Genomic DNA, 283,359 nt, shown 5'->3' with positions numbered 1-283,359 from the left:
ACCGCTGTTTTGGTTGGTACTCTTTTTATTTTGGGCTATCGTATAAAATGTGTTTCCATTTATCTCGTACCCTTGGTATGTTAAGATATTCCAAGATGGTCCCCTAGCCAATAAGAACAGTTGTTCACTCATATCCATGTTATGCATTAGATGCTTCCGAAACCAGCTGTAGAAAGTGTTCATGTGCTCACGTGTAATCCATGCCTCAGACTTTTCCGTGAAATTGGAGAGCAGAATTTTCTTGTGTTCCTCGATATATGGGTCAACCAAGGATGATTGTTGAAGAAACGTATAATGCGCTTTCTTGAATGAGAAATCATCTGTGCAGACATAAGATTTTTTTTCCTAATGAACCCTTTCCAGTTAGTCTCCCCTCATATCGTGATTCAGGGACTCTAATCGGTTTAAGGTCATCAATAAAGTCAACACAAAAGTCAATGACCTCCTCAGTTCCGTAGGCACTGGCGATGCTTCTTTCTGGACGATCTCAATTACGAACACATTTCTTGAGTACCCACATGAACCTTTCGAATGGGAACATGTTGTGTAGAAATACTGATCCGAGGATATCAATCTGTTAACAAGGTGCACTAGAAGATGTGTCATGATATTGAAGAAATATGGTGGAAATATCAGCTCAAAGCCAACAAGACATTGCACCACATCGTTTTGCAGCTTTATCAAATTCTCCGGGTCAATTATCTTCTGAGAAATTACGTTGAGGAAGGCACATAGCTTCATGATGGTTAACCGGACGTTATCAGACAGAATCCCCCGCAGCACAACCGGAAGAAGTTCGGTCATAAGCACATGGCAGTCATGGGACTTGAGATTTGTAAATTTCTTCTCAGCCAAATTTAAGATTCCTTTTATATTGGATGAGTATCCAGATGGAACCTTTATACTGCTCAAGCAGTCAAACATGGTTTCTTTCTCTTCCTTGCTAAGAGTATAGCTGGCAGGACTTAAGTATTGTCGTCCATTATCTCACTGTTATGGATGTAAGGCATCTCGTTCTTTCATACGTTGCAATTCTTGACGTGCTTCTACTGTATCTTTTGTCTTTCCGTACACTCCAAAGAATGCTATCAGGTTGATGCAAAAATTCTTCGTGAGGTGCATCACATCAATTGCAGGACGAACATCTAAGACTTCCCAATATAGTAGCTCCCAAAATTTAGATTTCTTATTCCACATGGGCGCCATTCCGTTTTCGTTCGAAACAGGTTGGCTACCAGATCCCTTTCCAAAAATAACTTCTAGATCTTTTACCATGTTGAAGACATCTTTACCACTATGGTGCATCGGTTTTGTTCGGTGGTCTGCTTGGCCTTTGAAATGCTTGCCCTTCTTTCGTACTGCATGCCTGATGGGAAGAAACCGACGATGACCCATGTATACAACCTTCTTACAGTGAGTCAACCATATATTATCTGTATCATCTAAACAGTGTGTGCATGCTTTGTATCCCTTGTTCGAATGTCCTGACAAGTTACTAAGAGCAGGCCAGTCATTGATCGTTACGAACTGCAATGCTCGTAGGTTGAAGTTTTCCTGTTTGTACTCATCCCACATCCGTACACCTTTATCGCCCCAGAGCAATAAGAGTTCTTCGACCAATGGTCTTAGGTACACATCAATGTCATTTCTGGACTGCTTTGGACCCGGGATAAGCACTGGCATCATGATGAACTTTCGTTTCATGAAGAGCCATGGTGGAAGATTGTACATACAAAGAGTCACAGGCCAAGTGCTATGACCACTGCTCATCTCACCAAAAGGATTCATGCCATCCATACTCAAACCGAACCTTATGTTTCTCGCATCCAAATCAAATTCAGGGTACGTTTAATCTATTTTTCTCCACTGCGACCCATCAGTGGGGTGTCTCAACATCGAGCCTTTCTTGCGTTCCTCTTTGTGCCATCGCATCAACTTAGTATTATCTTTATTTCTAAACAGATGCTTCAAACGTGGTATTATAGGAGAATACCACATGACCTTCGCATGAACTCTCTTCCGGGGAGGATCCCCCTCGACATCTCCAGTATCATCTTTTCTAATCTTGTAATGCAATGCACTGCATACGGGACATGCATCCAAATTCTCGTACTCGCCTCGATAGAGGATGCAGTCGTTGGGGCATGCATGTATCTTTTGCACTTCCAATCCTAAAGGGCAAACAAGTTGTTTGGCTTCATACGTTGTGGTAGGCAATTCGTTGTTCTTAGGAAGCATTTTTTTAACAAGTTTGAGTAATTCACCAAATCCCTTGTCGGATACACCATTTGTCGCCTTCCATTGCAGCAACTCCAAGGTGGTGCCAAGTTTCTTCAATCCATTTTGACAATCTGGGTACAATAACTTACGGTGGTCCTCTAACAACTTCTGGAACTTCAACCTCTCCGTTTCACTCTCACAGTCTGCCTGCACATTGTGCAATGCCTTCCCCAGATCGTCGCTGGGATTATTTTCTGCTACATCTACTTTGGGCTCTTCCATGGGAATATCGTCATCGAATGCACCGATTCCAGCATTCCCGGGAAAGTGGTCGTCAAAATCTTCATCTTCATTGTCTTCCATGGTAACCCCCTGTTCTCCGTGCTTCGTCCAACAAACATACTTCTCCATGAAACCATTTGCGAAATGTGGCTGTGTAGGATTCTTGAAGATGAGTAATCCTTGTTATTGTTGCAATGAACACACGGGCAGCACATAAAACCATTCTGCTTGTTTGCCTCAGTCACAGACAAAAAATAATGCAGGTCATCAATGAATTTTTTCGAACGTCGGTCAGCATTGTACATCCATTGCCGGTCCATCTGCATTTTAAATAAATCGATTTGAATTCTTTACATGTATCGAATAAATAAAATATATCAAATCTAAATTAAACTAAATGTAACCTAACATGAATAACTAAAAGATCTGCAATATCCATCATACATCTTGATTAATTAAAAGGAGTACTTAATCCATTACAGAACTTAACAAAGGAGTACTATACATGAAACTTAAAAATTCGGACAACAACATAGGTTTTCAACCGTCCTTGCGTTGGAACGCAGAATGCTCTAACGGATTTCTTGCTGGCGCAGAAGAAGATGGCGGAGGTGAAACCTCCGAGTTTGGTGGTGACGAACCGTAACGCCGCAATAAATCCTCAAGATCAAACGGAGGTTCCTCACCCTTTGCCATGCATTCTCTATATTCTTTTTCCAAATAACGGAGCGCTGCCCTATGAAAAGCACTAGGTTTTTTGGACCGACGACCTACTCGAGTTGTGTCCTTCTCTCCAGAAGGACAACGATCACCCCCATCGGCGCCACTCCATCAAGCTGCTGAAGCCATATTTTACTGAAAAATACCTTTATTTTCCACAAAATTATAAATTCTTACCATTACAATGCAAATATTATTTACTATTACAATTACAATGATCAGATTAATAACTCTTGCAAATAACAATGAAATCATATAAAAAAGATGAAATGTATCATTAATTGAAAGAAATCTCTAATTAATTGAAAGAAATCTCTATAACTTCTAATTACTTTGACACCCTTCAGTTCCAGGAGTACACTCTTTTCAATATCCAGAAACCCTCTAGAAGAAAAAACCTTTATTTCTGAAAATGTATATGTCAGTAACCTCAACCCTGCGGTGATGACACTGACTTTCGGGGGGACACGGTGCGGTACAAGGATGTCACCAATCGGACAGTCGCAGCACCAACATTTACGATTAATAGGCACAGCACTTGGCACAGGCAGCATTTTCGTTGATATGCTCTCAGTACAATAACGGACATGCTGACTGCGTCAAATGCTGTCTTCTTATCAATCGGAAGTGCTGGTGATGCGACCAACCGATTCGCGACGTCCTTATAGCGCATCGTATATCCCCGAAAGGTAGTGCCATCACCATTGGATGGAGATTAACGACGTATACATGTTTCGAAATAAAGTTTTTTTTAGCTTCTAGATGGTTTCAATATGAGTCTGAATAAATACATCACTAGAGTGTCAAAATAATCCATTCATAATACAAAAAATTGTAATATACTCATTTCATTAATTCATTCATGAATACAAAAAATCAACTATCCACAATATGGTCATATATACAAGTACATCACATGAAGTGTCTACACTCATTCTAAAAATTTCTACTATCCACAATATGGTCATATATACAAGTTACCCACGAAAGTCTTGACCAGGTCAGACCAGTCGTGGATCTGGTTGGCAGGAAGATGCTCAAGCCAGGTACGTGCGGAATCCGCAAGGTGCAGAGGAAGGTTACGGATGATGACGACCTCATCAGTCGCGCCGCCCAGCTGGCACGCTAGGCAGTAGTCGTTGAGCCAGAGCCCGGGATCCGTCTCTCCCGAGTACTTGGTGAGTGTGGTGGGCTGCCGAAAGCGTGGGGGGAATGGAGCAGCGCAGATTTTCCGATAGAACACACGGGAGCCCGGAGACTCCGGCGATGGACTCCTTTCCTCCTTGTGATCGTAGCGTCCTCCATGTCGAGGGTGGTAGCTGTGAGCGGCACCATCTTTCCTCTTCTGGTTCAGGATGTTACGGGTGTCGCCGTCGTGGGCGTTGCCGCGCGTGTCCCGAAGTCGATCCTTCACAGGGGTCTGCTTGACATGATCGTGTATCGAGGGTGCCTTTGCCCTATTCGCCAGTGGGGTGTGCACTGAGGCCTCACGGTCCTGCTGTGCCACCCCATCAGCTCTTGCCGAGGCCACTGAGCGCATTTGAGACGCAGAACTTTCGGCTTGCTGCACTGCAGCATCCTCGAGGAGCGCCTGTGCCTCTTTGCGCAGGTTGCGACCCTCGGGCGTGGATGGATCAGGCATTGCACGGATCAGGAGCGCTGCAGCGGTGATCTTTTGACTGGCCCTGGGTAACGCCAGGGGGCTTTCTTCGCGTCCTTCTGCCAGGATCCGATCCTGGGCCACGCATCCTGCTTCTCGAGCTCCTGTATCGTGGCCGATACGTCCTTGCTTGAGTGCAGGGCGTAGCTTCTGCATTTGCCGACGCTCCTCGTCGAGCTTGGCTTCAAGCTCCCGGAGTTGCGCCAGCTGTGCCTGCTGTTCTGCCGCGTTCGCCGGTGCGGATGGTCCAGCTGCTGCAGTTGCTTCTACCGCGGTTGTCGCGGCGTGAGCCGCACCTGCCGCGGTGTCATCGTTGATGTCGCTGTTGTGCTCTCCCAGCACAGCGACGAAGCATTCCCGAGTTGGGTCGTAATCCCCCTCGCTGGAGTCGTCAGAACAGGTGAGGCGGTAGTCTGCCGCAGCCTGAAATGACAAGAATGCTACGAGATCACGGATCCCAGAGTACTCCCACTCCAGGTTTACGCGATCCTGCGCAGGGATAGACCCCTCGTCCGCAGAGTCGAGGTATGAGCTGTCAGGTGTTGACACAATGAGATTGCGAGCCGAGAGCAAATGATGCCCGGGCAAGTCCTCATACGGGCTCATGTTGGTGCTTTCAGATGACGCGTAGGTCATGGCAGAGGACCGCATCCCATAAGGGTAGAGCGGCGGCCTAGACGCGCCTTCCCCTGTTAGCGTTGCAGTTGGTTTTGGTGATGAAGTGGTGGTGCTCCCCATCGTGGTGTCCATTTGTGGCATGCTAGCTTCAACCCATGCGAGGAGGCTAGGGCGCGCCACTCTGCGTCGTTCAATGCGCGCTCGCCGCGCACGCTGGCCCGAGCGCCTCTGGCGCCGTGGCTGCGGCGCTGGGATGTCGGGGTTGCTTCTGGGCGAGAGAAGCTCCATGAGGTAACCGTTTCCGGTTGCCCTGAACTCAAGACTCCCAAACCAGATCACTGTTCCTGCTGGGAACGGGTCTGATATGCCCATCGGGAATCATCTTGACATGTCCTACACAAACCAGATCACGCAGCAGCCCCTACCTGGCGCGCCAACTGTCGGTGTCCGGACCTCACGGTCTAGCACCAACTAGTAATAATGCTGCATCTCCCTGTCCCTAGATGATTGATGCAAGAAGAAACACAGCGACTCCAGGGTTATCCTGGTTCCGGCTGATGAGGCCGTACGTCCAGCAGAGGGGGCGGTATTGTATTATCTTGCACCGGAGTGCTTGTAGTATGGGGTACAAGCTTGTGCGAGAGAGGGAGGGAAGCTCCCAAGTCCCTGGGTGTGCTAGGGTTTGATTGAGGCAAGTGCCGATATCAAGAGAGATGAGTGTGCGGGTGTTCGTGTGTGCTTGACTTGTCCTCCCCTCCCCCTTTTATAGGCTCAACGAGGAAGGGTTACATGCATGGGGGACTAGTGAGGTCGTCTACTTCTCCCCCCGAACCGGGGAAGAACAGTGGGCGGTCCCTACCACCGAGCACTGTGGAGCATGGCGCCGGGCGTGTCCTTGCTCTGTGGCTCCAGTCGATGGCGTGGCGATGACTGCTGAGTGCACAGTGCCTTGCGTCGGATGAGGTGGGGCGTCGAGAGTGTTGAAGACACCGGTCTTGCCCCGGTCAAAGGTCGTACTGTGTCCGAGGGTCGTCGCCCATGCCCTCCGAGGGTCCTGCAGGGGAGAAAAGTACAAGGGTAGGGGACACAGTGGCGGGTGGTGTCAGGCAAGTCCGCACTGGGCGCCGTAGACCTGCCTCACGCCGGGAATAGCGGCACAGTGGCGGGCGCAGGTTGAGGAGACGCCAGTCACATCCGCTGTGTGGCATGGTGGCCGACGCTCGCTGACGCCGCCTGACACCATCTGACTCCCGCCACATGCTGTGGAGTGGTTGGCGAGTAAATGCACCCCGTCCCGTCGGGTGGTTGGTCCGCCGCCCCAATCTGCCGAGAGTGGTCTCGAGCGAGGCGGAGGCCCCCCCCCCCTCCCCCCCGTGTCGAGGCCCCCCGGGGGGCTCGGCTAAAGGCGCCTCGAGCGAGCTGGAGATTGCCTGCGCTTCGAGGGGTCTCGGAGGGGGACCCTCGAGCGAGACGGAGATGGCTCAACGGCTAGCGAGGCCTCGGAGGGGCCGTACCGTGGTGCTGGGCCGAGCGTGACTTAGGCTTCCCGTACCTAAAGAGGCTTCAGGCATTCGAGTTTGGACCTCGACGCTGCTTTAGGGAAGGATTCGGCCCAGGTGCCTAATCCTGTTTTGCGTGTTTGAGGGTGTTTTAGCCCTAGGTTAGGGTGCCCCATAATTATGGTACCCGACAGATGTAACTCCATTATTACCCGTAAGAGTATTTTTTAAATTTTGATTTCATAAAGCGTTACATCTTATATACTACTAACTCAATCCCACTGTTAATAATATCATTTAAATATTTTGGGTTTCTATTATCATGCTCCTAAAATCTCTTTAGCATTTCCTTATCTAGCCACTGTTAATAATATCACTGACAAAAACAATTATAGCCTTGCAGGCTTTCAGCACTAATTGCACTGTTTTTAAAAATTGTTTGCAGGTACCTTATTGTAATTGATGATATATGGGACAAAAAACCATGGGAGACAATAAAACTTGTATTAGTAAAAAATCAGGAGAGCAGAGTAATCACGACAACACGTAGCACTGCTGTTGCATCTTGTTTTTCTTCCAAAGGCGGTAATGTTTACCAAATGAAATCTCTCAGTTTTGAGGACTCCAAAAGGTTGCTTTTGAAAAGAGCATTTGGTTCTGAAAACTCCAGCTGTACTCACTTGGGTAGTGTTCCAGATGCGATATTAAGAAAATGTGATGGTTTGCCACTGGCTATTATTACTATATCTAGCCTGTTAGCTGATGAGCATGCAAAATGTGAATGGGACAGGGTGTTACATGATATTGGATCCACACTTGCAAAAAATACTGGTGCCGAGAAGATGACAGCTATATTATCTATGAGTTACTTTGATATTCCTCGTCATTTACGAACTTGTTTGTTGTACTTGAGTGTGTTCCCAGAAGATTATGAGATCGAGAAACAATGTTTGATCAATAGATGGATTGCAGAAGGGTTCATTCATGAGGTAGAAGGGCCAACGAAATATGAAATTGGTGAGGATTATTTTAATGATCTCATAATAGAAGCATGATCCAACCTGTTGGGGTAAAGTACGGGCAGGCAAAGGCATGCCGAGTTCATGACATCATTCTCGACTACATCAAGTGCAAGGCTGTTGAAGAGAATTTTGTAACTCTATACAATGGTGAAGAGCATGTATACACATCATCAGATTACAAGGTTCGTAGGCTTCGCGTCAGCAACTACACTGAAGAAAATGTTACCATATGGGAAGACCCGATGTTATCTCACGTTCGATCAGTTACTATATTTGGGCAGCCCGAGAAAACCACTTTGTTGCATTACACTGCTCTTCGTGTGTTGGATCTTGGAGGTTGCAGGGGCATACATGACCATCATCTTGCAAGTATTGAAACTCTGTTTCATCTAAAGTACTTGCATCTCTCAGGTTCAATAACTAAGCTGCCAGAGAAAATAGGAGAACTGCAATATCTGCAAACCCTGGATATACGGGGTACCTGCATTAGAGAGCTTCCATCCACTATTACCAAACTACAACGACTGACACATTTATATGTTGATTGGGATATTAGATTTCCGGATGGAGTGATCGGGCAGATGCACAGCTTAGAAGAGATGCGGGAGTATGGAGTCGAATTCTATGAACAAGGAATGTCTCTGCAAGAATTCAGTAAGCTAACCAAGCTGAGGACATTAATAATTAAATTGGATTTTGATTCACTCGAAGGCTCGGAAGGACAAATACAAGCTGAGGGCTGTCACAGTTATGTGGGAACCTTATTATCGTCATGCAACCTTCATAATCTATATATCACGGACTACTCAGTGGACATGTACCCAATGTCGCTGGATTCATGGCACCCTGCTATTCCCTGTAGCCTCCGAAAGCTCCGCATGGAAGGATGTCCCATCTATAAGGTGCCACATTGGATGGCATCGCTTGGAAATCTCGTAGTACTAAAACTGCATGCTATCATCTGTTTCAGACCAGAAGATGTGGATATCCTTGGAGCAATACCCAGTTTACTTTTTCTCAAACTAGGAACTATTGGGAGGCACCAACGGAAGGATCGTTGTCCATGGCAGAAACGGATTCATAAGTCTGAAATATTTCTCCCTAAATATTATAGGTTGCGGGACTGCACTGGAGTTTCAAGTGGGATCAATGCCAAAGCTTGAGCACGTGAAGCTCATGTTCCGTGCTCATAAGAGGGAGTGCTTGAATGGTGCTTCTGATTTGGGCATCCAGCACCTCTCCGCTCTCAGCAAGGTTGAGGTTGAAATTTGGGGCGACTGTGTGGCTGACAGCAACTACGATCCAACAGAAGATGAGAATGATGGCGCTGTCAGATGGGTTGCAAGCGCCATTAATGATGCCAGCATGATACATCCCAACCGTCCCACTATCAGATTCAGAACAAAGCGCGACGAGTGTGAACAGTTCGAATGTGTAAGTTCCCTTCTGTTAACTGCCGGCATTGATACTTCCGCCAACCTCTTAGTTGCTGCTACAGTCACATATTTCTTTGTTCTATTTATTAGCAAATGCTTGGTTGTTCAGTTACGTAATCCCTTACTTCTGACACCCTCTTGGTTGCATTTTGTTTTGACTTGTCTTCTAGATTTTGAGGAAATTCAATCAACGGACTGGGGGTCTATTGACTGAGTGGCTCAAAATTTAGCAAATTGAAGAGGAGCAGGCAAAGCAGGAACAGACGGACAGACTGAACAAGAGGTATCAAAGTTCACAGTTCACACTAGAGGGTGCCAATCAGACGTCCATTGTCAGATCATTTTTCTCATCAACCTCCTCTCCCTCATATAGTCATATTCATTTCTCTTATGATTTTTCAAACAGGATGACAAATGACGAGGGGCAGGCTAGTGCAGAGGAAGGAGAGGAAGAAAGTGATAATAAAGAGGAAAAAGATTTTTTTTTAGAAAAAAGAAACTTTATTAATTTCAAATTTGATACATTGAGGTGATACATCACCTTGAAATGTTCCCGGCCTCTATCCTAATGACACACAATCCTACAAAAAAGTTTTTGATAGAAGCCAAGCACATTAATAGCTGTCAATCCTAAGACTAGACTGCCACCCATGCACCCGGGCAAAAAAGTCCTTAGCCACCTGGGCAAAAAAATGCGACGCCGCCACAAGGGTGTCCTGCGAAGAGGGCCATTGTAGGATAGCCCATATTCGTAACCAATGTGTAGTCGCGAAGATAACCTGCAAGAAAAAATATTTTTTTGTTATCAAATACCACTGCTGCATTTCTGCAGCGCCAAACAGACCATCAAAGGGTTGCAGCACCTACAGGGACAAGTGGTTTGTAATCTTTTGGTATACCATTCAATCAGTTTCCAAACATATTGGATACACTACTTGGTTTAGGCAAACCCCAAGCTGTGTAGACCGAGGCCCATACCAGCCATGTAATGCGACAATCAAAGAAAAGATGTTGTATTGTCTCATTTTCATGACAAAAGCAACATTGTTGGCTCCCTTGTCAATTACGTCTTGCCAGGTTGTCTTTTGTAAGTATGACTCCCCGTTTTAGGTACCATAGAAAGATCTTGATCTTGAGTGGGATTTTAAGTTTCCAAATATTTTTGTTTGTATTTGGGATATCCTAATGTATTAGTCCGAGGTAATGTGATTTTACTATAAAAACACCTGCCTAGTCTAGATTCCATTTGAAATCATCCCGATCGTATTTAAGTGTAATGTTAGCTAGCCGTGCAGCAAGGTTATTTCACATTACTAATTTGCTACAAATTAGATCTCTTCGCCAAGATAGATTGGGGGTACCTGAACTGAGTACCTCAGCCACCGTATTCTGTATTTTGCGAACTATGTTATAAAGTTGTGGATATTGTTCGCGAAGGGATCTATTACCTAACTATGCATCTTTCTAAAATCTTATCTGAGACCTATCCTTAATGATGAAGGTGCCAAATTTTAAGAAGTTTGCTTTGACCTTCAATAGGCTTGCCCAGAAATGTGAATCCCCACTCTTCTATTGGACTTGTACTAAAGGTTTATTCCCTAAGTATTTATTGCGTAGGATTTGCTGCCACGTACCGTCTGTTGTTGGAAGACGATATAGCCACTTACTGAGCAGAGCAATGTTTTTAAGCTCTAGGTTATGTATTCCAGTCCACCCTGATCCTTAGGTTGGCACAGAATACTCCAATTGCCAAACGGTATTTTCTTTTGTTCTCATCACTTTGCCAGAAGAATCTAGACCGAAAGTAATCTAGCTTTTTATGAACCCTTTTTTGGATTTCAAAGAAGGACATCATGTACGTGGGAAGGGTACTAAGGACCGAATTGATGAGTGTCAATCTGCCTCCAGTTGAAAGGTTTTTTTTCCAACTACTGAGACGTTGCTCAAATCGTTCTTGGATCCTAACCCAATCATTATTAGAATGCTTCCTATAGTGGATCGGAATGCCAAAGTATCTGATTGGGAAGTTGACTGAGTTGCAACCAAACAGTTCCATGTAATGGTTTTCGTAGTTCTTAGCTTCGCCAAAGCAGAAAATTTCACTTTTGTGAAAATTGATTTTAAGACCAGATAACTGCTCAAAAGCGCAAAGGATGTTCTTCATGTTTTGAGCTTGTTCGAAATTGTGGTCCATGAATAGTATTGTGTCATCAGCGTACTATAGGATAGAAAGCCCACCATCTATTAGGTGTGGCACCACTCCATGTACCTGATCATTGCCTTTGGCTATATTGATGAGGAGTGTGAGCATATCTGCTACTATATTGAATAGGATGGGTGAAAGCGGATCTCCCTGTCTCGGCCCATTCTTCGTTTGAAAGTAGGGACCAATCTCATCATTGACGTTAATCGCCACGTTGTCGCCTGAGATGAATGACTTAATCCACTCAATCCATTTGGGTGAAAAGCCTTTCAACCGAAGCGTTTAAAATAAGAAGTTCCACTTCACTTTATCGTAGGACTTTTTGAAATCTATTTTGAAGATAACCCCACTCAAATTCTTTTGATGTAACTCATGTATGGTTTCATGTAGAACTACGACTCCCTCTAAAATGTTCCGGCCACGCATAAAAGTTATTTGTGTAGGGCTGATAAGGTGGCCTGACATTGAATTAATACGGCTTGTGGCCACTTTTGTGAAGATCTTAAATCTGACATTCAGCAGGCAGATGGTTCTGTATTGTTGGATTTTATTTACTTATCGGGTTTTAGGCAATAAGGTTATGACACCAAAATTGAGACTGAATAAAGGCAGGTCACCAGAGTGCAGATCATGGAACATGTTCATCAGGTCACCTTTGATGACTTCCCAAAAATACTGGTAGAACTCAGCAGGGAAGCCATCTGGGCCTGGTGCTTTGTTGTGTTCCATGTTAAAAATCGCTTTCCGAATATCCTTTTCAGTTAATGGAGCCGTGAGAAACTCGTTTTCTGGTTGACTGACTTGAGGAATATCATCCCTCCTATTATTCAGGCTGAAGTGGTAGTCCTCCGGTGGTCCAAACAGTTCTTTATAGAACTTGGTGATATACTCTTTGAGGTTTTGTTGACCCTCTATCCCCCCCCCCTCATGTTCCAGGGAGAAGATGTGCTTCTTTCGATGTTTGCCATTAGCAATCATCTGGAAGTATCTAGTATTGTTATCCCCCAGAAGAACATCAGTTGCTTTGGCTCATTGATAAAAGCTAAGTTCTTCTTCCAGTAGAAGTTTTATTAGGTCATCACTAGCAGTCTCCAACTGGTCTCTCTCCTTGAGATAGATTTCTTATCTCAGCTTGAGTGTCTAGGTTAGTCACAACCTTTTGTAGGTTTTTCTTTTAGGCTTTATACACCCCATGGGATGGCGTGCCCATCCCCGCTGGTGCTTTCTTAGTGCCCCTATTTTTCTATTCCAACGTTGAACCGAATTTTGCCCCACAACCGGTTGAATCAAGATTTCTTTTTCTTGAAAGTCCTAATAAGACAACCAATTTAGTTCCATCTTGAACTATTTAGGATGTCCCGAAAAAGCTGGATCACCAGTCTCTAAAAGCAGCGGAGCATGATTTGATACCCCTCTGTCTAAAGCGTGTACCGTTACCAGTGGATATTTGAGTTCCCATTCAGTTGTCATCAAAACCCTGTCGAGTTTTTTATAGGTAGGATCTGAGAGGAGAGAGAGAGGAAGAAGATATGAAGAGGAAGGAGAGGAGCAAACTGATGAAGAGAAGAAACTGGAGCAATGAGGGCAACTAGAACCCCGCAAGAGTTTGTTGTGGCCTTGTGGGTGCTACCTGCATGGGCGACCTACCCTAGCCAAGGTGATATGTTGCTTCTCAGTGGAAAGAGACCCGATGGCAAGAGACATGATGCTTCCTACTGGTATGCTGCACGCTCCGTTGGTGGTTTACTACTTGCACAATTTAGTGAGAGTCACTGTTATGTTCATCTCTCTAGATTATTTCTTATCCTTGTGCATGCGTGCTGTCAGTTTTGAACTTGGATGTAGAAATGTAAATGGACTGATACCGTATTTGTTTTCATATTTGCGTTCGAATATGGAGTCGGATACAGATATTGTTAGTTTTCGCCGGATAGGATTGTAATGGATATCGACATCATAAAAATATAACTTTTGAGCATTCGGATACGGATCGGTTACGGATATTCAATACTCGAAATCAGATACGGATACGGATGGATAAAAACCCTTTCACACCGGATCGAATTCGAATATGGTGTTGGATCCAAATCTTGAAACGGGATCCCTATATTCAGTGCCTAGACGCTACAGGTACCCTGAAATTTACATCTACCAGACTTCCAATGCAGGAGGGGGCATAACAAAACTGGTGACTGGCCTAAAGACGAATGGATCCCGCAAGTTGGAACCAAATCACTTCCTGCCTGTTGCAATCCGCGGCTTTCCTTTGACCTCAGAATCCTATTCAAAAAAGGGAAGTTGAGAGCCAAAAATAATAAGATAAACATTGCAGGGATGAATCTCAATATCATGAAAGCTGTAAACAGAGCTTACCTGTGGACTGTGGAGGTAGATGGATGTCTTTGCAGCTGCAGGATTGTGGTTTTCAGCCCCACGGCTCCAATCATAGCAGACCTGTTTTGCAATAGTGATGGTTACTCCATTGAGGATCGGATGATGTAATACAGATAATGGAAATGCGTAGGCAAATGCAAGCATTGGTAGCCACCGAAATACGTTGCATCACTACTTTCTACTAAATAGAAAAGAATTGTTAATACACACTAATATCCCAGTTTGGCTATTGATAACTTTTCTCTATTTAATTTTGGAGTATTTATCTTGGTTACAGTAGCATCTTAGTCCTACATCCAAAAAAATGGAAGAAGGGCAAACAGCACTTCATTCCTTTGATTCGAGTACAATAAGATAAAATTTCTCGCGAAACCAAACTAGTGCAGAAGTCAATCCAAAGAGTCAATTTGATCGTGCAACTTAATTTTGAAACTTTATACACGATACGCTATTAACTTTATAACAAAATGCCAAAATTAGCATCATGGTAGATTTGTAAACTACAAGGCATAAATATATGCATTTTATCAGTCTCTAGCATCTTTTAGAATCATACTGGTTCTACACATCTACAGCAGTAAGGGTCTCTTGCCAAATAAACTGCTACGTGATCTGTACTTCGACAGAAAATTTGTACAACTCTTCCTACTTTCCTCATTTTATGTTTGGGCCATGTAAAATCCCACTTGGAACAGAAGCTAAAACTATGATCAGAGAATGCATTTTAAATAGCAATTAAACTGGAATATTTATTCAGTCAAACCCAAATGAACTTGGTACTAAAAGGCCATTAATTGATTTGTGCGTATTTGACATGCATATCAAGTTATTTAAATCAAAAGTTAGATACATTTTAAAGCTCAACTGATCAAAAACACAGTGTATGTAGGAGGGAACCTTAGTTCGTACAGATATCTACTCATCCATAATTTGCCTAGTTGACTTACCGCGTAAGCAAATATGGAACCATCACTGTTAAAGGTGCTGCAAGAAATGGGAAGAGGGCATCTACTAAAAGCCTGTACAGAAATGATGTAATAAGTATTAAATGAATGAATGTCTTCTAGAAAATAAGGAAATGGTATGAGAAACTGAGCATAAAAAACCAAATCTGATGCACCAACAAAACAGGCAGAACATTCACACGACAATGGATACACGCCACTAGGTGAAAATGTAACTTGCATTCATAAAAAATAAAGTAATAATAGATCTACTAAGAACAGGGAAAAACAGTGTCATTACAAGATTGGACAAATGGGTAGTGTGAACCCTACATAACTGTACCAATAAATGCTACTGCTCAAGATTTCATTGTTATGCTCACGAGCTGACCAAACAACAAAATATGGTAAGATCTTAAAAGGTACAAATCAAAGTCACCAGAAAACTCAGGTTGAGCGGGTCAATGAACAGTGTGCCCTGGGACATGGGTTCTGGGTGGGAGTTGGGTACTGTCCTTCAGGATGCTAGTTCAGGACTCTGGACAAATCTGAGTTGAGGAATCCAGGTCAATGGATCAACTACAAATACTTATTCTTAAAGTTCGATAACTATGTTCATATAATCAAAGTATATATGAGTAAAAAAGAAAGAATACAAAAGAAGAAAGCAGGGAAGATGAAGAAGTAAGCCTGGCCCACTCTGCACCAATCTGTTTCTTTCCCCTATCTTCTGCTATCTCCCAAGCCCTTGACAACTCAACTGTAACTCTTAACCACAACAATGCCCCTACATCAACCCAAGCACCTTCACTCTCACCACTATCCCTCAATTTCCATCCCATCCTCCCTTCTACCCCAACCAGTCACGAAAGTGGTGGATTCGGCAAGCAACCACAGCATCGATGGCCACAAGGAAAAGCAACAGTACAGTTGAGGTTGGTTTTTTTATCCCCATGTTCTCCCTCATCACCACCACTCTGTCATCCCTCAGCCCATTGATTTATGAGCCATCGTATATGGCATCGAAGCTGCTTACCAAGATCGCATAACCTTGATCAAGGATGTAGATCCAAGGTCATGGATCACACGGGCAACCTGCTACCCCAGTTACTAATAATGTACAAATACTCCACAGAAACAAGCCGCAAACCACCATCAAATCAAGAGCAATCAAGGTAACAGAAGTCGACTGCTATCCAACAAAAGTGAAAGTCGATAGCAAGAGCCATGGAAAATTGTTATACCTTCAGCCTCTGCTTGCTGTCCTTATCCCAGAAGTTGAAAGCACCATCAGATCCAGCAGTTGCAAATGTGTGATGGACCTGCAGCAAGTTGTAAAAAGTATAAATTCACAAATTCAACATCACCAACTACTATGTCCAAGATTAGAACCAACTGCTATTCCCAAACTTGGAAATTCTCATAAGCAAGTGGGCAATGCTTGTTTCAATGAAATGCCTACGAGCACAACCAACTCAATTGGTACACAATATCATTAATCAGCCATACCAATCCAATGGTCAAGTAGCAAAAAAGAACATAGCCAAGCAATCCACACTGTTCTAGATGTACATTAAACTGGTGTGGACAAAATTAGCCAACTAAACTAATAATCTGTTGAAATTGTTTTCAGCAGTCCATATTAATCTGTATGGACATGAGTACTGAATACTTTTGCATCATTCATATGCCTATGGTTGCACCCAGATAACACACACACTTGGTAAAGGACGGAGGTCAGCTTGACCAAGGGCCGCTTGATTAAAACTGAAACTGAATTCTCAGGTTACAGAAATCCTGGGGGTTGCTGTGCTTATATGGGCAGCAGCTCACCCACTAAAGTGCTAAAGCAAAAGTAGGCCAATGACCTTCAACTTGGAGGCCAAGGCAAGTTCTAAAGCAAAACTGAAATTGCATAAGTAAGATACAAGGAATAGGCTTATTTAGCTATCACAGTGTATTGTTGTAGATAACTTAAAGTGCACTATAACATTGTTTTAAGCTCAAGACATTTTATGGAAGAGAAAGTTGAGCTTATGTTATTCAACAAATCAACTGAGAATGGAGATGAGGTACTAAAAACCAGCATGTCTCTATTGCATCTGTACACTTCTAACAACAAATGTTAAGCAATAAAAATAGAACCATAAGCCCCACATATAATTAATAAATGAATACAGAGAAATAAATCTTACAGGGTGGAAGTTCAGTGAATTGACAGAGAATATATCATTTCCTTCCCTGTGACATTTGAAGGTGAAATTCTTGCTTTGTTGTGAATCATCGATATGGTGAACACCAACTCTTCCTTCTATGGAGCCAACCTTTAAATGCGAACAATGGGTCAGTCACATGGAAATCTAATTGTTCCGAAAGTCATATGGAAAGTATTTAAAGAAAATAGAAAAAAATGTATCGCCAGGTACCAACCATTTTATCCAAGATATTAACACCCAATGTAAAATAAAGTAAATATCAGGTACCAGGAAAACATTAATTGGCACAAACCAACATGAAAACAACCACCACCTAAACACCCCGCCACTAGGCAGGTAAAGAATCGAATGTTGGCACAGCCACTTGAAAAAAAAATGAAGCCACGGAGGGGGCTTGACTCTTTTCCCTGCAGCATTATTTTATATCTAGATTGACTCTTAACAGAAACAATCTAAGACACCTTCTACTGATCAATATCGAGTCCAAAAATAGCCAGTTTCCAGGTATGGTCAAGAGTAAGCAATATACACTTTCATGCAACTATCTCAATTAGAATAAAGCATGTCTGTCGTGTAATTGTATGCAGCGTGACCATGTACATTTGATATGTTTTAGTCAGGAGTTTAGTTTTTTAAAAAGTTCAGTTTGGAGTTTGGTTCTGATCTGGTTCTAGGAATGACTTAAGAGCACGAACGATAGGCAAGTTGGTTAGTGGGTAAGTTTACATATGGTTTGCTGTCCATGGAAGACTAGGAGAAGAATCCAGGCCCTCTGGTTAGTCATCCAATCAATTCAAAACACAAGAGCATCAGTAACATTGATACATGATTTATACTTCAAGTAGTTAGAAAGTTCGCATGCAGATTTCTGAAATATACAGCACTATTAGGCCAGGACACAGCACAGTGAAACTGATACTGGATCAAAAATCACAAACCCACCCATACCAAGCGCTGATTTGAGTAAGGTATAGGTTGTGTAGAAGAATTTAAGTGAATAAACTCAAGGACTAGACGAAGACAAATCAAATGAATACATATTTGTCTTTGGTAAAATACAGGTTGTGATGCCACAAAAGTTAAATAAATAATTTATTGGTCAAGAATGGTAAAAATAGGCATATTTAATTCAATTAGAGGTATCAGAGTAAAGGACACGCAAATAATTAAGCATTACCAGAAATCCTTGCTGATCAGGGAATGCAGCAAGACACCGTGTCTGGTATTTTAGTGGTGATTGAATACGCTTGAACTCCGTCTAATGATCCAAACATATAACACATGAAATAAGTCAGTTCAAGAGCACATATCATCAATGCCCAACTGAAATTAAACAAATTGATAAATGCATAGCTAGTAATGACAACATAATCACCTGAGGATTCTGCAAGTTGAAGACTACAAGATTACGATCAGCAGTTCCCACAATCATAAGGGGATAATTCACTGTGAGAGCATAGCAACGCTCTGGAAGTTGCTGGATATGCACAGGATTTGCTTGCCTTGTGTCCCAGTACCTATAATGAGCATAATGATCAGCATTGAAGGTAGATAAGAGTAAATCAGTCGTCATAATTAGAGGTATAATGTCTTAGTGATCAGAATTTAATATTAGCCATGATGGGATGAACAAAAAACACAACAGAAGTATATTGGGAAGAAAAGAAGGTACGATAAAGTCAAACAGGCACATAGTCAAAGTGCGCATTTCCACAATGTATGCATGCCAAATTGCCAATCAAAATATGCATCCAGATATGGAATTTCAATTAATGTTTCCTAAACCAAATATGGAACACATGATGTAACCTATGGCCACTGATGCTAAAGACTCTGAAAGAATATTCATTACAGCAATCACATTACGTAGATTTCATATTAACATTAGCTACTACATCAATGACTAGAAAATGATCATATGTACCAATGCAGCTGTTAGCATAACATGTGATAGGATCATAGAAAATGATCATGATGGTAGGAAACCATTAGTTTTGCAGAGGGCATAAAGACTAGAATGGAGAGATAAAAAGGATGGAATACATAAATCTTTTGCACTATTTGATATAGGGAATGTTGGTTCTCAACTGTCAAAAACACGTTAACAAACGTAGGCAACATACTAATCCTTTTAAAGAACATGCTATAATAATAAGCAGCCATTGGTAACAGCATAAGAGAACATCAATTGACAATATGTATTCAACTTCCAAGTGAAAAAGGTGAAGATTTAGAACAACAGACTGTGCGTGCACACCTCAGAGTCTTATCCCAGCTTCCAGAGACAAGAAGATTCATCTGAGGAATCCACGCGACCTCCTTGACAGGCGCATCATGCATCGCAACCGTCTGAGGCTGCCCGCCTGACAGCAGAGGCCACATTTTGACCTGCTTGTCACAGCCTCCAGAGAAGACAGTTGTTCCATCATCCTTCCAAGCTGAGCAGAGGACCTAAAACAGGAAAAAAGAATCAATTGGCACACCAGAAACTAACTACGTGGAAATCAATTACTACAAGATCAAGGAAAGCACTGAGATCGTACCGGTTGATCATGCGATATGGACACCTTGGGCTGACTGTTCCCGCCAACAATCTCCCAGCACCTCACCTGCACAACACGCAAAAGCCAGCCAATCCAAGCAAAATACATTATGCATCACACTAACAAACACCAGCTACTAGTAACAGCATAAGCAAAGAAAGCTACCTGGTTATCCCAGGAGGTTGCCACCAGCAGATTGCTCTTGGGGCTGAAGCTGAGGCTCGAGACGGAGTCGCCGGGGTTGGGCTGGATCTGCATCCCACAAGCAAGCGTCAACGATTCAAGATCCTACAGTAGAAAGGCACTCTTCGCAGTACTGCTCTGCTCCTGCATCGAAATTCATAAAACGGCGCACCTCGAATGACTTGTTCGGGTTAGGGTTCGCGGTGAGGCCGGTCAGACTCGCCATCCCTTACGCCTCGATCCTGCAAGCACCGACGAGCATCACAACCAAAACCCAAATCGGCGGCGAACTGGGCGGCAGATCGGCGCACCCACCGCGCGCACCCCGGGAGGGAACGAGGATCCGGGATCGGATTCGAGCGGTCGCCGCGAGTACGACCCCCCCCCCCCCCCCCCCCCCGCGGGCTCGAGACTATCCGCCCGCCGCCCAAACCAAGCAACCTAGGGTACGGCTGGGCGTCCTTACCGAGTCGACGGGCGGCGCCGCGCGGGTGCGTGCGTCGGCGGGGAGGGGAGGGTGCGGAGCGGAGCGGAGGGAGGCCCCGTCGGCGAGGCGGAGGGGAAGGGGAATGGGGGAGGTTCTCGAGGCTGCCGGAAGGGACAGCAACGGCTGCGTGGGGATGGTGGAGGGGGGCGGTGTTGGTACTTGGTAGTAGCTAGGGCTTTGAAGGAGTTGTGCTTGGGCTCCCGCGTAGGGCGCGTTTGGTTGTGCGTTTTTTTATTTTTATATTTTTTTAAATCATTTTTTACAGAAATATTTTTCGGTTTCATAATTTACAGATTTATACCACTACCGCCCGGCTGAGGGGCGGTCGGCCCCTGCCGCCCTCCTGCCGGGCGGTAGGGACCTTAATATAAATAAAATTTATTTTTAATCGCATTTTGGTTCCTGGGGGAGGCTGCCGCACGGCAGCCAGGCGACAGGTACCCGCCGCCCGGTGGCGGGGCGGTAGGCCTACCCGCCGCCCGGTGGCGGGGCGGTAGGCCTACCCGCCGCCCGGCAGGGAGGCGGCAGGCCCCTCCCGCAGGTTAAACCTTGACCGTCAGTGCGGCAGTGCGGCATTAGATGTGGTTTTCAATATTTTGGATAGAAATAAAAACCGTTAGTAAAGTAGATGAATATGAAAAGTATAACTTAGCAATTCATACACATACGCAACTGAGAACGAAATAAGTGATGCATGAGAATGAAATAAGTATAACATGACGACATGTCCATAACAAAAATACAGAAACAACTAGAAGCACTTCCTAACCACCCCGGCCATGTCGACCTCTTTTACACTGTGCGTGGACGTGGTATGTAGGGTAGGTGTGTCAGTCTGGAGGCCCTACGTCTCTACCTGGACGTCCGGTGGCCACAGATGTCTGGAAGGTAGGATCGGCCTGCTGGTTAGGTATAGAAAATAACCGACTCCAGTCTTCGAAGCTCGCCTCAAAGGTATCCTGTGTGGCCCCTATACAGTAGCAATTAAGATATCTTAATCATCGTCTTATAAGTAGAACGTATACGAAACAAACGTATTCTCAGAAACATAATCCGACGACATATCACCTGGGCACCCATCGTGGGTCAACAGGAATCCACTCCGCTGGTGGACGTGGACGCAGCACGTTAAGTTTCACGCGCTGAACCACTGCAAGGAATGACCGGTGCGACAAGTCTATGACTCGGTCAAGTAGAGCTGGCGTATCTTCGGCCATACCTAACACAAAAAATATAGTTTTTCTGCATTTTCTACAATTTATCTGAAATTTTCATAAACTTTTCTAGTATTTTCTAGAATTTTCTACAATTTTTGTTCAATAAAATTTTATAAATAATTTTTTTCTAACATTTTCTACAATTTATCTGAATTTTCCTGCCGGGCGGCTGCCTGGCCTAACACCCCGCCACCGGGCGGCGGGTACCTGCCGCCCGGCTGCCGGGCGGCAGCCTCCCCCAGGGGCCAAAATGTGATTAAAATTAAATTTTATTTACATTAAAGTCCCTACCGCCCGGCAGAAGGGCAGTAGGGGGCCGGCCGCCCCGCCGCCGGGCGGTAGGGGTATAAATCTGTAAATTATGAAACCGAAAATATATTTCTGTAAAAAACAATTTTGAAAAAATATAAAGATAAAAAAAAGGCTTGGTTGCCTGTGTAAGGGCCAACCAGGCCCCATGAGGCCACCCTCGCTCCTTTTGGTTACCTCGACTAAGGAGATAGCCTGGGCCGAGATATGCAATTTAGGCCTCCTAGCCAGGCTTGGCCGCGTTTTTTCTATTTTTATATTTTTTAAAAATGTTTTTTACAAAAATATATTTTTGATTTCACAATTTACAGTTATGTATCCCTGCCGCCCCCCTACCGGGTGGTAGGGACCTATATGTAATTAAAATTTGAGTTCTATCGCATGGAGGCACCTACCGCCCGGTGGAGGGGCGGCAGGCAGGCCGACCGCCCGGCAGGGGAGCGGCAGGCTCCCCCCAATATAAAAGCTGAGGTCCCCCCCCACACACCTGCATTTGCAGCAAACAACATCCATAGAGGGAAAAAGGAGAGATATTGTGTGAGGGAGGGAGTTGCAACAATGAAGTCCTGCCGGATTCCGCACTTGTGATCTGCAGGTAAGTTACATATGAATCCATTAATATTGTAAAGCAATTTAATTTAATTAATGCTATAGTATTATAAATTAAAATAGAATTAAGTTTTGGATAGTGAAATATAGTATTAAACTTGTTTCTAAATATTGCAGCATAAGGCAATGGCTGCCTCCAATTTTGGTGGATTTTCGTGGACCGAAGAAAAATCTAGTATAATACTTGAGATCATAACACATCTTGTAATCAGTAAGAAGTTGGATGTATTAGCGGATGGTACGATAGAGATGGTGTTGTCAAAATTAGTTGAATTTAAAGATTTCACATTATTTCGAGGTATTACAACGCAAGATGTAAAGGAACACCTGTTAGAACGTCGGAAGATATACATGAGGGTATGTGAACTAGCGAATCATCCTAATGTTATTGGATTCTTACAAAATACTTGTAAGATATGGATGCGGTCAAAGGTGTATGAGATGCACATTAAGGTAACTCTTATTCAGTTCTAATCCCGTCCGTCATTTGTAATCCATATTTATGAAATAGTAAAATTATTGTGTAATTATATGCTAGGATTACCCCGAGGACACGGAGTTCATTAACAAATCGATACCAAATTTTCGTAAATTGGTATGTATCTTCGATGGACTTATGCCGCAAACTAGACGAAGGATGTGGAGAAGATCTTCGGGTGATAGTTCTTGGCCTCCGCAAGAACAGATGACTGGAGGTTCGTCAAGTCATGCTGCACCACCTCAAGCACCAACTTGTGTTAACTGGGATGACGATATTGACTTCATGCCCCCCAAACCATGGCCTCCAACACATGATATTCCTCCCCCTTACACGAACCTAGAACCAGAAAAGAGAGAAAGGGAAAGGCAAGAGGTTCGTCGAGTAATGCTGCACCACCTCAAGCACCAATTTGTGTTAACTGGGATGACGATATGGATGACTTCATGCCCCCAAAACCATGGCCTCCAACACATGATGTTTGTCCCCCTGTACATGAACCTAGAACCAGAAAAGAGAGAAAGGGAAAATCGAGAGGTTCGTCAAGTCACGCTACACCACCTGCAGCACCACCATCTGTCAACTGGGATGACAACCTAGATGATTTCATGACATGATCTATAACATATGATGTTCATCGGTTTTAGATTGTGATGTAAATTGTGACGGGACGGCAGACCTCCTGTACCTTTAATTGCAATACTTATATGTTTGCTATGTTTGATTGCAATGATTATATTTATTTGTGAATCTTGAACCTCGTGTGGCTCTATGATACAATACCACATAAGATACAATGAACAAAATATAAATAGAACGTTAAACAAAATACCACATAACATATTACATTGAAGGTTTCATTCGTTACAACCAAATTCGAGAGAAATACGCACTGCCAACTAATTAAACAAGACATCTAAACATAGTATATATAATATACTTAGTTTCGTACACACAAATACATTGCAAACTGTTGCGTGCACAATTAGATGCGGCGAATTCTTGTAGGTCGAGCCGATCCATCCGTCGGATTCCCGGAAGGTCCAGCATCGGTAGCAGCAGTGGGTACTGAAAGCTGTGTGCACTTCTTGTAAGTGTGACCGTCTGCTCCACACAAGTTGCAACGTTTTTTCTTCTTTCCAACCTCGGACTCGTCCATTCCGTTCTGGATACGACGCGCCTGCCGTCGGCCTATGCCCCTCTTCATAGCTGGATCTGGGATGAGCATTGGATGGGAATTTTGTTGAGTGAATGGTCCTAGAATACCGATGCCGTATATCTTATGACAAGTCTGTGCAGCGGCTTCCTTTGTGAAATAGTGAGAAACATATGACACAGCATCTAACCCAGATACAGAACAAGTTGTGATGACATGGGAGCATGGTAAGTGATGCACCTTTGGCTTCTAGCATCTGCAGAACACCCTCCCGTCAATGGTTATCAAAATTTCTTGAACTACCCTTTGTCTGCGGGCACCCTGTCCGGTCCTGTCCCTGCATGATACCTCAAACCTTTGCTCTTTTGTGCCCATCGATATAATTGAGTGAAATCGAGCCTTTTCCATCTTTTTTTCCATGTACTCATTGACCCTTTCGCAAAAACACAGTCCTGGATCATGAAGTAAGGAAGCGGCTGATGCGTACCGCTCCCTAAAATACCTTACACATCCATACATGATGAACTCAACAATGCCAACAAGAGGAAATCCACGAACACGACGCATTACCATATTGTAACACTCAGCATGGTCGGTCGTCTCGATCCCGTAACGCCTCCCATCTATGTCATACAGAAGTGACCACTTCTCTTTAGGTGCACCATCAATCCACTGTGTAAATAGTTTAGCAGCTCGAACTAATGAATCTGTAGAACGTCTCCTGCTGGATGATGAGGTCTGGCTCTTAAGCAATTCGACGCTCATGTCATCAATTATACCCCACAAAGCATCGAACTTCCTTTGCTGATTCTGAGTGCACAATCGCTTGAACAAATTCATCAGATTCTTATTCTTGAACCGCTCATAAAAATTAGCAGCCACATGCCCCACACACCACCTACTGACAACATCTGGTCATATAGGAGGTGAAAATGGACTACCTTCTTGGAGCTGCCTTATAGCTGCAAGGAGACCTGCATGCCTATCACTGATAAGGCAAACATTAGGCCTTCTAGCAACAACGTGATTCTTCAGACGTTCAAGAAACCAGTACCAGCTTTCTGTGTTCTCATTCTCAACAAAGGCAAAGGCGATGGGAACTATCTGCTTGTTGCAATCAATTCCGATCGCCGTCAATATTGTTCCCTTATATTTTCCTGTCAGGAAAGTGCCGTCAATACACAGAACATGAAGGGAGTAAATGAATGCCCTCACACATGCACCAATGCAGAAGAAAGCTCGCAGCAAAATGCTTGGCCCCCCTGACAAGCTCGGTACACTGTATGTATCAAAAGCACTTCCAGGATTTCTGTGCACAATTACTTCAAGCATACGAGGTAGGTTATCATATGAAGCCTCATAAGGGCAAAACCGCATCTCAAACACTTTTTGTTTAGCCCGCCAAGCCTTTGCATAGCTTATCACATACTAGAAATTCTGTTCAATGTCCCTAATTATCAATGTAGGCTCGTAATCCATTTTGTCAAGAATCACCCCATACATCTTCTTGGCCACGAAAGTAGATGTGATATTACGGTGATGTCCCACAACACCTGTCAATCTACAAGTACGTGGCGTAATAATTGAACATTCCCAGTGTGTTTTGAACTTCCCCTTGTAGGCATGCACTCGCCATGTACAGTCTCTATCTGCACACCTCACCTCGTATTCTTTACTGCTAGACTTCAACACTATGAATTCCTTCCTCAGAGATATAGCCCAGACCTTCACAGCATCCTTAACATCTTCAATGGTACGATACTTTGCCTCTTGTATGACCTCATTCACTCTGTATTCAAACTCCGGACATCTAATATCTTGTACCACTGGATTCCCAAAACCCTCTTCACGCCATTCACCTAGCACTGGGAAGCGCTCATCGTCCTCATTGTCCGATGAGTCCACACATTGCCCCATTATTTGTGCATCCTGGTCTTCTTTCTCCATGTCCTCATAATTCTAGGTATCCGCTCGCCTTCATCTTCTAAACCTTGTGGTTCTGGTTCTGGTTCTGGAGCTTGTACGTTCTTTTCTTCTTTATCCTCTTCCAACTCTTCATTCCAGTCATATGTTGTGTGTGTTGATCCTTCACCTAAATCACCGACCTTCTGGTGAATCTGAATTACCATTGCAAGAGGCCACCCTCTTTGAAGAGCTGCGTGCATGTAATGTTTATATTCTTCCGTACTACTTATAAGCGCCAACTCCCAGAAATCCCCATTTGTTTCCCAGGAAGTCACGGTATGAACCGTAAGCAAATGGGTCTTTGGATTCACATTGAACTTCCCGTGAAGCCATTTGCGTATGGAACCAAAACTCCTCTCTAGGGGTTTATCTAGACTGCACCGTCTTCGTTCCAATGCTGATAGATTTACTCCATAGGAATCACGAGTAATTCTATAGAAATCACCGTAATGAACTTGAAACGCCACCTTGCTCAACATATCTGGCCATTCAAAGACTTAATTTTAATTAAACCAGTTTCTAAAACCATGGTACACCTTCAATTATAACCACTAATCCAAACCCTAAGCGGTTACAATTATAAAAAACACTAATCACATAATTAAAAATACAAAAAAATTAGAATGACAAAGTTGAGAAATATTGATTACCTGCGGTTCGGATCTAAAATCCGGCAGGGCTTCGCTGTTGCAACTCCCTCCCTCACCCCACGTCTCTCCTTTTTCCCTCTATAGATGTTGTTTGCTGCAAATGCAGGTGGGGGGGACCTCAGCTTTTTATATTGGGGAGGAGCCTGCCGCCCCCTGCCGTGCGGTCGGCCAGCCTGCCGCCTCTCCACCGGGCCGTAGGGGCCTCCATGCGATAAAACTTAAATTTTAATTACATATAGGCCGCCCCCCTGGCCGGCCGCCCAGCAGACGGGCGGTAGGCCCCCTGCCGCCTCCCTGCCGGGCGGTAGGGGTATAAAAATGTAAATTGTGAAACCAAAAATATATTTCTATAAAAAACATTTTTTAAAAATAGAAAAATAGAAAAAATGCGGCTTGGCGTGAACGACCGAATCGGTCGCATTCGCGGAGCCTGGCTCCATCCTGCTGACGCGCAAGCGGGTGGTGGCTCCGCGGGTGCAGGCGGGAGGCCTCCTGTAGCCGTCGTATATAACCGGGAATCCCCGCTAGGGTTACCGCCCTGCGCACTGTTCCGCTCTCTCGGTCGCCGCTGCTTCACTTTTCTATCGCTCTCCCCCACGCCCTCCTCCGAGGCCCAGCTCGCGGGGTCGTTTGGTGGGAGGTCTCCGGCGGTAAGGTTGAGATCCTCTGCCCCCCCCCGGCCTCCACGTCTTCCTCTAGCCCCTTGATTTGTGTGTTTTCTTTTCCTTCCTCCACTCATCCCGCCGATTTTTATGGATGGAAGGAAGCTATTTCCGTAGATCTAGCACATAAATGCTACAACAGTATTACTCCCTAGTGTGAAAAATCAATCACTGACTACTTACACAGTCCAACACAACCTAATCCGGCACGGCTGCTGGCCTGCTGGTACCAGACATCATATCAAGTAATCAAACAGGAACAAGCTAAACCCTTACCCCTACTGCAATACCGCGAATCTGATAAAAAAATGGGAACCACTAAACCCTAGTGCTTCCCCGCTAGCTGCGACCACAAATCAACAAACAAAGCAGACCAACCGATAGCCTCCGGTTACAACACGAGTCGTCCAGACGTGCACGGAAGTAACTCCGTTAAACGTGCAGATCCGATTGCTCCTACGCCAAAACAAAATCGCGCGAAACGCAGCTAGCCCTCCAACGCGGGAGGGAAGGAAGCTACACGCGCTGCCGTCGCTGCTGCACAGGACCGGGGGTGGAGGGTAGCTCACCTTGGCTCGGGTGAGGAAGGGAAGCCGCGGCGGCGGCGGCGGCGGCGGCTACTGCGGCGGCGGCGCGGGTGAGGGGGAGGAGAGGATAGGAGTGGGGGTGGGGAGACCCGGGGGAGGGGAAAAGGATAGGGCTCGGGGGGCTTGGCTGGCTGCCACTGCAAGCCCCTTCCTAGCTTATTGTTTTAACCTCGAGGGGGACCGGGATCGTCCGATTCGTGATGGACGGGAGCCGCGGGTTCTGCCGCGTGCGGGAGCGGGGAGCGGAGGGCGGCTCGCGCTCTGCCTTCGTTCTCCCAGTCTCACGTCTCCGTCCGGTCGCTGGTCACTTTGGGCTAGCAAGCTGTGGGCTGTGGCCCCGGTAAACTTGTCCCGATTTCTAGAAGTTTGGTTTTCGAATCAGGAAAGGACAGTCAAATTCGACTGCAGATCTTTTGGATTAATTTATCTAGATAGTGTTTATCTGAATGTATAGTAAAAATTATGAAGGCAAAAAGTGTTTCTACCTCTTTTTTATAGTGAAATGGTGTTTTTGCTCTTATTTTTAAAACTTTATTATTTTACCTCTGCGATTTAAAAACGAAGACAGATTTTACCATCAATCTGTTAAGTCACTAACAGTGTTAAGCTTTGGAAAAATGGACAACTTTGCCCTCTGTTCTTTCATGGTGGTTGAGAGGGGGCTGCCGAGCGGATAAGCAGAGGAGGCGGGCAGAAGAGGAGGCTCGGAGGGGGCGACGCCGGGCTCTGCGCCATGCCAGGCGGGGCGTGCTCCCAGTGCCGCCGCCAACGCCGGGCCACGAGGGCCGCCAGAGGGGCGATCGTTCGTCACCGCCGCCGGGTGCGTCGCCAACACTGGGCCGCGAGGGGCCGCCGGAGGGTAGGGGTGGGGGTGGGGAGGCATAACGGGGAGAGGGCAGCCAGTCATCGCCGCCGCCGGGTGGGCGCGCACCGGTGCCGCCGCCTAAGCCAGGCTGCGAGGGGACGCTGAAGGGTGGGGGCGCGATGGAGAGGGATGCCGGTCGGTGCCGCCGCCGGTCGCTGCCTCCCTCCAAACCAAGCAAACCGCTGGTTGCAGCGATTGTCTCTGAGATCAAAGGCCAGGGGCATTATTGATTTTTTCTCTTGGCATTTTTTCTTTTTCAATTTTTCCTTCTATTTAATCCCAGCAAAGCAAACAATGTTGCATAGTAGGGGGAAATGGCAGCTTCGTTTCAAAATAACAAGGGCAAAATCATAAAGTCTAAAAAAAGGGGTAAAATCATAATTGAGCTTTGAAGTAGGGGCATAAACACTTTTTTCCCAAAATTATATATCTTTATATTTATCAAAAGAATAGTATACAATTTGAAATGGAAGGAGTACGTCGCAGGGTAACAAATTGTGACATCCTGAAAAATTTACCAAAATAAATCACACGTTAAAAATAAATTTTCAAATCTCTGTCATCGTTGAGCTCTGACTTTTCCCGCCCGATCTCCCGAAAAACCGGTCCCGACATCTGAATCCATCGCTGTCCTATCTCCCTGTTCGCCCTCGTCCCGCGCGTCACGCCCGACCGGCGCGCGTGCGCATCCGGCCGCGGTCGCTGCCGCAAATTTCCGCCGTCTCTCTCTCTCTCTCTCTTTTTCTCTCTCTCCTTATCTTTTTCTTTTTCTTTTTTCTTTTTCCATTTTCCTTCTTTTTCTTTTTTTCCTCCTCCTCCCTTCCTTCCCTCTCTCCTCTCCCGCGCGCTGCAGAGCAACTCGCTCACCACGCCGCCCTACTCCCCGCACGCACACGTGTGCGCGCCCATGCGCACCACGCGGACGCGCCGCTCGCCGCCCCGCTCGCCGACCCGTCCAGTCCCCTGGCCACCTCGCCGCGCCGCCCGCCGAGCTGCAAAGCATGCACAGCGCCCCGCCTCGACGCTCGCGCCTACACAGCTCGATGCCGATCTCCACAGCCTGCCACCCCCACGTGCCCGCTGCCCGAGACGTCGCGTCGCCGCCGCGAATCGCGCCGCCGACACTCGCAAGCGGCCGAGCGCCATTAATGGCACCCCGTCGAGCTCGCCGGCCGCCACCACCACCGCGCTCCTCCTCCACCGCCTTACTCCGCCTATAAATAGGCCTCCCATTACGCTCCCCACCACCGCAAACCCTTCCGCCGCCGGTAGCCCCTCCCTTCGCCTTGCAGCACCGCCGCCAGGGCCACCTCCGCCCGCCGCCGTCGGCCTTCATGGCCAGGCCGCCCCGCTCCATTCCAGCCCGAGATAGGTAGGGCATCCGAACCCCCTCATCCCTCTCTCCATTTTCCCCCGCTTCCTGGCCGCCGCCGCGCTCCACTGCGCCGCCGCCCGTCAGCCTCCGTGGCGCCGCCGCCTCACCGTATTCCGACCCAAATCGAGGTGGGGGACGGGATCCCCTCGTCACCCTCCCCCTTTTCCCCCTGCTCCCGCTTGCCGCCGTGCCCCAGGGCCGCCGGCCCAGGCACCGCCGGCGCCCTGCTCCCCCTCCTCTACTTCACAGGAGGGAGGAGGAAGAAGAAAGGCAAAATTGCCTTGAGCCCCCTCCCTTTTCCCCCAATTTCATTAAGAGCCCTTTTCCCTTTATGATCTTTTTACAAATAAACCCTCCCTGTTCTCCCTATTTAAAAACTAACCTCTCCACCATACAAAAACAATTACACATAGGTCCCTACCCCTTTCCAGATTAGCTAGAACATTTTTAAATATTATAATCAAGTCCTTTCACTCTAAAAATTAATTACAAATAAGCCCCTAGATCCTTATTTAGCCCTAAACCCCTCTCTGACCTATCATTTCATGCGCCAAAAATCTTCCGATCGACCTGAAACTTTACCACGCCATTTCTATTATAATTTTGGCCATGCCATTAGAAAACCACCCAAAAATATTACTCCTATCTCCATATCTTAATTGTTTCCGATTTGAGCTCAACGATAAAACTTTTATTTCATTTTCTTAATTATGTTCTTGTTTGTGTACGTCGTAGATCATGGTGTGAACGAGGGAGAGCCTGTCGGTGAGCAGTACTGCGAGCAAGCGAACAAGGACCAGTTCCGCGACCCCGAACCCGAAGGACAGTACCTCGATCAGGACTTCCCGGAAGGCTTTGAGAACGGCAAGTTCAATCTCATCCTTTGATGCATGTTTTGTCCCAGTTTTTATAAACACAACCTATTAGCCTATTTTATAAAATTGCATATATTTTTGCCTGCTGAAAACATGATTGGATAGCCACTCCTTGATTTGTTATAACCATTCCTTGACCACCTAGATTAATGTCTGAATGTGATTTGTTTGGACGTTAATCGCTGCTAGAACGCTTAGGACTTTAAACACAATACAACTTGTTTTATAAAAGGAAAAATGTGTGAGTGTGTGGGAAGGGAAAAATATGGAATTTCGAAAGATGAGATTAGACGAGATGGATGGCACTTCTGTGTGAATTGCCGAATGGTGTGCTCGTGCCTGTGTGGCAGAGCAAGGAAGGGAGATATCCATCTTGTCACAACTAAGGAAGCTTAAAGAGGAGGGATGAGAGGAAGCAAACTCTCGACACGAGGATTTATCCTGTGGTTTGGATTGCCATAAAGGCGTCCCTACATCTACGTTGTTGAAGCACTCACGAAGAGTATCGCTTCCCGGCAATCAAGTCTCTTCCGTGAGCACAATCACGGTCACCTCGATCCGGATTTCCACTAAGGGAGATTGCCCACGAAGGAGGGGTCTCCGTCCCCCACACAATGTTGTCGACGCCGCTCCACACCAAGTCGGAGGGTTGTTGACGTGCAGGCGAGACACCAATGCTCCAAGGAGGCCGGCACACTGAGATACAAGTTTGGTTCACTCTAGAACCATAGCACAAGGATCTAAACCTTGCTTGATCACTCACTCAAGAGCTAATCTAGCACTAACACTCACAAAGCTTGTACTAAGGACTAAGGATTTTATTTATATGCTCTTGGATGGCTTGGAGGTGTTCTTGAATGTGTGTGTGATGTCTTGGGACTCCAGCTAACTTCAAATGGCCGGGGGAACTCATATATATAGGCCACACACTTGAACTAGCCGTTAGGAGCCGTTGGGCACTTTTCTGCGTAGGCATTGGAACTTCCGGTGCTAGGGCATTGGTTCTTCCGGTCACACTGCGCGCTGAAGTAGATGTTGGCTTCTCTGACACAGTTGCAGCGACTCTAGGAACCATCGGTTAAACCGATGCTTGGGCGTCGGTTCTTCCGGTGACACTTGATCTTCACGTAGCCGTTGCACTCTTCCTTTCTTGCTGACGTCATTGCACCGACGCGATGCTCCGATGCACCGTCGGTTCAACCGGAGCTGAAGACTTGGCCTTCTGCGCGCTTGACATCGTCTCTGGACAATAGTACATTGAATGCACCGATGCCTCTGAGTGACCCGTCGGTTCAACCGGTGCTACTGAGTTTTCCTCACTTGGCTCAGTAAGCACGTCCAATTACACTGATACCTGGGGCGTCGGTTTTTTCGACAACCATCGGATGTTCCGATGGCGTCTCGACGATAGATTGGACATTGCGTCTCGACGATGAATTAGACGTGTTGACTCATATCCATGGGACCTAATAACTCCTACAAGTGTGATATCGCAAACTCATAAGTCCCATTGATTATGTTGTCACTCAATCACTAAAATCACAAACAATGGCCTAGATGGGCCATGTTCCTTACAGTTAGGATTAGGAAAAAAATTAAGTTGAAGATTTTATTTTTGTCAAATCCTTGTTGCAACAAAAATCACACCTCAGCTTAACGTTCAATACCTTTCAGTTTAATACTATCCATAAAATACCTCTGAGTTTAGAGCTAGGTTGACATGACATGAATATTCACAAAACATGCTTGCACATTATTGAGGGAAGAGTCATGTGGGTTCTTATGTACAAGATTCCATGCATGACGAAATCCAATTAAAAATCATGGAAGGGGTAACTAGATTCATTCACCTACTTATTTGATGTGTGATGGAGCATCCGTTTCTCTGGATTGTCCCCCCTAGACCCAAAAGAGGAAGTACTTACACGTTTGCACACATGTTTAATTTGCTTTATCAATGGCGTTGTGAAGTTAATAATGTTACATATTAACAGTGTAGATAGTGGTAGAATTTTTTTTACCTAACTCTTTGAGGCTTCTAATCATGAGAACTATGAAATATTCAACTTGTGGTGAGACATTTGCAAGGAAAGAATTGAAGGAACGGTCTTTTAGAAAAAGAAGTATTTGAAGGAATTTTACAGTAGAACTTGTGTGACAAAACAGATTACCATCATTTTGTACTATGTACTAATTAAGTACAAAAAACATCTCAAGAGTAGTGAAGCCTCGAAAAAATGTGATAGAGATCTGCTATCTAGTTACCTGCATAGTGTTGTTGGAGCATTACTTGGTGGATGGCATGCAACAAAGCCTTCTCTTTTCCTCCGAAGGCCCCAAAGAAGATGAGAACCTTTAATGACCTAATTGAAGCATATACTCAGAGATAAAGTAGGCAAAAGGATTAACCAAATTATTAGAAAGGACTATTATGTTAATTAAGCTTTCTATATAAAATCAAATTATGCAATCTTGTACTGTCTCAGTTCTCAATTTTGCTGGATTATCTAAAGTGCTTCATACATCACATTAAGCAGTATCTTTATTATCTTTTGATGAGAAGTGATTTATTTCTTTGAAAATCAACAATTTCTTTTGCTTCGATTGTTCCTTGGAGGAGTCTTATTTTCCTTAAGTTTGCAATGTACCTTTTTATGGGTAGACTTAAAGTTATTTAGATTCGAGCAGGTTTTCTCTGCCAAGGTTTGCGACATCTAAACTTCGCACATTACTACAACTATCCAACTATTAATATTGACTCTTTTCGGAGAACTATATATGTTTGAAAATTTTGTATGGCATCCCATATGTTGCATTATCCTCCAATGTTTGCTTAGGATCCCCTATCGCTAATTGAGAGAAACTGGTATTGAATTAAAAAAAATGAGAAAAGCTTCAGCCACTAACAGACCATTACTATTTTTATTGTCGAACCACATGCCGATTTAGGCAACTATATAAGCGCCCAAGAAAATAAAAGTGTGTGCTTGATTTGACACAAAGGAGCTCCGCCACCTTGTCAGTATGACGTTTACAAAAGGGGAAAAAATGCATGGGACCAAGGGAAAAGTAGTAAGCAAGAACGTCTTGAGGCACCGTTTCTCAAGGGCAAGCTTCTAGAGTTTCTTTTGTTTTTTTCCAACCATGAATCTTGCTAGAGTTTAGAAGTTGAGATCCCCATCGCCCAAGGTTCCATTTGGAATGCAGCAATTCTTCCTATATAATGTAGCAATAGAAGCTCCTTCTGCAATTTATGATATCTTGTGTAACTTGTTTGGAATCTAGAGATTTTGTAGGAAACCATGTAGGTTTGATACTTCAACTTGAATCCTTGTGGTCATAGGAATTCAATTGTGAATGTTCAAGACCGGATTTTCCCCTTAATCTAAAAAAAACTTGAATCCTTGTGCAATCGAAATAACAGCACTATATATATTTGAGGTCACGATCATTAAACCTGAAAAAAAAGATAAAATCATTTCAATTTGAAAGACATAGTCAAATTTCGACTCATATATGGAGAAGCTATCAACAATCAAGACTAGTGTTTCCTTCTGTGATGAAAAACAAGAGATTATTTGTTCTGCGAAAGAAAAAAAAAGGAGATTTTACTTTGTAAAATTTAAACCAAGTGAAGTTTGGTGAGTCACTCTTGGGACCCTCAAATTCTCCTTTTGCATTTGTTAAAAAAAATTATTAGTCGCTTTGTCTCAATCTACTACTACTTAAAAAGTAATAAATGGTCAGATGTGTCTGCCAACTTCGGATCTGAACCGTCCGATCAATATCAGTTTCCATCTCTGCCGCACAATCATCCCCGCACAGCCTCCCACGGTCCCACCCCGCGCCTCCCCGCCCGATGCCCTCTCTCTCTGGCTCTCTCCCCCACTCTCTCCCCCGCGCCTCCACCTCCGGCGGTTCGACGACCGACGCCCTCCGACGCCCTCTCCTCCTCGCCTGCCCCGCCCTCTCCTCCAGCCTCCCCCGTCACCTCTCCTCCGCGCCTCCCACGCCCTCTCCTCCCGCCTCCTCCGCATTCTCCTCCATGCGCCCGGATCGACGGGCCGCTGAGCCGCCGCGTGCCGCCGCGCGCGACGGCCCGCGCCGGAACTCCGGCTCTCCGCCCCCGCATCCTTCCCCTACGACGAGCCGCTGTCCTCGCCTTGCAGAACCTCAGCCAGCCGGCCGTTGACGCCGCCCCGCGCATCCATCCCGAGCGTCGGCCGGCGGCCTCTCCACCGCGCGCAGATCAACCAGGCCGCCTCACATCAACTCCTCACATCACATCCATCCCGTCGTGCCTGAGCCGCCGCCGCATCGTCGAACCGCCCGCTGCCCTCTCCGATCTGCTCCACCAATTCGAGGGGTGGCCACATGACCGGCAGCGACTTCCTCCACCACCACCTCCCAGTCCGCCCCTTGCGTTCCTGTAAGCCACCAGGTCGCCGCCCAACACCATCCTTTATGCCAAGCAGTGTTGGTCCTCGAGACCTCGACGACCTCCGGCGACGGTGCGCGCTTCCGCTTCGTCCTCTACTCCCCTCCGCCGCACATCACTGAGCTTCGCTTATTCCCCTCCGCAGTGTGGCCGGCCTGCCTGCTCAGGGCCATGCGCCCGTGCCCACCAAGCACGCCCCACGCTGCAGCCCTCCGATTCACTCCCCTCCACCACTGCCTGTTACGACGCCTCTCCCTCCCTGGGGCCAGCCAGCCTGGTGCTTCTTTTCTCCAAGGAAAATGCATGAAAGGTATGGATTAATATATGAAGGCACAAATGCCATTGTAGGAGCATTTTAGTTATCTTCTGAACTATTTCACATGCCAAACTTTTTATATGCCTTTAGAATCTTTATGTTTGACGAAACGTATAATATAGCCTCAGTTAGAATATTCCCATTTTTTTTGGAATATGAGTGATATTGTGAGATATAACTGCAAATTTCAAATGATTTATAGTTTAACTCAACTCTGGTTACAGTTCGCCCAGGGCATCATCGAGCTCTGCATGTACTCAATTCTTGTTAGAAATCTAGGCAATTTTCGGTATATTTTAATTCCAAAATTAGATGTATAAACTAGCAATATTTCTATGACTTTAAGGAGTAAAAGTAAACATGTGAACATGTTTATACTTATCACACATATAAGCATAAACAATATAAATAACCAAAGTTTTAGGGAGTACCTTAAAGCGGGGCCGTTGCCGGAGGCATTGGCTGCGCTGTTACCAACTGGAGTAGACATCTACTCGGTTGGCCTCAGTCGAAGTAGTCGAACTAAATCGGTGCAGGAAGATGTTCGCAGTGCAGTCCCACGAACGGTCACCAAAATGTAGTCGACGTAGTCGTTCGGCCACCAGAATGTAGTCGACGTAGTTGTTCGGCTCGTCCACCAGGAAGTAGTCGTACAATCGGGCAAAGCCTTAGTATTTTTGAGCAGTCACGCTAAAGCGTTACCCAAAAACCTGATTGCCCGCCTATCCCGTGCAGGATCTCAAGGCGAGCAAGGTTTCGGAGGCCTGCTCACGCTAATTCTGTGCGCGCAGAGATTAGCGTTGGGGAACTCAGTTGTTGCAACTGGAGAGGGAGAAGAGAGGAGCCGAGTTGCCTCAGTGCTCTGGTGCAAGATGGATGAGGGGCATGGCACTCCTTATATAGTGACTCAGGTGCTCAGGTTCGTTGAACCTGGACACCATCAGAGTCATTTAGGTGATGCGGTTATGGCCATTAATTACAGATTTAATTGCACGTTTAATCGCACGATTAATTGCTGTCAACGGCAAAATAGCCATCACATCACACCGCGCCGCGCCGCGCCGCGCCGCGCCGCACGTCCGGCCGGCCGCGCCGCGCCTCGGCCTCGGCCTCGGCCTCGGCCTCGGCCACGGCCACGGCCACGGCCACGGCCACGGCCCGGCCCGGCCCGGCCCGGCCCGGCCCGGCCCGGCTCGGCGAGGCGAGCGAGCGCGCGCGCGCGTGTGGTTCACCGTCCTCCTCTTACCGGCTTCACAAGTGGTGTACAAGAAGTCCACCTTTTAAGTCGGTTGAGATCCTCCTCAATTCCCGGTACGGAATTAAACATTGATTCCCTAGCATTAATAGTGGGCTTTAAATTCTTTTATTGCTTTAGAATAAATGGGCCAAGCCCATTACTCCAACAATCCCCACCAAGAAATTCAAGCCACACTAGAAATACCCTCATTCTCTCTTTGATATACCAGTATTCGACAGAGACTGTTAAGTTGAACTTCCATCTAGGACAAAGGCTACACTTATTCACAACTGTGCAATGGACTATGCCTTGAATTGCCAGTTTTGTGCAAACAAGTTTGACCAGAGCCCTACACTGGTACTAGGCTGCAAAAGCATCCCCGCGGTTTGGAGCTTATAAGTCATACTCCAGGCCCTTCATGAGTTTCTAGAGAATACCCAATTCTCATAGACCATGACCAGTGGTCAAACTCATATAGGTGTGTTCCTTTCAGATGTTCTGTAGGACAACATCTTTTGTTTCAAGAAAACAACTCATTTGTTTAAAAGAAACCACCTGGCACACATTAAGGTATAGACCAACCTGCCATACAGATTAGAAGAGAAATGCACCTTATACACGGAATGAGCCCTTTTCACAAAGGTTCTCTTCTCACAGTCAGACTTTAGTTTTGTTTCACCATCCTAATTCACGGGATCTCCGATCACATAGGACAGGTTTCCACTATAGAATGACTCACGTGGGTCTCAAGCCCAATTCCATAGATGCATTGTCTATCACATTTCGTGAAAGACCCTTTGTAAACTGATCTGCCAGATTTTTAGCCGTCTGAACATAGTCCAGGGCTATAACTCCGGAGTTTCTCAATTTTCTGACAGATTTCAACCGCCTTTTCACATGTCTAGATGACTTCATGTTATCCTTTGAACTATTCACCTTGACAATTACCGTTTGATTGTCACAGTTCATTAGGATTGCCGGTAACGGTTTTTCAACTATCGGCAAGTCCATAAGGAGCTCACGAAGCCACTCAGCCTCAACAGTGGCGGTATCTAATGCTGTGAGTTCTGCTTCCATAGTTGACCTCGTTAAGATGGTCTGCTTGCAAGACTTCCAGGAAACAGCTCCACCACCAAGTGTAAACACATATCCACTTGTGGCCTTTATCTCATCAGCATCAGAAATCCAATTTGAATCATTATACCCTTCTAGTACCCTTGGGTACCCGGTGTAGTGAATTCCATAGTTCATTGTCCCCTTCAGATAGCGCATTACTCTTTCAAGACCCTTCCAATGATCATCTCCCGGGTTTGAAACAAACCGGCTCAGTTTGCTTACAGCAAACGAGATATCAGGTCTTGTAGCGCTCGCTAAATACATTAATGAACCAATGATCTGAGAATATCTCAGCTGATCTCGCATTATCCTTTTGTTCTTTCTAAGAATTAAACTGGCATCATATGGTGTTGAGACAGGTTTATAGTCACTATAACCAAAGCGACTTAACACCTTCTCCACATAGTGAGACTGTGTAAGAATCACCCCACCATTGATCTCTTTTACCAGCTTTATATTAAGGATAACATCAGCTTCTCCCAGATCCTTCATCTCAAAATTTTGAGATAAAAACTCTTTGACTTCCTTAATCACATTAAGGCTAGTGCCAAAGATCAGTATGTCATCCACATACAAGCACAAAATCACTCCTTCAGCCCCACCATAGCGATAGTACACACATCTGTCAGCTTCGTTCACAACAAAGCCGGCAGAGGTCAAAGTTCTATCAAACTTTTCATGCCACTGCTTAGGCGCTTGCTTGAGACCATATAAAGATTTTAACAACTTACAAACCATTCCTTCTTGACCCTTTGATACAAACCCATCCGGCTGATCCATATAGATCTCCTCTTCTAACTCTCCATTGAGGAAAGCCGTCTTAACGTCCATCTGATGAACGAGAAGACCATAAGAGGCTGCCAAGGAAAGTAACACTCGAATTGTGGTCAATCGGGCAACTGGTGAATAAGTGTCAAAGAAATCTTCTCCTTCTTTTTGTGTATAACCCTTGGCCACAAGCCTAGCCTTGTACTTTTCAATAGTACCATCTGGCCTAAGCTTTTTCTTGAACACCCACTTGCATCCAACCGGTTTACATCCATAAGGACGTTCAACGACCTCCCAGGTTCCATTAGACATAATAGAATCCATCTCACTCCTTACTGCTTCCTTCCAATAGTCAGCATCAGGAGATGAATATGCCTCTTCAATGGTTCTGGGTGTATCATCTATGAGGTATACAATGAAATCATCACCAAAAGACTTTACAGTCCTTTGTCTCTTGCTCTTTCTCGGAGCATCATTGTTATCCTCCTCAGAATTTTCTACAAGTGTATGTTCATTGTGTTCTATCGGCTCAGCAGAGCCATCATCCTTGATGAACTCTTGCCTAGATGAACTTGTTTCATCTCTCATGGGAAAAATGTTTTCAAAAAATGTAGCATCTCTGGACTCCATTATAGTACCAACATGCATGTCAGGTACTCCAGATTTCACTATTAAAAATCTATATCCAACGCTGTGAATAGCATAACCTAGAAAGATACAATCCACAGTTTTAGGTCCAAGCTTACGTTTCTTGGTTATTGGCACACTCACTTTTGCCAAACAACCCCATGTACGTAAATATGACAGTGTTGGCCTTTTCTTCTCCCATTCCTCGAAAGGAGTTATCTCTTTATTCTTTGTAGGAACACGGTTTAGAACATGACATGCAGTCAATATAGCCTCACCCCACCATTCCTTGGAAAGTCCCGCTGTATCTAACATGGCGTTAACCAAATCCGTTAGAGTGCGGTTCTTTCTTTCGGCAACCCCATTTGACTGAGGTGAATAGGGAGGCGTCCTCTCATGAATAATACCATGTTCCTCGCAAAATAAAGTGAATAAATTTGAGAAATACTCGCCACCACGATCTGACCTAACTCTTTTGATCTTTCTCTCAAGTTGGTTTTCTACTTCAGCTTTATAGATTTTAAAGTAGTGTAAAGCTTCATCTTTTGACTTCAACAAATAGATGTAACAAAATCTAGTACTATCATCAATCAAAGTCATGAAATATTTTTTACCACCTTTTGTCAACACTCCATTCATTTCGCACAAATCGGAATGAATTAATTCTAAGGGTGCCAAGCTCCTTGCCTCCGCGGTCTTATGAGGCTTACGAGTTTGTTTTGATTCAACACATACATGACACTTAGAATTTTTGACAAAAGTGAACTTTGGAATTAAGCTCAAATTAGCTAAGCGCATCATACAACCAAAATTAACGTGACAAAGCCTCGAATGCCAAACATTTGTTTCATCAACGTTAATAACATTGTATGCAATTTTATTACAAACATCTGACAAAGAAAGACGGAACAAACCTCCGCTTTCATAACCTTTTCCAACAAAAGTACCAAACTTAGACAAGATACATTTATTGGACTCAAAGACTAATTTGAAACCATCTCTACACAGTAGAGAGCCGCTGACTAAATTCTTCTTGATGGTGGGGACATGCTGCACGTTCTTCAGCTGCACGGTCTTCCCCGAAGTAAACTTCAGATTTACCGTACCAACACCAAGAACACGCGCATGTGATCCGTTCCCCATCAGCAAGGAGGAAGTCCCGCCGGTCTGGTAAGAAGAGAACAAAGAAGCATCAGCACAAACATGAATATTAGCACCAGTATCAACCCACCACTCGGGTGAACCAAAGACTGAAAGAACAGTAGGTAATAAATTACCGTACCCCGAAGTTCCTCCAGGCTCGCTAATAACCATGTTGGCGGAGTTGTTGCCTTTGCGGTTCGGACACTTTGCAGCAAAGTGATCCGTACTAGCGCACACATAGCAAGCTCCCGTCTTCTTCTTCTTCTTAAAAGTGGTTGTCTTCTTAGTCTTTGGTTGGTTCTGCGGTGGCTTTTTCTTGTTCTTGTTGAAGTTGTTCTTCTGAACAAGATTGGCACTTGAAGCACCAACAACTCCTTTCCCACGTATGTCCTTTGCTCTCGCCTTCTCCTCAACATCAAGAGTCCTTATGAGTCCATCTATTGTGAACTCCTGTCTCTTATGTTTTAGAGAAGTAGCAAAGTCCCTCCAAGAAGGTGGCAGCTTAGAGATTATACCTCCAGCCACAAACTTATTGGGTAACACACATGGTGACTCTTTGTTGCAATTTTTGAGATCTTTTGCCAGAGTATGTATTTCATGAGCCTGTTCCACTACAGAACGGTCTTCGACCATCCTGTACTCAAGGAACTGCTCCATGATATACAACTCACTCCCGGCGTCAGATACTCCATATTGAGCCTCAAGAGCATCCCACAAAGCTTTGCCAGTTGGCAGCCGGATATAAGAATCCACCAGGTTATCACCGAGAACACTAATGATCAAGCCTCGAAAGAGGATATCAGCCTCATCGAACGCACTCCCTTCCTCTGGAGAGAATTGTTCAGGCTTACCCTCTTTCACATGGATCACTCTCGATAATGTTAACCACAGTATAAGCCGCTCTTGCCAACGTTTGTAATTTGAACCATCAAAAGGTGATGGTTTGATTGATGCAGCAAAGCTAGATACCGAAAGCCTATTAACATAATCAGGTTTTTGGATTGTTAGAAATCTAGGCAATTTTCGGTATATTTTAATTCCAAAATTAGATGTATAAACTAGCAATATTTCTATGACTTTAAGGAGTAAAAGTAAACATGTGAACATGTTTATACTTATCACACATATAAGCATAAACAATATAAATAACCAAAGTTTTAGGGAGTACCTTAAAGCGGGGCCGTTGCCGGAGGCATTGGCTGCGCTGTTACCAACTGGAGTAGACATCTACTCGGTTGGCCTCAGTCGAAGTAGTCGAACTAAATCGGTGCAGGAAGATGTTCGCAGTGCAGTCCCACGAACGGTCACCAAAATGTAGTCGACGTAGTCGTTCGGCCACCAGAATGTAGTCGACGTAGTTGTTCGGCTCGTCCACCAGGAAGTAGTCGTACAATCGGGCAAAGCCTTAGTATTTTTGAGCAGTCACGCTAAAGCGTTACCCAAAAACCTGATTGCCCGCCTATCCCGTGCAGGATCTCAAGGCGAGCAAGGTTTCGGAGGCCTGCTCACGCTAATTCTGTGCGCGCAGAGATTAGCGTTGGGGAACTCAGTTGTTGCAACTGGAGAGGGAGAAGAGAGGAGCCGAGTTGCCTCAGTGCTCTGGTGCAAGATGGATGAGGGGCATGGCACTCCTTATATAGTGACTCAGGTGCTCAGGTTCGTTGAACCTGGACACCATCAGAGTCATTTAGGTGATGCGGTTATGGCCATTAATTACAGATTTAATTGCACGTTTAATCGCACGATTAATTGCTGTCAACGGCAAAATAGCCATCACACCGCGCGGCGCCGCGCCGCGCCCGGCCGCGCCTCGGCCTCGGCCTCGGCCTCGGCCTCGGCCACGGCCACGGCCACGGCCCGGCTCGGCGAGGCGAGCGAGCGCGCGCGCGCGTGTGGTTCACCGTCCTCCTCTTACCGGCTTCACAAGTGGTGTACAAGAAGTCCACCTTTTAAGTCGGTTGAGATCCTCCTCAATTCCCGGTACGGAATTAAACATTGATTCCCTAGCATTAATAGTGGGCTTTAAATTCTTTTATTGCTTTAGAATAAATGGGCCAAGCCCATTACTCCAACAATTCTAATCCATTTGGTTAAGAAAGAACACGCCATTTGTTCTAAAAAGAAGTTATTGTACCATTGCAAAAAGTTTTACGCACCTAATGCCATAAGAAAGGTTGGATGACGAAAGGGCATCACAGCTCAGTTATTGAAGTTATATGTCAACTTGCTGTACATAGGTTAATTGTTTTCATTTCTGCTGTCCTCTAATTGGAACAGGTCCTGCAGGAGGTGGGGGGGGGGGCGTATAAATGCATTATTCATCTGGAAGGATCTTGGGGAAATCTTGATCCACTTGGCATTGCTTTCCCACTAGAACAAGGAGTGAGGAACTTCAAAATAGGAATGATTTCAAATGCTATAGAAGGGCAGAAAAAGATCCCAGAGGCTTGATGCTTGATCCATCTGAAAATAATTCTTCTAATTATGAGAACATGTTCAAAGTTCAGATCATAGAATTTTCATGTGGTTCGAAAGAAGCTAGAGTTCATAATCAGAGCATAAAATCTCTCAACTGTTCTTCAGTTCATAGGTCAGAGCTATGTTTGCACAAGTTATGTACTCTGCGCAGCTTAGGAACTGAATATGTTATGTACTTTGCGCAGCTTAGGAGCGTATTTCTTCTCCCATTCGTTTTGCTTAATGCTGCTCATGCTATACTTTTAGAGTTTCGTTTAAACTTCCTGAGGAATAAATTTGTGCAATGGTACTGATGCAGGCAATTGAAATCGAAAGAGTTGGAGAGATACAACAGCCAAGCAGTTCTAGATAGACTTGACGGATGGAGGTTCTGTTTGCAATGGTTCATTTTAATTGGAATGCTTTAACTCACACACACAGCTGTTTCTGCATAATCCTGAATGAAATCTTTTTTGTGTGGCTGCAGCATCTGTGATCACGAGTGACGGTTCCGACATGACCATGCTCCCGGAGAGGGGTTGTCTATATCAAGAATGTAGTTAGAGACAAGTGGCAACTGTAAAGAGTGAGGTTGCAGGGCTGTAGCATCAGGGTTGGGGATGCTGCTGGTTAGGAAGCGAGAGATGGGGAATTGCATTGCCGTTTTAAGTTGGAGCTGGCTGCTTCAGAGGTCTGTGTTCCCCATTGATTTCTTAGACGGGATTCTTTTCTTGAGTTGTAGATGTTGATTGGTGATCATCGATGTCTGTATTTGATTGAAGCACTTCCTTTCATCTCCCTTGATGTCAATTGCAATTTGGAAATGAGGAAGAGAAGAGGAAACACAGCTCTTATTCTTTTTTATTTATGCAATGGATAATTAATTGTTTTGTTTCTTTCAATAATTTATTGATGCGCTTTGTGAATGTTGTTGGGTTCATTTTTTTTAGCTCCACATTTTGCTGCTTAATGTCTCAATTTGAATGTGAGGAAAAAAAATCATATTATTCGTATAGCGAATGTCGCAAACATTGTCTTGGACTCATTTAGGGAAGTTTTTCATACTTAGAGTTCTCTTTATATCAAAACCGAGTAGAGACAGAAGGGCAACATTGTGTTTTCTTTTGAGAGGTCTTTCATGCCTTTTCTATTTTTTAGATGGGTATTGCGCCCGGTTCTATAGCCACCCAACAACCAAGTACAACAAAACAAGTTGAGCGTTAATCTAAAAAAACAAGTTGAGCGTTAAAAAAACAAGTTGAGAAACCACCCCAATTAGTATGGGCCCCTGATTAAAATAAAAAAATATATCATTAAGCGCTTGATTTTTTTAGCTTCCGTAGCAACGCACGGGCATTTAACTAGTTAGGATCAAAAGTACTATGCCACGAGTGCAGTGTGCATGATAATACGTGCTCTACCTTCTAATCAAAAGAGGGCAAGAACAAGTTATAGTTAAGCATATCATTAGGTCTTAGGATAATGCTGGATATCTCATTTGCAAGCGCACAGCGATCGATGAGAGCATGACTAGATGCAGCATAAACCCATTGCCTCTTGGTTGCTCGGTTAATGGGTGACGATTCCATTCCATGTGCTCCTTGGACAGGTGCCGCGACGAATAATGGAATCTGCCTATTGGCTGCTCCATGGGTCGATTCCTGGTATGCCCAAGAGGCCACCTTGCATAGATGACATCTTCCAAAGTTCCCAAGTGACTTGTCTCGCTCCTTTCAATTTTTACTTTTCCCCTTCACAGAAACCTTTAAACCTAATTTCATTCATAGAACAAATTTTGTAATAAATTCCATAGGAAGAAGAAACACAGTTCAATCTCATGTTCTAAACTATAAACATCACCATTAATTCGTTATAAACACAGTTCATCATTGTTCCGATTTGCCAATAGCACAAGAGGTGGTCATGCTGCAGTGTACTGATCCGAAGAGGCATCAGATTTCAAGAGGGACACGCAGGTTCTGGATAGCCTCATCATCAGTGCCATGCATGTGCATACACAGTACTTTATCCTTTGCAAAAGCTCTGCCTTTGTTAGTTAAGAAGAATGATCCTTACAGAGAAGACATTTCATGCACAACTCAAGCTTATGCAAGGCCAAACTTTTGATTGCTCGGAAGAACACTGACACCGTTTGTTTAACATCACAAATCAAATCAACCCGGATGTGTTCTCTTAATGGAATGCATATAAAGGTATGAAGGCTACATCTGGGACAGATATGCATGCGAGGCCAAGCTAGCAGGATCAAAGATTTCCCCCCCTACACAGTTTGCCAGTGGAATGAGCATTGATCCGCTTTTGGCCAGCGATCATCGCTCTAGACCATAATGACAGAGAGTTTGGAGAGCACTCTATTTGTTCCAAAAAACAGGTTTAATTTGACGGCATGCTCTCAGCTGGGGATAGGTTGTCTTTTGCCTACTGATATTACACAGCATTCTTCTGCCAGGGATACATCAGTCAGGGAATTGAAATTCTTTCCTGAAAAAATTGCGCCGAAATTCTAGAAGCCCTAGAACTAATGAATTCAGTCTTCTGCAAATCAAGATCATGTAAGACTGTAGATAAAAAAAAGAAGATCCTGCTGTAAGATTGTAACTAGCTTGCAATAGAAAAGAAAGCTTAAACAGTGCATGCCCTCCTGTAGCCACACAGGAAAATCCTTTTCTCCCACTCACAAGGCAATAATTTGGCCAAAGAAAGTAGAGGCAGCAAATGCAGCAGCCACTGTCAATGTGCATGCAGGTCACCTCTGCCCCTGCCTTTCCCCTTTCCTTCTTGCATGGACCGGGCATATACTGGCTGCCACTTTGTGCTACCCACAAATGGAGGAGGGACCAACACACAAAGGCACATTGCTTTCAGAAGCTAGAAGCAAGGGGCCTAAGGTTTTGAAGAATATATAACTGAATAACGCTGATAGCTGATTTGACGGCCTGAAGTTCTGAAGAATATGTATAACTGAATGACACTGATAACTGATTTGCCGGCATAAAGTTCTGAAGAGCATACAACAGGATAACGCTGATGACGGACAGATTTGCTGGCCTTTAGTTCCTCATGGAGCTAGAAGGTGTGAAGAGCTTGTAGCTAATAAAGCCTAAAGGAGGGATTGCAATGTCACTCACTCCCCGAAGTGATAGAATGCGTCCACATTCACTATGCATGTTCTGCACCTTTCAGTAGTTGACCGGCTTAGCTGTGGCATGGAGGACCCAATGCAAAGGCGCATTGCTTCCAGTGATTTGCAACAGGGTAGGGGCCTAAAGTAGCGCAGAATATGTAGCTGAATAGCAGAGATTTGCCACACTGGTAAAGTATATACGGACTCCAATCGCTCGAGCAAGCAAACACGTACGTGTAGATGAGCTTGTAGGTAAAGAATGATGAAACTGAACAAAATGTGGCGTATTGATGACCGATAGGTGTAGAAAGTTAAAATAAGCCACTTTGATCCTTCAACTTTACTCTAAGGATCAAGTTGGTCTTTCAACTTTTAAAAAGATTAATTTGGTCCCTTAACTTTTATTTTTAGATCAAATGTGTCCCTGTACTGATGTAATGCTCCACGATACCATGAGACTAATGCTAAAATGTCATCTTTACCCTTGGCTATTTTCTCTCCTTACAATTTGCATATTTAAAAGTGGTGCAACAAGTTAATCAAACATGTGCATAATATTCTTATATGATCTAGACTAAATTAAATACGAAAGGGCTTTTCAACAATTTCGAGAGACATACTATAAAAAACATTTACCGAGGCGGGCAAAAAGCATTATCCGAGGCGGTTTTTGCAAACGCCTCAAAGCTAAACTCACAGTTAATCAAGCATTAGCCAAGTTGGTTGGATTGCCCACCTCGGTTAATCAAATAAAAAACAAAAAAATAGGAAGCCCGTGGATAGGCCCACCAAGCCCATCCAGGGCCCGCCGAGCCTATCCACGGGAAAGGCCGCCGCCGCTGCACCGCCGCTCACGCCGCCGCTGGGGGAGGCCGGATCCGGTCCCTGCTCGCTGGATCCAGCGGACCCGCGCCCCTGCTCGAGCCGGAGGCCCGCGCCGCCGCTCGAACCAAAGACCCGCGCTGGCCTCGTCTGCACCGGCCTCGCTGAGCCACGGGCCCGCGCGCCACTGGGATGAGCACCTCCGTCTCCCGCCGCGGATCCGATGGAGGGAGGGGGCACGGCCGGCGTGGCGCACCGCCCGTCGCGGATCCGGTGGAGGGAGGGGGCACAACCGGCGTGGAGGGCTCCCGCGCGAGGATCCGGGGGAGGGCTCCCGGCGTGGAGGGTGCGCCCGCTGCGGATCCGGCGGAGGGCTCCCGGCGTGTAGGGTGCGCCCGCTGTGGATCCGGTGGAGGGCTCCCGGCGTGGAAGAGGGGCACGACGCCGGTGGATGATGAGCTGGCCGTCCCCCTGCGCGACGTTGATGGAGGAGAGGTGGAGGAGGAGGGACAGGAGGGAGGGCGGGGGAGGGAGGGAGGGAGTGCCGTGGCAGGCTCGCTGAGCAGCCGCCTGGCGCTGGGGAGGGAGGGAGGAATGAGTGGCTAACTAACCCTAACTTCAGTATATATATGAAGACAGTTAACGGGCCTTATATGGGCTCATATGGGCTTCGTATGGACTTGGACCATTAACCGAGGCGGAGCATTATAAGGCGTCCGCCTCCGAAAATAGACTATTAACCGAGACGGACCTTTATAAGGTGTCCACCTCGATTAATCGATTTCGTGAGGCGGTTTTTTATAACCGCCTCGGTTAATAAAAAATGACCGCCTCGGTTAATGCTGACCATTAACCGATGAGGTTTTTTTTTCCTACCCGCCTCCGAGCCGATTTTCAAGTGCCTCGCAAAATAGAATTTTGTAGTAGTGCAAACCAACACACAGAATAATAGATCTACCATTCTATTGTGATCTATTATTGACTAATTGCAACTATACAATAATGGAAATTGAGTATGAGAAGAAGCAAATGGCAAAAATAACTTTCCACATCTATCTCATGGTATTGTGAAGCATCACATCAGTATAGGGACAAATTTAACTTAAAAACAAAAGTTGAGGGACCAAATTGGTCTTTTTAAAAGTTGAGAGACCAACTTGACCCTTGAAATAAAATTGAAGGACTAAAGTGGCTATTTTGCCGTGTAGAAATAAATGTGCATATGTCCTTGTCATGAGTGCACCTTCAGTACATATAGATGCCTAGTTTTATTTTGCAAAACAAAAAAAAATTCTATGTGTTTGCGTAAACCGTTTTGTAGCTGCTCGCTGATGTTATTTATCAATAGAACTGGAATAATCATGTTCTTAAAAAAATATTGTTGAATTGAGTGTTGATAGATTTTTCCTTTTTCAGTTGGTAAGTTGGATCAGACCAATAGAGCACTGGGCCGGGCCGGGAGACAAGGCCTCAACGGCGAGCGAATGGGATGGCCGGCCATGCATGGTGGTAGCGGAGCAAGTGCAAGAGAGGCGGCACAGGACAGCTCGAGTAGGATGTTGCTCATTTACAGTGAAATATTTTTTTTCCAAAATCTACAAGGATATGATTTCTTTTCCTATTACGAATAACTTTAACATAAAACGAACACCAGTAGAGCCATCCGGTTTACTAGCTCAGCATCAAACGGAAACATGTACAAGACCTCTTGAATGCTAATTTGTTTTCAAGACAAATGCTAATGTTACAATTGACAGAATTGTTTTTCAAACTATTACAAACCCTACTAGCTACCTACAAATACATACACTACTCGCAACACCAAATGCCGTCATATTTGCTTGAGAAACGACTTGAAATACAATACGATCGAAATACATACATAGATGCTACTTAATTACAAATCATGAATTCATGATGCAGCCAATTAATGAACACAAACTCCTCACACTGCTTATTTCTTCCCTGACGGCCCTGAGTCTCCGGAGACCGGGAGGATGCGTTTGCTTATGCTGAGAACGCCGCACCTCATCACCGCTTTCTTTTCCTCCACCTGCTTCGGCCGGCCATGGCTCCTCGCGCCGCCCTTCTCTCCTCCATGGCGCAGATGGTCACGCAGAGCAACGGCCGCAGCTGCCTCGTACGCCATTGCCGCAGCTAATTAAGCTAGTAGACACCTGACGACAGAACACAGAGACTAGCTAGCTAGTTTATCTACCTTAAACTGCTGTGGCCGCCGAATTAATTAAGGACGTTTCAGGTTGCTAACAATGTTGCTCGCTTGCTTCTGATGCAGAGCCGATGCCTGATGGGGAGCTATTTGTAGGGCAGATCAGGCAGGCAGGAGCGATCGAGGAAGATTCATGTGCTAGCCTGCTAGGCAGCTTGGCTGCCAAGAAATGAAACTGGGAGATGTCTGACTTGAATCATATACACAGAGTCAGAGGTCAAAGTGTGATGACAACTGACAGCGACTGAGAATTTCTAGCTCCTGGCAGCGCACGTTTCAAACGAGTGGCGATATTGTGCGCGTTTCTTTTATTAAAGAATCCCAATCCACAGCTCACAGTTTCAAGGACATACATAGACCTCTGATGATTTATGTGACCTGTTCTGAGAAAGATGTAATGTAACTCACAAAATAAAAAGGTTAAAAACCGTAACTGACTGCTCGAAGTTAACTGAAGGCTCTGATCTCTGTGAGATGCCCGTGGGGCTAGGACCTTGTGATGAGTGATTGAACAACACAGTGTGCGTGTGACGTTTCTTTTGGTTGGTGTCGTTGCAGGTGATAGGTGGAGACTGAACATGCGGCGACGTGTGAAGAATGAAGATATGATGCCACGCCGATGGACTGAGAGCGGTGAAGGGTGGATCAAGACTTGCGTTCGAGGTATTTGAGATCGTGCGGTGTATGTCTACTGTACCTGACGACACAGCGAGAGAACGTTGGTGGACGGTTTCTTGGTTAAGCCACAAAACCAAGATCCCGGACGTTCGTTGCGGCGGACGTGGCCGAAGACGGGGACAATTGTCGATCGCGAGAAGATTCCGGATCGTCATGCGGCGAGATCACGGGACGCCATGGTGCTAGATGGAAGGATTGCGGACATCGAGATTGTTTGCCGTGGAGGATGATATTGTGTGATACGCGCCGATTACGTTAATTTGATTTACGTAATGGCAAACTTGTAATTTAGGTAGTGCCACCCTATGGGTTATAAATATGTGGCACCTAGGATTGAGGGGTATGCGTTTTTAGGGTTTTGAGGGCGTTGCTACAGTAGCCGCCGTGAACAGTTCCGCGCTACAATAGCCGCCTCCCTGAAGATCTTCTTGCGTGCACTCCTCTCTCCAGTCTAGCCTAGGGTTTAATTCCTAGTGAGGGATTTTTGTTGATCTCTCTAATCAAGAGAGGGAGGACGATCGGGCGGAGACTAGATGCAATTTTGTAAGAACAAGTACTTGGTTTAATACTTTATCATTAAGTATTGTTCTTCGTTTCATTGCATCGTGCTTATTTGTTCTTCGTCAGGTTTATCGTCAGTTTCAATCTAGGTTTTCTTGATCCGCATTTTATACTTAATTTCCTTGCATAATATTTTGAGAATAGATTTCTAGTGATCTTGTGAACCTATGTTTCGAGTTTCCTCGCGTTTGGATCTAATTTGCTAAAGTTCTTGAAATTTGGGAGTTTGATCTGTTTGCTTCCGTGCGAAATTATTTTGAGTTGCTCCCATTCACCCCCCTCTGGTCGCATTTTCCGGTCCTACACTCTGAACTTCTGATGATTATTCAGCAAATCAGCAGGATCCCAAGCGAGGGATCTTAAGCCCATACATACCAGGTCGAGCATTGCTGCGCCATGCTTTTCGGACCCATCTCTGCCAGCTGCTGTTGCCATGGTGGGCCATTGGGGGCTCCCTGTCCCCTTCCGGAAGATGGATAACAAATATATCTATAAAGCCCAATTACAAAGGTGTCACGCGGCTGACGCATCAGAGGCTCACATCCGGCCGCCTGTTTGCCCAGTAGCAGTGCGCCGCGCGCTGGTGCTGCGCAAGCAAGCATGTGCCGATGTGCAGCTTGCATGTCGTGCAGGTGGTGCTAGGGGTCCTTTTTTTCTCTCTCTCTTCAAGCTGCATCAATAATTAACACTTTCACTAAACTACTACAGTCAATATTTTAAAATACAATATTCAGCATTCACTCAAACTTAATACAACATTTCTTATAAACTAGTTAAACATTTTATATGAAAATGTTGAAAGTGTATGTCCAAAATGTTGAATATGTATACTCAGATGTTGCAATAGTATACTTTGAATGTTGATTTTTTTAGAAAAAATAAAACTAATTAAAATATATGCATATGTGATCTTGTTTTGTTGCATAAATTCCAAATAACATCATGGTTCAAACGGAATCCAAAACGTATTTACGGTTTGGAAGAAAAATGGAATCAAAGTTTTGAATTTACATGGAATCTCCACGTCCACCCACCAACATCCATGCACACTCCCAAGGCGGACATGCCCACTGCGCTATACTCCATTGCTCGAATATTATCCGCTCGATTGTACCGCACGAATCTCAAACACTAGAAGTTCAATGATCTTCCTATCTTTCGGAAGATGTATAGGATTCCTGGGGCCATTGGGCTCCTCTAGATGGATCTTTGGCCGGTACAATTTTAGGGTCTGCTGCGGATACAGGTCAAGGGCCCATGGAGGCCCACGAGGCTCCTCGGCCCACACCGCCTCTCTTCCTGCTCCGAGCTGCCCTATTTTTGAACGGCTGTAATGTAGGCAAGCACACGGTGTTGAGAATACGTATCTACAAAGTAACTGTATACTCCTATATTGGTATCATCCATGAGTTTTTGGTCCAAAACTAATTAAATGTAGCCTCAATTAAAATATTTTCAGGAAGTTTAGTTCCAGGCCGCCATGGTGGCACGGGTAGGCCCCTCTATTGGCCTTGCCTAGTAAAAAAATAATTGGTTTGTTCGTTTCAACTTTATACAAAAAAAAAACACTCCCTCTTTTTTCCCAATATACCAAAGGTTTGAAATGTTATGTTACTCTCCCCCCTCGCGCTCTCTTGGAGGTGACCTAGCCATGGCGGCGGCTGCTTGCTCCGGGCATCCGAAGCTAGATCCGGACTGGGGCTCTCAGCATCCGCCACCTTGGGCACCGAATCTGCCTCACTGGGCTCTCGGCTTGACGGGGTCTTGCGGCGGCGGCGGCTGTTCTGCGGTGGCGTCCGGCTGTTGCGCGGCCTGGTGGCGGCGGTGCCCGTGCGAGACGGGGCGTGGCGGAGGAGACACCATGGCCAGCGACGGGGTGGCGGCCGCGTGCAGGGGCTTGGCCGGGCGCGGGCGGGCTGCGGGCCCTGGCCTCTGGGCAAGTTGCGGCGGCGGCGCTAGTGGCCGCGAGGCGGCAGATGGCTGCACGCGCCTTGTGGGCTGCTGGCGGCGGGTGCCGGAGCCGGCATTGATGGTATTTTACAGACTCGACGTACAGCGGTGTTACGCATGCGGCGGAGTGAGGCCCAGCTCTACGGGTTGTGTGATCAGAGGGGTGACGGCCGACGCAGCTATGCGGCTGCTGCGTGCAGCCGACGCGTCGATGCCCTTCTGAAGAGCTCCTACAGAGTGGCGGGACAACGACGACGGTGGTGTTGGTTGGGTGGTGGCCCAACTTCTTGGCCGACGACCATCTGTGACGACCATCTGTGACGTGTGCTGTTGTTCTCTACCTTGACGGATTGCTTATTCATGTGTGATTCGACAATTTTGTTATTACCTTATAATTTGAGACGTGTGCTGTTGTTCTCTGCCTTGATTAAGCTCCCGCTGGTTATGTTGATGTTTCCAGGGAAACTGCCAATGCAGAGAAGGTCATAGAGGCACACAAGAGGATGATCACGGTCGCCAATCATCATCCGGATGCAGGTGGAAGCCGTTACCTTGCTTCAAATATTAACGAGGCAAACGATGTATTGAGGGGGCAACATCCATCGCGTTCCTAATCTCTGCGAGTCTCTGCCTACAATCAACTACCTTGGGGATACCCATACGCTCATCCCAAGCTCCTTGATCATGGGGACGGCAGTTGGCTTTGCGGCTGAGGTGGGCAGCGGCGACCAGCTCGAGGCCGCACGGAGGGGACCGGAGGCACCCCGCCCCGAGGCTGGCTGCTTGGGCTGCGGCGCATCGGGAGAGAGTGTGTGTCAGACCCGGGCAGCAGGATTGTTTATAGACGTTGAATATTCTAGAGTAAAGGATAACACATGTATATACCTTACCATACTGTAACCACTCGTACTATCGTAGGACTAGTTGATGTACAAGAAAACTACCCGAACTCGTTGGAGTAGGACTCTAATAGTATTCGGTTAGGACTTTTCATGTAACCCTGTCTCCCAAGACTATATAAGGACGGACAGTGACTTCCTCCAAAAGCTCAATCACCTAAGGGAATACAAACCTCCACTCAGGACGTAGGGTATTATGCTCCGGCGGCCCGAACCTGTCTAATATTTGTGTTTCTTGCACCATCGCATTCTGATATCGGCGAGTCCCTGCCTACAAACAATATCCTTAGGGTATCCCTCAGAGATCTTGGCGGCTAAACACCGACAGTGTGGGAGAGGCTGCCACGACGACGACGGGAGTCAGCAGGGGCGGCGCCAGGCATTGCGGAACAAGGCGAGGGCGGTGCGCGGAGAGGATAGGTTTGGCGCAGGCAGAGGGCAGAAGTGGGAGTGGGGCGGCGCAACTCGCTGGAGCTTGAGAAGGAGGCTTCGCATGGAGGGTCTGCGGGAAGGACGTAAGGAAAGGGAGATGGAGCAGAGGGTGCCGAAGTAGAGTGGGAGGCAGCGGGAAGAGAGAGAGGTGGAGGGCCCGGGAGGAAGAAACCTTTCCCGTAGAATTGATGTTGTGGGGTCATTTTTTATTTTTTTAATAGAAATGGGGTACTCTTTGAAATTGATTTTTTTTTGCTTTACCATACTTATTTGGGGAGTTGTCAAACATCAAAAATTGGAGAGAAAAAATTGGTAATAGTTGGAGATGCTCTTACACCCTTTGCACCAGTCACATTACGCTATCTTCATGACTGAGCTTTATAGGAGGGGTCTCCTTGTCCTCCGAACACGATCGTCATCCCCATTCCACTCCAAGCCAGAGGGTCAAAGATTTGCCGATGAGCCACAGAGACTACTAAGAGACTGGCACACCATGATTAGGATCACTCTAGAACTAAGCACAAAGCAGCTACATCCTTGCTCTCTCTCACTTTTTCTTGGCCTACACTAACACTGTGCCAACTGCCAAAATGTTACGCGGCTGTGCCTACCACGCAGAACACGTGGACTATTCGGCTATAATAGCACAGCTCAGTCAGTCGGTCCTCCTCGTACCCACACACAAAGCCTGAAACGTATAGCAAATCACCTATCTATTCGGCTATTCCACGGCCTCTGAGAAAGACAACTAGCTAGCTAGTCTGGTGCCATGGCGGGCGGTGGAGAAGGCGGCGGCGCCGGCAGCGACGTTGTCCACGTCGTCATGTTCCCCTTTCTCGCCTTCGGCCACATAAGCCCGTTCGTGCAGCTGGCGCGCAGGCTGGTCTCCGACGAGGCCGCCGGGGTCCGCGTCACGTTCCTCACGGCCGCCGGGATCGCGCCGCGCGTCGAGGCCATGCTGGAGTCCGCCGCCGGCGCGGTGAGGGTCCTGCCCCTGAACCTGCCCGAGGTCCCCGGCCTGCCCGCGGGGGCCGCGAGCACCGCGGACGTCTCCGGCGACGGCGCCGAGCTGCTGAAGCTCGCCCTCGACGGCACCCGGCCCGAGGTGCGCGCGCTGCTCGCCGAGCTCCGCCCGGACGCCGTGCTGGTCGAGTTCGCCACCTCCTGGGTCTGCGACGTCGCCGCTCCTCTCGGCGCCAAGGTGCTCTACTTCAGCGTCTTCTCCGCCGTCTCCTTCGCCTACTTCACCGTCCCCGCCCGCCTCGCCGGCGGGCAGCCGCCGGCCGCCCTGACCGCCCGCGACCTCATGGTGGCGCCTGCCGGGTACCCTGCGGCCTCGCCGCTCACCTCCGCGCCGCCCCAGCTGCAGGGACCGGCCCTGGTGTACCCGTACACCAGCTTCCACGGCATGCCGTGCGTGTACGACCGCGTAGTCGCCGGCGTCGAGGGCAGCGCCGGCATCGTCATGAAAACCTGCCGGGAGATGGAGGGCCCCTACATCGATTACATCTCCTCCCAGTTCGGCAAGCCCGTGCTCCTCGCCGGGCCCGTCGTGCCGGAGCCGCCGCAGGGCGAGCTCGAGGAGCGGTGGGCCAGCTGGCTCTCCTCCTTCCCGGACGACGCCGTCGTGTTCGCGTCGTTCGGGAGCGAGACGTTCCTGCCCGTCGCCGCCGCGACGGAGCTCCTCCTCGGGCTGGAGGCCACCGGCCGGCCGTTCCTCGCCGTGCTCAACTTCCCCAAGGGCCCGGACGCGGCGGCGGAGCTCGAGGCGCGCATCCCGCCGGGCTTCGAGGAGCGGGTGAGGGGGAGAGGGCTGGTGCGCACGGGCTGGGTGCCGCAGCAGCACATCCTGCGGCACCGGAGCGTCGGCTGCTTCGTCAACCACGCCGGGTTCAGCTCCGTCGTGGAGGGGCTCGTCGCCGGCTGCCGCCTGGTGCTGCTGCCGATGAAGGGCGACCAGTACTTCAACGCCGCGCTGTTCGCGCGCGAGCTCGGCGTCGGGGTGGAGGTGGCGCAGCGGGATGACGGGTGGTTTGGGCGCGGGGACGTGGCAGACGCTGTCGCCGCTGCGGTGGCGGCGGGAGGTGACGGAGATGCGAAGTGGAGGGACTTCTTTACTAACGAGGCCGTGCAAAATAAGTTCCAGGTTGACTTCATCAGGGAGCTGAAGAAGGTCGTGAGGGCGTAAGTGCAGATGATACCAGTGGCAGATCTAAGAATTTAAGGATTTTATTATTTCTCTTCTTCTTCATCCATACTCTTAATTCTTTTTTGGGAGACTTTGGGAGGCTCCATGGGATGTATGAGACTATGGGTAGAGGGGCTCCAGCCTCCAGAGCCTGCCCCCACGCTCCCCACGCTCCTCGCTCACGCTGGATCCGCCTCTAAATGATGTGTGTATTAATTCACAAAATAAACAAATTTTATAAGATGGAAAAGATCTACGATGGTGGAGCGTAGACGTGCAAGAAGCACAAAACAAATTGCGGTGGTGGGAGCAGGTATATATGATCATCTTCAATGGTAGATTGTAATCACAAACGTTGCATTATATCTTCAATGGTTTCCATAGCTACCATATCAGCAAGACACATGATTTATTTATTTTTGAGTAAAGTATATGAGTGGTCTCTAAACTTGTTCCGGTGTGTCATCTACGTCCATAAACTCTTAAAATGCATTTTAAGATCCCTGAACTTGTTTCAAGATGTCACATAGATCACTAATCCATCAAAATGCATTTTCAGATTCATAAACTTGTCCCGCGGTGTTATGCAGGTCCCTAAACTCTCAAGATGCTATTTTAAGTTAATGAAAACTTCTTTTACTACTCTAAATTTAATAAAATTACTATTTTCTTTTTTATTGAGAATGGACACAAATTATCTTAATAAATTTATACAAAGCGGATGTAATAGTTAGTAGGAAATATTCAAGATTAACATTGATATCTCCATGTTAAACGTGAAAACTATAATATCCACCGTTGATTTCAAATGATCAAGATTAACCCATGATGATGTATGATTAATGAGCAGCTAATTCATAGTTAAAATGGTCTTAGTGGTAACATTTCTAAATGAATGGGTTGGAAAAATAGTTTAATAAACAGTTTATTATAAATACAATTAATTATTAATCGTAATTTTTTGGGATATACAAATTCAGCTTGAGAGTTCAGGGACTGAAAATGCCACATTGAGACAAGTTTAGGGACTTGAAGATGTATCTTGAGAGTTTAGGAACCCGAATGATACCTTTGGACAAGTTTATGCATTTTAAGAGTTTAGAGACCTAGATGACAACTCGAAACAAATTTGAGGACTGTCCATATATTTTTAATCTTTATTTTCTTTATCGAATATGCAGAAGAGCTGCGAATCTTTGCATTAAGAAGAAGAATAGAATTTTTCATACAACGCGAGCTGACTCGCCACACAAGCGCTTATATAACACGCTTGAAACAACAACAAAAAAACTAGTGCTGAGGTGTAATTTGCGTAACAAACAAACAACCTAACTTAGGTGCACCAGCGTCGATCCAGTATAAGTCTCCCTGTCTGATCATATGAATGACCAGGCTGACACCAGCTGGGGCGCCTCTGAACACCGGACATTCCGCTCCTTCGAGAAATGCCAGGTAATTAGCGCGAAATGGGTGTGGAACCCCTTCCTCTTGGAGCCTGGTAGTTTCTCTCGCTGATGACAGGCCACCGGTCTGCAAGGGACAGCCAACCCACAGGTGCGACACACGATTTATTAGAAACGACAGCATCCAACGCATCAAATCTTTATGGCAGCGAGCGCTCGCAAGCACTCGGATTCAAAGCTAGAGCACCTCGGAGCATTGGATAGGTGGAGAAAGGGACAAGATGAGATGGATGGGCATGTAGCAGGGATTGCGGTGCTTGAACAAAGCGGATGAGGTGGATGTTTCATCTGCTACTAATTGCGGGGGGGCCGCTAGTGGGCGATCGTTTCCCGCGGGCTGTCGCGACGAACGAGCATCACCGGTTGCTAGCGGCGCGCGTGCATACGTACAAGGTAGCAACGAATAGGTTTTATTTGGTTCCCAGCTGGTGATTTAGGCCCTGTTTGGCACCGCGAGCACCAGCTGCGCGTCGCTTATCCGCGAACGCAGCTCGGACGCCGTTTCTCCGCTTTTCCCTCGCGCAGTACAAAATTTCGCTTTTTTTTGCTGCAGGCGTTGGTCAGACGCGCGTCTAACGCGAAGCGTTTGGTGGGATTTTTCGCTTAGCGCCACCGCCGCCGCAGAAATCGCGGTCCCAAACACGCCCTTAGTTAGTCTCCAGATTCTAGTCAGGCTTCTATTAGTGTGGGCTTTCTCGTGCTCTGCTGCTCGTAATTTTTCTATCGGGATATAGAGTGAGAGGGTCAATGAACGGGGGTGCCGGTGTGGCAGAACCGTCCGAATTAATCCGGCTCAAGTGCGCTAATCATCTCTAACAAAACAATACAGGTTAACACGCACTTCAAACAGAGTAATCCGGCAGCGCTGTCGGATATAGTCTCAATAAAACCACCTACGCTTTGATCGAACCCAAAGCTTGCAGAACACTCACATGTAGGCGAGTCCAGAGATTACAACATTTCACAATTTCTTACATCACAGATTACATCATAAATTTATTACAAACTGAGTTTAAAATCAGAAAATGCTTTTGCATCATAAAAGATATCATCAGAGTTCTTGATTTCAGCAGAAAACAAACGATAGTCTATCGACGAAACATGACGTCACGATGAAACCCGTCAACGGATATAACTTAGTCCACTTAACTAGACATACAAGACTTTTTGGCTGGAGGGATTTGTTTTGCCGAAAAGAAACTAATAGTAGATCCTTACTTTCAGATTTTAGCTTTCATAATTCTAGTTCAATTAACCATTCTAAGTAAGCATCTATCTCTAATCAAGCATGTTCGAAAAAGCATTCAAAATACATCCATATTATCATCATCATCTTCCACTTGTTACTCTATGTAGTAGAAGTGTTAAGCAATCTCATTAACCGTGAGCGGCGGCCGATTTGAATCGAGTTTTTAACCTTGCAAGGCAAACCTAACAACCACGCATGGGAAGCGAAGTCACCCACACAACATTTTTCCTTTCTTTCCCTTCCATGGATCAGGGTCACCCACATCGACTACAGAGTACGGGTACTCTGCACCCGCATGTTGGCCGCATGAGAACAATGTGCAATGTTCAAAGATGGTGAAAGTAAAGTCCACTCTCAGGTCCAATCAGGTACTCTGCTTACCGATTACCATATTTCTCGGCATGTGGCTAGTACATTCAAACGCTTAACAACCACTACCACGCACTGCGGCCTTAGTACATTTTCACTAAACCGACGAGGTCTCAACCACAAATATCATCCCATAACCCCGCCCATAAACCTTATAATTGCAGTATGTGGTAAACTAGTCAAACCTATAATCTCGCGAGAGGCAGGAAACCACTCGACTTTTACCGGTCCTAATTAGCAGAGCATCTAGTCGAGCTTAACCTCTAGTATTCAAAACATGGGTACCTAGGATCATGCATCTATGGTTTCAATCAACTCCTAAAAACTTAAATGCACAGATAAATAAATTACAACATAGATTGCATATAATGGAAAATAATAGGCATTAGATGCACTGGGGCCTGCCTTCCTAGGCAAATATTTAGCCTTGAGCTCTTTCGAACATTGATTCGGGTCTTCGGCAACTTAGTTTGATTAGCTTGAGCTGCACGTAGTTCGTTCTCGGACTCCGGCACCAACTCGTTCATTCTATCGATGAGAGTTGTCGCGTCTATATGAATGCAAAATTTCATGTTACGTAAATGACAACAATTTACATTTCTTTCCTTCACTATAGAGTTGTAGCACAAGTTTTATTATGAAGTTTCTTAATTACATTTTCTTGGGCAATCGTTTATAGAGTAGTAATTAACTTGACTTAAACTCATTCAGCAAGTTGGGTTTGTGATATTTTTCATTTGTCATTTTTCACATAGAAACTTAGTCTATTTACTATTATCACTAAAAAGTGTTTCTGGTATTAGAATTTTTATGCAAGAAACAAAACTTAACTACAAGACTACTATAAAATTTTCAGGAATTTTCATGAAGCAGATTAATTATGATAAATAAAATAAATAGACACTACTAGAAGCAAAACCTATTTATACAGAACAAGGTATATAAGTTCTGGTGTTCAAAGTTTTTCTGATTATTTCTAATATGGTGTAAAGCATGATGTGAATTTTTCATATTTTTCTAGTTAACATAACTATTTATCATGAAATAGCACTATTAAACATAAATTAAATCCCATATATAGCTATATAGATAAAAAATTAACCAAACTTGGACAGTAGTGTTTACCTAGCATTCTAAGAACATGGAAAAAAGTTTCATGCACATATCTATACAGAACATTCAGAATTAAATAACATGTCATTATGCTAGATCTAACAAAGACTAGGATTTCATCTAGTTATTTTAGTTTTCTGGTGCTGAAAAATTTACGTGCGCCTATACTCAGTGATGTGAGACTACCATCCAAAAATTATCCTTAGTTCATGTGTGGAACTCCTAGAACAATTAAGTCTCATTTTATCTAGTTTTAAATTCAGAGGAAAAAATATTTAGAATCTGCCCATGGCGATGTTGACAAAGTTATATATTTCATTTCAAGGATTCCAGAAAAGTTGAGTTTGCATTTTTAAGATTTTTCTACGAATTGTTATGAATTTTTAAAGTTCACGGCTAAGTGTTCATGTAACTTTTGCCGTTTACCCCCTGGAATCATGTTTTTAAATTACGAATAGGCCCTTGGCCGGAATTGCAGAGCAGGGGCGGCGGGTTTCGGCCGGATTCCGGTGAGGAAGCTCGCCGGCGGCGAGGGGCAAGTGGGGGGAAACAAAGAGTAAGCTACTGCATAAATTTCATAATTTTTGAACATCCAAAAACTATAGATATTAAATACACAAGCTAAAACAAGCATTAACCATGATTAATCAATACGTCATAGAAACATTAAACAAACATCAGGTTAAATATTTTTTCTAAGTTCTACATGACAAAAAAAACTAACCCAACTGGTTTTACATTTTTACCATTTTTCTATTATTTACTATGCATTTTCAAAGCTTGCAACCACTTAAATTAACATTTAAACTAAAGCAAAAACTATTTAGAAACTGAAGATCAACCTGTAAGGAAAGTTGTAGCCCTTAGAACAAGGAATCCAACAAATTTTAGTTGTATTTTTCTGATTTTTCTATGATTTACTATGATTTTCCAAAGTTTTAGCCAAGTTATTGCAAAAGAACCCTTCGCAACACTATTCATTTAAGTCTATAGCTATGCAGATAGCCCCTTGGACTTGTTCCAATTCGTGCACAAGGTGCCTGGGCGGAAATAAAACAGAGGAGGCGCGCAGGGAGGGCGGCGCCGGCCGTTTTCGGCGAGGGGGCTCGCCGGCAGCGTGGGGGAAGTTGGGGGGAAAGCTAGAGGACGCCGAGGCGAACCTATTGGTGCACTTGGCTCGCGGGGAGACAGTCCGAGACGGCGGCTCCACGAGCTCCAGCGGCCGGCGGTGGTGGCGCACGATGACGGCGACGCTCTGGCGAGCAAGGGGTGGCGGGCTTGGGCCGGTGAGCATCGCGGGGATGCGTGGATCCCGTTCCCGGGCTCCGTTGGGGCAGAAGGAGGCCGGAGGGTGGGGCTCCGCGGGAGCAGGCAACCGGCGGCGAAGGGGTGGTGCGGCCGGGTTTGGGAGGTCCGTTGGGAGGCGGTGGTCGTGCTGGGATACTTGATTTGGGGGAAGAGAGGGCGGTGGCGCGGGGCACCGTGGTGGCCGTGGGCGGCAGCGCCATGGGCGCGACGGTGAGCTCACTCGCGAGCTGCAGAGGGCAGGGGTGCTCAAGCTCTGGCTCTAGCGCGAGGAGGAGAGGGGAAAACAGAGTTGGCTTGCGAATGGATAGGCACGGCTTAAACGGCGACGAGAACGACGGCGCGGCGACGTGTGGCTCGGCACCGACGTCGAGATGATGACGGCGCGAGCAGAGGACAGCGGGGATGCGTGTCAAGGCCAAGGAGCGACAGAGGGGGCGGTTTCGGCCAAAACCATGGGCGCCATGGCGGTTTGGGTCGGGGGCGCGGCGCGTGGCCGGCCGTGAGGCGGCGCCGGCGCACGGACGCCGAACGGCGATGAACGGCGAAATAGGGACGGTGAGGAAGAGGGAAAGAGAGAGAGAGTAGAGAGAAATTTTGACCGTGTTTGACTCCGATTTTTCTCCGAAAATTTGAACTGTGCTCCAAAAATTTTGAATACCAAAGTTGTTCAAGATTTTGAGATCTCCAACTTTTGTTTCAGTCAAGACTTCATTTGAAGATTAAATCATGGTTTAAAATTTGAAATTTTGAAACCAAAGCATTAATGTCCTATTCAAAGGAAAACTAAAAGTTTTCTTCAAATTTTTGTACTGAAACTTGAAAAACCATAAACACGAAAGTTTTTCACCATTCCAAACTCTACAACTTTGTTTTTAGGCAAAAGTTTATTTGAGCAAGAATTTAAAAGTTATTTTTAAAGCATATTTCATTGGATTTGAAAATTAGTCATCATTTCATGTGTTAACAAGCTAGCAAAAATTTAATCCAATTTTTTTTACAAACACGATTAATGCTAATGATGGTGTCAAACACATGATTAATCCTAATTATAAGTAATTAACACCTGGGGTGTTACACTCTTCCACGTCCTTCAGCGGTTCCGGTCGCCTGAGCTGTTTGAGGGGGCTCGCTAGCGCCCCCACCCTCCCCCGGCAACGGCGGAGCCCGGGTGGCCCGAATCCGGCACTGCGACGGCCGGATCCGGTGGCTGCGCGACCGAGCGGGTGCGAGATGAGGCGGCGGACACGCCCCGGCCAGCTCTCTTGAGTGGGCGTCGCCCCGCGATGACGAGGCCCGCAGGCCACAGATCTGCATTTTGGATTATGCGACACAGCTCCACTAATGTTTCCCTTGACAATTCTGTAAGTTAATTCATTCTGTGTTATCTTTTCAACTATAAATTTTGGTTGCACTGCGGATCATAATAGGCCAGTGCATAGGACATTTGTTTCTTAACTTGGGCCAAGTAAACATTTTGACAGTCATGTGGACTTGAATGTAATGCACAATGTTATGATGCTTTAGATTCTTGCTAAAATGACCAATGGAGGGGTTCTTCTGCAGTATGGAATGCAAAGGCAATATCATCAATATGAGTGATCCAAGCATAGCCAGCTGTTGTTTCAATGAGAATCAGGTGCTATTTTAGTTTCCCTGATCAGAATATTTATTTCTCTGTATTGATGCATATACATATTAATTGATTTGGTATTAGAATGCAAGAAGTAGCTAAAAAGAAACAAAACATGATTTTCAATACTCTAGATGGCATTTTTTTTTCATGTCTTTATAGTGCTCACAATTTTCTCTATCTTATCTACAAGCACCAGGTATCTGAGAAAATGCCTTTGCACTCACTGCTCACAAAGCAATGGCAGATGTCCAAGTGGAGCGAAGTTGACGACCATGGACATGCTATCTCAGTCTCACCAGGTGCAAAGCGAATGATGACCACTTGGCGGCCAGCCCTATGGGCACTGCCAGTACCAGGTACGGATTCGATCTACCTTATTAGCCATGTGGTGGCCCTCCACTACTGATAACAGGTATGTGTTTCAAGTTGCTTATGACATGTTTGATCAATTGGCGGGCTACATTCATGAAGCCTAAATCTGTTGCCTGGGTTCATGGTGCCTTCCAGACAGTTTCCGCAGCAACACGGTGAGCAGCCAATTTGCAGCCAGATCTATCCACAATATTTCCATATTCACCTAGAGATTTTCTCATAACTTCTGGTTAATGTGGTTTTAAGGGACCATTGGTTGAATATATGTGATCCATCCATATGTTGTAGTGGATAAAACGAGGGCAAGATAAACTAGTTCGCCCTCCTTTGGAGGCTCTGAACTATTTAGGGTTTATATTCTTGCTTGACCTCAACTGATACAAGGGTGTCTCTTTTATAGAGACGACTGACTTGACCCCTAAGCAATATCCTAACCAAATCCCTCTAACTTATCTCTTTCCTAACAAACCCAACTAATCCTATTCGCGGCACTGTTCACGCGGTACAGTACTGCGTGGGCTCTGGATTGGCTCCGCTTGCCATAACACTACTCCACCCTTCCAAGACAGCTCGTCCTCGAGCTGTGGTGGGTGGACATGGCTGCAGATGTGGATGGAAATTGTCGACGGTGAAGTTCTTGGCGATGACGTCTGTGAGAAGGCCGGGCTCGAGCTGGAACGCCAATGCAGAGAAAGTGCTTGGTGGAGCCACCAGTCACCACTGAGCTAGCGGCGAGTAGACCGTCGAGTAGACCGAGCAGGTCCATGGCGCAGGTGACGGTGGCGGCATTACCGTCAGGCCCCCCGGCGGAGATGGGGCTAGTGCCGATGGTGTGGGCGTCACCGGTACACGCGGAAAAGGCACAGACGGCTGCAGTCTAGGAGAAGACGCCGACAGCGCCACTGGTGTTGCTGGTGACTGCAGTGTAGGAGAAGGCGGCCGGCAGAACCACTGGCGTCGCCTGCGGGGATGGAGTAGATGGAGCCTGCAGGTTAGCAGACGGCATCGATGATGCAGGAGTTGGCGGCGAAGCCATGGATGCATCTATCCCCACGGACATCTCCTTTATCAGCTGCACCATGCGATCCAACCTCTCAGAGATTGAATCAAGGGTGGTGTCCATACGATGAAGCGCGGCGAGGGCCATGCCAGATCGAACCGGATTGATGGGTGGGATTGGGCAGGCCTTGGTGGTCGTAGGAACGGAAGAAGACGGTGGCGGCGGCGGAGGTGGTGGTAGGCGGCAGGATCAAAAGGCTGATACCAGATGTTGTAGTGGATAAAACGAGGGCAAGATAAACCAGTTCGCCCTCCCTTGGAGGCTCTGAACTATTTAGGGTTTATATTCTTGCTTGACCTCAACTGATACAAGGGTGTCTCTTTTATAGGGACGACTGACTTGACCCCTAAGCAATATCCTAACCAAATCCCTCTAACTTATCTCTTTCCTAACAAACCCAACTAATCCTATTCGCGGCACTGTTCACGCGGTACAGTACTGCGTGGGCCCTGGACCGGCTCCACTTGCCATAACACCATAAGATGTAAGTTAAGGGAGCTCATGATGAGTTGATGACTGCCGTGTTAGAAACAGCTCGCCCAGAGGTGACTAATTGGGATTGTTGTCTGCTTTGCAGGTCTGGCTCTTGAAAGTTGATAGTGCCATTCTTTGCAACATGCTTTGCAACATGCTGAGTTCATATTGCCATTCTTCCATGCAAAGATATTATGTTGCTACATAAACTTTCAAATTAATATGTAAAAACAAAAAAACGCTAAATTCATATTGGGCTGGTGGTTCTTTGATTATTTTCTTGTAGTATTAATATGATATTATGTTGTTTAGGTCCACAACAACAGTGGTGGTGACAATGGAGAAGATGGCAGCGGCGTTCAAGGAAGAGAAGTCCACGGACAGCACTGCAGGAAATGGGTTCCAGTCTTCCAGAAAGTACAGATTTCCGGTCGATTCATTGAAGTGAGGGGCTCAGGTTCTTTGGATCATTGGGGCATATGCAATCCATGACATCAGTCTTGAGAGGTAAATATCTCACTCTCTGGTTTGTACATATATTGCTTGAATTTTGTTTGGAAATCTAAACATGATATGAAAAAATGATGTGCCTATAAGAGGGTAATAAGTGCTGCTTCTTCCATGCTACCATGGGGATGAATGAGGAATTTCTCATTGTTTGTTCCAATCCCTTTTACAAAGTTCACGTGTATAATTTGGCAAGCACTATGTGGCCAACCTCTTTAAAGTAGCTCTTCATTTGCGCAGTTCTAATGCTAGCCGATGAGCTGCTTGTAGACGATGCAGTCCTCCTATGCAAAGTCTCTTTTGCCTGGTTACAAAGTCTCCTAGGCTTGAGTAAAATCCTTGAAAAACACGCATGGAAATAGTCAATTCTTCATGCAACAATGCCAACAAAGTTGCATCAACTGTGAAGGTCTGTAATGTGAAGTGCTCTCACATCAGGTTTCAAACCACCTCTACCCACATGTCCTTGAGTAGTATTGCTGTATGTACATTCCATAAATCGGCACTAACATCACTTCAGTTGTAGATAATGGTATTTACCATGCCTGGTTGCTTATAGTTTTGTTTTGATAGTTCAGTTTTCACCTTCAGCTTGCCCTTTACGCTGCTAAGCTTTCCATAGCCATCTTTACATTATTTTCAGACTAACTTTGCTGATATAAATTTCTTATGTTTCTGCTGATTGTGATAATATGCATTATTTTCAGACTAGCTTTCCATATTTATCTCTATAATCTTGGTCAAACTTGAGATTGCTTTGACTCTCCAAGATTCTTGGGATGTCTTATAATTTGGAATGGAGGGAGTATAATTATTTAGAAAAAAGAAAGGCAAAGCTGGGAGGCTACTTGTGAACCTCTTTGGTCAAAGATGGAAGCATCAGAAAATGCATGTCTTAAGTCTGAAATAGAATCTGCCAAAGTTAATGGTAAGTTTTCTAGGATTTCGTGGGCGCGACTACAAAGCAATCTATAGAATTCCTCCGCCCCCACCACCGCCCAACCGATTGGAATTGACTCACTTATTGGTTGCTCTGCTCCATCAGAAATACAATTTAGACTTGCTACCTTGAAGGAGGAGCGTCAGCAGGCAAGGCTGCATGGCGAGGAGACCGAGTTTGGCCCGCATGGGGGGTGCCCAATGTGGGCATCCATGCTTCTGCGATACTGCCTCGCGTGATCATCCGTGCTTCAGGTGATTCGCATGTTCTTGCACTCCGTCATTTTCTGTGGTATCTCCACAAGAGATTTCAGGTTTGGAGGTTTCTGCGTGTATTTTTTTTTTGGAAACCAGTGCTTGTGCGCGTACATGGAAATGGAATACTGTGAATCATTTGTGGCATATGTGTTTGCCAAAAATATAGCATGTTGTTTAAATTATTCCAATCGAATGCTCAGCAATATGAAATTTATTGTGGGGTGCTTGTGCCCTGTGCCTCAACCATAACGGTTCAGTGCAGAGCAGATGGTGGACAGCATCAACTACCTGGAAATGGAAGATGGATCCTCTTAATGGTGAAAAATTTATCAAAGTTGCTGAGGTTCAGGGAACTGAAATGAAGGTATGCTTGTCTATTTTCCTTCTTGTGATCATGCAAAAAGAAACTATTACAGTTTATCTGTGGGCTTGCTTTCTTGCATTTTCTGTTGGTTTATCTCTACTATCGTGCAGATGGATGACTTCCTGGTGTGATGCCTTGCGGAATGTATGGTGACTGGTGAGTTCCTGCATCTTGGCTTTTGGATAATGGCTGTCAATATTAGAGTATCTTGGCCTTTGGATGATTGTTCTGTCATTAGAGTATCTTGACCTTTGGATAATGGTTCTGTCAATATTAGAGGGGGCTGGGTGAAGAAGTAAGCGGACTTCGTCCTCGTCCTCTCTCCGTAGCAAGGAGCATAAACTGGAACTGGTTTCGGACTGGTGAGTTCCCGCCTCCTCCAAGTCGTCGCCTCCGCCCTGCCATTGATCTGCCGTCCCCGACCGCGACGCTCATCCACTGACCACTCGGCCAAGGTAGCTGCGGCTTGGGGCTCGCTGAGCAGGCACATAGTGCCAAATGCTGGTCTCGACATAGCAGGCAGGCTACTCGAGCCCATCACGGAGCAGTTCCCCATCCTATCCTACGTTGATTTCTACCAGGTTAGCTGCCTGCTTGAGATTGCGCTTTCAATCACACATTCCTCCTCTGTTCTTTTTTTTTTCATGATGTTGTTGAACCATCGAGTATTGGCCTGGTAATATATGACAATTCTATTCTTGCGATAGACCATGCAGTCTGCGGGTAAGAAACGTTGTAGAACTCCTCTAAGCAGGGTTCCAGACATGACTGCTACTGGTATATACTAAGATTATCAATTAACATCAAGCTTGGTGCCCCTGATCATTCTAATTTCTTTCTACCACCGCTATGAAACATTATTGTAGGTTCTGAGAATGTAAGTGCGAGTGAATTTAAACGGCAGAGGGGGAGAATTAAGGCTGCAACCATGACCGATGAATAGAGGAACAAAAGAAAAAAAAAAGTGGCGTGAGGCTTAGGAGGATGTATGATGCACGTGTATGATGGCAGGATTTTTAATGTTAAATAATATGACCAGGTTCGATCGAGATGTGGTGAGTGATCACGTACTTTGCTACACTTGCTTTTTGTTTATGTATTTTCAATTTCGAACAATCTCTGATCGGCTGTTTTATTGTCATGGTATATTTGTTCTAATGTTGCAGGGCTTAACTTTAGGAACTCAGGAGTTTGGATCGTGATGAACACATTCTCCAGGCGGCTTAGTTTAATTCATAGGGAACGCACAACTTATATTGGGATGAAATACAGCTAATCCCTACCGATATAGGGGTATTTCTACATCAGTATGATAGCATGATATAGAGTTAAGAGTTCTCATATATATGGCCCTGACATTATACAGCTGAATATGCTTATATTGCCTATAACCCAGGCAGCTGACTTCTCTGAAATTAAATGATCAGAAAAATGGTGTCTTTTATGTCTCTTAGATGAATTAATTTACAAGTCCTTTTCTCTTGTATATCAATCATAGCATAACATGAATATGGTGTAGCCATGTAGGCATATTATAAGCAATAACCCTAGCTTTATGCTTCACGTCATATGCTGTATTCATGGCAAATGATTGGAATGCAACCGTGACCGAAGATAGTTTGCTTTGGTTTCATGGCAAAATCTGTACAACTATATGTGTTCGATGAATATAAACATGTGATTAATATTTTTTTATAGAAACATTTGTGCTGCTGGTGCACTTTATTGTATCAAAATTTTATTTGCTATCATATCAACGTAGAACGCGCGTGCTCATGTTTTTAGGAACCACCTTTTTTATAGAATATATTTGCTATGATTGGAGATATATTCTGAGATTATGAACATCATCATCATGAGTGATAGTGTCTGCAACAATTAAACTAGATGATTGGAGATTATCAGGATTAATTATGAAATTTAACTCAGATAAATCTTCAACTACACACTGCAATTATATTAACAAGTCAATCATTTGGAAACTCGGTTTATGAATTATGAAGTATATATGGTTTAGTAATCTGTAGTGCGCAAACTAAAATTTAGTTTAGCTATTTTTCTCGCAACATTGTTATTTAGACACGTGCGATGCCGCACGTGCACCCTGCTAGTCTCTACAAATGCACCATTAATATGAGTTTTTCTTTATTAAAAAAATTTGTTATTTTTTAGCAAACTCGATGTAAGTGCTTATTTATATTACTACATGCTCTCCATAGTATTTTATTTTAAAAATTATTATATTTTTATTATAGTTTATCAAAAAAATTCTCTCAAATCCAGCGGCGGGAATAGAAATATTCTGAGTTTCTGACCACGGTCTTCTTCCATCGGTTCACTCTCCAATCTCCTCTCCTCCCGCGAGCCCGCGCCGCCGTGTTCGCCATGACTCCTCCCGCCCGCCAACGCCGGCGGCTTCAGTGGCGACAGCCACCTCTGCTTCGCGGATAGACTCTCCATCTCTCAAGGCCGCCACGTCCGCGCGCGCGTCAGTATGCGTCTCCGGTTCAACCTTTGGGTTCCCCCGTTCCCCGTAACCGCGCGATCCGCTAGTGGGCACACGGGTCCAACGGGTCAAAGCGATGGAGGCCGGAGACACCAGCGGGCGGAACGGGATGCGGCGGTGCTCCGGCGTACGGGGAGAGAGGTGGAGGAGGAGCTGGCGGAGTGCCTCGTCCCCGGGGAAAGCTCAAATCTCGGAGCAGCAGCTCAAATCATCGTGCTTTGATTGGAGATCACGCTGTAATTTGCTTGGGCCGAGCGCTGTGTCCTCGGGCAGTTGGGCTTTGCTCGTTCCCAGTTGCAGTTTCCGATTGGGGAGCTTGAGCCCCAATCATCGTGCTTGAGCCCCGATCCAAGGGAGCTGTGCAGATTTAATCTGGATGCATCTGCCATGTCAGTAGCAGTAGCTGTAATTTATGATTTTGAGGCACATGTTGTTTGTATCGGGATGGGGCTGCTGGGTTATTGATTCACAACGTTTGCTTCCACAGTTCCACGAACATATCGTGTAGCATGAGTTTACAATGCTGGGAATAGAAAATGGACCAAAAAAATGCATGAAGAACCAAACGCAAAATTTCTTGTCAATAGAAAATAAGATATGAAAACAATATACTCCTAGCGTTTGCAGCACAGAACCGATTCATTGTATTGTAGAAATAAGCTATCTGCTGCAATGAGCTATAAATTGAACAGATAAACTATATTTTTCTCAGCTACTATCTGCGGCCTTCATCTTTTCTGTGATAGAATCTGCCATCATTTTGTTCATCGTATTTCAACATACAGAAAGGCATTGCTCTTCTTGTCTCTGAAGATCCAGGAGTCTTCAGCCTTTTCGGGCTCCGGAAGCTTAGTTCAGATCGATGTTGCATCTGGCACCCTCTGTTTAGCAACTTCTCCACCAACATTAGTATCTGCAGTGTCAGCCATCTTCTTCTTTTTAGATTTATTAGACTTTTTCTTCTTCTGCTTCCTGTTTTCCTGTTTTGCCTCATCATTGTTCAGTAGCTTATTGCTGGGCTTCACATCAGCAGCACCAGCCATCCCTTGCACAACCTTTTCTGATGTGGTGTGGCCACCATGATCTAAGCTAGCTTTGGAGATCTTCTCCAAGGAACCATTAGTGTTGTTCTTCTTGGTTTCCTTGGAAAGTTTAGCATTTTCCTTCTCCAGCAGTCTATTGTATCGAACCCTATCACTGTCCTGATCTAGGGAGTTCCCAGACTGTCCAGTGCTGTCCAGATCGTTGGTCATGAACTTCTTGTTCCTTCGAGGGGATCCAGATTTTTTTGAATGACTTTCTCCATAAATATCATCAAAATCATTTAAGTTTCCTTGTACGCCATCATCTTCCATATTCGTCGTGAACTTCACTAGCTTTTCTTCTATAGATCTGTCTTTTAAGCGCTTACTTTCAACTACTGTGGTATTAGCAGGTCTCTTTTCTTCAGGCTTGGCACTTTCTACTACTGTGGTATTGGCAGGCCTCTTTTCTTCAGGCTTGGCACTGTTTACTACTGTTGTATTGACAGACTCTTTGCTTCAGGCTTGGCACTTTCTATTACTGTGGCATTGGTAGGTCTCTTTTCTTCAGGCTTGGCACTTTCTACTACTGTAGTATTGCCAGACCTCTTTTCTTCAGATTTGATGGGAATAGCTGCACTGCTTGAGTTCATAGACTTTTGTACTACCACAATGTTAGGTGTTGTGCTAGTATTGTTTGTTTGCACAGGAGTGCTCTTCCTATGCACATCCACTTTGTCTATTTTCTTGAAATCTTGGAACCTAGTCTTGATCTCTTCAAGCTCAGCCTCCTTCCGTTGCAGGATTTCCATCAGAGCTGCCATCTTGTCAGGGTTTGAACCTATGGCTTTCTTTTCCATTTGCCTGATACGGCTGTCTTTCTCCCTGAGAACTGCTTCCAATTCTTTTTGAGTGTTCGTAGCATTTGTGGCCTTCTCGTCCATTTGTCTAATGTGTCTGTCTTTCTCCGTGAGAGTTGCCTCAAGTTCTCTTCGAGCCCCACTTCCGGGAAAACCGGATCTACGAAGAACACGGGAACTCCATTGCTGAACTCGTGGGGAAGAAGTAATGGTGTCAGAACTGCCAGTGCACTCCACCAAAAAGAATCCAATGACCGCAGTGGGTCCTCCTACTTTTGCCTCGCGACTTGCCTCATCCCTCTGCAGACTGAGTGCCTGGCGGGCCAATGGCGGGGCACAACAAGGTGGGATGCCTGAAGTTGGTGGGACCGATTTGTAGCGAAAATGACCTCTCATGCTATATTTCAATATAATGTTTTGGCGATTGATGACACACACAACACTTGGACTAATATGATTGTTAAGATGAACATTCCCAGACTTTTAGGTTCAAGTGATGACAAAGAGAAGATAGGCATAACTAGGCCCTAAGGGCCGCCCCTACGGGGGTTCCGCTACCCGGTTAGCGAACGGGGGTCGAGGGGGAGCCGCCCCTCGCGGGTCTCAGGGCAGCGCCCTGAAACCTCTTCAGTCCAAGGGACAAGAATTGAAGAGACCGTGAAGAAATCCAAGTCGAAAAGATCAAGACGCAGACAATTTGCTATCACCGGTTAAACCGATGATGAGCAAATTGCACTCATCGGTGCAATGAACTTGGCACCGGATTAACCGACGTTGAGTGTTTTACACTCACCGGTGTAATGGACTTGGAGGCAGCAGGAGTTTTACAGGCACCGGTTAAACCGACGATCAAGGCAAAGTGAGCGTCGGTGCAGTTGTCCAGAGACTCCATTTTTCGGGGGGTTTCTGAGCTTGCACTCACCGGTTGGACCGACGTTAGTTTTTGAGAGCGTCGGTCGATTGATCAAGTAGCCGTTGGAGCAGTAACGGCTAGTTGCTGGGAGAATACACTCACCGGTTAAACCGGTGATGACAAAAACTAGAGCGTCGGTTTAACCGGCGTTAAGGGATTTCGTCAGCCTTTTTCCCAATGGCTAGTTTGGAGGGTTGGGCTATATATATGCCACCCCACGGCTCATTTGAGTGTGCTGGAGACCAAGAAAGTATACAAGAGTCAAAGATCATCTCAACCACCATAGTGCTTCATTGTACATCATATAGGCTTAAGCACACTTGTGAGAGTGCTTAGTGCTTGTAATAAGGATTAGTTCTTGCGAGAGCTCCTTTGAGAGAAGTCTTGCTGCGGCAAGCAATCCTTGTGATCCATCGTGTGACCCTCCGACTTGGTGTGGAGTGGCAACGACACTTTGTGCAGGGGAAGAGGAGACCCCCTCCTTGGTGGAGAAGCTCCGTAGTGGATTTCGGCCGGGTGACCGAGAGAGACGGTGGCGGTGCACGAGACTCGGTGTCTTGTGGGCACTTGCCTTTGCTTGCCGGCATCGCCTTGGTGGCGTAGTGCAAGACGGTGATCGGAAGAGCCTCGGTGTCCCGTGGACGTAGGCGTTTGTGCCGAACCACGTTACATGACCGTGTCTACTCGGGAGTTTGCATCCCTCTTGCACTTACCTCTTTACTTACCGTATTACGTTTCTGCATTTACTCTATCTTGCGTACCTTTACTTTCCTAGTTGGTTTGATTAGGATTGGCTAGGTTGCAAGTCTTTTAGGGGTAAGTAGAGAGTAGCATGGATAAACCTTAGTCATAACTAGCATGTATAGGACGTGTTAGGTTTATCTTATGCAAGTAGATTGAGCCCTAGGTTAAAAAAGCGATTAGCGACCATATTCACCCCCTCCCCCTCTAGGCCCGCACATGCCTCTACTGCTGCTTGCTGGTGTGTTGTACGTTGGAAGCAATACAGGGACTTTGAAGCTTGCTGAAGCAAATTTTGTCGTGGAGTGTGTGCCACCATAGTCTGGTTTTGCTATTTGATTTGGCTATACCGTAGTGCTACCTGTTTATGAAGTTGAAGCAATTTGGTTCGGTGAGTCTTTTGCAAACTGAGATTTTGTGATTTGAGTAATACAGAACCATGGCTGGGATTAGTGGAGAAAAGGAGGCTGATTCTAGCGTTGGAAAATTATGTGAAATTCTTAGCAAAATAATGGAGCAATCTAAGGTAGTTTCAGAGGTTGCCAAACATCCTCTTGAGCCAAATCCTATAAAGTTATAGGGACCGGAAAACTATTTAAGTTGGGCTCGACATGCTCGATTAATTTTGAGCTCTCATGGATATGAGAGGTTATTAGTCCCTGATGAAGGCGATGCTAAGGGTGAAATGGATGCCCAGACTAAACAGATCAATGATAGAGTGCTTGTGTGGCTGTTGGGTAGTATGGAACATATAGTTAGAGAACAAGTTGAAATAATGGCACTGCAGCAGAAGTGTGGGATGCTCTATAAAATCAATTTGCAGGCAAATCAAACAAGATGCAGGCTACTCGTATTATGCATGAGTTGTTGCATTTGAAGCAAGGTACAAAATCAGTGACTGAGTATTCTGGTGAATTGAAAAGATTATACAGAGAATTACATTATTATCATCCGTTTGAGCCTGTTGATCAAAAGGATATGGCCATTCATCATACATGGTTCCAGTCATTGGTGAGCAAACTTTTTCTTGATGGGCTGAACCAAGAATTTGATCTCCGGCGGCAGCTTATCTTCTCTAAGTCCGAATGGCCTACTCTTGATGAGATAATTTCTAGCATTGTAGAAGAGGAAACCAGATTGTCACATCCCAAAGTGGATGAATATAAAGCAGTTGATGCTAGTGCTGCCTTATCTGCAAAGAAGAGCCGCACATCTATCTTCCGAGGAGATCAAGAAAGAAATAAGGTGATTTGTGATCATTGTGGTGATAAGGGGCACACTATAGAGAGATGCTTTAAACTGCATGGTTTTCCATCTAGTAAGGCAATTTGTGATCATTGTGATGATAAGGGACATGCTATAGAAAAGTGTTTTAAGCTGTATGGTTTCCCACCTGGGTGGAAAAAGGGGGGAAATCTCAGCCAGGGGGAGTTCGAGGTGCTAACTGGAATCGAGCCCATCATACTGCATCTGAAAAGGAGCTTCCGGTGGTAGATACTCAAGCTCTTGACAAATACAACTCCAAGCTCAAACTTCTGAAGGCCCGTCTTCTACTCAAGGTTCTTCTACTAATTCCAGTTATCATGCCACTTCCCAAGGTATAAAACCTGTTCAAGCCTATGCACATAAATCTTGGATTATTGATTCTGGAGCTACTAACCATATGACAGGAGTATCCAATCTTTTCACTTCTTATACTCCTTGTTCAGGTAAGGATAAGGTACGTGTAGCAGATGGATCCATGGTTCCTATAACAGGGCGTGGATCTATCCGGTGCACCAAAACCCTATCCTTATCACCAGTTTTACGCGTTCCTGATTTCCCTATTAATCTATTGTCAGTTAGCTCTATCACAAAATCTCTCAATTGTAGAGGTTGGTTTGATCCTTCTCATTATGCTTTTCAGGAGCTAGGAACAGGGAGAATTCTTGGGACTGGGACCGTGCATAATGGACTCTATTATCTTGATGAAGGAAGTGATGAAGTTGCTTTTGCATCCAAAATGTGTCCATGCCAAGAATTATTATTACTCCACCGCAGGCTTGGACACCCCTCTTTTGCTTCTATGTCTCGTAGTTATCCTACACTTTTTAATGCGTGCCCTAAGGAATATTTTGTATGTGATGCATGTGAACTTGCTAAACATACAAGAGTTCCCTATCCTAGTTTGGGTTTAAGAAGCAATAGACCATTTGATGTGATTCATTCTGATGTCCGGGGACCATGTGAGATACACTCTATTTCTGGGCACAGATGGTTTGTGACTTTCATTGATGGGTTTAGAAGGTATACTTGGCTTTATCTATTGAAGCACAAAAGTGATGTTTTTGCTGTCTTTAAAGATTTGTATGCCCTCATTAAAAATAAGTTTGGCAACACTATTAAGGTCTTACGCTCAGACAATGGTACAGAGTATGTTAACCAGGAGTTTGAACATTTCCTTGTTTCTAATGGTATTGAACATCAAACAACCTGTGTTAACACTCCATAGCAAAACGGTGTTGCTGAAAGAAAAAATAGGCATTTACTTGAGGTTGCTCGTTCCCTTATGTGTCACAATGAATGTTCCTAAATTTCTTTGGGGAGAGGCAGTAAAGACTGCTACTTATTTAATTAATCATATGCCTCTACGAGTTCTTGACAATAAATCTCATGCTGAGTTACTGTTGAATTCGAATGACTTTATTGTTGCTCCAAAAGTCTTTGGATGTGTTTGCTTTGTTCATGATTACAGAAATGATGTTAGAAAACTTGACCCTCGTGCTGTTAAATGTGTTTTTGTTGGATACTCTCCTACTCAAAAGGGTTATCGTTGTTGGTGTCCATCGGAACATCATTTCTTTGTGAGTATGGATGTGACATTTCGTGAATATGAACCTTATTATGAGCCGACCAATGACACTGGAGTTACTCTTTCTCCACCTGAAGGACAATAAGAGGGGGAGAGAGACAGTAGAGGTAGCCACATGGGCTCTATTCTTGTTCCTCCTTCAGTTGGTTCCTTTGGTGATAATTTGGTTCATAGTCAGGGGGAGGAAATTAATAATGATAGTGAGAGTGGGGGTAATAATCCTTGTCATGGAGATATGCAGAGTGATCTGCCTTCTCGAGATAAAGAGTCGCTTATGCACGAGGACCCAGGTACCAACTCACACTCTCTTAGTCCTAATGCTCCATCTAGTACTCTAGAGCAAGGAGATAATCAATTGTCTACTCAGCCCACTCCTGGAAATGACCAACCTATAGCTGTAAGGAAGCCAACTAGATCTTCTAATATTCCAGCATATCTTAAAGATTACAAACATGACATTTTCAATTTTATCTCCTATGAATTTTGTAACCCATCCTTCCAGAGTTTTGTTGCATCTCTTGATTCTGTATCTATACCCACTAACTGGAAATTAGCCAAAGAAGATCCTAAGTGGAAGGATGCAATGCTGGAAGAGATGAGAGCTTTGGAGAAGAATAGAACTTGGGAGCTTGTGGATCTACCGCAAGGTAAGCAATCTGTTGGGTGCAAGTGGGTTTTCACCATTAAACATACACCTAAAGGAAAGGTTTAGAGGTATAAAGCTCGTCTTGTGGCAAAAAGGATACACCCAAACTTATGGGATCGACTATGATGAAACTTTTGCACCTGTTGCTAAGATGAATTCAGTAAGAACGCTTATATCTTGTGTTGTCAACTTGGATTGAGATATATATCAAATGAATGTTAAAAATGCTTTCCTTTATGGTGACCTTCATGAAGAAGTATATATGCATTGAAACAAGTCAAACAAATGGAAAAGTACTTCGATTATGTCGATCTCTATATGGGTTGAAGCAATCCCCTAGAGCTTAGTTAGACCGCTTTAGGCAATCAATGCTCAAAAGAGGCTATATCCAGAGTAATGCTGATCATACACTATTCTTTAAACATGCTACAGGTAAGGTAGCAATTCTAATAGTGTATGTGGATGATATTGTGATTACTGGGGATGATATCACTGAGATTGTTGATTTGAAGAAATATCTTGCTCAAGAGTTTGAAGTAAAAGATTTGGGGCAGTTGAAATATTTTCTTTGAATTGAAATCTCACGTGGACCAAAAGGGATGTTTCTATCCCAACGAAAATATATTTTAGATCTACTAAAGGAGACTCGAATGCTTGGATGTCGTCCCGCAGCCACACCTATTGAACAGAATCATTGCTTAAGTAAAGACATTGGTACTCCAGTGAATAAAGAATGTTATCAAAGATTGGTTGGAAGACTTATATCTCTCTCATACTCGATCTGATATTGCATTTGCAGTAAGTGTGGTGAGTCAATTTATGCATGATCCCATATTATCTCATATGAATGCTGTGTATCGCATCTTGAGACATCTTAAGAGCAGCCCAGGGAAGGGTCTTTTATACACTAAACAAGGAAGCATGCAGGTTGAATGCTATACTGATGCGGACTGGGCAGGTTCTTTGGATGATAGACGATCAACTTCTGGGTATTGTACCTTCGTCGGAGGTAATCTTGTTGCTTGGTGAAGTAAAAAGCAAAGTGTTGTAGCATGGTCTACTGCCGAGGCAGAGCTTCGTGCTATGGCTCATGGTGTGTGTGAGCTATTGTGGTTGCAGATTCTTCTAACTGAATTGAGATTGTTTAAAAATGGGCCCTTGATGCTATACTGTGACAATAAAGCGGCTATTGATATAACCAACAATCTAGTTCATCGTCATAGAACGAAACATATTGAGATCGATCGTCACTCTATTAAAGAGAAGTTGGATGAGGGAGTAATTTGTCTACCCTATGTAAAATCAACTAGTCAGGTAGTTGATGTATTGACCAAAGGTTTGCCTGTAAAAATATTTTCTGCATTTTGTAGCAAGATGGGTCTGTATGATGTCTTTGCCCCATCTTGAGGGAGAGTATTGGTATCTATTTGTAAAATAGATATTTCATAGGGACTAAAATGTAAAGTTTCAATTCCAAATAGATATGACTAGAGAAGGATCCAGAGGGGATCCGATCTAGAATTTCCCCATTCAGTGTTCTTCCTAGTTCCTGTTCCTTTCTATCTCCAATCCATAATCCACCACAAATTCATCCAATAAAATCAATATGTTCATCACTATATCCAACAGCTGTATTATAATAACAAATTTTGGCTAGAAATAACAGAGGTGCAGTCAACGTTTCGGCTTGCAAATGGTGACTTGTCTGAACCTTTCGTTGCCATTGCATTGGCCTCCTCCTGTCGGATGGTCTTTGACTTGCTCTTCGAATTGGTCTGAACCGGATTGTCAGAAGAAAAAAATCGAGCTGTATGCTGGATTCATACTTCATAGCAGATTACTAATCAGTATATATCATCTCCAGGTTCAGATTGTTCAGAAAGGAGTGACATCGATATCGCTGTATGATCATTTTCCCAAGAAAGCGTAGAACTTGGTCTGTTTGAGATTGGCTGCTCACTTTTCGAAAATAGGATTGCAGTAACATAAGACAAGATCACGCAACTGAATAACAAGCCAGGTTGACACCAAAAAGTAAAACTTTGTTCCGTTGCTTTCATTATTATGTGCAGCACAAAGCCATTGCAACAACTCAATTACATGTACTCTGCAAATCCAACTCTATACACACCAAAAAGTGCGAATCTTTCTACAAGAATCTGGCTCAGCAAATCTAAACGTTGAGGAATCGTTCGATCAGAATACAGATAGAAGCGATCTACACTAGTACAGAGTACAGACATGAACACTACGCTACGCCACACTCTGACTAGAGGACGGCGACGCAGAAGAACGCCATCGGATCAAAAGTCACCGGCGCCTTCGCCACCGCGGCGGCCTCCGCTCCGATTCCCAGGGCAACAGGCACGGCGGCCTCGTCGTTGTGGCATCCACGCTCCTCCCCGGCGGCGCGGATCATGCCACCGCGGCGGCGGGCGCAGGACGCGGCGGCGGGGCCTCCTCGGCGGCGCAGGGCGAGGCCGCGCTCCTCGACCGCGGACGACCACCCGCGCGCCGCGTCGTCTTCGATCTCCCGCCGGGCCAGGCCCGCGCAGCGCAGGAGCGGTGCCCCGTGACCGGCCATCCTTCTTCGGCGCGGCGTCCAGGAACGGGATCGCCGGATCGAAGATGCCGCGATCGCAGAGAGAGGGAGACGCGAGCGGCTGAGCGGGAGCCCTGAGCGGCGGCGGTTTGCGAGGAGGCGGGAGAGGCAGTGGTTGCGGGGAGGGTGCCCAACATTCCAACTAAATAGGGGCCCGCTCGACGGCTCTCGAATCGGACTCGGAACTCAACTTGGGCCTTCGGAATCGGACTCGGAACTCAACTTGGGTCTTCGGAATCGGCGAGCCTGCCAGTCGACAGCAGGGAACGCGCGTGCGCTTTGGTTTCGTTAAGCCTGCGGGGAGGCGGATTCCAGAATTATCTGCCTTCTGCGTGGCTTAACAAGCAATGGTAACAAGTGTTACGGTTTTTGAACCCTTAAAAAAAACTGTTCTGGTTTCCCAAATTTTTATTTCCAAAATAATGTTTTTGATTCCGAGACAGGCTGGAATAGCGAAGCACCAACAAAGTTTGGATTTTGACACGTTTTCCCTTCAAGGTAGAATCAATTGCATCCTAAAAAAATCGGTCCAATCAATCCCATGTAATTTTGTATACTAAAAGATTGCTTCAATCAATCACTTTGAACTAGTAATAAATAAAATGGGCTGGATATAGGAAGAGCTGATCGCCACGAATCAATCCATTTAAATGGATGGCATTAATTGGCTAGCTGGCCATCAATCTAGACTCGATTGATGTGATCACTGATCAGGCTATACTCGCTCTCAGCGTTATTTAGACCCTGTTTAGATTCATGGACTAAAAGCGTAAAGTTTAGTCCATTATGTGATCCAAACAGGTGGACTAAACTTTGGAGTAAAGTTTAGTTTCATCCCAACTAAAATTTAGTCCATTAGGCAAACGACAAGCTCAAATTCAAATGAGTGGTGAGTGGTGAGGAGATGGAGCATCCGCAGTTAGGCATTTTTTTAATTATGAAAAAAGTTTCAACTTTGGTCATTCACATGTGAATGACTACAGTCAAAAAAGTTACAAGAGTTCTTAGACTCTAAATCTCAAATGAGGAAATTCACAAATACAGGGATAGATGTATGAAGTTCCATTTCATTATTGATGCACTGGATGGCAATGGCAGTGATAGAAAGTACGAGGCGGTGCTGGCTGAGCAAGTCTGGATGCTCCTTTAACCCAGCTAGATGAGCGTGTTTGTCACAGTAGTAGCGCTGCAAATTTTTGGACGTAATAACTGAAGCCAATGAATTTACATTTAGTTTGTATCAGTATCATCTTAATTATCTTATAGTGATCTTTAGTCATGAAATTTCTGGTACAACTCTATTTCATTTGTATGTTAATTCGCGGACAATGCATGGTTAGCAGCACCTCGTTTGTTGCGTTCCTTGTCTTAGGCTTTGATTCTAGCATGCGCAATGTGGCACAGCGTTCCTTGTCTTAGTAAGGGAGAAAAACACAATGAAATGCCGTACTTATTTTTCAACATTTTAAGGGGCATGCCACATCAATTGGAGGCGCGCGAATTCTTTTCGACTGTCTCAACAAAAAACACACTAGAGAATGAATATGAATATTTCTCTAACTATTTGACTATAATTTCTACGGCACGGTGCAAAGGCAGCTTTGAAACAGGCCCTCACCTCTTGATGGTAATGGGCCTTCACATGTCAATTCTGTTTGATTGAATAAGTGCGTTGCGTCTCGCAGACACGCACATGACTCCGTGGCCCAATGGATAAGGCGCTGGTCTACGGAACCAGAGATTCTGGGTTCGATCCCCAGCGGAGTCGTTGCGTTTTTAGTTTTTTGCTTTATCGTTTGATCTTCGAAGCAGTCAATGTTAGGACCCTGCGCAAAGAATGACAGCACAGCAGCAGGCCACGCCCGGCGTTGAGGGCTCGTCCCCGTCGGCAACCACCACCGTACCAAGCCATAGCCACTCCGGCGATGGTGGAAAGGGGCGCAAGGCTGCGCCGCCTCCATGGTCGCCGACGGGCACCCAGAGCAGCGTCCCGTCCGGGGCAACGCTCGAGGCACTCGGGCTCCATTTTCCGCCGGGCCGGAGGAACAGCTGGCGGCTGGCTGGCGCTTGCCCGTCGGACGTTCACGTTGGGTCCGGGGCCAACATTTTCTTCCTTTTTGTGAGATGTGAGAAACAGCTAATCACTGTGTTCGGCTGGTCTCCAGCCCTCCAGTGTTACAGTTTTTTCCTCTCACATCGCTCCAGCTCCAGCCTCCAGCCACCAGTCAGATAACAGTATTTTTTTCTCACACCACTCCAACTTCAACCTCCAGCTCCAGCCTGCCGAACGCAGTGAATATAAACGCCCCGTTCACAACTGTACCGTGCACCGTTGTGAATGGAGTATCGTTGAGCAAATGTCTGGAAACAACTTGTATCGTGCTGTTGTTTCCTACGCCACTCAACATAATAAATAAATTACTATTACGTGTCTATTTCTGTGAGCTCTTAGTTTTTTCTACTAGTCTTGGAGATCTGAGGAAAGCAAGAGCCAAAACACATAAGCTCATATCAGACAAATTTGTGTGTGATTTATATACACATGGTCGTTGTACAGGAATCGAATTCCTGGTTTACTGTAGAAATTTCGATTTTTCTAGAAGCAGTATAGAAATTTTAAATGGAATATATATAACTTTTTTTTCTTTGACTCGTAGTAACATTGGAGGTATCTCGGCCCAAAAACTTTGCGGACGGCCCAACTGACAGCACAAGTCTGTTCTTGAGCTGATAATTTAGCGTGCCGAGCCATGGCTCAAACTTCTTATGCTATGAACCTCTTTTCCTCTCTAAAAAATTTATCTTTGTAATCGATTTCACCAAACATTTTAGACGCATCTTCATGTAACTTTCGTACGTTTCCAGTTATTAAGACGGGTGGTTCAACGGGGTCACTTCAGCCTGCAAAGGGCCGGATCGAGTCGCTCCTGAAGATGACCCTGTGAACCGTTTGCTCCGAATCAGGTTCGAGGGGCGACCCGCTCCTCGCTAGTTTGCTGGCGCCAATGCCCCGCGGGGCTCCGCGGATCGAACCTCGTGTACGTATGTATGTCCGACAAGGCATGCTAGATCTCTAGCATTCTGAAGCTGTACATCATGTGTACTGAATTAAACCACTAATCAGCATGCGTACCAAGAATCGACCAAAGAAGTTTTATCTCACCGATGCTGGGGGAAAGGGCTTGACTCCCGGTTTCCATCGAGCTCTTCATCATGGCGAGGAGACCCGGCCAAGGCAAAATCCGCCAAGAGGCGAGCGAGATCCGGCCCTTGAAATCCGCTAGAGCTTGCGAGGATGACGAGCGAGCTCGGACACGGCAGAAAGAGGTCAATCTGCCGCCGCCGCCGGCGACATTGGCATCTAGTGGTTGGAGCCTGGAGAGGAGGCCGGAGGGGAGTGCGGCAGCGAGCTAGAGAGGAGGGTGGAGGGGAGCGCGGCAGGCCGCGGCGGGGATGGGCAGTCCGAAGTCGATGCGAGACCGCGGCAGCGGAGCGCAGCGGCGGCATGCGAGGAGGGTCGCCCCTCGGGTCACCGCGGATGGATGGGGTCACGACCCTCTTGCCCCCTTTTGTTTTTGAATCGACCCGCTTCGGTCCATGGGCCAAATTGAGGAGCGGAGCGAGCTTCAAAACGGGTCGCCCCGGACCTTTTGCAGGCCTAGGGTCACTAATTAAGCAACTCTAGGTTAAGTAGGGTCATTTCCTTAGACGGTTTTCATGTAAAATAATAGTCCTTCTCTGTTTAACACCTCCCACTTTTGGTCCAAAGTGGATTGGTGTTTTTTGTTGTATTTGGCCTTCTACCACCGCTCTTAATGTACAGATATGCAGCTCTAACACGTATCCGAGATTAAAAAAAAACTTGAGTTTCATAGTTAAGTTTTATGGAGGACATATCATATCCGTCCTCATCTCTAGAAAAAATCATATATTTTGCGGACTTTTTGATTCTACTAAATTGAATCTCAATTCTATAGCATGAGACTTTAGTAATATTTCAAGGATTCGTAGAATGACATCTTCCTAAAACAAATGTAGGCTAAAAAGGATACACACACATTTAAGTTCTAAAATTTCAAATCAACTACATGACATTTTTGTATACTTTTGACATTATAATAACTTTGGATTTCAAAATCCCATCTATTATGCCTAATCATAAAATTTTTTGCATTTTAATAGACAGATCGATGCATAACAATATGTGAGATCATGTTGTAGGAATCAGTTATTTTTTTGGCTGTAAACAGGAAGGTATTGATTATTTGTGATATCTTGGTGTCGGTACCTTAGAACTGGGGTACCCCCTCTTGCCGAGTCAAGACTCGGGTAGTTATCAGTAACTACGCCCTAAGGAGCTGAGCAGCCGGACCCCTGGGCTCCGGCTCTATCTCACCAGACCAACGGCACCGAATCCGCTTTCCTCTCGGGGCAGGTCCGGTGTCGCCACGTGTCCCGGTGAAGAAAGCCCTCAGGGCAAAGCAGTCGGGGCCCCGGACCTCCCACGGGGTCCCGGACCCCCACATACTATCCGGACCCCTCAGCAGGAGGAATCAGGCACCCCACCCGGGGGGGTCCGGAGCCGCCACGTGTCCGCAGGTGGCGGCACGCGCGCGCGGCCGTGACGCTTCCCCGGGAAGTCTCGCCCACCTACCGCATTCAACGCGGTAAACAAAGGTGCGCTCTACTATAGAGCCCGAGGTGACTTTTGCCAGGCTGTACTGATTGACCGCGCGTTACCAAGGCGCACAGTGCAGCCACTGGTGCCACCCACACCACACTCGTCAGTCTGCTATGCCAGCCAGACACGACAGCTCGGCGACGGAGTATCATAACTCCTACAAGGTAGACCCACAGTCTACGCCGCAAGCTACATTGCTCCAACGGGCGCCTCGCCGATGGGACAAATAAAGACTCTCCTCGGTCAGAGAGTCTACAGGATGAGGAAGCGTATCCGAGAAGAGATCCCCAACCACTGTAGCACCATTAGTATCTTTCCAGTATAGTATACATCCTTGTTGGGCCCACCTGTCGGGGTCCAACACCTGTGTACGCGTCCTCCCTTGCTCTATAAAAGGGAGACGCCCGTTAGAGAAGGACTCGGCCGGAAAAAAAGCACGGGCTGGGCAGAGGATAGACTCATTCATACCAAGAGCAATACATCACCAAGTGGAGGTAGGGTATTACGCTCCGGCGGCCCGAACCACTCTAAAATCCGTGTGTTCTTGCGTTCTTGCCCCGAAGCTAGATCGGCCTAATCACTTAGCACTTCCCCGAAGACTCCCCTCGGGGAATAGGCGGGTGCGTTCCGCCACCCGGCTGTGGGTACCCCCCAAAAGCCCACAACACTTGGCTACAAAGTATAATGTAGTACAGCTATGTACAGGGAATGACAGCTTGCATTATGAGTTGTCCTCCACTAAGTTACCTTAGAGGCTCACACAACGCGTGTTGTCTCACCCTCTTTCCGTTTTACATTCCATATGCTGATGAATCAAGTGCACTCAAATTGTGAGTATCTGCAACATTAAATGAATTCAATATTATGCTATCTGTCATATCTTGAAAAGGAATCTTTGAGCTGTTCATTATCAAACAACCACAAAATTTCCAGCTGTGGTCGATGACAGCTAGTGTCTGGTGTTACCTTGATCAATATAAATACCCAATCCTTTGTTGTGCGAGATCCAAACAAGGGGTACACATAGGTAGGAAGATTGTGAACAAAGCCAAAGAAATGGATGACAAGTCTATGACTATTGTACCAGTTAAGGAGGAGGTAAATCACGAAACAGCTTCGAATGAGGAGGAGGAGGAGGAGGATATTGAAGCTTTAGTAGAGCCACCAGATTGGCTCCCTGATGGATGGATAATGGAAGTCTATCGTGAGGAAGATGGCACCATTAACCGGGTATATCTTATCTCAAATACTAGGTCATATAATATCTGCAATTCAATAAATAAATAAATATACCTTATGGATTGTTCTATCTTTAACTTCTACCTTGGATTTTTTTTAAGCTTCTCAAATATTTCTAATGCAGTATTACACTTCTCCTATATCGGATTACACATTCAACATGAAGTCAGAGGTATTGGAGTATCTTTTTTCTCAGGCAGATGAGCGTATACTGGAATCAAAGGAAAGTGGTGCAGAAAATAGCTTCCAGGTGCATAGCTACACTCTTTTATATCATCAAATTTTTGTTATAGATGTTTATATATTTATTTATATATATTTGTTATATTTGTGTCCCAGAAAGAACATGAATGGCTTCCAAAGGGGTGGGTGATGGAGATCAGAGCTGGTGGGGAGAAGATGAACAAGATGTACAAGGTAAAAATGGCATGAATTTGGTCACTTGGTACCCTTTTTTTAAGAAAGTAGGAGCACTGCATTGCACTTGGTACCTTTCATGTACATTAATATGTCATATGTATTATTGGAATGTTCTAGTGTATTAGTTAAATGCGGTAAGACAAAGTATGTGTATTACTGGAATGCTTCTTTATTTGAATCGTAATTGCTACATCCAAACAAATAATTCCCTAACTCTAAGATGTGGCATTTGCCATTTAATAGGAAAATACATTGGTTGATTGATTCACAAAATATGCAATTGAATTACCTATTATACATAGATGTGGAGCATGCTACAAATATGTCATTTAAATTTTTTTAATCTTATATAAGTTTGTGCTAATAAATAGGCAATTTTCTTAAGGCTACATGGACGTAGAGAATGTCAGTGTGTGAAGCCATTGCAATGTCATATTTCTAAACTTAAAATAATTTTAATTTAGAAAAAAATCTCTTTGATCCTTTGTACATTACATACAACATTTTACATGTGGTATTTATTCAATGGTTTCAAATACATTACAATACTTCATGTAAATATTGTTTTTCCTTCTCATTGTCTCAGCTTTAAATCAATTAACTTGCTATAAACAACACTATGTGTTATATTTTGGGCTCGTAACTAATGGAATGAATATGAGCATCAAGTGCAAAGAACTTTATCTGCTAGTAATGATTTTAGTACAGATTGATAGATATTTTTAACCATTGACATTGTTTCTTTGCAGTTTTATGTTTACCAAAAGACTGGAGTGCGAGTTCTATCCAAACAAGATGTTGTTCTATATATCAATGAGGAAAAAGTCTCTAAGTGTGATACAAATGGACAATGTAACACAGATTCTAAAGATAATGTGTGCCTCGTGCTTAAACATCTCATCTTTGAATGATTGATTTTTTTCCAATTTACTCTTTTAATTTGGCACCTTTTGCAGCTACTTGCAATAGTGGAGTTTCACCCAAGTGGATTGCCAAAAGGATGGGTAAAGGAGCTAGTATTTAGAAAGACAAAGGAAGGGCTTATCAGGAGAGATCCGGTAAATAATATGGTTCATGAATTTTCATCATTTGATAAGAGTGCATAGATTGATTTCAAAATCATTGTTTGTCTTATGATGCAGTATTACACGGATTCTGCTAGCTCCTACACATTCCGTACTCTAAAATCAGCATTGTGCTTCCTAGAAACTGGAAAAATATCGAAGCGTACTTTTATTCAAAGGATAAGTGTTCATGACTTGTATACTTTTGACAACCCTGCAGATTTGGTAATTTTTCTCTTGAGGTTTTGTTATCTATATAAAATCTTCACCGCATCTTCACCCGTAATTACTTGCATTCTTCACATCATCATGGTTCCATCTATTTATTTGCTTTTCTAGCTTTCAAATGGTTCCATCTTTGTTTTGTAAAAATCTCCAATGTATTATGGATAGGTTAAGAATTAATTGGAAGGCGATTTTATTAACTAAGTATCACTAATTTCTTTTAAAGTTGTGTTAGCAATTGCATATATACTAGATTGCTATATACTCCCTACGGTCACAAACTCTTTCTATTTTGTTTCATCCACCAATTCCAAGTTTTGACTAAAAATCTTATACATTGTTGAGTTCTAAAAAATATTTTTATGTATCATTATAAAGCTATACATTGGAGACCATGTCTTGGTCTACGATATCTAGTATTTGTGTCTTGACTTGAGGGATCGGAGTACTAGTTTTGAGACATTTCATGAAGTCCCCCAAAATAATTGATTAATGTTCTTTTCTCCTGGCAGCATGAAAGTTTGCGCAGTAGACTGACAATAAATGACACAAGATCATCCCGACGTAGAGGAACACCACAGATGAAGTATGGTCAAATTATGAACAGTTGTAAGTTCTACACTTGTCACTATTGTCATAAATGTTAAATATATATGTGGGTTCATTCCTCTTGATTTATACTAATTTATTTTATGTTCTAAAAATAAGAATAGCTACATGACATCAAATTTGAGTATCCTCACCCCTTCAAATTTTTTTTGAGTATTCTCATGATTTCCTTTAGGTTCTATGATTTTTCCCTCGTAGTCTTAGGAACCATAAAGTTCTTATATTGTATTGTGGATATAAATGGTAGACATAAATCAAAGTGAACTAGATAGTGCATGCATATACATTTACTCTTACTCTCAGGATGTTTTTTTAAAGAGCATCTCCAAGAGCTTCTCCAAATCACACTATCCAAATTCTTGTTTAGCTAATTATTTAGCTAGCTATTTAACTTTTCAAGAGGTGGGAAACCAACAGACTAGTCAAATCTTCTTCTTCTGAGCTCTTCTCTTTCCAACTCTCCTCCCGAGCTCACTGTCGCTTGGGCCCCACTCTTGCCGAACTCGGCCGCCCCTCCTCCGTTCGTCGAGCTCGCCGCGCTGTCGCCCTTTGTCTCCGCCTCCGAGTTCGCCGCCGCCACACAACCCCTCCTCCGTCGCCGCGGGCGGAGCTCGATGCCGCCGGCACGGCCCTCCGCTGCCGTGGGCGGAGCTCGATGCCGTGCGGCCCTCCTCGACCACAGGCAGAGCTCGACGGCGCGAGGCCCTCCTCCGCCGCAGGCGGTGCTCGCCGCCGCCGGCGCAGCCTCGATGGCATGAGAGTGGGACTGCGCGCGGGAAATAGGCCCCCGCTGCACGGGGGGGGGGGGGGGTGCGAGAAGGTGTTTGCCGAGCGGCAGCTGCTAGGCATCTTTGCCTCACGAGGAGCCGGATATCCCGAGTGGGTTTGCGAGGCCTACCGATGGCTAGACTGTTGGAATGCAGTTTTGTTGGGGGTTTTTTTTTCAAATTTTTGTTTTCTCCTGGAGTTGCTCTAAGGTGTTTATTTTCCATCCATGAGGGCAAAGTGATGCCCACTTTCCACTCATCTATGTACTAAGTGGGTCTGGAAGTAAAACAGCGTATAAATTCGTGTACATATATATGTACTCTATTCGATCATCACCATGTCCTTGTTCCAACCATTTACATTGTGTTAGTAAATACCTATATCGTATAAGAGGACTAATTTTGCACATACTCTAACAACTAATTCTTGTGTGCTTTATGCTACCACAAGATGGTGACACCTTGTGTTCCTATGTTTTGTTGTGTTTTCCGCTTTCATGCTAACTAATTTGTGTGTGCGTGCGCATGTGTGTGCTTTATGCCAGCGCAATATGGTAACGACACCTCTGACTCAAATTCGCCATATGAGTCGGAAGAAGAAAACATTGGAAGCAGGAAGGCTAAAGGCGAAGAAGCAACCAACTCAAGGACTACCAATCGTCCAACAAGAAGGGCTCCACAATTGAGGATTAAAGAGGAGGTGACAGACAATCAGGATGCAGACTAAACAAACCGCTCACACTCAAGATATCATAATAAGATTTTAGCAACACTCATGGTGTTGTTTTGTTCTATTTCTTAATTAGTGTGTTGTTATTACCAGCAAAAATAATTATCTGTAATCATCAGATAAACTAGTATTAAGTCGTGTTGCTGCAGACATGGTTAATGCTTCCATTTAAAGTTTAAGCTAGTGTTAACTCATGTGGTTTTGTGATTTGATGATTTATGCTTTGTTATGTTGAACGCGGTATGAATCTGAATAATACATAAGTTTGTGTTCACCATGTTTGATAAGCAGTGCAATTATCACTCATAGGCAGTTGCGGCTGTGTTTTTTTGTTTAGTTAGCTAAACATTGATGACGCATATAGTCTTTACGTTTTACTCACCCCCCCCCCCCCAAAAAGTTATGTTGTTGTAATAAGCAACAAAACCTGTGTGCATCTGGATGATACAATAATAATGGCTAGCATTTTTTCCTTTACCTAGAATAAAGGCTGGATGTTATAGGGTGGAAATGCTTGCATACTGAGATTTTAAGTAAAAAAAATAAGAAAGCACCCAAAATGAAACCAACAAGATACATTTTCCTTCAATATTAGCACTTGCTTGCATCTATAGATTTCTTGTGTTCATCTCTCTTAAAATTGCTAGCCGATGTGGGAGCATGGATGATGCGCTAGTGATGGGTAAGTAAGAACTATAATTCAGTATTTGTTTGATGTTTGATTTTGCTTACAAGTACCTCTATATACAAGTCATCTCCTCTTGATTAGAAATGTTTGATCATACCTCACTTACGGTCAGCTCTGTTTTTTGTTATATTGCAAGACCTTTTGTGTACCTCATCATGATGAAACGAAGGAAAATTTTCGTTTACCTGGAATAAAGGCTGGATGCTATAGGGGGCGGAGTTACGAATCTTCTTTTAGGTCATTGTCCTCCATGGTTACTGCATTACATTCTTCACTTGAATTATCCATTTTCAGATGCACGAACAACACAAAGATGACCGATATATTCGGAACCTTTTTGTTACAAAGATACTACCAAGATTTCTGTACATCATCTTTCTCCCCTCCCTCCTCCTAAGTCCTGGTATGGTTGGCAGGCAGAGGGAAGCACTATCACACACCATTGAACCCTAATCATTCTCCTCGGCACACCATATCTGTTTCGGCGCTCTCCGATCCGATCCCCTCCATCTCCGGCCCGGTCCGCCCTCGCCCGCATACAACAAAAAAAACACAAGCATTGTACCAAAAAACCCAGGCATCAGATGCTCCAATCTGTGCAGTCCATATATAGCCCTTTTGGAGAGCAAAAAGGTGGAGTGCAAACAAATATGAAAAACGCCACCGTAGCCCCTCACTGACTCGCCTGCAAAAACCACTTGCAAACCACACAAACCGAAAACGCCAGCTCGCCGGCCTCCATTTTTAGCAACTTTTCCCTTAAATCTCCTCCTGCACACCTTCTCTTCCCCTCCCCCACACAGCCAGCCGTGCCTCTGCCTCTGCCCCTTCTCCCACCTCGACCCTTCTCCGGCGCCGCCGCGGCCTCGGCCATGGAGAGGAGCCCCGGCGCGGCGCTGACATCGTCACCCGAGGAGGAGGAGGAGGAGAAGGCGGCGGACGGCCATGGCGAGGAGGCTGGCGTGGAGCAGGAGGACGAGGAGGAGGCTGCGCCGGTGGTGCTGAAGAAGGGGCCCTGGACCACGGCGGAGGACGCCATGCTCGTGGACCACGTCCGGCGCCACGGCGAGGGCAACTGGAACGCCGTGCAGAGGCTCACCGGCCTGCTGCGCTGCGGCAAGAGCTGCCGCCTCCGCTGGACCAACCACCTCCGCCCCAACCTCAAGAAGGGCTCCTTCTCCCCCGACGAGGAGATCCTCATCGCCCAGCTCCACGCGCAGCTCGGCAACAAGTGGGCGCGCATGGCCGCGCATGTAAGGCAGCACACACTTCCCTGATCTTCCCCCTCGATTAATTTATTTATTCATTGCGAGTTCTTGATTGTGACCGGTGTCGCTCGCGTGCGTCCGCAGCTGCCGGGGAGGACGGACAACGAGATCAAGAACTACTGGAACACGCGGACCAAGCGCCGCCAGCGCGCCGGCCTGCCCGTCTACCCGCCGGAGGTGCAGCTCCAGCTCGCGCTCGCCAAGCGCTGCCGCTACGACGACTTGTCGCCGCTGCCGGGCGCGGCCAATGCTGTCCAGGCGCTCGACGCCGCCGCGGCAGGGTACACCAGCTCCCGGCCGGCGCCGCTCGACCTGGCTCGCCAGCTCGCCGCGACGAGCCAGGCGGCGCAGTTCCTCTCCCCGCCGCCGCCCTTCTCGGCGCCGTCGTCGCCGTGGGCGAAGCCGTTCGCACGGAACGCGCTGTACTTCCAGTTCGCGCACTCGTCGCCCGTGTCCCCGTCCAAGCCGACCAGGCCGCTGCACCACCCGGCCACGCCGGACCTCTCCCTCGGCTACGGCGTGCGCGGCGCCGACCAGAGCAGGCTCGCGCCGCTCTCGCCGTCCCCTGGCCGCCCCAGAGTGGAGCTCCCTTCAAACCAATTCGGCCAGGCGATGCCGCCGACCTCGGCCGCCGCCGCCGCCGGCGCGGCGCTACCGGATCATCATCAGCATCAGAACGCGGCGAGCCTGGAGAAGATGCTGCAGGAGCTGCACGACGCCATCAAGGTCGATCCGCCGGCGAACGGAGACGCCGAGCGCCATGGCGGCGGCGGCGCGGTCCTGGAGCGGCATGGTGGCAGAGGTGAGTAGTGCATGCCGTGTGTGAAGCATTTCTCACACCTTCCCTTTTTTGGATGCACTCGGAGTTCGATTTGTTGCTTTGCTGGAGAAGAGAACAAATACTCATGATTATGATGTGAATGGGCAGATTAGCGTGAGCCTTTTCGTTTGTGCGTCCAAAATCACCGTTTGTTTTCTCTTGCGAAGTGCCACCAACTTCTTGAAAAAGCTGGACGAGCGAGACAAATTTTTAGCATAGTGTCACCATCTGGTTAATCAGATTTCACTTACTTGCCAGTGATAGGAATAAATGCGCCTTGGTGAAAGTAACTCTGATGAATTAACTATTATAGGATCTGGGCAAAATCTGATGGAATCTTCTTTGTTTTTCTTTTCTTTTTGGTAGTTTTAAGGTTAGAGAAGCTTCTGCGGGTACAGTCTACAGAGGGCTTTCCCTTCTTTTTGTCCTTGCAAGACAGTGACTGCCTTTGATCTTGTTCCATGATTACTTTGCCTTATCTTGCCAAGTGCTTTAACACCTTTATTTCCTTTCTTCTTTCCTCACTTCATCTACCACTTTGTCTATCATTTATACCTAATAATCAAAATGTAATATGCTTCCTTTTCGTGCTTCTATGATTGCTTCCTAAGCTTCCATATCACCACGTCACATTGGTGTCATATTCTGCACAAGTTTTTTTTTTAACAAAATCAGCACGATCATATCCAGGAATATTTTCTGGACATTAACTAGAGTGTAGGTTCTCATGATTAGTGAAGAATAGAATCAAATCAGGACTAATTTATCTATCCTCTGCATGAATCTGCATACTCTGATGCAAATATGAACTTTCATGACTCAAATTGGGCTGCACAACCCATGTCACTTTGTTCTGCATTTCGCATCATGAATGAATTTATCTAAGAAAGCTCATCGTGAATTTCAAATCATTTGCAGAGAACAAATTGGACGGCCAGCATAGGGATGACGACATGGGTACGCTGTTCGACATGATGATCCCGAGGCTCAACGCGCCGGAGACCGTGCCGCTGCCTCCGGCGGCAGCTTCGCCCAACCACTCCGGCTCGACCTCGCAGCACAGCAGCGACGACCAGGACCCGTCCACCGCCGACCTCGGCGTGGACCTGCCGGTCGCCGGCGGCGCCAGCCCGCCGGACCAGGACTGGGGCCTCGACGGCGTCTGCCAGTGGAGCAACATGTCCAGGATCTGCTGATCGCCCGCAACAACTGCAGGAGCAGACCATCAGTCTAGAGGCCTACCCTTAAAACATCCGATGATTCTAAGAACTCGTTGAGGAGAGAGAGTCCCTTTTTTTCTGAACCTTTCTTGATGCTGCCAGATGCCAGGCATCACATGGACAAATCTGTTTCTGTTCCGTTCTTGACGACTATGTTGGTTGGCTGCCGACTCAATCTCAGCTGCAAGCGCAATCCAGCAGAACTTGCGTCAGCGTCTAGTAATCTTCTTTCCAATTTATTTGACATCATCAATGGCAGATTTTTTTTTACAGATACATTCCCTTGAAGTTTTACTGGATCTAATTTTTGGAGGTATACTACAGCATCTATCATTGCTCTCTCAAGACAAGAGAGTATGGTCCCTTTGGGTGTAGGCAGTGTCCCCTTCAGGTGGGTTACCCAAAAATGGAGCCTGACGAGGGAATATATCTCTGTGCTAGGTACTGATCCATGTCTTTTGGAGACAGGGAGATCCGGTTGGCACCTGAAACTTTCAGAAATTGTGACTGGTTGCTTCTCCGGCTAGAGCAATCTGATCCCAAGAAAGCAAAATCGCCCTATAGTATCAAATTTTCAAGATACCAAAATGCATGAGTCTGAAATTCCTGCATCCTAAACTAGGCCTGAAGTTTTACATTTGTGAGTAGAGTAGCTGGCAGGCTTGTAGGTGCTGCCTCTCGTAGGGCGTACTAGGCAATGCAGGAATTGAAACCACGTACGTAGGATCAGATACAGGAGTCCAGAGATTGAATAGGGCCATCCCGGTAGGACCTAGACCTACCTTCCTCATGATAGGAGAATGGGATCACTAATCATGACGATCCTTATCGACTTCGGACATTGCACATCCGTGTGGAGAAGGACATTTCCAAGACAGTTTGTGCTCATTTTGCTCTTGTCTGCTATGCTTACTTTGTGTGCCAACATAGTACTAGCTAGTGTGTCTGCAAAATCAAAGAAATTATATTCTCGAACTGTTTTATCTAATACTGGTGTAATTTGAAATACAGTAATTTCTAGTACGATACATTAAAATTTGAAATCAGTTAGCAAGACTCTGATTGAATTACTACAAGACCAAACAAAATCGTCGTAATCCTTGGAATATTAACACGAACCATGCCAAAGGTGTTTGGTTGTCTCCGGTCTCCCATGAAGCACAGGCCGATCGAAGAACATGGAGCGGTTGGATTGCATGAGCAGGTTCCTGTCCATGCTAAGTACGTGTTGCCCACTCTTTGCTCCTCGCTTTGTGGCATAAGTTGCTCCCCTGGAGCCGCTCCTCTTGTTGTGACTCCTTGCTCCCCTGCGTCCGGGCATAATCTTTTTCTTCATTTCCTCGCTCTCTTCGATCACCGTCCCACTGGGTAAAAGAAGCTTCTAACAGTTGTTCCCCGAGAGAGAGCCGGAGCAAGAGATGGGCCACGCCCTGAGCTTAAACTTGGGCTGTGCTGTAGCTGTACATCCTTTTGTATGTCTTTCAGAGCAGTATTTTTTTTAAAAAAAGTGTGCTTTTAGAGAAGTATGGCATTGGTGTATATATATATATATACTAGCATAGTGTCCATGCGTTGCTACGGGTAATATTATATAATCATGCCGATCTTCTGATACTTTCTAATATTCATTGAAAAACAATGTGAAACTTATGGAACACTGCAAGAAAATTTACATGACAAAATCTAAAGCCTCCAATTTACTTCTCATCAATGCAATAGATAATAATAAGTTTTAATCTACATGGCTAGCTAGTAACCCCAAAAAAATGAAGGTGTGTCACAGTTATCATCAGTGTCAAAGGTTATCACTGATGATGTAGCCAATATCCTACCAATTCTAAATATTAAATTTTTATTTTGAATTTAATTATCAAATATGCATATGTGTTGCTATAGATAAAGGCCGGATATATTAGTAAAATATATGTGACCTATTATAGTAATTGCAATTTGCAATAGATTGTTGGAGATGTTGGTGATTAGAATGAGTCGGTCTTCTTCTTCTCCTAAATTTGGACTGTCCTCAATTTTTTTTCTGAACCAAAGAAACTCTCGTTACAGACTTTGAGGAAAACACGAGCAATTAGACTCAACTGAGAAGCTTGAATACATGCGTAACCTAATGTGTTGTCCGGAAGCAGGAAGCCGGCCGGTGTCACAGAACCGCCAAATTAAAACTCTAATTAAGCGTAATGGCCGTCATTTGAACACATCGGGCGCATTAGCTTAACGACTTAATTTGACGATCCTTTCTCAACCCACGGCCCGATCGAAACAACACCGGTAGTCCCATGCGATGGTGGGCGCAGATGGTACAAGCACGACACGATTACTTAAAAATACAAGGGCGAACGAGACACGATACAATAGATTTTTACAAACCGAGTTCAAGTAGAATTACAAATAATTTACAAAGCCTTACAATAGATATGACTGAAGTTCGAATAGAAAAGATCCTACAACTATGCTAGCTGACATCAGTTCTGACCCTCCGCGACCGGTCGGACCAGTTCACCCAACCGGTCGGCTCCATGCTGCCGACTCCACCGGTCAGACCGGTCTACGCAAAACAGAAAGGCTGCACACTCAGCCCACAAGTGTACAGCTCGACAGCGCCCTAACCTAAGGGTCCCGCTCCTCGACCTGCCACCCCTCTGCATCCCGGTGGATGAACTTGACACAACAGGGGCAGAAGTCGACGTCCGGGTGTCCTGTAATATATGTTGGCAACAAACCCTGAGTATACTAATACTCAGCAAGGCTTACCCAACTAGTGGGTATAACTTAGCCCACATATCTAGATATGCAAGGCTTTCTGGCTGGTGGTTAATTTGCATAAAAAGTTTCTAAAGTAAGTCCTTATTTTCCCACTTTTAGCTCCAAATTTAGTATACAAAAATCATTAACTAGTATTTGCACCTGCTAAGCAAATCATGGCAAACATGGGATAATAGTTCATGATAGTCATTTCCAATCATCACTTAAAATTCCATATAGCATTACTACGATGCGGTGCTGCGATCAAGGTGCTCATATCCGAGAGCGACTGACGGCGAATCGATCCGATTTAACCTTGCAAGGTGGACCTAACCAACACGGCACGCAAAAGCCCCGTCGGACCCCACGCACCAACCTTTCCCCTCCCCGCCTCGAACTACAGGAACCAGCCCAACGACATATGGTCAGCCGAGCTCAACGTGAGACCACCAAAAGTAAACATATGCATCCCAATTCTCCGCGACTACTCGACTCGCCCCAGGAGTTGGGTGCGGGTTCCTGTACTTTCGAAGCAAAGCAGTACTCGGCTTACCGGTTTCGACTACCTCCTACTCCCGGTATGCGGTTAGTACTGTTCAAACTCAATCACAGGGCCAGACAACAAACGGTCCTTAACCGACACAGACGGGGCTAACCTTTCCCCGCCCGGTCTCCAAGTTCTTTTCCTTTCTTCCCTAATTTCAATAATTCCGTAGCGAGGGAGTTCCAGACGGTATGCCACTGGCCCACACCGCTCAAGAATGGGAAAAGGCCCGACATAGCGAGGTGCGAGCTTTCCTTTGACCCCGAACCGCTGGACCCCCTTCATTGGAGATACCCGCAAATAAACCTGATCCCCCACTTGGAAGGAGATAGCTTGCCGCTTTTTGTCCGCATAACTTTTTTGGCGGGTTTGAGCCGCTTTCAAATTTTTCTGGATGAGCTGAACTTGCTCCTCGGCTTCCTGAACTATATCAGGCCCAAAGAAATTTCTCTCCCCAGCTTCCGACCAATTTAAGGGTGTTCTACACCTCCGCCCATATGCCTCAAAAGGAGCCATTTTGATACTCTCCTGGTAGCTATTGTTGTAAGAAAATTCTGCAAGTGGCAGACATTCATCCCACTTTTTACTGTAAGAGAGTACACAGGTTCGCAGCATTTCCTCCAGAATTTGATTGATCCTCTCTGTCTAGCCGTCCGTCTGAGGATGATAAGCTGAACTACGGATGAGCTGAGTACCGAGGGCTGAGTGTAACTGCTCCTAGAAGCGTGCAACAAACTGGACACCACGGTCAGAAATAATAGTCCGGGGTACCCCGTGCAAGCTAAGAATCCGACTGATATACAACTCCTCATAGTGTTGTGCCCTATAAATGGTCTTCACCGGTAAGAAATGGGCTGACTTCGTGAGACGGTCCACAATCACCCAAATAGAGTCATACCCCTTTGAGGTCTTGGGAAACCCAACAATGAAATCCATACTAATATCTTCCCACTTCCACGATGGTATACTCAGGGGCTGCAAGGGACCAGCTGGTCTCAAATGACTCGCCTTCACCCTTCTGCAAATATCACACTCAGATACATATCTGGCAATTTCCCGCTTCATCCTCGTCCACCAAAATCGCTGTTTCAGATCTTGATACATTTTGTTGCTGCCCGGGTGAATAGAATATCGGGAAAGGTGAGCCTCATCGAGAATCTATTTCCGAAGCTCAAAATTTTTAGGCACCACTAACCGATCCTGAAACCAAAGAACCCCCTCACTATCTCGATGAAAGCACTGCACCTGAGGATCATTCTCACTGAGCCGTTGCCTGATCTTATCCATGCTCGCATCATTTTTCTGAGCCTCCACAATTTGATCTCTGAGTGTAGGTGTGAGGGTAAGATTAGTAAGTGTGCCTTCAGATACAATAGCCAGATTTAATTTTTCCATTTCTTGGCACAAGGTTTCATGCACCACTGAGGCTGAGGTGCAACTGCAACTTGCCTTGCGACTCAGTGCATCCGCAACGACATTCGGCTTACCCGGGTGATAATGGATCTCCAAATCATAATCCTTTATCATCTCTAACCACCGCCTCTGGCGCAAATTGAGCTCACTCTGGGTAAAAATATACTTAAGACTCTTGTGGTCCGAGTATATGTGAACAGGATTGCCCAGAAGATAATGGCGCCAGATCTTCAATGCATGTACTACTGCTGCCAACTCCAGATCATGAGTGGCATAATTCTCCTCATGTCGTCTGAGGGTTCTGGAGGCATAAGAATCACTCGCTGGTCCTGCATAAGGACGCAGCCTAGGCCCGTACCTGATGCATTACAACAAGCATTAATGACCAAATAATATCCAGCGGAGACAAACAGGGATGGATACAGAGCCAAGACCCGTACCTGATGCATCACAGTACACATCAAAAGGCCGGGTAATATCTGGCTGAGCGAGGATAGGGGCAGACACTAGAAGTCTTCTCAAAGTCTGGAAGGCCTACTCACATTTGTCGTCCCAACTAAATCTCACCCCTTTCTTGAGTAACTCAGTCATGGGCCTAGAAATTTTTGAGAACTCCGGTACAAACCGGCGATAATAGCCTGCTAGCCCAAGGAAACTCCGGATCTCTGAAACAGACTCTGGAGTCTTCCAATTCAGGACATCCTGAATCTTGCTCGGGTCAACAAAAATCCCCTTGTCTGAGATGATGTGGCCCAAGAACTGGACTTCCTTGAGCCAGAAATCACATTTACTGAATTTGGCGTACAGCTTGTGCTCCCGCAGGCACTGAAGCATAATGCGGAGATGCTCTGCATGCTCTTCCTCATTCTTGGAAAATATCAGGATGTCGTCAATGAAAATCACGACGAACTTATCTAGCTCAGGCATGAACACCGAGTTCATGAGATACATGAAATGAGCAGGGGCATTCGTTAGCCCGAAAGACATGACCAGATATTCAAAAAGTCCATATCTGGTGGAAAAAGCCGTCTTGGGGATATCCTCAGCTCTAATCTTTATTTGATAATAGCCAGAGCGGAGATCAATCTTGGAAAATACTTTGGCCCCGAATAGCTGATCAAATAGAATATCAATCCGGGGAAGGGGATATTTATTTTTGATTGTGACGGCATTCAGAAGTCTATAGTCCACACACAACCTGAGGCTTTCATCCTTCTTTTTCACAAAGAGTGCAGGACAGCCCCAAGGTGACTTGCTAGGATGGATATAGCCCTTATCAAGCAATTCCTGCAATTATTTCTTTAACTCCGCCAGCTCATTGGGTGGCATCCGGTAAGGCCTCCTAGAAATCAGTGCCATACCCGGTTGCAATTCAATGGTAAACTCCACGTCACGATCAGGCGGCATTCCAGGCAGATCATCCGGAAAAACATCCGGGTATTCACACACCACTGGTATATCAGCCACATTTTTGCCCTCGACCTGATTCAATGTTTGGGCTAAAGAAGTACAATTCCTAAGATACACGGTCACAGGGCCATGGAGGGCAGAATTGATGTGCACCGTCTGTGAAAGAGTGTCCAAAAGAACCCCTTGTTCTTCCATCCAGTTCATGCCCAATATAATATCTACCTTATAATATCTACCTTCTGGGTGGGCAGAACGATGAAATAGGTGGGATAAATTTTCCCTTGCACTAGTAGGGGTACCTGCCTAACTATCAAATTTGTAATTATTTGACCCCCAGGTGAATGAATATTGTAATGACTTTTCAGACATTCCATCTCCAGCCCAAGTTTAAGAGCACACTCCTTGCTAATGAATGTGTGAGATGCGCCCGAATCAAGTAGTACTTTAACGGGGCGATCATTTACTGAAAACGTACCCGCCATCACTGGAGCTCCCTCAGGAATATCCTTGAGGGTGGTGTAGTGCACTTGCCCCGGCTTGAAGTGGGCCACACTATGCTTCGGACCCTGCAGGCTCGATTGCTGGCTTTGCTTGGGTGGCATTGGGCAGTTCCGTGCAAAGTGACCAAGCTGTCCACAGTTGTAGCACGGAAACAAATTGGGGCGCATCCCCGGCTGCTGCACCCACACCTTCTGCTCACTCTACTGAGGAACAGGAGGCCTAACTGTCCCCTGTGGCTGAGGGTACTGAGGGGGCCTGTATCCTCACTGCTGCGGCGGCTGGTGCTGAAAGGGGGCTCGCTGTGGGTCCGACTGTACTAAGAGAAACCTCTGAGGGGCACTGCTAGAAGATTCCACTGCCGGCGCCTTTCTCTTCTTTTCTGCCTTATGAGCTAGGTGGGCGTCCTCTTGAATGATAGCCCCGTTGACTAGCTCACTGAAACTGTCGAACCTAACCATTGCCAAGCGATCCTGGAGCTTGCTACTGAGCCCCTGCCTGAAACAGGCCTGCTTCTTCTCATCAGTGTTCACATGGTACCCGGCATACTGTGATAGAGTGTTGAAGGCCTGGGAATACTGTAGCACACTGTTATTGCCCTGCTTCAGGGCCAAGAACTCTGTGAGCTTCCTTCTAATCACCCCCGCTGGAATGTGATGTGCCCTGAAGGCTTCCTTGAACTGTGCCCAAGTGAACCGGGTGTCCGCGGGGAACATTGCCACATGATTGTCCCACCATGTGCGTGCTGGGCCCCTAAGCTGCTGAACGGCAAATCCTGCCTTGTCCCCATCATTGTATGGGTGCAAGGTGAATTTGGACTCGATAGTCCGAAGCCAGCTGTCTGCCTCCAGTGATTCATCCGCCATATGGAAGAGCGGTGGTTGAGTAGCCAGAAACTCTGGGTATCCAGGAGCAGGCGGCTGGTGGTGATACTCAGGCCGCGGCGCTCTGCCCTGCGCCACAAGCTCACGGAGGAGTGCCGTCTGCTCATCGCGCCCAGTGAGCATGGCCGCGATGGCCTGGGCCAACTCAGGAGGGTTTGGTGGTTCTCCCATTCTGCATTCAACCATGATTGGGTTAGTTACATTTTTCTAATTTCTTAAGAAAAATCTTGACTGCAACTAACACCCGAATCATGGAAGAAATCGCTGAAAATCAATTATTTGAACACAACTTAGGGGTCTCTGTCTGCGCTCAACCGGTCAGACCGGTGCAACCGACCGGTCAGACCGGTCTGCATGGCTCTGCATGGGCTTGACGTAGATCAACCGGTCAGACCGGTGGCCAAGACCGGTCAGACCGGTCACCAGCAGAAATCAACTTCTAAGTCCCAACTGTGCACCAACCCCATAATTCAAAATATTTACTGCAATTTGGAAATTACGATACCATGATGCATGATATAATACATGAACTCCTGTGCCAAACTTTCACATGCAACCAAAAATTTAAATGTCATGATGCATGATGCATGAGCGTCCTACGTAATCCTCTCGACCAAAACTGAAACCCTACCTACGACTCTAGCACTTAATATATATCTAGGGCTTACTTCGCATAATTCCCACCCATACTACTTAACTATTTCTCACCCTAAGTCAGAATTTCATTTTTAGTTTGTAATATTCAAAAATTAATCATGCTCGTACCATCCCAAGTGCGTTTCAGCTCTGATACCAGCTGTGACAGAACCGCCAAATTAAAATTCTAATTAAGCGTAATGGCCGTCATTTGAACACATCGGGCGCATTAGCTTAACGGCTTAACTTGGCGATCCTTTCTCAACCCACGGCCCGATCGAAACAACACCGGTAGTCCCACGAGATGGTGGGCGCAGATGGTACAAGCACAACACGATTACTTAAAAATACAAGGGCGAACGAGACACGATACAATAGATTTTTACAAACCGAGTTCAAGTAGAATTACAAATAATTTACAAAGCCTTACAATAGATATGACTGAAGTTCGAATAGAAAAGATCCTACAACTATGCTAGCTGACATCAGTTCTGACCCTCCGCGACCGGTCGGACCGGTTCACCCAACCGGTCGGCTCCATGCTGCCGACTCCACCGGTCAGACCGGTCCCACGGACCGGTCAGACCGGTCTACGCAAAACAGAAAGGCTGCACACTTAGCCCACAAGTGTATAGCTCGACAGCGCCCAAACCTAAGGGTCCCGCTCCTCGACCTGCCACCCATCTGCATCCCGGCGGATGAACTTGACACAACAGGGGCAAAAGTCGACGTCTGGGTGTCCTGTAATATATGTTGGCAACAAACCCTAAGTATACTAATACTCAGCAAGACTTACCCAACCAGTGGGTATAACTTAGCCCACATATCTAGACATGCAAGGCTTTCTGGGTGGTGGTTAATTTGCATAAAAAGCTTCTAAAGTAAGTCCTTATTTTCCCACTTTTAGCTCCAAATTTAGTATACAAAAATCATTAACTAGTATTTGCACCTGCTAAGCAAATCATGGCAAACATGGGATAATAGTTCATGATAGTCATTTCCAATCATCACTTAAAATTTCATATAGCATTACTACGATGCGGTGCTGCGATCAAGGTGCTCATATCTGAGAGCGACTGACGGCGAATCGATCCGATTTAACCTTGAAAGGTGGACCTAACCAACACGGCACGCAAAAGCCCCGTCGGACCCCACGCGCCAACCTTTCCCCTCCCTGCCTCGAAATACAGGAACCAGCCCAACGACATATGGTCAGCCGAGCTCAACGTGAGACCACCAAAAGTAAACATATGCATCCCAATTCTCCGCGACTACTTGACTCGCCCCAGGAGTTGGGTGCGGGTTCCTGTACTTTCGAAGCAAAGCAGTACTCGGCTTACCAGTTTCGACTACCTCCTACTCCCGGTATGCGGTTAGTACTGTTCAAACTCAATCACAGGGCCAGACAACGAACGGTCCTTAACCGACACAGACGGGGCTAACCTTTCCCCGCCCGGTCTCCAAGTTCTTTTCCTTTCTTCCCTAATTTCAATAATTCCATATATTCAAAATAACTAAATACCCTATATCTCGCGAGTGATCCGAAATCACTCGTCTTCTACTGAGTTCTATTAAGCATAGCATTTCTATCGTCATTGTCGGTACCCTACAACTGGGGTACCCACTCCTACTGTGCCAAGACTCGCGCAGTTATCCGTAACTACGCCCTAAGGAGCTGAGCAGCCGGACTCCTGGGTTCCGACTCCATCTCACCGGACCAACGGTCCCGGACCCGCTTCCCGTTTGGGGATGGGTCCGGTGTCACCACGTGTCCCAGAGGTGGAAATGCTCAGCACCTGTGGCCGCGGACCCGGACCCCCGCAGGCGGGTCCGGGACCTCCACGTGCCTACCCGGACCCCCGTGAGCTCTCGGCTCAGCAAGCTGCTCGGGTGGGGTCCGGAGCCGCCACGTGTCACGCAGACGCGGGCGCGGGCACCAGCCTTCCGCTGGAAGCTCCCTCACCCACCCGCATTAAGTGCGAGTGGTTGAGGCGGGATCTGCTGCCTCTGGGCATGGGGCAGCTTTTGTCAGTCCACACTGTGGATCGCCAGATACCGAGACAAGCATTAAAGACTCAGCGCTGCGCGCATGAGCGACGAGTCATGATGACCAGCTACTGACTGAAGCAACAGTGCACGCTGCTACAGTGGACTGAGTCAGTAGTTCGGCGCTTCATCGTGACCTCGACGCGCGACTGCAAAGGCTAGACTCTACTCTGACAGGACAACTCAAGACCATCCCTGGTCAGAAGCTACGCACAGAAGCCGACGACAAGATCTCCGGATCTGAGCCATTGAAGGCCAAAGTGTAGTTTATAATACATCGCCGGGTCCACATGTCGGGGCCCCGCTCAGTGTACGTGCTCCCCTTGGACATATAAAAGGGAGAGCACGCCCACTAGAACACAGGGGGTTCACACATCATCTCCACAATCCAGACTCAAGCTCTAGCGAACTTCTCACTCTCGTGGGAAGGCAATACAACACACAGTGGACGTAGGGTATTACGCTCCGGCGGCCCGAACCACTCTAAATCCTGTTGTGTTCATCGTGTTCTTGAGGAAGATTGATCTAAGACTAGCTAACCCCCGAGTACACACCCTCTGGGCTAGGGCGGGTGCCTTCCGCCACCCGGCTGTGGTTTGCAGCACCACGACATTTGGCGCGCCAGGTAGGGGCGCTAGCTGGTCGCATTTCATCATCTTCTTCGTCCCCATGGTTCGCGTGGACGACGTGGAGATGACGGAGGGGGGTGGCGTCCTCCACGCCACATGCCTCTCGCGTTCCTGCTCCAGGGGCAACTGTGCCTGTGGAGCAGCCACCGTTGGCGGCGGCGCGCGCCGCCCGCCGGCAAGAGTCAGGGCACCCGTCAAGGGCCCCCTCACAAGCTGCGAGCGGCGGAGCGACAAATCCCAGCTCACAGCATACCTCACTCATGAGAGGAAGCCCGCTCCGGCGGAAAGCCGACTCCGGTCGCACCAAGCCCGCTCCGGCGGACTGCCGACTCCGGTCGCACCAAGCCCGCTCCGGCGGAAAGCCGATTCCGGTCGCACCAAGCCGCTCCGGCGGAAAGCCGACTCCGGTCGCACCAAGCCCGCTCCGGCGGAAAGCCGGCTCTAGTGGCTCTCTCCGGCGGAAAGCCGACTCCGGTCGTACCCCCGACTCTACATCTCTGTAAGTCCTACTCTTAGAGGCCCAGCAGGGAATAAAATCTTTTCCTTTGTAACTATGTAGTACTTCCGTGTGGTCCAGTCCGGTGAGCCTCCCCCGTGGAGGGGTCCGGACCTCTGCGAACCAGGTTCAGGGAAGCGTATTCACCCTCCGGGGAGGTCCGGAGCCGTGTAGCCGCTTAGCCTGGTTCCGTACCCTAAGCCTGCATGCTCTACCTCCCTAGGGTGAGTACCGTAGTACCTAAGACTGGGGGCCCGGAGGTCCGGACAGCTCCGGCCTCATAAACCCGTGTTCTGGCTTACATCGCACATCTCATGTACATCTAGTTATAAAGGAAAAGTTTATTCTCAGTTCGCCTCTAAGGATGTTACATTCCAATTTCGATCTACGCATTCTGTTTGCGCTAACCCCCACGTGGCTTCTTACTCTTGTGCGGTGATTGTGGTCCGAATTGAGTTGGCTAGTTAGTGACTTAGCTCGAGACCCCTCATGGAAGAGAGGGGTTCGGACCCCTGAGAACCTGCAGGTTCAGGGAAGCGCACTCATTCTCCGGGGAGGTCCGGAGCCGTGTAGCCGCTTAGCCTGGTTCCGTACCCTAAGCCTGCACGCACCACCTCCTGTGAATGAGTGCCGTAGTACCTAGGACTGGGAACCTGGAGGTCCGGACTTTCTCTTAACCTAAAGGCCGGCCCCTTGAGCTTCGTTCACTGAACCTAGCTATCCATCTCAAAGGATTACAGCCAACAGGATTTGGGACCCGTGGGCACGCTACTAAGCATCTACCTTGAGTCATGTGCAGGTCCAAACGTGATGATGCAGCAGGTGACCCAAGGGATGGACGATGCAGGGCAAGACCCTTGCGGCGCGCACCGCTGGGTGCCAGAAGCAGCCAAGTTGCTCACAGTAGTGGCCCCACCTGCGGGTTCGTTGCCTCTCCCGAGGCGGGCCCGGGGGCCACTGTCGGTACCCTACAACTGTGGTACCCACTCCTACTGTGCCAAGACTCGCGCAGTTATCCGTAACTACGCCCTAAGGAGCTGAGCAGCCGGACTCCTGGGTTCCGACTCCATCTCACCGGACCAACGGTCCCGGACCCGCTTCCCGTTTGGGGACGGGTCCGGTGTCACCACGTGTCCCAGAGGTGGAAATGCTCAGCACCTGTGGCCGCGGACCCGGACCCCCGCAGGCGGGTCCGGGACCTCCACGTGCCATCCGGACTCCCGCAGGCAGGTCCGGGACCTCCACGTGCCTACCCGGACCCCCGTGAGCTCTCGGCTCAGCAAGCTGCTCGGGTGGGGTCCGGAGCCGCCACGTGTCACGCAGACGCGGGCGCGGGCGCCAGCCTTCCGCTGGAAGCTCCCTCACCCACCCGCATTAAGTGCGAGTGGTTGAGGCGGGATCTGCTACCTCTGGGCACGGGGCAGCTTTTGTCAGTCCACACTGTGGATCGCCAGATACCGAGATAAGCATTAAAGACTCAGCGCTGCGCGCATGAGCGACGAGTCATGATGACCAGCTACTGACTGAAGCAACAGTGCACGCTGCTACAGTGGACTGAGTCAGTAGTTCGGCGCTTCATCGTGACCTCGACGCGCGACTGCAAAGGCTAGACTCTACTCTGACAGGACAACTCAAGACCATCCCTGGTCAGAAGCTACGCACAGAAGCCGACGACAAGATCTCCGGATCTGAGCCATTGAAGGCCAAAGTGTAGTTTATAATACATCGCCGGGTCCACATGTCGGGGCCCCGCTCAGTGTACGTGCTCCCCTTGGACATATAAAAGGGAGAGCACGCCCGCTAGAACACAGGGGGTTCACACATCATCTCCACAATCCAGACTCAAGCTCTAGCGAACTTCTCACTCTCGTGGGAAGGCAATACAACACACAGTGGACGTAGGGTATTACGCTCCGGCGGCCCGAACCACTCTAAATCCTACTGTGTTCATCGTGTTCTTGAGGAAGATTGATCTAAGACTAGCTAACCCCCGAGTACACACCCTCTGGGCTAGGGCGGGTGCCTTCCGCCACCCGGCTGTGGTTTGCAGCACCACGACAGTCATCTACATACTAGTATAACTCGAGGAAACCTAGGGATCATGCAACTAGGGTTCCAAACAACTCCTGAACCTAATGCACAAATAATAGAAACATAAATATAGGTGTCCTAATTTGAAATAAAAGGATGTGCACCGGGGCTCGCCTTGCGTCTGCTGCTCAACACTGGGGGTGAGTTAGGCCATGGGCTGACTCCCCGCGAACCTCCTCCGGCGGGGCTTGCCCCTGCGGCTCCGGTGGCTCCGCAACCACCTCGTATACGACCTCCTCTGCCGCGGCTGCTATACGTATGCATATGCATATGACATGAGAAATGTATGCAGGATTTCATAAAAATTGCAAGTAACCAATAGCCCAATTAAATTCTAACTATTTGCACTAACTAACCCTAATTGAACCCTGTCAGCTCTGCTAGCACCGGTCAGACCGGTCCCTAATACCTGTCAGACCGGTACTACACAACGCAGCAAGCTACCGGTCAGACCGGTCCCTGAGACCGGTCAGACCGGTCCTGCCCAGCCAGAAGCTAGAATCCTTGGCGCGGCGAAAATCGCCCACCAAAGCCAACACCCTTCTAAGCACTAGTCCCTGGAATCCATTAGGACGTATTTGACCGGAGGGAATCGCCTAAAACCATTTAGAACAAGAGATCGACCATGACAAGCAAAATACCTTGAATGAGCTCCTATCCACGCGAATACCTTGAACCCCTTGCTCCCCAAGGATGGAATGGAGGGGAAGATGATCCCCCACACTGATTTGATCCGCTCTAGGCCTTGGAATCAAATGGAGGGGGAGGTTTTGGGTTCTAGGGTTTGGGGGAGAACATGGGAGGGGAGAGCTCGGGCATGAGTCGAGCTGGGTGAGGGCGTGTGTTCTGGTGAGGGAGTGAGAGAGAGATTTAAATGCTATGGGGCCCAACCCGACCAACTCGGGCTAGACCGGTCAGACCGGTCGCCCATACCGGTCAGACCGGTCCGGGCTGAACTGGCCCAGGGCTGACAGAAACAAGTTTGGTGCTTCGTCGCGTGGTTTGAAACTAATGACCGGAGATTAATTTAACTAACTAGTGGATTAACACCTGAGTGTTACAGCCGGGCACCAATGTAGCGCTTCCTCTTTGATCACCAAGTTGATATCGCTTCACGTTGCCGGTGATGGGCGTGCACAGCCTCCTCCTATGCGTCTATGCCTGCCAACGCGCCTCCATCTCCGAATGGCTTCTTCCTTCTCCATGAAACTCCAGTAGCAGCAGCTCTTATAGATTCATCTGCTTTTATTCGCCATGAGCATAGCACAGCTAGTAGTAACAACACAAGCACCACCACCAAATTCCCATCGAGCAACCATATCAGATCATGAGATCAGACAAAGCCAAATCTTCCTTCTCTCTTATATTTCCCATCGAGCAACCAAATCAGATGAGCTCCAATCCACAACATGCAGATCGACAAGCACCAGCAGCTGCAGGTCCAATTCTCCTCGCCACCGCGTGGTGCGCCCTCAAGCACGCTACCATCACCTGGTTGTAGGCGACCGAGCCGGCGAGCCATCGTATCCGAATTCTTGAACAAGAGCTTAGAGTCGGACTTTTTTTTGTTTACAATGCGTGACGCGGGCGCAGGAGCTACGCACGGTTGAGTCCTAGTTGAAGACAACATGGGTGGATAGGCTGCGCCCGGCCGAGTTCCGATCGAAGATGACTGCACGGCTGTACGTTGTTATAGACAAAATTGGTATAAGTATCGAATACGTATTAGTGCCCGTGTATTAATTTGTAGGAATCTACGTGATCGAGTCATGGACTGAGGGGATTGATTCGACTCGCATACAGAGTGGACTAAGGCCCACCTGTCAATAACACAGACGGACCAAACCAACGTACCAAATCAAAAATTTGGGTGGAAACCTTACTCTCTTTAGTAATAGGTATAGATATAGGGCGTGTTTGGATCCAAAGGCTAGAGCTATTTTTAGCCAAAAATAGCTCAAAACAGCCTAAAACCTCCAAACATGAGGGCTAGTTTTTGGCTATTTGCAAATAGCCTACTTCAAAAAACTATCCCACCTAAAGGGTGATTATTTGAGCTATTTCAGGTAGAGCCCACCATAGCAAGAGGTATAGGACTAATGATTGGGAAAAGGTGTTTTGAAAGCTAAATAGCTCTTGGATCCAAACATGTCAAGGGTTATTTTATTGAAGGGCTATTTGTTTGAGCTAATTAGGTTTAGCCCAAATACCTCTAGTCCTTAGATCCAAACACGGCTATAGATGTGTGTTTCAGAATAATAGCACCGGTTGATTCTAAAATTGGTTAATTTCAAAGAATCCTAACAAATTTTCTATGTCAAAATTTAAAGGTGCTAATTTTCAATTTTTATTTGCGCGCTCCCTATCGCCGGCACTTTGGAACAACCCACGTCTGTTTGCATGCGTTACTAATTTCACAAGGAAGGCACTTAGAGCCAACATGTATGTAATTGTTTCCCTTCCGTCCGCTCCAACCCGTGGGACGTTAGCAGCAATCATTTTTTTATAAAAAAAATTGGAAGCAAGCGAGCAATCATTCTAGCTTGTCCGTTCATCTTCACTGCTCCAAGCAAACGTAAATTGAATAAACGGATCCGGCACGTTACAACTAGTAAAGTTTGTTTGTTTTTTGTTTGAAAGAAAAAGAAATGTAAAAAGATGTTCAGTTCTCGACAAAAAAAACGCGTGCTTTACCAACAACAGTCCGTGTGGGAATTTGGGGACCGGATCGTGTGATGCTCCAAGGCCAAGGAAACGTAAGGGGATCGGCGCGTGAACGATCAGAGAGGCGAGGCGCTCGTCAGGCGCGCTGCTGGAGAAAGGGGGCAGCTTTGCTGGTAGTGGTACTGAACAAAACGAAAACGGCCGGCCGGCTCGTCGCTTCGTGCCACCCCGCCCCAACAGGTTACAGCTCGAACGGATGCATGGCCGGCGCACGGCACGGCAGGATCCAAGGCAGGTCGCGCACGGGCACGGGCACGGGCACGGTGACGGCCGACGACGAGGCTGGCTCTGGTGCATGCCGGCGGTGACGCGCGCGGTGGCCCGCGTAGCCCAAACGAAACGGCCTCACGCGCTTGCGCCGACGGCAGCAGCTAGCCGTTCTCCTTTCTGCGGCAGCCCCGCCGCCGCAGGGGCGACACGTGCGGCACCCGGCGCGGCCTTCCAGGGACATGTGACGACGTGCCGTGCGTCAGCGCCGCCGCCGCCGCCGCCAACGAGACGTGCGCCGCCGGCCGGCACGCGCGGTGACGTGTGCCGCGGTCGGCAGGGGCCAAACTGGATGGTGCCGTCACCATCATCATCCCGATCGAATCGAGCGGGCGATTGGGTGGGTGGCCAGGCCAGGGGCCACGCCCTTGGCATTGGCAGCGCCACCGCCATGGACGGGTCGGATAGGCTGCAGCAGCTATTACCTAGGACCGAGTACTACTACCCTGGCTGGAGCCTCCTTGGCTCCTAGTCTGTCTAGGGGTTGTAATTTGTAAACGTGTATCTTTTATTTTATTTTTCCTTTTTACGATTTTGCTTTTGCCCTTGTTCCAGTCGTCGCCTATCTTTGTACTGTAGTACTACACTACACTGGAATTAATGTCCTGTTCGTGGTAGTGCTAGCTAGCTCTAGCATGGAGGACGCCAGATTCCACCGGTATGAAGAGCAGCAGGGCTGTGGGCACGCAGCGAGTCATGCAGGGGCCAGTCCCGGTTGGCAGGCTCTGCGTGACTGCGTCGATCGAGACCTTCTTCCGGAAGGTTCCTGTGGCCATCGAGGTGCTCGATCTGCTTGCTCGAGTGATTGAGGACAAGCCCAAGAAAAAGATCAGGTCCGGTCCTCAGCCGTCTACGAGCGAGCATTCACCATGCCGGGCTGGCTGTATGTGTAACCTGCACCGCCTGAATTTTCCTCTTGAGAATTTTTTTTTTAAAAAAAACAATATCGAGAATACGGCCGGCGAAACTGCTTGTTGGGTTCGGACTAATCAATCCCAAGCACAAAGTGAAATAGAGAGCTAGCACAACCATGAGGAAAACTACAGCTACAAATCTACAACTAAACGATAGCCGGTCGGATTGGGATATCAATCTGAACACACTCAAATTTTGGCCGATCGAATTGGTGCATGGACACGAGCCTCAACGACTCCACCCGGTCGGATTAGGACATCGACTCGAGTCTCTGCGAAATCTGCCCGGTCAGATTGGGACGTCGACACGAGCCACCACAACCAACACCACAGCTCGGCGTTGGGCTACCACCGCCCGGTCGGATTGGAACACCGGCACAAGCCTCAACAGAAAAACCCTCTCAGTCTGATTGGGTAATCGACACAAGCTCTCCTATCGCAGCCAACACCTCCAGCCAATCTCAACAACCAGCAGCACGACAAGAAGCCAGAAGTCACCATCCACGCCACCATGGCGCCACTGTCGCCACTGCTTTGTTACTACCAGCCAAGCCACCATGACATTGCCTGCACTTACCGAAGCAAACTGCTGTCAGCCACCACGGCGTAGCCGACGCACCCCTACAGTTGGTTAGAGTGGGAATACACCATGATAACGCCTTCAAGAAGATAAACGGCATCCGAGAGCGTTGCCGTCGTCTTGCTGGCAGATCCGACATGGCTTGCCGCCTGAGCTTGCCCCTCTCCCGACCAAGCAAAGCAGGAAGCCCTCCCTCCGCGGTGCCTCGCCAGGCGCATGTGTCGTCTCCTCATATGCGGCGGCCAACTCCGTCAGCACGTGACCGCCGCACAACCTCCTTCACGCCCCTGCTCCAGCGCAAGGCCCCCGACCGATCGGAACCGCTCTCGCACACGCCGTGCCCGTGCCCGTGCCCGCACCTCTGCAGTGCCTCCCACTGCCACAGCCTTCACCATGCCCCTAGGACCGCCACACGCCCACACCCGAAGCTGCACACCACCTCCTAGTGGCCGCCCCCGCACCAGCACAGCCCCAGCCCCGGCCAACCTCCTCGCTCTCCCGCCGGCCACATTGGCTTGCTAGAGCTGTCGCCTACCGTGCCTTCGCTAGCGGCCACCCACGCGTTGAAACCGGCACTGTGGGCACCGAATCCAGTCGCTGGGGCCCGAATCTAGCCTCGCTCGAGCCGCACTACCACCTCATGCACCTGCAGTGGCCGCGCCTGCCAGGTTGATTTGACAACTGGGTAACTCCTTCTCGCGATACAGATCTTTCTGCCCCATCTTGCGGTAGTGACCTTCGTACTCCGGTTCACAGTGCTGTCCCTCAAACTGGTTTTCCTCCTCGATCACACTGTCAAACTGGCTTTCCTCCTCGATCACGCCGTCGTGATTGCGGCGCAACGACAAATAAGCACAAACAAGCATAACATAAAACAAAATAAATGAGCTCAATAGGAGATTAAAATAAACGTGCTGTGTTTGGGCTCTCGGTGGGCCACTTAACACGGTTTAGGGATCTAGATGAATGATTTGAGAGTTTAGAAATCTATGTGAAATTTTGGGACAAGTTTGGGGATCTGGAATGCAATTTACTCTATACTAAAAGATGGAGTCAGTATTATACTCCCTCCATTCTGAATTATAGGTTGTTTGACTAAATATTACTTCTTTTGCTGTGGGTTGTTTTATCAATATAAGACCATTAAAATGATTTAAATTTGATAATATTTGCATAAATTTTTTAAATAAAATGAGTGGTTAAATTTAGAATAAAAATAGTTAAACAAACTATAATTTCAAACGGAGGTTACAGCAGCTTCTCAGCTTATAGTTTTCCATCAGGCCCGTGGGCCGTGGGCCGGCCCGAAGCACGAGAATTGGGCCCGGTACACGGCCCGGCCCGGCACGGAGGTAAACGGGGCCGGGCCGGCCCGGCACGGGCGCCGTGCCGTGCCTGGGCCGCGCCGCAGGCACGTGGCCGGCCCGGCCCGGCACGGTTAGCGTCCGGCCCGACTCGGCACGTGGGCCGGCCCGTGAGCACGAAGCCCACGAAGCCCGCCAGCCCGAGCCGGCCGGCCACATAAGGGGGAGGGGGCGGCCGCGGGCGCTGGTAACCCTAACCCCCCTCCATTCCCCGCCCTGGCTCCTCCGTGGCTCCGCCTCGTCTCCTCCGCGCTCCACCTCCCCCGCTCCTCGCCAGATCCGCTCCACGCCTCCACCCCGAGTCCCCGACCTCCACCGTCTACACCACCGCTCCGGCGTAGATCCGTCGCTCTCCGACCCCCTCCTGTCGCGCGGATCGCCGGTAACCCTAGGCCCCTCCATTCCCCGCCCGCCTGGCCGCCACCTCGTCTCCTCCTCCTCTCCGCCTCCCCCGCTCCTCGCCAGATCCGCTCCACCCCGACCTGCGCCCCACCTCTCCCGCGTAGATCCGCCGCTCTCCGACCTCCTCCGCCTCTCGGACAGATCCGCCGCTCTAGTGGACCTCCTCCGACTCTGCTCGGTCAGATCCGCCGCTCCCCTCAGGCCCTCACCTCCTCCCCTCTCCTTTCTTCTACTTCTTCCTCACGAATCCTCCTCTCCCCTCTTTGCGAGTCTGTGTGGCCTGCAACTCCGGTGAGGGCGTCGACGGCAACTTCGGTCTTCGGTGCTCCGGCAAAAGGTAAGTCAGAACTCGCCTTTCTTCTCATTCTTCCTCACGAATCCCCCTCACAGTCTCTCCTCCTTGTGCAGGCCGTGAGGGACCGAAGACCGGCGATGGCCGCCGACGACTCCTACAACAATGAGTTGCGGTCGATGGGCTTTCGCGGAGATGATGAGGATGACCTGTCTGCGGATGCCGCTGAGTTGTTTGGGAGCAATGCTGCCATCGACCTGGATCCAGAAGGCCTTCCTCAGGGGACGGCCGCTGGATCTGGCACTGGCAGCGCGAGCACCGCCGCTGCCACTGAGTCTGGCTCGACCAGGAAGAGGAGGGCGTCCACCTCCAAGGCCTGGAAAGACTTTGATGAGATCTATGAGGTAATTGATGGTAAGGAACGTCGAACTGGTGCTAGATGCAAGCATTGCAAGAAAAACCTCACTGGTAAATCAACCCATGGTACTGGTCACTTGAAGCGGCACATTCCTATATGCCCTGTTTTGAAATCTCGTAATGCCATGACTCAAACTCAACTTAAGTTTAATCCTGATGGCTCTGTGCACCTTTGGGAGTACAAACCAGAAGTAGCTCGTACTGAGTTGTGTAGGTTAATTGCTCGTCTTGACCTGCCTATTTGCATTGGTGAGTCTGATGCTTTTGAAGAGTACATTACTACTGCTCATAATCCTAAATTTGCTAAGGTGTCTAGGCAAACAACCACTAGAGATTTTGCCAAGTACTTCACTGAACGTCGTGCTCAGCTTGTTGAGTGCTTGACGTCTGTATCCTCTGTTGCTCTTACTTCTGATATCTGGTCTGGCAATGCTAAGGAGGATTACCTTAGTGTGGTCGCTCATTTTGTGAATGCTGATTGGCAAATAGAGAAAAGGATCTTAGGTCTCAGGTTGATTGATGTGTCTCACAATGCTGAGAATATTGCTGAGCGTATTACTTCTGTTATTGCTGATTATGGGTTAATTGATAAAATCTTTGATGTTACACTAGACAATGCTGCTGCTAATACTAGGGCTATTAATCAACTTAATCCTGTTTTGTCTGGTTATGTTGGTAGCTTGTTCCTGCATCAAAGATGTGCTTGTCATATCATAAATCTTATTGTTAAGGCTGGTCTTGAAGTGTTTAAGCCAATGCTTGGTGCATTTAGATCTGCTATATCATTTCTAAACTCATCTAACCAGCGCATTGCTGCATACAAGTCATATTGCATTGCTGTTGGTGAAAGACCTCGCAAATTTGGCTTGGATATGGATGTGAGATAGAATTCTACCTATCTTATGTTAAAACATCTCCTGCCCCATAAGACCACATTCTCTGTTTTCATCACTACTCAGCATCCTTTGGTTGATGGTCAGCCACTCCTGACAGACCAGCACTGGTATGTTGCTGAAAAAAATTTTGAATTCCTTGAACAGTTCTATGATTCCACTGTTGTTATGTTTTGTGTTTATTACCCCACATCTCCATTAATATTGCATCATGTTCTTGAGATAGCTAGCCATCTAAATAATTATGAAAACGATAGAGACTTAAGATCAGTTGTGGTTCCTATGAAAGATAAGTTCTTGCAATACCGGTGTGACATACCCATGCTCTACTCCTTTGCATTTATACTAGACCCTAGGGCTAAGCTGAAAGATTTCACCAATGTTCTTAGACTTCTATCTCAGCTTAATGGTAATGATTACTCATGCTACTTGACTGAGGTAAGGGCTGAGTTGTCTGTTATTTTTGCTAAGTATGATGAGAAGTTTGGTGGTGTAAGGTTGCAAAGGGCTGCCCAACCAGACCCTACAGGTAAGAGAAAAATTGCTTGGGGAAGAATCTTTGGTGGTGAGTCTTCTTCTTCTGGTTCTAGTTTGTCTGGTACTACTCTTGGTTCTGTTACTAGTCTTGGTTCTGGTTCTACTTCCTCCTTGCATAGAAGAACATCTGCTAGTGCTCTGTTGCAAGCTGCAACTTCTGGTGCTTCTCTATCATCTGGTTCTGAATTGTCTGCCTACCTGGACAGTGATACTATTAACCAGTATGATGATGATTTCAATATCTTGAACTGGTGGCATGAGCATAAGCTATCATATCCTGTTCTTTCAATTCTAGCTAGAGATGTAATGACTGTTCCTGTTTCAACAATATCATCAGAATCTGCATTTAGTATGACTGTCAGGATTATCGAGGAGCGACGACGCCGTCTGGGCCCTGAGGTCGTGGAGATGTTGGCTCTGATCAAGGACTGGGAGCAAGCCGATGCAAGACTTCAGCATCTCATAGAGGATGAAGAACTTGAAGAATCATTTGAAAACTTATATCTAGATGTTGAATCTGTATAACTATGTAGTGTGGACTGTGGACTTGAACTTGTGATGAATATTTGAACATTTAGAGCTGGCTGTACTCTTTTTCTTTGTAGGGTTTTGTCCTCACGAGGTGTGGGGTTTTACCTACAAAGGTTTTTAACGAGGCAGCACCCAAAACAGCTCAATAAATTTGTTATCATGAAATGTGCTTCTGTTTTGTGATCTTTTGTGAATTTGAATTTTAGATTTGAAATCTTGAAATCATTCTGAGTTGAGAGAGTGGCAGCCTGGTGGCTGGTGCAGATGCCTAGCCGGGCTCGGGCTGGCACGGCCCACGAAGCCCGCCCGGCATATCGGGCCGGCCCGGCACGCCAAACAGGCCCCCGTGCCGTGCTCGTGCACAGAGCTAGGCACGTGGGCCGGCCCGGCCCGGCACGATTAGTTATCCGGGCTAATCGTGCCGGGCCGGATCGTGCCGGGCCAGATCGGGCCCGTGCCGGGTCGGGCCGGGCTCGGCCCGTTGGACAACTATACCTCAGCTGGTTCCGGCCGGCCGCTTGGTCACTTGCATCGGCAAACCGCCTTTCATCCGCAGCGTGAAGGACAAGTCTAGCCCGGGGCGCTCCTCACCGCCAAGGAACCGGAAGCTGAACCTCTCGAAGACGGAGGACACGATGGACTTCATCTGGATGTAGGCCATCTCCTTGCCGAGGCACATCCTTGGCCCCACATGGAACACCGGGTACTTCGCCGGGCTCTCCGGCTGGAACGTGCCGTCTTCCCGGAGCCACCTCTCCGGCCTGAACTCCTCGCAGTCCTCGCCCCACAAGCTCTCCAGCCGCGCCATGGCGTACATGGAGTGGTTCACCACCCACCCTTTCCCCACGAACGTGCCGTCCGGCAGGCGGTCGTCCCGCTTGCTGCAGTGCATCCCCATGCCCACCGGCGGGTACAGCCGCATCGACTCGGTGATGGCGGCGTGGATGTAGTGCATCTCCCGGAGCTCGTCCAAGCTGAACGTCGCCGTCGTCGTCGCCGTGCCCGTGCCGCCGCCGCCGCCACCACCATGGATGGATGAGGATCTTAGCGCGCGGACCTCACGCACGATCTTGTCCTCGACGTCCGGCCGGCCGGAGACCAGCCAGAAGAACCATGTCAGCGCGGAGGACGTCGTGTCGCGCCCGGCGAGGAGGAAGTTGGTGACGACGTCCCGGAGGCTCTCCTGGCTGAGATCATCCCCGCGAGCGGCGACCAAGTGCGCCAGGAAGTCGCCCCTGCTGCTCCCCCCTCTCTCCCGGCACCTCCGGACGATCGTGTCGGCGTAGCCGCGGACGACGTCGAGCGCCAGACGGACCTGCCTCTCGGACCCGATGCCGAGCATCCTCTTCAGACGCCACAGCATGCTCTCCGGCGGCCGGAAACGGAGAACCATGGCGTTCTGAACGTCGTCGAAGGCGCGCATGAACTCCACGGAAGCCGGCGGCGGCGTCGCCGCCGTGCCCTCCATGGCGCCGAGGCACGCCGGGTCCTCGCCGAAGGCCACGTGGCAGATGTTGTCGAACGCGAAGCACTCGAAGACGCGCTGCATGTCCAGCGTGCGCCGCCCGGCGGCGGCCTGTTCCAGCAGCGGCAGAAGCCGGCCGACGACCTCGGACCGGACGGTGTCGGCGATGAACTTCCTCAGCGAGCGCTTGCTGAACTCGTAGCTGGCGGCCTTGCGCTGCCACAGCCACTGGTCGCCGTCGGAGTTGAAGAGGCCGTGGCCGAGCAGGTCCCTGATCGTGGACAGCAAGTAGTCGCCCTTGGGGTAGTTGGCGAAGCTTGTCTTGGCTATGTGCTCGAGGTTCTCGTGGTTGGTGGTGATGACAACGCCGGGCAGGCCGGCGGCTTTGAAGGTTGCGGTGTGCGTCGGGCTTCGCCTCGCGACATGGACCGACCATTCGAGCAGGCGGTGCTGGTTCTTGACCAGGTGGGGGAGCCTCCCGAGGAGTGGGTAGGACTTGAGGTCATCTTCCCCACGAGGCTGCAGTTTCTTGCAGGGACGGTCATGGCGCTGGTACAGCAGGTAGATGAGGGGTAGGAGGAGGAGCAGAGGTAGGAGGATCAGGAAGACAAGGTAATGCGATGAGGTCAGGGAGAGGGACATTTCGATTTGGGTCTGCCTTTGTGAGTGCGCTGCAGAGTGATTTCAATGTGTTTCAGTTATAGTTGATCAACGATGATGTGTGGATAGACGACGATGAAGTCAATGGTTTGCAATTTGCACAAGTAAATTATTATAGCAGTTTAGTAGTAGCATGTCACGATGCAGTTCTTCTCCTCATTTAATCTAAAAAAATCAGTTCTTCTCACACATACGTTTCAATAGATCATTTAATTCTGTATATCTGCAAATAGTGTATACATGATATGATTGATGGTCTGTTTGGAGGAGCTAAAGTTGGTCTGTTTGGAGGAGCTAAACTTGAGTTTTAAACTTTAGCACATATTAGAACTCATGTAGTATATGCTAAAAATTTTTAGTCTTGACTAAAGGTTAGCTCACCTCGTTAGCACTCCCGTTTGGAAGAGGTAGCGCTAAAGCTTAGCATTTTCATCGCATTTTGCCTGTGAGGAGGACTGCAGGCATCGCCGATTCACCAGCTCTCTGTTCTCTACAAGTTGACACTATTTTATTTCCAATGATTGATGTGTGTTGTGTATTTCTTTTTTGGGCGGCTCTTCGAATTGTTTGTCTTTTATGCAATCACAATCAACTTAACCATTGTGTTCTGGTCCGTGCACCATGGCATGACATGCGTCTCAACTAACTGTTAACAATACTTTTCCTTTTTGAAATGTTTTGATCCGATGCTTGCACGATATGGTGCACCATTCATCTCTTGTTGAATGCTTTGTTATTTGTCTAGGTAGTACGACCTCTCCGTTTATATGCAATGGAACGTATAATTGGTTACAATTGCTTTTGGGTCGATGTGATTTGCTATGTGTTGACCACAGAAATCAAAGCGCGTCGATTGGTTACACAGAAGATTTATTGAATCCCATCCACATGCGGTTGGTCAGTGATAACATGCTTGGAGACCAAACTAAGCAATGTTCAGTGGGGTATACTATAAAATAGCACACATTTTGTTTTAGCACACTATAATATGCCATCACCCTCGTTCTTGGGTGACCCATGAAGTACTCAGTCAGTACGCAGGTAAGTATTAGAAATCCGGGTTTACTGGGCCCCTCAACTAGACAACTGCTACTGCCGCAGTGAGAGAAAAGTATTGCTGGCTGTGACTGGTGCTGATTTGGTGTGAGAGAAAAACACAGCTACTGGCAACCAGCAGAACAGAGTGTATGGATAGTATAGTCAATAATGCAGGAACTGATGTCATGTATCATGTATGGACAGTATGGTCAATAATGCAGGAACCGGAGACTTGCTACTAGATAATAAAAAGCTCGATCTGATGTCATGTATGGACAGTATGGTCAATAATGCAGGAACTGGAGACTTGCTACGACGTGGAATGGGGCCAGGATTACAGTGCCGGCAAAGTTCATTGTTGGCGATAAAGATATTTGGTTTCACGTGTGCAGGTTGCTGATGTTGAGGTTGGCGATAAAGATATTCATTGTTCCGAGGATTTTAAATCCAGTGTTGCTGATGTTGGCCCCGTTCGGTTGAACTTAAAAACGCTGGCTGGGTTGGGGTGCTGGCTGGACGCACAGTTTCTATTGGGAGCTACTGTGCCGGCTATAAAAAATAGACTGGAGCTGTCGAACGCCGACGCCGTGGATTCAGACCAGCCGTTCGGCTGGACTGGAGCTGCCGAACGGCTTCCAGCCAGACCAGCCCAGCCTGCCGATTTACAGCAAGCCGAACGGGGCAGTTGAGGTCGGCAGGTGGCCATCATCAACGGCCACTTCCTCCAGCAAGAGCAGCCTGAGAGAGAGTATAGCAACAGATACACCCATATTAATATTGCAGCAGTTGATCTGATCCAGAAGTACATGGATTTTAAAGAATAATTGCAACAGATACCTCCATAGTGGATTTTTAAAGACTACCTCCTCTGCTTTTCCCACTTAACTTACAAGGATGCTTAAGCTACAAATACAATTGGCTTGCCTAAGTTTTTGAGGCCCCGGTGCGAAATAAAAAAAATGAGGTCCCTATATTAAGAAAATACAAATAATCAACATGTATTTAGACTTCATTATGTAACGGTGTGTGGCAGTGCTTCGATATCAGACCTGCCCTCGTGCTAAGCCACTAATCGCCAATGTGTCGATTATGTTGCTGTCGAGCTACGTGCATCGATTTCTTATTCCACTCTTTTTACCTATTCCTCTATGTACCTATCATTTTTATATTTTTATATTCTTCTGTTACTTTTTATTGTTCAATTCATCCATTAATTTTTTTGTAGACAATAATATTGTGTTCTATGTTCATATTATGATTGTTAGAGGTGTATAATTTATTTGTTCGCTTTGCAGATTAAATTGTTTGGCCATGTTGATTTATTTGTTCGTAATATTAATTTTCTATTATTTAGTCATACAATTAAATGTTCGTGATGTTTAATATTTTATTTGTTGTTATTATTATTTGTTCGTTATGTTTAAGCTTTTATTCATAAAAATAATTATTTATTTATGTTATTCGAATATTTATTCCGAGTAGCCAAAACTAATTATTTAGTATCAAAATTTTTTTTTTCAAAATATGGTGCAAATATAGACAACTGTGGTCTTGTTATAAGTATTTTGTACTAAGAAAGATAATGATGCAATCCAAATTTAATTTGGTTACTCTATTTAATATTTATAGCTTCCTTACTGCTATAAATGTGGGTTTGAAAGACAGTTCGCAATTTGCATGTATGTGAGCGATGTCATCACAGTTGTCTTCTTTTGTATGCGCAAAATCTTTCCACTTTAGCTAAAATAATCAGACCATGTCATGTGCCGAAACACTCCCGTAATTGGGCTGGCGACGGCCCATCCAATATGTCCCTCGGGCTATATATGGTTCCCATAATTTTTTAGTATAATATGCATTTATGTTTAGATCCGGCTGGATGTGGTTGGTGGATGATGCTGATTTATTGTGAGAGAAAAATATTGCTGACTGACCGGTAGTTGGTGGCTTGTGCTGATTTGGTGAGAGAGAGAAAACACTGCTGGCTGGAACCAGCCAAATATAGTGTTTTGTAGGGCTAAAAAACAGAATGGCTTGGCTCGTTCAACTTTTGTACCAAGCTGAGCCAGACAAGACTTTATTCTGAAATATAAACAAAAAACATTCCTAAAAAAAAGACCAAGAGGTGGACTGTGAACAATCGTCACATTTCTCATCTTTTCTTGCTTTCTGCACGAGAGGTGCTTCTGTTCTACGGCGGGATTTATTTTAAGCCCCGTTACGTTACATCATATGTTTTTTAGATTACACAGCACAACTCAGACACTCACAACACACACTCACACCCCTATGAACACGCGTACGCAAATCCTACCCCTATAAGCATCTTCGAAGACTGAGTCGGCAAATCCTCGTTTTGATGCTAATTAGGAATACTGAATATAGACTCATAATAAAACAAATTTCATAATCCTAAGCTTTTTCGCGAGACGAATCTATTAAGTCTAATTAATCCATAATTAGCTCATGTTGGATTAATTAGACTTAATAGATTCATCTTGTGAATAAGCCTAGACTTATGCAGTTAGTTTATAATTAGCTTATATTTAGTCTTTCGTTTATAATTAGCTTATGTTTAATCTTTTATTTATAATTAGCTTATGTTTAGTCTTTCAAAACATTCAATGTGGCATGACTTATTTTAAGCGTCGAATCCAAACACCCCCTACTACAAAATTAAATAGCACAAAACATAGAGCAATGCTGTTACTTAGAGAACCGGGTAGATCTAAATCTGAAATCTGGTAACTTCAAAATTCATCAGACTGATGATGCCATGATGATGAACAGACCCTGATGATGTTAAATGTGTATAATACAAAACCAACGTTGGGCGTGACCTCACTTTATAAACAAAGCACAACAGACAACGTTATTTGAACATAATCTTGTGCTAGTTGCAGAGGAGCACCTCAACTTAAAACATATGAAACAGCCCATAAAAAAACATATGAAACAGTTTATCTGTAACAAAAATATAAGAAAAAATCTACATTTCAAATAAGACAAAACTCAATAAAGAATGGAAATTTTAAACCCATAAAATGTACCCAATAAAATGCAACTCATGCTATTGCATTTCTTGCCAAGAATACAAGATATTAGTAACACTTGTTTGTGCTTCTCTGTTTTGTGTTTCTTGATTCGGTTTTATGTGACTATTAGAGGTACGCTCCAATCATACCAATAGGCAATAGCCTAGATAATGAATCATAACTTAGATCCATGGAATGGAAATAAGAAAAAGCTTTTACCCCTCTTTTGAATTTCATAAAAATTGAACAAATAGATGTCTAAAATACGTGCTGTGAAACTTTAAAACTTACAATCAGTAGACCAGTATTATGCATCAGATCATATTTTTCCCAAGGAACCATATGGACAGAGTCCCCATTGAAAGTACATTTTTCATATTGTATATTGACATAGACTGAACTAGAGTGAGCCACTTAAACACCTATCAAGGGAAAAAACAACTTACAAGATGTGCATAATTAGATGATCTTACATTTTATTAGCGAACAAATTCATTAGTCTGAACTAGTGTGGGCCACTTAAACACCTTTCAAGAAAGATACTAGATACCGGGAAATTTCATCTTATTGTATCTATGTCCTCAACTGCATAGCCAAATTGATAATCTAATAACTATCTTCAGCAAAATTGTTGTCCCAATGACCAGATTCAGTCTTCCTTGTCAATGAAAGCATTTTAAGATAGGAGACTAGATATCATGATTATCACCCCCTACAGCATATAATCTATGAAAATCATACTGACAGCACTGATGATCTGATTACAATACAACGATTGCAAGCTGATTCAAAAACACCAAGCTAATAAAACTTATTTGAGCCTTGCAAGCACGAATTTACATATGAGCAATAAAGCATTCCTTTTTTACCTTGAACTGTGATTAACTGTAACTTCACAAGCTTCATTCAGATAAGCAGGAATACAATGACCTATGATCAGTATAGCAAGCTAGAGTGCTAAATCCATCGCATCCAAGGGTAAAAGAATAACAACCACTAACCTTTTCCATGCCAACCAAAATTTAACACTCGCGATTTCACTACAACTGTGATCAATTGGGTTTTCATCACAAGTATCACAAAATCTCCTTGATGAAGTCAAGATTGAGAGTGTCACGCACAATGAGGAAGATGCCAATCATCAGCACCACCAATATTCCTGAAGACATGATCCCCTGCTCAACTTCACGGGGAATCTTGCGACCACCGCGGGCCGCCTCAAGAAGGATCAACGCCAAGGTCCCACCGTCCAATGCTGGCAACGGCAACAAGTTTATTGCCGCAAGGTTGAGATTAATCACTGCTGCAAACTGAAAAAGGCCGTCGGCGCTTGACCTGGCCACCTCTGCCCCAACTGCGATGATGGCCACAGGGCCGGACACCTTCTCCGCCGACTGCGAGAAGTTGAGCAATGTCTGCCTGAGCCCGTCGAACACCGTCCCCGTCAGGAGCGTGAACTCGCGCACGGCGAGGACGGTAGCGTCGGCCAGGTTCTGGGGCCGCACGCGCGTGACCAGGAAGTTGGGCGAGAGCTGCACGCCGATGCGCCCCGTGCCATCGGCGCTTGTGTCCGGCACGACGGTGAGCTCGACGGACTGCCTGTCGGCCGCCCCGGGCGCGGTTCTTGAGACGGTGATGGGCACCTTCTTGCTGGGGCTGGCCTTGATGAGGTCGACGAGGACGGGCACGGACGGGTCCGGCGCGGCGCCGGGGACGGCGAGGATGATGTCCCCGGGGAGGAGGCCCGCGCGGGCGGCGGCGGAGCCCGGGAGGACCTCGGGCACGAGAACCCCGGGGAGCTGCGCCTGGACGGGGACGCCGACGGTGAGCGCCTGCGCGTAGACGATGAGGAAGGCGAAGGCGAGGTTGGCGGCGACGCCGGCGGAGACGACGAGGAGGCGGTCGGGGACGGGGCGATTGCGGAGGAGGTCGGGGTCGTCGGGCGCGAAGCCGGACTCCGGGTCGTCGTCGGGGAAGCCGACGTAGCCGCCGAGCGGGATGGCGCGGAGCGCGTACTCGACGGGGCCGAGGCGGAAGCGGGCGAGCGCCGGGCCGAAGCCGATGGAGAACTGGGAGACGTGGATGCCGCGCGACGCCGCGGCGAGGAAGTGGCCCGACTCGTGGACCAGCACGATGGCGGCGAGGACGGAGGCCGCGGACGCCACGGACTCGACGCTGGCGAGGAGGTCCGGCGCGGCCGCAGCGGGCCTGGCGAGGTGGCGGTGGCGTCGGGGGAGGGGGAGCGGGAGCGGGAGCGGGAGGTGCACGGCGAGGTGGTGGTGGGAGTAGGAGTGGAGGGGGGGCGGGCAGCGGGGCTTGGGGGTTGGGGAGGGATGGAGATGGGTGGGAATCATGGTGAGAAGGGAGGAGGAGCAAGAGGAGGCCGCAGTGGATAATCTGGCATTCTTGGGAGGGAGGGAGTTTGAGGTGTGGCTGGCTGTGGGGTTGACAGTGAGTGACAGAGTGAGGCTGTGTGGTGTGGACGACGAGCGGATGGCGGAGCAGAGCTCACAGCTTCCCAGCTGCCTCCTCTCTCTAGCGCTCCCCTCCCTGTCTGAATTCCAACAATCCAACCTGATCAGATCTTATGCACAACAACTGCTGATCAGAAAGGTTTTCTTGTACCCGCAAAAAAAAAAGGGTTTTCTTGGACTGGTAAGGTCAACCTGAATTGCACAACAGTCAACATGGTCACTGCCTCACAGGCAGCATTGCATCGTGGTCTTTTTTTTAAAAAAAAAGGAAGCATTGTGGTCTTATAACGAGATCATTCCAGTTGCATACGGTATTAAGCAAAATTACTCTTCTCTTGGAAGGGAAAATATTCTGTGCAAAGCACATTCTCGATGAAAACGTGAAAACCCTTCAGAAATCATAGTTGCAAGTATCCAAAAGAATTCAAATGATATGATGCAACGTAAAATTATACGATTTTCTCAAAGAAATTTCAAATTCAAGGGGAGAGTGATTACCTTTCTTCTCCTTGACCAAACTCTTGTTTTTCTTCTGCAGCTTGTGAATCTTCTCCTCGAGGACAGCTTTGTTTTTCTTCTCCTGCAGCTTGTGGATCATGACATGCAGATCATGATCCACACGTAAAATTCCAAATTTCAAGTTACCTGCATGACTTTTTATACAATTTGGAGATAATTCAATCGCTAATTTGAAATTCAGCTGCTATAAAAAAAATCATGTATATATAGATCATAAAATATTGTGCATATTAATAGATAAATTAATGCATAAAAATCTGGAGATAAAGGTGTGCAAATAATCATTTTTCACATTTTCCTTATTCTCCGTATGTTTAGCTAGTGTGATTATCATGCTTAGCTAGTTGTGAATATGTTTGTTTGATCCAGTTGCCTAAATGTTGTTGACTCATATAATTCTATATGTTTTATTTATTTCCTATATTCAGATAATGATATGTTGCAGTTTGATAAACAGAGCTAATTTTTTTCATCATGCCTAATAAAAAAACTTTAAATGTTGTTTTAACAAAGTGACATCTTGGCTTCTTCTTGCATGCTTAGAAATTTAGTTGCAATTGAATTACATCTGCACACATTTGCTTCGCACACACAGCTTCACTACAACTCTTGCAGAGATTGTAGGGGAGATGTAGTTGAGTGCAGGCACCCCTAGAGTTGTCTTATAGACGATATTTGAAGCACACTTTCTTTTGAATAGCTGATTTGCCTTAAAGCACCCCTTAATCCCTATTTATATGTGTTGCTAAGAAGACACTCCGTTATATAATCACTCTGTTCGGCTGATCTAATGACATGTTGAGATACTTACATGGACCTTCGAAAAGCAATTAAAAAAAGAGTAAACTTCAATCCCGTACTCGGTGTGGTACAATAGCGGCACCCCTGTGGAGACCTCCGGCAGGGAGACACTTCAATTTTAAAATAAGATCATAATTTAAAATAAGATCATAATTCGTAAACGGAGGGAGTATCCAGAAAGACCCAAAAAGTTGAAATGGCCGGGCCGATTTTTATCGGATGTCTCCGAAGAGACCCGGGCCGATTTTTTATTTGCGTCCGAAATAACGTCAGCTTAACATAACAGCCTATGGCGTGGGCCAAACTGGGCCGCTGGGGAGGAAGGTCTTCTTGGACGGAGGAGAGACACGTCACGTGGGGGCAGCATCGTCCGAGGATTGACGCACGCGCTGATGCGCCGCCGACTGCTACAGGATCAGCGACGTCACCGCTTCTCCGTCGCCACCGTCTCCCTCCCATCCAATCCCGCAGCCGCCCCTTCCCTATAACAGCTAGCTCCTCGCCAGTCGGGCGCCTTCCGCCTGCCGCCCGTGCATCGAGGAGAGCTTGGGGACCGGCCGGCGCGGAAGGGATCGAGATCGACCCCCCGGAGGTGAGGGCTTCTTTCTTTGCTCCCGTATAACCATTTCGTCCGAGGATTTTTTTTAAGGGACGGGGACACAAGAGGGAATGAATGGTTCCAATTGATTCTGCAGTTGAGTTCCCATGGCTTCTGAATCAGGGGACGGCAACTGCGATGCTTGGGCAGCGAGAGATCCTTCGGGAGTTCTCTCACCGTACAAATTTAACCGCAGGTGGTCTCCCCTTTCTGTTTTGGTTAAAAATCCGGCACCGTTTTTACTACTCTGAATACTCTCTCTCTCTCTCTCCTTGCTCTGTTAGACTCCATGGAACATCTGTCTATGTATGCCGTATGGACCGACTTGCTTCCATGCGTTTATATGTACATAATGTTTGGGTTTCAGTGTGTTTCGTGCCTATTTTCAAGTGTGGAACGAGTAGTGCAGGTATTTCTGCTCGTCACATGTCAAAGTAAGGCTTCCAATTGATGCTTACTACGAGGCGATGGATGGGCATTTTAGGTCTGATGAGACTGCAGGAATTTGAGTGCACACAGCAAGCATTTGTCTCTTGTGCAATTAGCTCAGTGGTTTTTTCATACCATGCCATCTTCTTATGTGAGCTACTGCGATATAATTTTAATTTCCAGGGCAGTGCAAAGTGACGATGTTTCATTGAAGATCACACACTGTGGAGTCTGTTATGCTGACGTTATTTGGACACAAAATAGGCTCAATGATTCGAAATATCCGTTGGTTCCTGGGTAAGCTTTTCGGATCAATATATACATTGAATACCTCAGATGAAACAAAACATCATTGTCAGGAGTGCTGACAAACAAAGTGTTGCTCATTGTCTAAAAATGATGTTTGTATAATATACTTGTGCAGGCATGAGATAGCAGGAGTTGTAACCGAGGTCGGTTCAGACGTCAAAGGCTTTAAAGTGGGTGACCATGTAGGTGTTGGAACCTATGTGAACTCATGCCGAGATTGTGAGAATTGCAATAGCTCTCTAGAGAACCACTGCCCAAGATCAGTTTATACTTTCAATGGCATTGATACAGATGGCACTGTCACAAAAGGGGGTTACTCCACTCACATTGTAGTCCATGAAAGGTATGGCAGTAACATTTTAGCTGACTGTTCAAACAAAATTCTGTGATATTGATAAAAAAAACTAGTTTTAGAGATGAATGCTAAATTGTTCTGCTGTAATTCCATTAGCCTATTTAATCATACTGTGCCGTTTTCAAGTTGCTATCTAATTTCTTATGAGAGGTGAGTAAAATTTGTTTCTCCGTTGTTGTGCAACTATTTTCATCAAAGTCAATACATGATGAAAGAATAATATATAGGTCATATAAGTAATATTATTTACATTTTGATGTTTGTCCAATAAACTTGCCTGATAAGCAAACTACATTTTCTGTTGATTCAATGACATTTCAGGTACTGCTTCAAAATACCAGATGGCTACCCTTTGGCAAAGGCAGCACCTCTTTTATGTGCTGGAATCACTGTGTATACTCCAATGATGCGACACAACATGAACCAACCTGGAAAATCACTAGGGGTCATTGGACTAGGTGGGCTGGGTCACATGGCAGTGAAATTTGGTAAAGCCTTTGGTCTTAAGGTCACAGTTTTCAGTACAAGTGAATCCAAGAGAGATGAAGCCATCAACCTCCTTGGAGCAGATAATTTTGTTATATCATCAAACACACAGCAGATGGAGGTACTGGACATTGCATGGTTTTAATGTACCTAATATGCTTCATTTTTCTTCTTGATAGGATCATATAATTTTGTATTAGTAGAGAAACGGTGAGAAAGTTAGTATCATTTATAACACCATCTTTTTGGTGGAAAATATTTTTTTATTCATTCATTTTATTGCGAAAGATAGCGCAAATCACATTCTTTTTGCAAGAAACGAAGTTCAGTGGATCACTTTCTTTCTCATTTTTCTTGCTACTTGATTCTGATCCAGGTTTACAGTGCTGCATTGACCATGAATAGTTTTCTTCTGCTGAGAATGAAGATATGTTGCTAAATAATGCTTGTTCCACTTAATCAGCAGTTGATTGAACTAAATCATTTCCTTCTTTTGCAGTCCCTGAAAAACTCTCTGCACTTCATAGTTGACACTGCTTCTGGTGACCATGCATTTGATCCGTATCTCTCACTCCTTAAGGTTGGTGGTGTGATGGCAATAGTGTGCTTTCCAAGTGAGATCAAAGTGCATCCTGCAAGCCTTAATATTGGTAATTCTCTATTCTGATACTCATGTAGTGAAAAGAAACGTGGTAACTGAAGCTAGGCCATTTAAATCTAACCTGAATTGGCTTTTTAGGTGCACGTACCTTGTCTGGCAGTATTACTGGAGGTACAAAAGACATCCAAGAAATGGTTAACTTCTGTGCAGCAAACAAAATCTATCCAGAGGTTGAGATCATCAAGATAGATTATATCAATGAGGCTCTCACAAGGCTCGTCAATCGAGATGTGAAATACCGCTTCGTAATCGACATAGAGAACTCTTTCAAGTAGCATGCCTCATTTTCATGATCTAATCTTTCTGTCGATGTATGAGCAAGCGTGGGAATCATGTTGGAAAAACTTGATGTAATTCCGCATTGGATTTGTATTATTCTTATTTCTTAGTGTGTGCTGTGCGGCTACCTGCATCCCTTCTATATACGGTTAGCGTAAGACCAATTGGCAGCGACGCTGTACTTGGTTTGACATCGTTGTATCTTTTCTAGCAATATTAATATACATAAATGTCAACGTCATCTGGATGCAAGGGAATACAGCCAAGCACTATATATGGTATACACATGTTACTTGTACACAGAACTTCACTTTCTGTGCCGAATTAGCATAAACTGTAACTATTCTTCTTACATGTAAAATATTATATTCATTTTTTTCTCATTGACTACCAATATACAGGAACCTTAGTTGATGATAAATCAAAATAGAAAGTCAATTCAGGCTCCAAGCAGAATTGTTCTCTGCTTTATTTTCAGGTATTGATGTGGCAGAGAGCCCACCATAACATGTTATATGGTTCCTTCCTGCCCCCTTTCACACCGGGGCCCCGATCTCTTCGACTGAAAACCAGTTTGCCAAACCAGCCTTGGTCCATAGAAGTACAAGCCTCCATGTGCAATGGTACCAAAAGCTGCCTTGAATGCATTTCCCTATCATACAGCAAAGTCAATGCTCTCCACTCCAGACCTAACATTGTACTGAGTACTGACTTTTGTGATTTGTGATTGCAAGCCCCATCCTACAGTTTAGTCAACCCAAATTCTTTCAGCTAGCAGGAAGGAGCAGGAGTGGAGAGATGGCTGGTCTGATTGCATCTGGAGTCATCAAATGGACGGCAAGCAAGCTTGCTTCCTTGGTTTCTCCACCGATCGAGCCATCATCTTCATCTGACGAGCAGCAAACTTCTGCAAACAGAGATGTGCGGATGCTGCAGAGGAGGATGGCATCGGTCCAGCGCTCACTGGAGGCAATAGATGAGGACAGCGTCAGAGATGAGTCTGGAAGGCTTCGACTGAGGGAGCCCCAGCAGTTCGCCTATGATGCGCAGGATGCTATCGATGAGTACAAGTTTGAGCTGCTGCGTCGTCGGATGGATGATCCAGACAGTCTTCCTGAAGACAGAAGCGCGCGTAAACGCAAGCGCAAGGGCGACAAGAAGGTACTTTCAGTTGCTTCCCTGACACTTTGATTTTCATTTGTTGATCTCAAGGATGTTGATTACCTTGTATTCTTTTCAAACTGTTCTGATTTATAGATGGTTGGTCTAAAACTATAGCCAGAAAATTTCTCACGGTACCTTTAAATAACTCAAAATACCAAAATTATGGATAGAAACTGCAGTGATAGATATTCTTACTATATTATAATGGGAGGAGGGCAAGATAAACGAGATTAGGTCCAGTGCAGCTTTTAGTGGTGCTGAATTAAATTCAATTTACTAAATAATGACAATGGTACAAATACAAATACAAATATAGATATCAGATTCAATTTGACTAAAGTATTTCGTTCCAGGAACCAGAAACAGACCCTGTGATGGTTCCAGTTCCGGATGAATTGGCCCTCAGGGTAAAAAGAATTCTAGAAAGATTTAAGGAGATCACAAAGGCATGGAATGATCTCCATCTGGATGAGGCAGATGCACCATTTAGGGAGGAGGAGGAAGACTTTCTACCAAGGCCAACTACCCCACATCTTGACGAACCCATTGTTATTGGCAGAGACGATGATAAGGAAAACATAGTCAAGTTGTTGCTCTCAATGAATGGAGCTTGTGGAGAAAATAATGCATCAGTTCTTCCTATAATTGGGATGGGAGGAGTAGGGAAGACAACACTCGCTCAAATAGTTTACAATGATCCAAGGATCACAAAGCAATTTGGGCTGATGGGATGGGTCTATGTATCAGAGAACTTTGATCTTAAAACCATCATGAGCAAAATTATCATGTCATTTACAAGAAAACCTTGTCACATAACAGAATTGGACCAGTTAGAGTATATGCTGATGGAACAAGTTGTTGGCAGAAAGTTCTTACTAGTTCTTGATGATGTATGGAGTGAAAGGAAGGACCTTTGGGATGCCTTGCTATCAGCGATGTCAACTGCACAATTAGGGGCAATACTTGTAACTACCCGCAACATAAATGTGTCATCAGTTATCCAGACAGTGCCTCCCTACCATGTGGGCTGCTTACCTTTTGATGAATCTTGGCAGCTATTTAAGCAGTTGGCCTTTTGTCACCAGGACCAAAATATAGAAAAAGTCTTTGAAGAAATTGGTAGAAAAATTGTTCAGAAATGCGGAGGCCTGCCTTTGGCAGTTAAAGCAATTGGAAGCGCACTTCGCTTTGAAGAAGATGAGGAGACGTGGGCTGATATATTGGATAGTGAACAGTGGGACTTACCAACAAGGGAGGATACTGTGTTGCCAGCCTTAAAGTTGAGCTATGTCCGTATGCCGATTCATCTGAAACGATGCTTTGTTTTCTTCACGCTCTTCCCCAAGGGGCATATTTTCATGAAGGAAAATGTCATATATCTCTGGATATCTTTGGGCATCCTTAAGCAGACTAGCCATCAAAACCCTGAGAACATTGGCAATCGATACTTTAATGACTTGTTGCACAGAACTATGGTTCAGAGAGTACTACTTGATGAAGGACACAATTGCTTCACCATACATGACCTTTTCCTTGATGTGGCCAAATTTGTCTCAGGCGAAGATATTTTGAAATTGGATACTCAATACATGCCATACTTAAATGACGCATCACAAAATCTTAGGTATTTATCCTTGGCTGTGAGTTCTTCAGATCATATGATATTAGACCTGCATACCTTGCCAGTTACTGGAGGTCTTAGGGTACTTCAAGTTATAAATGCTTTGGACGATAACAAGAGGTATTATTCTTCTTTTTTACAAAATAACAGAAGATGCATCTCCAAGTTGTTCTGTCATCATATCAACGTTACACTTCCAGAGGATCTAAGGGGTCTCCGACATCTGAGAGCCTTAGATTTAAGTCGTAGTGCACTGACGTCATTGCCAGAGTCAATAGGAGAACTGAAGCTACTTAGGTACCTCTGTATTTTCGAAACACGAATTGCCAAGCTACCTGAATCAATCTGCAGCCTATATAACTTAAAGGTTTTGGATGCAAGAACTAACATGCTTAGAGAGCTCCCACAAGACATTCAGAAGTTGGTCAGCCTTCAGCATCTCAGTTTAGATCTCTGGTCTCCTCTATGCATGCCAAGAGGAATTGGGAAGTTAAAAAGGTTAAAAACATTGACAAGGTATAGTGTTGGAACAGGCAATTGGCACTGCAACATTGCTGAACTACATCACTTGGTGAATATTCATGGAGAACTTTGCATTACAGGGCTAAGTCAAGTCACCAACATTGATGATGCTCAGACAGCAAACCTGGTCGGTTAGAAGCATTTGCAAATTCTGAGATTGGACTGGTCTGCTGGATTCTACGCTACTGAATGTGAGCATATTGTTAATCAGAATAGTGCAACACCAGCACCAGAATTGGATGAGGACGTATTTGAGAGCTTCAAGCCACAGAGGAACCTTGAGGAGCTAGAGGTAGTCAACTATAGTGGCTACAAATATCCAAGCTGGTTGGATGATCCTGCCTTCTCACGTTTAGCCAAGGTGACATTATGGAAGCAAAAATGTAAGTTTATTCCAGCTCTTGGTCAACTGCCTCAACTCCGTGAACTTGTAATCATCCATATGGAATGCCTAGAGCGAATCGGGCGAGAGTTTTATGGCCAGGATTCCGTGGAGCCATTCCCAGCTCTGGAGAAACTAGAGTTTCAGAACATGCCAAACTGGGTGGAGTGGTATGAAGTTTCTGAAAATGATTTCCCTTCTCTTTGTGAGCTGAAAATCAAGGATAGTAATGAATTGGGAATCCTTCCACAAAAACTGCCACTCAATCTGAAGAAGTTGGTCATCATAAATTGTGAGAAGGTGGTTAGACTTCCGACAGCTCCTTGCCTCACTCACTTAGTCTTGAAGGGCAACATTGGTGAAGAAACTTTAAGTTGTCTGCATTTTCCACTCCTCAGGACACTAAAAGTTTGTTTCTTGAGAAAAGCAGAGGAGATCAAACTTGCAAACTTGCCAATGCTTGAGGGACTATCTGTCACCGGATGCAAACGGCTGTTCTCTATAGAAGGATTGTGTAGCGTTGAATGCCTCTGTCTCCTGAAGATAAAAGATTGCCCAAACCTGCAACTCCCTTTTGAACCACTCCCACAGAAGGTTCAGCAATCTACTATCACAAACTGTCCTCAATTGCAGGACTGGGCTGAGTGGCAGCAAGCTCAAATGTCAGAACCCCGATATCAGGTATGGACACACTTAGCTTCCTGCTGATGTCCCCAAATTATTAAAACCTGTTTGTCAATCGTCAGTTGCTGCTGGCATTTGCATGAATCATATAACTGATTAAGATCTTGCGAACGCAGTTAGAAGAACATGACGGTGCAAGCTATGATCAAGAGGTAGCCGAAGCACTAAGCGATGACAGCGAGGACTATTTTGAAGTTCTCAGCGAGGATGAAGATGATGATTTCTACGACAGAATGTTATAAGCCGGGCAATCAAGTGGAATGGACATCGATTACAGCGACGGCAGTGATGATGCTTGCTAAACATATAAGAGAAGTGTAAACCCTCAGCAAAGAAGAGCCGGAGTACAACACCTTTCAAATGTCACAATTTTGTATATCCTGACTGGTCTATGACTGTTGTTCTAGGATAAGAGTGATAAGGATCATTTAATAGTTCTAATAAGAGCCAAATGCATCAGAGGTCCATCAATCTGTAAGAGGGTGTCACTTAGGTCTATCAATTTCGAAATTGTATTTTTGGGTTCATAAACTTGTAATTTGTGTTATTTAGTTCCACAAACTCTGAAAGTCAATTTCTAGATCCATAAACTCGTAATTTGTGTCACCATACCCCTCCGCCTAGCCTTCATGCATTAATATCAAACCAACATGAATCTACACGATGTCCACACGTTGCTAGAGTTTTGCCAGAAGGATGAAATTTGAGCCCTGATTTTGAATCGAGAGCATATGGAGAGGAGATAGGAAGGTTGAAAGATTTATTTTGGAGGTTATTGACATATTAGGATTTGGAGGGGAGCTTATGGACCGCCATTGGTGAGTTCTGGAACTTAGATCTTGATATGACCCCGTAATATGAGTGGAGAGAATAGGGTGATGGTTGGGAAAGGTGGAGGATGTCACAGAGAGACTCAACAACATGTGTAGTGTGATAAGAGATATTATGCCCTCCGTGGCGCGAGTAGCAGGATATGGTGGCACTAGGTGTCATGGTAAAATCTCGTGACGACGTTAGACGGTCAATCCAGAGTGGTTCTTGGTGAGTAGTTGAAAGATATTCATCGACAGCGATATCGGAGCGACATTTGTGGGTGCGTCTGTGGCAACATGACTGCTCATGGATGAACTTTATGAACTAAAAATACATAAATTATAGGCTTATGGACCTAAAAATGTATTTTCAGAGTTTATGGACCTAACCGACACAAATTACAAGTTAATGGACCTAAATGTACCTCTGGTGCATTTTACTCTTCTAGTAATGTAGTTAATTATTCTAATAGTACATGCCGACGTGGCACTATGAATTTTTTTTTTGAAAATTAAGGCTGGAGCATTGCCAATTCATTTAAGAGGAAGCAAGCTGTTCAAAGATACAGAGATATTACAAAAAACTTGAGCTATGTCCTCAAACTCATTGTCAAAAAACTAAAACACCTCAGGTGTCCGACAGGCCACCCTTCTTAGGTTGACCTCCTCCTTAATCAGCTGCACAACTTGATGTGGATTCATGCTTTTTTGTTCAAAAATCCTCCTATTCCTCTCCTTCCATAAGTTCCAACATGTATACATAAGTATCGCAGCTACAGATCGCTTTTGTGCAGCGTTGAGTGGTGACAAGCTTCTTCACCAATCATCAACATGTTCATCCAGATCAATAAGCAGGGGTATTACATTGTTTGTCCAGGAGTTCACCAGCAGCCATAACTGTTTAGCAAATGGACATTGCAAGCACAGATGCGCCGCAGTTTCCGTTACCGGATCACATAAGACACAGTTCGATTCACAAGGCCAGTTCCTTGCTAGCAGCTTTGTCGGCTGTAAGAATTTTCTCTTTGTCGCGGTGTACCCAATACGGTGTGAAGGATTGCAAATTCAGCAGATTATGGATGCTTTCGGCTGCCCAATCAAAGAGTTTCCTTGCAAGTACTTATGATTGCCTTTACACGTTAGGGCTATTAGAAGAGTAGACATTCAGCCACTGATCGATAAGGTGGGAGGTAAACTGGCCAGTTGGAAAGGAAATCTGCTGAATAGAGCTGGGCGTTTGAGGCTAATCAACTCAGTGCTTTCTTCTTTACCAACTTATTTTTTGACTGTTTTCAAGCTGCCAAAATTGGCAATAAAAAAATAGATAAGTTGAGGAGGAATTTCCTGTGGAAAGGAGTGGCACAAACAAATGGCGCTCATTGTCTAGTCAACTGGAGCAAAACAATGAGGCCCAAAAAGTTCGGCGGCCTAGGAATACTGGATCTTGATCTCTTCAGCTGGGCTTTACGGTTAAGGTGGCTTTGGTAAAAGTGGACAGAACCTGATCGCCCTTGGGTGGGCTCGGAGCCACCTGTGGACGCAATGGATAAGCAACTATTCAGAATCAGTACAGTGGTAACGCTTGGCAATGGAGAAATGGCGTCTTTCTGGCAATCGTCATGGTTGAATGGGGAGGCTCCTATGGATTCGGACGGTCAAGGAGGAGCTGCATGAGCAGAACTAGACGAGAGGCCTGTGGAGAATGCAAACGGTAGATGAAATGGCAAGCTTCGTGCACCTGTGGGACGCAGTTCAAGAGGTGCAGCTGACAACTGAGCAAGACAAAATCACTTGGTGGTGGACGGCGGATGGAATTTACAGCGCCAAATCAGCATACAACTTGTAGTTTCAGGGGAGCTATAGCACTTTCGGAAGTGACACAATTTGGCAAGCTGAAGCTGAAGGAAAACACAAGTTTTTCGCATGGTTATTGGTGCAGTGCAAGATCTTGACAGCAGACAAGTTGTTGGCCAGGCAATGGCTTTGCAATCCAATTTGTACACTCTGCAACATTGAGCAAGAAACAGCAGCACATCTCATTTTGCATTGTTCTTTTGCACAGCAAGTCTGGGAAAGGTTATAGAGCTGGACAAATCAGCTTATTCAGATACCGGCTCAAGGGTTGGAAGTAGTGCATTGGTGGGAAAAGGAGTTATCCCAGCTGCCAAAGAAGGTCCAACGGCTAAAGGCTGCTTTGATGATTTATGGAGCCTGGAATATATGGAAGGTGAGAAACAAGTGTGTCTTTGAGCAGCGATCTTCGACACCGGCACAAGTTGTGCATGACATTAAGGAAGAAGCCAGTTGCAGGACCTTGGCCTGCGGGAGCCCGGAGCTTTCTTTGTTTAATGTTTAGTGTTTTTGTTTTAGAGTCCGAGTTTTTCTGGTTTTATGTAATATCGCTCTAAGGTGTACTCGGAACTTGCTTCTTCACCCAACTTAAATGACAAAGCGGTGCTCCCGCAATCTTTTCAAAAAAAAAGAATTTTCTCTTTGACGAGTAGCCAAGCAAAGAACCTATGCTTTCCTTCTGCGTGAGCACGCCAGATAGCCTGAGCATCAAAATTGCAGAAGGTTTTGATGTATTGGTTCCATTTGCCGACCATCTCCACACTATCTCATCCGGCCTGTCAGTTAACTGAATCTTTTTTTTCTCGAAAGGAGTCAGTTAACTGAATCTGTTGGACGGCATCCCACAGCACTACAAATTGTGCCATGAGCTCAACTAAATCCATACGCCACAGTCCCCTAGTCCATTGCTGATCTGTGATGTCTTCCTTGACTGTTCTGTTCTTTCTCCAAGCCAGCTTGTAGAGTCCAGGTGCGATATCTCTAGGGGCCAAACCATTGAGCCAGCTGCAGTTCCAGAAGGATGCTTTGTTTCCATCGCCTAGAAATATAATAGTACTCACCCTGAATAATTGTTTGTCTACTTCATCACATGGTGGAGCAGACCCCACCCATGGTCTTTCAGGTTTGTCCAAGCATATCATAGCCATCTTAATCTCAAGGCTCGGCCAAAACAATCAAGGTCCAGCACTCCTAGACCTCCTAGCTCTTTTGGCTATATAACCTGCTTCCAGTTCACCAAACAATGTCCCCCCATTTGCCTGTTCTGCTCCCCTCCATAGGAACCCTCTCCTGAGCCTATCAATTTTCTTTAGAGAACATTTCCTGAGTGCAAAGACAGTGAGAAAATAAATTGGCACAGCTGACTATGAAAAAGGACTGAGTTAAGGCGCAACCCGTCGCGCTATATCAGATCGGCGCGACCAGTTCCGCCTCGCAATCCTACATAAGCACTATACATAATAAGCAAACCAATTATGAAGCGATGCAGCCTTGCGGACACTCACGTGATGAGAGGTGGAAAGCATGTGGGTGACATCATCACTCCTTATTTATTTATACTTGCTTCTCTATTCTCTTTAAATGATGATATCTTCAAATTTTATTCCAATTGCAATGTTGTGTTTCTTAGAGCGAGGCCTACGAAACAAGATCCAATTTACATATATTTTGAGGTTATTTTATTTGTACTATCAAGTTGTGCATTATGTTTGTAACAACTTATATAGATCATGTAACAATTTATGTATATGTTAGATGTCAAATTATGTGTATCAACTTGTGCAGAGACAGTGTACAAACTTATGTGTTTTGTCACCGTACAAGTTATCTATGTTAGGTGTAGTACTTTTTAAAGAGTCAGGTCACAAAATAGCAGTTGTCTTAACTTATATGTAATAGTATTTGGGCAATTTATGTACAAGCTGCGTGTCAACTTATGTTTATGTCACAACTTATGTAGAGATTATGCCTTGACTTTTATAGAGACCATATGTCAATTTATGCTTTATATCCTATGTACCAACATATTTAAAGACTTCCATATCAAGTTATATATATTTTTTAAAAAAATAATGTTCAAACACGTGTATTTGGAGCTTATTTTATTGTATTTATCGCAAGAATATTAGTAGATGGATTAGTAAAGAAGTACTCTTATACGCTAGAATATACAATATATTCTTATAATCTTATCATTTTAACCCATCGTTCGTTAGTTAAAAAGCCTCACATCCCGTCCATATTTTCTAAGCAGACTCTCTTAGCCCAAATATTCAATATATCTGATCGTGTTGTGCCAAAACTTGATCTGCTTAGGTTGCGGCCCATGGGCCATGGCACGCATTAGCAAAAGCAACACATATGACGTAGTTCAACACATGTAAAAAAACAAAGCGCACTAGGCGGGCCAGGCCGCGCTTGCGCGCAGGTCGCGCGACCAGTAGCGCGTTAGAATTCCTTTCCCCTATGAAAAACTTGAGTAAGCATTTACTGGAAGCAATTGTGGGCTGAAACGCGCGCGCACCAATCAAGGTAAGGCCGACTTCCAACTTACGGCCCAGAAGGTTTGACATCTCGGGGGGTGGGCCGTGGGCGTGAGGCTGCTGCAAAAGAGAGATCACATTTTGGAAGCCGTGGCGTCGCGATTTCATTTCGTCCCATTGACCGACCGAGCGGCGCGGCTCTTTCTTTGGTTTGTGATTTGGCCGCGCGGTGTCCCACTAATCAGCCAGCCATCGGTAGTGAAAGGTTAACTGGATTCAGCTCCCACCACGGCGCCGCCGCCGCCGCCGCCACCTCCATGCCCCACCCGGCGGCCGCCGCAGCTCCCCATCGGTGGCGACCATCGCACGCGCAGCCGCTCTCTCCCCCGCTGCTCGGCTGCTCCTCCGCCAGCGCATGGCTTCCTCCGCCGCCGCCTTCGCCGCCGCCCACCTCGCCCTGCCCTCCCCCTCCTCGTCTTCCTCCGACGACTCCGACGACGCCGACGAAGCTAGGATCCTTCCGCCCTCGCCCGCGCTGGAGCCGGAGGCAGCCTCCCCGCCCCCGCCTCCGCAGCCGCCGCAGCCGCAGCAGCAGCCGGCGCGTCGGTGGCTGGACCTGGAGCGCGACTGCAACATGGCAATGAAGGCGCTGGCACGCGCGGGGGACGTCGCGCAGGTGGCCGACCTCTTCGCCGAGCTCGGGCGCTCCGCCTCGGCCGCCGGCGCGGCGCCGGGCGTCCTCTGCTACAACACGCTCCTCAACGCGCTCGCGGAGGACGGCCGCGCGGCGGAGGCCCGCGGGGTGTTCGACGGAATGCTCGCGGCCGGGGTGGCGCCCACCGCGTCGTCCTTCAACATCCTCGTCAAGCTCTACGCGTGGCGGACCGCCGAGTTCCACCTCGCCTACGACGAGATCCGCGGGATGCGGGGCCACGGGGTGGCCCCCGACGTCGGCACCTACTCCACGCTCGTCACCGGGCTGTGCCGCGCGGGGAGGCTCGACGAGGCGTGGGGCATGCTCGACTGGATGCTGCAGGAGGGGTGCCGCCCGATGGTGCACACCTACACGCCCATCTTGCAGGGTTATTGCCGCGATGGCCATATTGAGGAGGCTAGGAAGCTCATGGACTTTATGGAGGGTGCCGGTTGCCCACCCAATTCTGTCACTTACAATATTCTGATCAAGGCATTGTGTGACGATGGCAGATTCGATGAGGTCGAGCAGGTTTTGGTTGAGATTAAAACTAAGGGCCTCAAGCCCAGTTCAGTGACCTATAATACATATATGGATGCTCTCAGCAAGAAAGGCATGGGTGAGAAGGCACTTCGGCTGGTTGAGGAAATGCAATGTGAAGGTTTGAAACTCACAGCTTTTACTTTGAGCATTGTCATAAACTGCTGTTGTTGGAACTCGAAGTTTTCACAAGTCATTCCCTTATTAGAGAGGAGCACAGAGTTAGATTGGTGTGCTGCTGTTGTTGCATACAACACTCTGATGAGCAGACTATGTGACACAGGCAGATGGTTGGCTCTTCTGGAGCTCTTGGCGTACATGATCAAGAAAGACATCATCCCAAACACGCGTACGTTCAACATTTTCATTAATAGTCTTTGCACCAGGGGGAAGCTTTCTGTAGTAAAGAATCTGGTTTTCAATCATGGGTTTCCTGCAAATGTTGTGACATACAATACACTTATCCATTGGTCTTACTACCATGGGAAGGCTAGTGATGCAGAGAACATGATTGAGTACATGACAGAAGTAGCCAATATTGCTCCGGATGAAGTCACCTATACCATAATGGTTGATGGATTTTGCCGACAAGGAGAATTTGATAAGGCTACTGATTGTTTTAAAGAATCTCTCAAGAATAGACTGTCAAAGGATCTTCTTACTGCCCTTTTAAATAGGCTTGGTCGCAAGGAAAGAATCTTGAACATACTTGATATATTCGAGGAAATTGAAAGACGAGGTTTTGTCCATGATCACATGATATTTGAGGGTACAATTAGATCATTTTGTAGGTTTGGTTTTCGTCAGTATACAAAGATGTTTAATCTGGAATTTCTTCTTGATGGAATGTTGGGACCTGGAAAGGAACTATACCCTGCCCATAAGGGTCAAGGAAAGAGATAAATGATCACAGGCAAGATGGCAACTGGTAAATACCTCTCTCAAGTTTGTTGTCAGATACATATGACTAGTGCTAGGAAGCTTCTATATGGATTACAACACTATATCTCATATGGGAAACTACAGTTCTTTTTTTCTGGGAGACATTTCTGTGAACTTTAAAAAAAACTAAAGGCAAGTATTAGAAGGACCATTAGAGTGGAATGGTAGTTAGTGGGTGGTCAGGATCTAGTCCTCTATGTGCGCTTCAAATTTTTTGCCATTATTCCTGATACTATCGAGCCAAGACGGATCTTATTGAATTTCAGTTACATTCGTTTGCAAAGTTAGACAATGTCATTTCACACATTTAGCATTGAAACTTCTTCCATGTTGCCGTTGGGAGTTGATGCTTTTGCCTGACCGGAATTTTCCTCCTGGGTCAGCAGATCCATCTACGAAGCGATCAGCATATTGAAAAGTCCAATTTGGTCATTCATTTGAGTTTCGCACTAATTGTCATTCATTTGAGTTTTGCAGTAATTTCTGTTGCAGCTGCATTGCATATCAGTTGAAATTTGCTGGATTTTGAATCGCAATTACTTCATTGCAATTGTAATAAGATTAGTCAGTACCTTAACCTACAGCGACGGCAGTACCCGGCCAATGGCGGAAGCTGGTGTCAGCGGAGGAGGTAGCGTGCATTGAGGTCAAAGGGATCCGGCGCCGGCGGAGGTGAAGGCACCGTGCACGGTGCACCTGGTGAGTAGTGGTCAGGCAGTGGACGAGAGGGAGGAGCCACTCGGCAGTGGTGCAGACCACCTGAGCAGATGCATCACGCATATACTGAGAGATTAGGGAATGGGCTGGATTTGTTTGGGCTTTATTCTAAGTGGACAAAATCCAAGATGGGCTTTGATCCAGCTCTTTCCAATGTGTTGTGAAATGTGAACATCGTCGCCAAAAAAAAAACAGCCAGGGTGTGAAATACAGGACAGATTGCCAGTTAGATTAGGTGAAGTTTCTTTAGTTTTTTAGTCGCTTCAAGAGCAAGAGTACAATACAATTTACTACTAACAGAAACGTTGTGCCCATGATGGTTTTTTTTGTCAAATAACTGTAGTGCGTATAATTGACTGTAAATCATACTTTGCTTCTTTCTTTGATGATGAACTATATATACTTCAGCTAAATCCTAGTACATGCACAACCAAGTTTCTATGTTGGCTATATACGTATATATCCTTTGGTTTCTTCTGTCACCACAATATAGTCTGTACACAACACCTATACGGCTGACTCTGAATCTCTGATTGCAGGTTGCCTACAGAGCACTGAGCTGCCTGATGTTGATGGGGAAGATGAGCGGCGCCGCCCCGTCGAACGCCGTGCTGGTGAGCTTCCGGGCGGTGGTCTCCGTGGGGTGGTAGAAGTCCCAGAAGACGTGGCTGGTCCTGTTGGCGCAGTAGAAGCTCAGCGGCGTGCACCCGACCTTGGCGTTCATGTCCCCGAGCCCGCAGCACGCCGCCTTGGCCTCGGCGAACCCGTACGCCGCCGGCTGGTCGATGAACTGGAGCAGCGCCGCCGAGGAGTCGAAGAGCGCGTAGCGCATGTCCGGGTGGCGCGCCGCCATGCCGGCCAGGAGCGACGCCGCGGCGGCGTTGTACTGGACGGAGGCGCCGTTGGCCACGGCGCTGCAGTCCTTGGAGGCGCTCAGCTCCCGCAGCGATGGGCAGCAGCCGACGGGGCCCGTGCCCAGGAACACCAGCTTGCGCGCGCCCAGGTCGTAGAGCCGCTGCAGCTGCCCCGTGAGCGCCTGGATCAGGGTGTCCACGAACTGCTGCGACGGGTCGGCGCCGGCGCCGCCGGTGGCCGTGCCAGAGCTGGACCTGGCGTAGTGGATGATGTCGTTGCTGCCGATGGTGATGGCGAAGAGGGACTTGGACAGGTGCGCTGCCGCCTGCGCCTGGCCCAGGCTCTGCGCCAGGGACGCTGACACCGACGACAAGTAGTCGAACTGCTTGTCGAAGCTGATGCATTGGTCCTGCACGGAATGGTATCATTCAGTCGAAGTAGAAAGTAGTATGTTCTTCTTTGGCTGATCAACGTTTGAGCTCAAATGGTGATGTTTTGGAGATTGGGCCACCTTGTTTGTGGAGTTGAGGACGCCGGCACCACCGGAAGCGAAGTTGACGCCGTTGGCGTAGTTGGCGTTGCCCGACAGGGCGAGGTATGGCGGCGGGCTCGGCAGCCCAAGGTTGTCGGCTGCATGAACACCAAAGATAGTGACTTTAATTACAAAATGTTCCTGATCAATGAAGCCTCATCATGCTCTGATCAACCAGGCATCTCAACATGACTTGCCACACATGCTTGAAAGACGCTTGTACTCAACATTTCAAGGTGTCACAATTGGAATGCGAGAAAAATTATATGAAGGTAAAGATAGGAAGCACCTGGTTTTCGAAAAAGATCGGTCAATCAAGACCAGCTAAGTTCAATCATAGATAAGAAAAACCAATGCCAATAAATTCTACTAGGAAATTCAGTTGTCGACATCAAACGCGCACTGCACGACAGGTCGTGCAAGCAAGAATTTTGTTAACGTACACCACATGCCGGGCGGTCTTCCTTTCTGAATTTATTTGACCCACGAAAGTGAAATGCAGAATGGCGCCAAAATGGGCTTATCTGACTGACTGACTGGTCACCAAGCGACAGCTTTTCTTTTGTTTATTTCAGATGGAAAAAGCATGGCAAGCACAAAAGTAAATAAATAAAGGAAACAAGATAGCAAGAAATGTGAGGATTTCTCTTGGTCCCAGATCTCTCATATACACATTGGGCTAGCTTGTAGCTACGCCACTTATATATCTCAGATAGATGGGGAACACAAAATTGTTATATATATATATATATATATATATATATATATATATATATATCACTGCAAGAAATTAATTTGCAATATATCGTTGCCCCAAATTCAGAATATTCTTATGCAAAAAAAGGAGAAAAGAAATATACCTCAAATGTTTAGAAATTTCATGACATTGCAACCGGTGCTGTTAAATGAGGCTGCTACGTACCAATTCATATATACTAATAAAGTTTTTAGTGAAAATAAGTTGGATTATTATCGCCATCGCATGACGAGCTGTGTGCTGACATAGTAAGTTCGGGTGCAGCAGTTTGACAAGGTTTAACGGTTTAGTTTAAACTGACTTGCAGACCTTGTGACGTGCTAATAGCTAGCTTCAAATAGGACACATCAAGGACTAAACAATGCAAATCAATGCACAGTCTATTAATTACTCGTACGTGTATATACTTCACTGGGAAATGCTACGAGTCCATAGAATAGTACTAGATGCAGTAACGAACAGTGAGGTCAGATAGACCTTACGAGTGAAGACGAGCCTCTACTAGTACTTGGAGAATAATAATGAAGAGAATGAGCAGTGGAACTAAGACATCATCGGTCGATTAGACGGCAGCAATAAGAGATCGAGCAGTACTTGCTGCCGATCGAGCGAGAGGGAAGAATGGAATGTATAGATACGCACCGAGGAAGTCGACGGAGTTCTTGCCGTTGCTGAAGCGGCCGGTGGCCTTCCCGCCCGGGAAGTCGACGCCGTTGTGCGGGAAGTCCGCCCTGAGGATGGTCGGCAGGTGGTTGTTGTTCCCGACGTCCGCGAGCGAATCGCCCAGCACGTAGATCGCCGGCACGCCCGCCGCCGCGGTCGCCGCCGCCGCCAGGAACCACAGGGCGGCAACAGCAACGGCAGCCATGGAGCGAGGAGACGAGGAGGCGGCGGCCACGGTAGCAGCGCCCATCGCTCTCTCGCACTGTCTCTGATCGTCGCACACAGTGGTCAGCGGCGGTGATGAGCTGATCGTCGGTCGGACAGTTGTTAAGAGTAGTGATGATGAAGGTATGAGCTCCGGGGAGGCCAAATTTATAGGGAGCGACCTAGCGATCGAGGAACTGAGGCTTTGAGGTCGCGAGGCGAGGGAGATGGATAGGTGTGTACCGGGAGAGGGGGAGGCGGTGGGCGTACGCAGTGGTCGAGCGTGTGTACGAATCGTGTGGCGTCGTGTGGAGAATGAAAGACGACGGCCGGCCTCGATCGATCGGCATGGGCATGGCGCGCGCGATCGAGCGTGTGGGACGGGGCGGATGCGCGCGCGTGTCACGCACTGCACGCCCATCAATTTGGCGACGGCGGCGTACGCGCGCCTCCACCGCGGGGAGTATTCACATCCGGATCCGGTCCAAGTGTTTAATTATCCCGTAGTAAATAAATCTAATAACAAGCAGCCCGGCGTTCGTGTACGTACGTCCAACTAAAAATAAAGAACAATGCCCGGTCGAATTGCTAGATGAAATCATATGCTTGTAGTAGTAAAAAAAAATATATATATAAAAAAATCTGAGGTGCCTATATGTTACTGATCGATCATGAAGCCTAAATAATAATAAACAATACAAAGATGGCCTTGGTGATCGGACTGGGAGTGGGAGGTCTCTCTCGGCCTACTAGGGTTGACAATTGATTGTAGCAGTCGTGTGCGTGCTGACTGCTGAGTGCTGACGGTTAGAATGTTGATTACTAGCTAGTACTACGGCCCCGTTTGGGAGGGCTTCACCGGCGGCTTCACGAGTGGCTTCAGGTGAAGTTCTCCCAAACATTTGTTTCAGGACCGGCTTCACGTGTGAAGCCGGTTCTGAAGCCGTCGGCGGCTTACACAGGCAAGGTGAAGCCATGAAATCGTGGCTTCACGCGGTTTACACATCAATCTAACAAGTGAAGCTGTTTTGCCAAATATTTTCTAAAACGGCTCCAACTCCACCAGAAAAGCCGCTCCATCTGAGGAGCCGGAGCTGTTTTTGGAAGAGCCGAAGCCCTACCAAACGGGGCTACATACTGCGCGCGCGTGATTGAATAATATTTAATGCCCCGCCATTGTCCTTTATTAGTTAGAGCTAGCGCATGGAGCTCGTGGGGCCGGATATATATATAATCGACGGGCGCTGCATGGATGCATTGCGAGGTGCGTGCTTCGGACGGAGATTGAAGCAGCGGCTAGCCGTTCCCACTGATAGTTTCAGGCACCAGCAGGGACAGATGGAGGAGCGAGGTCCCACCAGCCGATGTACAGAACGAACCAGATCAGATCGAAGCAGCAGCAGCCGAACAAAGGGAAATGCCACCGCTGTCGCTGGAGGCAGAATGCGAGGTGGAAAACGCGGAAGCAGGGGGCCGACGACACTACTGATCGAGAACTGACGACGACGGCCGCGGTGCACGCCGGCATGGTGCAGCCGTGCCGGCCGCGACGATGACGACGACGACCGGAGCCGAGACGGAACGAACCTGATGCTGCTTCGTTCGGTGGTCACAGCTCAGCGTCGGCTATAGCCTATAGCAACGCGAGCGACGTGTACATGTACTGTGCCGGTGTGTCACTGTACCCCGGCCTGGCCCTTTGACTAGCTAGCTATAGTAGGCTTCATTGGGAGACAAAGCAGCAAGCAAGCATGCAGATTTCTCTCCTTTAATTTCACATGGTGATGTGCACCTGCGCTGCTTGCCGAAGCTTCTGCAAGCACCCGTCCTGCTTCTGCTCGAAAATGTCTTGGCTTATCATCATCTTAGCTTTAAGTATGCCGCGTTCTGTGTTGTGTCTCCACGGCAAGGAGATCGATCGAGAGAGAAGAGCTTGGAAGAGATTATTCTGGCCTGAGAGTTGGCTGATAGGTACCCATAGCCGTGTGTGCTAGGAGAGTTTGGAGCTTATTGGAACCATAATATACGCGGCGTGTCAGTCCATCGTCCATGTCTGATCTGGAGAGATGTACGCGCACTGTTGGTGGCCCGTGCGTACAGTGAGTGCGCGAGTGCTGAGTGATTTCGTGCAGGTTCTTCTTCGGTGCGGCGCGGCCGGATCGGATTCGTGTGGTGACGCCGCCGCGCATCATCCGCCGTGTTATTCGTCCTTTACATCTGTGCATATGCATGCATATTTGTGCACCATCGACTGTGTAGCCACAGCTGTTTGACGTGACGGCTTGTGTTGAGCACCGACGGCGACGACTACTACTACGGTACTACCACCATTATCTTTGCTGTTGCAGCTCATGTGGTGGAGTGGACACACCAAGACTGTCTTCTCGATTCACATTTCAGCTGGTCTCTGATGAGGCCATGGATCGGGCGAGGCTTCGTTCTAGGCGATACGTCTAGCGACGCGCGCACGTCGTCTCGCTTAAGGATGGGTAAATTTAAACCAGAACCAAAAACTGGACTAAAGAACTACTCCTGTTGTAACATAATTTCTTTTTCATCTCTGTTTTGTTAGCGTCCAGCTACCTATCTGTTTTGTTAGAGTCCAGCTACCTATCTTGGGTCGCCGTTGCCCTCAGCTCCCTGGCACCCAGCCGGGGTCACCATCTGTAAATTTTACCATTGCTTTCTCCTATAATTCAAAGGGAGAGCACCTGTTATTTTCCTCAAAAAAGAGCGGACACTATCTGTCTTCTCAACTCTCAAGAGATCGAGCTAGTAGTGGCCACCTCAGCTCGTTTCTCCGGTGGAAGAGAGTTCACATTTCCGTTCTCTTACAACCGACCCTGACTTTTTTTTTGCCCCAGTGCGGAATAAAAAAAATGAAGGTCCACATTCATCATAAAAATAAAAAATAATATTGAAAAAATTATTGTTATTAACGAACTGGACTACATAGCTGCATGTACTAGACTATATAGCTACACCTACTGAGCTTTGTTTACACTTTGAGCTTTGCTTACACCTGTGATTTGACAACTCTGTTAGCATAAAATTTCTTGGAACTTGGAAGCCTCTAATTTTCCAGGGCCCGCCCTGAAGGAGGCCATGGATGGATAGGATCGGACAAGAGCCTTCTAGGCGACGATACGTCTAGCGACGCACGCACGTCGCTGTATCTCACTTTGCATCCGCACTGCACAGACACAAAACGACTTTGGGACCAACGACCTTATTATGAGTTCCCCTGTTAGCACCAGGGTTTACCTTTTCGGCGAAATTTCGCCGAAATTTTGGTGAAAATTTCGTTTCCGCTAGTAGCCGGTAAGTGAAATTTCGGTACTTTTCGTCATTTTCCGTTTTGAAATTTAAAAATTCAAAAATATTTATAAAAAATTCGGAAAAAAATATGATAAAAAACTAGGTGTTCTTCTGAGCAAATAGGACTAGAACACACTCAAATCTAAGATCATTTGCTAGGCTAAAATTGTATTTTAGTTAAAAAACAAGGTTATTTGTAGTCTAATGAGGTAGAATTTGAGTTGGCATGAGAGTTAACGAAGTAGGAAAGCACACCTTTCAGAATGCTTTAACAATTCTCTATACAAATTGAATCCAAAAAAAAATTTCAAACACTGTCACATGAATTGATAACTAATTCAAATCATGTTTGTCTCGGATTTAAAACAACTTTCAATTAGATCAACCAATATATCTGAAATTTTATAGGCATATCTGCAATAACAAGAATAATAAAAGTCTAGTTGAGGCCTAAGAGAGAAAATGGAAGTTGTCACATGAAATGACAAGACTTTTAATTGGTAGTTTTTGAAATAATTAATTAACTTTCAAACCATTGCTCAAATGAAAAAGTTCCTAAAACAAAAGTTGTAGATCTCGAAAAAATGAACAAAGTTGGTATTCAAAAGTTTTTCATTTGACCTCGGGAACAGTAGGAAAATCACAACTGACATCATTTTCCGGTCGGAAATCACCGAATTTCGGTCGAAATCACCGAAATTTCGGTCGGAATTCACCGAAATTTCATTTTTTGAATTTGAATTCTCTATCCGTTCGGAATTAGCGAATTTCGGCGAAATTTCGGCCGAAATTTCGTTTCCGGCAGTTGGCGGGATTCGGTAAAAAAACGAAAAGGTGAACCCTGGTTAGCACCTAGCATGACTGCAGGTACTGTTGCCTAGCAGCGGATTGCTAGTACCAACACGGCCGGCCTACACAGACTGTGCAGCGGAGAACAAGAAGTTCTCACTCTGACAAACTCGGCATATTAAGGCAGCTGATCATGTTAACTGGTCCTGCACATTTCTGATGCACAGCCAACCAGTAAAAATATTTGGCTTAAAAAACGGCAGCAGAACTAGAAATGAATTGTTCAGCAAAAACAGCCAGGACACCACAAGAGTTTCGAGACAGGGAATATATATCTCAGCATTTAAGAACAGAACGGTATGGTCAGTGGGTGAGGTGTCAATCATCCGAATCACATAAGAACCATGTGTGGTAAAATCTCATGTCATGGAGCATGGACACAAAGAATGTAAAGAATGGGCACACGGCCAACGGAATGAGCAAGCGTACCTGCTTGGTCCCATCCCAAAAATTTTATGCAGTCAAGAGATTAGATGTCCTATTTTGGTTTGTCAGCGCCACTGCTTGGCAATCTCATCGTCTAGGACTTGGGCAGCCTGTTGCCTGGAGCTCTCGTCCAGACTGCTATTGCTCGGCAGTAGACTACGCAGGGCTCGCAGCTCATCGCGGCTGGCTCGCTGGAACAGCCCCCTCAGGAGCGCAATGTGCGGCGGGCCCTGAGGTGGCGGCATATGCCGACTGCCACCGTCTCCAGCAACATGGGGCCTGGACCTCCAATACTCTGTGCAGATCCGATCTCTATCCTGCACCTCGATTGCCTGGAAGGAATTCAAATAATATCTCAGTTTGCACAGATTCAGTCAGACTCCAAAAAATTTAACAGAATAGGGCAAGCTGCATTACTACATCGTTAACAAGCCAGGAAGGACAGCTAGCATCTACCATGGTAAAATTATGCAACCCTGGAACAAATTTTCATTTCTCATGATGTTGGTGTGCTACAGAGTTTCTTTTTCATTTCTTAAGACAAGTGTGTTTGAGATTTCCTCACCTGAACTATTACCGGTGACAGCAACCCAAACATTTCAAGACCATCAACTGATCCTGGTGGCTGTAGTGTAGGAAGGTTAGCTCTTCCCATGCTGAGTTGCTTCCGTATTTCCATATTCAGCCTCTCACGGACCATGCTCCAGCATTTGGTAGGAGAGACATTGATAAAAACTTCGCCTGGAAAATTTTCTACAGTCGCCTGCAAATGCATCAACTGACAGATATAAACATACTGAAGAACAGGTGCGCAGATGGTACAGAAAAACTGAAACTTACCATAAACAGAGGTCCCTGCAGTCCAGCGTCTAATATTTTAGATATGTAGTACGTCATCTGTGTTGGATCCATAATGCTGAAGTATTTCACTCTGCTTCTGAACCCTGTATTTACAAAGATAATCATGCCAAGGAAAAGAGCAAAACATATATCAAACTGCTGACGAGAATCAAATCTGAGGAAAAACATCCATGAGTAGTAGTTTACAAACAACAAACATTCCTCTAGCATGAATATTGTCATACGCAATATATTAAAAGCACTTAAGGATGGCAAAGCAGCAAAAAGTAGCTCCCAATAACAAAGCTGCTTCCAAATTGAAAAGCAGCTGGAAGACGCATGGACGTATCCATTGCCAGGGAAAAACAAACCTTTTGGGAAAATTGCTTGGGTTGAGGACCACAACCTCCCAGATAGAACAGCACCGATTTCCAAAAGTTCAACTGAGCTCTTGAATCGATGCACAACATTGGCTATGCGAGGACCCTTCTGTGGACTTCCATTTTCCAAAGCAGGTTGCACAAATAGTGGTGAATGCCCCCGAGCTTCCAGACCAGATAAAGATTCAGATTTTCTTTGAAGGCACCCATCATTTGGTTGCTGATTACAAAAATTTGGATGACCAAGATGGGCACTGCTTGAACTAAAACCTCCATATGTATTTTTCACAAGTGAAGGGCCTGGAAGTGGCTTTGAAGCAAAGACACTCGCTGATGCTTCCGGAGAGACAGTTTGTGCTTTTGAAACAGTCCTCGCAAAGTGCTGACTTGATGCAGCACGAATCTGATTGCTATCTTTCTCTGTCATCACTGACGCATTAGTCTCTGGTGTTATGTGTATTTTATCCTTGTAAGAGTAACACGGAGATGCATTAGTGTTAGATGTCAATAACCTATGGGAATTGATTGAGCCTTCCGAACTAGGCTTCATGTTGCTTCTATGATCAACCATTACTGGCAGAGAGCCGTATGCATTTTTATTGTATTCATCAGAAGTGCTTAAGGACCTTGTCCAAACATTGGAAGAATATGATTGACCAGTAGGAACTGGCAAACTTGGTGCTGTGTTTTTGTCACCTCCAGGCCCTCCATTATACTGTAATTGGCTGGCACCAGTATTTAGTGTACATGCTAAATCATTCTTCACCCATGGCTCCTTTTGTGGTGAAACATTTCCCAACTTTAGTTGCTCTGCAGAAGGATCAGCAGTATTCATTTCCGAACAAGCTGAGTTCAGCATCTTATTTACACAGCTTTTCTGTTCATTGCAAACCAGTGAAGATGACAATGATACTGTTGACGCATGTGACATGTAGGACCTTCTGGGGGCATCAGTTGCTCTCCGAAGAGTCTTCAGATCTTGCTCCTTTTCTCGTTTAACACATGAGCTCAAACTTAATCCAAGATGAGAGACACCCCACCTGTGAATGGCACTTTACTTCCCACCCAAAGCATCAGCTAAGATATTTAGTTCATTGACATCATAACGGAATAGGAAAAGTCTTTTACTCCAGTCACATGAGCAAAGCTGCTTCGCATGTATAAGGCAAGTATATTTCTCTGGGGAACATGGACAACCACAGGCAGAAAGATGCAGATCATAGTAGCAAAATGCACACTCCCTATCTGCAGAATCATATTCAGCATCTATTTTTCTACATTGGGATGGAGAGATATATCCTTTCTTTGTGTCAACTCCATCTCGATTCTTGCCTATGCAGGAAAATTGTCAGATTTCACTGCATTTTAAATAAAAAAATACTTGTAAATAGTTTAATAGCCAATTTACCTTAAGTGACTTGCATATGGTGCTGTCAGGTCCACACATGCTTTTCCACCTCAAGTTATCAGCAGTATTTCTCTTGAGGAAAAGAATGTCCCACTGAGCTCTTATTGCTTCTTTTGCAGCCCCAAGTAACAGCTTATCATGTGAAATAGTTATTTTCCGGGCTTGTTCACGATAAAGCTCAACAGCATCCTGCCCAATTGGTAACCAATCTATCGGTGCCACATTAACAGCTTCCGCACAATTGAAACCACAATTGAAACCAGCATGGTATGCCCGTGGGAATGTCAGGACAAACTCTCCCTCATGCTGAACACATTGGTAGACCGGTACTCCTTCAGATTTAAGCAATGATGGAGAAAATTGAGTAACCTGCACAAGGTGTTGACATCTTATAAATGCACCCCCCATGGCGAAATTTGAGTAACCTGCACAAGGTGTTGACATCTTATAAATGCACCCCCATGGCCCCATACATTTCATACGTACCAAAAGGAAGGCAACTCGCGCAAACATCACAAGCCACGAAAAGCCAAATCCCACATATCTGCCATCAGATCGTTATACTAAATTTTCATCTTGCACATATGTTGAAAAAATAATGTTAACCATCTTTACTTTGCACAAGTACAGTTAAGGTTTTACTGTCTATTGCACATGCAAATGTTTGATTTTAATGCAATAGCATTTCATGAGGCGTTATATGGAAACCTGCAAGATTTCAACAAGCGGTTTACTTGCTGATGCAATTTTTGGTCTAGGAAAGCAATAGTGCCTTCCTTTTAACACCACGCAGTGCCACTGCCACAAATGTTCATTATTTGTAATGCTGTTACAACATAATCAGAGGGAGGGAGGGAGGGAGGGTTGCAGGTTTTAGATTCCAGACAAGTGAGAAGACACAGTAATGGTGGGTTCATACCCTAAACCCTAGTTGACAGTCATCAATCAAGAGAGAAACACTTACCAGGTTGTGAAGCAAATCAGGCTGCTCCTCAAACAAGCCAGGTAGATGTTTCCTCATCGCTGCCTCCAAATTCACGGCATCCTTTCCTGGAACTCCGTACCACATCTTTGGAGCACCCCAATGCATGTAGTTCAGAGAGTACAAATGATGGTCTTCAACATGCTGTCAGCAGACACCCAGACATGACATCATAATTAAATTTGGATAATCTATATACTTAACATAATTATAAGAGAAGTAGTAATTGTGTTGACAACCATCATACCCAGCAGAATGATGAAAAGCACATGCCAACATATACCCAAGGGATCAAAACACCAGAGATGTCACCACCCTCAAACGATAGAACTGAACCTTGTAGTCTAGGCAAATTGTTTAGATTCCAACCAGATTCTGCATACTTATGCTCACCATCAGATTTTAATTCAGGAGAGAACTTTGGAAAACCACTACCAAAAGTTCCAGTCTCCAAATCGGCACCATATATTACCTATATGAGAACGGGTTTTCTGACAAGTTAGAAGACAGCACAAATATATGTTAAAAACATCCCTAACAGATATAAGAACTTGGAAGATGCTACTACAGGCAACTCGGTCGACAGACGTAACAAAGCTGCACTGAAAATGAGGAATGTGGAGTACTCACTCCTGGTTGTGATGAGTGAATTGTCAACCGTGCGGTGTGATCATGTGCTTGGTCTTTGGTTGCAGGTACACGGGCGTCGAGTGTCGACGGAGAGCTGCCGTGGAGGTGCTGTGGCCGATGGACCGTGCAGTGGACGGCGGTGAAGGGCAGCCGGGACCGGAGCTCGGGCCAGGCGGCAGCTGTGGCGTCCACTCCTGGATCGAGGGCGCAAGCGCCGACGGATGGCGGGTTTCTTGGTTTGCGCCACAAAACCAAACTGGTAGACGGCGGTTGAAGACGCCAAGTCGTGGAGGCACGGGCGTCGGTCTCGGGACTGGCGGAGGAACGGGCGTCGACGGCGTCTAGGGCCTCGCTGCGGGCGAGGAGGTGACGAGCAGCGGGCGACGTCTAGGGCCGTCAGAAGGTCGAGGCGGGAACGGCGTCCAGGGCCACGGCGTGGAGGCGGGAATCTTCCCGCGCATGGAGTTTTGGCGGTTTTCTCAAAACCGGCCACCTACCCGGGTTTCGCGGACCCTCCAAAACCGTGGACCGGATCTTCATCTACGTGGCGGCATCGCAGAGAAGACTTCGATTCGAAGAAAGAACCTCGGCCGTCGGATGAGTTCTTGTATCTTTTTCCGGTTTTGTCCCTACGGGCTTTCTAGTGGCTGATTAAGTCTAGGGGTAGTTTAGTCTTTTAATTCTAGAGTTAATGGGCATAAATATCCCCTCTCCCACTCTCTCTTTTTCTCTCTCTCTGGCGTCCAGAAGCAGCCGCCCCCTCTCTCCCAGGCGTCTCCTCCTTCTCCTCCCTCTTCCTTCCTTCCTCTCTAGGATTAGGATTTTAGGGATATGGATTTTTGAGACTCTTGTATGAAATTGATTGGGAAAGGAGGCCCTCTCCTCCTTGTGCCCTCGAGGCTTTTGAATTCGTGTCAATTTCATACATCTTGTGCCTTGTTTGGTTGAAATTCGATTTTCCCGTGTCGATTCTTGTGCACGAGATGAGGGGTTGTTTCTTGATGATCACGTGACTCTTTGAAGTGATTCTAATCCATCTAGCCTAGTGCTAAAGCCTGCGGAATCACGAGTCCCTTCGAAACGATGTTTTTGCGTTCTTGAGAAAACCCCGTTCTTGCTCGGGAATTCCTCGATTCCTCCCAAACCATGGAGTGATTCATCAATTCCTTCTGTGGACATGTTCACAAGTCCTTTGTGATCATGCCTACAAAATTTGGTGAGATTTGGACTTGATTTGTCCCTTCGATCATCAAGTTTGTCAAAAGTCGCGGGCTGAAAAATTCGTTTCTGGGCATGGGTAGACTTTTTTCTATCACCGGTTAAACCGGTGCTTGTGATATGTTGCGTCGGATCAACCGGTGAGTTGGTTTTTCGGCTGATTAGGGTTTTGGTGTTTGGTTCGTTGCACCGGCGTATAGAAGTCTCTTAGCATCGGTTCAACCGGTGCTCAGTTTGATCCGTTTTGCAGTCTCTCTGGACAACTGCACCGGTGCTTTGGATTTGACTGCGTCAGTTTAACCGGTGCTTGGTAAGTCAGTTTTGGAGCCTCTCTGGACAACTGCACCGACGCTGAGTTTTGATTTTGTCAGATCATCCGGCGCACTATCGCCGGTTGAACCGACGCTGTTTAAACCGTAGCATCGGTTTAACCGGTGAGTGCTTCTCCTTTGTTGCCGGCTCTGTGACATCGGTTGAACCGGTGAAGGTTTTCTTCACACATCGGTTTAACCGGTGTTCATATACCGTGTTTGTTTTGCACTGTTTCTTCGTGTTTGCTTCCGCGTTTGTTCTCGTTTGTTCCTAGGGGCGTTGTGTGCTGGTGTAGCTCCTCCATAGCTGCTTCACACTTTCTCTAGGACTCTAGGGTTTGGGTGAGTTCTTGGGATTAGGCAAATAGCTTCTGTTCGCGAAATTTTGAATCGGCTCCCATTCACCCCCCCCTCTGGTCGCCTTTTCGGTCCCTTAATTGGTATCAGAGCTTGGTTAATGTTTTCATTACCCTAACCCGTTCGAAAACCATTTGGCGACCATGACGAGTCTTAGTAAGATCCCTGTGTTTACCGGCGAGGACTATGCCTACTGGAAGGTTCGCTTGCGGGCTTTCTTGCAGAGCTTAGGAGCCGAGGTTTGGGATATAACCAAGAATCAGGCTTACGAGGTGCTTGCCGTTCGGACCACTCCTTTGCAAGTGACCGAGCATGAGGCTAATGCCAAGGCTGTCAATGCCTTGTTCGCTGGCATTTCTCGTGCGGAGTTCTCACGCGTCCAGGGTTTTCAGGAAGCCCACAAGGTTTGGACGTGCCTTGAGAACTACCACGAGGGCACACCTCAGGTTAAGGCTAGGCTTTTCGAGACTCACTGGCGTGAATATGAGAACTTCACACAGAGGCCGGGTGAGAGCATTGGCGACATGTTCAGTCAGTTTCAATCGATTGTGAACAAAGTCAGTGCGAACAGATCTGCTGATGCCCTTGACTACACAGAGCATGAGAAGGCTCTCAAGTTGCTCTACGCACTTGACCACTCTGTGTGGGATCTCAAGGTGAACACAATCATCGAGTCTGCAGGCTATGAGACTCTGACCGTGAATGAGCTCTTTAGCAAGCTCAAGGCCACTGAGGTGGATAACTAGACACGAGCCAAGCTCAATGGTGCCCCTCCTTCCAAGAGCATCGCTCTTGTGACTGGCTCAGGTGGATCGAGCTCTAACGCTAACTCTGCTCTTGGCTTTTCTCTTGCCTCTTTGCCTTCTGTTACAGATGAGCAGTTTGAGACGCTGGACGACGACGACTTGTGCCTCCTCATCAACAAGTTCCAGCGTGTCTACCACAACAGGCAGAGGAGGAAGAACCCCGGGTGCTACCACTGCGGCGATCCGAACCACTTCGTCGCCGACTGCCCCAAGAAGTCCGGCGGTGGCCAGAACAACAACTTCGACTACTACCGCCACCGCCACCGCGACCGCGACGAGGGAGGCTCCAACAAGGAGCGTCGGCGTCACAAGCACCGCAGTCGTGACCGGGACAAGGGAGGGTGCTTCGACAAGGAGTCGCTCAAGAAGCGCTTCCAGTATAAGGCCAAGAAGCGGGAGAAGGCTTTCTTGGCACAGCTCAGCGACCTCGACAAGAGCTCCGACACCGACCGCTCTTCTTCACCTACCTCCGACGACGATGACAAGAAGAAGAAGAAGAAGAAGCGGGACAAGGAAGCCACCGGCTTCATCGGCCTTTGCTTGGTGGCCGGTCGGCGCAAGAGTTTCTGCACCATGGCAGGCGAGGCAAATGGTGCTCGTGCGTCTCCAGGTGGATATGCTACACCGACGCACGACGACTCTTCTCCTGGATCCGAGAGTGATTCAGAGGTAAACTACACTATCGACCTGCTTGATACTGAGGTTAGGGAGTTGTACGCCGCTCTCGACAATCAGAAAAGGCTGCTTAAGGAAGCAGCTAGAGAGCGTAAGAAGCTTAGGGCTGAGCTGGCATGTGCTAGAGAGAAATCTGGTGAGGATGAGTGCGCTGGCTGCATATCTCACATGAATGATCTTGTTGCTCTCCGTGCTAAGCATGATGAGAACTGTAACAGAACCGCCCAAATTTAACCGGTTTAAGTGCGCTAACTATCATCTTAATGGTTAATCAAGTTACTGTGCACTTAAAACGGTGTAATCCGGACGTCTGTCGGTTTAAGGATCGAAAAACACTGGAAGTCTCGCACGAGGACGAGCACAGATGATTATAAGCAGACAAAAGTTCTCAAGTTAATTTACAAACAGAACTTACAACAAGTTTACGTAAAATATCAGAGTTCAAAATGCAGTGGAAATTAAAGAGAAGTTTAGTTTAGAAGAACAACGATAACTACGCTGACGTGAGTACGTTACATCGAGCCCACCGATGTGAACCCTGGTTAGCTCCAACCAGCAGCAGCTACCTAAAAATAGGGTAACAACAAACTCTGAGTATACTAATACTCAGTAAGGCTTACCCGACTATGGTATATACTTAGCCGACTCCTAAATATGCAAGGCTTTTGGCTCTGGAGTTCTTTTGCTGAAAAGCCACTAGTACTGGAGCCTTACTTTCAATATTTTAGCTCCAATTAATTTGATAAATAACACTAGATTTGCCTGAACAGCTAATACACATATGGATGATCATATTGTCTTTTCAAGAACATAACCAAACATCCACCTTTCATTTTTCTGTCCTTTCAATCCTTACTACGATGTGACGCATTAACCAAGGCTCTCATATCCGCGAGTCATGGCGAATTGATCCGATTTAACCTTGCAAGGTGGACCTAACTCACACGCCCAGTGCGACCCCGTCGAGTCACACCATGCAACTATTCTCATGATTACCCCGAAGTTTGAATCAAGCCCGCAAACACCCGGATGATGAGCCCCGCACGTGCGAACACCCGGTGAACCCGTGGACGACTTCACCATCCGTCATCCCTACCCAGCACCGCAGGTCGAGACTCAGATTCCGACGCAATTTAGGTAATTAGCTTACCGGTTTCGACTACCTCCTACTTCCGGCATGTGGTTAGTACTGTTCAATCCTCAGTCAAAGGGCCAACAACAGAACGGTCCTCAATCGACACAGGCGGAGACTCAAGTTTTCTTTAACCCATAATCATGTCCAACTTTCCTCCGCCCGGTCTCCATTTTCTTTCCTCATTAATTCATTCTCTAGTAACATTTCCATAAGTAACAAGACCTATATCTCGCGAGTGACAGAAAATCACTCGACTTTTACCGAGTTCCTACTTAGCAAAGCATTTCTAACGACACCTGCATACTAGTAAAAACTCATAGGTACCTAGGGAGAAACATGCATACTAGGGTTCCATACAACTCCTAACAACGTAAATGCACAATACTTAAATAATAATATTGAATACTGAAATTAAGGTTTATGCTCCGGGGCTTGCCTTGCAGGTCAGCAGGGTTAGTGGCTTCTTCGGGAGCTGGATCAACGTCTTCTCCTAGCTGCGGTTCTCCTGCGGAAGGCTCCTTGACCGGCTCGGCAATCAGCTCGTAGGCGACTTCGGTTTCAGTGTCTATACAAATAAAATATGCCATGCATGAGACTCATGAAATGATGCAATGCACTACACACAATGAAATGCATGGACCAAACTCCAAAAGCATCTACGGAGCAACCTCACAACTAGGTTTACGACAGAAATGGTTTAGAACTGATGTACAGGCTTTGATTCTAATGCCTTTTAAGTGTTTCCTATCAAGCAAAAGTTACTAAACTCACTTCGAAGTATTAAAATACAACCCTAGAACAACATGGATCAAAATAACCATGGGCTTGTTTTGTTGCAAAAACACATGCATGAAAGAATTAATTACAACAATTATAAAAGAAAGGAGCCTAGCTAGGAACAAATTAAAAGCAAGTACCTAACTTACAGATATGATCAAGTCACAAGAATTTATCAGAATAACATGATTTTGATAAGCATGCCACACAATTTTTCCAACATTTATTGATGAAAGAAAACATTTATTTTAACCCTAACAAGTTAAACTAAACACGATTAGATTTACACAAAAGTGCACAGCACCCACACCTGAAATTTTTACAGTGGATTACACATACAAAGATTAGGCCACTGCATAAATTTCATGATTTTTAGACAAACAGAACAACCGATATTAAATAAACTAGCTTAAACACAACCCAAAATTTTAACAGGGCAAAAATGACATTTCACAGCATGAGTATTTTTCCTCTGAAGATCTTGATTTTAGAAACCTAACAAAATTTAGTTTGCATTTTTCTATATTTTTCTACAAATTTTCATAGCTTTCAGCCAAAATAACAAAAAGAACAAAACTACCCTTAACCCCCCCCCCCCCCTCCCTGACCCGCGGGCTGTAGCGAAAATGGCCTCTCATGCCATATTTCAATATAATGTTTTGGTGATTGATATAGACAACACAACACTTGGACTAATGTGATTGTTAAGATGACCATTCTCAGGCTTTTAGGTTCAAGTGATGACAAAGAGAAGATAGGCGTAGCTAGGCCTGAAGGGCCGCCCCTACGGTGGTTCCGCCCCTCGCGGGTCTCAGGGCAGCGCCCTGAAACCTCTTCGGTCCAAAGGACAGAGACTGTGAAGAAATCAAGTCAAAACGAACAAGACAGAGACAATTTGCTATCACCGGTTAAACCGATGATGAGCCAATTGTACTCATCGGTGCAAAGGACCCAGCGTCGGATGAACCGACGATGCCTGAAGTCAACTCGTCGGTGCAATGACTTGAAGTGAAGACAGACCCAGAGGCACCGGTTAAACCGACGATAAAGAAAAAGTGAGCGTCGATGCAGTTGTCCAGAGACTCCATTTTTCGGGGGGTTTCTGAACTTGCACTCACCGGTTAAACAGACGTTAGTTTTGAGAGCGTCGGTCGATTGATCAAGTAGCCGTTGGAGTAGTAACGGCTAAGTTGCTGGGAAAATACACTCACCGGTTAATCCGGTGATGGCGAAACTGGAGCGTCGGTTTAACCGACGATAAGAATTTTTGTCAGCCTTTCCCAACGGCTCTTTTGGGGTGTGTGGGCTATATATACCCCCAAGTCCGGGTCATTTGTGTGTACTGGAGACTAAGGAAGCATACTACACTTGAAGAACACCTCCAACTACCATAGAGCTTCATTGTACATCATATAGGCTTAAGCACACTTGTGAGAGTGCTTAGTGCTTGTAATAGGGATTAGTTCTTGCGAGAGCTCCTTTGAGAGAAGTCTTGTTGTGGCAAGCATCTTGTGTACTCGTCGTGTGACCCTCCGACTTGGTGTGGAGAGACAACGACACTTTGTGCGGGGATGGAGACCCCTCTTGGTGAGAAGCTCCGATAGTGAAGATGGTGCCGTGGGTGACGCTTCGAGAGAGACGGTGGCGGTGGCCTTGTCTTGGTGACTTGGGGTCACTTAGCCTTTGCTTGCAGAGAGCCTTGGTGGCGAACGCAAGACGGTGATCAAGCGGGGAGACTCGGCATCACACTTGTTCGTGTTGGACAAGTGGTCGTGGACGTAGGGAGGGACTTGGTGTCCTAACCGAACCACGTTAAATCGTGTGTCTTGGTGTCTTCACGGGAGTTTGCATATTCTCTCCCTTACCTCTTTACTTACCGTATTATGTTTCCGCATTTACTCTATCTTGCGTGCCTTTACTTTCCTAGTTAGTTTGATTAGGATTGGCTATAGGTTGCAAGTCTTTTAGGGGTAAGTAGAGAGTAGCATAGATAAACCTTAGTCATGACTAGCATGTGTAGGACGTGTTAGGTTTATCTTATGCAAATAGATTGAGCCCTAGGATAGAAAGCGATTAGCGACCCTATTCACCCCCTCCCCCTCTAGGGTCGGACACCCCGGTGATCCTTACACGGGCCCCACCCGTCAGTGGAATAAAGAGAGAGAGGGAGAGAGCTCCCCTGCTCCACCCCGGCCACGCACGCCGGCGGCGCGCCGGGCGCGAGCGCGGTGGCCGTGGTGGCCGGCCGGCCTAGCAGGGCAGCGCGGCGGGCTCGCGTGCAGGGAGGCCCGCGCGCTCGTGGCCCACGCAGGGGCAGCGCGAGGGCGGAGCCCGGCAGTGGCGGCTGGGCGGCGGCGGCATGCGGCGGCGCGCGGCTGCAAGGCTGTTGCGGCCGCTGTGGAGCAGGGCGGTTGCGGGGCTGGACAGTGTGGGGCTCAGGGAGGCCAAGCGGCCCCGGTGCACGTGGCGGTGGCGTGCGGGTCCGCGTAGGGGCGCTCCGCGGCGGGCGAGCGGCAGAGGTGGCGCGGCCACGGCGGCACAGCGACGTTCCAGAGGCGGCGGCACCGGATTCGAAGGGGAAAGAGGCCGGGGAGGATGAGTAGGGCATGGGGAAGCTCACCATGCTCTCGAATCGGGCGGAGGATGGCCGGGGAGGGGTCGTCGGCGTGAGGGGCGGAGGTTCGACAGAGACGGCAATGGAGGCCGGGGGTCTGGAGGCCGATTCGGCAGGAGAACGGCTCAATTGAACTCGAGATGGGGTGGAGGAGGTTCGGGGCAAGGCGAATCGGCTCTGGGGCGTGGAAAAATAGGGCGGGACAGCGAGGGATGGTCGGCACGGCGGCCGGCGGCGGGCTCTGCTTGGCTTGCTCGGCGTGAGCTCGAGGGAGAAGACGAAGGGGAGGGGAAAATGGAGACGGCACCAGAACTGGATAAGCTCGGGCTCGCTCGGCGGTCGATCGTCGCGACGGCCGACGCGTGGCGTCGCCGGCGCATCGCCGGTCGCGGCACGGGCGCGCACAGTGGAGAAACAGGGGAAGATCATTGGAGTTTCAACGAATTTTTGACCCAACTTTGACCATCCAAAACCCAAATTTTTATATGGAAACATGAAATTTGGCCAAAATAAAAGTTGTAGAGGAAGAGAAGATCTACAACTTTACTTTTGGGCGAAAGTTGATTTGGAGCTCGGATTAGAGAGAAAAACGCGATCGAACATAGCTAAGTTGATGAACACTATGCGTGCTTAATTAACTCTAATGACCAAATTAGGATCATGATTAGCAAATTAAGAACTAAATTAACACAGGGTGTTACAAGAACGTAGCGAACTTGGATGTTACCAAGATCTCGCTGGCTGACGTGTCTCACGAGCTAGCTAGGGCCAAGCATGAGCTTGAACTGGCCAAGGACGCTCCTATCGTTAGTGATGTGCTTGAATGTGATGAGTGCTCCATCTTTAAGTCTGATCTAGCTTCTTTGCAGTCTAAGTTTGCTACTATTGTGTGTGAGCTAGAGGAGCTTAGGTCTAGGGCTGTTCTGCTTGGCGCTTGTAAGTTTTGTCCCACGCTTAGGTCAAAGCTAGATGAGAAGAACGCCTTGATTAAGTCTTTTGGGAAGACTAAGGTCGGGGAGTCTAGCCCACCTATTGATTGTCATGTTTGCCCTTGTCTGATTTCTGATTTGGATAATCTTGCGATAGAGAAAGCCAACCTAGAGAATGAAAACACATATCTTAGGGCGATTCTTAGTTGGGTTTCTAGTAGTGAGCCGCAGTTGGGCATAATGATCAAGCAGTTTAAGCGTGGTGATGGGTTTGGGGTCGTTTACACCTACATGAAGTCAGACTTTGACATGCTGTATGGTAAGATCGGCAAGGCTGGTGGAGTTCCAAGTGCTCTAAACACTGCTAGCACGAGCACGCAGCCTTCGCTTGTTGACCCCGTGGATGGTGTGCTGAAAGAACCACAAAAAGCACCTCCACAGAAGCAGGTTTGGGTTCCAAAGCCCAATGAGCTGAGGAATCCATTTGATATGCTCCCTGCTGCCACAGCCTAGGTTGCCCATAAGAAGAGGGCTGCTCCTCCCCGTCCAAAGGTGGGGCCTCCACCTCTCAAGAGAGAGGTGAGGTACCACTGCGAGTACTGTCACAGAGACGGTCACTTGGAGGAGTTTTGCATCAGGAGGAAGCGGGCTGTGAGGCGTGAGCAGGAGAGACGTAACTCGGACATGTACTCTGCTCGAGTGCATGGTCCTCCTCGGCATGGTGGTAGGCAAGATGCTAGGGCGCGCTGTGTAGGTGGAGGACAGGGAGATGGTGGTGATTACTGTGCTCCAGCGGGTGGTCGCTTTGCCGGTCGTGCTCCTGGTCGTCCTCAGTACGGCTATGGACCACGGGACCGAGGCTTTGGAGGAGGTTACGAGACACCACGCTTTCCTCGCGGTGGTGGTCATCAGCCTCGCGGTAGACGGGACAGGGGATACACTTTGTCTGATTTTGCTAACCCTTCTATAGAGCAAATGGCTCGATACTGGTTTGCTTCACACTTTGCTAACCCCAGTGTTGAGACATTTGCTCACCCTTTGTCTCGCTACTGATGTGCAGGTTGGAGGCTTGGAGAACAGGTGGATCATGGACTCCGGTTGTTCGCGCCATATGACCGGGAATGACAGATGGTTCTCCAGCCTCACCCCAACGCGCCACAAAGAATACATCATATTTGGGGATAATAGTAAGGGCAAGGTACGTGGTGCTGGCGCTGTTAGAGTTTTTGATCGCTTCACCCTAAGAGAGGTTGCTTTGGTTTTGAATCTTGGCTTTAATTTGCTCTCTGTTTCGCAACTTCTTGGTGAGGGGTTTGAAGTTCGCTTCAAGGAGGGTTATTCTTGTGTTTTAGATTCCAGAGGAGATTTGGTTTGCCGGATTTTACCTCGCGATCGGGTTTTCTTGGTTGACTTCTCTGGAACTTCTCTTGGTCCTCCTTGTTGCTTGTTGGCTGGTCCTTCTTCTGACTTGTGGAAGTGGCATAGGAGACTTGGACATCTGAGTTTTGACTTGTTGTCGAGACTTAGCTCACTTGGCCTAATCCGAGGATTGCCCAAATTGAAATTTGAGAAGGATCTTGTTTGCCATACGTGTCGCCGCGGGAAGATGGTTGCCACCTCTCATCCGCCTGTTAATCAAGTGATGACCACTCACCCTGGAGAGTTGCTACATATGGACACTGTTGGTCCTTCTCGGGTGATGTCTGTTGGTGGGAAGTGGTACGTTCTTGTGATCGTGGATGACTTTTCTCGCTATTCTTGGGTCTTTTTCATGAGAACCAAGGATGAGGCTTTCGAGGTTGTTCGAGACTTGATCTTGAGGTTGAAAAATGAGCTACCCCAGGCCATGAGAGCGATTCGCGGTGACAATGGCACAGCATTAAAAAATACTCATTTTGACACCTTTTGCAGTGATCAAGGTCTTGAACACTAGTACTCTTCCCCCTACACTCCATAGCATAATGGAGTTGTAGAACGGAAGAATCAGACGTTGGTTGAGATGGCTAGGACGATGCTCGATGAGCATAGGACTCCTAGAAAGTACTGGGCTGAGGCGGTTAACACCGCTTGTTATGTGTCCAATCGTATTTTCTTGCGTGCTTTCATGCACAAGACTTCTTATGAGTTGCAATTTGGACGCCATCCCCGTGTTGACCATATCAGAGCTTTCGGTTGTCGGTGTTTTGTGCTGAAGGAAGGAAATCTTGATAAGTTTGAGTCTCGATCGTCTGATGGCATTTTTATCGGTTATGCCTCTCACTCTAGAGCTTACCGTGTGCTGATTATTGATACTAATATCATCAGAGAGACTTGTGAAGTCACTTTCAACGAGACTGCACCGTGCAATTCTTCTGTCTTTGAGGTTGCAGGAGATGATGAGCTCGGCATCCCCATCTTTGAAGATGAGGAGGAAGAAGCTGCGGAGGGTGATGCTGAGGCTACCACGCGTGCTGTGGACCCAGCCGTCTCCGCCACGAGCTCGGACGATGATGACGGCCCCGACCCGACTACATCTACTTCCCGGGGGCCGATCGAGCAGGTGACTCAGCCTTCACCAGCTGCACCTGAGGAGACACCAGCTTTGATTGAGGAGGAGGCGACTTCGACAAGGCAAGCACCGTGACACATTCAGCGTCGTCATCCACCTCAACAGATGCTAGGTGACCTCAACGAGCGAGTAACACAGTCCAAGATAACAAGTATCGCTGGCTTTGCTCATTTAGCGTTTGTTGCCTCTTTCGAGCCCAAAGATGTTGGACACGCACTTTCTGACTCCAATTGGGTCAATGCCATGCATGAGGAACTCGAAAATTTTGAAAGGAATCAGGTTTGGGTTTTAGTTGAGCCTCCGCCTGCTTGTAACCCCTTTGGAACCAAGTGGGTTTTCAAGAACAAGCAAGGTGAAGATGGGTTGGTAGTGCGGAACAAGGCTCGACTTGTAGCACAGGGGTTTTGCCAAAAGGAAGGGATAGATTATGAGGAAACTTTTGCCCCGGTAGCACGCTTAGAGGCGATTGGAATCTTTCTTGCTTTTGCTGCTTCCAAGGGTTTTAAAGTTTTCCAAATGGATGTGAAATCTGCCTTCTTAAATGGATTTATTGAAGAGAAAGTTTATGTGAAACAATCTCCTGGTTTTGAAAATCCCAAGTTTCCAAATCGAGTTTACAAACTTCAGAAAACAGGCGCCTAGAGATTGGTACGATAGGCTTAAAAACTTCTTGCTTGCTCAAGGTTTTAAAATGAGATGTGTTGATAAAACCTTGTTCCTCATGCGCTCTGGCTTTGACTTTTTGTTGGTTCAGATATACGTGAATGATATTATCTTTGGTGGCTCTTCTCACGCTCTTGTCTCCAAGTTTTCTGAGCAGATGTCCAGAGAGTTCGAGATGAGCATGATGGGTGAGCTGCAGTTCTTCCTCGGGCTACAGATCAAGCAAACTCCTCACAGCACGTTCGTCCATCAAGCAAAGTACACCAAGGACTTGCTGCGGAAGTTCGACATGAGTGACTTGTCTCCTCAGCCAACTCCGATCAGCACATCGACGGCGCTTGATGCGGACTTGGATGGCGAGGCGGTGGACCAGAAGGAGTACAGGAGCATGATTGGCCCTCTCCTGTACCTGACGGCGACCCGACCGGACATTCAGTTCGGAGTCGGCCTCTGTGCGCGATATCAGGCTTCGCCATGCACATCCCACAAGCAAGTGGTGAAACGCATCTTCAGGTACTTCAAATTCACTCCTGAGTTCGGTCTTTGGTATTCTGCGGATTCATCTCTTGTCTTGGTTGGCTTTTCGGATGCCGATTTTGGCGGGTGCCGGTTGGATTGCAAGTCGACTTCTGGCACTTGTCACTTTCTCGAAACATCTTTGGTTTCGTGGTCCTCTCGCAAGCAAGCTAGTGTAGCGCTCTCTTCCACAGAAGCCGAATACGTTGCCACTGCTAGCTGCTGCTCTCAGATTCTTTGGATGAAACAAACCTTGCAGGATTATGGGTTGAGTTTTGGTAGGGTTCCCATCTTTGTAGACAATATGTCTTCCATTTGCATTGCAAAGAACCCAGTGCTCCACTCCAGAACCAAACACATAGACATCAGGTTCCACTTCCTGCGAGATAACCATGAGAGAGGCCACATAGACATGATCCATGTACCATCCGAGAGGCAAACCGTAGATATCCTTACCAAACCACTTGAGCTTGAGACTTTTGCTCGCTTGCGAGGGGAGCTTGGGGTTTGTTACCCCTTTTAGTTGCTAGTTTTTCCTTTGATTAGCTTTGTAGGTCTTGGTTCTGTTTCTCTTTGGTTTTCTAGGTTTGGTAGCTGCATTTTGCATTTGCATTGTACATTTCAGCATTTTGCATTGCCTCACTTGCACTAGTATTCTTGTATACATTGTTATGACCTCCTGTTGCTTGCTAGCGTGAGTTTATAAATGTGATCATGAATAGCTTGCTCCACTGTGTATATGACATCCTCTGAGTTAAGCTATTTTGATTTGAAAATTCGAAAACATGGTCACCCTGTCTTGGCAACTGGCATGATAGGGCGTGTTGATATGCTTTGCTATCTTATTCATGCTAGTGTAGCTTATTGATACTTAACATGTTGCAATTCATCCTAGTCAAGCAATTCATATTTGACATGATCTAAAAATTTGATAAAATTGCTTGAATTATTCTTGAAATGGAATGGGAAGATCCAGGTGGGATTGCTTGTCACACTGATCGAGCTTTCGGGGCGGCTCACTTTGCACTTGTGAGAACCCGGGCAAGGCTGTGCATGACTGAAACGAGTGTCTTAAGCTTTTGATTGCCTTTGGCATAGGCTTGACCTCGTTGCTAAGTAAAGCATGACAAGCTTTCAACCCCTGGCATTAACATTTGCTTGATATAATTGGATTGCATAATGGATGTTTGCAACATGCCTTGGCTGTTTTTGACTCACCTGTATGAGTTTGATTAGCACTGGTTTCCATTCCCTACATGTTAGTGCTAGATCATGGGTGATGCTTTTATTTCTGCTAAACTGAACTTGCTAAGCTCTAGACTTGATTTGATATACCCTATTGAGTTAGATGCAGGTCTTGTTTATGGATGCACACGTGCTTGTGACTAGATGTTGCTCATATCCTTGTATCCCTGAATGCTTTCACTTACACCTCCTGCATTGCATTCATTGCATAGCATATGTTCAGGGGGAGTCTCAATTTCAGAGGGAGCTTTAGGTCTGTTTAGCCTTGATGTGTGCATGTGCCAACAAGGGGGAGAAGTTTAGTGATCGAACAAGGGAGAGAATTGTGACCTAATTAGCTTTTATTGTTTTCATTATTGTAACTTGTGGACCCGTGATGTCGGTGTCTGATACTCGTGCTTATAGGCCGAGCGACTCTGTACCGGGGGATATGATCTTTTCTTCTTGAGAAACAAGTTGAATAGAGGGTTCAGGGTTCGTCGCCCGCCCTCCTATCCTTCTATGTGTGCTTGCTGTGATTTGCTCACGTCCCGGCGATCGCCGGCGGCAACAGGGTATTACATAGGGCGCGGGGAAGACGGCACCCAGCAGCGCCCCGCAGAACCAAGCATAGCGACCGCCGCCCACCCGACGTCCTCGTGGTCAATCGCAGCGGCGGCGCCCATGGACAGCGCGCCGGCCGCAGCGAGGAGGGAGGTCGCGAGCGCCTGCGGGAGGAGGCCGGGCGACGAGCGGATGGAGCGTGAGCAGGAGGCCGGCGGCACAGGAGACCGAGGAGCAGGTGGAGCTTGAGGGAGCTGGCGGTGGGGGCGATTCAGTCGGCAACGGCGAGGAACGGCCCGGGCCCGGCTGGATCTGAGCATTGGACCGGACCGGACCGGGCATCAAACCGGTTAGGTCATCGGTTCGCCGGTTTATTGGTCCAATCGTTAAGAACTGATTGAACCGCGGTTTAACAGTATTGGACGGAATGAATTGAACTGTCCAAAAATACTTCAAACCGTGCAATAAAATAATATATAATATATAGTTAGCAATATATAGTTGATCATATATATAAATATAAGATGATAAAAAACACAATTATATAACCAGCTTCTCGGTGCTCTAGATTTGATTTACAAAATATGTAAAAATATGTGTATGAAAACATATTATATATTGTATGAGCACTTATAAATTGGTGCAAAAATAACTAAAATAGTAATCTAAATATTCGCCGTTACAGAACAATCTCGCCTTAAAATGGAATACACCATTGCAAAGAACTCGTTAAAATAATCAAAATAGATATATTATTTATCTAATTTAGAGCTTATTTGAAAAAGTAACAGAATTGTGAAATTTAAAGGCTAATCGATCCTCAAGCGGAGCGCTACACATGCAACATCCAATTCCAAAGTAGCAGGCCAGCAGTCCAGCGGGCCCACCGCATCTAAAATATAAAAGATTTCCGGCTATGTAATTAGATAAGTAGAAGGTACTTGTTGGTCAATAGTATTGTGAACACAGGTATACCGTTTATTGACCGATGATAATGGTGCGTAATTTATCAAACACAGTTGTCGACTCATACTTCCTCCGCTCCATCGTTTAGCTTTCAAATTTTATTTAAAAAAAGGACTGTTCATTTAAATTGTACTCTCTCTGCTGGCTGCGTCAGGTGGCTGGTGCTTATTTATTGTGAGAGAAAATTACTGCCGACTGGCTGGTGGCTGATGCTGGTTTGACGTGAGAGAAAAATATTGTTGGTTGGCTGGAAAAGCAGCCAGCAAAATAGAGGGAGTATAATATGGCACGGTCTTCCAAATAACACTTTAACTATTTATTTATCATATATTATATCACTTATGGTTCTAAACTTATATTTATGGTAAAGTATATATTTGATTACCAATCCAATCATATAAAGTTTATTATACTATAAAAATAAAAAACAATAGTCAAATTATTGGTCAAAATTTACAAGTTTTGAATCGTGATATGTGTGCGTGCGTTATAAAAGTGGAAGGAGGGAGTATAAAGTCCATCTAATTAAAGCAATATCAAATACTAAGAAATAATTACATAGAGAAGGGCATGGAGCCAATCAAATGCTTAAGATGATGTTATGTTCTAGTTCCAATCCATTTGCATTTATTGAGGATCTAGGGAATCAAATAAACAGTGCGCTCTTCAATCACAACTGCTATAGTTCATTAGACGTGACATGATTATTTTCCACTCTAATAATATGTCTGAAATTTTCTAAATGAACAGTCCTGTGATGAGGGAGTAGTAAACAATGGTACTCCTTTCAAATTGTATGTTATTTGACTTTTTCGACACCAAATTTGACCACTCGTCTCATTTATTGGCACAAATTTTTAAATAAAACGAGTGGTCAAATTTAAAGTCAAAAAGTCAAACGAGCTACAATTTGGAATGGAGTGCACCAGCACTTTCTGGCGTGCTTTGTTCTCCTTGGTGGACACTAAATTGCAGATGAGTTCGGTGTACCACCCTCAAACTGACGGCCAAACGGAGCGGGTCAATCAATGCTTAGAGAAGTACTTGCGTTGTGCGGTCAGTGACATGCCTCAACAGTGGAGATCCTGGCTTTCATTAGCTGAATTGTGGTACAATTCTAACTATCACTCTGCCCTGGGGTGTTCCCCTTTCAAGGCTCTTTATGGGTATGAGGCCGAGCTGGGTACTATGCTGCCTGTTACTGCTGATTCCTCATCACCAGCTTCTGAGTTCCTGCAACATCGGGAGACACAACTAGCTGCTCTTAAAACACACTTGGCTGCAGCTCAAAACCGGATGAAACTTCAGGCCGATCGGTCTCGCTCTGACCGGCATTTTCTGGTCGGCGAACAGGTGCTACTGAAACTCCAACCATATGTGCAGCAGTCGGTGGTCAGTCGTCCGTACCCCAAATTGGCGTATAAGTTCTTTGGTCCTTTTACAATTACTGAGAAGATTGGTGCTGCAGCATATCGTCTTGACCTGCCTGCTCACAGCTTAATCCACCCGGTGTTCCATGTGTCACAGCTTAAACATTTTACTCCTAATTTCTCTCCTGTCTACACTGACTTGCCTAAGTTAGTGGATCTCAGCACTCAAGACCTGCAGCCGGAACGTGTGCTGGATCGCCGCCTAGTCAAGAAGGGCAACCAGGCTGTGCCACAGGTTCTTGTCAAGTGGAGTCATGTGCCCGAACCTTCTGCTACTTGGGAAGATCTGTACGTCGTCAAGGCGCGTTTTCCTGATGCTGTTGCTTGGGGACAAGCAACTTCTTCGGCCGGGGGAGGTGTAACGTCTACAGCGAAGGCGGGAACGGCACAAGGCGCCATCAACGTGTGACCTGATTAGCTTTTATTGTTTTCATTATTGTAACCTGTGGACCCATGATGTTGGTGTCTGATACTCGTGCTTATAGGCCGAGCGACTCTGTACCGGGGGATATGATCTTTTCTTCTTGAGAAACAAGTTGAATAGAGGGTTCAGGGTTCGTCGCCCGCCCTCCTATCCTTCTATGTGTGCTTGCTGTGATTTGCTCACGTCCCGGCGATCGCCGGCGGCAACAGGGTATTACATAGGGCGCGGGGAAGACGGCACCCAGCAGCGCCCCGCGGAACCAAGCATAGCGACCGCCGCCCACGGACAGCGCGCCGGCCGCAGCGAGGAGGGAGGTCGCGAGCGCCTGCGGGAGGAGGCCGGGCGACGAGCGGATGGAGCGTGAGCAGGAGGCCGGCGGCACAGGAGACCGAGGAGCAGGTGGAGCTTGAGGGAGCTGGCGGTGGGGGCGATTCAGTCGGCAACGGCGAGGAACGGCCCGGGCCCGGCTGGATCTGAGCATTGGACCGGACCGGACCGGGCATCAAACCGGTTAGGTCATCGGTTCGCCGGTTTATTGGTCCAATCGTTAAGAACTGATTGAACCGCGGTTTAACAGTATTGGACGGAATGAATTGAACTGTCCAAAAATACTTCAAACCGTGCAATAAAATAATATATAATATATAGTTAGCAATATATAGTTGATCATATATATAAATATAAGATGATAAAAAACACAATTATATAACCAGCTTCTCGGTGCTCTAGATTTGATTTACAAAATATGTAAAAATATGTGTATGAAAACATATTATATATTGTATGAGCACTTATAAATTGGTGCAAAAATAACTAAAATAGTAATCTAAATATTCGCCGTTACAGAACAATCTCGCCTTAAAATGGAATACACCATTGCAAAGAACTCGTTAAAATAATCAAAATAGATATATTATTTATCTAATTTAGAGCTTATTTGAAAAAGTAACAGAATTGTGAAATTTAAAGGCTAATCGATCCTCAAGCGGAGCGCTACACATGCAACATCCAATTCCAAAGTAGCAGGCCAGCAGTCCAGCGGGCCCACCGCATCTAAAATATAAAAGATTTCCGGCTATGTAATTAGATAAGTAGAAGGTACTTGTTGGTCAATAGTATTGTGAACACAGGTATACCGTTTATTGACCGATGATAATGGTGCGTAATTTATCAAACACAGTTGTCGACTCATACTTCCTCCGCTCCATCGTTTAGCTTTCAAATTTTATTTAAAAAAAGGACTGTTCATTTAAATTGTACTCTCTCTGCTGGCTGCGTCAGGTGGCTGGTGCTTATTTATTGTGAGAGAAAATTACTGCCGACTGGCTGGTGGCTGATGCTGGTTTGACGTGAGAGAAAAATATTGTTGGTTGGCTGGAAAAGCAGCCAGCAAAATAGAGGGAGTATAATATGGCACGGTCTTCCAAATAACACTTTAACTATTTATTTATCATATATTATATCACTTATGGTTCTAAACTTATATTTATGGTAAAGTATATATTTGATTACCAATCCAATCATATAAAGTTTATTATACTATAAAAATAAAAAACAATAGTCAAATTATTGGTCAAAATTTACAAGTTTTGAATCGTGATGTGTGTGCGTGCGTTATAAAAGTGGAAGGAGGGAGTATAAAGTCCATCTAATTAAAGCAATATCAAATACTAAGAAATAATTACATAGAGAAGGGCATGGAGCCAATCAAATGCTTAAGATGATGTTATGTTCTAGTTCCAATCCATTTGCATTTATTGAGGATCTAGGGAATCAAATAAACAGTGCGCTCTTCAATCACAACTGCTATAGTTCATTAGACGTGACATGATTATTTTCCACTCTAATAATATGTCTGAAATTTTCTAAATGAACAGTCCTGGGATGAGGGAGTAGTAAACAATGATACTCCTTTCAAATTGTATGTTATTTGACTTTTTTGACACTAAATTTGACCACTCGTCTCATTTATTGGCACAAATTTTTAAATAAAACGAGTGGTCAAATTTAAAGTCAAAAGGTCAAACGAGCTACAATTTGGAATGGAGACAGTAGTAGCTACCAGTATTAAGTATGAGTTTGATTGAATACATATTAGGCACTTTGACTTTCCAATCACATAAATGGTTGCCTTGCTGGAGGTGTACTGTTGCAAAGGCTGGAAATTTATCCTTTTTTCTAAAAGGTACTCTTAAGTTGGTCCAGTACATTACGTACTAAGCTCTTCCAAATTCACCGGCAAAACCAGAGGCGCGGACCCGTTGAAGGCCACCGCCACCAGCTTCTCCGTGGTGGCCTCCGTGAGATGGGCGCCGTCCCAAAAGACATGGCTCGCCCTGTCGGCGCAGAGCGCGCTCGCCGGTGTGCATATCAGCAAGGCAGTGCTGTTCCCCAGAGCACAGCACGCCGCTTTCGCTTCGGCGAAGCCTGCGGTCACACCGGATTAGATTAGCCCACAGATAAATCACTGTGGATCATCGGTTGATCCATGCCTCAATCTCACCATTCGCCTCTGGCTCCTGAATGTACCCCAGCAGCGCCGTGTACTGGTCGAAGAAGGAGGATCGGAAGCCCGGGCGCCGCCGCGTGCTGCTCATGTCGCGCAGGACGGCGGCCGCCGCGGCGCTGTACCGCGCCGACAGAGAGCTCGCCTCCGCGTCGCACTCCATGGCGAGGCTCCGCTGCCGCAGCAGCGGGTAGCACCCGAGCGGCCCGGCGCCGACGAAGAACAACCTGCGCACTCCCAGCTCGTACATCCTCTGAAATTCGCATGGTGTTCTCGATTCAGACAACTGATAGAACATGGATCGGAGCGCAGTACGAGGAGCTGTCGAGTTCAGCGCATCACCTGCAGTTTGCGTCTCAGGGACTGCGCCAACGAGCCGATGAACTGCTGATCGGAGCTCGTCCGCCGCTGATCTGCGGGGCCTGATGATGACAACACGCGGGCTGCGATGTCGTTGCAGCCGATGCCGACGCCCGACGGCGAAGATCGATCTCGCCACGTGGATCGAGGCCCGAGCCTGGCCGAGCTGCTGCACCAGTCCTCCGTAAACGGAGGAGTAGTCGCGCTCGATTTGTTCGTCGAAGCTGATTGTCAGGCCCTGCAAAATGTCCCCGCAAACCCAACTCTAAATTAATAAAAATAATTAAATGGTTCAGTTTTTTTTTGTCACAATTAAGACTTCAATTTCCGACCTAACCTTGTTTGTGCCGTCTAAGACTCCTGCGCCCCCGGAAGCAAAGTTTACACGCAGGGGCGGAGTCAGGAAGTTGATTTTTTCATTATTAGGGGAGGCCAACCATACAAATTTATATCAAAATTTAATTAAAATTTAAATTTCTAATATAAATTTGGGGACCATGGGGGCAGGCCCGTCTCCGCCCCCGTCTCCGCCCCTGTTTACACCCTTCAGAAATATGGAGGAGTTTCCTGTGGTGGCGTTGCCGATGGAGCGGTATGCTGGAGGGGAGGGGAGACCGAGACTGGCAGCTGCAACAATGGTGGAACGAAATCGAAGCACACGAATTAGGAAGATCCCCATCTTTCATACACCCAGAAAACCATCGCGATCATATCACTGTTCATCTCATGCTTTCGATTCGATCTACCTACGAAGTCTGCCAGGTTGTGGCCGTTGCTGAACCTGCCGGTGGCCAGGTGCCCCGGGTAGTCGACGCCGTTGTGCGGGAAGTCCGCCCTGAACGGCGTCGCCAGGCGGTTGTTGTTGCCGACGTCCGCCAGCGAGTCGCCGAGCACGTACAGCGCCGGAGCCGCTGACGCGCCGCCCTGGACCGTCTCGGCCACGAAAGCTAAGAGGAGGAGGAGGAGAAGGCCGCCGCCGCAGATCGTGGTGCTCCCGCAAGGAGGAGAGGCCATTTTCACCCAGGGATTTCAGGCAACGGGCGGCGCGCGGGCAAAGAGGACTGGTACAGCTTCGTGCGTGTTTTATGCAGAGTGAGGGAGATGCGCCGACGTACGGCGCGCGTGTTGATTGGTGATGTACATGGAGTGATGGAGAGAGGGAGAGCGAGGGAGACACGTTGTCGCGGTCAGAATATCTCACGTCTGCGCGCTCTAGCTAGCTGACTTCGAGTTTCTTTTCTAGCTATACTTATTCGCAGTGCCGTGCAAAATCTCTCCAAGCTAGGCGGCGGCGGCTAGAGCCTTGCACCTGTGAAAGTCTTGGCCTCGATCTTGATGATGGCGTGACGGAGGCGTGACAGTACAACTATCCCTATCCACTATGGCTTAAATCTCGTGGATGTACGAATGTGATGCGTGCAATCGTTCGTTATCCTTGCAGCAAGAAAATTTTCTTAAAAGAGAAACTGATACTGAAAATGATGCTTCAATTGCATAGTACAGTATATGTTTGGTCTGGGTATACACCCGTATCAACTCCATTCTCTGATAAACATCATACTAGAGGTTGCAGGGTCCCATTTTTTATTTAAAACAAACGTTGAGCCTATATCGGTTGCATTTTACGAACCGTAGGTATATTGGGTCCAGAACCGAATGTCAAAATGCGTTGTACAGTCGATTCGTTCTATATGTTCAGAGCCGCCATTTTCATAGCTGACTCGTTGGTTATAATATAATCGACATCGCAAACGCAATTTACGCCATTGATTTCAGCCACAGAATGGTTGACCACCGAATGATTAACGAGGTAGGCAACTTCAAGACTGCCTAATAAATTTAAATCCTAAAAATTTGGTTTTTGATTCTTGCCAAACATTATTGGGAGTAAAAGAAACCACCTCCACCAACAGTTCTAAAAAATATTTTCTAAAAAGAAATAAACAATGCCACATCATGAAGTTAGAACTAGAGTAACTTTTTTCATAAGACAAACTTTGATGAACTCGATTCGACGATGGCATATAAGACAAGTCTCATTGCTTTAATCCTCATGAAACTTCTCCTCCTCTTTCCTAATAATAATCATGCCATATCAGCAAATTCGCAGATGTGGCATAACATTTAATACTATAAAACTTCTTATGAAACTCTACTGAGATTGTCCTAAAACGAGGAACGAGGACAATCAGTATTTTATTGGTACATTTTGTATATGACCACATTTTATATCGTACAAGTCATTTGCATAGGAGGTTGTGTGTTGCAGCATACTCTTGAACTATCATAAAAGTTAGATTTTCATCCTTCAACTATAAATTCGGATAATAGAGAACATCCAATTATTGTCAAAACTGAAAATATTAACCCTTTGGGCGGTTTCAAAGATGATTTTGTATTTTGAAGTAAAACTAAAAAAATTAGATTAGATTAGAAAATAAAAAATAATTTATTTTAAAAGTTGTCTAAAAATTTAACATATCTGTTGGTGCTCTATTTGAATTTTAGTTATTCAAAATTAATAGGCATAACTATAAGGAAAAATACTAGAAACATGAAAACATTGGATTCAAATAACTATAAAGTAGAGTGCCAATAGATAGGCTACATTTTAAGGAAATGAAAAATTGGTACATGTTTCGTATTTTTCTTATTTAAAATGCATTATTTATGATTTTTTTAGTTTCAACTGAATATTTTAATTTTTCACAAAATAAAAAACCAGTTTTGAAACCTCTCAAGGGACCAAATTCTCATGATTTAGTAGTTAAATGATCCTTGTTATCTAATTTTATAGTTGAAGGTTGAAAATTAGACTTTTGTGATAATTCGAGAGTGTAAACTCCACGAAACTGCAACAGTCTACTACTCGGCACAGAGCTGCCTCACGTTGATCGGCGAGACCAATGGCGCCGATCCGGTGACGGCGACGGCTGTGAGCTTCCGCGCAGTGGTCTCCGTCGGGTGGACGAGGTCCTAGAAGACGTGGTCCGTCCTGTCCGGGCACACGGAGCTCAATGGCCTTGTTGTCCCCGAGGCCGCAGCACGCCGCCTTCACCTCAGCGTAGCCTGTAATGTTGTTGCGCCGCGCAGCAAGAAACAGCAAGAACCAAACAAAACTTACTCAAATTGTTCTCAGAAATCGGCTGAACATTTGAAGCAAATTTGCATCGATCGTTAATCATCAGTTGGTGTTGATTGGTCTAGCTGCGGCGCACATACCATTCACCTGAGGCTCGTCGATGTACCGCATCAGCGCGGCGCGGGCGTCGAAGAAGGCGTGCCGGAAGTCCAGGTGCCGCTCGCTCATGCGGCGGAGGAGGGAGGCCGCCGCGGCGTTGTACCGGGCGGCCATGCCGTCGGCGCCCGCGTGGCACTCCTTGGTGAGCAGGCTCAGCTCCCGCATCGCCGGCAGGCACCCGATCGGCGCCGCGCCGACGAGGAACAGCCGGCGCACCCCGAGCTCGTACAGCCTCTGCAACGACCCACACAAGGTTCAGAGAGTTTATTATTGGGGAGACTGTCTCGGTTTCTAAATTTAATTTCATGCTGGCCTTTTCTTTTGCAGGTTAAGGTTCAGTGTACAGACCTGCAGCTGCCGTTCCAAGGTCTGCGCCAGCAGGTCGACGAACGGCTGAGGAGGGAGGACCTGCAGCTCCGCCGGCGGCAGCTCGACGGCGACGGTGGGGGGAGCGGCGCGGAGGATGATGTCGTTGCCGCCGATGGCCACGGTGAAGACCGACCTGGCGAGATGCGCCATCGCCTGAGGCCGGCGGAGCTGCCGCACCAGGTCGGTGTACACGTCGAGGTAGTCGCGCTCGATTTGGTCGTCGAAGCTGAAGCACTGACCCTGCAGATCCGTGCACCCCATGATACTTTTTGGTGTTCGTTCTCGATGTCATGTATCCTACTGTAGAACATTATTGTTGGCTTGTAGTAAGGATTATATTTTCAGTTAGGCTGCTAACAACCTTGTTTGTGATGTCCAAGACTCCTGCACCCCGGAAGCGAAATTGACGCCCTTCAGGAACGTGGAGTGGCGCCCTGCCGTGGCGTTGCTCATGATGGAGTGGTACGGGAGAGGGCTGGCCAGCCCCAGACTGCTAGCTGAAATGGACAATGTCGAGTATTATAATTTCTTTTTCATTTCTCTGAAAAGAAATCTAAGCTAAGTCGGATCTTGTGTTCGTTCTCGAGTTTTAACCACAAATGTGGCAGCCAAAACAACCAATGCACAAGCATTATGCCACCTACAAATTCTGTCGCGTTTAGGCTTGTCACTCGATTCAGGAACCTAATAATTTAGTCAAAACTCATCACGCCTGATTTTTCAGCAACCGGAATGCTGATAGCATCAGCAAACACAGATGCAATGCACATATGAAAGTCGTTGAATGTTTAGCAAAACTATCATGCATGCTTGTGTACGCGCGCACCAAGGAAGTCGACGAAGTTGAGGCCGTTGCTGAACCTGCCGGTGGCCTGCTGCCCCGGGTAGTCGATGCCGTTGCGGGGGAAGTCCGCCCTGAGCGGCGACAGCAGCAGGTGGTTGTTGTTCCCGGCGTCCGCCTGCGAGTCGCCCAGCACGTACAGCGCCGGGGCCAGCTCGCCATGGAACAGCTCGGCCATGAAGCTGCTGACGCAGAGAAGAAGAAGGCAACAGGCGGCGGCGATGGTGGCGCTCTTGCAAGAGGGGGCCATTCCGATCAGCAGGTTGTTAAGAGTTTCAGGCGCAGCAATATAATCTGTCGAGATATCCTTATATTCCTAATTTCCTATACGAATAAATAGGTCGGTGGCAGATCCAGAATAATATCTTGACACAGAAGTGTCTCTCTCGAAGGCTCTCGTTCTGCTACAGTTGACAGAGGGGAAAAAAGGCGATCTCGTCGCCGTCGGCGGAGGCGGTGGTCTCCCCCGCCTCTGATGGCCTCCGGGGCGTCGCGAGGTGGTGGAGACCGCTGCTCTCTCGCCGGCGGTCAGGGTAGTTTGTAGGTTAGATCTTAGGATGTCTAGGTTTGGGTTTCCAAGTGACGCCGGCGAGGCGGAGGCGGCGGCGTTGCGTTGGAATAAGTCCTTTCGGACCCTTCCTCCCCTCGTCGGCGCTCTACTCCAGCACCGGCGACGAGCCCTTGGAGGTGAGTCTTCCCGTGTGGGAGCTCTGTTTAGGAGTCGTCCGGCGGCGTCTCGTCGTTCCTCAACGGGGATGCACCTGCCGATCTTTTGTTTCAAGGTTGCGGAGGCTGCTGCGGGATTGATGGATGTTTGGAGGGTGGATCCGGCTCGTGTTTCCTGCGGTGGCGGTCGGCGTCGACGGCCAGAGTGGATCCAAGATCGAGGGGACTCGGGGCGCGTCCCCGGCCGACGGGCGACCAGCGACGGCTTCATCTTTTGCAGCTCACTTCCAAGCCTTCGTGCGATGGAGTCCTCTTCGGTCCTTGGGCGTGCGGCGGCCAGATCCAGTGACTTCTGGTGGCGGGGTTCGTCGGAAGCTCCGGCGAGCATAGGGGGCAGGGACCTGCTTGTAATTTTTCTTTTTCTGAAGGCCCTTTGTGCAAGTTGAGACTGTGGTCATCCGTATCCTTGTTTGACATACTTGTATTTGTACGGGTCTGTGTATATTTCCCTTAACTTGGAATACATGTATGTTTTATCAAAAAAAAAAGAATAATATCTTGCCTGTGTGCGCGGCGAGTATTTTTTTTCTGTTTAATACTTGCGCGGCGCTAGTTGACTTCCGCTGTCATTGTAAGGTTTCTTAACTTCTGTATCCTGTCGGTTTCAGTTGATCCCTTGGACAGAAGAATGCACTATAATACTCGGAATCTGATTAATTTATCTGTATCATCAGAACGTAAATAGGACGATGATGAGGACCGCGCATTCATGACTATCTGGAGGCAACATGGCATACACGTGCAAACTGCTTTATTTCAAACTGGTATGAAATGGATTCCTCCATCCACACGCAGTTTCCATTTCAGTTTAGTCGATCGTGCAACAGCCTTCTTGCAGGCCATCCTCTCCGATTATGCGGTGTGCGTATCACGCGTTCTCATTGTAACGTAGCTGTGGAACATGCATGTTGTTCCATCATATCTCTCGGGGAAATAAAATAGATAAAAAAGTGAACTTGCAAATCAGAAATCACGCAGCCGTTGACTGAGAAGTGTATTTTAAATAGTCGTGCAATAACCTTCCTGCATGCTTGCCATGACAAATAAATAGTAACATCAGCACGAATCAATGCGTTCTCATTCCGACGTTCAAATCACTCTGCTAATGGGTTGGAAACCAATCCAAAACCACACCAAACCATTTCATTATTAATATACTTTAGAAACCAAACCAACTCCATCCACTTGCTATTCCACTCAAACCAATCCAAACTAATTCCTATTTACTCCCAAAGCACTATGTAGCATGTGCGACGGCCGAGGGCCCAAGGGGGTAGGGTCACTGTTTGGTTGGCCACAGTTTTTGCAGAGCCAAAACCTGCCACACTATGTGGCGGTCGATTTGTTTATCACAAGATGCGGCGCCACCGCATATATGGTGGTAAATGATGGCTGCCAACCAAACAGCCCCTTTTTCTCAGAATAAAACATATGTGCTGGTTGAAAGAGTTGCGAACTCATATGTTCTGCTGTTCCGCTGGACCAGATTTCTAACCTTTTTATTTTTTTGATGCTCTATGTTCGTATCTAATACCATTTCATGTTTTTGTGTGGCTTTTATATCTTTCCTGTTCCTGTATCCCGAGTTTAGTCCTTACACATGCAAATTCTCCCAAATATTGACCCCCAATCCACCATTGTGTGTAGCAAGCCTCCTGAACCTAAAGCTGCTGCATGCACCTGCTGATGACGGCGGCAAGGAAGACAAGAACGAAGAAGCTTCGTTCTGACAAAGTTGCTCAACGAGGAAGGGGCCGTCCAGAAAGCCCAACAAGCGCTACGGTGGACTCTGGAACTCGATTTGGATGCACTTGGTAAACAGCTCGAGAATCATGGTGATTCTGTGTCAGTTTCAATCTTTTGGAAAAATTGATGGGCCGCTATGTTGAAGATTTTGTATCAATGGACCATCAATTTTGGAGAATGGCTTATATGGGCCGCACGACACATTCCCCAGCCCGATAATACTTGCGGCCCATATCAGCTCCCAGCTACTGGTTTACTTGCTGGCCGCACCCGCACGCCTACACCACGCAGCCTTCCTTCATCCCGCCGCCGCCGCCGCCGACCACCACCAGCGCAAGGCTTGCTGCGAGAAGGGCTATATGGCGCTCTACCGCCGTCTCCTGCTGCTCCGCCGCCTGTCCCACCTCCACCCCTCGCCCTTCCCCGCCCCCGCGACCGGCTCCTCACCGCCGCCCACCCTTGCGGGGCTCCTCGCCCCCACGGGCCGCCGCCACTTCGCCTTCTCCTCCGCTGAAGAGGCCGCCGCGGAGCGCCGCCGACGGAAGCGCCGCCTCCGCATCGAGCCGCCGATGAACTCCCTCCGTCGGGGCCCGCCTCCCCCGCGGGACCCCAACGCGCCGCGCCAAGCCGAAACCACCTCCGCGCTCGTCGGCCCGCGCCTCAGCCTCCACAACCGCGTCCAGTCCCTCATCCGCTCGGGGGATCTCGACGGCGCCTCCGTCGCCGCCCGCGCCGCCGTCACCTCCCGCGTCCGCCCCACCGTCTTCACCTGCAACGCCGTCGCCGCGGCCATGGTCCGCGCCGGCCGCCACGACGACGCCGTCGCCCTCTACGACTTCTTCTTCCGTCGCTCCAACATCGTCCCCAACATCGTCTCCTACAACACCCTCATCCTCGCCCACGTCGAGGCCGCCCGCGTCGACGACGCGATGCAGGCGTACCGCGACTTGCGCGCCTCCGCGTCCTTTTCCCCCTCCGCCGTCTCCTACCGCCACCTCACCAAGGGCCTTGTCTCTGCCGGCCGCATTGGCGACGCCAGGGACCTCCTCCGCGAGATGCTCGGCAAGGGCGGCGCTGCTGACTCGCTCGTCTACAACAACCTCATCGCTGGCTACATCGACCTCGACGACTGGGGCAGGGCCTTCGAGCTCTTCAACGAGCTCACGGAGAGGTGCGCTGTCTACGACGGCGTCGTCCACACCACCTTCATGGAGGGTTACTGGAAGCAGGGCAAGGACAAGGAGGCCATGGACAACTACCAGTCCCTCCTCGCACGGGGCTTCCAGATGACGCCGGCCACCTGCAACGTCCTGCTCGAGACACTCTTCAAGCATGGCAAGCACAAGGAGGCCAACGACCTGTGGGAGACCATGATCGACAACCACACACCACCAAGCTTCATCGGCATGAACGCCGAGTCCTACAATGTCATGGTCAACCAGTGCTTCAATGAGGGCAAGTTCCAGCAGGCAATCGAGGTATTTCACCGCCAGCCCAGGAAGAATGTCCAGATGGACGTTGGTTGCTTCAACAACATCATTGGTAAGCTCTGTGAGAACGGGATGCTTGCTGAGGCAGAGAAGCTCTTTGAAGAGATGGAGACCAAGTCGGTCCTTCCAGATGTGTACACCTACACTTACCTTGTTGACTTGTGCTTCAAGGAAGGCCGTGTGGAAGATACAATGCAGTATTTCTACAAAATGGCAGATGGGAGGGAGCACGGGCCAAAGTTCAATATTGGTTTCTTCAACCTTATGTTTCAAGGGCTTACGGATGCTGATCGGATTGATGATGCCTTGAAGGTGTATGGGAGGATGCCTGGCAAGGAGATCAAACCAAATACAGCAACCTTTGAAATCCTTGTCAAAGCCTTATGCAAGGAAGGGGACTTGGATCGAGCGCGGGACCTAGTGATGGACATGGCAAGGGGTGGTGTTGTGCCTCCTCAAGAGTTCCGTGAGTCTGTTGTTGACATTTTCAAGAAGTTCGATCGCCAGGAAGAAATCGAGAAAGCTTTTGAAGAAAAGCCTTTGCCAACACCTCAACCAAGGACAGAGTATCAGCCGAGAACAGAGAATCGCACTCGCAATGCAATTGGTGTTCCTCAAGGGAAACAACCTGGCTTTAGCTCAGCTCCACCAGTGCAGCCTGGATTTGATTACTCTCAACCCCAACGGCCAGCATTTAAAGACACTCAAAATCAGCAGCCTGAGTTTGACTCATCGCACCAACGTCATTCTGGTTTTGGTGCTCCTCAAGCACCGCACCCAGCATATGGTGCACCTCGGCATGTACAGTCTGCAGTTGGTTCCACTCAGCCTCCACGGCCACAGTTTGGTGCTTCTCAGGGTGTACCAGGGTATAGCAACCATCAATCACAAGTGGGGTATGGTTCCCAGCTGCCTCAGTCAGGATATGGCTTTGCACCTCACCAAGAACAAGTAGGATTTGGAAATCAAGTACCACCTGCATATGTGGCTTCCCAAAGGCATCCTTCATATGGTACGCACTGGAGCCAGAGTTATGGATCACCCCAAGGCCAGCTGGGCTATGGCGGCCCTCAAGGGCTGCCACATGCTTCTCATTTGCCACAACACCAGGCAGATTTTGGTATGCCACAGGTCCAAAATAACAATGGGTTTCCTCGTGCGCAGCAACAGTCATATTTTGTAGCTCGTCATGAGCAGACTGCTGTAAGCACAATTGAAGGTGAATCAAAGTTTGGTGGTTCATATGGGCAACAAAGCAACAGCAATTCTGAAGGCCCACCACGTTTTGGTGCTCAAATGGACCCAAACGTAGGCTCCTATAGATACAATCCTGGTTACAAGACGTCTTATGGTCCGCGTGGATTTGATGCTCCCCATGGTGAAAGTGAAACTGCTGCATCCAAGGATCATACAGAGGCTACCCCTTCTGTAGAACGGAACCAAGTCGCATGCTGACAACAATCATAAAATGAAATAGTTCTGTTCTGTACCGTGAAACCTTTCATGTTGGACACTTTCCATCATATCCGCTATCAAATTCAAACTATTCCCTTAAGCATAGGTCTTTGTGGTGAATATTGGTGGTTCCCGTTATAGTTATGTCATATTTGCTGCCAATTCAGGCTTTACTTTTTTTTAATGCGCACAAAGTGGTTAACTTTCTGTTATCTTTCTTTGCATGCTAGATTCCTTGGCTGTCTTGAGTTAGTTCTATGTTCTTATCATCCAAGATACTTTGGATGAATTTCTCCATTTATTGATGCATCGTGTTTCCTATCAGTGATTTCCACTCTATATGTTAAACATAATGGCTTAAAAATATCTGCACTCCATGTTTCTGCGTTGCATTTTGTTTCTTTGAGTTATTGTGTATGGTTTACTACCGCATTCTGAGTTCTGACCCTTTTTTCCTACCACTAGCATGGATGTAGATGGTGATTCCATTGCAACTTTGGACTTGCTGGTAAGACTGAAAGTACAAAAGTAAAATTTGGACCATACTAAGTCTACCTACCTTTTTAGTACAAATGCAAATCCTTCTGTGCCAAAAATTATCTTCTGATTATAACTGTTAACATTCCCAAAAAAACACTGTTACCAGTGATTATTCATCATTCCTTGCCCCAATGCATCTCTTTGATATGTATTGGTGTATATGTGAGCTCATGTATAGAGGCCCATTTAGAGGCCCATGTATATGTGTAGGAGAGGAAATAATTGATGTATTCCTCCAACCCTAGATGAGTAGGTATATATAGAACCTATACATGGGCCTCTATATACATGGGCTCAATATACTCCAACACCCCCCGCAGTATGAACTACCGGCGCAGCGGTGTTCAAGACTGGACAACAAGAAAGCTAACCCCCCCGCAGTCTGAACAACCGACGCAGCGGTGTTCAAGACTGGACAAGATGAGAGTACAAATAGAGTACAAAGGGCAAATACCCCCCCCCCCGTAGCCACAACTAGCCACCAGCTACGTTGAGGCTGGATCGAAACTTCGAGAAGGTCGAGGAGGGCAGCCCCTTGGTGAAGATGTCAACAAACTGGGAGGTAGTCGGGACATGGAGTACCCGAACATCGCCGATTGCGACTCTGTCGCGCACGAAGTGTAGGTCGATCTCCACGTGTTTCGTCCGCTGATGCTGGACGGGGTTGGCGGAGAGATACACGGCGCTGATGTTGTCGCAGTAGACGAGCATACTCTTGGCGAGCGGGCTGTGGAGCTCCGCCAAGAGCTGTCGTAGCCAGGACGCCTCCGCCACGCCGTTAGCGACAGCCCGGTACTCCGCCTCGGCACTGGAGCGGGAGACAACCGGCTGCCGCTTGGACGACCAGGAGACCAGGTTGCCGCCCAGGAAGACGGCGTAGCCGGAGGTGGAGCGACGAGTGTCCGGGCAGCCAGCCCAGTCAGCGTCGGTGTAGACCACCAGCTCAGCAGTGGACGAGCGGTGAAGCACCAGGCCGAGGTCCACAGTGCCATGGACGTACCGGAGGAGACGCTTCAGCGCAGCAAGGTGTGACTCCCGGGGATCATGCATATGGAGACAGACCTGCTGAACAGCGTAGGTGAGGTCCGGCTTGGTGAAGGTGAGGTACTGCAAAGCGCTGGCCAGACTCCGGTAGGCAGTAGGATCAGCCACCGGATCACCCAGATCAGCAGACAGCTTCGCCTGAGTGTCGACTGGAGTGGAGCAGGGCTTGCAATCACTCATCCCAGCCCGCTCCAGGATATCGAGGGCGTACTGCCGCTGTTGAAGGAGAAGACCAGACGGGCGAGGCTCAACAGTGACGCCCAAGAAGTGTTGGAGCTGACCGAGATCCTTCATAGCGAACTCCTGCTGCAGAGAGGAGATGACACTCTGAAGTAACTGCTGACTGGAAGCTGTGAGCACAATGTCATCGACATATAGCAGCAGATATGCAGTCTCATCCCCACGGCGGTAGATGAAGAGAGACGTGTCAAACTTGGCGTCGGTGAACCCCAGTGTCAGCAAGAACGTGGCGAACCGAGAGTACCAAGCCCGTGGAGCCTGCTTCAGTCCATAGAGAGACTTGTTGAGCCGGCAGACCATATCCGGACGACTCGAGTCCACAAATCCCGCAGGCTGAGAGCAGTAAACAGTCTCTGACAGGGTGTCGTGAAGAAACACATTCTTCACGTCCAGCTGGTGCACAGGCCAAGTGCGCGAGAGCGCAAGCGAGAGGACCGTGCGCACCGTATCGGGCTTCACAACCGGGCTGAAGGTCTCATCATAGTCCACACCAGGCCGCTGAGTGAACCCCCGGAGAACCCAGCGAGCCTTGTAGCGCTCCAGTGTGCCGTCAGCCCGACGCTTATGCGTCCAGATCCACTTGCCAGTCACCACATTGCAACCAGACGGACGCGGCACGAGGTCCCACGTCTGGTTGGCAAGTAGAGCCGCGTACTCCTCTTCCATCGCGCGACGCCGGTGCGGATAAGCCAAGGCGTCGCGGACAGAGGAGGGTACCGGAGAGACGCGGCTCTCCCTCGGTGGCGGAGAGAGTCGCGGCCTGGGACGACATCCGCCGAGTCACCATGGGATGGATATGCCGAGAATCCCGATGGATGACCGGCGGGTGGTACACCTCCGGCTCGGCTCGAGAGGGAGCCGGAGGAGGCGGCGGCGGCGACGGCTCCGGTGTCGGCGTTGCAGGATCCTCCAGAGCAGGAGGCGGCACCGGTGTCGACGCCGAACGACGCCGGTACACCTGCATCGGCTCAGCGTACCGCTGCGGCGCCGGGTTCGGCGCCGAGCGACGCCGGTACACCTGCACCGGTTGAGCGTACCGCTCAGGTGCAGGGGAAGGCACCGGGGCCGTGTGTGGTGCAGCGGGAGACACCGGGTCCGTGCGCGACACGACTGGAGGTGCCGGTGTGCCGGGAAAACCTGCTGGAAAAGGACAGACAGGTAACGGTGGCTGAACCACCGGGTTAGTCGGAAACAGAGACGCCAGCTCGGGATCAGAAGAAGGTGTGGAGGAGATGGAGTAGGGGAAATCCGACTCGTCGAAGACGACGTGTCGGGAGATCAGAACGCGACGAGAGGTGAGGTCAAAGCATCGGTACCTCTTGTGGTCAGGGGAGTACCCGAGGAACACACAACGAGTCGAGCGGGGCGCTAGCTTGTGAGAAGCGGTGGCGGAGGTGTTAGGGTAACATGCACACCCGAAGACCCGAAGGTGGTCGTAGCGAGGAGGGGTACCGAAAAGAGCGTGGTGTGGAGTGGGAGCAGGAGAAGCAGTGGACGGAAGGCGGTTGAGCAGGTAGGTGGCGGTGTGGAGGCTCTCAACCTAGAAGCGCGGGGGCAGAGAGGCCTGTATCAAAAGGGTGCGCACGACGTCGTTCGTCGTGCAAATCATCCGCTCAGCCTTGCCGTTCTGAGGAGAGGTATACAGACAAGACATACGCAGCTGAACACCCCGAGACAGGAAGAAAGACCGGGAGGTGGAGTTATCGAACTCCCGCCCGTTGTCACACTGGATGGCCTTAACGGTGAGGCCGAACTGAGTGGACACCCAGGCAAAGAAGTGGAGGAGGGTGGGGAAGGTCTCAGACTTGGCGCGCAAAGGGAAAGTCCAAGAGTAATGAGAAAAATCATCAACAATGACTAGATAATATCTATAGCCAGACATGCTGAGTACAGGAGATGTCCACAGGTCACAGTGAATGAGATCAAAAGCATTCGCATCATGCGAAGAAGAAAAAGAAAATGGAAGTCTAACATGACGACTTAACTGACACGCATGACAGAGGTGCTCAGCAGGAGCCCTAGTACATGGAACATCGGTACTACGGCGGAGCTGAGCCAAAACGTCGCGGTCGGGGTGACCAAGCCGGCGGTGTCAGGTGGTGGATGAAGGCGTCACGGCAAAAGCAGAAGACGAAGAAGTCGAAGGCGAGGCAGCGGAAGCAGGAAGCCAAAGAGTGTAAAGGGGCCCCGGGCTGTCACATCGGAGGAGCGGACGCCGGGAATCCGAATCCTTCACAGTAAGACCAGAGGAGTCAAATTCGATAGAACATGAGTTGTCAGCAGTAAACTGACGAATAGAAAGATGGTTGTGAACCATTTGAGGTGCAACAAGAACATTAGGAAGACGAGGAGCAGAACCCACGGCGGTGACAGGAAGGCAAGACCCATCACCAATCATGATAGAAGAAGGACAAGAGGGGTGTGGGGGTCGGACAGAAGAGAGGATACCAGCATCGGGAGTGGTGTGGAACGAGGCACCCGAGTCGGCGATCCACTCGGTGCTGGTCGGCGGCGTCAGTCCCATGGTGCTGAAGGAATGCGCCAGAGCGGCCTGGTCCCACCCCCAGGCCAGGTCGGCTGCTGGCTGGGCTGAGCGGGTGGGGTCCAGAACGGCGCGAAGAGTGGAGCAGCGCCAGTGAACATGGCCGCCGGCTGGAGCTGAGGATGAGGCCCCCCTCCCGGACCCTGGAACGGCCACATCGAGATGCGCCCTGACCATGGGTTGCAGAAGGATGGCCAGGACGCACCTCCAGCGGCAAGGGCAGGAGCGGGAGCCGGTGTCGGCGCGCCCCGACGGCCCCCACCGGTACCGGTGCTCCGAGAAGCAGGGCCACCAGTGCCACCACTACCACCACGTCCCCCTCGCCGGCGACGTCCACGGCCCCCCTCCTCCGGTCTGTCCGGCTGGTGTAAGCATCTAGGCCCTCAAGGTATGTTTCGGTGATTAATGACAACCTTTATTGTGACTAATGAGTTTGTGCAGCTTAATAAATCATTACCGCTCATTTGGTCATATGTCAAAAGAGGCCCCTCAATTTCGTTATTCAAAAAGGCGATCTCGGTATTCAACTCAAATATATATCAAGACTAAGGATCTTTCTAGTCCTAAGTGTCATAAGCTTGAGAATGACACTTAGGTTAGTATATGTTTTATAGTTTTGTAGTGATCGCACTATTAAGAGGGGTTAAGGCCAAGTAACTTGAGCATGGACATGATCAATCAAAAATGGATGCACACTATGGTCACTCAGGTTTCTAGAAGTTCAAATAAGTGATTTTCAACTTATATCTCAAGAATATTTGGATTTCACTCAAGACTCAAATCAGAAAAGAAAAAATCAAAAAAAGTCTATACACCGGTTTAACCGACGCTTCCATTTTTCTATACGTCGGTTAAACGCAGTCAGCAGAGTCTGGACAGGTTCTATACACCGGTTAAACCGATGTTGTTTGAATTAACGTCGGTGCATTAGTCCAGAGTTGGTTTTTCCAGGGTATTTCAAGTTCAATACACCGGTTAAACCGACGCTGTTTAAAATGAGACGTCGGTGCAATTGACCAGTGAGATGGTTTTTCTAGGGATTTCAGAAGTTGTACTCACCGGGTAAACCGACGATGGTTTTGAGTTAACGTCGGTGCAGTTGTCCAGTGACTTGGTTTTTCAGTTGATCAGTGGACAACTACACTCACCGGTTAAACCGATGATATGTCGGTTAATCTGTTCAAGTTGTAACGGCTAGTTTTCAGAATGGACAGTTTACATTCATCGGTTAAACCGACACTGACTATTGGAGGTACGTCGAATTAACCGACGCTAAGCAGTTTTCTGGCAGTTTTTCTCCAACGGCTCTATTCGTGTGAGCTGCCTATATATACCCCTCCAATGAGTTATTTTGCACACTCTTAACACCAGGCAACATTCATACACTCATATATTGTTGAGAGCCATCTTGAGCTTCATCTTCCACACATTTGTTCATTCAATCATTCAAGAAGCAAGACTAACGACTTGAGTAGAGAGAAGCTTGTGTGCATCCGTTCTTGGTGATCGGTTCTTGCTCAAGTGAAGGCCCTAGCTTGTTACTTTTGGTGATTGGCAGCACCTAGGCGATCTTGGTGATTGAAGGTGTTTCTTCCGGAGCTTGCCAACGATTGTGGGAGCCCGAAGAAGTTTGTACGTGGCTTGAGCTCCACCACGCCGAGATGGTGAACGGAGACTCTTAGTGAGCGCCCTCGTCTCGGTGACTTGGGAGGTGACAAGATTCTTAGTGAGTGTCACAACGTGGATTAGGGGTGTGTGCCAACACATTGACACCACGGGAAAAAAATCCGGTTGTCTCTTGCCCACTCTTTACTTTCAAGCACTTACTTTCACGCAATTATTCATGTACTTGACCTTAGAGATCATAACTTAGCTCTACCTTGCTTAGTTTCTTATCTTGTTATATCCTTTATAGCTTGTGTAGTTTGCTTAGTTAGCCGGTTGGTGAATTGAGCCTTACTAGTGTTGCATAGGTTAAGGTTGCTTTACCTTGTTTTAGAAATTTGAAAAAGGCCCAATTCACCCCCCCTCTTGGTCCATCGATCCTTACAGCTGGAGCAGCACCAAGGAGGGAGGTGGCAGGAGCAGCGAAGGAGGCCGGTGGACCAGCAACGAGCGCGGCGGGGGCGGGCGAGGACGATCCTGGCGCGAGACCCCTGGTGATCTCCTCGAGGGCGAGGTCATCCCGGACCTGCAGGAAGGTGGGGAAGGGCCTCTGACGGGCAATCCAGCCCTTCAGGTGGTCGTAGGTGCTGCTCAGGCCCCGCAGGACATTGAGCACCAAGACCCGATTGGACACTGGATCCCCGAGGTCGTGAAGAGCATCAGCCATGCTCTTCATCTGCCGGCAGTACTCACCGACGGAGAGGTCCCCCTGTTCGAAGGTGCGGAAGGTGGCGTCGAGCTGGAGGGCGCGGTACTCGGCGTTGCCGAGGAACTGGCCCTCGAGTGCCACCCAGGCCTGCCGCACGGTGCCGCCGTGGGCCTTGACGAGGTCCTGGAGATCCTGGGAGATGGTCCCGAAGATCCAGGACATGGCGACGCTGTCGAGGCGCAGCCACGCCACATCCCGCGCCTCGATCGGCAAGTCGACGAGTACGTGGTCGTCGAGGGCGTAGCGGCAGAGGGAGAGCAGAACCTGGTCCCGCCAGCGGCCGTAGGAGGAGGACGCGGGGTCGAGGAGGACGGAGACCAGGGCCCTGATGTTCTGGACCCCGTCGGGTCGTACCGGGCTCCAGATCCAGTGGGCGGCGCCTGGCGTGAGGAAGAGGTGCCTGGGTCGGTGTCGACGGGCAGCTGGCCGGAGGAGGCGCGAAGGAAGCGCTCCGCCTCGGCGACCCGGAGAGCAGAGGCGTCGGCCACGGTGCGCTCGTGCTCTCAGGCGAGGGCAGCCACGCGGACCCGCTCCTGGGCCGCCGAAGCCTCCGCCTTGGCGGCGAGGAGGGCCGCGGCGAGAGCGGCGTCGGCCTGCTGCCCGCGGAGGGCGGCGGCAGAGAGCGGCGCATCCGCAGGCGTCATTCCGAGCCCGGTCCACGTGGTATCAGGCGCGGCATCGGCGGCGGGCTGCTTGCCCGCGGCGACAGCAGCGCGGTGGGCCACGGCGACGGCGGCGGGATCCTGCAGCACCTGCGCCGCGGCCTACAGGGCGGTCGGATCGACGCCCGCGGCCTGCAGCAGCTGAGCCGCGGCCGGACGGCCGGATCGATGGCAGCGGCGCGCTGGGCAGCAGTGCGGGCGCTCTGGGCGTCGGCCCCAGCTGCTTTAGCGTCGTCCGTGGGCTGCTGCTGCACTTGCAGCGTCTGCTGCAGGGGAGGCGGCAGCTGAGCGGCGGCGCTCAGTTCCTGCTGCAGGGGAGGCTGCAGCTGGGCGGTGCTTCCCCGCGCTCCCGCAGCCCCCCCCCCCCCCCCCCCCGCGCGCATGCCCTCCCGGCGGCTGCGGCTGCAGCAGCTGCGGGATCCGCGGCGGCGCCATCCTGTGGTGGCTGGGAGGAGACCAGGGCGGTGGCCGGCGGCTGGGAGGAGACTAGGGCGGCGTCCGGCGGCTGGGAGGAGACAAGGGCGGCGGCCGGCCGGGCCCCGGCACCCGCGCCCGCGCCAGCCGCTGCAGCAGCGGCGACGACGGGTTGCAGGGCAGCCACGGGCGGATCTGCGGCCAGGAGGCCGTGTCTCCCCAGGCAGAGGATGCGGCGGCGCCAGCAGAGCTCAGTGCCTGCTGCGTGGCAGCAGAGGAAGATGAGGGGAGGGGAGGGAAGGAGGAAGGGGGAGAAGAGAGACGACGCCGGGAGGGGGGGCGCCGGCGGCCGGCCATGGCTGCCGACAACAGCGGCGACTGGGTAGGAGAGGAAAAGAAACTAGGCTGATACCATGTAGGAGAGAAAATAATTGATGTATTCCTCCAACCCTAGATGGGTGGGTATATATAGAACCTATACATGGGCCTCTAGGTGGGCCTCTATACACATGGGCTCAATATAACACAATAATAGGATCTATATATCCCACCCTTCTAGGGTTTGGTGGAATACATCCATTATTCTCTCCTACATGGTTAATGGATGTATCATTAGCCTAGGGTTTCCCTCTCTCCTCTCTCTTCTTCCCAGTCGCAGCAGCCGCCGCCGGCGCCATAGCCAGCCGCCGGCCGCCGGCGCCGCCCCCTCCTCCTCCTTTCCTCCCCTTCTCTCCTTCTCCTCCCCTGCGCCGAGCGCCGCCTCTGCTTGGGCCGCCGCCGCGGCTTGGCCCCAGATCAGGCCCGTCGCCGCCTTGCAGCCCGCCACCGCCTCCGCTGCAGCTGGCGCGGGCGCCGGGGCTGCGGGTGCAAGCAGCCCGCCACCGCCGCGCCCGATCCCGCGTGGACCGGGCTCGGGATGCCTCTCGCGGATGCGCCGTTCAACGCCGCCGCCCTCCGTGGCCAGCAGGCCGACGCCGCTCTCGCCGCGGCCCTCCTCGCCGCCAAGTCGGAGGCTTCGGCAGCCCAGGAGCGGGTCCGCGTGGCTGCCCTCGCCTGGGAGCGCGAGTGTGCCACGGCCGACGCCCTTGCTCTCCGGGTAACCGAGGCGGAGCACTTCCTCCGCGTCTCCTCCGGCCAGCCCGTCGTCCCCGAGTGTAAGGATCGATGGACAAAGAGGGGGGTGAATTGAGCCTTTTTCAAATTTCTAAAATAAAATAAAGCAACCTTAACCTATGCAATGCTAGTAAGGCTCTATTCACCAACCGGCTAACTAATCAAACTACACAAGCTATAAAGGATACAACAAGATATGAAACTAAGCAAGATAGAGCTAAGTTATGATCTCTAAGGTCAAGCACAAGAATAATTGCATGAAAGTAAGTGCTTGAAAGTAAAGAGTGGGCAAGAGATGACCGGATTTTTTCCCGTGGTGTCGATGTGTTGGCACATACCCCTAATCCACGTTGTGACACTCACTAAGAGTCTTGTCACCTCCCAAGTCACCGAGACGAGGGTGCTCACTAAGAGTCTCCGTTCACCATCCCGGCGTTGTGGAGCTCAAGCCACGTACAAACTTCTTCGGGCTCCCACAATCAACTTAGCAAGCTCCGGAAGAAACACCTCAATCAGCAAGATCGCCTAGGTGATGCCAATCACCAAGAGTAACAAGCTAGGACCTTCACTTGAGCAAGAACAGATCACCAAGAACGGATGCACACAAGCTTCTCTCTACTCAAGTCCTTAGTCTTGCTTCTTGGATGATTGAATGATCAAATGAGTGGAATATGAAGCTCAAGGTGGCTCTCAACAAAGGTATGAGTGTATGAATGTTACCTAGTGTCAAGAGACTTCAAAATGACCCATTGGAGGGGTATATATAGGCAGCTCACGCAGATAGAGCCGTTGGAGAAAATCTGCCAGAAAAGTACGCAACGCCGGTTAATCCGAAAGTTCTCCAAAAGTCATCGTCGGTTTAACCGATGAATGTAAACTGCCCATTTGAAAAACTAGCCGTTACAATTCGGGCAATTTAACCGACGTATCATCGGTTTAACCGGTGAGTGTAGTTGTCCACTGATCAACTGAAAAACCAACTCTCTGGACAACTGCACCGATGCTAACTCAAATCCATCATCGGTTTAACCGGTGAGTATAACCTTAGAAATCACTGGAAAAACCAACGTTCTGGACAACTGCACCGATGTTAATTTCAAATATCGTCGGTTTAACCGGTGAGTATAACCTTAGAAATCCCTGGGAAAACCAACGTTCTGGACAACTGAACCGACGTTAATTTCAAATATCGTCGGTTGATCCGGTGTATGTACTTGTCCAGACTCTAATAACTGTGTTTAACCGACGTATAGAAAATTGGAGTCGTCGGTTAAACCGGTGTAAAGACTTTTTCTGATTTTGCCTTTTTTTATTTGAGTCTTGAATGAAATCCAAATATTCTTGAGATATAAGTTGAAAACCACTTATTTGAACTTCTAAGAACTTGAGTGACTATAGTGTGCATCCATTTTTGATTGACCATGTCCATGCTCAAGTTACTTGGCCTTAACCCCTCTTAATAGTGCGACCTCTACAAAACTATAAAACCTATACTAACCTAAGTGTCCTTCTCAACCTTGCGACACTTTGGACTAGAAAGATCCTTAGTCTTGTTATATACTTGAGTTGAATACCGAGATCGCCTTTTTGAATAATGAAATTGAGAGGCCTCTTTAACATATGATTCAATGAGCGATAATATTTCATTAAGCTGCACAAACTCATTAGTCACAATAAAGGTTGTCATTAATCACCGAAACATAACTAGAGGGCCTAGATGCTTACACCGAGCCCGGCACCTCTTCCTCCCACCAGGCCCCGTCCGCTGGATCTGGAGCCCGGTACGACCCGACCGACCCCATGGTCGCCCAGCTCCACCTCCAGGCCGCCGGCGTCCAGAACATCCGGGCCCTGGTCACCGTCCTCCTCGACCCGACGTCCTCCTCCTACGGACGCTGGCGGGACCAGGTCCTGTTCGCCCTCCGCCGCTACGCCCTCGACGACCACGTCCTCCTTAACACACCGATCGAGGCGCGGGATGTGGTGTGGCTGCGCCTCGACAGCGTCTCCATGTCCTGGATCTTCGGGACCATCTCCCTAGAACTTCAGGACCTCGTCAGGACCCACGATGGCACCGCGCGGCAGGCCTGGGTGGCGCTCGAGGGGCAGTTCCTCAGCAATGCCGAGTTCCGCGCCCTCCAGCTCGACGCCACCTACCGCACCTTCGTGCAGGGGGACCTCTCCGTTGGTGAGTACTGCCGGCGGATGAAGGGCATGGACGATGCTCTTCACGACCTCGGGGATCCGATGTCCGACCGGGTCTCGGGGCTCAATGTCCAGCGGGGTCTGAGCATCACCTATAACCACCTGAGCGGATGATTCGCACGACGAACGACATTATGCGCACTCTTCTGATCCAGGCCTCTCTGCCCCCGCGCTTCTAGGCTGAGAGCCTCCACACCGCCACCTAACTGCTCAACCGCCTTCCGTCCACTGCTTCTCCTGCTCCCACTCCACATCACGCTCTTCGGTACCCCTCCTTCGGGTCTTCGGGTGTGTGTGTTACCCTAACACCTCCGCCACCGCTTCTCACAAGCTAGCGCCCCGCTCGACTCGTTGTGTGTTCATCGGTTACTCCCCTGACTACAAGGGGTACCGATGCTTCGACCTCACCTCTCGCCGCGTCCTGATCTCCCGACACGTCGTCTTTGACGAGTAGGATTCCCCCTACTCCACCTCCTCCACTCCTTCTCCTGACCCCGAGCTGAAGTCTCTGTTTCGGACTGACCCGGTGGTTCAGCCACCGTTACTTGTTTGTCCTTTCCCTGCAGGTTTTTCCGGCGCTCCGGCACCGCTTCCGGTGATCCCTGCTGCGCCGAGCGCGGCCCCGATGCCCGCGATCGCGCCACGCGCGGCCCCGATGCCTTCCCCTGCACCTGCGCGGTACACTCAGCTGGTGCAGGTGTACCAGCGTCGTTCGGCGCGACACCGGCGCCGCAGCGGTACGCTCAGCCGGTGCAGGTGTACCGGCGTCGTTCGGCGCCGACACCGGCGCCACCTCCTGCTTCGGAGGCTCCTGCGACGCCTACTGCCTCCTCCGGCTCCCTCTCGAGCCGAGCCGGAGGTGAACCACCCGCCAGTCATCCATCGGGATCCTCGGCATATCCATCCCATGGTGACTCGGCGGATGGGCGTCTCAGGCCGCGACTCTCTCCGCCACCGAGGGAGAGGCCGCGGGTTTCTCCGGTACCCTCCTCTGTCCGCGACGCCTTGGCGGATCCTCACTGGCGTCGCACGATGGAAGAGGAGTACGCGGCTCTTCTTGCCAACCAGACGTGGGACCTCATGCCTCGTCCGTCTGGTTGCAATGTGGTGACTAGCAAGTGGATCTAGACGCATAAGCGTCGGGCTGATGGCACACTGGAGCGCTACAAGGCTCGCTGGGTTCTCCGGGGGTTCACTCAGCGGCCTGGTGTGGACTATGATGAGATCTTCAGCCCAGTCGTGAAGCCCGCTACGGTGCGCACGGTCCTTTCGCTTGCGCTCTCACGCTCTTGGCCTGTGCACCAGCTGGACGTGAAGAATGCGTTTCTTCACGGCACTCTATCAAAGACTGTCTACTGCTCTCAGCCACCAAGATTTGTGGACTCGAATCGTCCAGATATGGTCTGCCGGCTCAACAAGTCTCTCTATGGTCTGAAGCAGGTTCCTCGGGCTTGGTACTCTCGGTTCGCCACGTTCTTGCTGATATTGGGGTTCACCGAGGCCAAGTCTGGCACGTCTCTCTTCATCTACCGTCGTGGGGATGAGACTGCATATCTGCAGCTCTATGTCGATGACATTGTGCTCACAGCCTCCAGTCAGCAGTTGTCTCCTCTCTGCAGCAGGAGTTTGCTATGAAGAATCTGGGTCAGCTCCACAACTTCTTGGGCGTCACTGTTGAGCCCCGCCCATCTGGTCTTCTCCTTCACCAGTGGCAGTACGCACTCGATATTCTGGAGCGGGCTGGGAGGACTGATTGCAAGCCCTGCTCCACTCCTGTCGACACTCAGGCGAAGCTGTCTGCTGATCTGGGTGATCTGGTGACTGATCATACTGCCTACAGGAGTCTGGCCGGCGCCTTGCAGTACCTCACCTTCACCAGGCCGGACCTCACGCTGTTCAGCAGGTCTGTCTCCACATGCATGATCCTCGGGAGTCGCACATTGCGGCGCCGAAGCATCTCCTCCGCTACGTCCGTGGCACTGTGGACCTCGGCCTGCTGCTTCACCGCTCGTCCTCTGCTGAGCTGGTGGTCTACACCTACGCTGACTGGGCTGGCTGCCCGGACACTCGTCGCTCCACCTCCGGCTACACCGTCTTCCTGGGCGGCAACCTGGTCTCTTGGTCGTCCAATTGGCAGCCGGTTGTCTCCCGCTCCAGTGCCGAGGCGGAGTACCGGGCTGTCGCTAACGGCGTGGCGGAGACGTCCTGGCTACGACAGCTCTTGGCGGAGCTCCACAACCCGCTCGCCAAGAGCATGCTCGTCTACTGCGACAACGTCAGCACCGTGTATCTCTCCACCAACCCCGTCCAGCACCAGCGGACGAAGTATGTGGAGATCGACCTGCACTTCGTGCGCGACAGAGTCGCCATCGGCGATGTTCGGGTACTCCATGTCCGACTACCTTCTAGTTTGCCGACATCTTCACCCTCCTCGACCTTCTCGGAGTTTCGCTCCAGCCTCAACATAGCAAGTGGCTAGTTGTGGCTACGGGGGGGTATTTGCCCTTTGTACACTCTTTGTACTCTCTTCTTGTCCAGTCTTGAACACCGCTGCGCCGGTAGTTCAGACTGCGAGGGGGGTGTTGGCTTTCTTGTTATCCAGTCTTGAACACCGCTGCGCCGGTAGTTCAGACTGCCGGGGGGTGTTGGTGTATATGTGAGCCCATGTATAGAGGCCCATCTAGAGGCCTATGTATAGGATCTATATATCCCACCCTCCTAGGGTTTGGTGGAATACATTCATCATTCTCTCCTGCAATATGAATTTATCTTTGCTGGAACCCATTGACCGGGAGATGCTTATGATGTGACTGGAAACACTTTCTTTTGCAGGAGTTGAGGGGATCGGAGATGTTGAGTTGCACTTGAAGACTATTATTAAATCTTGATTAATTAGTTTAAGATTTGTATGCTGTAGCAAATTGATTGATCACTGTGCCATAGTGAAAAGATTACCAAGGTCCCTTCATGAATCCACCTGTCTTTTATAGATCATTCACCTGTTTACTCTTGCTTGTCAAGCTTTTCTTAAGGAGCATTCAGCATATCTGTCACCCTGATTATTTTTTGAGGTTTCAAAAGCACAGCAATGACGTTTATTTAAAAAAAAAAAGTTAAATAGGTTCCTTAGAGAATCTACTGAAATCTGTGCATGGAGTTGGAGATGAAAGAATTAAACAGGTGAGATGTAAATGATAACTCCTCTCCTTTGTCTGCATGCATGCATCCACAAGTGTCTTTGCACAGAACTCTAGCAAAAATGCTGATATGGTTTCACTTCATTTGGTTATATGGTTTCCTTTTCTTTCAGAAATTGATTTTTTCAACCACCTGAAAAGCTAAATATAATGTGTATCGTGCACTTAAATTTATCTGGCATCTTCTTGATTATTGATATCATTGTTTTCTTGTCAAATAGAATGTATTTTAGTTTACGAAATGATATCATTGAACTGTCTTTATGTGGCTCTTCTCAGGTTCTGATATCTCAAGCGGAACAGGCAATCCTTTGCAAAAGCCTGGTATTATTTATAGTTATTTCTGTGAAAAAAAATCTTTGCTTCCTTTCTAATTTTTAAGAGACCACCTCTCAACCACTCTTTTCACCCAACTGTAGGCCACACTGCATTCTAATCTTCCTTCTTATATGGTTCCTTTCAAGATAGCTGATCTTATATTTCAGAAGCCGCAGCCCGCAGGTGACTTAAAACTTAGCACCATATCTTTTTAGTAACTACAGCTAAAAATGCGGTCAGTTTTTGCTTCTCCCTGCATAAATTCCTGTCACTTACTGTTACTGCTTCAGGATGATGGGAGTATGGGACCAAATTCATAAAGCTCAGCCTTGGAAGCATACGCAGAAGGTTCGTCAGCAGACCCAATCATCAGAAGAGCAACCCATCTTTAGAACAAGCTTAAATCATGATGATGCTGATGTTTTCAGAAGTGATTATAAAGGAATTTTGCCAAGGTTAAGGTTCGGATTAAAATATCAGAAGCCCAGCTGGTTCCTTCCTGGTTCCAAAATATTCAATGCCTTGACTTCATGTGGACTGCGCGCACAGCCATATCCAAATCGCAAAAATCAAATTGTTGGCATAGGTGTGTCGAAGTGCATACCAAGGTGCCGCTGCTTAGGGAAGCAGCTTAGGTGTTCATACCACGAAGCTAACTTTGGTCAACTCTGTAGATAAAATGCACAACATTGCTCATGTATCTGCCTTTTTTTATGAGAGAGGAGAGGAGAGGAGAGGAAGAGGGGGAGAGGCTCGCGCAATTCATGTGACCTTTCTATCTATACTTCCCAAGGGTTGCAGTGGAGGTGGAGCCGTGCCTCGTGAAAATCTGCTGATTTGGTGGTGAATCCTTATGCGCAGCTGTGGTTTGAAAAATCCGTTCTGTGCCGTACTCTATTGGTTTGCAAAAGCCTTCATCAAACCTTCATGCAAAAACATGGGTCCCTACCCTTTCGTCAAATCTGCATATCTTTCATAATACCGATGAATAAATTTTACTTTGGAATTCTGGAGGGTTATAATAGGAGCAGCAATATCCCCAGCACTCTATTTTGACTACAAGATGGGAGATTCCCAGGCATCATATCGCAGCATGTTTGTAAATGGATTTATATGATTTGTTTCCTCCCCGTTCAGATCTCGTGCAGTTTTTGTTGCATCGATTCCCACCATGTCGATGCCTCCGTGCGCAGAGCTCCAAGCGTCGAGCCATAAACCGTCGCCACTTCTAGAAAAACTTCTTCGTGGATTGCCTTGTAAACGCGGCCGTCGCATTCTTCAGACCCCGGATTACGTCGAGGGAGCTCCTCCATTTGTCTCTCACGCCGCGTCCGGTGTCCTGCACGGCGGCGAGCACGGCTGACCCGGTCGCGTCCTCGGACGCCGGCGGCCGGCCTCGCTCTCTCGGCCGCTAGCGGCCGGCCAAATGGCTGCGTCCAACGCGCGCGCACCATCGCATCGGTAGCCCTAGGCCCCTAGCCTATCCAACGCATACCAGGCGTGGGCGCGCGCGTGCAGGTTGTCCCGGGCCTAGCTACTAGCTAGCTGGCTGGCCACCGCGCGCGCGGCCATGTCGTCGTCGAAGCGGTGGGCGTCCGCCTCCGGCACGGAGCTCCCGGGCCGGTCGTCGCCCCTCCCCGCCGCCGCGCTCTCGCCAGGCCGCCAGAGCGCCCGGCGCTCCGTCTCGCGATCGGACGCCGCCCCGGCCTCCGGCGGCGCGGGCGCGGCCTCCATCGCCCGCGTGCTCTGGCCATCGTCCTCGTCCTCCGGCGGCGGCAAGAGCGGAAAGAACAAGGCGGCCCCGCGCGCGCCGTCACCCTTGTCCTCCGCGTCGCCGCCGCCGCCGTCGTCCGTGGCCGCCACGCTCGCGGACCATCTCGCCAGAGATGACGCGCCGCAGGCGCTCTCCCGGCAGCGCAGCTGCACCGAGCTTCCGCGCTTCGCCGACGCGGACGCCGAGGCCCGGAAGATCGGGAGGTCCTCCGCCGCCGGCAAGGGCGGCGGCGGCCACGCGTTCGGCCGGTCCATGCGGTTCCTCCCGTCCACCAAGCCCGCGGGCGTCACGCTCACCCCGGGCCGCGTCGCGCCGTCCGACCTCCGCAGGCTCGCCAACGGCGGCGTGTCGCTGGACGCCGCCGCCGACGCCGCCAGCTCCGGGTCGGAGTGCAGCGACGCCTCCAGGGGCTCCTCCACCGCGACGAGGACGGCGGCCTCGAAGCTGCGCTCGCCGCTGCTCCCGCGCACGAGCTCGGTCCGCCTGCTCGGCTCCAGCAACACGCAGTGGGCGCTCTCGCCGGGGCGGCGCAGCGGCTCGCCGCTCAAGGCGGCGACGACGACGCTGCCCGCGGTGCCGGAGGCCAAGGGCAGGAAGAGCCTGATCAGCCTCGGGTGGGGCCATATCTTCCACCGGAGGAAGCACGCCGCCGAGGACGCGTCCATTGCCGCGGCCGCGGCCACCTTGCTGTCCTCGCCGGTGTCGTCGTCGCGGAGCAGCACCGGAGGCGGCGGTTCCGAGGTCGGGCACCAGATGAGGATGGCGCACTGCCGCCTCCTGCAGTGGCGCTTCGCGAACGCCACGGCCGACGCCGTGCGCAAGAGGAAGCAGGCCAGCACCGAGCTGGACTTGATGGGCGCGTGGGCGAGCGTGTCGGAGGTGAGGGGGAAGGTGGCGAGGAAGCGGCTGCAGCTAGAGAAGGAGAAGCAGAAGATTAAGCTAAACACCGTGCTCTCTTTCCAGGTTCAGATACAAATTCAAATTTGCAATTCTATAAAATTTGTATTGCCAATTCTATAAATTCTATAAAATTTGTATTCCTCGATAATTTAATTTAATTCTGTCAATCTGAGGAGATGGTGGATAACCCCGCAGATGAAAGATTTGGAGAGCTGGGGGAAGGTGGAAACCGAACACACCGCTGCCCTGGCGTCGACCATCGGGTGCACCCGGGCAGCCGTTTGCAGGATTCCTCTCACCAATGGTGCCAAGGTATTCGGTTTTCGACTAATGCTTGCAATTTCTGTTGCATATGGAGATGCATTTGAACAATGAATTTCTTTTTTTTTTGTAAATTTTTTTTTGTCCCTAGTAAAATACAGTAAAAATAGTCCTGAAGTGTATCAGAAATATGCTTTCTACTCCTAACATAATGCCAACAGACAGCAACCTCAAACAATTCCACGCATAATAATGCAAATTGTTCATTCAGGCATCGCTGCCGCCATTGGCGACCATTCTACAGCAAGCGCTTGAGCTCGCGCTGACAACCAAGGCGATGACGAGATCATTCAGTCCCCTGGTAACTGACAAAATATGTGATGAAAACGAGCTCAATACTGCGCCTGTCCTCATTCATACACAGTTCGTGGTGATCAGTGGAGATTTAATCTGTCTTTGCCCCTAGGCTAAGGACACGGCGTTGGTGATCTCAGAGCTGGTGCGTGTGGCGAGCGAAGAGAAGGCTCTGTTGCAGGAGTGCCTCGAGCTTCTTAGCCAAGTCTCTGCACTGCAGGTATGTAGCACTGTACCAATGTTTTCGTTGTTGATGCCTCGCAGTTATTTTGGTACCACAAATTCTTACCGATGTTTTCATTGCTGCTCTTAACCTGCAGGTCAAGGAACAGAGCTTGCGCTGCCATCTAGTGCAGTCGTCATCACCTAGTGCTGTGACCGAGGACTGTACTCAGGCACTTGGATGCTAGGACCAATTCCTGACGTGCTAGCTTTGCTAGTGAACCCAGAATAGAATCATTACATCATAGCCGTATATCCAGATGTGCATAGAAGGGTAAGATCAAATCAGAAAGACGAGAAATATCATGTAACCATATTGCTCCAGGATGGTCTTCAATTCTTAAGACCTTCCAAAATATACTAAGACAGTCTTTGAGATTAAAATTTTGTTAATGAGGTTCAGTCAACTATGAGAGCTACTCACCATAACAACAGAGACTCTGATGTGTCCAGGGTATCGACTTACCACGGGCTACATCTTAACCATCGTGATCCGTGGCCAGACCGTGCTCTAGCTCTGTCCTTGCCAGCTACTAAGTAGACTCAGCAGTTACCACAGGGAATTGCCCCCATATTTGTTTGCATCGAACTTAAGAGAGTTTGACTCAACTCTACACTCGGTCCTATTATAACTAATGTCCAAGTATTCGACACAAACACAGTAGTAGTGGAGAGATCAATCAGCAATTCAGCAGAGTTAACTGAATTATATATCAAGTATATGATCAAATGAAAATATCAGATATAACTAGTAAGTAACTAGCTATGCCTAATACCTGGGACTTAGAGAAGCAATGACCTTGCCTGGTATCAAACTGTCTGATACTCTGATGTCAGAGCATAAATGCACCTGGATTAACAAGTAGATCATTGATGAATTCTAAGTAGCATAAAGAAAAATAACTGCTGCATAGCATAAAGAAAAATAACTGCTGCATCCAGAGAATTATGCCAGACACATCGATGAACTTCCAGTGGAGATTCAAAAGTTAGCAGACAAAAAAATCATCCGGCATTAATTGGTAGAGTTGCACAGATGCAATCAACTGACCAAAGTGCAAACAGATGAAACTACTTAGAATCTTCTTCAAACTTTGGGTGCACAACTGCAAGTCCCACTACCATTGCCAAACTACTTGACGACAGAAGTCCCGAAAAGATCATCCGCAGTTGCTAAGAAATTAGGCATCAAAGAACTAATTAGTGAGCATGCCAATCACCTCCTCCATAACAGAGGGACAGCTTCTGCTTAGATGCTTAAAGCCATCGCTGGTCACCACTGCCTTCAGATTCGCAGGAGAGCTGAGAAAATCGAAGCACACCTTCTTGAGTCCATGGCAGTGGTGTTGCTCTGCTAGAGCCAGGATGGTTGCCCCAGTACCCACATCAATATACTCACACAACTTCTGCTCACATAACAATTTCAGCCTCTCCAAGTTGTACCTGTCCGCAGCGACCAGTAGATGCTGAGACAAAACATCTTCATCTTGTTCGGCCGTGTTTGGGAATAAGTCAGTGTAAATGAAGTAGAGCAAAGCCTTGAACACCTGAGCCTCCATGTCATCTATGCGCACCACAACTCCAGTGTCGCTCTCTTTCATCACACCAAAGAGCTCTGCGCTGAAGACAGGTGACCGTGCTGCGAGCACGCACCGGTGTGCAGCGAACGTCTGACCGGCAACGTCGAACACCACGTCGGCACCCTTCTCTGAATGGAGGAGATCACCAAGATGCTTGTGCAGGTCAGAAGAAGGCACGGAGACAGAGGCTGGAGTGGTGACCACCGGCGCCTCCTCTGCGCGGAATTCGCCGGTAACAACCACATCGCACCGAACGGCAAAAGAATCGTCCTGGAGATGCTTGGACTTCTCCAAATCTTTCCTTTTGATGAACTCATAGTCCCCCCAAGCATAGTAGCTGATGAAGCTGTGTACCACTCCCAGTGTCAATGCCTGCTCCGCCACGTTGCCGACGAAACGAAACTTGAGTTGCACCTTTATTGCCTCGGTGACGCTTTCGTCGAGATATAGGAAAAGCGATGTAATCTTTGTGCCCTGGTGTGAAGCCGTTGGGTAGTAGCGAATGCGCCAGCGATGGCCGCCCACGGTGAACGGGAGGGAGTTGAGGTACTCCCCTGTGGAAGTCGCGGTGGTGCGGGAGTAGGCGTCGATCCTGAGGATGTGGTACCCGCTCGCGGTGTCGGCGAGGATGGCCGAGGCGGACCCCGACGGCTCGCCGCCGCCAGCCCTGGAAGCCATGGCAAGCCGCCGAGCCTGACTAATCTCTCGCTCTCACTACCCCTAACTCTTCGCCGCGGCGCAGGATTCGCAGACTTAGCTCCGTCGCCGCTGCTTTTTTTTTTTTTTGGTAGGAGTCGCCGCCGCCTTCCTTCGCTCGGAAGGCTCCTCGGCCTCTCTTCTGATGGGCCGTCGGGACCATTTGGGCCTATTCATACCATTCGTTATTGGGCTATTGGGAAGCCCAATTTCGGTTATTGGGCCGAGAGATGCCACCTGTCGATCAGCAGCAGTTTCTCTTTCTCTCCCTATCGTTGCGCTCCACAGGCATCAATCGCCGCTCGAAGAATCGGATCATGGAAGGGGGAGGTAGCACCACGCCCTTCTACCGCGGCACCACCACCCTCGCCACCAACCCCGCTTCTGCTGCGGTATTCTTTTTTTCTTCGCCTTTCGCTGGCCCCGATCTCCTTGCCGTGGTTCTGTTGCCTTGCCTCCTTGGTGGAATCTAGGTCTTGCGCTGTTTATCTAGCCCTGAGGAGCTAGGAATATGCTGTGCTCCTGGCCTCCTAATCGCATCCTGTTGCTATGTTCTATGGCTCTGCGCCGCTGCTTATTATTCCATCCCTATTGGGGATCAAGAGGCAGGGAATCGTTTGGGATGAATCGAAAGAGGCACTGCTTCGTCCCTGGTGAAATCTCGTTACTGAATTTTTTTTTATAGAGTGCTATTCATATGCTGCTACTAAGTTGCGTGAGAGAATCTTGGTGGTTAAGGTTAAGCTTACTTATATGTCCTGTGGGACTTCAATTTTGCATATCAGCAGGGTATTAGGTTGGGATGCATGAATTTCTACTCAGTGTCTAGTTTTAGCTGATAAGATTGTCCTGTAGCTCACTGATTAAAAGCTGATTTTGCTAGCGAGCAGAATGGGGCGCAGAAAGGGGATAGGGAGGCTGCCGTGGATGCCGAGATAGCACAGGTTAACAAGCTACCAGCCCATAGCTCCTATGCTATACACCGCATGAAGGTGCTAAACAAACTTCGACATCTGTTGTCTATCAAGGTGAGCACCTCTACATTCTGGATGAGGGATTTGAGTTATTCCAGTCGTTTGTGATGTATGATCCTCCTTTCTTTTATTAAGTCTATGATACTAATATGTGCATTGTCCTGTTAATTTGTCTATCTCAGCATAAAAAAGTTTGATCTGCAGTTAGATATCCCCTAGTTTTTCAAGATTTGACTGCAGGGAAAATGCTGCTAATATGCCTCGTCACAATCGAATGATGAGCAAGATTGCTGCTGTGTATTTCTAGAATTGGGAGGATGCTTATATTTTATTTCTCATGATTTAGATTGAAAATAACATACAGTTGGATTGCTGTTTTGGAAGAACTAGTCCCAGGACCAAATGAAAGTGTGTCATGCCCAGCAGTGGTTGTTGAAATGTTTTATAGCCATACTAAGTTCTTTCGTAGTGATACTCACTTGCCTTACTACAAATAATTAAGAAATTCATTGGATGTAACAAGAGAATAACCAGTGGTTTAATTGAATTTCCTGTGAGTCAAGTGGCAAACTTATACCCTAGTGGAAGTGTGGGGCTTTAGTATAGGCTGTCCTGATTAGCACTTGCTGTTCTGATTAACCTTGTTTAGGTTAGTAAGGATAGTAGGGCTGAAACTACAATTGGTTTCATGTCAGAGTGTTCCACATGCGAAAAGGATAGTAGGGCTGAAACTACAATTGGTTTCATGTCAGAGTGTTCCACAGGCAAAATCTGTCACTTAAACCAGTTGGGAATGGAGGCGGACAGAAGCCTCCTATACTTTCTGTAGTCTACTTAGTTTTGTTCTTTGTTTAAAACTGAACTTTTTTGAGCAAAAGTCTGGTTGCCCTATTTGCACCAACATGAAGGATAGTTTCTCTTGAGCATTAATGATTACTTGACTCTTTAGGTTTATCTTTGATAAGACCATATTTTCTTTAGCCTTCTTTGCTTGTCTCCTTAAAACTCAAAAATTGTGACAGCTACTTCGACATTTTCCTTTTTGCAGGAAAAATTAATATAGTTCTAAGTTATAACCAAAACTAATTTTATCGAGTAACTAGAATGATATATGTTATCCTAACCAAATAACCAAATAGAATCTGCTTCTCAATATTCTGTCCTCCTCAGCTTCTGGAATATATGTGCTTGTATTTGATTGCTTATCAAGTATTTTTTTTTTAAATTCTCGTTTTCACCTTTTAAATTCTTTATTGCAGAGGACGACATCCCAAGATGAGGAACTTGAACTTCTTTTTGCAAGCCTTTCAATCTAAAGTGATTCCTCGATGATAAGTTGATATTTTAGCCCTGCTAGGTAACTTAAACTTGATAACATATTTTTTTTCAATTTCATCAGTTTTGAATGTGGGTCATATATGATTAAAAGTATACTGGTTGCTCTCATTTTATGTTTCACTACACCCCGAATTATTAATAATTTTTATCAATGAGAAATATATCTTACTTTGAGTGATCATGGTTTAATAATGCCATTTCACTTGCAGGTGAGCGCAGTGTTCTGATATTTGTACTATTATGCAGCTAATACCATATTTGCAATAGCTTTCAAAGCCAAGGAGATCCCGTTGCTTTCTGCACCATAGGTTGTGGGGAACCTTTGCGTGAGAGTGTGGTTTGCTCTGCTCCTCTTGGCATGGACGATGTGGAATGGGCGGAACAGTATTGTATTGTATCATAGACAATCAGTTGTACAAGATCGGAGGGTTGTAACTGTAAATGAACTTATAAAAGATTATAAGTCTGCTAAATAACTATGGTATCCAATGTTGCCTAGTTGGACTCTTGCTCACTTTTCATTCAGGAAGTTCTGGATTTAGTTCTCTGGTAGTAGAACATGCACCGGTAGTAAGGATGGTTCATTCTTGTTGTAATTGATGTGGTGGGAACATAATTCCAGTGAGAAGGTCATGTCCTCTATGCTTATCACAATTAGGCATGAAGCATTCCAAGTGAAATTCAAAGTGTAATACATTTCTGAATTGACGCAAACTTAAATCGTTCCACATAGTATCTGTTTCAACTGTATCCAGGTATGTAGTAGTTTTGATTAAGGTAGTTTACACAGGAACAATTTTACGTTATCTTCTTGGAGCTGCGTAACTGCTTGGAGCTCAGCTTGAATTAGCCAGGTGACTAGACGAGTCTCTTGCGATGTTTATGGCTTTGAGCTATCATAAAAGTCCAATTTTTAATTTTCAATTACGAAACCGGATACATAGGCCATCCAACTGTTGAAATCGGGCTAACTTAGCTCCTTAGGTGGTTTCAAAGGTGGTTTCCATTTTATTAGAATAAAAAATGTTCAAATTTAAAATAAAATTTATAAGTAATTTATTTTAAATCAAAAAAAATATGAAAAGGGTATCAATTTTTTAAAAAATATAATCGTTCTATTAGCATGGTACTTGCCAGTTATTCAGATTCGATTTTTTATATTCATAATATTTGGTGACCTGTAGTTATTCTTATCCTATATAAGATACAATTCTTTTTGGAGAATGGTCAATGTGTTGTGGGGATCTGAGAGGGAGAAGTTGGTGCCGCTATACTCAACCATGGAGCAGTGGCTGAAAGATTATGAAGAGTCAAGGACTTCTCACACTGAAGACTGGTGGTTCTAGAGCCTTTAGTCCTTCCTTCTGTGCCTGGCTGGAGGCGTGTGTAAAGACTCTTGTCGCTCTGTTTTTTTCCTACTGAGAGAGCTTCGGGCTCTAGGCTAGCGGCTTTGTTTTGTACATTCCTTGTACATTGTTATCCCCAACAAAAGTCTGTATCCAAACTTTATTTGCTTTCTATAAAAGCAGGTGATCTTTGTCAAAAAAAAGAACTAAGATTCAAATATAGCAATAATATATAGGTTTCTATTTTTCTGATTTAAGATGAATCAGTTTTGATTTTTAGATCTAACTAGGATTTTTTTTAATTTATTTAAAAAATACAAAACCACCTTCAAAACCACCCAAGAGCCAAATTTGCTCGTTTTCGACAGTTGGATGGCCTCCGTCATCCGGTTTTGAAGTTGAAGCTTGAAAATCAGACTTTTTGCGATAGTGGATGGTGTAAATCGGACTTTTCCATTGTTATTTTCATTGCATGGTTAAAGCTGCAACTTCATGAAGCACTGTAGGACCGCTATTTAAGGGAGAAGCCGCTCTAGCGGGTGCGTCTATTCATAGCACGTGAAAGCCATACTATCACACTTGATTATATGTAGATGATATTTTTCTTCTAAAATATTTTTATTTGTTCCAAAACAATTGTTATCTCTAGAATATTTTTTATCTTAGAATATGTTAATTTGTTCCAGAATAATTTCTATGTCTAGAATATTTTTATCTTATTTTAAAATATTTTATTTTGTTCTAGAATAATTTCTGTCTCTAGAATACAGTGGATCCCGTGGTTTCCGGCGGCAAGTGAAGTAATGAATGGCCACCCATACTCTTCCGAGTGGATGTCGACGGTGTGGTCGTATGATCCTGGAAAATTACTACCACGTAGCTCGAGGTCGATGAGATTTTGTTTTTGGCTACGGGCGGGGTTTAGGTGCCTGGAATGTTATTTAGTTCCTTTAGATAGGTCAGCGGATCGCGTAGTTGTACCAGTGTAGCATCCTAGGGCTTTGTGGGATGGTTTCACTTCTCCGAAACCACTCCTTTTTCTTTTGTATTCAAAACTCTTTCTCTCTTAATGAAAAATGTGTTCAGACACGGTCTCAGCAAGTACACCAAACTTACCGATACATGCCGCTATTGTCTACCGCCACGCCTTCAAGCGTGGTGGGTGGCAGGGTTTTAATTTCCGACCGGACCGGCCTAACCGCCGAGCTCCGGTACCGGTTTACCGGTCCGGTTAGGCCGGTTACCGGTCGGAACCGGACAAAACTCCGTTTGAATTTGTTTGAATTCAAATCTCGGCGTTCAAACGGTACGGACCGGTATACCGGTGATGTGGGAGGGGCAGCTCGAACCGGTAAACCGGCCGGTTATACCGGTATACCGGCCGGTTGGACCGGTATACCGGTTAGTTTTCCGCCGCTTGAAAAATAGATCCCGGTGTAAAATAAAAGAAAATTTCGGCATGAGCTATGCACATTTTAATGTAAATGACCATACCAAAGCAATAAGTTATAATCATACATACAAATACAATAGTAATAAGCGTGCATACAAATACAGAGTCATACACCTAGACACATGAAACGAAAGTTCAACGTAGAAATGGGAAGACCCCCATTTGGGACGCGGTTTGGTATTCGGCGTTGGACATCAAAGCGATACCTCGCACTCTAAGCAGCTCAGCCTTGTAGTGTTGCCAAGTTTGGCCCGTCCACGCCGATGTTGTCTGCCATTCCTGAACTAACATAGTGTAAAAATGGGGGTCTTCCCATTCGTACACCCATCTCGTCGGTGGCTGCATGCTGATGTCAGGAATGGGATAGTGAAAAGAGTGCCTCGAATCGCTGTAGGAGGAACAAGAGTGTTGTGGACTATCATAGTCTGTTGGTCCACCTGTTCTCCTCTGCGATTGCGGTGCTCCATGGTCGGTGTCCTGAGTAGCATGTGTGAACTGAGTCTCCCCTGCAATCAACCATATTTCATAATTAGTAGTCAATAGTCAGAAATATGTGTCTATTTGTATGTGCAATGTATACCTGTGAAACGAACACCACGAGCACGAACACTACCACCAGCAGCAGCATCAGCACCACTACCACCACCACCAGCATCAGGCTCAGCACCGTCACCATCATCACCATCATCGGCCGAGCTGCTATCCTCAGACTCCTGATATGGAGGACTACGCTCACCTTTGCCATCATCAGTCTCGGTGTCGCTGCTCACTGGTTTTGATGTTCCTTTGCCTTTTCGACGCTTCGGGTCACCCTTCTTAGTTCCCTTCTGCAACTTTCTCTTCCCTAGGTGAGTGTCACCTATATTTGTACATGCCCAATCGCTGATGGAATCATTCCCCGTAGCCTCACGTAGATCTGACTCGTTTATTTGATCTCTGACAATATGGGACGGGAGAGGGATGTCGCCGTCATCATCATCCTCGTCCAGAACTGGAGCCCGGTTAGATCTACCATATTCCATCCATTCCCGCACCGGATTATTCTCATCATAGAAAGAAAGATGGGACAGCTAGTCAATGAAATCACCTTCTTCACGCATCAGTGGGCCGGATACCTCCTCAAGTCGGAGACGAAGGTTGTAGTTGACATAGACAAGCTTATTAAGTTTCTTGTGCGACAACCGATTGCGAACCTTTGTATACAGCAAGGCAAAAGTACACCAGTTCCGCTCGCATCCACTGGACGAACAACATTGTGAAACGAGTCTCATGGCAAGGTACTACAACTTTGGAGTACTTGATCCGAACATCATCCACCATGACGCTGCATGTGCAACCGAGTATGTAAGCAATATATTCGAATAGAGAAAACAACAATTTCATACGGAGTAACTTTTACTTGGGGATGTCTTTGAGTCCATCGCCATCCGCATTGTCATTTCACTGCTATACTCGCCAACCTTCTGCCGAAACACGTCAAACTCCTGCAATGCCTGGACGGCGCTCTGGAGATCCGTCATGCGCTGAAATGTATCCTTGAGACCACGAAACATTTGTTGAGTTGGATCCATCGTATATGCATACCTCGGATTTAGGACAGCAGCTGCAAAATATAAATCACTTCAATAAGCTTTTTTGTAGTTCGATAGAGTTTAAAAATAGATAACTCGTGTGTGCTTACCTGGACCCACATACGTGCCTATGAACACGTCACCCAACCTCTCGTCCACCACCTCAATATACTCTTTCAGGGTTGAAATATTTGTTCCAAAGAAAGACCACAGCTCCTGTTTCATATTCTGGTAGGCCATTACAACTTCGCACATGTTCGGCTTCTTGTCCTGATCAGCGAAGCGGAGAAACTTGTATATTGGTTGAACCGTGTTGATGATATATTTCATTGCATCCCACCACTCCATATTTGAAAAACTTGCATGAGTAAATCTACCTTCTTCAGTATTCGCCCATTTGCTGTGTTGGAACTCAGTAGATGCCATCCACTGCATGAAACGATCGCGTTTCCGATAGATGCTCTCTAGGAACATGTAGTTGGTTCCAAATCGAGTGGCATTCCACTTCACCAACTCACCACCGATTGCGTTCCTCATCATTGTATTCAACTGACCATGATTGTGTAACCAATTTGAAATTCGCTTGCATTGCTTGATCATAACACCATGTTCAGGCCTTCGAGCTATATCCTTCAACATCAAATTGACGGTGTGTGCTAGACACGGTGTCCAAACTATGTGGTCATACACGTCACTTACCAGGCGACGCGTTGGACGAGGCGGCTGTCGGTTACCAGAAATTTTGGAGTTGTGTTGGGGATTACTTAGGCCCTGTTTAGTTCCCACCCCATAAACCCCGTAAACACAAAAAAAAAACATCACATCGAATGTTTCGACACATGTATGGAGTACTAAATGAAGTCTATTTACAAAACTTTTTGTTTGAATGAGCTGTAAATCGCGAGACGAATCTAATGAGCCTACTTAATCCATGATTTGCAACAGTGATGCTACAGTAATTATCCTCTAATTATTAATTAATCGTGGATTAATTAGCATCATTAGATTCGTCTCGCGATTTACAATCCATCTGTGCAAAAAAATTTGTAAATAGACTTCATTTAATACTTCAAATTAGTAAAATTCCATCGCAAATTTTTTTTTACAAAAACATCTAAACACGGCCTTAATTAAACTCTGACCACCAATAATTAACCTTGAGACGCGTGGGGTTTGATTTGCAGGCGCAGATCGGGGTGTTCCCGGTGGGCCGGGTGGAGGCGCTCTGCGAGGTGGCTCTGGACGCCGTCCGGAGCGGCGACTGGTACGTGACGTGGCCGTCCCTGTACCGGCCGATGCAGCTCGTGGCCTGCCTCGCGCCCGAGGTCATGAGCTGGATCTCCTACGCCCTCTACAAGGCGGAGGCCGACGCCAAGGGGAAGGGGAGCCGCCCGCTCGGCCACAGGATCCTGGAGGCCACCGGAGCCAAGACCCTGTTCCCGCCCTCGCTTCTGCATCCGGTGCTCAAGACGGACTGACCATATGCATGGGCAGCATCAGACTGCGGCCCATTGTGACAGACCCGTCGAGTTAAAACACTTAATTAAGCGTAACCGCCATCACTTGACGCATTAGTTTAATTAAGTGTAATTTGACATACTGTTTTCAACCCACAGGCCGATCGAAACACACCAGAAGTCTCGCACGAAGGCGAGCGCAGAAGGTACCAGCATGAAATATTCTTACAAAAATAGTAATTAATTTTAAATTGCTTACAGAATAGCTTTTAATTTAGAATTAACATAAGAATTGATAGCAGCGGAAGAGAGAGTCTAACCTGTGGAAAATTTTCAATGGGAAAAAGCAAATGAAATCAAGTAAAGAAAAACTACGACGACACGAGGACGTCACATCGAGCCCACCAATGAGAATCCGGGTAGCTTCTACACCTGAAAATAATTTAATAACAAACCCTGAGTATACTAATACTCAGCAAGGGTTACCCGACCAGTGGGTATAACTTAGCCCACATACCTAGGCATGCACGGCATCTGGCTGGTGGTTTGTTTTGCAGAAATAGCAACTAGAGGTGTCTCCTTACTTTCAATGTTTTAGCCGCATATTTTATATAGATAGACTCTCACTAATGTTTGCATATCTACACACGCATGTTGGAGCATCCAATTAAGAATTCAGAATAGTATCCATTTTTATATCTCTAATATCCTAACTCATTCGCTATGAGGAGACAAAGAGATCAAGGCCCTCATATCCGCGAGACACGGCGAATCGATCCGATTTAACCTTGCAAGGTGGACCTAACCAACACGGCACGCAAAAGCCCCGTCGGACCCCACGCACCAATCTTTCCCCTCCCCGCCTCGAACTATAGGAACCAGCCCAACGACATATGGTCAGCCGAGCTCAACGTGAGACCACCAAAAGTAAATATATACATCCCAATTCTCCGCGACTACTCGACTCGCCCCAGGAGTTGGGTGTGGGTTCCTGTACTTTCGAAGCAAAGCAGTACTCGGCTCACCGGTTTCGACTACCTCCTACTCCCGGCATGCGGTTAGTACAATTCAATCCCCGATCAGCATTGCCACAACGACCGGTCCTTAATCGACACGGACGGGGCTAAGACACCCAGGAACCCTGTCCTGCTGTCACACCTAATACCATCATCCCCGCCCGGTCTCACATCTCCATATCCATTTCAATCCATTTCACAAATACTGATGTATAAAGATAATAATGTATCTCGTGAGTAACCGGAAATTACTCGTCTTCTAAAGTTTCCTGTGTCTCGCGAGTGACGCGAAATCACCCGACTTCTACCGGACTTATTTAGCCTAGCACCGCTATCGACCTAGACATACTAGTAAAAACTCAAGGAAACCTAGGGATCATGCAGCTAGGGTTCCATTCAATTCCTAATACATAATGCACAAGTAGTAGATAAAAACATATACATAATGATTCATAATTTAAATTAATAGGACATGCACCGGAGCTTGCCTTGAGTCTGCGGCTCAGTGCTAGGGTGAGATGGGCCTTGGACTTGCTCCCCACGATCCTCCTGCTACGGGGCTTGCCCCTGCTGCTCCTGTGGCTCCGCAACCACCTCGTATACGACTCCTTCAGCGGCGGCGTCTATACGTGTGCATATGACATGAGAATGTATGCAATATAATTTGAAACTTTGAAATAAACCTTAACCGACTACAAATACTACTAACCACACAACCCGACGTCCATAACTCTGCAAAACCGGAATGTCCGGATTTAAATCCGGAACATTCGGATTCCCAAATCCGGAGTTTCCGGGGCTATACCCGGAGTTTCGCCCGGAGTGTCAAAAATCCGGAGTATCCGGGCTTATACCCGGAGTCTCCGGACCCGACAGCATTTTTCGCCCCAAAAATTGAAATCGTGATTTCTAGCAAAACCAATTCACAAAAATCGAATTCCACATAGACCTTAGTAGATTGATCCTTAAGAAGATGATTGATCGGAGGAAATCAATTCAAACCCCCTAGAACACGGGATTTGCCGAACCCTAGCTTATTTACCTTGGGGTGAGCTCTTCCTTGCACCAAGGGCTCGAATCCAAGCCGTCCAGGGATGGAGCACGCGGGATAGATGATCCACCACCCAAGTGAAGCTCGCGTGGCCTTGGATCAAGGGTAGATGGAGGGTTTTGAACCCCTAGGGTTTGGGGTGAGAGAGAGCACGGGAGAGAGTGAAAGAACACGGGAGAGTGTGAAAGAGAGCACGAGAGAGAGTGAATAAGGTTTTATAACGTTTGGGAACAGCAAAAGGATCAAAACATGAGATATAAAGTTTCAGGTCCGGAGTATCCAGAAGAATATCCGGAGTATCCGGGTAAATCCGGAATTTCCGGTTTCATACCCGGAGTATCCTGTTTCCTCTGACTCCAGAATTTTGGACTGAACTTCAGTCGATTTTGGCGACTCCATTTGTACCCGAAGAATTAGGTCTCTAATTAACTAGTTAAGCCCGTGATTAATTTTAATTATAGGTGATTAACACCTGGGGTGTTACATTCATGCGACGCAAACATAGTTCGGAAGAACGATCACGCGCGTTAGATCGATGTTCCGCATTGCGAGTTGTTGGGTACGGGCTGAGTCGTCAACCAGTGCACCCGCACGGGCTAGACACATGCATGTACACTGTTCTTTTTATAGTTTGGATGGAAATGCTAAATAATCAAAACGAATCAACAAGCTACTTGCCTTCAAATTGGTTTTGTCTTCAAACAGGGGCGGAGCTAGAAAGCCCCTCCAGCCCGGGCTAAACCAGTGGAACAATACCAAGTTAATTAAAATTATGCCAAAATAGTGCTCCTTTGGTCTAAATACTACGCAGGCTTACATGGGGTGGACCGAGCTGGACCCGTGCTGCAGCACGCCCAGCACGGGTCCTGGCTCCGCCCCTGCCTTCAAATGTTTGTTTCGTCCCCTTGGAGATTAGAAATGAGACTATATTTATCAACCTCGAGTTTTATGGTGTTTGTAAGGTACTCGATGAGGACCTTCTTTTTTTTCTTTTTTCATTTATAACACAATAGAGATGCAAAGACACTCGTATACATGAATATGCACACAATTTACTTCCATAAATAAATTATCTTCAAATGCACATTAAATATGTCCACACCACAAACAAGATAGTGCATAAAGTGAGACAGATTCGTTGCAACTAATGAGCCTACAATGCAAAAATAAACCTAGCGTAAAACCATTCTTGAATGTGAACAAAATAGATCCACATGTATGACAAACAAGTAGTTCCATAGACCAATTGGTTAATTTTTATAATTGGAACAATCAAATATATTCTAATAAATAATTAATTTTCACTATTAGAATAGTACAATATACTAGAAAACCATACATTTTCATTACGGTAACAATCTATGTTAAGGGACCAATAATATTTACAATGAGAAATAAAGATCATACAAATAGGAAGTACTAAAAATATAAGAAGTAAACATGGATGATATCAATTATTAAAAAAATATCAATCGCAGTCCTAAGAATGAATATCTACGTGAGCACTTGAAAATGGAAAAAATAACTAATTTTTTTATTACAAAAAATTAACTAAATAAAAACCGGGACCCCAGAAGAAAAAGAAAAACGAAACTACTCCGACTACTCACTACTGGACCCGTCTCGACTCGCCTGGCCCAGCCCACGATAAAAACCTGGAGACCCTAGAAGCTCTAGAACATCGGCTCAAAAAAAAAAAGAAGCTCTAGAACAGCCTCCTCTTCCACTCTGAAGTCTTAATCCTCCGCAGAAGAAGCGAGACGGTCCCAAGCGCGACACGGCCAGACCTGAACGAGTCGAATCGTCGCGATGGCATCTCGCCTCGTTGCGGCGGCGGCGTCCTCCTCCTCCTCCCCCCTCGCCCGCCTCGTCTCTCGCCGCCGCCTCGCCGGTGCCGCAGGTACGCCTCCACCTTCCGCCCCTCCCAGATCCGCGAGTCGCGCGCGCCGGTAGTTTGGATCGGTGGGCCAGTTCCTGGATCCGCCTCGCCAGGTCCCCCCCTTGGCTGCGATTTTGATCTGGGATTCCGTGGCGGGGTTCGATGCGGTTAGATTGGATGTGCATACGAAGCGTCCTGCGATCAGGCGGCGCCCTTTTTACTTGATTTTTTTTGTGGCAAAATATAGTTGCGATTGATGGTTTACATTGCTGATGGGTTCGTTTTGCGTGCTTGACAGACGGCCATGGGTCCGCGAAGGTGCCGATGTGGAAAGACCCGCTGAGCCCGAGCAAGTGGAAGGAAGAGCACGTGAGTTTCCCCTCTGAATATCTTGTTTTAATTCATTGCAGCTAATGGCATTCGAGTCCTTGATGTTCATCGTGTAGGAGTTGCCGTACAATAAGTGAAAGGATTATATGTTTTTCTTGCACAGATTTTTTTTAAAAGAAGTTACATTACCTTGCATGATTCTAGCATAAATTACGTACTCTTGCTCATATGGTCTGTGTTTGTTATGACAACTTAGAGGAATGTATATATATCATCCGAACAAATACAGCTTTTCTTTAAAGCTCTTTAGGAGAGTTGGTCTCTGAACACATGTACTCCCTTGATGAGACTCAGTCAAATAATTCATGAATTCATTTCTGTGCTTAAGAGAAGCTGTAGAATATCTTATGGGTAGTAGCTGCATAAGTTCCAGTAGTCCCATTCTTTTCGCCTTTTTGGTCATGTATTCATATTACAGGTTTACCTACATCTGTTTATTGCCTGTCATCACTTGGATCAGTATTTCTCTTGGCTTGTGATATTAATTCCTATTGATAGAATTAAACAAGATTTGGTTCTAATGCTATGTACCTTCCCATATGCATTTTCTAGCCACATTCAGGAAAATGACTGGCACTGCAAACATGTTCTTTATCTATAATTTTCATTTACAGTACTATAATTTTCATTTACAGTACTAGATTTCTTACTTGCCCGTATCATCGAGTTTCATCCTATAAGACCCTGATCCCTCGTTTGAAAGTGGCATGCTTCATGTAAAGTACAGTGTCTAGCTATGTACCTTAGTTGGTTGCAATTACCCAGCGGGCATGCCTCTAGCCTAACTATGTTGACATACTGTTTCCATACCACCGAATGTTCTAGATTGGTGCCTGGCAGCAGGTAGGGCCTAATTGATGGGGCTAGGATCCCAACGGGTGACGTCAAGTAAACCCCTGCAGTGCACTTGTTGCCTCTGATGCCACCTCCTCCCCCATTTTTTTCTTGACCCATGTGTCATAGACACATCAATGGCATACGAGTGATTATGAGTTCTCTGGGTGGCATATAAGGAAATTCCTTTTTTTTTCTTTCCTCCCATTGTACATGTCTGCAAGGCTAGGCAGGTTAGAATGATTTTTAAATTACTTCTTATAGTTGATAACACTAAACAGTATCTGACCAAAACCAAACTATACGACGTGTATCTTTAAATATTTTAATATGAAACTAGGCCTTTGGTCCATTTTTCTACATACTGTTATGCAGTTCTGCTATGTAAAAATAAATAGTTTTTTAAGGAACTAAATATATGCTCGGCCGTCGACCTGTCATTAAGCAGTGTCTTTGTGGAATTTATTTGTCTTATTACATTGTGGTGTGGTTATATGATATCTGCTGCATTTGATTGAGTTTGTTTATGCTGTTGTAATTTTGTTATAGGTCTGCTTCTGATACATCAATGATAGTTGAATTTTGTTTTCTCCAAAAGAATATCAATAGTTTTTTATTTATTTTTTGGGCCCGACTGCATGTCTGTTGAAATTAGTTTTTCTTGCTTCGGGTTTTATGAATATTTTTTACAATTAACCATGTTTTCTTATGCAGTTTGTGCTAGCCAGCTTATCTATGTGGGGTGGTCTTATTTATGGTGGTTACAAGTTTTTTGCTGGCGGGAAGAAGGAAGAAAAGCCAGAGGTACTTTTGAACGTTTAGTCGTTTTATTTAAGGTTGAACTGCTTTGTCTGTTGGAATTAATTAGTACCTGACATACGATGACCGAATTGGTGAGAGAAATGCAGAGAAAGCAGAAATAGTTTGTTGAAACTGAAGTGTTGCTTCCAGTGCTATGAAAATGATGCTATGTGTCTCAATCTTATGGCACCTGTGTTAACTGTAGCCTTATTTTGTTTTTAATACAATGGGGTTGAGATTTGTGAATTCTTGAAATCTAATACTGTTTCAAAATATGACTCCACTACAGGCGGCCCCAGCACAGGCGGCCTAGCTGGTTGCACCAGAGTTGAACACTTGAACCACCTTTCTGCGGCCATGCAACTATGTTAAATAAAAAAAGAAATGTTATGTTGTGCTTTCAGTTGTTGACGATGAATAGTGGCAACCAGAGATTTTGATTTATTGTAGGCAAAGATTTGGAGAAGCTACACTTTACTCTCGGTCACCATGAATAATGTTGCAGCAGTGTAACTTCATGTTAGCATGTCAGCGGACACTGCATATGTACTTGTTTGTCGTGATTGATTAATTGATGTTTAAGTTGTGTTGCCACCTACATTTTTCCTGATTCCCTCTACTTCCAGCATGCTTTGGACACCATGCTCAATTACCGGCTTGTCACTTTGCTATCAGTTCGAGTTGAACTTATAAAGAAAACTTGTTCGGTTATTTTGCACAGTTTGCAATTTCGGTTCCTTAACAATGTGGAAAGCATTTGCGCCTCCATAGTGGCAATAATTCGGTTATTGTTAATCTGAAGATGTATCAATTGTTTTTGGTGAGGTTGCAGATTATTTAAGCAGAAGCGGAGCCCGACACCAACAATGGTGGCGACCGGATTCGCTATTTTTAGGGTTTCTGTTGTTGAACTTGGTTCAAACCAAAATGATTGAAACATGACTATTCCATTTTCTTCTCCAAGATGCAATGCGGAATGTAAGATAGTTTGCGGGATTATGAAAGGCAATGGCAGGCGCTGCGTCCGTTTCTGGTGGGCATGCCTTTCTGGTGATGATTTTTTTTTTTTTTGAAAATTTGGTAGGAGCGCAGCCGATGCACTTAAGAATGAAGCAACCTGAGTTCAACAAGAGTTTGATTTACATAAAAACATTAACCCTCCTCTAAACAAGAATCCTCTAAACATGTTTCTGGTGATGATGATAGGTCGCCGTTTTTTTCTTAATGGAAAATGAAGTCTAACGAGATTATAGAGCATCTTCAGGAGACTCTGTATACCCTCTTGACTAGGTAAAAAAGAAAAAGAAAATGGCGTTCAATTAGCGATCCAACAGTCTAGCTATTTTGCTCGGCTCTCCACCTCGTTCGGCATCTCCCCACTAGGCATTTTTGCCTCGCGGCTGCGCCTCGCCATCCCCCACTCGCGCGCCCACCCGCCCGCCGGCCTCGCGTCAATTCCACCGCAGCAAGCCTCCATGTGCTGCCTCCGCCTCGCTGGCGAGCTCCCAGCCGTCGTCCTCTCTGCCGTACGGCCGCGCAGGCGAGATCTGCCCACTGTCGCCACGAGCCGCGCGGAGCCGTCGTGTCCAGTGTCCTCGAGCTCTGCCGAATTGAGCGCGGTCGTCGTCTTCGCGTGGCTTCCTGTGCCGCCGTCGTCGCCGGAATGGGAAGGGGAGGGACGGGCTGGCCGCCGCTGCCATTGCCGGGGGAGTAGGCAGAGAGGGCCGGTGCGGCGAATCGAACGCGGCTTCTTGCGCCACCACCGCCGCTGGAACGGGAAGGGGAGAGAGAGGCTGGCCGCCGTTGCCGAGGGGGGTGGCGGAGAGAGCCGGCGTGAGGGCTGTCGGGCTGGGGCGGAGAGGAGCAGAGAGGAAGAGTAACGTGACTGCATGAGGCCGACCGGAGGATGAGGAAGGAGAGAGAGGAAGAGGATGACGCCTGGGACCCACGCATAAGTGTGTGGAGCTGTTGGGATTTGGAGTAGGAGATGGAGACTATGTTGGAGTAAGTCTCGGTAGTCCCAACCCTCCAACTCAACTAGTTTGTATAGCATTAAATACATTGTCATGTAAGTAAAAAGCTGAGGTGGCAAGAGAGTTAATGAAGAGAGAAGAAAAAAGATGAAGAAACCAGGTCTTATACTGTATAAACCATGTCTACACGACAACCAAAAGAAAAGAAAATAGAATTGGAGGGAGAAAAGAGAGAGAAAAGACATGATTAGATGTCAATTATTTTTGAAGAAACTATCTATTGGGGAAGTAGTTTCTATGAGTAGTGTCTATATGACATGACAAGTATAAAAACCACTTGTAGTGCTTTGAGTTAGGATTGCCTTTAATATGAACAACAATTTGTTTAGAGAGTCATACATAGAATCAAAAATAGCTAATCAATCTGCTAGAGATGTACTCAACCGAACTTGAAATCACGGGTCTCGCGAAAAACGTGCGCGTGACCCAATACACGCGCACACACGGCCGCCGATGCGCGCGTCCGGTCCAGCGCACGGCGTGCACATACTGGTGCCCCGGAACTTTCGTGAACGTCAACGCAACGGGGTGGGCAGCGACACGCGTTCATCCAAGCTTTCAGCGAACGCACAAGAATAATCATGCAAAGCTGGAGAAAAAGAGTGATATATCGCGTGTACGGTGTGTCACACCCTTTGGCCTGGACATCGCGATTCTGTGTCCGGTTGTTCCAGGCTTCCAGCAAAGCAGCCTGTAGGAACGAGAAAGCTGGTCGTTGGATTGTAAAAAGGTGACACTGGAATTGTTTAGAATTCGAGATAAACTTAGCTGCGTGGTACTCTCTTGTTATAGCTCGTTACCATAAAAGCCACCCAGATTAGCTCGGTGCTTGGACTCGGCACGTGACCGAGACACTGATTTCTCGGTTAACAACAAGCATTGTTGTTCTTCGAAAGAAAAAAAACAATGTTACCGCAACGACCTCCATGGTAAAAAGCCAAGAAAGAAGACGATCACGGGTACTCCTGTTGAGTAGTCCTCAAGGTCAGAACTCAGATGCATAGATATAGCGTCAACGCGAATCTTTTCAAAGTCGTGTTTGGTAAACCATCAAATCAAATTTACATAAAAAGACGAACGTCCGCATGGAGTACTAAATAAAATCTATTTGCAAAACTTTTTCAGGGATGAGTGTAATTTTCCGAGACGAATCTAATGACGGTAATCAATCGATGATTTGCTACAGTGATACTACAGTAACCTTCCTCGAATCACGCGGTCAAAGGCCTCATTAGATTCGTCTCGCGATTTACAGGGAGTTGTGAAGGTGATTTTGTAATTAGACTTCATTTGATACTCTAAATTAGCGGTCAAAGCGTACTACAGTAATTCCATGAAAAAAACCAAACACGGCCAAAAGACATGCAGGCGCGTGGACGACGACAGTCCAGACCAGAACGCTTTAGAGTACGGTGCACGTGATCTACTCTACGCAGCAGCCAGTGGCTGGCTGATAGCCGGCCGATCCTATCCTATCCACACGGACACGGAGCGGATAAACAGGCAGACCTCGTGTAACTGTAACGCGCACCCTGCAAGGCGCGGTGCCCTCCGGAGCCACACGACGCTCCACCGGCGTGTTCCGCGTGCCCCCTTGGCCTCGCGCGCGATTAGAGCAGACCTCCTCCTGCTTAGTCCCCGGATGCCTCCGGGAGCTGGCATTTTCTGATCTCTGCAGCACGCCGCGAGCCTTCCAGGCCAAACAGAACTGGAATCAGAAGACGACCCTGCTGCAAGAGGAAAACAGTGGAGCTGTCAGTGACCTTGCTCTTGTTGCCATCAGTAAACTCAGGGCGGTCATTCATGGAGGTACACGCAGACCCAACCGCTTTCCGTTGCCAAGCCTTTTTTATGGGATCAACAGTTGATGCACACAGGGCGGCAATAGATGCACATGCATGGAGCATCGAATTTTTTATGAACGCACGGAGCATTAAAAACAATTAAAAAAATAACTAATTACACAGTCTAACTGATTAGCACAAGATAAATTTTTAAGTCTAATTAGTCCATGATTGGATAATATTTGTCAAGTAACAACGAAATATGCTACAGTACCAAAATCTAAACTTTTTCGCAAACTAAACACATCCTCACTTCTCACTGGGCTTGACCGCATTAGTGCTGTGTGGCAAACCAAATCAATACAGCTTTATTGTTATTTTGGGATGCACACAGACCTCAATCAGTCTGTCGTCTATTCTCACCATTTCACAGGGAAAAAAAAGGAAAAGAAAAGAAAAACACTCTCTTCTGGAAGATGGTTTTTGCGAAACCGTGTGCTCAAGGTGGACAATGACATTGTACTTGCCACTAGAAGGGGGTAGTCGCAGACAAGATCCTTGACTCATGAAACAAGCAAAATTGTAAGAGGTTGAGCTGACGATGCTTAAATACCAGGGACTGATTTGATTGAATGGATGATGACGCGCCATAATATAATACCATGGGCTTATAAAACAAATTTGAGAGGTGGCATGCTGCTGTGGATCTCAAGATAATCGGCCTAGTTTTCAAAAAAAAAAAAGTTAATCGGCCTTGCTAAGCCGCCGCTTGTGGTTTGTGAATCGTGATGCAGGGGGCGCCGGCTGGCTGATGATGAGTCAGAAAGCTGATAAGCACATGCTGCGCCCTTACAAATTACATGGCGTTGGGATGGGACCTTTGCTAAACTTGACTCGCAAAAAACAAGTAAGGCCCTGTTTAGATCCGATAAATTCCGTAAACACAAAAAAAAAAGTCACATCGATTGGTTCGACACATGCATGAAGTACTAAATGAAGTTTATTTACAAAATTTTTTACATAGATGGGCTGTAAATCGCGGGACGAATCTAATGAGCCTACTTAATCCATGATTTACAACAGTGATTCTACAGTAACCATTCGCTAGTTATTGATTAATCATGGATTAATTAGCATCATTAGATTCGTCTCGCGATTTACAACCCATCTGTGCAAAAAAGTTTTATAAATAGATTTCATTTAGTACTTCAAATTAGTAAGATTCCTTTGAAATTTTTTTTTTCAACGGAACTAAACACGGCCTAACCAGAGCACAAAAAGGGTTCCTAGCAAGTAACCCCTCATGATGCGTATCTCGCTATAAAAGGGCCCTTGTTCAATCAACCAGCAGGAACCGGCACTGATTGAAGAACCACACGCGGAGAAAGGGGGGAGACCAAGAACAAGCAAGCCATGGAGCTCAATCAAGCAGACGAGGTATGTTATTCCTCTAGCACCTAATCCCCCCACAGTTCAAGATGATTCGAATCTCCAGGCACCAAACATCCTATCCTAAGCCTGCCTCGAGAAATTCTGCTAAAAGAGAAGCATGCTCCTCGAGAAGAAAATTACCTGTTGATGTGCTGCCTGCATTGCTGTCTCTGAACTTGGTACCAAGTATTCAGCTTGGTGGAACATTTCTCCTACAAAAATATTTAAATATTTTGATTTGTCAGCAGAAAACTGAATATAGCTTTGCAGATGAATAACTAAATTATCTGATTTTTATCCGAGGAAGTAATCTAACAATTGATATGACAAATGACAAAGCCCCAGCCTCCCAAATAGCAGCCTTGTTAGGAATCACAAAGGACCTGTTTACTGAATAAACTCCTGTCAACAAGCTCTGTCTTATTGGACTAAGTTTCAGTTTTTGTTTTCTTTTTCTTTATAGAAGCTATTACCGGTAATTTGGAAACAAGGTATTTGTCTGTGAGAAGATCCAAAGGCACATAGTTTGCCAATGTACTGATTCCGCTACAAACTGGCCAAAAATATCTTGTGGTGCCAGCAGATATAGGGACACTGTGTTGGTCACTTCCCTGAATGTCTAGTCCCTGCTTCGAAAATCTCACACATAACTTATGCTATCCAGGTTCTATCTTCTCCGCTTGCTCCAAATGCAAACGACAATCTCAGCATGATGCACTCAAAAGTTTATCTGCTGCAAGCTCTACATTTCTGAAAGCTGCAATCCCACAGCTATTGCCGCAATTGATCTTGCAGCAAAGACTGATCCTCAGGTTGCGGTGCTAAGCAAGTTCGAAGATAGCCTCTACAACCGCGTACGCTACACACTTGTCTCCTATATTATCGATGACAGCTCAACCGGTGAAGTGATATATAGTCCAATCAGGAAGGTATTGTTGGCGATGATGGAGGCTGCATTTTCAGCCATAAACCTTGAATTGCACTCCGGTGCTCATCCTAGAATGGGTGTCAATGATGACCTGTCCTTCCACCCCCTGGGTCAAGCCACAATGGAGGATGCAGCTTCCTTGGCTAAGCAGCTGGCTTCTGACATTGGCAATGATTTTCAAGGTATGCCAAATTTCTAAGCTACAATAAACATAAGCAATTAAAAAAACTTGACTCTTAAAGGGCGTACCCAGTGCCGTAGGCTTCCCGCACTGTGCGGGGTCTGGGGAAGGGTTGTTTTTAAGCCCCAAGCCTTACCCACACAAATGTGCAGAGGCTGGGGCTCGAACCCGGGACCTTCCGGTTACAGACGGTAGGCTTGACCCTTCTTGCCCAATTTTGTATGCAGTGCCAGTGTTCCTCTATGCAGCAGCCCATCCCACAGGCAAGTCTGTAGGTGCAATACGGCGTGAGCTCGGCTACTACCGGCCAAATCACATGGGCAACCAGTGGTCAGGTACCATGCTCCCTGATGTTCTGCCAATTAAGCCTGATGAGGGTCCAACCAATGTTTCTTCTGAAAAAGGGGCCACAACAGTTGGCGCGACACCTTTTCTTGAGGGATACAATGTGCCAGTGCTCTCAAAGGATGTTGCAACTGTGAGGCGGATTACTCGAAGATTAAGCGGACGCGGTGGAGGGCTTCCGACTGTGCAAGCTCTTGCGCTTCTCCATGGTGATGATTGCACAGAGATCGCATGCTTGTTGGATCCAGATCATGTCAGTGCCTATCAAGTTCAGACCGTGGTTGAGCAGATTGCAGCAGAGCAAGGGCTCGAAGTTGAGAAGGGGTACTTCACTGACTTGACTAAGGACAGGATGCTTGACAAGTACTTGAAGATAACTGCTGATTGATATGAATGTAATAGAACTTTGTGTGACTGACTAACCCAGATGAATCATGCATGTTTGTAATTGCAAGCATGCTGCTCGTTAGTCGTGGCTCCAGACTGCATCAGGAACCAGTTATGCCTGATTTTTTTTTGCATATGTAAATCCTGGAATTTTAGTAAGATGGCACATCAGAAACAGAGAACTCTGGTGTGAAGCAATGAGAGGGGCGTCAGGCAGGTAGGCAGAGGCAAAAAAAAAGATAGTTTATTAATCATATTTTCAACCATCAAGAGCAATATAACATCAATAAATTGACTGGAAGCATGGGGGAACAATATGGGCTACCAAATCACACTGGTATCAAGCTGGTGCAACTTACACAAGTATTACTCATCATAGTGTAAACAGCAGAGAATTTTGCAACCACCTAAAAACTCACAGTATACTCTAATTTTTAAATAACTTTTCTAATGTTTGAAATATTTCAATAAAATATTCTGTCTAAACTAGTAAAGGGTATTTTATTTTACTTAAGAAAAAACAGTTTAGTTTGAAACTATGGTCTTCCTTTCTTCCCACCTGAAACTTAAACTTACTTTAAGATCAGCAGTCAATATTTTGTTTGATCTCAGTTTATAATGAATTATATAGACTAACAACAACTACTGATGCTCCTCATTCATCATGAAAAAGGAATACATTAATAGTAAATTGACAAGCTCCCTAGGGCCTAGGATTCTTTGGTGGGGTGTGTCGACCCAACCTACTACATTAGATCCCAGTTCCATGGTCAGAGGCTGCACTTCACATATAGAAACAAAATAAACAAGTCAAGATAATGAAATTTAAAATTTGCACCCTATTAACCAAGGTGAGGAAATAAACTATTTTTTACTATACTAGTTTCTGTTGCATAACAAAGACAAACGGATATATATTATTGAGAATTGATGAGGCATCACACCAACAGTACTGAGAACTTTGTAAAATGCGAAAACTTGTAGTTTGTCATGCAGCTGTAGATCTCAAGATAAAACTTGATATGTTTCTGTTTCGTTCACGATGAAAAGGGACCTGACGAGTTATGACTGATAAGCACATGCTACATCCTTGCATGGCTGGCACCTTGCAAAACTGACTCACAAAAGAACAAGTGACAGCTGACAAGACAAGAAAAGGGTTTATTGCAAGTACCTTATCATAATCCGCAGCATCTCATTATTGCACCGTGCAGGCACGTACTCATATAACCATGCCCAGCGAAAGGGGGAGACGAAGAGGAACAAGGCACGGAACCAAATCACTCAAGCAAGGTATGCTTTCTCTAGTAACTAATCTCCCAAGTTCAAGATGACTTGAATATACCTACTTCAAGAAATTCTGCCAAGAGATGCTCCTTGAGAAAATTTTTAAATTTTCATGTTCATATGTTGCCTGGATTGCTGACTAGTCCCAATTATTCAGCTCAGCGCGTAACATTTCTCCTACAAAAAAATGATTTCAGTTCGTTATCAGTAAACTTAGTAATTTGTCTTTTGAGCATCAAGTTCAGAACAATCAAGAAGTTGAACTGGAACTAATTAGTAATTACCCTGAATGAAGATCCATTTCTTATCTCGGAAAGTAATCAGACACTCTTATCACGACAAAACCAGCTCTCAGAAAGCTCTCTTGTTAGGTATCACATTAGGACCTGCTAATTGAATCCACAATGGGGACGAATTCTATCTTACTGGACTTGTTTGAGGCCCCCCTCCTCCCTTCTTTATAGAAGCTATTACCTGTATATTGAATATCGGCTTAAACCATCCTGCTATTGCCTGGACTGATTGTTTATCACAGTAGACATAGGAAGGCTATACTGGCCACTTCACTGTTGACTTGTCCGATACCAACTTAGAACACCTCATACAGCTTATGCATCCAGGTTCTCTCTTCTCCGCCTGCTCCAAAGGCAAAGGATAATCTCAGCATCAATGCATGATGCACTCAAACTTTATCTGCTGCAAGATCTACACGTCCGAAAACCGAAACATGATGGCTATTGATGCAATCGACCGCGCAGCAAGGATCCACAGGTTGTGGTGATGAGCAAGTTTTTAAGATTGTCTGTATACAGTGTGCGCTACATACTTCTCTCCTATATCGTCAATGACAGCTCAACTGGCAAACTGAAATATAGCCCAATCAAGAAGGTATTGTTGTCAATAATGGAGGCAGCATTTTCAACCATACATCTTGAAAGGCACTCAGGAACACATCCTAGGATAGATTGGTGTCTCCTATATCATCAATGACAGCTCAACTGGTGAAGTGATATATAGTCCAATCAGGAAGGTATTTTTCGCGATGATGGAAGCTGCATTTTCAGCCATAAACCTCGAATTGCACTCCGGTGCTCATCCTAAAATGGGTGTCAATGATGACCTGTCCTTCCACCCCTTGGGGTCAAGCCACAATAGAGGGTGCTGATCGGCTGATCGCCTGGCTAAGTTTGGCGGCCTCTGACATTGGCAATGATTCACAAAGTATGTCAAATGTGATAAAAGCTTCTATAAATATCAACCGTACAGATTTTTTGACTCTTCTCCCCCAACTTGTATGCAGTCCCAGCCCAGTGTTCCTTTATGTAGCAGCCCACTCACAGGCAGAACTATATGCTGCTGGCATGCCTGTAATCATGAATAACTCTAATAACTCATTGCTGTCCTCAATAGGTGCGTGGATATATCAACTACAAGAAACAAAACTATGCATATCAAATCAGCTTCCACATTTAGTCACAGCTACTTGTTACTAAGCTTAATGAAAAAAATTGGAATATATAAAATCACAAAAAAAATGCAGTTGCTTAGCTAAAAGGATGATGTTGACTAAGGAAGCATGCAAGCTGGATCAATTTAACACAAGTTGAAAAACTAATGATGATGTTAACAAAAGTCACCTGTCTACTCTAAATTTTGGGAGGCACGGCAGATGGCAGCCCAATCCCTGATACCATTCCACCTTCCTGAAAACATCATGATGACCAGAAAATGAACTATTGATATCTCAGGGCCAAGTTTTAGTACATATATTTCACATTTGACTTCCAAGTTTAGGATAATGTATTTTCTGGAAGTTCTTTTAATGAATCAAGGTAGAAAATTTCAGTAAACTAACTTATACATAAATTGCTAGCTGCTATTCTATGAAACATAAGTCATGCAAAGGTCATTGTTGCCAGTCAATGAACATCAACAACTTAGGCACCATCTGGCATCCCCGATGCTTTCTCAAAAGCATTTTCTTTCTATATTTTGATAACCAAGTGCATCACTGAGCCATAGCTGCACAAAAGTCTTGCATGATGTTGTAAAAATTCATGTAACTAACTTGACTTCATAGGAACTGCAAACAGACTGCTTAGGCTTCAACTGCTTGAAGACTACGCATTTATAATAAGAAAACAAATGCTCATCAATTAAATTATGAGGAATCTACACTTGTTCCTTGATGGTGATGATGATACCCATCCCGCTACATTTTTCTCTTTTTCGAGATGTGGAACGAGCCAATAAGAAAGGAATTACAATGCACATAGAGGATAGTTACCTATTGTCAGGAACCCAGGATACACGATATTTCACCCTTCACCACTAGCGAATAATGAATCACCACACAATCAAGACACATTGTTGAAACGGTCAAACTGACTCTTTGTCACCCAACAATGTTGCCACACAAATTAACAGGCCCCATCACTGTCCTTCTGCCTCGTCATGCCCCAGAAGTCCTGAACAGCTCAAATGCCTTTGCCCCACCTGATGAGTGCGTTGCCGGTGGCGGCGTTCCTGCGCGGCATTCCGTCGAACACCCGCCGCGCGAGGTCTGTAGCTCCCGCCACAACAGGCGTACCGAGATGGTGCCGCCCTCACCGCCCAGGCATTGGCAGACTTGCAGCTTGGCGCTGTAAGGAAAAAAAAATTCTCCTCTACCTCCCCGTCTCCTTCGGCCCATCAATTTCAACGGGCCACGGCAGGCCCAGTTCTTCACCAATCACCAACATCACATATTATAGGACAAAAGCGAAAGGGCCTGCGTAGTGGTTACAAGCAGGAATCATATACATCTTCCAGAAAATAAGAAGACTATTGAACTTTCAGTGTTTGAGATCCGTGCAAAGTACATTGAACGATGAGAAGACTATTGAATTTTCAGTGTTTGAGATCCGTGCAAAGTACATTGAACGATGAGATTGGAGCAATTGGGGAGCAGTGCTCCTGTGCGCCTCCGCCTCCGCAGTGTGCATGGCTGGACGTTGGTTGGTGGACGTGGATTCCATTTAGATTCAAAACTTTAATCCCATTTTTCTTTCGAACCGTAAATATATTTTGGATTCCGTTTGAAGCATGATGCTATTTAGAATTTATGCAACAAAACAAGATCGCATATGCATATATTTTAAGTAATTTTATTTTTTCTAAAAAATCAACATTCGAAGTATACTATTGCAACTTTTGAGTATACACATGTTCAACATTTTGTACATACGATTTCAACATTTTCATATAAAATATTTAACTAGTTCATAAGAAATATTGTATTAAGTTTGAATGAATGTTGAATCATGTATATTTTAAGAAATATTGTATTAAGTTTGAATGAATGTTGAATCATGTATTTTAAAATATTGACCGTAGTGGTTTACTGAAAGTGTTACTTATTGATACAGCTTAAAAAAAATGAAAGAACATCTACCAGCACCTGCACCTTCCAACTAGTGGCGACGTGCAAGCTTCACATGCTTACTGCATGTGCTTGCATGATTCAGACAATGGAGCGGGCCAGCGGGGCATTGACGCTGTGAGATTTTAATGGGCCGTGCGACACAACGATTTGTATAATGGGTTTTATAGATATGTCTGTTATCCAACTTCCGGAAGGGGTATAGAAGCCCCCGGTTACAAGAGCTTTAGTAGCACATAAGGTTCTGGGTTCGACTCTCCGTGGGAGCAAATTTTCTATGATTTAACAGCGTTTGTGCTTTCAGTGGTAGGCGACGTTCTCGTCGACAGCAGATCGTCTGTGGTGACTTCGTCAATCTCGAGGATTTGTCGGCTCAGTCTCTCGGAGATGCTCATAGGGGTATGGTTACGTGCGTGTATTCATAGGGATGAGTGTGCGTGCGTGTTTGTGAGCGTCTGCGTCTGTACTGTGTTTCTAAAAAAACATATTATAGGACAAAGGATTTTAAACGAAAAAAATCCCTACATGATGTCACCATGTCACCTCATCAATCGAAGTGGAGTATTTTGGGAAGGAATTTCATGACACGAGTCCGAGCTATTTTACATAAACGGGCTTCTCAGACTCCTTTATGTAATTAAACTTGAGTGACAACAACATTTACAACTTTATTTTTGCTAAAATTCGAGGAGAATAATAAACTGGCAAAAGGCAACACAGGAAAGTTGCACATATGCAACAAACCATCTAGGTTCATGTCATCATGTGTGTGTATTTACTCCATTCTAATACTGGCATACGGTGATACTGACAGGACTGATCAATCTGAAGGGCTCCAAACTCAGCGGAAAATAAGGAAATTAAATTCTGAAGATTTACATCACACTCCCTACTCTGCACGTCTTTTGATCTACAAACACTTCACACTATGAACATTATACGTGTTGTATCTTGTATATATACTTATATATACGGCTCATCAAAATGCTGCCCTCGCCGCGCCGCGTGCTGCTTCCCGCTTCATCTCCGCTTCTTTCCCGCTGCCCCGGAAGTACCGGTAAACACGCTGCAGGAAGCAACACAGCTTACAGTTCAGAAACAAAGTGAAAGAATCAAGAGATAAACTGAATGGAGAGCAGCATGCAGTTGTCAGTAACTTCACCTGAATGACCCACATGCTTAGCAAAGACTCGAGGCAGAACAATCCAAAGCCAACGAAGTAGAAGATCTGCATGTCAAAACGGTAAACCATGAAAAATGGAATTATCTATTAGACGTCTTGAAAAAAAATGTCATGTGAGATATATATGAATTTGATTCAAATAGAGCAACAGATAATTTGTTTTTTGATGAGACACAATAGAGATAAATTCACTCACCCCAACAATGACGCTATCGCCTATCAAGCTGATTGCTGGAAAAATCCCACTGCACGGCGATGAGTAGAAAAGGTGGGAGGAAATTACATTATAATTCTGATGATGCAGAACTTCAAGAAATAAAAGATGTCGCAACGATAGTGGAGGGCAGAGGACAGAGAGGAAGTATGTGAACTACATGTACAGAACTTACGTCAATGATTTTCCCACAAAGAGAATTGAAGGAGAAACAGCTGCATACACGCAGAAGGCGATATGAACCTGTTGGGATCAGCAAGCATTAGCATGTGAGATACATATGCTTAATTGTTGGAAACACAAAACAGTAATGTTACTGGAAGCTCACCAAGTAGAAGAGGAAAAACCACCCAAATTTCAAAGCACTCTCGTTCCTGTAAACATGCATTGTACACCGAAATTATTTGAGGCTATGTGACGCTTAATAGTTTTCAAACAGAATGAGTAATATTATCTATCAAAAGAACAATTAGTACCGTTGCATTTACCTCATGGCACGGTAAAGTGGCCGGTACCATAGGAAGTAGGCACCGGGGCATCCAAGAATGAAGTATATGATTGCAAGAAACCATATCTTAGGACCTGCATCAGTCAAGGAAGAAAAAAAAAAAAAACTTCTTTCTATAGATGATGGAATACAATTACCATGGCCTCTGCATCAACAGGTCCACATGGCCGTGAACCATGCGCATCAGTTATGAGTGCATGAGTAGAAAAAGTAATGTTTGTCAACATACCTGACCCTTTTGCCCAGGCAGCGCTAACGCAGATGATGTTCCAAAACAGGCACAAGACCAATCCTACCAGACATATAGCAGGATATACATCAAATTACCCCTTTTGTAGGGATTTTCCTTAATCTAAAAAAATTACCCCTTTTGTACTGAATCGTTTCAAGTTATTTAGTGTCCAACATAAAGCAAATGTAAATACTAGAATGGTATTTTTCAGGTAAAAGTTGGAGAAACGAAAGTGTACCTAATAGTGATGCAAATGCAACGTACTGTGTTCTTTGCAAATGGACAGGTATCTCGTTCCCAATATCATTATGAATGATGGGGAAAAACGGTGGCCAGTTTTTCTCTTCCAGTACAATGCCAGCTGCAAGTAAACATGAGCGACAAAGCTTATTAAACGAATTAGTGGTGAATAACACCAGGAAATATCAAAATTAACATCCTAGGGATGAACACTGAAACTCCACCTCGTGCTGCAGCCTCTTCTCTCCTTTTGAGTTCCTACATGGAGCAGACCAAAGGTTAACACCAAAATCAACAGAGACTAGTGGAAGCAAGGCAATCTGTTGTATCTCGAGAAAACTTCCAAACATGGTCTTAAAGCAACTCTAGCAGGACTTCTATTTGGGTGACTAAACCACATTTTAGTCATTTTGCTCAAATTTCCATCTCCAGCAGGGTCCCTATTTGGGTGACTAAAATGAGGGGGTGACTAAATTTCCTCTCCCACCCCCTCGATTTGGTCACCCTCTACTTAGGCTACCAAAAGTAGAGCCCACTATTTTTTAGTCTATTTAGTCGGTGCTGCTGGAGTAGAGACTACATTTTGGGTGACTAAACTTGGAAAGTGGGTGGCTAAAATGAGTTTTAGTCACTCAAATTTAGTCACTCCACTGGAGTTGCTCTTAGGGGGGAAAAATGAAAGAGCCCTCAACGCTAAGAAATACATGGAAAGGTGAAATCCAGTCTCTGTCTCGGATCCAGTTACCTTCTCACGCCTGTTCAACTCAGCCTCCTTGGCCAGGAGGTCTTTTTCCCTTGTCTTAATGTCCTGGGTACATTTAGCAACCAGTAAGGGTTTACTAAGTCACTAGATTCACATCAGTAACATCCATCTAGATACATGAATCAAAGCACTGATCTCAAGGAAGCAGTGTAACAACCTACCCTGTTTGTGTCCATGGGGATGTCCACCGGGGTAGCAAAGTCATTGTAGAAGTCAGCAGGTTCCGGAGGAAGAGGCGAAAGGCGTGTGCTCGGAGGAGCAGGGCGTGATTGCTGCATCGACATGATCAGCGCATACGCATGATCATCCAGGTAGGAAAACATTAAGAAAAAAAATTACCACTGAAATTAACAGCGTGCTGCACTACTGCAGACTCACCGTCGTGTAGAACGCGCCACCGGAATAGCTGGACTGAGCGTTTGACGCTCCCCTTTTAGCCTGATCCTGGGAAAAAAAAGAGCAGTATCAGTGCAGGGTTGGAGTTAAGCCAATTCGTGTTGTCTGTGAACGCACCTTCACTACTGACAAGAAGGATATATTATTATTGGTTTTTATTTATGATTTGGATTCCTATCCCCAAAATCAGGCATGTCATACTAGCAGTTTTTTTTGGGAGAATTCTTACCAGCAAATATTTGAGTTCAAAAAAGGTAAGCGATCATAATCCACTGGTTTCTGACAGAAGTAAAGAAAAGCAGTAACAGCTAACAAGTGAAATGTCTGCCAAAGTTTTTTGGACCATGTCCCCTGCTTTGTACGTAGAGAGACAGAGAGTACAGACATATCGATCGCACTACCTCATCAATTTTATTTCTTAGCTTCATTTTTTTTAGTATTGTTCCTTTCGTCGGAGCAAAACTTATGATCGCGGAAGCCGGGATTCTAATTGGCTACAGAACTCGGCAGCAGCAGAAGCAGAGTTTCGAAAACCCCAAACGAACCGGGCAGCTGAACAAGCGCTCAAACGAAGCAGGGGAGGGAGAGGCGCCGCGCCGGAGCCCAGCGCCGGCCGGCGAGAGCTCAGAGCTGGGCTTACCGCGAAAGGGTTGACCTCGTCGGCGCCGCCCTCCTCGAAGGGGTTGTCGTACCGCGACCTCCCCGCCATGCCTCCTCTCTCCCCTCACCGATCGATGCTCTCCTCCTCCTCCTCCTCCTCCTCCTCTCTCGCTCGCTCGCTTACTTTCTCCCCCCTGCTTCTCCGTCCGAGGTCAGCAAAGAGAGGAGGACGAGACCGGGCGCCGCACCAGCAGCCCAAATAGACCTCAACGCGTGGAAAAAAAAAGGCAAAATGGCCTAGAAGAAAGAAGCGGTTGGGGGTACGGGCGCCGCCTCGTCATCATCCATGGCGTCTAGAACGGGGGGCGGCGGCGGCGACGAAGAAAATTTTAGCGGTCTCCGCGTGGATTTGTCACCCGCCCCAGCCGTCAGCTTTTACCTTTCTTGTTTTCTCTGCCGTCGAACGCATCATCAGCCGCTGCAACGAGCGGAGGACCGGCCTCTGATTTTGCCGCCCCGGTCACGCCGTCTCGACAGCGACGGCCGGCGGCTTACGTGTGCACGGCCGTCGCGAGGGAAACTTTTTTTTTAATGAAAACTTAAGGAAACATTTCGGATCACACATTTACAGTGTTCAAACCTCGCAAGATTACAGGAATCGTCACCCGGAAGAAAATAAGAAATTGTGTGCGTTTATAATCACAAAGAATGAAAATAAAAGAAATAGAAAGGGAGCAGGGCTAGTACTGCATCATACTTTGCCGAAAGGGCTAGCGGCAAGCATCTGGGGCCAAAGGCTGGGATGTGGGATGTCTTTTCTTTTCTTTTTTCTGTGTCGCCTTTCGGGGATTTCAGTTTCATCGTCAGACAAGAAAGGAACCTCACACAAAGGCAAAATGTCACTAGTCTGTGCAACAATGGACAAGTCACCCTGGAACTTCTGCTGACATCGCCAACTGTAAATCAGTGTCCACGCCACCACACAACCAATGCAAACTGAATTCACACATGGGGTGTGTTTAGATCTCAAAAAAAACTCCAAACTTTCCATCACATCGAAACATTAAATATAACAAATGACCTATGCATGGAGTACTAAATGTAGGTAAATAAAAAAACTAATTGTATAGTTTTGATGTACATTGCGAGACGAATCTTTTGAGCCTAGTTAGGTCATGGTAGGATAATATTTACCACAAACAAACGAAAAGTGCTACAGTATCCAATGTGACTTTTTCTACCTATTTTCCGGGTTCAGAGCTTGGAGAGAGGGCGTCAGAACTGTGCCGGCGCGCGAGACGCGGTGTCAGGCCGCATCTGCGCCTCCGTGCCTTTTCCGCGGAAAAACCAGTACACCCTCTGCAACCACCAACACAAACAATTCGCAAGAACCCATTCAATCTTGCTTTGTCGGAAACAATGCATCGTGGAGGAAAGTTTTCAGCGGCATGTAAGCGCTAATCCTACCTGGAAAACCCATATGCTCAGCAGCGCCTCCAGCACAAATATCGCGAAGCCCAGAAAGTACATTATCTGAAAGCAAAAGTACTTCTTGTAAGCATTGAGATGCTTCAGCGGTATAAGACTTATGGAACTAGTACTGCCACAAAAATTATCCCCTTATTGCTCCGTGCTGCTAGCCCGAGCCTGAAAAATAAGTTGCTACATGCAAAGCATTCACAAATTCATGCCAAGTGTTCAGGTCCCAGTGGTAAGTTGTAATCGACTAGTTCTGCTGATGCCTTTTCATGGGATGGATCAACGGTAAAAAGGGGGGCAAGCCTGACACTTTATTATGCTAATTTGCCATTCAGATATTGGCAAAGAGAACTGGAGTTGTAACCATTTGGTTCTGACTTCTGTCTTGAATTGATAGTAGGTAAATCATCTGTTAATTTCTAGTTCCTCGTGTAATCGTGTTTACATGGTACAGCAATTGACAGGATATTAACTCACCCCAACAGCAGCATTCTCGCCCATTTCACTGATCGCTTGGAAAATTCCGCTGCAATAACAAGATACAAATGAAGCAAATTATAGATCCAATGGCAATATAATACGCAACAAAGAAACTAAAAAATATCAACTTTATTACACTGAATTTTAAAAATTGGATGAAACGAAAACCAAACAGGTTTTACTTATTGCCAAAATGCACTACGGAAAATCTCCAGTAGCCCAGTTTGATAATAATCACTTCGTAAAACCTATAATCATGTATTTGTAAAATATGAAACATGTAAACCTTGAATATCCATGTAAAAACATAAGTTGCTAAACGACTTACGCCAATGATCTTCCCACATAAAAGAATGGTGGAGAAACAGCAGCGTATATGCAGAAGACAATGTGAAACTGCAGAGACAATACAATGTTATGAGCAGATTTGCTACTCCATGGAACAAGTACACCATAAAAAACAATCACAATGTATGTTTTTTACAGAAAACTTACAAAGTAGAATAGGAAGAACCATCCATAGCTGAATGCGCTATCCTTCCTGGTGAAAGTGTTACAATATCATGTAAATCTTAAGGATTTAATCATGTACTTCATAAAATCCTGAAAATTTGTAAATTAATTTAGAAGATCAGTTAGAACACAGTACCTCATGGCACGATAAAGAGGGCGGTACCATAAAAAGTAGGCACCAGGGCATCCAGTAATGAAGTATATGACTGCCAGAAACCAGATCCTAGGATCTGCAAGGAAGATCATATATAATAACTAAACAGCAGAAATAACATATATTCGTTTGACTATTAGCAGCACATAATTTTTTGTCCTGAATATACCATGCCCTGTAATCCAAGCACCAGTTACACATAAAATGTTCCAGAAGAGGCATATGACCAGCCCTGCATGGGAAATGTGCAAAAATATTAGTCACCAGGTGCGTTTGAAATCCAATAATCCTTAAAGAGGGTAATTTTCAAGTAATCGGTGCATTTTCCAGATTCATACCTAGAAGTGATGCAAAAGAAACATACTGTACCCGCTGCAAATGCACAGGTATATCATTTGAAATGTCAACATGAATGATGGGGAAGAATGGTGGCCAGTTTTTTGGCTCTATCAAGACCCCAGCTGCATGTAAAAGACAAATGATAATATGAAATTATGGGACATTTCAGAGTTAAAATGGCACACAAATGAAATAAAATAAAGACTACCTCTTGCAAGAGCTTCTTCCCTTCTTTTTATTTCCTAGAGAAAGGAACACAAGTTACAAAGTACATATAATAAAGAAGAATAAATCGTAAAGATCACAAATGTGTAAAATTAGTTACATACTTGATAATAAAAATAATGTGTAAACAGAAGGTCATATAATTTATTGGACTAGTATATACCTGTTCCCTCCTGTTTAGCTCGGCCTCTTTAGCCATAAGTTCTCTCTCCTTTTTCTTTAGGTCCTGGATTTTGTAGATAAAATCATAAAAATGATCTACTAGGATTAAAAGAAAGAAACATAAGAGGAAAACTGCTAAGGGAAAAGGAAAACTCCAATACTAAGCCCTCCTCTATGGCCTGAGCCTAACTTCTAGCTTTTTTTTATCAGGCTTCAAAGTTCTTTGTCTGTTTTATGACTTGTTACTAGACAAAATTATTTAGACTATTCTAGATTTTTAATCACATTTTGTTTCCACATTCCTACAAACACGTCTAAGATATTTTTTTGGTAATTTTAAATTGTTTTCTGTAAAACTGCGACATACTGCACTTATACACATTCTGTGTCAGTGACTTTGTAGGTCAAATAATAAGAATCAATAAGAAGTTTGACCAAAATAAAGTTACCAAACTTATTTGTAAGCTTATTGTGGAAGTATGGAACCAAACATCAGGTGGACATATGTCAGTTTGAAATTTTGCAGAATGATTGAAAAATAGTACAAAACCAATGCGCACAGCTAAAATAGGAAATGATAGTTAACTCAAAGAATTCAAGCAGTCAAACTACCTTTTTATCAAGTGGGATATCTACGGATGCACCAATGTCATTGTAGAAACCAGCTGGTTCAGGAGGGAGCGGAGTTGGGCGTTGATGCTACATGGATAAAAAGAAATGAATATATAGACAGTAATGAAGGGCTAAAGCAAATATAATGAAATACATATAAATAAATTTAACTCCGCCTATGCTGACTGGAAGACTCTCTCCTGAGCATAGCCGGTCTCAAGCCCGAGTAAAGGAGGAGGGTTGCGTTAGGTTTTGGCAAACCAGCATAAAAAATAGACACTCTAATGAATTTGAAACCCACATATAAATAAATTTGGCACTATGATTTCATAATAAATTGTAACTTGAGATTCAGAACATGGCAACCACGCGGGCGCACCCGCGCTTGCTATTTACTACAGATTTTCAACTTCTCTTCTGTCACATAATTCTGCACAAGCATTTGATTGGTTGCTAAGGTATGGTGTACTGCAAGTCTCTGTAATAAGTTGATACATCAATGATATAAATGGGCTAAAGAATAATGCAACAGAACAAACCACGTTGTAAAACATATAGTTACACTATACACAGTTCGCTAATACTCGTAGTACAGCAATATCGAGCCGAGTTTTAGAAATGTATTCCATTTCCATATACCAAATTAGAGAAGTGATCACAAGTGTTGTGGCCGCCAAAAAGCACCTGAAAATCCTAACTTGGGTTCAAATGGATGTGCAGGTTGGTCAGGATAATCAGGCACGCCGTGGAGGTTACACTATGTAACGAACATGGCCCCCATTTAGGTCATTGTTTTGTGATTTTTGTTATCGAATGACAATGCAATCAATGAGATTAACGAGTTTGTCAAGTGAACATTGCTAGATCCCAGAGATGAAGTAAAAATCCCTAGCAAAGCAAAACACGAAGAAAGAACTCAAAGAACACTGAATTGGACGAGTTTGGCATAAAATAGCAGCACCGGTTAATACGGTGCCCAGCCATCGTTCAAACCGATGGTCATCGGTTAAACCGGCCGCTCAAACTTTGGTCAAATGAGATGGTATTCAGCAGAATCTTGTAGAGCATTTCACATGCTTTCCATAGAGTACAAGATCATCGAAATCGAAGTTCGAGTAAAAAGTTATGATCAAAACAAGAGAAAGCTGATTTCTATGTGGCACCAGTTAAACTGATGCCCTATCACCGGTTATTCCGATGCTATAAATTTGGTCAAATGAGATGGGCTTCAGCAGAATCTTGTAGAGTATTTCACAGGCTTTCCATAGAGTACAAGATCATCAAAATCGGAGTTCGGAGTAAAAAATTATGACCAAAATACGAAGCACCTTGAAGCTGATTCCTAGGTGCAAACCGATGGTACCATAATACAAAGGTTAAACCAAAATACGAAGGTTAAACCGATGCTAGTAAAAAAGGCGTCGGTGCAATGCACCGTACTATTGTTCAGAGAGCATGTTTTCGGCTCCAGAAAGTTTCTTTAGCACCGGTTAAACCGACGCTATCACCGGATAAACCGATGGTACCATATTTCAGCTGCAGAACTTGTTAGAAAGGGCCAACAGCTAGTTCAAGCCATTAGTGACCGGTTAAACCGATGACTAGGCACCGGTTAAACCGATGCTTATGCAGAAAAGCCCCCAACGGCTACTTCGAAGTTGTGGGCTATATATATGCCTTCTCGCGGCCATTTTGGAGTGGCTGGAGTTCCTAGAAGTCACAGCCACACCCAAGAACGTCTCCAAGCCATCTAAGTGCTTAGTGACCAAATCTTTAGTCTTTAGCACACCTTTGGGAGTGTTGGTGCTAGATTAGCTCTTGAGAGAGTGAGAGAGTAAGGTGTTGTGCCTTGTGAGATGGTTCTCAAGTGAACCATATTGTATCTTGGTGCGCCGGCCATCCTTGGAGTCTTGGTGGCTCGCTGGCACGTCTTCGACCCTCCGGTTTGGTGTGGAGCGGCGTCGGCGACATTGTGCGGGGGACATGGAGACCCCCATCCTTTGTGGTAAAACTCCTTAGTGGAAAGCGGGATCAAAGTGACCGCGGTGACTTGACAAGCCTCGGTGGCGAGTCAAAAAGAGTCCCGGAAGAGACTTGGTGGCCGAGAAGTGATACTCTTGATTGAGTGCTTCAACAACGTGGATGTAGGAGCGACTTAGTGTCAAACCGAACCACGAGATAAATCATTGTGTCGAGAGTTTGCTTCCTCTCATCCCTCCTTTACGTTTCCGCACTTCATACTAACAATCTTTGTGTGCCTTTATTTTTATAGAGTGGTATCTTGATAGGATTGGCTAATAGGTTGCTAAACTCTTTTGGAATGAGAGTTTTATACTAGAAGAATCATAGTTGCACATTTAGATAGCATGTTTTAGATTAAGTTTGTGTGCAAACTAGTTAGAGCCATATGTTAAGGTTTTAGATTGTCTAATTCCCCATCTTTCCCTCTTAGGCTAGAGCACCCGATCACTTTCACACTACAGGAGAATGCAGGGCTGAATTCCACACCACTGATAGAAGTGGCACTGGAGCTGTTCAGTATCACGAGCAGGAAGAACATCACAGTTAATTAGTACTAGTAGAGTAGTAGTTAAGAGGAAACAAGTGGGTAAACGACTTAAGCAGCAGGTTTATCATCAAAGAGGTAATTGTGCAATTTGTTAGGCATTTTGACAGGCACTCTGAAAACCCCGATCGTGTCATAGGGAATATACATAGTATGGGGGATAGACGACGAGGTTCTTCTATCCGAACCCGAATCTTGCAAACGACGTACCTCCGGCGCGTCGAAAGATGAACACCGTTGCAGCGGCGCGCGCCGTAGTGCTCAGCCTGTCAGCCATCCTCAAGAACGCGCGCCGCCGATCTGCCGCCGGCGCCATCGTGCGGAGGGAGAACCGCAGCGAAGCCAGCGTAGGGTCTGAGATGTGCGGGCAAAGTGGCTGGTGCTATGCACTGACACCGCGTTCTGCGGGTCGCCAGCGTGCGCGCGGTGCGCCAGGTAGCGGGCAGCCCGGAGCGGCCGCCGCCCACCAGACAGGGATGCCAGCAGGCAGCTGGGCCGGCGGCCGGTTTATCTCGAGCCTTTGTTTTTGAGTGGAAAATAGAGGGATTTTATTATTCGAGATTGGAATCTCGTGCTTGTGTTGGGCTTTTTTCTTTTTTTTTGACACGGCTTGTGTTGGGCTTGGGCCTAAAATCTAATGTGCCCGTGCTGCTGATGTGTGAGTCTGTCTGTTGTCTAAAAGAAATGATATTTCCACTAAAAAAGAAGAAATGATATTTTTGTCTTTGGTGCTACTAGCATCTGTGCGTCCGATCATAATTTAAACTGTTCGGCTGGTGGGAACTGGCTTGGCTGGCGTGGTTCCTGGTCAGCCCAGCCGTTCAGCAACCAACCACCAGCAACTGGCTGGGGTGGTTTGAATTTCAAATGGCTAGAGGGTAAGTATCAAAAAAAAAATGGCTAGAGGGCTGGTTGGAGCTGGCTGGGTTGGCTGTTTGGGCTGGCTGGCTGTTTCGGCCGCAACTCCAGCCTAGTCAGTCGAACAACTGATTTTTTTCATCAAACGGTCCGTCGCAACATTGATAAATAATAGTTGTAGCATCAGAAATCAACGCTTGCAACATCAAAAAAATATAAGTACAAATGACTCTGATATCTGATTTGCGGATAGAAAATTCTCACCGCAACATTAGCATCATATTTATGCAACATCCACTGCGCAACATAAAAAATAATAATTGTAGTATCGGTAGTTGACTCTTGCAATATGGATCGGGGTGCCCAATTTTTTTCTACGTGTCGGACGTCATAATTCTAGCATTAATGTTTTGTCTTAATAAATGTAATGATATTTCCTTTAAAGAAATGAAATGATATTCCCTTCCTAAAAAGGGGAATAATGTTCATTCTTCTCAGAAATAAAATTAATAATCATATTGTTTTTTCTTCTCAAAATGTGGATATTTATTATACAAAACCAGTAGAAGTAAAACCCAGACGAACAAGATACAAAGAGCAGTAGGGCCTGAGAAAAAAATAAAAGGAAAGATAATATCTACAGCCTACAGGTGAGGTGAGCAATGCCTTATTTATTTTAAAATGGCAAGAGGTTGAAATTTGTAGTCCTTTGTATATATAAGGTTCATCAAGATATGAACCTATTTGGATGAAGTTTCTATCTGCTAGTAACACCATACTAGTAATAACACCTACTCCATCCTTTCTAAAATAATGTTATTCTGTGATTTCTTATTTTTTCCACAATTCTTGAAAATATTTCCTCTTAAGCATGTGTATTTGGTAGTCAGTAAGCATCAAACATGACTAATAAATAGGGGTACTTATGGTCATTTCGCATTTTTGTTAATCTGTTTGAGATTTTTCAAGATGGCTTTCTTTTAGTGACGGAGGGAGTAGGGGTTGACATGATCTTCCATTAAACACATCAATATTAGGTACTATCTCTCCTACTTGCAATTGTATTGCGCAGCTACTTTTCCGACAAGATGCATGAAATTATGAGTTGTGAGCTACAACGAGTGTCAGATAATTATGCGCAAAGTAAGATTATTTACACAACTAACGTGAAAAAACTTCAATCAGACAATAATATCAAGTAGTTTTAGTGAAACAATAATAATCCGAACATGGAACGAACTCTATGCATTGAACTAGTAAATCCAAACGCTACTTTCAGCTTATTGGTTATTTCTTGTTTTCTCGCCAAAAAAGCTTTAATTTCCTGTTCTATGTCTTTGAAACTAGCGAAAAGCGTCCAACCGTTGTTCAAACCAAATATTCCAACCATCAAATTAAAGCTCGATTGTCATCAAATTGTAGCTAGTAAGGTTTAGAGAGGATGCATAGTTTTCAAACTTGCTAGTTAGAGAGACGACGCATGAACGACGATGGTTAAAATTCCAGAGAACGAATTCGAAACCGGCCGGCCGGTGAATGCATGATCGATCGTTGGAGTCATGGGGAGATCAGTCAGACATACCGAGAAGGGGTTGACGTCTCCGTCGCCCTCCTCGAACGGGTTGTCGTGCCTCCACCTCCCCGCCATGACTCTCGCCTGCTGCTCAGCTCGATCTTCCTCTCGACTACTCCTCGCGCCCAACTTCTTCTTCCACCTCGCGTCGTCGCCTTCTGCTACTCTGCTCTCGGCTGGGACTAGCTAGCTAGCTACTTGGTTGTTCACAGGGATATAGCCCCCCGTATACTGCTGCGTACGACAAGGTTGCCGTCCGCTCTCATGCGACAAGCCACGACCTGACAAATGCCAACGATTTGGTTGCTGTACATTACGTTAAGAATGGCGAGGCCGATCTGCTGGGCACTCCGCCTTACACGGTAAACCAGGACGGATGTTTAATTTAAAATTGTTGGTGATAGTAACAATCTCCCCAATAACTATCCTTTGCTTAATTCTTTTCTTTGTCTCGGCCGGGATACGTATAGTTTCCACCCTAGTACTTGTCTGATGCCTTGCCGTTTGCTCCATGGCATTTAATTTGGTTAGCTAGCATGCAGCTGATTGCGAGTAATAGCGGCGGAATATAATCGTTAATTATCTAGTATGCAGTGGCCGGGAATATATTATAATAATGCACTGCCCCTGCGCTGCTAGCTAGCTCCTGCCGTTGCCGCCCAAATGGCAGCATATCCTATCTGGGGCAGAGCTAGCATCGGTTGGGTCGCTCCTACTAATTTCTTGTTGGCCCTTTCTTCTCGACTGCCTGTCGTCTGTCTCGTGGGGATGCAATGCATCAAGAAGTGGCGATGGTAAACTTCGCAGAACGTGCTAAATCGGCAAGCTCGATAAACTCGAATTAGTAAGAGACTACAGAGAAGATGCAGCCACAAAGTCGGGGGTGGAATTAAATAATTAATCCAGATTTTCTTCTGAAAGAAAATGGTTAAGGGCTTAACCGCTTAAGGCACCGTAGTCAAGGCCTGTTGGGGCCAGGAGATAATAAGCATTTGGGTGCTTCTTTTTTTACCACACCATGATTAGCAGAACAGCACATGCCCTCATTATCGACCAGCATGACTTTCATCCCAAAGATGTCGGGTGATGAAGCTATAAGCTCCTTCTCCCTCAACTAATTTCCCCATTCATTTTTTACAGCATCCACTTCCAAGCACAACTCATACTGTACACATGAGACTTTGCGAGCAGAAAGGCCCAGACATCCTTCCTGTCCTTCCTGTGACATCCCGACCCAACAAAGATGTATTTGAGCCCACTAGTGGCCTAAGTGTGAATGACATGTCATGTGTGGGGAGTTGTCCCACCTTGCTAGTTGAGAGTGAGTCTCACCAACATATAAACCCAAGTGCCAAGTGCATTTCAACACTCGGATTAACTTTTTTACGCGAAGCGAGAACAAAAACGTAAGCAGTGTTGTTGGTGCGAGTGCGTGCCTTAATCAACGTGAGAGTAGGACTTAGCCATATTTGGGACTGGGACGTTACACTTCCTTTCTTGACCATGCCGGCCACTTAATGGCCTCGAATGGAAATTCACTCATGGTCAGTAAAATGGGGAAGAGGCACTAAGGGGGGAGGAGTAGCATGCTGGAAGATAAGGGATGTTTTCTTGACCATCATGATTAATAGTCAAATGTTGCTCTCTTATTTTTATTATGTTTATATACCAGTTTGATGAGTTGTTTAGTGAAAACCATTCGACGACTTATAAGAGACATGAAAACTTGTTGTGGCAACTATATCACATTTGGCAAAATTGCAACTTTTTGTTGATGATTAGCTGACAGCAGGTTGATTAAGTGTGTGTGTGTGTGTGGATACAAATATCATAGTTCACATTGTTTTAAGTATATATGGTCAGTAGTATTTATTGAGCGCACACCAAGCAACACTGCAAGCATGATCCTGTTTGGATACATGGGATAATTTTAGCCATCACCTTTTAGCCCTAAATTAGTCCTCAAGGATCGAAACAAGTGCGCTAATTTTGGGCTAAAGTAAATTAGCCCTCCCCAAATCTTTTAGCCCTCCAAGAGGTGCTAATGAGGCTAATTTTACGTGGGCTCTATAAAAAGGTGTCTGCACGCATACTTAAGCGTATAAAATGGGAGAGAGAGGGTGGGCATTAGCTCATATGGATCCAAACAACCCACCTTGAGCTAATTCTTAGCCTACCATTTCAAGGCGAGCTCACGTCACATTGCACATAAGCATATATCAATCAACCCCTGTGTAGTACAACACACTCGGAATATATTATTACTATATATCCACGATGATGCATGCGCATGTAGACGGCAACTTATACATATCATATATATGTAGTAATTAAGACCACTACTACAGATCGGGCCATTTGTCCCGGTTCCAAAGGGCTATTTGTCCCGGTTTTGGAACCGGGACAAGGCCGCCGGGACAAAAGCGCTGGAGGCTTTTGTCCCGGGTGGTAGAACCGGGACAAAATGTCCCTCGCGCTAAAAAATATTTGCGCCCTGCGGGATTGGAACCCAAGACCTATTGCCTAGCACATGGCTTCCTTACCAACTCAACTAAGTAGTACATGTGACTCAGTAAAGAATAACTCCCTTTTGAACTATCACGTGAAGGGGCCTTTTGTCCGGGTTGGTAACACCAACCGGGAGAAAAGGGTCACCCTTTTGTCCGGGTTGGTGTTACCAACCGGGATAAAAGGGGTTGGACCTTTTGTCCCGGGTGGAGCCACCAACCGGGACAAAAGGGGGGCCTTTTGTCCGGGTTGGTGGCTCCACCCGGGACAAAAGGCCCCTGTCCCCCCCGCTGGCCCGGCTAGCCTTTGGACCCGGGACAAAAGCCACCTTTTGTCCCGGGCCCAAAGGTAACCGGGATAAATGACCTGGAACAAAGCCCTATTCTGTAGTAGTGGACACTGCATAGCTAGTGCGTGGTTCCATACAGTATGTGATGAGGTACGACACTACACCAAAATAGAATTGCCTTAGCGACCAAAAACCGCCAAAGAAAATACCAAAACCGCCAAGAAAATAATGATCCTTGGCGGCTGGCTGCCAAGCAAAATCCGCCAAGAACAGAGAGCCAAGAAAATCAAATTACCTTGGCTGCCAGCCGCCAAGGATCATTTTCTTGGCAGTTTGGCCGCCAAGTAAAATAGGCACGCGTCAAACTTGAAAATACACCAAGAAAATGTTACAACCGCCAAGGATAGAATGTTCCTTGGCGGTTGTTCATAGCCAAGGAAAGTTATTTACTTGTCGGGCACCAACGGCCAAGGAATATTGTTTACTTGGCTGGCATCTACCGCAAAGGAAATGTATACTGCCAACAAAAAATATTAATAAATCATCAGCTTACATAATAACATTTGCACCCACAGGTAACTCAAATATTGCATCCATCAAGCATTCATTCTATGACAGGTTCCACTTATCAAGGTAGTAACCAGCAACTTGTCATTATTCTTTGGATCCAAAAATGTTATAAGAACAAAATATGGCAAACAAAATAAATGCATTGTGTCTGATATGTAGTAACTTTACTAAGGAGAAATATTTATTGATATTCCAATAGCACTGCAACAAATCTTGTAATACATGAAATGACTGAAAAATCCAGCACCAGATTAGACTTATAGATCAACTTGCTCGAATGACTTAGCACTAGCTGAAGTTTTGCATCCATCACAGCTGATTATTTGCAGACGTGCACATGATATAGCACATGGTGAGTTCAACTGGTACAATGCTTCACATGTGTAACATAGACTAGAAGATATATATGTGCAAACACTAAATGTATGCAATTTCACGTGTAACACAAGCTAGAGCCTATCATGTTAGTATTGTTTGCATGATTGCTGACATACTATTGTACTTGTGAGCATAGAGCAGCATGCAATTATTTAAGCTAAGCAACATATATACATACTCGGTATATATGGTGCGAGTGAGAATGCATACATGTCTGCCATACTACGTATTAGGGGCATGTGAAGTTGTTGATACCATGTCATCACTTAACACCACTAAGAAAAAAAGTTCGTGTAGTTAAAATTTAATTAAACAATACCACCCATAGATGTGGTATATGGCCTATTGCTGGTGCATGCATGCCTGTTATATTGCTGAGCTGTGCTGCGAATGCCTATGCTCAAGCTCAATTAAGGCCTTCGATGGATTGTACCATATAAAGTATTTTTTTATTTTTTAATACATTTTTTACTGTAATTACGAAATAATACTCTAGATCAGATAAATTTTAAAAATAGGTCACAATCGTCTGCCCAGCAGATAAAATTGAGATTTCGTCTTCTGAGCAGACAAAATTTGCTAAATTTTGTCCACTGGATGGACGGAAACAATTTTCGTCCACATAGAAGATAAAATTGCATTCTATGATGAAATTATAATTTCGTCTAATGACGAAATCTTAATTTTCATCAACAAATTTAGTTTGCTTTATTTTTTCAATTTAAACCTTTTTTATGTTGTTTTGAACATTCGTCGAAAAACAAATGCATTTTTGCCAAAACATAATCAACCTATTCAAATTCCAATCGGAAAACATGAACTACGTGTTGCTGAATGTAAAAATCCTACAAAGCAACGAGTGCACTGTCAGGAAAAAAACTATATGAAATATCTTTCATCCGCAGGATCAACTTACATATAGATCAAGAAGTTTGTATGCAAAAACAATAACTCAACGGTGATGAATGTTCAAAACAGCATAAAAAATATCTAAATCAGGAAAAATAAAGCAAACTAAATTTCGTCCAATGGGTAGATGAAATTTAAAGATTTCGTCTACCCGGTGGATGAAAATTGAGATTTCTTCCGCCGGGTAGACAAAATCTATTTTCGTCTAATGGTTGGACGATAATTATTTTCGTACTTCTAGAAGACGAAAACAGCAAATTTAGTCTCCTCAGAAGATGAAATCTCAATTTCGTCTGCTGGGCAGACGATCATGACCTATTTTTGAAATTTATCAAATCTGAAGTAATATTCGATAATTACCATAAAAAATCATTTAAAAAAAAATTAAAAATCCCCATATAAAGCTATTGACCATATGCGAGGTGTTTACAATTGTTCCACCGCATGACGACGCTATCAAATGTATTTTTTGTGCTCTTTTGTGTGTGCAAATTAATCAAACAGTACTTGCTGCCAGGAGTACTGATGATGAGCATGAGGAAATTCAACGATAGAAACAAGAACTTGCGCGCATCTAGCTAGATAGAGGCTTAGCTTCCTCATCCTCATTTGTTTTTTTTGCCAAGGACATTGTACATCTTGACTTTTAATTTGGAACAGACTTTTTTTTGTGGGTAAATTTGGAACAGACTTGATACATGCCTGCTAGACATTAAAATTTACCTAGAGTTTGTAGTAGGATATATAGATGCACATATATAGCTAATCAAGGATAATGGGATTTTGCACTCCTGTACACGTTGCCTAACTTTTTTACTCAAATGGTCTCAGAAACTTATAAAACCTCTAAGTACTAGTTCCTCGAAGGAGAATTACCATACAATATATATAGTGCAATGTAGATATCCGTACCGAAATTAAACCACCATGCATAATGTTTTTGTAGATCCTTATCATTTGATCCAATTTTATTCCAAAATTGAATGATATTCTGAAGCCTTCACTCGATAATAATAATCCTTAGATGAGACATGCTAGAAAATGTAAGAATTCAAAAAATAAAAGAAAACTCAGTAGTAATTCATGGCCCCACATTAATCATCAGAAGCAATATACATAAAATATAAACAAATTTTAAAAAAGAATCATAACAGATGTGATTGTTCATATGCAAAACCTAGAGCAATAGATGTTAGAGTCCGATGCATAATCTCTAGGGTCAAATAGGCTCATGTACGTTCTCTTCCAAACTCAAAGGCTTGAGATATATCTAATTAAACAAATATAATAGCTTGTACCATACTATGAGATAATAAAATAAATAAAAGGAAGAAAAAAAGGAAAAACGAAGCCAGTAGGACAATGCGCTCATGCGAGAACATACTTGTTTGCATTCACACATCGATGCATGCACTATCTATGAAAGGGATGCATGCTGTGGGTAATGGGTCGATAAAGGAAAACATTTCCATTTCAACCATGAGGATTTGCTGGAAAAGTTGAGGTAACCATGGTTTGCCATGGCAAACTTTACTCGCACTACAGATTTTTTTTCCCCAGCATGTGTTTGGTTCAAATATCCTTAACTTAATTAATTCCCACATGTCATAGACTGGTTAGTGCTAAAATTTGCAAACTGTGGTCATCTTTTTATTCGCTGCACTTTGCCTAGCAATATATACCAAACAAGCATGTAAGTTCAATGGATCTAGCTAGGAACCCTTTGCAATTTAGATGATTAATTCACTACTATAATACGGGATATACTGACGGCTTACAACCAATTCTACAGTCAGGAGAAATAATACAACTGAAGGAACCATAGTCGATAGAACTAAACAATATTTGCTAGTAATACATAAGATTTAGTTTGGTAAATCTAGGGAACCAATAAAGACGTTAGAGGATGCATTCAAACTTTCAAAGTCTTTGAGTTTCTCGGTGATATAAAGACCAAGTTATATAGTCAAGTGACCATGCGATTGTGTGAGTCGTCACTTATGTAGCCACGCGTCTTCTTTGGTTGGCTTGCCATGCATGGCTGCCATATCTCAGCACAAGGCATCCTAAATTTTTACTGTATGACTCAAACGATTACCAATACCTACAAAATCTCCAAGGTCCAGCTAGGTGATATTAAGCCAGCAGAAATTTCATAGCAGAACATACATGCCCTTGTGGACAACTGAAGGCTAGGTTTCTGATCTGATATAGTCCCATACTGCGAAAATGTTAGTGCCTGCATTAAGTAATAGACACGGTAATTTATTTAGAGAACACTATAACATCTAGACAAAAACTCGTCCATGGCTTGTCCAAGAAACACATAAATTAAAGGTAAGTAAAACACATTTTAGAACGAGCATAAGAAACAAAAGATAAAAATGTATAGGACCATATAAAATTTCTTACAAAATATGTTGGCATGGTTCTTGTCATCAATAGGAGGCCCTCCTCATCATTGTTTTGCCAAGCAATACCACCGCATCAAGGATGAGGGCGATAGTTCTATAGAGGATTATGGTTCAGCATAGGTGACATTCGTCCGACTCGGACACAACTGCATCTATACCTCGATCTAGCTAAAACATCTCATCGTCATGGGGAAAGACGGCCTAACCCCTTCAGCATGCATGAGGTCCACAACATCAACACCACGACGACCACCAATAAAATGCAAAGCAAACTAACTCCCGCCATAAGTCATGATTTCGCATGATTGCGCCTGAATACAAACACTAGAGAAGGAGAAGATACAACAGAACACAATGGAATAGGTGAAAAAAGATTGATTCTATATACAAAAGAAACATAGACAACGCAAAAGAGAGAGGGTGACTGATGTTGTCATTAACACTTTGATCTACAACCTCTATGCTCCGGCATCCTACTTATTTATACCCACCTGTTGGTACTTCTCCTCATCATGGATGCCCGGTGGAAAAAAGTGGTCGAAAGGTGAGGAGATAAGAGAGTGACTGCCAGAGATATATAAGAGAGTGGTGGAGAGAATACCTCAATTTTATACTGTAGACTTGGTTTGGTTCGTGCACTGGTAAATAAAAAATGGGTCAAAAGTGTCACCAACATCCTCTTGAAATTCCCATCAGAGATTCATCAAATTAGAAATGGGTTTCTTAAAAATCATCATTTGACATGGATATTCATTGGAAATCAATTTGTTTTCAAAAATCCATTTTACTTAGTCATTGTAGATTATTTTTTTGAAAAATTCATTTGTAAGGTGTGTTACCAAAAAATTGCCTTCTGTGCGCCTTATAAATTAACTTGGTTCCGGTGATGATATTTTGTAGAAGGATATACTACCTCCATATCCATCTCTAGTAGAATGGAGAGATTAGCGGTCATGAACTCATGATACCCCTAGTAATTTCATGTACAAATTTATCTTATAGCTGCCTACTATAATCTTAACTACGAGATGCAGAATGACAGCACTTGTTATTCTTTGGCAAGAGCCCGTGCAACGCTCTTCTCCCCCATCTCCAATAGCTCCTTCCATGGGATCTGTGACTGCCGCCGAGCCACACATACATTATTAATGCATCTCTGACAGGATCTTTCTTTACCTCCATAGTTCTCAACACCGGCCACCGCCGGTCCTTAGCCACCACTAGCTAAAACACTCTACTGTCTCACCGCCCCCTCAACAGTCAATACCCACGGCCACAGCCAGGAGGAGGGGAGCCCCGAGCCTTAATCCAACAACTCACATTCGTTGAGGTTGAGAGAGCTGGCTAGAGAGATAAGACTCTGGATGTATGGCTAGGTTGAATCACATTGCTGACCTGCAGCTCAAAATTTTGAAAACTCCCCCTCTCGGTATATAATATGTCAACACATAGATAACATTTCTCTCATCATAATTTGAAAGTGAAATTTGTATGTATGCCATTGAGAATTAGATGTTTCACTTGTGTACACCATTCCAAACCTTCGTTCGGTTCTTCTAGTTGGATTAAAAATAGAAACAATGTTCTCCAAGCCTAGCTAGCCTCTAGATACACATTTGGTAGAAGGGATCTAGATATTACCTTCTGGAAGCGTAGTAACGTGATTATTATAATCACATTGAACTACGCTTGGTGGTTCTGCTACCTTTTTGTCGTCATTATATTCTTGAACGCGTGGGAGAGATAGATGATCAGTTGATCAGACAACGATTTTATTGATCATAATGTGATCGATCGATAGATCTATGTCGTCTGACCAGTCGTCAAGCGTATCCGGGTGATCCAGACTGTTCATATAGTTGATGAATTCCCGATCATCGTCTGGATTAAGAAATTCTGGGGTGATTTCGATGTGATCGAGATCGAGTGAGTCGGGGTGCTCCACTACCAGAAAACGGAGATTTCATGAGAGCCGAAAATAGTCACGAAAATAGCTAAAACCATCATGAAAATAGTCCGTGATGTGTAACTCTCACAAAAATCCTCTCACAAATATGGCCCCACGAAAATACCATTTTCATGAGAGTGAACAGCCATGATTTATTTGCGTGAGAGTATTTCCTATCAATAACCTCCACGAAATACTTTGTGCCACCAGATCTTTAAGATAATTTTCATGAGAGTTAAGCGTCATGAAAAGTCCGCCACAAATATTTTTCATGGGAGCCTAACTCATGAAAATTCATTGCCGTGGGAATGTATAAACCGCCATGAAATACATACAGACCTTCACGAAAAGTGTGCTAAGCCAAACAGCATATAACGTTTTCGTGAGAGCAGTACTGTCATGAAAATAGTATCATTTTCATGAGGTAATGGCATCATGAAAATAGTGTCATTTTGTGAGAATTCATGCCACTAGGAAAAACACACATGAAAGATCTGATCTCATTCCAACACATATCAATGCTTCCCACATACTAATCCATCACACCTTCATTCATGTATATGATACAAATATCATTACAGTTGATGATAAACAAATTTACCAGTTTATCATACATTGAAGGACAATAGCTATGTTTCAACATAAAGTTGTGCTGCATCATTTGACATTTAAGGAAAAGAGGTCAAAGTATCTGGACATCTGTTGATTATCTTTGTCTTGAAGCCATGAATGACTATCCTCACCTTGCAAACGGTTTAGTAATATGGCCAAAGGCCCCTCCAAGGAGGTTGGCCCCAGCACAAACGAAGCCTGCATTCATCTTCAGAACTCATAAATCCACTACTACTATATCTGAAAACAAAACTAAATAAGATTGTGAGATCAGTGTCAATATGATACTGAAAAAACAGCAAAACTAATTCTGCACAAACATTCTGCACGATGATTACAGCTACTTTGGAAGCATGGGCAATACAAATGAATACAGGCTCCAGCATATATGTTCTAACCTGATTAGAACAGGCATCCAAACTTCTTAGATGGGTTAGCATATCAGCAGGTGCTTCTTAGTGAAAATCCTCATAAGGCCTCTGCAATTTAAGCTTAGTCAGATGATGATATATGAACGGAACAAAAATGCAGCTAAGGAAAATACCATTAAATCTAGCTACTATACTTATCTGAATGGTCACCCCGAATCGGCTCTTCTTCACGGCAAACTCCTTCTTCCTCCCAAAGCCAGTAGCGCAAAAAACCCCACTCCCCTGCCAACTATGGTGATCTCTTCCTCCTCCGACTCCAACTCCTTCGGAGACTCTCCCTCATCCTCTTCTCCTTCTTCTTCCCCTCTCCCTGCTTCTTCCAGCGACTCCATCTCGGAGAGTCGGGAGCCGACGCCGGAGTGGGACCCAACCGCAGCGTATGAAGCACTGGCTCCTCTGCACTGGGATGCAGAGGAGTTCGACTTCGGGACCGTCTCCGAGGTGGACGAGCCCAAGACCGAGGGAGAAGACCTCCGGCTCCTGTTCCAGGAGGAGTCGGAGAGCAGCGACAAGGAAGACCCCTCATCGGACGGAGTCGACTCTTCCTCGGAAGAGGAGATCGACTCCTCCTCCGACGAGGATGAGCCGATGGGCGGAAAGCCCATTCGGTTCCTCAGGTCCTCCGAGGAGGACAGCGAGGAAGAGAACAGCGGCGGCGGCGACGACTGGAGCGACTTCGGGTCCGAAGGCGGCAGCAGCGCCTTCGGCAGCGACAACGACGACGACAGCGACGACGACAGCGGCGGGGATGTGCCGGCCCGAAGCCCCAAGCGCCGTAGGCACTCAGATACCTATGATTGGTAGATGTAGGTAGCATCGTAGGAGTAGGATCACAAAGCCGAAGGATTAATTCCTTTGTAAAAAACCGGCTTTCCTTATAATGACCTTTCTATTAATGAAATCGACTTTCCTTCAATTCCGTGTATATCCGTTTACTTTCCAAAAAGCCGATGGCAACGCATCAGGCTTCTATAAATATCCAAGAGCCGACGAAATTCAAACTAGAAGCAACCCGCATAAGAGTAGAGTAACACTTCCACCTTGAACCGAACTCGAAACAAGCTCTCACATCCGAACGTAATTCGAAAACCAGCCCTACAAATTCGAGCAAGAATTCTTCAAGCATCCGGAATTCGAATCTGAGCCCACAGCAACCAAACCCCAAGTCAACGGATCTGAACTATGGCAGACTTTGCAGCTCAGACAACAAATCCTACTGTTGATGATGCGGCAATCTGCGGCCTGAAGGTAATATTCAGCCTAATTCTTTTAATATTCCTCAGCTTATCAAGCCCCTGAAACGCTAAACTCTGAAACATGACACCATATGCATACTTCTGAATTTCTGAACTTCAGGTGTCAGACATCCTTTTGCCGCATCCCTGCAATCCAAAATCTTTATGTCTTGGCCCACGAACCTATGAAAATCCCATAGATTTGATCTCTTGTAAAGCAAATAGGATCCCTTTCGTGAGTCAAAATATCGATTTGAACCTTTGGGCCGACTGCCTAAGAGCCTGGCCCAACCCTCCTGAGAGCTAGATTACATGGTACAGTAGAGTAGCAAAGGCTTATATGCCCTTGTGGCAGGATTTGAACATAACCGATGCACTTAGCTTATCATTGTCTCCACTTGACAAAGATGAAAATCTTCTGAAAAACATCAGCTATTTCTGGTCCGACGCTCTGAACTGTTTCCTCTTTGGTCATGGACCCATGACTCCCACTCTGCTAGATGTTACCATGATCACTGGCCTAGACATTGGATCTCCTAATCCAGCTGCCCACAAAATGGCAGAAGTCCCCTTCAAACTTTCTTCCAAGGTTAACTGCACAAACTGGGGTACTTACATGAATTAGCACATGAAAATAAAAGGTACAGTGACTGAGAAGGAACACACAACCTTCTTAAATCTTTGGTTAGAGCACTTCATCTTCTGTGGCCCTTCTTTAGCTCCAACTAAGAACTATCTTCCCTTGGCCTATCACCTGGCCCATGGCAATCACATCGGCCTAGGCAAACTTTTCCTTGGAGAAACCTACAGATATCTCCATTTGATGACATCTAACTTGCTTAACAAAAAGAAACTGAGAACTGGAGGCCCTTGGTGGTTTATTCAGTTGTGGGCACAACTGTACTTTCAGCACCAGATTCCGAACTTCCAAGGCCTAACCAAGAACTCTTTTCCTGATGAGAGTGGCAAACCAATTAGATGTACTAGCTACGGCCAAGCTTTATTTAGTCTCCCTGGCAGTAAACTGAATTCAGCAGATGCAGCAAACTGGTTCAGAGTCTTCTACAAAGGACTAGATAATCCACTCTATTTCCCATTCACTGAATCTGAATCCTTTGAAAACCCAACCGCCTTCAGATTAGATAACTTTGCCGATGACAACAGTACTCGGCATTTATATTTTTTAATGATCCGACCTGGCTTCCTTCCTGTTGGCATTAGCACCTCTAATAGAATTATCAAGCCAGGTTATGAATCTTACCAACCAGTCATAGCAGCTCGGTAATTTGGCATAGGACAGGTCCCTCCCCACTTCCATATTCACCACTTGGTGGAGAGCAGAGCCGATCTGCCTGATGGTCTCACCAGCTCAAGATGCTATAGCATGTTCGATGACCTCCACATTACAATACCAGCCGATCTATCCTTCAATCCTTCATCGATCGATTTCAGCACATGGTGGGGAATGTGGAAAACCCATGTTTTCAGAAAAGCTCTAGGTCCTCGACTGCAGCAAATTGATCCTGAATATGTAATCCCCAAGGAAGAGGTACTGAATTTATGCATTTTACTCTTTCTAGATCATCCATTCCTTTACTTGACTAATCCTGCTCACTCTGTTAGCAGCAACAGGATGGTCCAGAACCTATGACCAGCAACGGGGAGCCATTCCACTTTCTTCCAACTTCTCCTAATGTACTCTTCTGCAAAGGATCATCATCAATGAAGAAAGTGATAATGAATATTCAGCCAGACTTACTTCAGTCGGCTTCCAAACGAAGACAAACTTCTGCAAGCGTTGCCCCCCCGAGTCTTGACCAAGAAAAGAAAGATGATCACTAGACGAGTCATCAAGAAACCAGCACCAGCTTCCCCGAATCCATCAGAGTCCAACACCAATCAGGTAACTCATCATTCTAAAACTTCTTCTTTATTGCACACACATGTACTCTGGTTGACTGTAATTCTATTTTCAGGACATGGCTGAAGACATCCTCAATGCAAAAAGCCCAGTACAACATGAGATGACTGCAAATCCCAATGTACTGATAGAGGTAAGCGAGGGGCAAGCTGACACAGTCAATGTTCTTGATGATGACACAAGCTCTATTAGGACGATCGCTCTTGAACCGCCCAATGCTTCTTCTTCAGAACAGGTAACATTATAAGAACCAATTCTGAACCAGCCGATAACTTCATAAATGCATCTTGTTTTAACTCCAGATATGTCCATAGGGCTTTGACATTTCAGGTTTGCTTTCCTTTGACCCGGCATCAATGGGTCTGACTGCCCCTAGAGCAAAAACACCATATTTACAGCAATCGGCTAACTTGGTAAATCAGCTTCAATTCATCAAGGATCTACTATCTGCTCCAATCATTACTCTGGTTGATGATTCCAGCAAAATAAAGAACATCTTCGAGCAAATAGAATCCCAACTCCCGGAGCCATTGCAAATCAAGCTCTGGCTAGCTAGCAACCTTCCATTCTTCCGGGTAGAAATGAATAAAGCACAACAAAGTATAGAAGCACGCCGCTCTCAAGCTTCTCTGAAAGCTGACATTACCCAAAAGTGCAAGGCCCTCAACCAGAAGAAGGCAACTCTAGATACCAAAGCTGACGTGTCTGCCAACATGAACCGACTCGACCTCCTGAAGAAAGAACTGGCAGAACTCGAAGAAAAGGTTCATACCACCAAGAGACTCATCCAGGCCGAGGAAGCTTCCATTGCAAACTCCAAACAAGAAACCCAGGAAATACCCGAGCAGATACAAGAAGAGTTTGCAGAGATAAGCACCTTGAGTCGGCATATAGTATTAGGCGATGACAAGGATGACGAAGCAATCATAGCACGAGCAGACGCCGTCCGCACAGAAGCCATCCATGCCATAGAAGAATTCCTGAACCAATAGATAGGCTCAAGAAACAATTAGTACCACCTGTTAACCTGAAACTCGTGACTGTTTAAAACATCTTAAGTCGATGGTCGCACATCGGCTGTTCTCACTTCTCATATATTATCTTTTTTACTGGCCAACTCAGCGTGTTGGCCTATCTCTTTTTTTTTACCGGCCAACTCAACGTGTTGGCCCATCTCTTTTTTTTACTGGCCAACTCAACGTGTTGGCCTTTCATGATTTTTTTTACCGGCCAACTCAACGTGTTGGCCTATCTCTTTTTTTTACTGGCCAACTCAACGTGTTGGCCTTTCATGATTTTTTTTACCGGCCAACTCAACGTGTTGGCCTATTACACTGCAGCCAGCTGGATCTCATCGGCTTTCGTTACTCACTTTCCCACATGCTCGGGAAATACTTCTTGAGGTGTTGGCCATTGACAATGACAGGAAACTTGACACCGTCCAATTCCTCGAGCATGTATGCATTTCCAGGCAAAACCTGATCAACCTTGTACGGCCCGTGCCAAGTTGGAGACCACTTGCCATATTTTCTATCTTTGGTTCCCAATGGCAATACTGCCTCCCAAACCAAGTCTCCAACCTGGAAATTCTTTGGCTTGACTTTCTTGTTGTACGCACGAGCAACTTTAGCCTTATTTTCCTTGATCTTCTCCAACGACCAAAGCCTTAGCTCTGTCAGATCCTCCACATTATCGTTCATCAAGGCTGCATATTGTTCAGCAGATAGATTATTCTGAAACTCAACACGCCTTGATCCGGCCGTGATCTCCCATGGTAACACAGCGTCTTGGCCGTAGAATAAATGGTACGGCGATGTCTTGGTGGACCCGTGACATGAAATACGATATGCCCATAAAGCTTCTGACAACACTTCATGCCAGCGCCTAGGATATTCATCGATGTTTCTCTTTATGAGCTTGATGAGGCTCTGGTTGGATGCTTCAGCCTGTCCATTAGCTTGGGCATAATATGGAGATGATCTGATCAGCTTAATCCCCATGTCATCGGCGAACTTCCTGAATTCCTCTGATATAAAGACCGATCCTCCATCGGTCGTAATGGTCTGAGGGATCCCAAATCTGTGAATGATGTGTTCTTTGACAAAGCTGATCACATCTTTTGACGCTACTGACCTCATGGGCACTGCCTCTACCCACTTTGTGAAATAATCTGTAGCAGCTAAGACCCATTGGTGACCCTTGCTAGATGATGGGTTGATCTGACCAATCATGTCCATGGCCCAACCTCTGAATGGCCACGGTTTGATGATAGGATTCATTACTAATGCTGGCACTATCTGAATTTTGCCAAACCTCTGACATGCCAGACATCCTTTGTAATATTTGAAACAATCTTCAAGCATAGTGGGCCAGTAATAACCCAATCGCCTAATCAGCCACTTCATCTTATGAGCCGATTGATGAGTACCGCAGGTTCCTTCATGAACCTCATGCAAGAGCCGATTTGACTCTGAAGGTCCCAGACATTTAAGCAGCAGTCCTTCCAAGGTCCTGTAGAACATGTCATCCCCTATCAGAACATACTTCACGGCCTTGAGTCTTATCCTTCTGGGTGCCCCCCGAGCCGAATCCTTCAAGTAATTGAAGATATCGGCTCTCCAGTCTCCGGGTTCTAGAAACTGAACTTCTACATCGACTCCATCGACTATTTCCTTGTATCCAGAAGCCATCTATGCCAAATCATTGGCTTCATTGTTCAGAGTCCTGCGTATCCAGTGGAAATTGATGTACCTGAATTGTGACATCAGCTCACGGCACTGCATCCATATCGGAAAAAGAGACTCGCTCTCACATCTATATTCTTCCGTGAGCTGAGAAATCACCAGCTTCGAATCTCCAAAAATTTCCACCGCTTCTGCGCCAGCTTCGAGGAGCATTTCCATCCCTTTGCGAACGGCTTCATATTCCACCAAATTATTGGTACATGGTGCAGTCATCCTGATGGAGAAGGAGTAAGTCGCCCCTCGAGGCGATCAGGGTTATCCTTTTCTATCCAGAGCCCACTCTAGAGTCAAATGCTACTCACTAGCATACACATCAACTAATATAAGGCAGAGATGATAACTTGCGATCTAAACTCTAATTCTAAATAAACAAAAAAGTCTCGAACACTTACAACTGAATAAGCATCCGTCGAGGTACAAGCGGAGAAGAGCGCCGACATGCCCGGCACTTCCCCCGACTCCTCCTCACTCTCGTGTAGAGGTACAAATTGGAGAAGAGCGCCGTTGCCGGTGCCTCTCCTGAGTACCTCTACTCCTAACTCCCTAAGACAACTCTACACCTCAAGTGAGGACTCAAGAGAAGAGTGGAATGTGTGTTGTGTGTCTTCATTTGGACCCCCTCCCCTTGTATTTATAGGAGGGAACCACCAGCCATTCACCCAAGAACCGACCCAAACCGCCATGGAGGACCAATAGCACATCGCCACGTGTCATCTAAGAGGCGGTGGGGCCCATGGGCTGCCACCACTGGGTCGGGCGACCTGGAGGTTGGCCAACCGTGGGCTGGGTCCGTTTGGCCCGGTCTTCGGTCAGGGGGCTGCTAGGTGGGCCCCCATGTCATGTATATGGGTAAGGGCCTGTATTAAGTCGGTTTGGTAGCTCTGGTGGGCCCTTGGGTCCTCGTGAACGCGTCTGATTCATCAAAAAGGTGTTGCCTCGGATCGATGATGTATCGCCTTGCTTATGGGCTACATCTCTCTCTCATGTGCAGCTGCCAAGTGGGCCCTTTTGGTCTTTGGGCTTGCTTGTGCTTGGCCCAGGAATTTATGCCTCGGATAATATGCTTGTTTCATGCAGTTTTGGCCCAAATTCACCTGCACACATTCTTAGACCAGCATCTATGGAATTCGTCAAATAATCATCCTATGCTAACATTTATTCCTTCTGATGCTCGACTTTTGCACGATAGTTGACGGTCAAAATGGGTCGTTAGTGACTGTCAACAGTGGTGACGTCGGTAAGCATCAACAAACATTTTTGGCGCCGTTGCCGGGTAAGGCATAGATTAAAAGTAAATAGACAAAGTTATGAACAAGATCGAAATTGGCATTCGCTTGCTAAACAAGCTAACTTGGCTTTGTTTTCTCTATTATTGTGAAAGCAGGGTAGTGTATGACCAGTTTCAATCTGCCGCAAAACTTCACTTTGAATCCAGAGTCACATTTGAGAAGAGTTCGACCTACTATTTCTGTTCTCTCTGCTAGGGAGAGCAAAGCAGTGGTTGTATGGAACAATTGTGCCAAGGCGTTCCTCGCAAATTTCTTTCCGACGGGCAAAACTAATGCTCTTCGCGGGAGAATTTCAAGTTTTCAGCAAACATCTAATGAGTCAATTCCCGAGGCTTGGGAGAGGCTTCAGGAGTACATCCATGCATGTCCACACCATGGGATGGACAATTGGCTTATACTTCAAAACTTCTACAACAGGCTGACTCAGATCGCATGTGATCATGTGGATGCTGCTACGGGTGGAGCTTTCTTCTTGCTCACTACTGAGAAAGCTACTGCATTAATCAAGAAGATGGTGTCCAACCAAGGCTGGGGCGATGATCGACTCCAATCACGCCAGCATGGCATGCACACCATGAAGGAAATGGACATGCTCGCTGCGAAAATTGATCTCCTTCTCAAGAAATTTGAGGATCAACCCCAAGATAAGGCTCAAATGCAAACACTTCAATCCTTAGATGCTCGTATGATATGCGAGGTCTGTGGGAATATCGAACACTTGGGCAATGATTGCCCAAAAACCTAAGAAGAAGCTATGTATCTCAATGGGAACAACAATGGGCTTTGTCCACAAAGAGGTCAGGGGTGGAATCAACCACGCCCATACTATCAAGGAGGTAATGGAAATTTGAATTCCTTCAATCCTAACCAACCTACCTTGAGTGATCTCGTTTACGGCCAAGCCAAGGTCAATGAATCAATTCATAAGAAGTTGGCCACCAACGAGAAATCCTTGGAGACTATTCACGCCAAGATGGATGGTTTCCCCACTGCTATCAAGAATCAGCTGAGTTTTAATAAGATGCCTGAAACTCAACTCGCTCAGCTGGCTGCTGCTACTCCTGCTGCTGAATTAGGAAAGATACCGGGGCTACCTGAATCAACCCTAGAAAGTGTCAACGCCGTAACTACTAGATGGAGTAAGTCATCTAGAAGATCGCCTTTCACCATTTATGCAGAAAAACTCACACGTCCCAGAAAAGGACTGTGGGGAGAATTGGCGGCAACAACAAGGGAGGATCCCGGTACTCCAATGATCAGTTGTTCGATTTTTTATTGCAATTTTGATCAGGCTCTGTGCGACCTTGGAGCAAGTGTCAACATTATGCCCAAGGAGACATTTGAGAAGTTAAGCTATCCTGCACTCTCCCCTACAATGATGTGTGTACAGTTGGCCGACTCCACCGTAAGATACCTCGAGGGAGTTGTTGAAAATCATTTGGTGCAAGTCAAAGACACCTTCATACTTGCGGACTTTGTAGTCCTTGATATGGAGGGGGATCTTGGGATTTCACTCATTCTCGGACGACCATTCCTAAGGGATGCCAAGGCCAGAATTGATGTAGGAACAGGAAAAATCAGTCTCCGCATCATGGGGAAGACCATGAAATTCAGGTTCCAAAAGAAGAAGGAACTGTTCTTGATTCATGAGGATAGCGAGGGAGATGTATTATGGGCTGAACCCGGTTGGGAAGATTGGGAAATTCATGATCCTCCATCCAAGCCAGCTTGGGAGGATTGGGAGATCCATGATCCCCCAATCGAGCCATCAAAGGAAGACAAGGAAATCCCTGCCTTTGTAACCGAAACCATATATGATGATTTAGAAATCATCGGCCCTAAATCCGAGGATCCAGTCCCCACACCACCTACACCACCAAAGAAGACCAAGAAGGTGTGGCGTAAGAAGAAAACATCAACATCCCCTACCACTTCTCCAGGTATAGATGAAACAACTTCAACATGATCAGGTATGGAGAAAGGTCCTGCTCATTGACCTTAAACTAAGAGCTAGCTTGGGGGAGGTTCCCTCCCCTAAGTCAATTGTATCCTTTACTCCTTTCAATAAAATAAAATAAAAACAAAATAAATATTTACTACTTTATTTCCTTTTAAAAATGCGTGGTAAGAATGTTAAACTTCTCTTGAAGTTGAAAGGATGAAAAGTCGCTCTGTTCTACTTAGCTTGATATGTCTAGTTTATGGCTTAAGCTTCTCTTAATTTTGAGTTTGTTGGATTTTTCTAAACTTGTGCCATGAACCGGAAATGTCCCATGGGTAGCAAATATACAATCCAAGTTTAAGTTGTAGCGATAATAGATATGAGGATTAGAGCTTTACAATTTTATTCTAAAAAATACCTAAAGTCTGGAGTTTTGTTTTCAAAAAGAAAAAAATTCAAAAGAAGGCAAGTTCCTCTATGATAGTAAAGTCCTACCAGAGCCATATGTCATGCATAATGGGAAACCTTATACATATGCTACTTGATATTTCTTTGAGTTTTGTCAAATTTAGTGACCCTAGTGAGAATCTTTTCATGCTTTTGTTGGCGTTTCTTAACGCAATCACTAGGAACGGGTGTGTTAAGCCCATCCTTAGCAATAGCGCCAGAACTGCACAATGACATTTCCTAGTGCCACCACTAGGGGCGTGTTAATTCCCCTAGCAATGGCGTCAGGAACTACCACTCTCATGGTATAACTTTACGTTTACAGAAGGATCCGCTGTAGCATTTCACCCGGAGAGTAAGGGTATCGTGATTTATATTTTCCCAAAGGATGGCAGTGGCACGGATATTGAACTTAGTATTAATCATGACATTTTACATTAAGCAATAGGCATAGCTCTGACAGGGGTAAGTCATGATAAAGAAGATAAATAGGGTAATGTGACACAGGCACACAACCAACACTCCAAGGAGGAAGGAATAAAGAAAGAACGAACAAAAGAAAGAACTAACTGAACTATGCTTAAATAGCTGGAGCTTAGGCTAGGTTAGAGGGGTCCTATGCATCTATTCAAAGCAGAGGTTATGTTAGCACATAGTTAGGGCTGCAGGTGCCAGAAAAATGGGATAGCGGGGAGAAGGACCCACACTGGTGTACATGCAGTCCCGTTACCTCTTGCATGAACTCCTACACTATACCCGAATGTCGGGGAGTGCACTAATCGCAACACATATGTTACGACGGACGGACAGGGCTGTCATCACCTGCCGTCTACCCCAGTCACACCATGGAGAACAGTCATATCCGAAGGATCTCGCATACCCGAGAACCATACCCGTGTATGAACTCACTACCCTAGCGTCCCCGGGTCTCCCACCCTTCGGATGGACAAGTAAAATGCTAGAGCAAACCCGAAAGCACAACAAACTGATATCCGTACCCGGATCATCTGTCCTAACCATATCCTTCGCATAACTCATGAATAACCAAAGCATGGATTGATAAACTATAAAGATAGCATAACAGCCATGGCGAGGCTCTATATTATGAATAGAGTGCTGATAGATTGAATACAAAGCCATACCGAAAGCCGAGGATTGCTCAACAACTCCGAGGACGACTTGATTCGCTAAAGGGAAAACTAACCTAGCTCCACTACCTAAAGCAAGAGAGCAAGAGAGAGCCTCCTTGAGAGAAGTGGAATGATGTGTGTGTGTGTGTGTGTGTGTGTGTGTGTGTGTACTCCTAGGAATGGATTGGACTAAATCCAAATCCAATTGGACTTTGGCACTTGGATTCTACTGGATTTGTATCCAATTGGATATGGACATCTAGTTGCTTTAGACTCAATAGGATTGGATTGTGTTGGATCAAAAATATAGGATAATCCAAACCTTATTGGATTGCACCATTGCGGACCGACAAGCTGCTAAAGCTTCGCACGCACGCTTGGCTTCCGGCGCCGGCCGGCAGCCGCTAAGGCTCAAGCTACTCGGCAACCTCCTCCACATGTGTACGACAGGTCTCATCTAGCTCCCAGGGATAATCCAAACATTGTTGGACCGGAGGAAGGGAGTGCTGGATAGGAAGCCAGCCGCACACACATCTTCTTCCTCCACCATGTGTCTTCTCCCTGGGCCACCGCGCGTCTTCTTCTCCAACTGCCGCGCCTCTTCTCTCCTGCCTTCATCACGCGGATCGGAGCATCTGGAGTCTCGAAAACCTTGCCGATGCGTGCTGGACAGGAGCGGTGGTGGCGCGCACGGTGGCTGCTGCAAGCGGAGGAGGCGCTCCGCCGTGGTTGCTACGACAGGCGAAGGAGGCGTATGGCCGTGGCTGACAGCATGGCCAGCGAGCGGCAGTTGGTGCAGGTGTGGAGGCGGCCAAGCCGGCGAGGCACTGCAGAGGCCGTGCAACGGTGAACGGAGGCAAGGCAGCACGGCCACGATGGCGAACAGAGGCGAGGCAGCACGGACGGCGAGCAGCAATTGACGAGGGCCCGGAGGTGGGGAAGCTAGCGAGCCGCACACGGAGGCTGGCGAGTGGTAGCCAGCGCTATGGTGAGCCGGACCAATGCAGGCTGGCGTGCCGCGGGTGGAGGCGGCGCGGTCGAACAGCGGCGGTCGGTGTGGGCAGCGCGGGCCATCAAGCTGCGGGCAGGCAAGCCGGCGAGAAGGCTGCGCAGCTTGCTTGCCGGTGAGTTTGTCGCGGCCGAGGAGGGCGTCCAACATGGCTGATTGTTTATGGCTCCACTACATACTTGAATTTTGGATTATATTGGATGGATTTGGATTAAGAGGAGTTGGATTGGACTGAATTGGATGTTGGAGACTAATTGTTTGGGTTGGACTGGATGGATGCTCGATTTTAGTTGGACTTCAATTGGATTCCTCCGATTGGATTTTGGATGTCAATCCAATCCCAGGTGTGTGTGTGTGTGTGTGTGTGTGTGTGTGTGTGTGCGTGCGTGCGTGTGCGTGTGTGTGTGTGTGTTGAGAGGGGTGGAGGAGAGGCCTATTTATACACTTGGAGGTCGGTTCCCGCCATCTCTTCACATGGAAACGTCCCAAACCGACTTGTAGAGGATCATATCTTCCTTCCTGCTAAAGTGCACCTAGACGCGTTGCAGGAAGGGTTCGGCCGACCCCCTCTCTGCTGCCTCTGGTCACCGTCTTTGGTTGTGGCACTGACAGGTGGGTCCATATCTCGATCCTGTGTGTTTCCTATTTTTATACGTCGGTTTGGTCTGTCATGTGGGCCTTCTCTTGGATGTGTGACGCAAGATGCGATCTTCTGTAGTTTCTGCTATGTCTTTCTTCGTGTTTCCGTCTTATTCCGCTCTTGCTTATCTAAAATGGTAAATCTCCAAAATAATTGTGGAACTAGGTTAGTGATACAAATATGTGAGTAAGGTGTGTGGTTTTCCTTTATTATTGAGTCTAGTTGACGGTCAAATTTAGCACTTAAGGACCGTCAACAGCTCTCCCAAGCTAGCCCTTTGCTCGTCTCGAGCAAAATTTTAGACTTAGATTGTTGATAAAGAGTTGCTACTATGTCGCATTCCTGACTTATGCACAAGGCACAACCAAATGTTCATACCTTGATTTTGAATAAATTGGCTTTGTTCTCACCTTTCACCTTACTCCCATGGGGCTTATAGCATTATCCTCATCTTTGGTGGTTGGGGGTCAGAATGGCTTGGTAGAGTACCATTTTCTCATTTCTTTGCTCAACCATCAATCCGGAGGGTTTTTATAAAGTTTTTCAAAAGAAATTTGTAAGTTACTCGAGTGATCTCTCAGATCGCTCAATGTGTTTTATTCCTTACCTAGGCCTTCTTATGTGCCTTTCTTTTCCATCCTACTCCTAAGGGTTTCTTATTGGTGGTGCGGTAGGTATGGAGGATATGAAGACAAACTTGCTTCTCATATTTTGCTGAGTCAAATTCCGGATCCAAAAGAGAAACAAGTCATAAACCTTGATCAAGATGTGAAAAGTGTGTGGATATTTTTGGTGGATGGTGGAACTCCTTTGCATTTCTTCTCTCCCCTTTTATTTATCTTCTCTTTTAGTATGGGCTTTTTTTTTTGACATGCCTTGTGGGCATGTGGCATACCTTCTTTGGGTATGCATCTTTTATTTTTCTCTCTCTTTTTTTGACATGTCTTGTGGGTATGTGGCATACCTTCTTTGGTTATGCATCTTTTATTTCTTTTTGTATAGCCCATACCTTTGACGATAACTTTGGAGAGAGTGAGTCCTGGTATGACATGGAATTTTATTTTGTAGGTGGATGGATGGATATACTTGCTATCTTCCAGTGTAGAAGTATAGCATGTGAGTGGACGTGTACGTGATCTTGATTATGGGAGTATGAAATGAATCTCACAAAGGGTCACAACAATTTGACAAAGCCCAATGAGAAAACAAGTTGCATACGTGAAAGTCTATTTGAACTCGTAACTCATTTGGCTCTAGATGGGAATTTCATATCACCGAGGAACTTTTATTTTATTTTTATATTATTGAAAGAAATACTCCGAATATTAAGCATCACGCAGGAGAAGATCATAGCAACTCTTATTTAACCATATCATAACCCACAACAATCTAGATTTGGATTTTGCTTTTTGCTACCCACAAGTTTGAAGCTTAAGGTTTGAACATTTAGCCACCAAACTCAAAACTTAGGCAGAGCACAAGGTTATAACTAGGCATAAGAAAGGAACTTACTGAGCAACTATTCATCATCTCAATAAGGAAAAACTACACATGCTTACTACACATATTGGAAAGCAAATAAATATTTTTTCGGTTTTCTATGTTTTGCATATTTTTATTTTGTTTTAGTTATGCAAATTTTTATTTTGTTTTCTAGGTTTTACATGTTTTTATGGATTTTCTAGGTTTTGCAAATTTTATTTGGTTTTCTAGGTTTTGCAAATTTTTATTTGGTTTCATGCAAGGTTTTGAAAGAAGTAAAGGGTAGAGTTTGATACAAGTTACCTCTCGTGGGGGTCCTCCCCAAAGCTAGCTTCAAGCTCACTGCTGTTGGTCGTGGTTGAACCCAACCCAATGGTAGTAGGCTCTCCACTCCTCCTGCATCTGCTACTGGTGCTGCTCCATAACATGAATCCTCTCTCCTGTGTATCGCTGCCAGTCCTGGGTGGATTGGATGTGCTGGCCCAGCAATTCGTCGATGTCGTTGGCGCGTATGCTCAGCTCGCCTAGTTGCTGAGCAAGAGAGCTGAAACCTTTGGACGAATCGGAGCATCTGGCGAAGTTCAGATGTTCGCTGGAGCTAGAGCTGGTGGACTAGCGCCCAGGGGCCTGCCGTGCCCACTCGTCGATGCTGGCACTCTGCCATGAAGAACCACCAACATCATGTTGATGTGAAGGCTGTGGTTGTGGTTGCTGCAATCCTTCCCTTCTGGACCTGCTTCTCGTGGTCCTGCCAGGTAAACCAGAAACATTTTGCCTGCGGGCTTCCTCTTGCGGAACAATAGGAATGGTTAGCGAATGACAGTTATACAAATGATACCCCGCATTTGGCAACAGGATTTCATTTGCATAACCAAGAGAGAAGAAAACATAACCAAGAGAGAAGAAAACCAGGGAATCATCCAGGCCTTTCTTGAGTGTGTGGCCATATACCAAATAAGCTTCATCGATCAAAACACAGTCATCCTCAATGAAGGGAACAGAGTTCCGATTTCCATGTTTGATGCGATGCGGGTAACCAAAGAAGTGCACTCAATAGGACCCATCATCCTGAAATTTACAACCCATTGCTTAACCATTGCTTTGGCGGGGGAGATCGGATCTTGTTGACCATGGCGTATAATATCATCAACTCATCATTGCGCACTGGTCGGGGATCATCTCTTGGAAAGAGAGTGATGGCCACCCACTTGTGCATCAAATGAAGAGTCGGATTTTGAATGTCATTGCACCGAGGTGCAAACTTGCCATGAACAACTTGACCCGAAATCAAACCCCAAAATTCATGATGATTAAAACCGCGATAAGCTTTTTTAAGGGAAACTGGCAAGCGGGCATTAAAACCAAGGAGGTGGCTGAAATTTTGCCAAGTAAAATAGTATTCATTCCCGAACAAATGGAAACAAACACCGTTATCCAACTCCCGAAGAGTGCAAAGAAACTGAATGGTGAGGAGACGAGAACCATTCTCCTCAACGGGCGCAAAGCCATCCCATCCAACCGCATGCCAAACACGAGCGAAGTCAACGTTCATACCTATTTTCTCGAGTAGGTCCGGATCGAAGGCTTTGGTGTGGCCAAAGTCCTGATGCTTGAGCATGGCGTAGGCTTGACGCTCACGGTCGTCTCGACGGTGCATCATCGTCGTCCATTTCCATGTCCTCAGCTTGTGGTTCACCGACTTGCTCCTCAACTTGTTGTTCTTGTTCGTCTTGCTCGAAGTCCATCGTGGTCGGTGTTGGTGTAGGTTCGGGGGAGTAACAGGAGCTCGACCCACCCCGTGAACGGGATGAGCTTGACCCCTTTATCTTCTTGAGAGCTCCGGAAAGTCTCTGACCTACACCCTTCATGCTTGCAACAAGAACGAACAAGAATGAACAAGAACAACTCGATTTGGGTTACGTTAGCGAAATCGAAATTAAGTTCTTACCCGAAAGTTGTTGCTCCAAGAGTGTAGACAATCTTGCAGCAAAAAGATGAGAGAGAGAGAGGTTTCTTGAAACAAAACTTGAGCCAAAATCCAATGAAAACCCGAGCAAGAAATTGTGAGAGGGAGTGAGCGAGTGAAGGAGTGAGCATGAGAGCTTCACACCCCCCTCTCGGCCTCTATTTGAAGGAAACAAGGTGTGTGCACAAGAGGAGAGGCCGGCCACAACGGTCATCTAGCCATTGGAGAAGGTGGGGCCCAGGAGCCGTTGGCCTGGGGTCGGCCGAACCCTGGGTGGCTCCCGTGGCTGACAATCGGGGTCTACTGCTTCTTTAACGGTCTAATGATTTGGAAACTCGGTGCATGACCAAAACTTTGCTCGAAAAGATATTCAAATTTATTTTCAAAGGATTTTTGAAACTTAGAAAATATTTTTGGTATTTTTGTAAAAAGGGAAAAGTGCTAGAAAAATTCCAATATGCAGAAACCATTTTTTGAATTTTAAACATGTAGTAGGAAGAATTCAAAGAAGACGAAAAACTAGAAAGGTGGCGGAGAAAAGCAAATACAAGATAAATACCAATTGTTGACACCCAAAATTGGCACGATTCAGGTTTTCTGGACAATCTGGGCAGACCGGTCATACATCTCTTGTAAACCGGTCATACCGGTCATAAAAAGTTTGTCAAATTGTCAATTGGACTGCACCATTGCATAGATCTCGTCGAGACGATCGAAATGCATATATGGAACGTCCAATTTGGAGTCCGGATGAGGAAGTTATGCCTCCCGGAAGACCTACACCCCGGTCTAGGTCTGACGGGTCACACCGGTCCAGAGACCGGTCAGACCGGTCCGAAATGCAGAATCCGAGTTAGGAGTTGTATTTTGACACGGGATTTGTTAGGGTTTCGACTCCTAATGGGTACAGATCTCCCCACCCTATATATATGAAGGGCCACGGCCGATTGTGGTTAATCCCAATCGATTCAACAAATCATACCTTACTTTTATCCTCTAAACCCTAGCTTTTTCAACCCCATTTGCTGTTCTTCGCTCGTCTCTACGGTGTTCGATGGCGTTCTGAGTGGCCTGCCGACCTCAGAGCAACCCTAGCTCCATTAGCTCCGATGGGGTCCCTCCCGAGCTCTTGGTTCTAGGTCTTCGCCGTCTTCCTGGAGCACCGGTCTGACCGGTTCGCTATACCAGTCTAACCAGTCGGCGCAGGGAGGCTGCTGGTGTTGATTGTTTTGACGATCTTGCTGCGCATTTTAGTGCGTTCGAGTGTGTGACCACATTTTGCGTCAACACACTTTTTGGTGACTCCGCTGGGGAACGATTAATCTGGCTATTCAAAACCGATCTAATCTGCTCCCTAGAAAAAGATGGGCGTCATCACCGACCTCGACGAAGGCAACATCTTTTCATCTATTGAGGAACTCAGCAAGGAGGAGCGCCAAGATTACTTGGTGGCCAGGGAGCACCTCAAGGCACAATTTTTGAAGGGATTCAAGAAAGACGAAAAAGGCCAAGTCACCAAGATTCAAGATTTCGTGATACCCTCCTTCACGCTTAAGAATATGCAAGTCGAGGTAATAAGCGATGTCAGCAGTTCAACTTCCGACTTGTTTAGCCAGTTATCATCTATTATTGATCAGAAAGTTGCCGATATGCCTAAACCCACGAATAATTAGCTTGGTGATTTAAAGGGTCAAGTAGAAATTATAAAAAAGGCAAATCTGTAGATGATAATTGTGCATTCCAAACTCCTTGCTTATCGGCTATGCCAGCATATTCTCAACAACCACAATACGGCATGCCGATAGACTATTTTGCAGGGCAAATGCCACCTCCTTCATCGGTCCACGCAGGGCCGGTCAAACCGGTCCATGCGACCGGTCAGACCGGTCAGGCCGGTCAGATGACCGATCTGACCGATGCTTTGGTAGTCTGCCTTCTGATTGCGTCGACTCCTTGTTCGGCAGCTCCTAGCCGAATAAATGAGTTGACAAATTCTGTGACACCTTTGTTTTCACAGGAATCTGGTTCTCCACACGAACCGATTTTTGATAATGTACATGCAAATTCTTTGGGGTGTGCACCAATGAATTCGATTCAAACGATGGAACAAGATGATCGTCCCATAGCACATCGTCTTAATTCCGCATCACAAGCATCCACGAGTGGTAGATGCGAAGCCGATCTTGCTAAATTAAAAGAAGATCTGGCTGGTCACAATTAAGCTATATTGTTAGATTTATCATCGGTTAGGCAAGGTCGGAATGAGTCTGTCTTGGATTATTTCCAGAGATTTAAAGCTATAAAAACCGATACATTAATTTGACAATTTCTGAAAAAGGCTTGGCGGATTTTGCATATAATGGTTTGCGTTCTTACTTGAAAGAAAAACTCTATGGTTTTGATTTTATTACTGTTAATCATTTGCAAATGAGAGCCATTGGTTTAGAATTTAAATTTAAGAATGCAAAAGACACTTTCGAGACTCATCAGTCCATACATGTTGAATGCAAATCTGATTCAGACGATGAGAAAAAGGAAGTTGCTGAGTTTATATGGCCATCAGAACATAAGCCATACACTTGTTCATCGCTTAAGCCGATTCCAAAGAATCGGCAAGAACAAGTTCGTTTCACTTTTGATGTTTCTAAGTGTGATCACATATTTGATGAATTACTTAAGAATGGAAACATCAAGTGTTCTCATGTCATACCGCCGCTTGAGGGCTTGAAACGGCATGCATTTTGCAAGTGGCATAATTCTTTTTCTCATGCAACTAATGATTGCAATGTTTTTGTTGAAGAGTCCAATCGGCTGTTAATGAAGGACGATTGGAGATGCATGAGATCCAAGATGACAAGATGTCATCCCAAGTTCATACCATTGATCTAGATAATACCAAGGTACTCATTTGGCCAGAACAAGCCGAAGGAGCTAAAGGAAAAAATGTCATCATTGGTGAGCCAAGGCCGAAGAATGTCAATGACAAGATTCTGGCTAGGGAAGTGACGTTGGAGAAGGCTCCTGATGGTAAGGAGTTGTTAAAGATTACTGTCAAAGCTTCAAGACCCGGGGGATAAGAAAGTTCCTCGCGAGACACTAGTCGGCATGCTGCCTAGGCACGACCGGTCTGACCGGTTGAAGACCGGTCAGACCGGTAAGCCACAAATCCTACCCAAAACTTTCAAGCCTAAGAGCCCGGAAGTTGGTACTTGGAAGGTTAATGAATCAAAGGTGCGGGGAAAGGTTGAGAAGCAGAAACTTACCTTTGATCAATTACTGAACAAGTACACGAAGGCCGTTCCAAAAGATCGGCCACTAAAAAAAGAATCAAGTTCATCTCCGCGTCAAGGCATGCGTTCTTCTCCTAGGAGAGAATCCAGCAAGCATAGGAGTGATAGCACTATGGTATTCCCTCCTCAGAAGGCTTTGTAGCACCGACTGTCACCTCTTGGCCATCAGATGCTGACAAGTGAACTGTCCGCTGAGCACAATCAATACGGACTCCCCATTTGGTAAGGGTCTCCATGCTCAAAATCACATCTATCCCCGAGGAATCAATGACGATCAAACCAGTGCGGAATTCTGCCCCCCTTATGACAATACTAACTCTGAAGCATATAGAGCATGTGTGTATCTGGCCCCCAGGTGAGGTAACTACCATAGCTATCCTCATACACGAAACTGGTATATGATGCTGCTCGGCAAATGACTTGGAAATGAAAGAATGAGTAGCACCGGTATCGAAAAGCACCGTAGCTGGATAAGAGTTGACCAATGTAAGGATCACCGGGGTGTCCGACCCTAGAGGGGGAGGGGGTGAATAGGGTCGCTAATCGCTTTTCTATCCTAGGGCTCAATCTAATTGCATAAGATAAACCTAACACGTCCTACAAGCTAGTTATGACTAAGGTTTATCTATGCTACCCTCTACTTACCCCAAAAGACTTGCAACCTATAGCCAATCCTAATCAAACTAACTAGGAAAGTAAAGGAAGCAAGAAAGAGTAAATGCGGAAACGTAATGCGGTAAGTAAAGCGGTAAGGGAGAGGATATGCAAACTCCCGAGTAGACACGGTCATGTAACGTGGTTCGGCACAAACGCCTACGTCCACGGGACACCGAGGCTCTTCCGATCACCGTCTTGCACTACGCCACCAAGGCGATGCCGGCAAGCAAAGGCAAGTGCGCACAAGACACCGAGTCTAGTGCACCGCCACCGTCTCTCTCGGTCACCCGGCCGAAATCCACTACGGAGCTTCTCCACCAAGGAGGGGGCCTCCTCTTCCCCCGCACAAAGTGTCGTTGCCACTCCACACCAAGACGGAGGGTCACACGACGGATGACAAGTTGCTTGCCGCAGCAAGACTTCTCTCAAGGGAGCTCTCGCAAGAACTAATCCCTAAACAAGCACTAAGCACTCTCACAAGTGTGCTTAAGCCTATATGATGTACAATGAAGCTCTATGGTGGTTGGAGATGTTCTTGGGTGTGTTTGGGATGTTCAGCAACTCCAGCACACTTCAAATGGACGGGGTGAGGCATATATATAGGCCACCAAGTCTTATAGCCGTTGCTCCAACGGTCAGCTGAAAATCTGCTACCACCGGAAGAACCGATGCCTCTTGGCAGGGTAGCGTCGGTTCATCCGGTCACTCACAACATGAAGTAGCCGTTGAAGTCCTGACAGCTGACGCAGAGACCACCGGTTGAACCGATGCAATGCACCGATGCCTCACCGGTTCAACCGGTGCTGAAAGAATCTTCTCCTGGATGCTGACGTCATTACACCGGTGGTATGCACCGATGCACCGTCGGTTGAACCGGTGCTGAAGAAACTTCTTCTGGATGCTGACGTCATTACACCGGTGGTATGCACCGATGCACCGTCGGTTGAACCGGTGCTGAAGAAACTTCTTCTGGTCACTTGACATCGTCTCTGGTACAAAGGACGGCCATTGCACCGATGCCCTATTTTGGACCGTCGGTTCAACCGGTGCCTATAGGCTGACTTGGCTTCGATTCCCTTCTGCACCAAAGTATCAAGGCGTCGGTTCTTCCGACTACCATCGGATGCTCCGATGCCCTGGCGTCGGTTCTTCCGGTGCTCCTGAATCAAAGGTGCGGGGAAAGGTTGAGAAGCAGAAACTTACCTTTGATCAATTACTGAACAAGTACACGAAGGCCGTTCCAAAAGATCGGCCACTAAAAAAAGAATCAAGTTCATCTCCGCGTCAAGGCATGCGTTCTTCTCCTAGGAGAGAATCCAGCAAGCATAGGAGTGATAGCACTATGGTATTCCCTCCTCAGAAGGTGTATGCTACTATGCCGTTGGAACCACCAGCATCGGGTTTTTCTTATCCTGCATGGGAGCATGAAGGATTTTGGATGTGTTGTTATCCGATGCTACACCCACCATCTCACCGAAGGGCACGAGAGACCTGTGTTCAACAAGGTGATGCGACCAGTGCATGACCGATTGGGACCTCACCAATCAGGTCAGAGGCGGCAGCCTACACCAGTCAGATCAGTCATAGCTGACCGGTCAGACCTGTCTCATCAGAGGCCGGGCAAAGCTCTTTTGCCAAGGCAAGAGTACTGTGTCAAGGGAAGGAAAGAAGAAGTGCAGCCTACTATTGATCCAGAGAAGGTTAAAGCCGATGCTGTTGTTCAGATTGGTGATATTAAAGTGGCTATTGAAGATGTGAGTAAAAGACCAATGGTTTCTGGTAAATCGGTTAATTCTTCTGTTCAAAGGCCGATCATGGCTAATGATCATAAGGCCAGCAGTAGTAAGGCTAGCAGTAGTAGTTCAGCGTCAAAGTACTTTCAACCAAGGTGGTGTCCTCCAGGGTTGACTCGTACTCAAAAGAGGAAGCTGCAGTGCCTACGCTTTCAAGAGAAGAAGGAGCAGGAGATCCAGAAGCTGAGGGACAAACAATTCAATCAGTGTAGACCCATGGTCCCCCAGGGCAAGGTATGGAGGGTCAAAGCAGTTGACCAGCCAGCACGACCGATCAAGCCATCTCAGGCGACTGGTCTGACCGGTACGTCCGACCGGTCTGACTGCCCTGAACAACCGGTCAGACCGGTTGACCCATCAATTCAGTAGAAAGCCAAATCAGCAATACCTGTTTCGATTCCTTGTGATGGAGAAACACCACTATCATTCTCGGTACAAGGTGACTAGGAGGTAGTGGATCATGAGGTCACACCAAAAACGCTGCAATATGGACCTCAACGACATTTGAGTGCTCGAGGGGCAAAATATTGGCAGGTGATAATTTACCTCATGAAGTTTTTATTCAATAGATCAGTTTGCAAAGGGCTCTCAAGATCATGACCATGATTTGTTTCAAAATCTTGAGCTGTTTGAAAGGTTTAACATCAGTAAATAAAGTCGAATTAGAGGTTTATTCAATTTGAGCTAGGAAATTGGCAAACTGTTAGTAATAAGGCATATTGATGCTCTTACTCCTATTCTTCGGTTAAAGAATGAAGTCGAATTCACTTGGGGGGCAAAATAGCAAGAATCATTTGAAAAGATCAAGCAATATTTGTCTTCACTTATGGTTCTCAAGGCGCCTAGGAGAGAGGTTCCTTTTAGGCTTTTTGTGGTAGCGGAAGATAAAGTTATGGGGCTGTTTTGACTCAAGAAACTGTAACACCCTAATTTAAATTTCAGTATTTAATAATAAATTTAATTGGCTTTATTTAATTTTCTAAGGTTTTACTTTGCTTAGCTTTGCATTTAATTTAATTTCTTTCACAAGTAATTAAAATTTAATATAGGTTCAATATGTTTGTGCATTCATGCTGGTGCATAAGTTTTATTTGGTTGAGTGCATAGGAGTTGAATTCAAATTTGATTTGAATTCAAATAGTTTGAGTGGTGTTTCAAAAAGAAAAGGAAAAGAATAGGAAAGAAAGGAAAACCCAATCGGGCCTGAACCCAGCACCCCAGCCCAGCCCAAACCCGGCCGTCCCAGTCCTCTTTTTCCTCTCCCCGCTCGGCCCACCCTCTCCCGCACCGGCCCAAGCACCGCGGCCCAGCTCTCTCCCTCCACGCGCTCAGCCCAGCACCGTCGCCAGTGCCCCGCCTCTCTCGCTGCGCTCCCGGGCCCGCCTGTCATCACCTTCCTTGCGCCGTGGACCAAGCCGCGCCACCTGACCCTGCAAGGTCCACCGGCCAGCTCCCCCCGCGCCGTCACCTTCTAAAAGAGCCATCCCAGGCAACCATGATCGCGCAAGCTGTTGCATGCGATCCGTTCCCCTCGTAGAGCCACGCCCGAGATCGCCGCCGTGATCCTCGCGGTCACCTTCCCGGGCACGCACGCCGCAATCATCGCCCAGCCTTCTTTTAACGCCTCGCGCCCCCCTCTGCGCCCGCACTCGCCACTCTCGCAGCCCCAGACTCGAACCCAAGCGCCCTGCATCACATCGCCGGCGCCGGGCCTCTGCGCCACCGTGGCTCCGCCGCCTCGCTGCTCCCTGGCCCCGGCCAAACCACGCAATAGCTCCGCCTCCACACCAGGAAGCTTCCCGAGCCCGCTGTCCCCGCTCTCGATCCTCGCCCGAACCGGATTTTGCTCGGAATCCGCCGCTGCAGGTAAGCTGTTTCCCGAGCAATTGCTCACCGCCGACGATCACCGGACTTCCCTGACCCCCATGGCACCTCCGCAGGACCGCCGTGAGTTGACCCGTGGAGCCCTGAAGCCCGGAGGAGCCCTGCGTCGACCTCGTCGCCAAGCCTCGCCGTGCGACGACACCGGATCTGAACGCCGACACCCCTGCACACCGTCACAGCTCGCATCCGAGCCTAGGTGAGCATTGCCCCAGCCTCCTCGGTCGTTTGCGCTGGTTACTTTTGCCCATGGCGCAACCTAGGTGCCCAGGCATCGCACGCCGGCGTTCCCGCCGCCACGCACGCCCCTGCTCCGCCGTAGCGGACGCACTACAGCCTCGCACTGCCCCGCGCGACCCCTATGCACGCTTGCGCGTGCCTTGCGCATGTTCCTCGGCACTTTTGCACACGCGCCCAACCCCCAGAACGGTCAGCACGTGCACGCCGGTAATGCGTCATCGTGCAGAGCCGCCCCTCGCCGTGGCGAGTCCCGTCCGAGCCCTGAGCACCCGTTCTGAGCGCCCTAGTGGATCATGCATGAGGCGCTGATCACGCCTGACCCAAACCCGAGTCAAAACGACCCCCGGAGCACCGATTTCGGTGAGCTCCGGCGAGCCCTGCGCCGCGCCGCCGCGGACAGAGCCGCCGGCGGGCGAGCGCCGCCGCCCTCGCGCGCGGGATGGATTCCACCCGTGCGATCCCAGATGGACGCGTAGGATTAGAAGCCGCGTACCCCTTTGCCCCGAGCCGCGCGATCAAGATCCAACGGCTCAGATCTGCGCATACCGCTTCGTCGTGGCTGTTTTGCTAAAGAGACCCTGAGCTTTTGAGAAATCAACCCGTAGTCCGCGTTAGTTCAAAAGTAATTCTAGATAGGTCCTGTTTTTAACGTTTAGACCCCTGAGCTTTCCAGAAATAGTGCCTGCAGTCTAGCCTGTGCGTTTTTGCGTGTTAGCCCCTGGATCTATCTATTAATTACATTTTAGTCCCTGGTTTTTGCGCAGACACCCCTGGAAACTCTGTTTTTCTTGCAGTTTAGCCCCTAGATCTTGTTTTAAGCCTAGTTTTCGCGTTCTAGCTCCGTTTTAGGTGTTCTTTATGTCCACGCGATCGTTGTAACGCGTAGAATAGTTATAGCTCAGTTTTTTTTTGCTGTTTTTATGTATTGTTGAACTGTTTCTTAGCTTTTGCTTTTGTTTGCATGTATGTGTATGTGCTGGACTTTGTTTTGGTGTTGCGATCGTGAGTAGACTTTGAGCAGTCGGAGGAGTACTAGGAGCCACCCTCCGCGGGACACTTCGAGCATCAGGAGCAGTTTGAGGAAGGCAAGTATAACATGAACATTCCTATCACCTTTAAATACAATTTCATACTGCATTTTAATACTGTATGCCTATAAGGACTTTCCTAGCCACTTTATATCCTTCATATATATATATCCCCTGGGTTGCATTTTGGTTAGTTGTGCTAGGTTTTACGCTCTCACACATGGTCCTTTTTAATTAATTTGTTAATAATCTTATGCAACTTAATTCTGGAGCCGACCCTCTGTGCCGTGTACTTGAGTGGTTTGTGCATCCTTAAAAGTATGTTTTGTTAGAAACTTGGTTTAGGGGGCCAGCACGGTGCTTAGTGCTTGGTTGGCCACTCTCCATAAGGATCGGTTCATAGAGAAACAACCTGGGACAACAGCGCTACCACAAGACTGGAATGGGACGGTCTTGGATTACTAATTAGGTCATTTTGGTTCGGGAGTAATTTACCGATGGGGCAAGAGGGGGGTGAGCTTCAATGGTCCCTGCGCTGCGAGGCTTGGTCTGTGCTATGAGCTTGTACCCCCTCGAGGTGGGCCCCATTGTTGCGGAGCCTGAATCCTTAGCGGTTACACCTTACCAACGTGGTCCTTTGTAACGGTCTCGTAGTGTGTTTGCTAGTCATCTCACCTAAGGAAGTGTGATGAACAACTAGTGTAACTCACGACTTGTGGGTAAAGATGTGCAACCTCTGCAGAGTGTAAAACTGGTATACTAACCGTGCTCATGGTTATGAGCGGCCCAGATCCTCCTTTTGATTAGTGGGGTTATCTTCCTTTGATTAGGGGGGTTCCCCGGGTGGTTTGGTTTTGTTTGGTTTGGTTCTCAGTAGTTCATAATTAATTTTGATTAATTTCTATGTAACTGGGTTTATGGTAATTCATCCACTTGTAGTAATTAGCTTTAATAAAATTTTGCCAAGATTAAAAGCTAATGCAGTTGAGTCAGCCAACCTTAGAGCCTCATAGTTTGTGTTATACTTGTTGAGTACAAGTTGTGTACTCACACTTGCCTCCTCTACTCTTTTCCTCTTGTTCTTTTTGGGGATACCCTACTGCTGCTCAGTTCCCGGCGACGCGGAGGAGTTCACCCAGAGCTACCAAGAGTACGAGGAATTCTAGGCGGTCGTCTCCCAGTCGACGTCCCTGTGGCGCCCAGCTTCCGAGAGTTCCGTACCTGTTTTACGCTTCCACATATTTGTATCAGACATTTTGTCATTTATGTAATAAATAACATTCGTACTCGCTTTATTATATCTCTTTACGTGATATGTGCTATGATATACTGTTCATTCTATTGTATATGCGTGTGACTTGATCCTGGCATGTATATGATTGCTCGGTTTATGTCCTTTTGTAAACCGGGTGTTACAGAAACCGAAGGCAAGGAGTATGTTATCACCTATATAAGCCGATGACTTATTGATGCAGAGACAAGTTATATTTTTATTGAGAAATTATGTTTGCCTCTCTATTATATGCTTGTACCAATTGAGGCATTATCTATTATCTAGTACTTGCATAGTAGTGTGTCAAACCAATGTGACCAAATGTATGTCGCAAAAAGCCAATTTTGAGTGGTAGAATCGGCGAATGGGCATATGCTTTAGTTGAATACAATTTGGCTTGTGAATTTTTAAAATTCATGAGAGGCCAAATTGTAGCGGATTTCATTGTTGAGCATCGGATTAATGATGAGCATGATTTGGAAGTCGGCTATATTACTTGCACACCATGAACGTTATATTTTGATGGAGCGGTTTGTGATAATGGTCAAGGATATAGTGTTGTCTTGATTTCTCCAAGTGGTGCTACTTTTGAGTTTTCAAACCGGTTAAAGAGGATTGCACAAATAATCAATTTGAGTATGAAGTCCTTTTCTTTGGCTTTGAATTTCTGCAATCTATGGGCGTGAAACATGTGGAAGCCTTTGGTGATTTACTTCTGGTGGTGCAGCAAGTATCCGAGGTATGCTAATGTTACAATGGATCTTTAAATGCATATCTTGACAAGTGCCTCGATATTATTTCTTCCTTTCATGAATTCGTTATAAGACATATACCAAGGAAGGAGAATGGACAGACTAACACTCTGGCTCAGCAGGCATATGGTTGCACATGTGTGAAGAAATATTCACATTCGAAAACCGATGCAAGCAAAAACTGAGTTGCAGGTTCTGGACGAACCGGTCCGACCGGTCAATGTAACCGGTCTGACCGCCCAGACTACTAGAGATACCAATTCGGCTATGAAAATCATTCAATCACTAAAGCTGAAGATCAGGATTTGAAGGGATCCTATAATCTCTTATCTAAACGATCCTGGTCATGGTGCAGAGAGGAATATTCGGCATATGGAATTCAAATATGTTTTCATTGATGATGAGCTCTATCTTTGAACCGCCGAATATTTATTTCTTAAGTGTTTAGACTCGGATCAGGCCTGAGTTGTCATGGGCGAAGTTCATAAAGGCATTGGTTGTATACATTGATCGGCTCCCAAGATGATTTAGAAGAGCTAGTTTCTACCTTACCTTGATGTCTTATTATTTCCAAAGTTGATGCATCCTATTATCAAACCATGGCCTTTCCAAGGTTGAGGATTGAAGTTCATTGATCAAATTAATCCTCCATCTTCAAAAGGGCATTGCTTCATGTTAATTAAAACATATTAAATTACTAAATGGACCGAAGCAATTGCTTAGAAGAACATGACTCACAGCCGAGGTAATGTGTACTCAGGTTTGTTTCATTTACACAAGATGACATGGCCGATATACAATATCTCCCTTGCAAAAGACATGATTGGTGTGTAGGTGCTTTGCATTGTTTCAGTGCAGATTAGTTCTTGACAATAATCTAATCTTGGCCATTTGCATCGTGATTGTTGTAACACCCAAAATTCAGATTTGTTTTGAATTCAAATTAATTTTGTTCAAATAAGTTTGAGTTAAAAAAAAAGAAAACTTCTTTCTTCTCTCAATCTCAGCCCAGCCCACCTTTTCCTCTCCCTCCTTCTTTTCCCGCAAGGCCCAGACGGCCCAATCCCTGCACCGGTCCATCCCACCTCCATCCTCTCTCACCCTCACCGCCAAGTGGGCCCCGCATGTCAGCATCTCCTCCCACCTCCCCGACCCTTTTGCGCCACGAACAGGGCCCCGGAGTGCCGACTTCGACCTACTCCAACGATCCCGCCGCCGCCTCCACCGGCCGCCGGCGCAGCGCCGCCCGCAGCCGAGCCGCCAGCGCCGCCCCTGCACCGTCGGATCAAGATCCGACGTACCATATCTGTCTAGAACCCGGTCAATACCAGTCAACCAGAGCCGTCCCCATCATTTTTGCTAAAGAGACCCTGATCTTCTTTGAAATCAACCCGCAGTCCTGAGTAGTTCAAAAGTAATTAGATTTAGGTCATGTTTCTTGTTGGGTAGAAACGCTTAGTTGCTTTACCATGGGTTGGTATGTTGAAATCTTTGGAAAATGTTAAACATGGCTTTATTTACTGTTATATCATGGTTTGTGGACAAGATCACTTTGTTTAAATGAAACATGGAGAACCACCCACGAAAACCATACTGCCACAATGTCATATGGCTCTGACCTTAGCCGATTAATTAGGCGTGTAGTTAACTGGTAGCCTTACCGAAAGGGCAAGGAGGGGGTCGGTGATCGGATATAGCCCGGTACTCTTGGGGTAGTAGCCTTTCCTAAGGTACTGACCATTAGGGAGGGTTATGATCCACACCGCTACAGAAACTCTAGCGGGCTATCTAGTTTTCTGCATGTCTTTGTAAAAGCTTCGTAGTGGACCCCTCGCCACTCACCAAAGGAAGTGTTTAAGGGCCTTGCAAACCCGGGCGACTCGGGGGGGACACGAATTGTGGGGAAAGTGTACAACCTCTGTAGAGTGTAAAAACTGATATATCAGTCGTGCTCACTGTCATGAGCGGCTTGGACCCTCACATGATAATTGAACATGAAGAATAATTAACTTGTGGTTTTTGGTTTTAAAATGTTAGATCCTTTTTGCTTATGCTTAAGTGGGTTGGTACAAACTTACACCTTTATAATAGATGCTCGCTAATAAAATTTGACCAACTAAAAAGCTAACCGCAAATAAACCTTAGCCTTTCCTTGATGACCTTGCATTTTCTCCCACTTGCTGAGTACCAACCATAAGAGTACTCACCCTTGCATAATTGTTGTTCAGAAGAGAACAATGAGGTGGAATACTACAGTGACTTCGAGGAGTTCTAGGAGCATTCACCAGTCGAGTTCCTGTGGGAAGCCTTGTTGAAGATTTCATTTATGTTATCGGTTAAACGTTAAGACCTTCGTGTCTATTATCGGAGTGTGTAATAAAGTATTTTTTCCTTTTTTGTTTACGTTGTTAAACATTGTCTTTGATATATTCACTTATGACGTCTTCCATATGTGTGAAACATGATCTTGGCACACATATGAGGTACATCTGGTCTTCTTTCGAAACCGGGTGTGACAATTGTGGCATATTCATTTATGAGTGTTGACGGTCACTAACGACCCATTTTGACCATCAACTCCTACACCAAATTCAACCATAATGTGGAATAAATGTTAGGATAGGTTTATTTATTAACGAATTCCACAGATGGTGCTTGAGAATGTGTGCAGGTGATTTTGAGCCAATTTCGCAGGGTGCAAGCACACTTTGGCCCGACAGAAAATCACAGAAAATATCCGAGCGTAGAATCAGGCTCAAATGGATCAAGTGTAGCCCAAGAACCAGAGAAAATCCAATTAAGATAGGTCGTGCCACAACTTTTGGACAAAACGAAGCCCAGACAAGCCCAACCCGCAGCAGTTGGGGGCGGTTGGAGCCGTGGGCAGGCCGGCCGACCTCCTGGTCGGCCGACCTGGCCCATGGGCCCCACCGCCTCAACTTTGCCACGTGGCGCTTCCTCACTGGCTCCCAAAGTCGGTTCTGCAAAGAAGAGATGCTTTCCCGGGGTGGCTCCCTCCTATAAATATAAAGGGAGGGGGTAAGGAATGGAACACACACACAACACCACACACCACACCATCTCTTCTCTAGAGTTCTCACTTGAGTGAGAGTAGTCTTAGGGAGTTTAGGAGTAGAGGTACTCAGGAGGGGCGCCGGCAACGGCGCTCTTCTCCAAATTGTACCTCTACGAGAGTGAGGGAGTTAGTCGGGGGATGTGCCGGGCTTGTCAGCGCTCTTCTCCGCTTGTACCTCGACGGATGCTTATTCGGTTGTAAGTATTCGAGACTTTCTTTGCTTATTTAGAATTAGAGTTTAGATCGCAAGTTATCATCTCTTCCTTATATTAGTTGATGTGTATGCTAGTGAGTAGCATTTGACTCTAGAGTTGGGCTCCGGATAAAAAAGGATAACCCTGTACGCCTCTAGAGTTAGTAGGGAAAGGCGTAGATGTGGTGTCTAGGCTAGACTATACCACTCAGTTGTTTGATAGTCCCACGGTTTGTAGAGATAGCCGGCAGGTGGTGACAGCCCTATTCGAGCCTTTTAGTAATCCTCCACATTCGGATATTGGATAGAGCACATATTGGAACTATCGGCTTGTATAATCTGGTCGATACCTTTAGCTCGAAGTATAACGGCGACGTGATCTCTTCTTCTAAACATATATTCTAGATCTTAGAAAGTCCTCTCTTTCTTATCCTCCTACACAAGTGTGTGTGTCCTTGGACAGTCTGAACCCGTAGGTAGTGTACTCACGTTCCCTAGTGGATACGATACCCTAGAATACTCTTGGGTGAAAGCTACAGCGGTATCCGTGTGCTTGCGGATTTTATTCGTGACATTACAAAATACCAACAATGAGGCCGATTGGAATATTTTGCACTAACAAGCAAGCTGGATATGGTTCTTTTACTTCTGCTAGAGGTTTATAATTCACGGATATGAGGCTGGTGGATGCTATATATTCATTATACACTCTCGGTTGTGATTATGGAAGACAAAAGACCAATTGCTATTCATTGTAATTGGGTCAGTTTGTGCATCCATGGTCATTTGAAGTGTGAGATTGACTATGAACCGGATTCCAGACAATCATAGCCGAAGTGGTGTGTACTCAGGTTCATATCTCATGGGAGATGCAGGAATATGAGCAGAAAGTTTTGGCTTGGAGAAATGTTTCTTGATACGCAAGCTTTATCATGAAACAGGGGGGCATATGTTGACACCCAAAATTGGCACGATTCAGGTTTTCTGGACAATCTGGGCAGACTGGTCAGACCTCTCTTATAAACCGGTCAGACCGGTCAGGAAAAGTTTGTCAAATTGTCAATTGTACTACACCATTGCGTAGATCTTGTCGAGATGATCGAAATCCATATATGGAACGTCCAATTT

The 283,359-nt window shown here is 46.5% G+C and overlaps 19 protein-coding genes, 5 long non-coding RNA genes, 2 other non-coding genes and 3 pseudogenes across 63 annotated transcripts; 15 read left to right on the top strand and 14 right to left on the bottom strand.

The window, feature by feature from the left end:
* Window positions 1-6,538: 6,538 nt before the first annotated feature.
* LOC120647772 lies at window positions 6,539-9,875 on the top strand (annotated as a pseudogene).
* Window positions 9,876-13,608: 3,733 nt separating this feature from the next.
* On the bottom strand, window positions 13,609-20,605 carry LOC120650495 (protein RAE1-like). 2 transcript variants are annotated; one of them, XM_039927645.1, is made up of 12 exons: window positions 20,407-20,605; window positions 20,113-20,182; window positions 19,923-20,009; window positions 19,758-19,823; window positions 19,472-19,665; window positions 18,590-18,731; window positions 18,392-18,472; window positions 17,194-17,322; window positions 16,243-16,320; window positions 15,002-15,073; window positions 14,034-14,114; window positions 13,609-13,940 (listed from the first exon to the last, which is right to left on the bottom strand). In XM_039927645.1, exons 2-12 carry the CDS (start codon window positions 20,164-20,166, stop codon window positions 13,893-13,895), a joined length of 1,032 nt encoding a protein of 343 aa, XP_039783579.1. In that variant the 5' UTR covers window positions 20,167-20,182; window positions 20,407-20,605; the 3' UTR covers window positions 13,609-13,892. The 2 variants fall into 2 exon arrangements, with proteins under 2 accessions (XP_039783579.1, XP_039783580.1); XM_039927646.1 differs by having other exon boundaries at window positions 20,256-20,588.
* Window positions 20,606-35,060: 14,455 nt separating this feature from the next.
* On the top strand, window positions 35,061-44,203 carry LOC120650494 (pollen-specific leucine-rich repeat extensin-like protein 3). Of its 2 annotated transcripts, none has more exons than XM_039927643.1 (4): window positions 35,061-35,686; window positions 35,759-35,923; window positions 43,597-43,680; window positions 43,765-44,203. In XM_039927643.1, the coding sequence occupies exons 1-4, from the start codon at window positions 35,550-35,552 to the stop codon at window positions 43,781-43,783; spliced, it is 405 nt and encodes a 134-aa protein (XP_039783577.1). In that variant the 5' UTR covers window positions 35,061-35,549; the 3' UTR covers window positions 43,784-44,203. The 2 variants fall into 2 exon arrangements, with proteins under 2 accessions (XP_039783577.1, XP_039783578.1); XM_039927644.1 differs by having other exon boundaries at window positions 35,066-35,686; window positions 43,597-43,665; window positions 43,765-44,172.
* Window positions 44,204-54,438: 10,235 nt separating this feature from the next.
* Window positions 54,439-56,559, top strand: LOC120650493 (anthocyanidin-3-O-glucoside rhamnosyltransferase-like). Its single transcript, XM_039927641.1, has one exon. It carries the CDS (start codon window positions 54,764-54,766, stop codon window positions 56,180-56,182), a length of 1,419 nt encoding a protein of 472 aa, XP_039783575.1. The 5' UTR covers window positions 54,439-54,763; the 3' UTR covers window positions 56,183-56,559.
* Window positions 56,560-62,784: 6,225 nt separating this feature from the next.
* LOC120650491 lies at window positions 62,785-68,746 on the top strand. Of its 24 annotated transcripts, none has more exons than XR_005665637.1 (12): window positions 62,788-63,045; window positions 63,209-63,320; window positions 63,514-63,673; window positions 63,744-63,844; window positions 63,936-65,730; window positions 66,438-66,658; window positions 66,776-66,924; window positions 67,185-67,291; window positions 67,402-67,447; window positions 67,569-67,872; window positions 68,158-68,346; window positions 68,458-68,746. It is a non-coding gene; the product is annotated as an uncharacterized LOC120650491 (long non-coding RNA). The 24 variants fall into 24 exon arrangements; XR_005665635.1 differs by having other exon boundaries at window positions 63,514-65,233; window positions 65,327-65,447; window positions 65,536-65,730; window positions 67,195-67,291; XR_005665623.1 differs by having other exon boundaries at window positions 62,789-63,045; window positions 63,514-65,233; window positions 65,327-65,447; window positions 65,536-65,730.
* A 7,553-nt stretch (window positions 68,747-76,299) lies between these two features.
* LOC120647771 lies at window positions 76,300-77,402 on the top strand. The gene is made up of 3 exons (XM_039924616.1): window positions 76,300-76,581; window positions 76,687-76,831; window positions 77,263-77,402. Exons 1-3 carry the CDS (start codon window positions 76,300-76,302, stop codon window positions 77,400-77,402), a joined length of 567 nt encoding a protein of 188 aa, XP_039780550.1.
* Window positions 77,403-81,127: 3,725 nt separating this feature from the next.
* Window positions 81,128-81,200, top strand: TRNAR-ACG. The gene has a single exon. It is a non-coding gene; the product is annotated as a tRNA-Arg (tRNA).
* A 9,296-nt stretch (window positions 81,201-90,496) lies between these two features.
* Window positions 90,497-93,448, top strand: LOC120650490 (transcription factor MYB33-like). Its single transcript, XM_039927640.1, has 3 exons — window positions 90,497-91,108; window positions 91,208-91,925; window positions 92,862-93,448. Exons 1-3 carry the CDS (start codon window positions 90,728-90,730, stop codon window positions 93,137-93,139), a joined length of 1,377 nt encoding a protein of 458 aa, XP_039783574.1. The 5' UTR covers window positions 90,497-90,727; the 3' UTR covers window positions 93,140-93,448.
* An 18,812-nt stretch (window positions 93,449-112,260) lies between these two features.
* On the bottom strand, window positions 112,261-117,632 carry LOC120650489 (cytochrome P450 94C1-like). Its single transcript, XM_039927638.1, has 2 exons — window positions 115,984-117,632; window positions 112,261-112,312 (listed from the first exon to the last, which is right to left on the bottom strand). Exon 1 carries the CDS (start codon window positions 117,593-117,595, stop codon window positions 115,985-115,987), a length of 1,611 nt encoding a protein of 536 aa, XP_039783572.1. The 5' UTR covers window positions 117,596-117,632; the 3' UTR covers window positions 112,261-112,312; window position 115,984.
* Window positions 117,633-122,488: 4,856 nt separating this feature from the next.
* LOC120650488 (probable membrane metalloprotease ARASP2, chloroplastic) lies at window positions 122,489-124,201 on the bottom strand. Its single transcript, XM_039927637.1, has one exon. The coding sequence runs from the start codon at window positions 124,038-124,040 to the stop codon at window positions 122,763-122,765; it is 1,278 nt and encodes a 425-aa protein (XP_039783571.1). The 5' UTR covers window positions 124,041-124,201; the 3' UTR covers window positions 122,489-122,762.
* A 1,611-nt stretch (window positions 124,202-125,812) lies between these two features.
* Window positions 125,813-128,844, top strand: LOC120650485 (probable cinnamyl alcohol dehydrogenase 1). Its single transcript, XM_039927636.1, has 7 exons — window positions 125,813-126,072; window positions 126,176-126,274; window positions 126,691-126,804; window positions 126,932-127,159; window positions 127,493-127,778; window positions 128,157-128,307; window positions 128,397-128,844. Exons 2-7 carry the CDS (start codon window positions 126,186-126,188, stop codon window positions 128,591-128,593), a joined length of 1,065 nt encoding a protein of 354 aa, XP_039783570.1. The 5' UTR covers window positions 125,813-126,072; window positions 126,176-126,185; the 3' UTR covers window positions 128,594-128,844.
* LOC120650487 lies at window positions 128,704-130,932 on the bottom strand. Its single transcript, XR_005665614.1, has 2 exons — window positions 130,797-130,932; window positions 128,704-130,703 (listed from the first exon to the last, which is right to left on the bottom strand). It is a non-coding gene; the product is annotated as an uncharacterized LOC120650487 (long non-coding RNA).
* On the top strand, window positions 129,370-133,629 carry LOC120650484 (putative disease resistance RPP13-like protein 1). Its single transcript, XM_039927635.1, has 3 exons — window positions 129,370-129,758; window positions 130,115-132,967; window positions 133,087-133,629. Exons 1-2 carry the CDS (start codon window positions 129,396-129,398, stop codon window positions 132,038-132,040), a joined length of 2,289 nt encoding a protein of 762 aa, XP_039783569.1. The 5' UTR covers window positions 129,370-129,395; the 3' UTR covers window positions 132,041-132,967; window positions 133,087-133,629.
* A 4,692-nt stretch (window positions 133,630-138,321) lies between these two features.
* LOC120650481 (pentatricopeptide repeat-containing protein At1g09900-like) lies at window positions 138,322-142,545 on the top strand. 7 transcript variants are annotated; one of them, XM_039927633.1, is made up of 3 exons: window positions 138,322-139,471; window positions 140,877-140,991; window positions 141,549-141,689. In XM_039927633.1, the coding sequence occupies exons 1-2, from the start codon at window positions 138,532-138,534 to the stop codon at window positions 140,966-140,968; spliced, it is 1,032 nt and encodes a 343-aa protein (XP_039783567.1). In that variant the 5' UTR covers window positions 138,322-138,531; the 3' UTR covers window positions 140,969-140,991; window positions 141,549-141,689. The 7 variants fall into 7 exon arrangements, 6 of the variants coding, with proteins under 6 accessions (XP_039783567.1, XP_039783566.1, XP_039783565.1 ...); XR_005665612.1 differs by having other exon boundaries at window positions 138,333-140,278; window positions 141,549-142,545; XM_039927632.1 differs by lacking the exon at window positions 141,549-141,689 and having other exon boundaries at window positions 140,877-141,372.
* Window positions 141,363-144,359, bottom strand: LOC120650483 (GDSL esterase/lipase At5g55050-like). The gene is made up of 3 exons (XM_039927634.1): window positions 143,796-144,359; window positions 142,376-142,494; window positions 141,363-142,273 (listed from the first exon to the last, which is right to left on the bottom strand). Exons 1-3 carry the CDS (start codon window positions 144,064-144,066, stop codon window positions 141,554-141,556), a joined length of 1,110 nt encoding a protein of 369 aa, XP_039783568.1. The 5' UTR covers window positions 144,067-144,359; the 3' UTR covers window positions 141,363-141,553.
* A 4,081-nt stretch (window positions 144,360-148,440) lies between these two features.
* On the bottom strand, window positions 148,441-172,766 carry LOC120647770 (annotated as a pseudogene).
* Window positions 172,767-173,345: 579 nt separating this feature from the next.
* LOC120647769 (GDSL esterase/lipase At5g37690-like) lies at window positions 173,346-173,910 on the bottom strand. Its single transcript, XM_039924614.1, has 2 exons — window positions 173,623-173,910; window positions 173,346-173,503 (listed from the first exon to the last, which is right to left on the bottom strand). The coding sequence occupies exons 1-2, from the start codon at window positions 173,888-173,890 to the stop codon at window positions 173,346-173,348; spliced, it is 426 nt and encodes a 141-aa protein (XP_039780548.1). The 5' UTR covers window positions 173,891-173,910.
* Window positions 173,911-175,741: 1,831 nt separating this feature from the next.
* On the bottom strand, window positions 175,742-177,577 carry LOC120647768 (annotated as a pseudogene).
* Window positions 177,578-180,095: 2,518 nt separating this feature from the next.
* LOC120650480 (pentatricopeptide repeat-containing protein At1g10270-like) lies at window positions 180,096-182,956 on the top strand. The gene has a single exon (XM_039927627.1). It carries the CDS (start codon window positions 180,159-180,161, stop codon window positions 182,742-182,744), a length of 2,586 nt encoding a protein of 861 aa, XP_039783561.1. The 5' UTR covers window positions 180,096-180,158; the 3' UTR covers window positions 182,745-182,956.
* Window positions 182,957-196,469: 13,513 nt separating this feature from the next.
* On the top strand, window positions 196,470-198,271 carry LOC120650479. Its single transcript, XR_005665611.1, has 3 exons — window positions 196,470-197,399; window positions 197,495-197,576; window positions 197,684-198,271. It is a non-coding gene; the product is annotated as an uncharacterized LOC120650479 (long non-coding RNA).
* A 692-nt stretch (window positions 198,272-198,963) lies between these two features.
* On the top strand, window positions 198,964-201,092 carry LOC120647767 (QWRF motif-containing protein 3-like). The gene is made up of 5 exons (XM_039924613.1): window positions 198,964-200,130; window positions 200,263-200,379; window positions 200,600-200,689; window positions 200,795-200,902; window positions 201,003-201,092. Exons 1-5 carry the CDS (start codon window positions 198,964-198,966, stop codon window positions 201,090-201,092), a joined length of 1,572 nt encoding a protein of 523 aa, XP_039780547.1.
* A 728-nt stretch (window positions 201,093-201,820) lies between these two features.
* Window positions 201,821-203,270, bottom strand: LOC120650478 (BTB/POZ and MATH domain-containing protein 1-like). Its single transcript, XM_039927626.1, has one exon. It carries the CDS (start codon window positions 203,160-203,162, stop codon window positions 202,101-202,103), a length of 1,062 nt encoding a protein of 353 aa, XP_039783560.1. The 5' UTR covers window positions 203,163-203,270; the 3' UTR covers window positions 201,821-202,100.
* Window positions 203,271-203,440: 170 nt separating this feature from the next.
* On the top strand, window positions 203,441-206,132 carry LOC120650477. 2 transcript variants are annotated; one of them, XM_039927625.1, is made up of 4 exons: window positions 203,441-203,572; window positions 204,071-204,208; window positions 205,414-205,511; window positions 205,739-206,132. In XM_039927625.1, the coding sequence occupies exons 1-3, from the start codon at window positions 203,498-203,500 to the stop codon at window positions 205,468-205,470; spliced, it is 270 nt and encodes an 89-aa protein (XP_039783559.1). In that variant the 5' UTR covers window positions 203,441-203,497; the 3' UTR covers window positions 205,471-205,511; window positions 205,739-206,132. The 2 variants fall into 2 exon arrangements, with proteins under 2 accessions (XP_039783559.1, XP_039783558.1); XM_039927624.1 differs by having other exon boundaries at window positions 205,702-206,132.
* Window positions 206,133-215,061: 8,929 nt separating this feature from the next.
* On the top strand, window positions 215,062-217,932 carry LOC120650476. The gene is made up of 4 exons (XM_039927623.1): window positions 215,062-215,286; window positions 215,564-215,634; window positions 217,204-217,293; window positions 217,580-217,932. The coding sequence occupies exons 1-4, from the start codon at window positions 215,196-215,198 to the stop codon at window positions 217,601-217,603; spliced, it is 276 nt and encodes a 91-aa protein (XP_039783557.1). The 5' UTR covers window positions 215,062-215,195; the 3' UTR covers window positions 217,604-217,932.
* A 2,756-nt stretch (window positions 217,933-220,688) lies between these two features.
* Window positions 220,689-228,279, bottom strand: LOC120650474. Of its 5 annotated transcripts, none has more exons than XR_005665610.1 (6): window positions 227,954-228,279; window positions 227,304-227,369; window positions 225,951-227,093; window positions 225,554-225,843; window positions 222,680-224,523; window positions 220,689-221,053 (listed from the first exon to the last, which is right to left on the bottom strand). It is a non-coding gene; the product is annotated as an uncharacterized LOC120650474 (long non-coding RNA). The 5 variants fall into 5 exon arrangements; XR_005665609.1 differs by having other exon boundaries at window positions 225,951-227,031; XR_005665608.1 differs by having other exon boundaries at window positions 227,304-228,279.
* A 1,461-nt stretch (window positions 228,280-229,740) lies between these two features.
* Window positions 229,741-233,646, bottom strand: LOC120650466 (secretory carrier-associated membrane protein 4). Its single transcript, XM_039927617.1, has 13 exons — window positions 233,264-233,646; window positions 232,606-232,671; window positions 232,389-232,499; window positions 232,210-232,272; window positions 231,689-231,722; window positions 231,463-231,585; window positions 231,222-231,284; window positions 230,973-231,066; window positions 230,813-230,858; window positions 230,660-230,727; window positions 230,467-230,515; window positions 230,250-230,315; window positions 229,741-230,153 (listed from the first exon to the last, which is right to left on the bottom strand). The coding sequence occupies exons 1-13, from the start codon at window positions 233,330-233,332 to the stop codon at window positions 230,067-230,069; spliced, it is 939 nt and encodes a 312-aa protein (XP_039783551.1). The 5' UTR covers window positions 233,333-233,646; the 3' UTR covers window positions 229,741-230,066.
* An 810-nt stretch (window positions 233,647-234,456) lies between these two features.
* Window positions 234,457-240,259, bottom strand: LOC120650468 (secretory carrier-associated membrane protein 4-like). 2 transcript variants are annotated; one of them, XM_039927619.1, is made up of 12 exons: window positions 239,964-240,259; window positions 237,188-237,274; window positions 236,577-236,639; window positions 236,397-236,430; window positions 236,188-236,310; window positions 236,019-236,081; window positions 235,832-235,925; window positions 235,678-235,723; window positions 235,511-235,578; window positions 235,180-235,228; window positions 234,691-234,756; window positions 234,457-234,582 (listed from the first exon to the last, which is right to left on the bottom strand). In XM_039927619.1, the coding sequence occupies exons 3-12, from the start codon at window positions 236,610-236,612 to the stop codon at window positions 234,499-234,501; spliced, it is 663 nt and encodes a 220-aa protein (XP_039783553.1). In that variant the 5' UTR covers window positions 236,613-236,639; window positions 237,188-237,274; window positions 239,964-240,259; the 3' UTR covers window positions 234,457-234,498. The 2 variants fall into 2 exon arrangements, with proteins under 2 accessions (XP_039783553.1, XP_039783554.1); XM_039927620.1 differs by lacking the exons at window positions 234,457-234,582; window positions 234,691-234,756; window positions 235,180-235,228 and adding an exon at window positions 235,241-235,430.
* Window positions 240,260-251,695: 11,436 nt separating this feature from the next.
* LOC120650472 lies at window positions 251,696-252,395 on the bottom strand. The gene is made up of 2 exons (XR_005665604.1): window positions 252,357-252,395; window positions 251,696-252,291 (listed from the first exon to the last, which is right to left on the bottom strand). It is a non-coding gene; the product is annotated as an uncharacterized LOC120650472 (long non-coding RNA).
* A 7,311-nt stretch (window positions 252,396-259,706) lies between these two features.
* On the bottom strand, window positions 259,707-259,813 carry LOC120653133. Its single transcript, XR_005666814.1, has one exon. It is a non-coding gene; the product is annotated as a small nucleolar RNA R71 (small nucleolar RNA).
* Between the last annotated feature and the right edge of the window lie 23,546 nt (window positions 259,814-283,359).

The sequence above is a fragment of the Panicum virgatum genome, chromosome 9K (assembly GCF_016808335.1).
Source record: "Panicum virgatum strain AP13 chromosome 9K, P.virgatum_v5, whole genome shotgun sequence".
Taxonomy (NCBI): domain Eukaryota; kingdom Viridiplantae; phylum Streptophyta; class Magnoliopsida; order Poales; family Poaceae; genus Panicum; species Panicum virgatum.
Note: the sequence above shows the minus strand (reverse complement) of the source record. Positions and strands in the feature narration are given on the sequence as shown.

Coding starts and splice junctions, on each gene's coding strand:
- LOC120650495 (XM_039927645.1), bottom strand. CDS start 20,166: ATGGCGAGTCTGACCGGCCTCACCGCGAACCCTAACCCGAACAAGTCA. Junction 18,473..18,589: donor TCAACTTGCAGAATCCTCAG/GTGATTATGTTG, acceptor TTGGATCATTAG/ACGGAGTTCAAGCGTATTCA. Junction 13,941..14,033: donor TCTACCTCCACAGTCCACAG/GTAAGCTCTGTT, acceptor TTTTTTGAATAG/GATTCTGAGGTCAAAGGAAA.
- LOC120650494 (XM_039927643.1), top strand. CDS start 35,550: ATGACCGGCAGCGACTTCCTCCACCACCACCTCCCAGTCCGCCCCTTG. Junction 35,687..35,758: donor CTCGACGACCTCCGGCGACG/GTGCGCGCTTCC, acceptor TCCCCTCCGCAG/TGTGGCCGGCCTGCCTGCTC. Junction 35,924..43,596: donor CCAAGGAAAATGCATGAAAG/GTATGGATTAAT, acceptor GTACTGATGCAG/GCAATTGAAATCGAAAGAGT.
- LOC120650493 (XM_039927641.1), top strand. CDS start 54,764: ATGGCGGGCGGTGGAGAAGGCGGCGGCGCCGGCAGCGACGTTGTCCAC.
- LOC120647771 (XM_039924616.1), top strand. CDS start 76,300: ATGGGCTCTATTCTTGTTCCTCCTTCAGTTGGTTCCTTTGGTGATAAT. Junction 76,582..76,686: donor GAAATGACCAACCTATAGCT/GTAAGGAAGCCA, acceptor CCATCCTTCCAG/AGTTTTGTTGCATCTCTTGA. Junction 76,832..77,262: donor GCTTGTGGATCTACCGCAAG/GTAAGCAATCTG, acceptor AACATGCTACAG/GTAAGGTAGCAATTCTAATA.
- LOC120650490 (XM_039927640.1), top strand. CDS start 90,728: ATGGAGAGGAGCCCCGGCGCGGCGCTGACATCGTCACCCGAGGAGGAG. Junction 91,109..91,207: donor GGGCGCGCATGGCCGCGCAT/GTAAGGCAGCAC, acceptor GTGCGTCCGCAG/CTGCCGGGGAGGACGGACAA. Junction 91,926..92,861: donor GGAGCGGCATGGTGGCAGAG/GTGAGTAGTGCA, acceptor AATCATTTGCAG/AGAACAAATTGGACGGCCAG.
- LOC120650489 (XM_039927638.1), bottom strand. CDS start 117,595: ATGTCCCTCTCCCTGACCTCATCGCATTACCTTGTCTTCCTGATCCTC.
- LOC120650488 (XM_039927637.1), bottom strand. CDS start 124,040: ATGATTCCCACCCATCTCCATCCCTCCCCAACCCCCAAGCCCCGCTGC.
- LOC120650485 (XM_039927636.1), top strand. CDS start 126,186: ATGGCTTCTGAATCAGGGGACGGCAACTGCGATGCTTGGGCAGCGAGA. Junction 126,275..126,690: donor CCGTACAAATTTAACCGCAG/GTGGTCTCCCCT, acceptor TTTAATTTCCAG/GGCAGTGCAAAGTGACGATG. Junction 127,779..128,156: donor CAAACACACAGCAGATGGAG/GTACTGGACATT, acceptor CTTCTTTTGCAG/TCCCTGAAAAACTCTCTGCA.
- LOC120650484 (XM_039927635.1), top strand. CDS start 129,396: ATGGCTGGTCTGATTGCATCTGGAGTCATCAAATGGACGGCAAGCAAG. Junction 129,759..130,114: donor AGCGCAAGGGCGACAAGAAG/GTACTTTCAGTT, acceptor ATTTCGTTCCAG/GAACCAGAAACAGACCCTGT.
- LOC120650481 (XM_039927629.1), top strand. CDS start 138,532: ATGGCTTCCTCCGCCGCCGCCTTCGCCGCCGCCCACCTCGCCCTGCCC.
- LOC120650483 (XM_039927634.1), bottom strand. CDS start 144,066: ATGGGCGCTGCTACCGTGGCCGCCGCCTCCTCGTCTCCTCGCTCCATG. Junction 142,495..143,795: donor GAACTCCGTCGACTTCCTCG/GTGCGTATCTAT, acceptor GTGTTCATGCAG/CCGACAACCTTGGGCTGCCG. Junction 142,274..142,375: donor TCCTCAACTCCACAAACAAG/GTGGCCCAATCT, acceptor CATTCCGTGCAG/GACCAATGCATCAGCTTCGA.
- LOC120647769 (XM_039924614.1), bottom strand. CDS start 173,890: ATGGCCTCTCCTCCTTGCGGGAGCACCACGATCTGCGGCGGCGGCCTT. Junction 173,504..173,622: donor CAACCTGGCAGACTTCGTAG/GTAGATCGAATC, acceptor CCATTGTTGCAG/CTGCCAGTCTCGGTCTCCCC.
- LOC120650480 (XM_039927627.1), top strand. CDS start 180,159: ATGGCGCTCTACCGCCGTCTCCTGCTGCTCCGCCGCCTGTCCCACCTC.
- LOC120647767 (XM_039924613.1), top strand. CDS start 198,964: ATGTCGTCGTCGAAGCGGTGGGCGTCCGCCTCCGGCACGGAGCTCCCG. Junction 200,380..200,599: donor CTCTCACCAATGGTGCCAAG/GTATTCGGTTTT, acceptor TTGTTCATTCAG/GCATCGCTGCCGCCATTGGC. Junction 200,903..201,002: donor GCCAAGTCTCTGCACTGCAG/GTATGTAGCACT, acceptor CTTAACCTGCAG/GTCAAGGAACAGAGCTTGCG.
- LOC120650478 (XM_039927626.1), bottom strand. CDS start 203,162: ATGGCTTCCAGGGCTGGCGGCGGCGAGCCGTCGGGGTCCGCCTCGGCC.
- LOC120650477 (XM_039927625.1), top strand. CDS start 203,498: ATGGAAGGGGGAGGTAGCACCACGCCCTTCTACCGCGGCACCACCACC. Junction 203,573..204,070: donor CCAACCCCGCTTCTGCTGCG/GTATTCTTTTTT, acceptor GCTAGCGAGCAG/AATGGGGCGCAGAAAGGGGA. Junction 204,209..205,413: donor GACATCTGTTGTCTATCAAG/GTGAGCACCTCT, acceptor TCTTTATTGCAG/AGGACGACATCCCAAGATGA.
- LOC120650476 (XM_039927623.1), top strand. CDS start 215,196: ATGGCATCTCGCCTCGTTGCGGCGGCGGCGTCCTCCTCCTCCTCCCCC. Junction 215,635..217,203: donor GCAAGTGGAAGGAAGAGCAC/GTGAGTTTCCCC, acceptor TTTCTTATGCAG/TTTGTGCTAGCCAGCTTATC. Junction 217,294..217,579: donor AGAAGGAAGAAAAGCCAGAG/GTACTTTTGAAC, acceptor ACTCCACTACAG/GCGGCCCCAGCACAGGCGGC.
- LOC120650466 (XM_039927617.1), bottom strand. CDS start 233,332: ATGGCGGGGAGGTCGCGGTACGACAACCCCTTCGAGGAGGGCGGCGCC. Junction 231,285..231,462: donor TGCATTTGCATCACTATTAG/GTACACTTTCGT, acceptor TATGTCTGGTAG/GATTGGTCTTGTGCCTGTTT. Junction 230,728..230,812: donor GGTTTTTCCTCTTCTACTTG/GTGAGCTTCCAG, acceptor TGATCCCAACAG/GTTCATATCGCCTTCTGCGT.
- LOC120650468 (XM_039927619.1), bottom strand. CDS start 236,612: ATGGCTAAAGAGGCCGAGCTAAACAGGAGGGAACAG. Junction 236,311..236,396: donor GGAAGAAGCTCTTGCAAGAG/GTAGTCTTTATT, acceptor TTTTACATGCAG/CTGGGGTCTTGATAGAGCCA. Junction 235,926..236,018: donor TGCTTGGATTACAGGGCATG/GTATATTCAGGA, acceptor TCTTCCTTGCAG/ATCCTAGGATCTGGTTTCTG.